General features: G+C 40.5%; 12 protein-coding genes across 14 annotated transcripts in view; 2 read left to right on the forward strand and 10 right to left on the reverse strand.

Annotated features, from left to right (window-relative positions):
- Positions 1–87,556: 87,556 nt before the first annotated feature.
- Positions 87,557–101,971, reverse strand: rragca (Ras-related GTP binding Ca). The gene is made up of 7 exons (XM_034112660.1): positions 101,605–101,971; positions 98,952–99,155; positions 95,993–96,192; positions 92,895–93,009; positions 91,553–91,695; positions 90,816–90,964; positions 87,557–89,357 (listed from the first exon to the last, which is right to left on the reverse strand). The coding sequence occupies exons 1-7, from the start codon at positions 101,785–101,787 to the stop codon at positions 89,203–89,205; spliced, it is 1,149 nt and encodes a 382-aa protein (XP_033968551.1). The 5' UTR covers positions 101,788–101,971; the 3' UTR covers positions 87,557–89,202.
- A 1,103-nt stretch (positions 101,972–103,074) lies between these two features.
- On the forward strand, positions 103,075–105,182 carry LOC117468622 (c-Myc-binding protein-like). The gene is made up of 5 exons (XM_034112859.1): positions 103,075–103,269; positions 103,843–103,915; positions 104,309–104,357; positions 104,528–104,657; positions 104,741–105,182. The coding sequence occupies exons 1-5, from the start codon at positions 103,255–103,257 to the stop codon at positions 104,777–104,779; spliced, it is 306 nt and encodes a 101-aa protein (XP_033968750.1). The 5' UTR covers positions 103,075–103,254; the 3' UTR covers positions 104,780–105,182.
- Positions 105,183–106,089: 907 nt separating this feature from the next.
- cx55.5 (connexin 55.5) lies at positions 106,090–108,124 on the reverse strand. Its single transcript, XM_034112858.1, has 2 exons — positions 108,075–108,124; positions 106,090–107,572 (listed from the first exon to the last, which is right to left on the reverse strand). The coding sequence occupies exon 2, from the start codon at positions 107,551–107,553 to the stop codon at positions 106,090–106,092; it is 1,464 nt and encodes a 487-aa protein (XP_033968749.1). The 5' UTR covers positions 107,554–107,572; positions 108,075–108,124.
- Positions 108,125–110,277: 2,153 nt separating this feature from the next.
- rhbdl2 (rhomboid, veinlet-like 2 (Drosophila)) lies at positions 110,278–117,573 on the reverse strand. The gene is made up of 8 exons (XM_034112714.1): positions 117,194–117,573; positions 115,869–116,114; positions 114,253–114,401; positions 113,104–113,216; positions 112,566–112,666; positions 111,950–112,010; positions 111,797–111,858; positions 110,278–111,461 (listed from the first exon to the last, which is right to left on the reverse strand). The coding sequence occupies exons 2-8, from the start codon at positions 116,097–116,099 to the stop codon at positions 111,282–111,284; spliced, it is 897 nt and encodes a 298-aa protein (XP_033968605.1). The 5' UTR covers positions 116,100–116,114; positions 117,194–117,573; the 3' UTR covers positions 110,278–111,281.
- A 942-nt stretch (positions 117,574–118,515) lies between these two features.
- Positions 118,516–132,606, reverse strand: akirin1 (akirin 1). The gene is made up of 5 exons (XM_034112762.1): positions 132,250–132,606; positions 124,417–124,563; positions 120,574–120,702; positions 119,150–119,221; positions 118,516–119,036 (listed from the first exon to the last, which is right to left on the reverse strand). The coding sequence occupies exons 1-5, from the start codon at positions 132,452–132,454 to the stop codon at positions 119,026–119,028; spliced, it is 564 nt and encodes a 187-aa protein (XP_033968653.1). The 5' UTR covers positions 132,455–132,606; the 3' UTR covers positions 118,516–119,025.
- Positions 132,607–134,680: 2,074 nt separating this feature from the next.
- cnr2 (cannabinoid receptor 2) lies at positions 134,681–139,814 on the reverse strand. Of its 2 annotated transcripts, none has more exons than XM_034153407.1 (4): positions 139,731–139,814; positions 137,849–137,886; positions 137,339–137,395; positions 134,681–137,194 (listed from the first exon to the last, which is right to left on the reverse strand). In XM_034153407.1, the coding sequence occupies exons 3-4, from the start codon at positions 137,367–137,369 to the stop codon at positions 136,086–136,088; spliced, it is 1,140 nt and encodes a 379-aa protein (XP_034009298.1). In that variant the 5' UTR covers positions 137,370–137,395; positions 137,849–137,886; positions 139,731–139,814; the 3' UTR covers positions 134,681–136,085. The 2 variants fall into 2 exon arrangements, with proteins under 2 accessions (XP_034009298.1, XP_034009296.1); XM_034153405.1 differs by having other exon boundaries at positions 134,681–137,197.
- A 4,523-nt stretch (positions 139,815–144,337) lies between these two features.
- On the forward strand, positions 144,338–148,304 carry pnrc2 (proline-rich nuclear receptor coactivator 2). The gene is made up of 3 exons (XM_034153408.1): positions 144,338–144,549; positions 145,033–145,253; positions 145,466–148,304. The coding sequence occupies exon 3, from the start codon at positions 145,486–145,488 to the stop codon at positions 145,954–145,956; it is 471 nt and encodes a 156-aa protein (XP_034009299.1). The 5' UTR covers positions 144,338–144,549; positions 145,033–145,253; positions 145,466–145,485; the 3' UTR covers positions 145,957–148,304.
- A 317-nt stretch (positions 148,305–148,621) lies between these two features.
- srsf10a (serine and arginine rich splicing factor 10a) lies at positions 148,622–153,073 on the reverse strand. Its single transcript, XM_034112768.1, has 6 exons — positions 152,868–153,073; positions 151,220–151,324; positions 150,351–150,454; positions 150,064–150,220; positions 149,588–149,629; positions 148,622–149,500 (listed from the first exon to the last, which is right to left on the reverse strand). Exons 1-6 carry the CDS (start codon positions 152,930–152,932, stop codon positions 149,227–149,229), a joined length of 747 nt encoding a protein of 248 aa, XP_033968659.1. The 5' UTR covers positions 152,933–153,073; the 3' UTR covers positions 148,622–149,226.
- A 747-nt stretch (positions 153,074–153,820) lies between these two features.
- On the reverse strand, positions 153,821–154,890 carry fabp10a (fatty acid binding protein 10a, liver basic). The gene is made up of 4 exons (XM_034112719.1): positions 154,725–154,890; positions 154,327–154,499; positions 154,047–154,136; positions 153,821–153,924 (listed from the first exon to the last, which is right to left on the reverse strand). The coding sequence occupies exons 1-4, from the start codon at positions 154,789–154,791 to the stop codon at positions 153,874–153,876; spliced, it is 381 nt and encodes a 126-aa protein (XP_033968610.1). The 5' UTR covers positions 154,792–154,890; the 3' UTR covers positions 153,821–153,873.
- Positions 154,891–155,436: 546 nt separating this feature from the next.
- On the reverse strand, positions 155,437–210,843 carry myom3 (myomesin 3). The gene is given in 38 exon segments (XM_034112712.1): positions 155,437–156,787; positions 157,192–157,247; positions 157,356–157,378; positions 157,540–157,576; positions 157,658–157,821; positions 159,017–159,122; positions 160,032–160,070; positions 160,298–160,385; positions 160,671–160,781; positions 161,335–161,402; positions 161,937–161,996; positions 162,617–162,761; positions 165,953–166,089; positions 166,325–166,369; positions 166,643–166,749; positions 168,006–168,162; positions 169,504–169,615; positions 170,308–170,489; positions 173,564–173,690; positions 177,387–177,574; positions 178,720–178,841; positions 179,390–179,564; positions 180,465–180,648; positions 183,576–183,703; positions 185,600–185,653; positions 187,392–187,591; positions 188,888–189,029; positions 190,966–191,127; positions 191,208–191,345; positions 192,451–192,453; positions 193,550–193,594; positions 198,539–198,627; positions 199,086–199,178; positions 200,062–200,213; positions 200,880–201,039; positions 205,838–205,942; positions 210,736–210,773; positions 210,775–210,843. Coding segments are annotated over 38 exon segments (4,299 nt in total). The 3' UTR covers positions 155,437–156,499.
- Positions 210,844–221,810: 10,967 nt separating this feature from the next.
- On the reverse strand, positions 221,811–229,772 carry ifnlr1 (interferon lambda receptor 1). The gene is made up of 7 exons (XM_034112744.1): positions 229,435–229,772; positions 228,408–228,534; positions 226,840–227,009; positions 226,556–226,740; positions 225,788–225,926; positions 224,368–224,492; positions 221,811–223,933 (listed from the first exon to the last, which is right to left on the reverse strand). The coding sequence occupies exons 1-7, from the start codon at positions 229,481–229,483 to the stop codon at positions 223,055–223,057; spliced, it is 1,674 nt and encodes a 557-aa protein (XP_033968635.1). The 5' UTR covers positions 229,484–229,772; the 3' UTR covers positions 221,811–223,054.
- A 58,085-nt stretch (positions 229,773–287,857) lies between these two features.
- The window catches only part of LOC117500575 (mannosyl-oligosaccharide 1,2-alpha-mannosidase IA), a 192,694-nt gene continuing 192,193 nt past the window's right edge, over positions 287,858–288,358 (reverse strand). For both annotated transcript variants that reach the window (XM_034153477.1, XM_034153478.1), the window contains exon 12: positions 287,858–288,358. This exon is cut by the window's right edge and continues 949 nt beyond it. The gene's annotated coding sequence lies outside the window, so the exon portion shown is untranslated.

The raw sequence follows: 288,358 nt of genomic DNA on the forward strand, positions 1-288,358 counted from the left end.
TTATATGGGACCCCCCTCTACACTCACACACTCTACCTCCGACTGTCTATGCCTCTCACGCACAGTCAAGCCAGCAAACACAACGTTTTGCATTCCACCGTCTATCCAGCACTTTTCTCTCTCTGTGTGTGTGTGTGTGTGTGTGTGTGTGTGTGTGTGTGTGTGTGTGTGTGTGTGTGTGTGTGTGTGTGTGTGTGTGTGTGTGTGTGTGTGTGTGTGTGTGTGTGTGTGTGTCTTCTTCTTGCCCTTACTTCCCTGCATTTCTGTGTTTCTTTCCATCATTCCTTCTGTATCTATTTTAACTCTCAAGAGGAGTACAAATCCAAACTGGAAGTATTTTTTTTTAAATACATGTTTTTATAGCTTGTCAGATCCCAAGCACTTACTAAATCCTTTTCTTTCTTTCTTTCTTAGTTTCTTGCATGGAGTTGAAATCCAAAGTTATTACCAGGAGGTATTTTTACCTTTTTTATTACCTTACATGAAATCTGCAGTCTAACAAAAACACTATTTTATAGTTGCTACTATAACAACCAGCATCTCCTCTTGGGATTAGTAAAAACGTATATATATAATTAAATAACGATTTGTATTTTTATATTTCTATTTAAAGCACAATCTTATTTCGTTTGGTCATTGCTGGTATAATACTTCACCATTAAGTAGGAACAGGAATTATTTCTGACCTACTTGGCCACATCGTTTTGTGTTTGTCTTTGCTGCCACAAAGTCCATACAGTGTTTGTGTGTGTGTGTGTGTGTGTGTGTGGATGCATTCATGTATATGTGTGTGATGAGCACTTGAATTGGCCTGCAACAAACTACGATGATGGAATCCTTTAAGGCAGAGGAGGAGTACACAGGCCACGGTATGAGAAAGAAAGAGAAACTAACTTCTGTTCGCCTGGGGAGTACTTTGCAGCCCATCTGTTGAAATTGTTCCACATATTGTGACCTAGATAAAGAAAAAAACTTCACTCTCATAGGTAGCGCAGCCTTCCTCTGTGTTTGACACTTGTCTATTCATTTTATTGGTCTAGTTGTCTCAAAATAGAAGACTTTTGCATAATTTTCACCTTTACATATGTATGATTTCAATGAATTGGTATTAGAGGAATGATCTGGTATAAATATACATCAAATGAAATAAAAGTATTTCACTTTCTTATTTCCAAGGAGCTGCTCTTTATGTGCCCAAGCTTACATTTAAACATTGCCCAACAAGGAGATATGAACAGAGTAAAAAATAGTATTAGCTGCACCCAACCAGTCAACCTCTGGCTCACCTAGTTTGCATGGCTGTCTCCCTTTATTCACTCAAAGTGTGTTGCTATTCTTTTTTCTCTTTTCTTCTCTTTCCAAGGACCCCTGTCATATGCAAAAGAAGATGCCCAGGGTTTTTGTAATTGACGGGAGGATGGAGAAGCAGGTGAAAAGGTCAAAAGAGATATCCTTTGCCTGAATAAGGAGGTACAATTGACTGGGAGAGTGTCTTTCAGAAACTCCAGTCTGACCTTGGAGGAGGACCAGGAGGAGGGTCTTACTCTTGTATGGGGCCAAGGATGGTAGGTTAAATGGGGCCGTCATGGCCACACATTTACACACACATACACACTGACCGTATATGCACAAACTTACACAAAAGCACAAGGAAACACTGGTGAGAGTCTCCTATTGTGCACCTCTCTGACAATATTATGTTTGGGCAAGAAGAACATTAATTTGCCTTCTGTGAAGGGAAGTGCACTCCTCAGCCATCTTCAGCCCACTTGAGCTAGAATTAGAGTGGACCCCCCCCCCCCTCCCCCTCAATCTTTCCCGCCACCACCCACCCACTCATTGTCTCTGCTGCCTCCGCAAATGAGGGCCCCCAAGGCCCCGTGCACTCTCACCAGGGGGGGGGGGGCTCCAATGCTGCATGCAAGCTTTAAGGTTGGCTAGTGGGTGTTGGAGTTTTTCAATGATCACCTTTACCATCAGAGGAAATGTTAAATTGTTAAAGGTTTGAATAATGGTGCACAGTGAACTTATTTTCACTTTTGTAGCCCAAAATCACAGATATAGCTTTATAGTTTCTACTGCAACAGTCTTTCTTTAAACCTCTCCAAATCTGGAAAAAAGGGAAGAGACACCTTATTCCCGGAGAGGCAGATCAGGACACAGAAATATGGGAAAGATGGAATTAACCTTCCGGTACACTGCCCTTATGAAGATGTCAGTGTGGTCTATGTAGTCCTTTAAGCTAATTGCAACAATTAGACTACATGACCTGCCCCCGGTTCCCCCCTCCGAATCAGAAAGCACTTCCAGAGGCCATGCAGAGGCGTCACCCTAAAGTAGGAAGTACAGGAGACACGGTCATAATTACAGCGCCCTATGCCGCCTTCTCTTTGTCGGCCGCAGCGTACCAACATTACATTTTAAGTGTGAATGTGATTATCGTGTGGCATTCATTTTTAATGGGCTTTGCCTCTATGTGTTTTAGCATGCGGCAAGGCCCGGCAAACGGCTGACTCAGACCCTTTTCTGCTGATGGCGCATATACTTCGCATATATACATGCACTGCTTATTCCTCCTTCTCGCAGAGCCCTCCTCATCTTCCTCCTCCTCCTGCTCCTTTCCTCCTTTCCTTCATCTCCATCCCTTTAACATTCTGGAGGGTGGAAATGGGCCAAGGGGATAGAGGGCGAGGCAGTGCCCTCAGAGGTCTAACCATCCAATGGGGTTGGCCAAAGGTTTCACTGGTGAGGCGGTTTGTCCCTGTTGTACTGTAAAGATGGACTAGTAAGGATATCAAGTCCAGCATCTGGATTAACTATTAATGACTTTTACCAAATTACACCAAGGTCAGTATTTATAGTGTATCAGGAACCAGGTCATGTCAGTGAAAATATAATTATTTTCAGTTTTACTCTGTTCTATTCAAATGAGTCTTCACAGTATCTAAATCTAAGCACAATACCTGACCCGCTGTACCCTTGATCCAATCTGTCAGAGAAAATAGGAAGGCTCAGGATGTGGAGCCTGTAATGAGTATCCCTCCGTTATATCACAGTGAGACTGTAGAAAACATGTTACCTATACTCCTACAAAGACTTAATAATACCTGCAGGGGGGGGAAAAGGGAAAAAAGAAATAAAGGAAGGGTATATATCACAGAGGGAGCGATAAGGCCTTTAAATTAAAACAGATATATAGCTAGTCCGGTATGGAAATCAATAACATATTATTAACCGAGAGGCCACCCAGAGAGATAGGTGAGGCTTAAATGCATATATATTCATAATAACAATATTGAGATATATTTTTAAATAAAAGGAAAAGGGGAGTAAATACCAAGCTGGCTTTTATTAGCTGCCAGTCTCCCTGCCAATATGTGCCGTGACTCCGCTGTCCAAAACTGTAACTGTCCAACGCCAGATCAAATTAGAGAGACTGACAGGTAATAAGAAATTGGTGAAGTTAAACGTGATTCCCGCAGCCGCGCACCCGAAGCTCTTTGAATATTAGAGCCATGGTGTCACAGAGTAGCAGAGGGGGAAGAGGGGGGGGGGGGGGGGGGAGACAGTGCTAAGGTAACTAGTGATAAAGTTTTATTAAAGCCATGTGCATATTTCGATCCCTTTTTCTCCCCCCCCCCCCCCCCCCCCCTTCCCTTCCTTCCTCCGCTCTTTCTTTGCCCCTAGATTCTGATAAGCCTTGACAATGACTCTGGCATCCCAAGGACATGCAAACAGCTCACTGTCACTCCGGTTCTCTCTTTGTGTGCCGTTGCCACAAAAGAAAAACGCCTAGTTTAACTGCCACGCCAGGGAAATTCTTTGCTTTTTCAAATGAAATCAATGAAATCTAATTATAAAAGTAGTAAACCAATTTAAGAAATATTGCGAGAAATTGTTGTTTAAAGCTTTGCATACAATCAGAGACTCATTTTCTATATAAATCATTGCAGCAGTGGTATGACATCATCTCAGTTCCTTTCCCACCGACTCTGCTCATTTACCTGACTTGTTTCCCATTCCCCCCTCTTCCTTTCCTAGCTCCCAGGCTATACCTCATCTCTGCCTCTCCGGCCTGACTTTTAGCATAAGGCCACACATGGAGCACCGTCTTTTCTTTCGTTTTTTGAGGACTAAGACAAAATCCACTACACACCCAAATGCAGTTTGACCGTGCCTGCCTGTGCCGCACAGTTTGTTTTCAAATGAATAGCTGAGAAAACTCGGTGGCCTTTTGCCCAGCATATATACCATTCTCCCCCTCCTACTGCTACGACTACTATACTTCCCAGCAGGTCCATCATTTCCATTCTGTCTTCCTCTTTCTGTACTTCTGACTAGTTCTTTGAACCAAGCATGGGGCCCGGTGCCATTGTAAGACATGCCTTCTTCCTTCCCAAGTTTTGTCTGCGTGTTCTTTAGCCCCATTGAGGGCTCCCCAGCCTTTTTCCAGTGTGCAGCTCCTTTGTAGCCTCCAGAAAGGCCTTCATCTCGCACTTGTTTTCTTCCAGCCCCCCCCTCTCCTTACCCACCACCCGTTCCTTTTCACGTCTCCTTCCTCGTCCTCCCCCCCCTTCTGAAAAAGACAGGAAGTGAATGCAGATGTCAGACCCACCTGAGCTCATTGCTCATTCTCTCTTTCTCTTTTCTCTCTCCCACGTGTTCTATGCTCACTCTTTTTTCTCCATCCTACAGACCCCCGTGGCTGAAGCAGTTGCTACATCACACACCGAACACATTGACACACTGAACCTCACAGTGGAGGCTGTCCATCACAATAGCAGCATGCTTGTTTGTTGTCTTTCTCTGTTGCCTTGCTGTCTAATCCTGAGCGTGTCTATGATGCTACAGCACGCAGGCAGGTAAACGCTCGTTGTCTGCAGTCTGTGCCTTCAAGTCTTTATAAAGGGGGGAAATATGGATTTGCCTTTGGGGATCAACTAATATTATCTGAACTGTCAGAGGAGATAAGACAATCAGAGACAAAAGAGTACCTGGATCAGTGCCTGTCTACCGAAGGAGAGAGGATTCCCAAAGCAGTTCCTGGAGAGCAGGAAAAAAAGAGAAACAAGCCTTTTTGCCAGGATGATTCCCTGGTGACTTGGCATGCCCTGCAACCACTGGGCCTCCTCAGAGCCCGTCAGAGTGTGTGTACTGCGGGACATTTCCGCTGCCTGGCACCACCCGCAATCCCTGGCATATTCTGGAGAAGTCTATGGGACAGAACCCCCAATGCCCCCAGGGTTTAGGGGCAGGCTGCCTGGTGCAGACACATGACGGGCGTCTGGCTCCTGTCACGGTGCCCACAGCCTGGGCAGGGCACGAGAGGGGGGGGGGGGGGGGCTGGCACAGGGCATCGGCAACTGGTAAAGTTGGCACAGGGGGCACATTGCATTCTTTCACATGCCATTGTGGCATTCAGACAGGGCGATTTTTTTGGCATGAGCCCCTGGTCCTGCTTCTGTTGTCGTTTCAGGCGGTCCCCGGTTCCCCAAACGGCAAATGAGCCTGGAATTTAGGAGGCAGTCTTTCAGCAATGTGTTGCCATGACTTCTAATGGAGGGCAGGACAGAAGGGTCAACAAGACTTTTGTATAACAGAGCTTTAATTGAAGGGCAAAGTCAACAGAATTTCACTGCTAATTGCCTTCTCTGTACTGCTATCCTCCCCCTACTCCCAAAGAAGCTGGCAGTAGATATGAGCCATGTGTTTGCCCCCAGTGAAAAAATAGGATCAATCAATCAACCTGATCTGGTGTGCCCGAATACAAAGACAGACAAGCTGCAAAGCAGCGTGGGAAGTCTCCAAACAAATGTCATGAAGCACTTGTAAACACCAAATAAGCTACATCCAATAGACTTTTAAATGCACTATGCTCTTTCCCTCCTATTAATCATGATACTGAAAACAGGAAAAGTATGTGTTATTGTTAATTTCACTGATCATTTCACTACCCTCTAAATAATTCCATGTTTGTGCCACCTTTCACCACAACATCTGAGCTATCCCATGAGGCATTGCTGCTGCTGCTATAAAAAGGTAAGCATTGTGCTGTCTGGGGTAGGGCTGTGCGATTATGGCAAAAATCATAATCACGATTATTTGGGTCAATAATTGATATCACGATTATTAAATACGATTATTCATTGACTTTGAAAAAATCCATTTAATGAACTTTAAAACAAATAATAATTTGAACAGTATCTTTTTAACTGTTGATTACCCTGAACGTATAATTCAACTGAAAAACCAATACAAAAATAAATGATACATTTAAATAAATAATATCAAAATAATAAATACCAATCAACAAGATCAACAAATATTTTGGAGCGCACTTCCCCAAGCTACTAAACATATATAAATATGATAAATACAAATAAATGAGACCAAAATTAATTAGATCAAATATGTTGCACTGTCACAACCTAGCAAAGCTAAATAATTGTTTTTTTCGATTATGTTGTTTTCGTAATTGTGGCAGGCCAAAATCGTAATTGCGATTAAAATACGATTAATTGCACAGCCCTAGTCTGGGGTGTAAAATAAATAAAAGCAACGGACAGCAAGATGAGGTGGGGTAGCAGAATGCTAAGGATGGGTTTGAGGAGAGGAGGGAGGGTGTTTATGAAAGACAGAGAAAGAAAGATTGTGTATATTTGCATGTGTTTCAGGAAAAAAAAGAGAGTGCAAAAAACAGGGATACATAGAGGGAGTGTGTGCGTGTGTACAGAGATGGATCACCAGCGCTTGTATCTTCTCCGCGGCCATGCCTTGCAGCACGTCAGCGGCAGCCTCCATTTACATTAGGGAGATTTAAGCTGTCTCAGGCAATGGTGACAAGTCAAGGTGTTTCACTTTAATTACACCGGGCAAGGTCACCCCCTCGCTGCCTCACCCTCACACAGGAGGGGAAGGAGGAGGGCGACTACGAAGAGGTGATGGTGGGGGAAGTTGGGTGAGCTCACGCCTGTATTTACATTCTCATTTTTAACCCCCCCCCCTCCACCCTACCTGCCATCCTTTAATACACTGCCACTGTGGACCATATGCACACGGGGAAAAAAAAAAGGTGGCCCTGGATTTAAAGGGAGAACTACTTTGAAGATTATATACATTAAGGTGCACACACACTGTACACAAACATTTATCAACAAATACAAGCACACCACAAATTCCCCGGCAAGCACGTTTGTTCCGAATAATCCCTAGTGACAAAATAAACGCCCCGGTGTATGAGGTTATAGCTTTAATGGCCCATACGCTATTGAGGTGACATAGTGTATTACACACCCTTAATATGACACCTATTGCCTACTGTGCTTCTAGCCAGGTCTCTTTGCCTTTTTTCTCTCTTTACCTCTCCACTCGAGCTTGTCTGTCCCGGGGCCATGGTGTTGTACAGTGGAACTGACAGGTCGGGGGTTCACAGGGAGACTTTGTGGTGGAGTTAACGCTGTCCTGAGAGGCCCGCTATAAGAGAGGAAACAAGGGGAAACACAGTCAGGAAGGGCAGAACATTTGGATGTCAGGTTTTTGTTATTGTCTTTTTCACCTTATATCTGTGCATGTCTTGTTTTTTTAAATGTTTTAATGTATACTTATTCCGCTCCCATTATGTTTTACATGAATGCATACGGTAGAATTTCCTTTATTGTCATTACTTTTTTAAAAAATGTGTTTTCTTCTTAGACAGGAAGTATCAAAGTTTTTTATTCATCTGTACCACTATCAGTATTTGTACTAAAGAGCAGTTGACATGAGTGCCAACGTTACAAAAATCTCTACGCATTTGCGCATGTGCTGTGATAAAATAAAAATAAACGCTTATTTTGATAGATTTGTGCGACTTAATGGACTCGGGTTACAAATTAACAAAAGAACACATTGACATGTTAAGTGGATTTTTAATACAATTTCAACCAAAATCAACTAAATCTCTTTCTAGGAAACCCCCTCTATAAGCCTCTGTCTGTACGTCCATACATGCTCTTAACCCTCTATTCATTTGCGTGTGTTTTTCCACAGAGATTTGATGTCAGGCTGTCGGTTAAAAGCAGCCTTACCTTTCTTATCAGCATCGCAGCTTTACCCGTGAAAACTGCAGTCATTTAAAAAAATAGAAGAGAGGCAGGAGGGTGGGAGTGAATGAGAGAAAGGGGAAGAAAAGGAGAGGGAGAGGAGGGCGAGGGAGAGAAAAAGAAGGAAGTGCCTTCGGGGGAAGTTATTAAAGAAGGTGCAAGCTGGCTGGCTTGGCAGCAGTTCAAAGGGGGAGGATCCCCGTGCCTCCCTGCGCCCAAATGGCAGTTGCTGGCACCACCGCTAAACACACAATGCCTTGTGGCAAAACTGTGTCTTTCATTGACAGATGAGTGGGGCAAGGAAAGGAAGGAGGGAGGAGGGAGGTGCAACACAAAATGCTGCTATTCTGAGGTGGAAAAAAAGACTTAACCTGAAAGAGGTGTTAGCCCCTAACCAGTAGTGAAAGGCAGAGCTGCTCACAAACCCACACATTCGCACAAAAGAAAATGTGGTTGTAGCAATTGGTGTTAGCACAAGAGTGGGAAGTTGTGAAATCATTATGAAAGGGAACAGTCCTTTTTGCCATTTTGTCCTCAGCTGGCTAGGGGTACAAACAAAGACTATATAATGATAGTAAAGGGAGAATGATGCAGCTGAGAGTCTACACAAGTTTTATCTTTACAATGATTTATTTTAGCTTGGTTGTGTTTAGTCCCCCCACCCCACCGCTTCCTCCAAGAGGTTTGACTCCGTACCTCCTGGCAGGCACAAGGTTAACGGATTTTTATTGGATACAGGCCCTTGAGCTTCAGTCAATACTGCTGGTCAATAGTTCTTATTAATAAATGGATTTCAAAGGATATCTTTTATTCACCTGAATGTAACTCGCACAGTTGAAGCGAGCTGCAAAGCCGGGCAACGCTATTAATATATGAACATACTGTACATGACTGACAAGGGGCTCTGGTGAACACTCGCAACTTAAGAGTATAATATCAAATGCAGTAGTGCACGTTTGAAGGATGAGGGGTGATCATCTATATGTGTCAAAATACAGAAGGCCAAAAAGGGACAAGGGATAACTAGCCTTATGTACACATGAGCAAACGTAATTTCACTATCTCATCTGAAGACCTAACAAACATGGATGGAGAAAATTGTGTATGTACAAATGCGCACTCTGTGAGAGCAGCTTATAGTTAGATTTATGCATACATATATAATCAGCAGCCTATGTCGTAGCCCTGACCCTGAACAGCTAGAGCAAGGCCAGAGAGACGCGTCTGAAAAGTCTAAACTCTGAAGGCATTAATAACAACCTGTCCCATCAACCACTGCAGCTCCGGGTAAGAACAAGGGTCGGATGGTTGGATCAAGAGTAAAGCCGGGCAACATATAGATATTACAGTATATCATGAAATAAGACTGTGTATTATCTTAAATGTTGTTGAATTTGAAATATCAAAATTGTGTATTTTCCGAGTTTTAAAGGATGGATTATAGTCAAGCGATGTTATATTTTTAGTTAAGCCACTGTTGTAGCTTTTCTGTTATTGAATTAGACCCCACAAGCCATAATATTCATATTAATGATGACTCTTTATCAAAAATGTTGTAAATGTTTTTGAAATCACCATAGTCAACCCTAAATGTATCATTGCAGTATCATTGTCATGGTATTTGATAGAAAATATAGGAATATTTGATTTTCTTCATATTTCCAATACCTTATTGAGAGATGGATGAATAATGGTGTAGTGCAGGAGTTGTGTAACATGCTAAAAACAGGCAGTGTTACATACATGTTCTGATAGAGATATGACACTGTGTTCGAAAGAAAATATTGTCGCGTCAATGTCGTACATTTTTCTGTTTTTGAGAGCTTTTGTTATCTTGCAAAACAGAATTTGGAAGCATAAACTCAAACGTTCACACTTCCAATGACAAAACGTCCAGCTTCATGATGCATTACCGTTAAATTGTCCGACTGGGAACTCTGAAATGAATACTTCCCAGTACAAATTGAACGCACCATAGGTCATGGCTGTTCCATTAATGGCCACAGAACTATAGTTACAGATATAACAATCTTTAATGTGCATCTTCACACCTCAGTCATCATTACAATACCCCACTCTTCTTTTCCTTTAGTAGTATGTTTCAGTTATGTACGTTGTATGTATGCTTTCATTGTTTACTCCGTTTCAATTTGGATTATATGTCAGGCAAAGGGGGTTTTGTGTCCTAGGTAAGTGAAAAGACAAATATTCCATTGGTGTACGCAATAAAATTGTTTTATAATGCAATACAACGTGACACCACACCATCTGTTGTCCTGCAGGAAATCCTGTTTGTGAGGTTGCACAGTAAACATCATAGATATCATGCGGAAAAACATGCATGACAGCAGCCAACATACGACAGATTCTTCACAATAGAACGCTATTCTATTGCACATGCAACAGCCAGAGTTGAATATATTTTTGATCTATTCTGTTCAATAACTGTGGGCAACATGTTAGTCCTAATTTGGGAAAGTGAACCAGGCCGCACAATGGCACACAGATTCTCCCCTGTGAGGGTTGAGGGTGTCTGCATATTCTCTCCCTGTCTGTGTGAAACAGAGACAGTTGTCAAGCCTTGGCCAACTCAGTCACGCTGCCACTGAGCTCCAAACAATGACCTGAATGTAATGACAGATGACACACAGGGTGTGTGGATGCAGCACAGGGCACAACCCAAACTCCATCTGTTACTCCGCCATATTAGAGGAAGATGGACTCCTTTTTTCCTGGAGAAACACGCCGCACTGTTTCAATCTGCAGGGGCATATTCTGCACATTTTCTTTTAATTAATCACACTCTTTTTTTTAGATGATGGAGATGTTAACGTTTTTGAAGGATTGCATGAACCTATGTGGGTTTAACAAAATATTTACAAACCAATAACTTTAAACACTAAAATCAAAAAAGGTGGTTGAGCAACAGAAGCGTGAATTTACATTCATACATACTGTACAGATGCAACTCTGGCAACAACATGAATTGATGAATTCATTCGGTACCACTTTACAATAAGACTACCCTTATAAAGGGTTTACGAATAGTTTGGAATTTATTTATTAATTAGGTTGAGAACACTTTATAAATCCTTAATAAGCTTTTATAAGACATGAGATAAACAGGGCAACTGTGACCGGTTGCTTGCCAAATAGTGAGCCCACATGTATCTGAACTGCTAAGCCTTATTAGAAATGGTTGTAACTCATTAATACATGGTGATTTGTTTCACACTTTACAATAAGGCTCCCTTTTGGCAGTTATAAATGTTAGTAAGTCATAAATAAATGGTCATAAAGAGATGCCATGAAAAATCAAGATGGAAGGGGGGGAATCAACTCAGTGAACAACAGATACCAAGGATGCTGGCTGATGAAGACGACGAATAGGTAGCCACTATAAGGCTTAGTCATCTTGCCAAATAGTGAGCCTGTGTTGATGTATGAAAACTATGTTAGAACTGGTTTATAAATGGTTCTTAATGATTAATAAAGTGTTTACAACCTAATTAATAACCTAATTATAAACTCTTTATGAATCCTTTATAAGGGTAGTCTTATTGTAAAGTGGTACCATTAATTTAAGCTACTATATTAACTATTAGTTTAATAATCGATAGGTTGATAACAGAAAATCGAGAACTATGTTGAAAATAGTTCAATTGTATGCTACACCTTGTCTTGTTAATACTTATAATATAAAATATAAAAATAACGGGCCTTTGGCTAATAGACTATTAAGAAAATAAACAATGCACCTCCAAAACCGTGGATCTGGGAACCTGAAATGAGCATTTTACACATTTAACTGTCATTTTTTCATTAAAAGATGAAATGTTTAATAAAGATAGTAATCTACAGATGTATCAATGATGAAACTCCTCATCAGTTGCCGCCTTAATATTTCATTTATGTTTTCTTTCGTTATATTCGAAGGGCTTCCTTAAAGAGATCGAGAATAGAAAGAAAAACGTCTGTGCATATTCTTCCATTTGTGTCGATCCGAGCCTAAAAGACTTGAGTGAGGGATTTGACCAAAATTGGCTGAGATGAGAAGCTTTCCACAGCAGCACAGCTGCCGGTGCAGGAGGCTGGGAGGTGGGGGGGCGGGGCGGTTGACAGTGGCAGCTTTAAATGTATTTTCTACAACACTTTCTAAATTAAAGGCCCTTTTTACACATAGCACTGTGCTAATAACATAATAGCGAGTAGAATGTCATTGAGTGGTGTAATGTACCTAAATCTTTCACTAGCATTTTTAATGCTTTCATAATTGGAGCCCACTTTGGAACATAGTGGCACACGGGAGGCAGCGGTGGAAAGGCAAAGAGAAATGATTTGTAAAGATGTCCGCGCTGGAAATAATAACTAGCCTCGGTGCTAATGTAGGGCTCTTTGCAAAAGGGGAGAAAAAAACATGTTGCTAATTGAGTTTGCCTGAAAAAAGACATTTAAAACTCATTATTTCATTTTACAGTCCTTTTTGTGGCACATTGTTTTTAGAAAGGGGAACACTAGCAGAGTTTTACATCCATTTGCAGGTTAATGGTCAAGTTTCAGGCTTTTAAATGTGGTAAAACTACACTGAAAGGATTTACTTTAATTAATTGCAAAGTGTGATTTTTTTCCCAAAATACTCGTGAACTCTTACCATTCAAAACTTACCGACAGACATGTCTCTGCTTATGCAAGATAAATACCAGTTTCACTGTTTTGCTTGCAATCAGAGTAGCATGATGATTTTGCCATAGCATTTACCTGTATTTAAAGTTCTTTTAGATATAATCAGCACATAATTCTCGGCTGAATGAATACCCTCTGTCACTTTTTGCCTTTGCAACAGAAACATCTCACTTTTTATTTCCTTTTCTTCTTTGTTTCCTTGGAGAAAGTAGTGGACTGCCTCCAATTTGTGAGTCCATCCTGAGACTATACATTACCTTCCACCACAATGACCCCTAGCCCTGTCTAAACACAGAGCTTAATGACTCATGGTTGGTGGGCACACTCCCCGGTTAAAGGGCTCCGCAGGCTGAGTCCGGGGCGAGGAGAGGACACTAGGCACTAGGATTGAGTGGAATCCACACAGACATTAGTCCCCTTGCTTCTGGGTTGTATTGCATCAACGTCAATGGGTAAAAACATGTCCTCCATCTTCAAAACCACACCCTGAGGGATGGGAAAAAGCCCCTGCAGTCCCCTTATCTATCAAAAGATAATGGCCTAAGTCAAATCAGTCTTTCTCTGAAAGCACTCAGCTGTTGCGCTACGGCACGATGTGGCAAGTTGTACAAATTAGCCGAGACAGCGTTACCTCGTAGATAAGCTATTGTCCTCAAACAACACTACATCCCTTATAGCATTTTCTGTTTTTTCCACTTAAAAAAAGGGAGGTTTCCTGCAAAAATATCCGCTCTATAAAAGGAAGGAGTAAAAGGGAGCCCGGGGTGAGGGAGCAGGGAAATCATTTACAGTAGCATGATGAAGTGTCCTTTTCTTCTGGCAACAAACAACTTAACAGGTGCCTCAAGAGAAGCAGTTGTCCTATAATCGTAAAAGCTTTTTTGATCATTTAACCCGCACATACAATCAATCAGGCCAAGAAGCAGACAAACAAGCACACATACAGATAAACTACACTGAACAAGAGGAGGTATATTACACAAAAGGTTAATAGCCAAGAGAGAAGCCAGGGGAAGGTTGAAAAATAAGTAGAGAAGATGTATAGAAGGTACGTCGGAAGCATGATTTCATATGTCCAAAGCTCTATATAAAGACATATAACCTTTTCTGTTTTTATTCAGAGTGTTTAACCCTTTAACTGCCAGCGCCACCATTTGGTAGAGCACAATTTGTGTCTTGATATCTTGTTGGAAAAAAAAAAAAAAAAGTGTAACTCCATCTGATTCAGCCAGCTCTACCCTTTGGTTGACATGTTATGCATAAAACAACCTCTAGATGTCACTGTGGTTCAAACAGAAAGCCCTTCAGCGAGCTTCTTCTGAGAAAGTTGGCATGCTAAAAATCACTGCTGAAGAAATCACTCTTTTTGGTCAACTTTTGGAAGGTAACCATATCATTTTTGACATAGTTTAGTGTCAGAGCACTGACTGAACATAATTAGATAACTTGATGCACAAAAAAAGTTTTAACAAGGGTGTAATTATTTTCTTGAAAATATGCTCAACCAACCGGTCGAATTGGCCTTTTATGGTAAACTAGCAATATGACTTTTTCATAGTTTCAGAGATGTTTTCCAATAAAATATGGTAAATAAATGGCTAGATTCATGGTAATATTTCTAAATCTAGTACTGCCTTATGAGTCTCAGAGTGAAAGAGTGATAATAATTTATATAGCACCTTTCATGCATGGCATTCAGCCCAAAGTTGCACACAGATGAGCAAGTTACGCCAACACAGGATATAGACATTTGCTGTTAGGCCAGTGGTTTCCTGTTAGGCCAATTCAGCATATACAGTAAGATGAGCAAGTATTTTTTTTATTATGAAAAACACTTTACATGACTTTTTTCCATTTTTTTTTTTTTTTTACAATTATAATTTATTATCTTTTATGAATATATCTGGTTGTATATATTACTCATTTTCCATAAAAGAAACAAATGTATTTGAGTTTGTGTTTTATTTGAGTTTGATGCGTACAAATACTGTACTGTATATGATGATTGTTGAAAATGCACTTTTACCATAGAAGGCCAGCTCGAACAGTTGGTAGAGGCTCATAAAAACAAAACTGTGTGGTCAGTCAAAAAAATAAAAATTGTTTGTGGTTATTTGTGGCCCATTTGATAAGAAAATGCAAACAAATAATTTTTCCATAGTTTTTTTCTTGGTCTGGCAGTTAAAGGGTTAAGATAAGAAGGAACCTATAATATGCGTGCCACATGCAGCATGAAACGACTGATATACCTTTAAAACTAAAAATGTTACACCGGCATTTTACCTTACTTTGACACACAACTTGCTTCTGTCCACCAGTTGGTTTTACATCAAAGTGTCAATGGTTGATGTTTGCTTACTCAGAGTAGCACCCTGAAAAAAGCTGAAACTTAATGAAATGTATTATGTCAACATATTTCACATAACTGTATTAATGTAATAAGTAAGTTTAAAGGTCACCTATTATGCAAAAAACACTTTTGTATGTCTTTTATACATAAACATGTGTCCCCTCTGTGTAAAGAGATTCTGAAAGTTTCAGGAAGAAAGATTCACTCACTTTTTCTCCTGATCCATTTATATAAAAACCTGTCTGAAAATTAGCTGATCAGATTTTGGCCACTTTATGATGTCATAACGATTTTTTGGCTTGTGTAACCATTAGCCAATGACCAAGCAAGGTAACACCCGCCCACCTTATCACCTGAATCTCCTCCTAGAGCACCATTGTGTTCTTTTTAAACAAATATCTCTCAGAGGGGCGTGGGGAGGGGCTCCTTATTTTCATCTAAAGTAACAGACAGAGAATCAGCACTTTTGAAACAGGGCTGAAACAGAGGGGATTATGGGAAGCTGCAATGCATGATCTGTTTGGTATTTTCGAGTCAAACACTTCAGAGACATGTTTTGTATATATCTGAGACCTATTATACATTGATTAAAAACAGTATAACAGGGGACCTTTAAATACAAAAATATTATGTTTAACTTAATATTATCGCTTTCAATTAACCTAATACAGTTCCGTGAAATTTGTTGGCATAATAGACATAGCTACATTTGAACATTTCAGTTTTGTTCATTGCGGTGACACTTTTAGTAAACACTCATAGGTGGAGGAGGAGTTTTGACAGATGAGCCTGATGGCCCTGAGATGGCACACAGCCTCACCAGCTGGTAGTGGACCGGGCCAACTGCCCATCGAGGCTGGCAGCTTGCTCTAACATGCCAGTGGAGACCTGTGAGGGCTCAGCTCATGACCGGTGTAACGCCAGAGGGCATCAGCTGCCAAACCTTCACAGTCGCCTCTCAGACGGAGCAACTGAGGCGGTAAATCTAATGAGAAAGAACTACAAGTCATTACATAGATATTCTAACAAGAACTGCATTCTAAAAACGGTTACTTAGCTAAAGCTTAAATTAAATTAGGCAACCGATTTCAAGCATTTTGAGTAGTTGGGTTAACTTGGGTGAACATATTTGAGTTGGTTAAACCTACTAATGTTGATTGCCTGAAAGTTGAAAGGAAGTAAAATTAATCAAAAGAGAATTGCCATGTAAAATATTTAAATGCAAATAAATCGGTGAATTTTCTGTAAAGCTTTTCCCTACGACTCTAGTTTGGTTAAATATCACCCATCAACAATGAAAAAATACTTGTGTGACTTTCAGTCTTTTCCCGAAGTGTATTAAAAGTTTTACAGATTATTTCTCTACTCTCATCTCTGCAAAATAAACAATTTTTGCTTAAAATCCCAATTAACAGACTGCCTGTTGCATCACGGTGTGTCAAAAACATTAGTGGGAGTTGAAAGACATGTCATATGATTGCACGTTTTCTAAGTGAGAAATCGATGGAAATGCACTCTTTCTGATGCAGTTTGGTGATAGTAAGTCAGTGAGTGTTGTCAATAAATCAACTGAATTTATGTATTATCTATTAAATGATCATGCATTGCAGATAGTTTTCTCACTAATTACTAAAAACAGCAAATAATTACATTTTAATCTAAGGCCCTTTCCGGATAAATTATTCAAGAAGGTAAAGGAAATTATTTATTAGACAAAAGAGCGCAACATAAATAAAATCCATTACTTTAGAGGGCTACGTTATTTAAAGCCAACATTTGGTCCTTATATAAGTCTTATGGTCTTTAAAAGTAAGCATATACGGAAAGGCATTCAGTTGTAAGTAGATGTGAAGGCCATCAACCATTTAGGCAAAACAAAACATCACATTTTGTTGATGATGAATGAATAAAAGCCAAAGAGATAAAATGTCTAGGTTGAATCAATTCAAAAGTAAGTTATATTTCAAACAATTTAATGACTTTTCATAGTTTTTAAAACTCAGCAGATTGCATTTTTACACGTTTTATGGTAGCCGCAGATATCATGGAAACAGCTTAAGACTCAAGCTGACACACGCTGACAGATTCCCACTGAATTCCAGCTACACATGGAAAAGACAGACAGATCAGGAATATCGAAGGGGAAGAGCAGCGGAGAAAAACTGAGACATGGAAAAAGAGAATGGGAGATCCAGAGACATGTCAGTCATGGCAATGAAATCTGACACGCCAACTCTGTGGATAATGTTTCTGTCACTGAGTGCTCTAATCACAGTGTTCTTAGTCAAAACCAATCCGCTCCTATGTGCACACTTGCAAAGTGCTGGGATGTTTATAGCAAACAGCTGAACGAAAGCGTACAAAGAGAGGGTGTCAAGGCAGGCAGATCCACTCACATCTCTACCATTGTCACCCGCTGAGAGAAGCACACGGAGTATAAACGGCAGGGGAGAGACAGAGAGAAACAGAGAGGAGGTAGACGGTGTGCATCATAGAGGAAGAAAGAAAAGAGAAAAAAGATGGCAGTTTTAAACACACCCGACCAGGTACTGCCTGTCAGAACACATTGCCATCCTCTAATTGGGTCATTTTTGATACCCCGTACAACGCGGTGCCAGCGTATTGATGGGGAGGTGTCAGGGTGCCAAGAGCCTGCGAGGCCTCACTGGCACAGAATCAAAGCAGGCACAAATGCTGCCCGCAGACAATCTGGCAAGCCCGAGCACACACAGGCGCAAGAACATCCAAAAACATGGCCCCACAGCTCCCGCCTGTACCACCGGGGCGTAATTGGTACATGGGCATTCCGGCGCATTTTCAAAGGAGGGAACTTAATCCACATGTGTACTATGAAATTGGCTGTTTTGTACCCAGCCCCCCTGTTTTCCCCTCTTGCTCTGTTTTTCGCCCTCCCCCAGTTTGCAATCCGAACAGCCATTTAGCACTCGGAATACGTCTTGTTTCTCTCACATCCTCTCCGTCAACCATCATCTGCGAGTCTATCTTTCTCCCTGGAAACCGCCCCAGGTTTGACCACGACGTCTCAGGCTGTGAAGGCGGACAAGGATGCCTAATCTTCACTCGGTGCTCAGCTTGACAAGATTTCTCTCGTTTTCAGTTTGTTTGCGCCTGTGCGTGTTTGTATGTTTGTCTGAACTGGTAAGTATGTGGATCTGGAGAGCCTGAAAACAAATTAAATGTGTTCGCCGTGTGCTTGCGCATAAAGCTGGAGTTTGGTTTAAGGGTGTGGGTTGATGCTTACAGTTGGATGTGGGTGAGCTAAAGAGAGCACATCCCACTCCTCTCCTTAGAATCTTCACATCTTAATACTTCCAACCAGTAACATCCTCTCATGTGTCTGTACATTCCTACGTAGAAGAACACTGTCGCATCTCCTCTTCCTTTGTGTGCTGGAGTGTGCCTTCCAGCCAGCCTGGCACTGACTGGCACACGGAGTAAACCGACTCCAGCTGCTTTCTGACCGAGGGGAACTTGTTTAATTAACCACGCTCTGGTTCCAATAAAAGGGTTGCTTTGGCCCCCCCAGCTGTTGACCAGTCTGTGGCACCCCGGGGCCCTGATGGGGACTGGCATATCACCCCTGGTCCGGTCCGATCCATGTTTCCCAGACAAAGATGGACTCTGCCTGTCATGCCAGGATGTATCACGCCTGAGCCCTCCTTCATAAATTAAACATGAGATCTGGAGGAGTTCTTTTAAAAAAGGAAAAAGACCCAGAGGATGTTTCTCTGCTCAGATTCACCCACGCTGCTTTTCTATCCTTTTTTTTTTTTTTTATATGACTCGGACTCACTCAGACATGGAAAAAAAGGAAGAATGGGGAAAAGGTATAAACAGGTGCAGAGGTGAATTAGAAAACAGTGCCCTCAAAGACTTTCTCAAGTGTGTGTTTGCGAGCACTTGTGTGTGGGCAATCCATGGTGGCCTGAAAGAGCACTTCAAAGAGCCTTCTGATGGTTGTCTGGCCGTTGCCATGTGCTTTTGGGGACGCACTCGTATGTACGAAATGAACTCGGCTTTTAAGCATTACTCATCCTGCGTTAAGACTCTGCAGCGTTGGAGCAGGTGGATTAGTAAACAGAAAGTTTCACCTTGAAAATGTGGGATTTTTTTGATCACGTATGGTACAAGAAAAATTGTTTGATATTACGATCAGCACCCACTCGTATCACCATATTTGGAATACAAGTAGAACACTTGAAGTTATTTCCGAAGATCCTACCATATTTTTTTAAACACTGAGTATTGCATGTTTCTGCATACTCAATTTGACCCTAGGGGGTAAATACATGCAGGCGCACGTAAACACCACATCACAACAACATCTTCTCATCATCTTAACCATAGTCTAACCCCCCCACCTTCCAGTCTTACTACAGGCATGAATCACAGGACTGGTTGCAACAGAAGCTACATGTGTTGTGGAAGCAGGGTCTGATTGAATTAAGAAGCAAACATTGACGAAGTGTTTTGGGTCGGCATGAGCGATTTGGTCCAAGAAAATAATAGTTGTAGTCACTAGGATGGAAGAAAAAGAGAGATGACCCGTTCAAACTAGATGGAAATGGTCTCAAACGAAAAGGCTGTGATGTAATCCAGCCAGGCCTTATCAGTGGAATAAAATATGAAATTGCAGATTCTGATCTCATCCTTATTTCCACTTTGTTCTGCTACTCTTAAGTGCGGAAATGAACAGTGCTAATTGTTCTGTCTGTGTGTTTCCACTCTGTTCCCACTCTCATCCTAAATTAATCAGGCGTTGAGAGAAAAGAAAACGCCAAAGTGACATTTTGAGAGGTAACATCATCACCCCGACACTGTGGGAGTCTATAGAAGTCTACAGAAGGCTTAAGTGCCACCGCAAGAGCTTATCTCACCAGCATCTGGATGACAAGTCGTACCATCAACAAGTACAATTGTCACCCTTACAAGTTGTCGGGTGTCCTTGATGCCATGATGATGCACACTGGAGGGGTGAAATGTCATCAACAAATCATGTGTGAACAACAGATAAAGCCTATTAACACCAAGAGCAGATTCAATCAACATCTCTTACTATATTTATTTGGTTTTCCTGACATCAACTCCCACAAGAGCACTGTAATTTCGAAAGATCTTTGAATCAAATCTAGTCTGGATTTGTCTGCTTTGCTCCATCGCCCAACTCCTGCAGCCTCCAACCATCGTCCCCTATCCGGTTCCCCTTGTCATTTTTTTTTTTCACAGCGAGTCCAAGGCAGGGTCCACGGGAGCCCCATTTGCCGTGACATATGGCAAACAAGGCAGGCACTGCGAGCGAGTGGCCCTGTCTGGGGCTGTGACTTAGTATCGTCCCTCAGTGCCTCTGGCAGCACAGGGACAGAGGGATGAAGGGGATGGAGGGAGAGGGAGAGAGGAAGTAGAGAGGCAGAGGTAGGGTGGGAGTTGGGGCAGAGGGAGGGGGGATTCATGCAGGAGTTTTCGCCCTGGAGACACACTGGCAGTCCTAAGATTAGAGGGGTAATCAATCCCAGCGTGGAGCCGGCCAATCCCACCGCCCCACGGCCTGGCCTCCTCAGGTGGGGGGGCAGGGCTGCGGGGAGCAAGGGGGACGGAGAAGAGGGAGAGATGAGGAGAAAGAATATGCTTTATTAAGAGTCATTTGTCCTTTAACAAGCCTTGGTGCCGGACAGGTGATGAAGCATAGCACCACAAACACATATGATTACTGTCATTGTTGTTTACTGGCTTAGCTGCTTCTGTCACCTCACTAGGGAAACCTTGTTTTGGGTGCTCCTAAAAAACACATACACTCACATACACATGCCTGAAGCAGTGCAGCACCACTCATGGTCATTGTTAGGCCACTGTTGATTCAACAGTCAAGATATGTATCAGTCCAAATTTAGCGAAAAACTGTATTGGTCTTCCCAAGTTCAAAATAAGAGACAAACCTTTGTGAAATATCCACTTGAACATCTCCTTAGCTAAATGATGCTATAGGCACACTTAGCGACACATTGGGAAACAATGAGAAGTAGCAACATGTCATGTGTTAGCGACAGTAGCCCGAAGCAGCCGTCATTATGTCAGCAGTGTTATTCTAAAGAAAGGAAGGGGGGCACCACGAGAGTCGAGAGTGCAACATGTGAGTGTTAAAGGTACACAATCAGTGTCGGGTGGCTTTAACACCAAAGACTCGTTAAAACACTTGCAGAAGCATCATGCAAGGGACTATGATCACAACAAAGGGCAAGAGAAAACATTTGCATTTAGTTTGAAGAAGAATTTAAAACTTCTCCCGGAAGGCAAATATTAGGTAGCTCAATGTACATGACGACCAAAAACGTTTTAATGGTTGAACTCACACGTTTACAATACATTGCTAAACTGTACAATGAAAAACACTCAAATGTTGAGTTTTACGGCAAACATTTGGAGCTCAAATTGTTGTTTCTACGAAGTCTGACACCACCGAATGCATTTTCCAACCACTGGTCCAGTTTCCAATAATGAAAGGCTAAAAATACGTACTATGATTATCTTAAAAATAAGATAAAATATGAATAGATGTATATCGAAGCAGTGCCATAATCAAAACATACTTATACTTGATGGGGTATTGGTTTAAAGGTCCCATGTCATGCTTTTCTGGTTATTACCCGCCCCCTTATGAAGGTTTTTATGCATGTAAACGGTCTGCAGAGTCTAACCAAAACCAAAATGGACCAATCCGCGGAGCTCCTCACACACCAGGACCTTTAGCGTAAATGTTCAACTAACAGGGAGTCCCATTGACTTGCATAGAGCTCCCTGGTTGGTAATAGATGAGTTGGGATGGCGGAGAAATGCTCTCCGCAGACCCATTCTCACAGCGTTTATAAACCTTTTTCTTACTCAATATCAAGCCACACTTATTGTTTTTACTTCGGCTGTGAGTGTTTGTGTGTGCTCAGGATGAGTTTCGCTTGTTCTCGCTGTATCGCCGACCCGGAAACCACACCAGTAAGCCAGCTCACTGAGCAGCGAGCCTCGCAACGTCCCGACCAATCAGAGCACACTGGGCTCACAGGGAGGGGGGGGGGGCAGGAGCTCCAACAAGCCGTTTAGGACAGAGAGTGAATACCTGGTGAATACACATACTATACAGAGATGCTGTATGAGAAACCAATGTGAGTTTGGAAAATTGCACAATATAAATCTATTCTAGTAGACCTCAACAATGGAAATATGATCAGTAGAAATGGCCATGACATGGGACCTTTAAGAGAGAGAAACCCAGCATTGAGCGATCTTTTTTAGTTATATCACAAGTTGAGTGGAGCTGTTTGAGAGAAAAAGCCTGCAGTCATGTTGGGCTATGACAGGTAATTTGGTCAGATGAGCTCATTTAAATATCAGCTAATTAATGTCAGGAAATATATTCATTAATGTATTCAAAACAGTACATGTAAGTATTACATGTGTGATCAAGGAGAGGGGAAGTCCCTTATCCTGCAAGAGGTTTTAGCACAGGTCTAAAGAGCACAGCTTCAGATAATGAGTCACAGAGGACTGGTTTGAATTACCTTGACTAATTACCATCAATATCTAATGAATGCACGAACTTCAGTTATTGTCCTCAATATGTACCGCGAAGATGAACTCGAGAAGGAGATGAAATATAATGCAGACAAGGAAGAAGAATGCTAAAGGTGTAAAAAAGAGAAGAGACCTTAAAATAAAGAAAGGAAACATCCCTTAGAGGCCTTTTATAGATAAATGAAATACTTAGACCCAACTCCCAAGTGGCCTATACCATTTTATTTTATTTCTAGGGGAATAATTAGAGGGTTTTTTTTTATTGCAAAGCCACTGTTTTTTTTATCTTTAATCTTTAATCAGGGTGGAACGGCTGCTTTATGTTAGGATGATTATTCTCTGGTAATTCAGTGTTGCTTTGCATCTTGAGGAAGCCATGCATCACCCAGTGTACACGCCTTACCGCTGTAAACCTCTTTATCAAACTAATGCACTTATATAGTATCTGTAACAAAGCAGGTAGTACTGAAGTAGGAGAGCTTGTTTTAATTGGGCCAAGAGGTCTGAACTGAGTCCCATCTGTGCTGTAGTTGGGACTTAATTATAAGCAAACATGGCTACCTATCGATACACCACAAAACCGCAGCAAGAAGGAGGGTTAAGAATAATCTCGGCGCCCCGCGGGGTCATCGCACACTGTAAACAACATGGATTTATCCAAAAACAAGACAGAGAAGAAACAGAACATAACAAGTTGTATCAAATCAATATGAGCCAAAGCAAGAATCAAAGCTGGAATAAGGGAAATCAGGCTAAATTGGACTTTTTGTTGTGCTTGGTCAAATCTTGTGCGGCTAGAGATGAACCTTGGGAGAGAAGGGCAATAACACAGTAATACTTAAGGAGGGATTGTGAGTCCATATCTCGACAAAGTCAATTCAGGTCCTTATGACCCTACGCTGTGGGCGAAGGCAAAGATTTGAGGCGCAATCTCAGGTCCTCTCTTATGAGCCATGTTAAAGTGGAGATGGTCCTGAGTGCTAAGCAAAGGGATTGAGGGAGAAATGTAACGTCTCGGTGTGTTGTTCGCCTCCAGTTGTGGTCCACAGCATCTAAGGCTAGCTGCTTGGCTCATCTGTGATCTGCGCTCCCAGGCACTTGCATTAATTGAGCTTGTAATTGAATAGTTGTCTTCATTAGTTCCAGTCCCCTGCTTGCGAGTCTCGCTTACGGATTATAGGGGAAATGTTAGTGCTAGCATCCTCTTGGAAAGCTTATGGGAGAGCATTCTCCTCCTTCAGCGCTCATTATTGTAGCATTATGTCACTGATGAGAAACAACTGTCACTCATGGCTGACCAGTGACACAATGCATGTTCCCGTAGCAACCAGGGCTTTTGCAAGACACCAAAAGAGAGACTAAACAGCCTCAAGGAAGCGGCCGGTTGAATGGAAACAATCGACTAAAGTCATTAATATTCTTGTGAAGATTCAGGTTGTTACACAAAAGCTCTACCTGCAGGAAGGCTCGTCCAGCAAGAGCTCCTCTGACAATCTTACCATCACATTTTCATTATTAAATAATTCACCAGGTTTAAAATTAATACTTTAGATTTGAATTCAAAAACAACATGCTCATACGGCTTAGCAAGGCATGAACAAATTATCCAAATAACTCCGAGGCACGGGCCAAGTTCTGGCGAAATAAATTCCATCCTGTTTGATTGAGTAGGGGAAAAAAAACAGGTACACAAATAAACAGCCTGCATAGAGACAGGCCCGACATCAGCACCGTGATGTGCTTGGGGTCGTGCAGCATGGTAGAAAAGATAAAGGGAAATTAAAGGAAAGGTCCCTGACCCTCTCCGATAGCTCTAAATGCCTTGCAATTTTCCACAGGAGACGAAAATCCTCCTCCACAAATGAAGGGCTGCGTCTGACCTCTTCCAAGAGCGCAGGAAGTTTAAGAGAGGTTGACAAAAAAAAGAAAGCCTCAAAGAGAGACGAAATGGTAATTTGACTTGCCAACAGACATTTCTAACCCCTTTAAGGTGCATTTTAATAAATCCAGGGCAATTTGCATCTCCTGCGCCCAGCCAATTATTATGGCATGCGTCAGATTGAGGCAACATCTATAGAAAGTCTGACACTGTCAAACAGGAAAACAAAATGAAGCCTAAAAAGGCAGCGTCACAGCAAGCAAGCCAAGCTCTCACGCAAAGACTTAAGGACAGTTGTTCCCCTCATTAGAGCATCATTTGGAAATAATTATGTTTAAGTGCTCTCAAACATCTTGCAGAGGTGAAACAAAGTGTGCAAAGAAAAATGATGATGGGTAACTACAAAAGAGCTACAAAAGTGCTCGTCAGACATGCACTGCATTGACTGTCGGAGCAAATCAAGATTGCTCTGGCGCCGGCACTGAAAGACATATTAAACCCATTTAATCAAATTAAATTTGGTTGCAATTTGGGTAGGAGTGGTGCTGGTGATCAAGCCACACTTGAAACATCTTGCACAGTCTGCCACAGACACCTCACATATGTCTACCTTGCAGCGCAGACACCTTTCTCCTCTCACCAAATCGGATTCAGCCATTTCCTGGTACCTAACAGCTTCACAAATAGGAAGTGACTCCGCCGCCCTGGAACAAACAACGCCCGAAAGCATCAAAAATGGATTTTATATGAATATTCAACAAGGGAGCATAAGAAACCTGGATTCCTAATTTTCACCTTCCTTTCTCTCCACCATTGCAGCTTTTTCTCTAACTGCATAATTAATGTGTGACAGCAACGTGTGAATTTGTTTGTGTAGCAAAATAAAGAATGGTGGGAATTATAAAAAAAAATGTTAAGACAGCTCTATTCCTTTGTACTCCTTAGAAAAACATTAGGGTAATTTAGAAACTGAGGAGGTGTATTTTAAATCCACTGTGACTGGATATATACAATTTATACATTAATTGAATTACCTAATTTATTAATTTGATTAATTGTAGAAGATAAAAAACAACTTGCTTCCTCTCTGAATTGTGGCGCGCTGATGACATTTTTTTTTAAATATAAATAAATAAAACTAGAATTTTGTTCATGCATTTTCACTATTCAGTGTTTTGTAAAAACTAATTTAGACGCATAAAGTATATATTTATATTTACCCATACATGATTTTTACATCTTATATTACTGGGTTAAAAATAAAATGTATTTTTTTTTTGCAAATGCCTAACATAACCTCCATTCCGTTTTGTTAGGCTCAGCACGTATAGTGTGACGTAGGCTCAACACACACACACACACACACACACACACACACACACACACACACACACACACACACACACACACACACACACACACACACACACACACACACACACACACACACACACACACACACACACACACACACACACACACACACACACACACACACACACACACACACACACACACACACACACACACACACACACACACACACACACACACACACACACACACACACACACACACACACACACACACACACACACACACACACTGTGTCCACCCACCGACATTATCTCCTCTGCTTGTTAATGGGGACAGCGCACACAAACGCCCCAGCAGAAGTGAAAAATCTCCAGCCCCTTGCTCAGATTTGTTCCCCTGACATCAACCGTTGATCCTGTAATTTCTCCCACCTTGCGGGGGTTTTGCCCCAGTCGTTGATGTGCTTTTAAAATGTATGTGTGCCATTTGCCTTGGAGTATACAATTGGATATATATACACATAAAACAGAGGGGGAAAACCTGTGGTAGAGAGGGGTTTAGCAAACTAAAGGGATTTTTTTTTCCTAAGGTACACAGATACCCTGAGGAATAGATTTACTGGCCTAGAATCGTCTGTCAAGCTGTGATACATTCAGAAGTTTTGCAGAGATGAATCTAGACAAATTAATGCATTTGTGATTCCTTCCCATATGTGTATGTGTGTGTGTGTGTAAGAGGGGAGGAGGGAACTGGAGTTAGTATGCTGAAGGTAAGTCAGTGGGCCGGCAGGTAACAGAGCGGAGTAATCAGGCTGCCCATAGCCCAGTGGCACAGAAATCACACACACACACACACACACACACACACACACACACACACACACACACACACACACACACACACACACACACACACACACACACACACACACACACACACACACACACACACACACACACACACACACACACACACACACACACACACACACACACACACACACACACACACACACACACACACACACACACACACACACACACACACACACACACACACACACACACACACACACACACACACACACACACACACACACACACACACACACACACACACACACACAGTGCTCCAATCATTCATTTTCCTAATGATCCGCAGAGCAGCAGGAGGCAGGAAGCCATGTTGACTGGGAGACCTCTGCCTTAACCCTCACTCAGAGCAGCAATGCTAATGATACTGTGTCAGTCTTACTCTGTTCAGTGTGTTGCTAACTTCTTTTTTGTTCTGTGAAGCATGAATATTTACTACTACTACTACTGTCAAACAAAGAATATTCACTTCTCTCCTTTTGGCTTTGCTCAAACTCTTGTCATTTGATGATAAAAATTGAACGGGTTAAATGTGCACTAATCTACCATACCACCAATTAACATCTTGTTAACCTCGGCTCAACAGGAGGTCTTAGCATGTGTAATACCGTGTTTACCCTCTGACCCACACCTCAACCTTTTTTCTCCACTAGCATCATTTCTGCTGACCATAAATTCACTGTAAATATTTCTGGAATGGATAAAAAAAAAAAAAAAGGAAAAAAACACTTTCACCCACGCGTTTAGGCAAATATCAGGACGGCCGTGGAGGCGAGGTGGCCCTGGGTGGCCATTAGGATGCAGCGAGCAGCGTTTCCATGCAGACACCATCTCCACATGGAAAGGTCACCTCCCTCCCTTTGCGGGTAAATACGCAGACGTATACAAATGCGGTTGCGTGCTGAAATGGCTCACCTTAAGAAGGCATTAGGCTCTCTTCCACTGAACTTTACATCCCTCTCTTCCATTATCTTAACCAATGGCATTTCAACCTCTTCCAAAGTAGTGCAATGCTCCCAAACTAAGCACAGCCATTAGTCTGCATCTTCAAAAACTGAGAGTGGTTCTCATTCGGTTGAAGTGAAGACAAAAAATAGGAAATAGTTGAACTTGTATATGGTAATATGATTGTATGATTGGCATTGTTGTAGGTTTTCTACAAAAACCGGTCTCTATGTCTTTATTAGGATCCTTGTTGGCAGTAGCATGAGCATTGGCTAATCTTACTGGGTTCCACATATATTAAGACAATATGACCACATAAACTAAACATACATAGACTTTAAAAAACCTAATATAGAATAGATTTAAAAACATCAAATGTATTTTAAAGTGCACCGTGTCTACTCAGCTGTCTTGTTATTATGAAACAGCAGAGCGATCGGGAGTGACGCTGATTGAACAGCAGTTCATCCTGTTGGACTTGAGATGTGACTCAGTGCTGTTCTGCGCTCTCTTCCCCCCGTTGAGTCCTCTGTGCTGTGGGCTCACTATAAGGCCCTCAGCACCCAACCTGCCTACCGGGGCCCGTGAGCCTCGTTGCTGTCAAGTCACATCGAGCCAGCAGACTAACCCACACTGTCAGCGCCCCGCGTCCACTACCAACACACCTGAGCTGGGGCACGCCTCCCACTGCAGCCCCGGGCTCACAGGCCTGGAGTCAGCTGACTGCTGTGTGAAGTGCAGGAGGGTTAGGTCATACTAAGGGAAGCTTTGGTTTAGAAATGATGGGTTTGGCAGAGAGAGTGGAATATATTAGATAAGGGTTTGCTTGTTTTCCCTTATAGAGATATAATGTACATTTGTATTTATAAGTTAAACGTATATTAATAGTAGAGTAATCAGAATGGATTAGAACGTTTAGATCAGATTAGATTCTTCTATATTTCCGTTGCACAAGTACTAAAATGCAGTTTGCATCTAACATATGAACATTTGTATTAAGATATGAATTTGAGTTTAATAATATATGTCTAGAAAAGACTATTATTTTTTCTCAAGGTGTAAAGCTGTTTTAACAGAGTGCTCCCTGGTGCATGTTCTTTTACGCAATGGAAGTGCGGATTCAAGTGGAAGCTTAAAGATGGTACATGGTTTTCTTACTGTGTTCAGTCAGTTTGAAGCTTAATTTAATACTGTAAAGCAATGGATTCACCTGCTTGTGACACGTGGAATAAAGGTTTTTTAGTTTTTTCCTCAACTCTACGATGGAGCTCAAGTGGATTTTGTAAAACGACATCAGATAGACAGCTGTAGGCCATGACAAACAGCTAGCAGCATTTCTGTAGGTACAGGTTTGATTTCAATTCCAATTCGGGTGTACAGTATTTCAGTTTCGCTAGATCCTGACATTAGTTTACTTCTTCGGTTACATTCCCATTTCTTTATATTCTTTATCCTCTCTCCAATGCTTCTGGGTTTTTGTTTTTCACATTTCTAGCATTACTTCTGAGGGATGTTTTACCTTGGGTTCTCACTCCTGTGTGTTTGTCTTCTACTTTCATCCCGTGTCTGTCCCCCTTTTCCCCTTTTGTTGTCTCTATCTCGCCATCTTTTCCAGTCCCAGGGGATAACCATCTTACCACTGGCATCAGATCCCAGTGGACGCACGAAGCCCCGTCAACGCTGTTCAAGCAGCTTTGCAGTTAGCTTTTTCGCGCCGTGCCGAGCCTTGTTCCCGTGGCGCTCTCTCCCAAAGGGAATTCCCACCGAGACAATGGGCAGCTTACCAGGGTAAACAACAGCCTCCTCCATGCCAGCCTGCCACAAAGGCACAGACAGCGAAAGGGGAGGAAGAACTGCAAATATAGTACAATAGTGCACAGTAGCAGAAACACAGAGCCAAGTCAGACTCATCCCTCTATGTGCTTTAGACATTTGGAATCAATGGCAACACAATCACACTCACAATATGTAATTGTGGCTCGAGCTGCCTCTTTGATTTAGTCAAACAATTGGTTTAGTTTGCAGGGGAAATCTATAAGAACTAATTTCCAGTATCACCAATAGGAAGAACAAAAAGTCTCATCAAGAAAATGCAATGAATCATGGCGCAGTTGGAAGCCAAGTGCAGTGAAAAAAAGTAAGCCTCTCTGATGTCACAATTATGTCAAAGCGATTGAGAGAGAGGCTGATATGAAAGGATGGTTTCGTCTTGAAATTCATATCCACTTACTGCCAGAGGAGGCCTGTACCTCTCCAAGTAATGGCTGTTTACAATATAAAAGAAAAGGAAAAATAGCCACTTTTCCCTTCTCAGACATGAAATCCTCTTATGAAATTAGGCTGATAAAAGGCCCTTGTGACGTCGGCCATTTTTCCAACCTTGCCTGTGAGCATTATTAATGGCATCCTTTTGGCATGTCATTTTTCTACATCTCCAACTCGCTCCTAACAACAACTCGCAGTGGCTGCTAGGCCTGCTAGGCGCTTTGTCAGAACAACAGTGGTGTCACCATGCAGCCCTGTCAAGTTCCCCCGAAGCAGGTGCTGCCCGGGAAGAGACACAAAACACACACTTTGCTGTGTGCATATGAGCTAAGGGTTAATTTTTGTTGGTTCCCGGTCGCCTTCAGAGGGGGAAGAGTGGAAAAATGAAGCGGCGTTGAAACAAATAGCAGCGTCGGGAGAGACGTGTGGCCTTCGCTTAAACAGAGCCATAAATCAGCGGACTGACATGGAGGGAGGGAGGGAGAGAGAGAGAAAGAGAGTGCAAAACCAAAAGTGAGACAACAACAGCATAACATTACCAGTGTTTAGCCCGAACAACCTAGAGGATTAACTCTTCCTATGACTGGAATATACTTTATATTTCTACCGTCTTTTTCTTACATGTCTCACTTCATCTTTTCCACTCTTATTAGGTCATATGGTAGTGGAGCCCTTCATTTATGAGGGCAAGGTGACCCCGTACCCTTACCTTTATATATTCAAACATATGCGTCCAGCATTTCTTTAGAGAAGACAAGCCGAACAAAAACTTCTAATGATTGAATGACAGGACACACCTCTTACACATGCTTTTATATTATATTAATAGTTCTCATATCAAAAACTAAGGCCGAACAATGCATGTGGGCTTGAATCAGCCTGCATACAAGAGTGTGTGTGTGCATGTTTCCGTACAGCATGTGTGTGCTCACCTGCCTGTGATTTCAGCATCAACCTCAACACAGGCGAGGATTAACAAGCCTCTTTGGAGTTGCGAAGCGGAAGGGGGTGAAAATGCATGTGGATTACATATAGCGGGCATCATCTAGCGGTGATGCTTTTAATGAAGTCCTGTGTGTTTAAAGCTGCATGTGTGGACAGGCCCACATCGCGTAAGGCTCTCGCTTGCGGGGCCATAAGGCTTGCAAAGTCGCTAATACATTCCGAATCTGTCCGTAAGCCCAGGTAGGGGCAGAATCTCGGAGATATCTTATGCGCGGCCGTGTGTGTTCAAGCTGCGACCCACCCTGTGTCACTCATTTTGTCCTGACTTGTGAGGGATTACCGCAGTGTGGGCTTGTGCTGAGGTGGCAAAATAGAAAAGGGATAAGAAGAGGAGAGGAAGCTATACCAGGCTGATGGTGTCTGTGTTTCACATACAGGCAAGAGTCCCGAGGAAACCTGTTTGATTGGATCCCGCGGAGAGAGACTTTAATGTGTGTCATTTATTGCTATTAAAGTGTATTGAAATAAGTCAATAGAGTGGAATTTATAAGGAAAGATGGAGCACAGGTTTTATAGGAGTAACATAGTGGATGTGGTTTAGGTGAAGCTGGATAAATCAAATAGGATAGTCACAGGTATTCCAACTGCAGGCTTTGAAAGTGAGCCTAATAGTTTCTTTTGCAACAACAGAGTAACAGGGAAAAGGAGATTTGGTACGTTTGTGTGATATAGCGAAGCATGCAATTGCCTCCCGGATTTCCACAGTTTAGGCGCCAAAGTATGTGCAAATGATTTCATTCACCTGACACCAAAGAACAGCGGTCGCCTGGCACTTTCAGAGAAAATTAAATTAAGCGCCCAGAAAATGTTTTAGAAAAAACTTGGAGGATATAGAATGGATTTATGGCTTTAAATCTGATGGAGCTTGATACTAATGCGGTATAAATCCTCGCCTTTCATTATAGTATTATATGAAATGCATTGGAATGGAGCGACGGATCCTATTTGACATTCTGTTAACAGAGCAGTTGTGCACAGCTTCACACTTAAGCCCTTTAAAAGCTAATACATAAATGTAACATTACATATAGCTGCAGCGCTCAACAGCAATTTCTTTCCCTTTCTTCTGACTGAATCAGCAAACATGCGAGATGATTCTCCCAAATGGTTTAATTACTCAAACAGATTGAAGAGCGTAATGATGTTTTGCCTCTCCAATGGCAACAATGCTGCTAATCGGCTCAGCTATTATTCTGACAATGAAAATGAATCATAAGATGCTTGTTCCTTCTTTACAATATGTTAATGTCGCACAGTGTAATCGACTGGGCTCATGGAACCATTTAGAGGCAAGAACTCTGCGGTGAATGTGTTCACTACATTTCCCTGGGACACTTAGACCAAAGACAGGAATCCGCAATTTGTGTTTTTGAATTTTTTTAAAAGGGAGCTAATGTGACGATACTCTTTGTCTTTTTACCAGACATAGACACAAACTTATCAACATAGTTTCAATTATGTACACAAAAAAATTATTCAAATATTGATTATAGGAGAAGAACGTTTTTTTTTTTGCCCATCTTTTAAAAGACAAAAATAAGTCACTTCCAAACACAAAGAGCATTTCCCGAACGTTTTCTTTCTTGTGCGGGTGATCACTAATGCATCCTATTCAGCCCTCACTGGAGCCACTGAAGAAGGACTGGGCCCTTACTGGCCTGCTTGTACTGAAGGTGTTGGGTGCTAGATGGGGTCTATTTCGTCCGGTGTCATTCGGTGTTGGGGGGGGGGGGGGGGGGGGCGTAGATGCATTGTGCCCTTTGGCGTGGCTGTGGCGGCGGCACGTAGGGGCTCCATTGTGCTGCGATTATGTAGGACGAGCACGCCGTTTGCTAATCCGCCTGTGGGAGGGTGCATGCCTGTGAATTATTGCACTTTGGGAGAGAAAAAAGAAGGACGAAGAAAGAGAGAGATGAGAAGCACAGGAAGAAGAAGAAGAAGAAGACGCAGAAGAAGCAGAAGAAGAAGAGGAGGTGGGGCGAGAGACAGAGAGAGAGAAGCCCCCTTGGCTGTGATTATGAAATGGTCTGTCACAGATTAAGGCTACAGGGATGCGGGCAGAGATGAGCCAGAGCCTCCCACAGACACTCTGGCTAGTCAGGCTGCTTCATTGAGCTTACCTGAGGTTATACACGCCTCGCATCCATCCATGGATGTACGGCACACACACACACAAACACAAACACACACACACACACACACACTGTGAGGGAAAAGAGGGAGGAGGGGAAGGCAGGAGAGAATGAGAGGGAGGGAGAGATTGAGAACGAGAGGAGAAAGCGTGAAAACAAACATGCTCCAAATAGGCTCGCAATTGAAAGAGAAGGGAAGAAAGAGGAAGAGAAACTGTGCCCAAGGAGAAACACAAGAAAATAAAAAGGGAAAAGGGAGAGAAGGAGCTTGAAAAGGCTGGCAGCCATAAAAGGCAGTGACTAAAATAAGACCTGTGTGGCTATTGTCTGTTTCCAGGAGGGCTTTGGTGATAAAAAAGCCCACGCTATTTGTCTTTCTCTTACCTTGCCCTCCTCGAGAGCATAGATACCTGGAGATGTTTTTGAAACCCGAGATAGAGGAGAGTGTCAGGAGGGAACTGTGTACACGATGTGTTCACAAAGTGGAGGACTGGGCGTCTTCTGCAGGTTGGTACAATTATAGTGGGAGTCTTTAACCTAAGTATCTATTATTTTCACGCCTGGCAGCTTCAGAGGTGTGCAGCGTTGTGAAAAGGGTAAGAAATACTCAACTCTATGCTGATTGATTGACAACTACAGCCCTGCACTGTTCTGTCCAATCACACGCTCCACTGTCAGGTTGATTCTTCCCCCGGCTTCAAGCGGGAAAGAAAAGCCCCTGCCAGAGTTTGTTACGGCAGAAACACTCACATTTGATTGGCAGGCTGGCCCTCTTTCAGGACAGACAGAGCCAATCAGCTTAATTAGCCCAATGGTATTTCCAGGTTTTGTATCTACAAGGCTGGGATTTGTGAGGAAGGATTTAAGTTTCAGGCTTTTGTTTAAGGATTCACTGGGGCTTGCAAGTCTCCTTCACTGTAAGTCAGACAGGAAGTAGATATGCATCAGACAAGCATAGGTAAGAGTCTCAAACAGGTGTAGACAGGTGGGGTTTTTTTACATCCATGTACGGTGGTAACTTATCTTTGTGTTGGGAAGACAGTCAAAATGGTCATATGTTCCCATCTGCAAGAAAATTAACCTGAGAAGTTGCACTGAATAAATAATGTGTGCAGTGTGATACTTTAGGAGTCTTAGGTTCAAGTACAGAGTTTGTCAGATCATCGAACAGCAACTAAAATCACTTTCCCCTCATCTCACGTGCATTAGAAATGTGGGGATTGCGCCCAAACGTTTTTGGAACATTACAAGAATCCAACAAGCACAACCACTTCACACAGGTCAGGTGTGTCAAGCCAAGAAACTATACCATTTCTTTAACTTCAAACTTTGCTTTTAATTCTCCCACAACTACTTTCATGACCTTTTGTGTGTGCAAGAAAGTGCAACATCTATACCTTCCTATGATAGAATTGACATCCACCTGTTTGTATGCACGCTTTTTAAGTGTGAGTGCCGGAAATTCATTAAAAAGTCCAAATATATCGGAGATAATGTTTTACTCTCGTCGAAGCTAATGTATAAATTAGGGCTGCACGATTTGGGGAAATAATCTAATTGCGATTTTTCTGACAGATATTGCGATTCGATTTGCGATATTTGTTTTTAAGCGACCCAACGGAAGTTTATTGTAAAATGCGGCCATATCTCCGGCTAGGAAGGTCGTATCAACGTGCTCCCGTCTCTAGCGCCCCCGCAGCCCGAGCTACGAGTGAAAGAACTACACTTACATGAAACTTCCGTTGGGTTGCTTTAAAGTCAAGCTTCAGTTTAAGACTCACCCTGTAATAGAAACATGTGATGGAGCATTACTAACCTGACTCAGATGGTTTGCTTCACCAAAACATCTAGGAAAGCTCCATTGGAAGCCATTTGGAAAAGTATTTCAAAAATACTTGGCAGGTGATTGGATCAATCTGTCTATCACCTTCTATCATGGGCCACTTCTGATTGGTTAACAATGACTGGTACATGTGGAGCACAGCACTTCTGATTGGTGTGGATGACTGACACACAAGAAGAACAACAAAAAACAACAACAACAAGAAATCTCAGGCTTTGCGATTTGATAATTGCATCATTTCAAATCGCGATTTCGATTTAAAATCGGTTAATCGTTCAGCCCTAATGCAATTGAAACTTGTTCAGTCAAATCCCACAGCCCCAGGTCATAAGACTTTTGAACTCTAGTGCTCTGAACCCATTCATATGACCACATTTAAGATTATTCTGTCACTTTATACATTACTGTATTACGAACTCTTTACACCTCTGTGCATATATCCACTAAATCCATGTTTACTTTCAGATTATTTATTGGAAATCACTGTGTACCTCAAATATGAATTGATTTATTGTTTATATTTAAACCCTATATTCAAAAATGCCCTTGTATGTGTAAGATTGTCCTTTTGCTCTTACTTCTAGGATGTGTCTTCTCTATATAATAATATACAGTAGGGCTGTGCAATTAATCGTATTTTAATCTCGATTACGATTTTGGCTTGCAACGATTACGAAAGCAACGTAATCGAAATAAAACGATTATTATTTTTATTAAAAAAAAAAAATAATTACATTTTTTTTTTTTTTTTTTTTTTGGTTTTTCAGTTGAATTCTACTTAAAGTTCAGGGTTATCAACTGTTAAAAACATACTGTTCACATTTTTGTTTCAATAAATGGATGTTTTCAAAGTAAATGGATAATCGTTTTTAATAATCGTGATATCAATTATTGACCAAAATAATCGTGATTAGGATTTTTGCCATAATCGCACAGCCCTAATATACAGTATATAAAGATTATCATTATTGTGCATATGATACGCCTAATAAAACTTGAAACTAGTCTCAGGCACAGGCACCTTATACAAACTCAGACAACAGTATCTTCGAGAAGGAAAAGCATCCTTGCAAGCAAAAATGTCTGCGAGCAAGAAACTCAAAGAAACAGGAAACATGTCCGCACTTTAAACAGTGAAGCAACCATGTGACCTTATAGTGGCCAGAGAGCAACAGCTACTCTTTACCCATCAGACCGTATTACAGGAGAGAGGATAACCCTTTGAAGCTGTGAGTTATTTCAACATCTCGGCCTGACGTGGCTGTGACAAGCCCAAGCTGATGCCAGATAATTGCCCTCGTGCTCGCCGCTTAATGAACATAATTACTGCATTCTTCGGTGTTCACCCCGTGATTAATTGTTACAACATTTCTTTGTTGAGTTCCGACAAATTACCCCCTCGTACCACCATTGCCATTTTCACATCAGGCAATCATAAAGTACGCAAGCAGGCACTCATAAAGACAGCCTAGAGCCACTTGAGAGCCATGTTGGGATTATTGAAGGAGGCAGAGGAAGTTAAGGACTCACCAATCAGTCAATTATAATCATTGGGGAAAGGTTTTTGAAGCTGTCATTCCTCTAGGAGAGGAGAAGAGGGGGATCTGATGAGCGCTGTATCCGGCGTGTCAGTTAGCAGTTAGCTGTCGGAAATGCAGTGCCTTTTGCAGATGCACACAAATAATATTAAAGAGAGGGTCTAAATAATTACAAAAGTAATGAAGCGCACACAAAATCACTTTGAGCTCCATGACACCTGTGAACTCAAAAGGAAAAACATGTCCACACAAGTCAAACGGAACAAGTTCTAATCCAATTCTTGGGCCGGTGTTTGGGGGCAATTAGCTTGGGGATATTTCACAGACGACTTAATTGAGAAGCTGTCACCAAGTTAAGCAAGGCTTGTCTTAAGAGCATTTGCTTAATAAGCCATGGCCTAATACAATAAGGTGCCTATTTCCAATCAGCCATGACAAAGTCTAATTTATGCCAGGCCAAATGAGCATGAGGAGAGGGAGCCTGGGGCCGGGGGGGGTAATGATCGTGACTGTTGGAAAGTGTGATTCAAATAAAAGAGTTTGGAGAGATGAGACCCTCCCCACCCAAAACACAGTCCCAGTGTGAGGAAGATGAAGTGTGTGTTCAGCGCGGCCTCCTGTTGGGAGGAACGTGCTTCTTTTCGCGACTTCTGTGCACTTATATTCATGTATGTACACACACACAAACACAGCTTCACGTTCAGACGCTCACAGACACATGTATACAGTACACACAACCCACAGCGCTTCTGCGTGATTGATTCAGCCAAGCATCAGATCGCTCACTGTGACAAATAGCTGGCTGACAGCCCAACACAAAAAAAGCCCACACCCTAACACCTAACCTGTGAGGGGGACCCTGGCAGGGGGGGCTGACCTAGCAGCAGGCCTGCACAGCTGTCTCCATCATACCTGCTTTTCCTTTCCCACTCTGGCTCTGATTCACCTTTCCTACCCTCCATGTCTCCCTTTCAGTTTGCCTTTCTTACTTTTTACCTTTTTACGTCCCTTACTACTTCTGTATCCTCATCAGTATCTCTGTAAGGTCTCCTGTCCCTCCCTCTACCTCTCTCTCCCTCTCCTTCTCGGGGAGTGATAGATTCCCCCTCAGTTCATTTATCCTGGAAGCGGAGGAGACGGCGGTGTGATGTGATCCATCTCGCCGGCGATGGAGGGAGCGGGCGTCCCTGATCACAGGCCCTATCAATCTCACTCATAGGGGCCGGATCAGCGCTGCTGTCAGACAGAGACACACATGGCCTGTTCGCCTGCCGAGGACTTCCTACTGTACCTAGCGCACTAGCACTCACTGGGGATGTGACTGGAGCTGAGACAGGGAGACCCTCAGAGGGGATGTTGCTGTGTCTGAACAGAGAGGGAGATACTTTAGTCCTGCTCACACACTGCTGGCAGCTGCTCTGACAGGGGGAATGAGTCAAAGCCAAAAACCTATTTACTGTACTTGCAAAATGTTTGGGAAGTTTACAAAAAATTCAAATCTGTGTTTTTGCCAGTCAACATAGTCTTTGGTTTCAGTTATTCAGTCCTGGAATAATTAGTCAATTTGTCAACAGAAAGAAAATTCAACAAGATGTAATGTATTAATCCTTTGTATTAATCATAGTGAAAATACCAAATGTTTGTCTGTTTCAGCTACTCAAATAAATTCCATATTTTCCATTTTATAGATGAAATATTCAGGAATGTTGGAATTCCTGCACACTGTCAGCATTTTTCATTTAAAATGAAATATTTTGGTTTCAGACCTTCATCAGGAATTTAACTCAAGAAACAACAACATCTTCGAGCCACTGGCTACATCAGCCAATTAGATGAAATGAGTCAAGTCACAAACATCTGAGACATGTACAACATCAATAATTGATTTGAAAACACATTAAATGTGTCTAATAAGGCATTGTAAGATCTAAAGTACTATTGAGAAATGGAAATGCAAATGAATCGACGGGTAATGCAACATAAGGGATGTCTCTTAAGTTCAAATCCAGTTCATCTGGGGAGGAGGGGAACAACCAGTCCAAAATAAAAAAACAAGAATGGAATAAAATATAAGCATTTAGTAATAGAAAAAAATCTGTTAATCTACAAATGGAAATAATCACCTTTATAGAATAAGGAGTGAACCATCAACTCATCATACAAGTCATATCGAGAGATCTGCACATTTGTAATCAGTTTACAACAATAAAACTAATATAAGGTACTTTTTTAAGACACATTTCTGAGTTTTGTGAAATATTGGAAATATTTGGGTTCCTATTTGAGTGGCAGCCTTTCACTCCATGTCTGACCATATTTCCCGACACACTTGCCATATGCTGTATCAAAACACATCAAACTCTCCTTGACACTCAAGTACACAAAATCACCCTCGCCCGTGACATAAACCACCCTTTACACACACTCCCCTTTACACACTCTGACACCCCTCAAAAAACACTTCCCTGCTGACGTGTAACACTCTCATGCACTCATCCACAGACACTTCATAACCTGACATGCATCACCCTGACACGCACACACATGCACACATCCACACACATCAAAAGCAGTGGGCTGTAAAGCGCTGTCCCTATCCACCCCAGACTGCGTCGACCAATCAAATTAGGCCTGATCAAAACATGCCATTCAAAGCCAGGGTTGGGGTTGGGGGGGGTGCGTTCAGGGGAGCGCAGCCGACGCTCTGACCTTGGGAGCAATTAGCATGACCAGAGAGGGAGAGAGACAGAGACGGAGAGAGAGAGAGAGAGTGGCGAGGGGGGGGGGCCTGAGCAGAATAAAGAAGGAGGTAATGCAAAAAACACCCCCACCTCACTGGATCTGCAAATAGGAGATGGAGCCCTCTGAGGGCCCACTCAGCACAAGGCCCTGGTCTTACCAACCTCCTCCTCCCTCCCTCCCTCCTTCCCTCCGCAGCCTCTCCACCCGAGCTCCTCTAACTCCCCCGCCGCCCCCCCCGAGCTCCCCAGTGCACGGCCTGGGCCCGGGTCTCCCCCTGAGGAAGCCTAGGCCTCAGCGCTGTGTCTTCTTCACACTTCAACTCATTAGATCCAGCGTGTCATATTTGATTTTGTAGGTCATTAGGTATCATAAGGTGGCTTTGTGTTTGAGGTAAAACCTGGTGGATTCCTCCATAACACAGAGTTCTTTCACTCATTTCAAACAGAAGATGAATCAAACAGATAAGATCAATACTGTCATTGAACTCCCTCGACATATAAAAGGTTATATAAACATATGTTCATTAATTATCAATGAATTTATGAAAACATCTTGCACTTCATCTCGCTTCAATTGCAATATCTTCTATCTTTGATTTTTTAACTGTCTGGCAGTGTCGTCAAAAGTTCAACACCTCTGTTTCTTTTTAAAAGGCTGCCGCATTTGTAAATGTTGGTAACATTCTTTGGCTGTGTTTACACAAGCATGTATTCCTCCAGTATACAAACAGCGCTCTTGACAGTTCACCCCAATCCCTCAACCCCCCCCCAGCATCTACCTGGGAATCTAATTTCAATTGACTGCCAGACAGTGGAGGTTTGAGGTTAGACCCGTACAGTAGAAAAGCTGGGCTGGGCCGCCTAACTGAGAGGTGCGCAGGTTCAAATTGTTTTCTATAAGTCACCTCTACGGGGGATTTGTGTTTATCCCGCGCCATTGATTTGTTGCTGGGGTTCATTGGGTAAGAGGGAGAGCAGGGGAGAGATGGGAGACCAAAGAGGGGAAGCCAAGAGAGACCGAGGGAGGGACGACCGTCCTTCTGTTAGACCTCCAGAGAGGGGAAGGGAGGGAGGGAGAGGAGGAGACTGGGTCTGAGATCTTGTTCTTTTATGTTGTTTTGATGGTATTATGGGATTATTGGTGGTAGTTTTTTTATTAAATTGGGATGAGCTACAAAAATGTAAGGAATTCTGTCTTATACCATTGAGAATGAAACACATTTTGGACTCTTAGTCGAACAAAATTAGCAAAAATTAAAACGTTTATTTCAGTTATTTGGTATCTTGTGAACAAAACTATGAATCTATGAACCTAACATAACAATCAATAATGAAAATAAGCATGAATTGAAGCCCTACTTGGGTCTCCAGTATACGTTTTGTGCGTTTATGATTAAAAAAAATGGAATACTGTATTAACAAGCTATATGTGTGATCAATAAAGACACTGAGTTAAGACTTTCAAGTATCAAGTCATAGTCAGTCACTCTCAGTCACTTATTCTCTACCTGACCTGTCTTTCTTGTGCAAACCTTCCACACAGATTCTAACCTATCCATATGAATAATACTCAAACAATACACATACAGTATGCACCAACATGCTTTCATGCTAAACACTTTGGCATCCATCCAACATTGTGGTATCATTTTCTCCCTGTGTTTTTGTCTTTCTGTTACAATAGGATATTCCTAATGTGGGGGGGGATTTCCATTCCCCTGCATTGTTCCACCAAGCTCTTGTCATTCTGCGTCTGTTGTTCTCGTCTCATAATGCTGCTGTGGCACTCGCCCCATGACTCGCCTGTTTCAGATTCACTTAGTGGCTTAATTACGGCTGAGCGTCTTCAATCCTAACGATAGACAAATGGAAAGCAAATACAATCAACACACTGTCTTATTAACCAGGTTGTCTGATCCTCCCCAATAACTCTCCTGCTAGACAATCCCTCGTCTCCGTGTGTGTTCTGTACTCTACAATGTGCTGATGTGGAGAATGTGAAGTGAATGCAAATACAGGTTTGCATATGCACACAACACAACATTGGTTTGTAATTATGAAAAGGTGAGGGGACTAAGGCGCAAAGCATTATTAGGTCAATCACTTAGTTTAAAACAAAGTAAACAGAAGAGAAGAAAGATGCAAATTGAAGGGGCTTCCGTCTAAAGGCCCTGACACACCAAACTGACGCCAAAGAACACGTCCCGACGGACCCCATTGTTGTGTCGCCTCACGTCTCCTGCGTCTTGACCAAAAAGTCGCACTGGAACACACCGCAAAGACGTCAGCCGACGGCCAAGTAGCACGTACGCACTGCGCATGCGTGAGTGGCAATAACTCTCCTTACCAGCAGGCGGCGGTAGTGTGTATTCGTCCTTCAAAAGAGGCAACTGGAAGACAGACTGCGTGATATATATAATACAAACAACAAATAGCGTGCGTTCCATTTTCACTCTCGTCCATCACAGAATGTTTCACAGAATGTTTCACATAACGACTTATAATCGGAAACATGTTTAGTGCGGTACTGGAAAATGAAAAATAATAGCCGTCTGTGTGTGCCTTATTCACTTCCGTTTCGCTTCTCATGCACTGATTCGCTAAGCTGAACAGCCAATCGGAGTGATTTCTTTTGCCGACAGCCTCCTAGATCGGGAGCGGAAGGTGTCGGCACGGCCGAAAAGACACGACGGTGCGGGACACACCAATCTGAGTAGGGCGACAGGACGCTCATCGACGGCCAGACATCTATCGACGGCCGAAATCGGCTCAGTGTGTCAGGGCCTTAACACTAACGCTGTATGTAGTGTAGTGTTAAAAGAAAAAGACAAATAATAAAGAAAAAATAAATACATTGAAAGTTAAAAAATAGATTAAAAGTGATAATCATATCAAAGATAACATTGCTACTTATTTTGATAAAGTAAGAATTTATGTACCAGTTATTTTCTGCATTAGTCTAATATTTAATTGGTCTTTAAAATGTCAAAAATATTAAAAAAAGAAAATGCACAATTGCTTGTTTTGACTAGCCAACTGTCCAACAATTAGTTTACTGTCACAGACATCTACAAAATAAATAAGTAAATATTCACATTTGAGACGTGAGTTTATGTGTTGCTTGGAACTTGAGCTAAACCATTAACTGACTATCAAAATATTTGAAGATTTTCTGTTGACCGACTAATTGATTGAACGACTGATTGCTATGGCTTTAACCTCAGTTATATAGCATTTCATAAATTGCATTAAATTCATTTCCGTTAGTTTATAACACATTTAGGATTAAAAAAAGTAATTCCTAAATGTAATTAACTGTAGCGTATTCACAGATTATTTATATAGAAGCATTTCTTCTTCAAACCCCAACTGTGGAGAAGTTCCAGTAGTGAAGCATCTATGGATGTGTTTTGGTGTATGCTTGATCACTCATGCATGCTGTGGATTTCATCAAGGAGTGTGTATTCATTTGTGTTTGTTTAGTTTGGGGAGCGAGCCTCAGCTTGACAGTCATCTTGAGGGGCCTGCTTGCTTTACCCATAAACAAGACGGGTCCAAATTAGCCGCTCAGAAAGCCTGTGGCCTTGAGTGGTGCTGTCCTACCCCCCAGCTACATTATTGAGCAATGCTAATGATGCAGACTCTACTCATTTACTCCCTCTTCAACACCATTTCGCCGACTCTCGTATCAAATTTAGCCCGGCTGACTTTGCAGCAAGCTTTATCATTTTAGATTTCAACCCTTCCCTCCCAGGAAAAAAAAAAATACATATACCCAGTGGGAGCGGGACTCTTCACTCTGACTCTTGCTGACTGACTCTCTCTCTCAAGGTTTTGGTAAGCACTGCTGCTCCTCCAGGTTTTAATAAGCAGAGGGTGTGTGTGTGTGTGTGTGTGTGTGTGTGTGTGTGTGTGTGTGTGTGTGTGTGTGTGTGTGTGTGTGTGTGAGATTTGTGTACATGCATGGCTGTTTGTATGTGTGCCAGTTTGAACGGTGAGCCGGTAACGAGACATACGCCCCCTCTACCACCAGCACCACCACCACAACCGGCGCCGCACCACTGTTTACTCTAGCAAATCCTGAACGAGGCCGCGGTGCTCCGAAGAGAGCTTTGCTCCTGTTAATTGGTCATTAAAAGTAGTGGTTTGTGGGCCTCACTAAATCTTTAAACAGGCCATGAAATAATAAAAGGGGAGGTTTGTCACCGCTGTTAGCTCCCCAGAGCAGGCAGAGAGGAAAGAGAAAAGAAGCGCAGGACTCGGCTTTTGATCATTATCCGCAGAATTAACATGACTGATAATAATTGCTCTGTTCATTTCGGGCCTTGTAAATACAACGTGGATGTGGGGCTGCACGCTGGCAGATGAAAGGAGGTTGTCATTGATGTGTGAGGGGGTAGAAAGAGGTGGGCTGGAGGGGAAGATTGTGGCAGTAATCATGATTAGTGAGAAAAATACAAAGTCTTGTTAGACACAGGTTGAGGCAGCGGTAGTTGTTCCTCGCGCTGAACCTACAGCAGTGCACATGTTCGCCGCTCGCTGCTTAGATGTGAGCTGTTGCATTGTTATTTCAGCTCCATGCAAGATGCTACAGAACCAGCGATGAATATGCACACTGACAGTCATCTCCTCTTAAGACTAATGGTATCAAAGATCTTCATCTTCTAAGATGAATCCAGCAGGATGGAGACAACAGGTGTCAGAGCACACACACTTTCTCAAACACACACACACAAACCATATTGTGCATTGTACCCTCGTAAGCCCTGTGAGAGTAATGATTCTGTTATACTTGCATGGCTTCTCATATATTGATTTGGACCAGGAGGAGGCCCCTCCCGCAGGGGCCCCATTCCTCGGCTCCCCACCCGGCTCCTATTGTGCCTGCGTGTGCATGTGTGCAAAATACCAGCAGTTGGTGTGTCAACAGAGGCTGCGTGTGTGTGTGTGTGTGTGTGTGTGTGTGTGTGTGTGTGTGTGTGTGTGTGTGTGTGTGTGAGAAAGAACAAAATAAAGAGACGAGCCTGGACTCTGGATCTCCCTGACATCTTTAAGAGTACCGACCAATCCCCTCTCACCTTCACACACATACAAAAAGCATGAGCGCACACATACACGAACACAGGCACACACAACACATGACCGTGCACACCCTCATTGTTGGGGTATCAGTTCAAGCCGTCAATAATGGTGCAGTGGACTGTGAAGGGGCAGGCATGACCCAGACTGCCCATGGTGTGGAGTTCGTGTGTGTGTGTGTGTGTATGCATGTAAAGATCCATACGATGCTGCGAGCTCACACCAAAAACACACACACACAGATATAGAGAGGCTGATCACTGACCTATATGACCTTTCCCTCCTCACCAGCCTCCTGTCTGTGAGTTGGCCTGTGTGTGTATGTGTGTGTGTGTGTGTGTGTGTGTGTGTGTGTGTGTGTGTGTGTGTGCGCTATACAGACCCTTTTCCTCCCCTAACCCCCCCCCCCCCTCCGTCCCTCCCCTCTCCTCACTCGTCGACCCAAACCTCCCATTGTTTCCTCTCCTCCCCTCCATTGTCTCAGCTGAGAATGGAGGGATGAGCAGCCGGTGAAAGGAGGATGCTGATGCAGAGAACTGTCTGCTAGAGGGTGCTTCATACAGACCAAGGAAACATTTTTAAAAAATGGTTTGCTGGTGTGTTCTTTACCAACACGCAACTTACAAAAAAAAGTAAAACTGCAACACTGGAAGAAATCCATTTGGAAGCGAATTGCCTGCATCATTACCATTCACGTTTTATTTTTAATTGAAAACACTCTATTTAACTGAAAATTTGCATGTATCTTTTGCCTTTTTATTTAATGGACAAAGACCTTGAGTTCTCATGTTTTACGTCATTCCTCTCTTACGTGTTTTGATATGTTCAGTTCCAAAAGTGTTGTTGAAACAGTAGACACCCTCAATTTATTTTCTGCACAATCATACCATTTTGTTCTCCTCCTGTTTTCAGTGTAGCAACTACTATACTGTGTTTTCTGAATGTCATCCATCATGCTTAACCTTCCTTTTATTGCAGAACATCGAAAATGTATCTCACTTAAAAGGTAACAAAGCTTAAATTTGTCTTATTGCTACTTTGACTGCTGTATTTCAAGTGAAATGAACCCATGCCGGTAAAAAAATGATTTTACACAGAAGATACATTTGACCTATGAAGTAATATTAGGAATAAGGGCCTGTAAATTCACATGGCAGCTAACTGGGTTTTGGCTGCCATCTTCAGGCTGTTGTGAGTATTACCCTCCCGACACTGATAGGGTTTACAAGCCCTGGAGCTAAACATGGTGATTGTTCCTTCATGAAAATTAGACATCCCCACCTCTAATCTCTTCTAATTTCATTCAAGGATTTGTAGAAGCCATAACCCTAAGACTTACATTACACATAATCATTAACTGTGGCAAATGTTTACATAAATTCACATCATCAGCTGGAATTCGGAGAGATTTCCACACATCTTAATTATTCTCCACAAAAGCGTGAATTGTTAATGTGTGGGAAATTAACAGAAGGTGAGTCTAAATATAAATAAGTGGTATGTGAAGGCAGAATAATCACACTGCTTTGAACCACCGTAAAGATAATCACAGGAATAATGTCTCAATTCCCAGGTACCTTTAAAACCCATTCAGACAAGTTTACTTTGGGAATCTGGACATATTTTTGTTATGTACAAATCTATGTGGAGCGTTAGGTACAGTGCAGAGATGTGTGCTTCAAATCATGCTCTGCACCCTCGGGGAGTTGTGGTATTAAATAAGACCTACCTTTGGAGCATTAGTGGAATTCAATATGTGCAATGTAATTATTCTGCTCAATAAGCCACTGGAGGAGGATATTCCATTTACTACACGCTCTAAAGCAGGTGGATTCAGATGCTGTTTTATGTTCACACAATATGAGCAAACATGCTACTGGTTAAAGCGGGAAATCACATGTGCATTTTTTAATCGGTTTGCTGCCAGCTCACAATTAAAGATGAGGTTCCGTTTATGCATTTTAGAGCTGTTAGCGAAGAGGAAGGAGAAGATAAGTTGGATCTTTTCCAGTTATAGAATTGTATTTGTTATATTGGGCGACAAAGCCCATACCGGTGACATGATTATTCAATCAGTTAAATGACTGAACATTTACAGACACCAGTTTTAAAATTCAATGTCGTTATGGAGTTTATCGAGCTTAACGAAAAATCATATGCTGGTACTTTTTTTAATTTTACGATTTGGTGCTTTCGTAGTAGATTAGTCAGTTACCCTAACCCTTGAATATTGTTGAGTTATGACTGTTGGTAGGAAAAAAACAAGCAAACTGAAGTCTTCGAGTTTGGCTCCAGACAATTGTAATTGAGATATTAACATCATTTTCTGCCATTAATTAATCTTAACAATTAATTGTGAAATAATAATGCAAAAAGTTAGAGCTATGAGGCTATACCATTAGTTTACGCATCGTAGTTGTATCCCAAAAGCAATATGTGCAGAATCAGCATCTCAAAAACACAGAGAACAGATGTCAGAAAGAATTTAAGGAATATCTAAGTCATTTCCATGCAACATAAGAGAAAGCTCTAACAGGGAATGACAATGCATACAAGCACTTCAGAGCTGCAGCTGTCTGCACTATCACCAAATCAAAACATAAAGAGCGCAAGTTTGAAAAAAGAAGGGCGGGGGGGTTATGCGTTTCATGCTGTCCCAGTTGCCTAAAGTGATTCTCTCAATAATGTATTAGAGCACTTGTTTATTATTTACTGTTTACACAGCTCAACTCATGCTGCTTTTGTGGAGTGACATCCTCACCCGCGCCGTCTGCGCAGAGCAGGCGGAACAAGACGCAGACAGACGGGCGGCTGAAGCAGACAGACGGGCGGCTGAAGCAGGCAGCTCCACGCCACGCTCAGTTGATGCAAAGGCACTGGACTGAGAAATAAAAGACATCTCGCTTCATAGGAGCCGTTGTACATGCATCCTGAGGTTGTCAAAGAAACACACACATGCACAGAGGGGGTTGGAAAAGGGTGGGAAAAGGTGGGGCACTGAGGGGGTACTGATATTAATATTTATGCAGAGACATAACTGGCCAACACCCCACTTATGTGTTTCTTCATTTTCCTTTCCTTTCTTTAAAGAGGTCTGTGTGAATTAAAGAAAGGGTGCAATATAACAGGTGCACAATGTGTGAGAACTGTTGTTCTGTTTGTCATGGGACATAACAGTGTTTTCTAAGTTACTAAAGTAAGAGTTAAAAAAACTGCTTCTTTTTTTATTAAGGTAATGCTATGGTAATAAAAAACAAAGAAAAATCCCCACTTCTACTAAATGATTGAGAATTATTTAAATTCTTCCTCACGCAGGATGGGTTTATAGCTGAGAGCAAGATGATTTGAAAGCCTAATCCGAAAGCCAGAGTTAACAAAATGTTCACTACAATTCAAAACACAGGATTGAAAACTGCTAAGTAAAAGTTATTCATGTTTTATATCCTTTAATGGTCTGTTTATATAATTAATGCGTGTAAATCCTGCATGGCAACATGTTCTATTGTGATCTGTCAAAATACACACAAATGATCATAATTATCTATAACTCAAAATCTGTGTGTTGATCGGATCCTAAAATAAGCCATGAGGTTTTTTTAAAGCATACTACCCACACTGTTAAAGCTAATGTTCTAATGATTACCTGCCTCTTGGATTAAATAAGTAAACTGATGTTACATATAAAATAGAAATGATCCTCTAATTATCCTCTCATACTTGAGAAGCAGAGTTTTCATCTCCTTACGGCACATGTGAAGTGTTTACTGGGGGAGGAAGCCCAACGATACGAGTCTGGTAATTACAAATAAAAAAAGTCTATCTGGTCATAGCAGGCGATAATTACATCCTCTTGAGCAGGCATTAAAGTAAATCAGTTCCCAGGCCAATTTCTTAGGGAAGAAAAGATGTAGAGGTAGACACTTGTGCACACACCCGCGCAACACACACACTTACTGTACCCCAAAAACAAAAACAACCACACACACACATGCAGCATTTTCAAAGTCATAAAACGAGGGGACTTCAAATGCAGCTATTTGTTTGGGGCCTGTTGTCGTGGGAATAGGCAGAGCGACTGTGCTGGTTCATTAGAATTCCTTTCAAGTTGTGGAGTGCGGCCTCCCTATGTTCCTCTCCCCATATTCCCTGACCCCGACGCATCTCCATGGGGCTGAGGTAGGGCGGGGCACTGGGAAGGGGGGGGGGGGGGAGGTACTGTTTGGAAGTACATTACACTGCAAACACACTTTGAGATGCACATGAGTGTGACACGACACTGCAAACATACTCTCTCATAAACACACACCGGAAAGAGCACTTGAACTGGATGTGAAGTCACCAGAACAAAAAAAGGAAGAGGGGGGAAAACACACACTTGCTGCAACAGACACACACATTATTTTTAATGCGGATAAACAAACACACAGGCGTACCCAGAGCTCTCCTCCCTAACGGTGTCACCTCGCTGCATCACCCTCTCAGGGATGCAGGGGGGAGGTTCGCCTCAGCAGGCACAGCTCAACGCTCGGTCACAGGAGAGACGGCGATGTTGTGTTTTTGCCACCAGAGATGATGGCAGAGAAATTGTTTGTGTAACGCACCTGGATCTTTTCTGGCACACTAATAATTACTCCGCTCATCTGCTGCAAGAGCAGCTAAATGTTGCCTGGAAAGTCCTCAAAATGAAGATGAGATTAGAAGTGTCTCCATTAAATCATGATTGAAAATGAGTGAGTGGCATTCGTGACGAGATTACCAGCGTGTGTACTTAGATTACTAAACTTCCTGACATCCAAGAATGATGGTACTGATGGATCAAAACATTTGATTTGGTAAATGCAGCTGACAACATTTCATTTGCTTCCAATAAAAAATAGAAACTCAAATTAAACTTCTTAAGACATGAATGGTTGTTTCCTGAACAAACAAGTGAAAAGCATCCGAACACATCACCAGAACCATTGACATTAGGAAAGTATATCATTTTTAAGGCCCCATAATACACTTAAAGTAATAGTAATAGTACAATGTCCTTACAAAATACAGAATATACGACCCTTTATGAGAATGAAGAACTTTAGTTTGCTGTTTAATTGGATAGAACAAATGTTATGTACTTAAACTTTTATGTAATGGAAAAAGATTTTCAAAATGTATTTGTTGTGCTCTCTTTGAACCCAGAACATTACTGGACCATTTTTGGGATAAACTATGATAATTGTCAAAAAGCTAAAAACCTGTTTGTGAAAGCTTTAACACAGACATGATTATTCTGGCCTAAAACACACATTTGTGATGGCCTATCAGTGAAGACTGAATGAGCAGCAATATATGTAAAAAAACTGGTTAAATTATCCAACAGCATGAGTCAGCATTTTTGTTGCAATATTAAAAAGAAGCACTTATTATTATGAGTATAAATTATGAATTGTAACTGCAGAGTAGCCTGTGTTGGTTCATTTGTTTGCACCACTTTGGGGAGTGTGGAGAGTGGAATTGGTGTGAACCGCGGACCGTATGAGGGTTGTTTTTTTTTCCTCCTCTCAGTTGGAGTGAGGTCACTTTGGCAGGCTGGGCTCCCGGACGAGACCCCAGCGGGCGCCAGACTGCAGGGAGAGGGACGCGGAGCTGCTGCCCGTCACAGCCCACTGGTCACCTGACGGGCCCCAAGGCCTGCCAGACTGACACCCCCCCCGGCCGGGCAGGAGGCAGAGAGGGGGCAGGGGAGGGGGCCAGGGGAGGGGTGTATGGAGGTGGAGGTTGGCATAGGGGACAATCAGTATCCAATGCATTTATCTATCTCATATAGCAGGGGAGAGGTGGAGAGGACACTGAGAGGAGTCATGGCCACTTTGCACCGAGGTTGTTTGAGGTGGCACAGATGGTGAAAGTCAGCCATTACTCAGCACATAACAGATAGATAGCAATACATGCTAGCTACAATAGCAATGTAGTATCAGGCGGATAAAAAGAAAAAAGGGCATGTATTATCTGCAAGAGAAAATAAAGAATGAGATGGGAGAGAAAAAAGGATAAGGGAGAGTGAAAAAGTAGTTGTGTGTCCCAGCATGTGTCTGAGGCTGGCGTGGAAGAGAGGGGGGGGGGGCAACACTCACAGAGTCTCTCAGGCGTGGCCAGAGCATGAGCCTGGTACCTTCGCTACATTCAAGCAAACACACACTAACACACACTCCCCTATACATGCACACCTGTCTTCTCACACACCCATGCACACAGACACACACACTGTACATGCTTGCAGTTCATCACACCACACACACAAACTTTTACCCTGCAATTATAAAGTTCATGCAAAGTCAAACTGGACATGTGCTTTTTTTCCCTTTTAGGAACATCCCTCTAAATAGTTTTCTCCTACTCCTTTTGACTTCTTCCAACATGTTCCCCTTCCCTCTGTAATAAGATGTCTGCTTTCACTGAGGTAGGAAAACACAAAGACAGCTCTATTGTCTGTGTGTCTGTGTGATATTCTCACTGTCCTGTGCTTATGTAATCATGACAGTTTTTGCATTCAGAGGAGCGCTTATCCTTCGACACAGAGCCAAGTTTGCAGCGCTCACTGCTTAGCTTTAGTAACAGTCAAATAGGATATCACACACAGCGAAGCGCAACATATATACAGTAAATGTAATGTGTAAATGCAGCCTAACACTTACCTTCAAGATATTCAAATTAAAACACACATTTCATGTACACTCTTACCGGTACATATTGTAAACACACTGAAAGCCAGCAGACATCCTCGCGCATGGAATAGCAAGCAACTGATGAGAGGAGCAAATTGAATCTTGTCAAAGAGAGGGGTTCGTGTTCTACGGCGTACGGTACACTGTAACTTTGCAATTAAATAGTAAATGGATCAATGTTTGTATATGTTTGTGTGTGCATGTGTGTGTTTGGGGGGCCTCGGGGGCCCTTCCTAATGAGCTATCTGTGTGCATTTCTAACAAGAGCTCGGTGCAGCGCCCACGGCACTGTCATCCTGGGCCGCAGCTGACCTTGCTCGGCTGCTAGGCTGTGTCGTTTGCTATATTTATGGCAACACCACCATCTTGCCTGTGTGCGCGTGCGCGTGCGTGTGCGCGTGCGTGTATGTGTGCGTGTGTGTGTGCGTGTGTGTGTGTGTATTCACCAGTATGTGCATTCCAGGAGGGCGGGAGTGCAGGGGGGCTCACTCAGGAAGCAAATACTGTGTATATCAGCATAATGAATCAAGTGAGAGTGTGAGAGAGAGAGAGGGAGAGAGAGAGAGAGGGTGGAAGGGATGGAGAAAGCCATTTTCCCTCTGCTGTTTTCTCCCCTCTCTGCAACCAACCCCTGTGGTGTCTATTCCCTCTACTCTGCATTTGCCTTTTCCCTCCTTGTATTTCTTTGCTGTGCCAGATTAGAAAGCTGCTCCTTCCTCCAGCACAACATCCATTGCAAGTTGGACCGGGCACAACACTCACGGATGCCTTCTACATGTTCCAGTGCAACATACAGTAATAACCCTCCCAATGAGAATGGGAGCTTTGAGCGTTTACACAATACAGCTAAATGTGAGCTGGTGGCATGCATCACTTCATGTTTAGTCACTGTGCATGCATGCCAGTTTGGCCCCAACCAAGCCAGCTGAATCGCCAACGGAATATAACAATGAATAACAATGCATGTGCATGGAATGAACTGGACCCCCTGTTAGTGTCTGTGCAGGGGAGACAGGCTGCTGCACACACACACTCACACACACACACACACACAGTCAGAAACATACACGGCCTCAATATGCAAAGCTCCCCTGTGCTGGGTTAAGGGATAGGGGCGTGCTGCTGTGAATACTCATCTGAGCCTGGCAGAGGGAGCTGTGTGTATCCCCCCATAACCTCGGGGCGAGGGGCGAGGGGCAGGGGAGGGCGCTCCATTTGCGTGGGACACACATACACAAGTGGAAACACACACATCTTTGCACAAACAGAAAAGTCAGACACATACATGCTCATACGCCAACACACACACACACACACACAATATAACTGGAACGTACACACATCCGCACATGCAGGCGATAAGCGAAGGAGCACTATGGGGAGGGGGCGCCGTGACCAAAAGTAAAGTTTTAATTCGGTCCTCGGGGACACTGCTTACTCATCCAACTCCCCCAAGGACCGACTTCCTCTGAAATCTATTCAAATCACATCTCTCCTCCGCCTTTTATTGCATTTCTCATATCCCCCCATCACAAAGTGACAAATCACCACACACTTCACAGAGCCAACATCACTTTCTCTGCATTTTGGGGGACAGATAGATTTGGGGGGTTTTTTACTTTTAAAGTGATTAGAGAAACTCACTTCGTACCCGTTTTTCCATTTTTTTCCGTGAGCTTTACTGTACATGAATTCTCAGGAGTCCAGAGATACCTTTACCTGACAAAAACAAGCAGCTGAAATACCTGGAATGGTTTTTCAGAGGAAGGATTATTTATCCGACAAATTGTAACTGAACCTCCCGCACTACTATAAACACACACAGACAAACACTGTATTCAGTATTTTCAAATCACACCTCCTTCTCAAATACACATGAAGCACTAGTTACACACACTCCATCGCAAACACAAGTGTAGAAACACACTCGACTACTCGAGTCTCACACTTCCTGCCAGTGTTCTCCCCTCCATTCTCAATAAAGCAGGTGATGAGAGCGTCGAGGTCTAATTAGTTTATGCAGACGTATGAAGCTGGTGGGACAGGCAGCATTGTTATTATTTCTCTCCCAGCCCACAGCACACACACACACACACACACACACACACACACACACACACACCACAACAGTGACACTTACAACGTCGCCTGCCGCATCCCCAACCAGGCTCATCGAGGATGGTTGGGGGGGGGGGGGCTGGATGAGAAAGGGGGTGTCAGAATGAAGAGAGCCGGTGAGGGAGAGAAGCGCCACTTGATATATTCGTAATGTTCCTTAATATTTTCATTTTGATGTAATTTGTGGCCCCGGTTTTTTAAATATCCGCTCTGTAATAATGTTTAATTTCAAGGGTCAGTCTGCCAAGGAGTATATTAAAGCTGATAAAACTCATTTTCCACAGGCCCAATATCGCGCCCAGATCAGGTTAGGAGGCCAGCCTCCCTGAATATTTCATCTTTTATCATGCCGATAATGGGAAGATGACAGAGGCGCATTATTACAATGAGAGAATTGCTCATTTTCCTGACGGAGGGGGGGGGGGGGGGGGGGGGGGGGGGGGGGGGGGGGGGGGATGCCTGGCTGTGTGGCTGCCTGCTTCCCTGACTGCCTGCATCAATGACTGGCTGGGGCTGCCGAAAGCCGAGGGCTCCGCAGAGTGTTTGTCGCAATAAAAGAAATTCTTCCCTGGGAGAGGTGAGGTGACGAGTGGAGAAGAGGAGAGGAGGCGCAGGGGTGGGGGGGGGGGTGATGGGGGGGTGAAGGTAGAGAGAATGAGAGGGAGGTGAGAAAGAAAGTGAGAGAGAGAAAAGCAACTTTCTTCAACCACCTCACTTATTTGATTGCGATGAATAATAAATGTGTGGGTTTGCAGTGGGGAGGGGGCAATGGAGAAATAGTAGTGTGTGTGTGTGTGCGTGCGTGCGTGCGTGTACTTCTGGTGATGGTGATGTGGCAGTGTAGGGGGCTAGGTGATAATCACAGATTTGAAGAGGGTCCCTATTCCGAATTAACCCATTTAATTGAGCCATTAGGAAAGAACAAAGCTGGGGCTATGAGGCGAGACAGGGGGGGGGGCAGAGTGTGGGGGGGGGGGGGGGGGGGGGGGGGGGGGGGGGGGTGGCAGCCCATCAGCAGCATTGGGAATGAAACCTGCCTCTGCACGCAAATGAATAACTGGACCGTCTCTGGCGCCGCAGCCGCTTAATAAATGGACCCAATCAAGACTGTTCTGGGGACCACCTGTGTCCCGTACAGGTCAGAACCATTAGACCCACATTAGAGGGCCGTGATAGACGCAGGCGCCACTCCAGCCACCCCAATAATGAGGATAATAAGAGTACCATAATGGCATATTTATAGCCTGGCTTGGGAAAGAAGAGACTGGCTGCAGTGTTTTGAGTCAGTCAGAATTGCAGGAAAGAAACAAGAAGAATTTCTGATTCAGAGACAGGTGTGACTGTATGGCTTTAAGCAATGTACAATATCACAGCCGGCTATTTCAATTACCAACATGATTACAGGACTTAATCCTCCATGTATAAAGCCTGTAATAAAGGAAGCCCGCAAACGAGTAAACCAGAAGTGATCAGAATAAAATGACTCACAAGAGACCTAGTTATGATACATTTCCATTTCCAGTGGTTGCGCTGTATAAAAGATCTGTCACACACCAGGTGGGCCTATCTTGGCATTTAATATGTTAATCGGTAATCTTCCTCTTCATTCAACTATTCTACTAGAGGCTCCGCATTGAAGGAATTTTTCTCCTTTTCTCTCCAGTACTCAAATCTTGACACTTCTCGCTGCGCCACAGGCACTGGTTGCAAGAATGAATGCTGGGAACTGAAGATGGGAATATTTTTTTACCAATTAGTCATTCAAACATCCTGCTCAACCTCAAAAAACACTAGTACACTAAGTAAACTTTGTGTAGTCTTTGCTTTGAAAAGAGCTTTGTTTCCAAATAAGCAAAGATGTGTGTGTGTGTGTGTGTGGGTTGGAGGGAGCACACGAGTACCTGAAGCTATCGCAGATGGGCTAGCATCTTCTGTGCAACAAGCGTGTTCCCCATCTGTTTGGAAACGGCAAGGAAATAAAGTCAAAATCAAAGATAAGCGTCTACTCTCGTTGTCTGTCTGCCTCTCATTCGTATAATCCTATTTCTGTCTTCATTAATATGCACGAATGGGACTTTTCAAGTGGTCTCCCAGTTCATGTTTACTGCTCCAAAGAGTCCAATGCTTTGGGACAGGTGTGTCTACCTTAGCATTGAGAGAAGGGGCTGTCCTGTACCTCTGTTTGTCCTGGCAAGTAGATCCTGTCACCATCGCTTGCATATCATCCTCCTGCAGCATGTACACCACTGCATTATTTGTGTCTTTCCACTGACTTTTTATGCATTTGTCAAATTCAAAACACCTTAGTCGTGGTGTGTTCAGATGATCAGATTGTATGCTGATCTGAGAGAAAGGAGATTTAACTTTGTCTTGCCTTTCTTTCCCACAATGTTCCAGGCTCCTGGTGATGAAAGCGCACTGGCAGGTGTGGGAAAAGTAATATGCACTTCAGAGTAATGAATTATGTATTACGTTCTGAAGTTAGCGGAGTCATCCAGATGATGATGTCCTGGCAAGTGAATGGTTACTGGTTGCTATAGAGCACCGTGTTCAAAGAGGGTACAAAGTGGGGGCTCTAAAGATTTGGCAACAACAGTTTGGACAAAATAACATCTTTACAAGTTGAACAGCTTGGCAGCGATGGCACACCAGTGTGTTAGCTCCTTCAAAGAAAGAAACAACATCTCAACCCACCCATCCTTAGCCACCCTCCAAAGAGGTGCCAGACACTTTGGGGTTCACCCCCGTGAAGAGGAAGAGGAAGTGATGAGTTCCCCAAAGGGCAACGGAGGTCACTGCTGACCAGCGTGACTGCCAATGACCCCAGGGAACGGTGGGATGGAGTCAATGTGTCTGGACCCCCACCCCAATCATAAAGAAATAAATAATCAAATCTGTCACTGCGTAGGGAGGGGTAAGTGGGAGGTGGCAGGTTGGGCCTGAGCTGGGGCTGGGGGTGATGGTGGGTACCAGACTGGGGCACCTCGGGGGACTTTTGGGGAGGAAGAGCCATGCACCATGTCTCCTGCTACCAACCGTAGTTCCCTCATTTGATTGTGAAGCCATGAATAATGCATGGAGGATGGGACTGAAGGAGGGGGGGGAAGGATGGAGGGATGTTGGTGGGAGGAGGGGGGGGGGGGGGGGCCTGAACCTTAAAGGGGCCCTGCCACAGTGGGAGTCATTACCGATGAACAACGACACTGATGAGCCACGGAAAGAGAGAGAGATGTGGAACGAGGGGAGGAGAAAAACAAACCAGATGTAAAAAAAGAAAGAAGGATGCCCATGAAACCAGGCTTCGTAAACATTTCAAGCACGCCGCTTATTGAGTGTTTTTCCCTTCTCTGTTTTCATCACTCTGTAGATGTTTTGTTGTTGTTTTCATCTGTTCATTCATCTATTCATAATTCAAATTGGGAAAGTACTCGACATCCTTTTCCCGTTTGTTTGTATTTGTTGCCGAGCTTCTTTGTAATAAGTTTCATCTGTACATAGGCCAGTGGTGCAGTGAAGGAATACATGTACAGTGATTAATCAAAATACGGTGGAGCAAAGCACCCACTAGTTAAAGAACTATGGATGTAAATGACATATCAATTATCGCTTAAAAGTATTTAAGAATGGGATTGATTATTTGATAAAGAACACATCTCACATTGTTTTCATCTGCAAGACATCAACTCCAACTCTGTAGGAGTTCAAAATGGCTGCACTGACACCCAATTCTCCCACAGATGGAACAACTGTTCTATGTGTGGCATGAACATCTGGTATCAGTGTGGCTTTCAGTAAGACAGCAACTGCCAGGTAAAAGTTTAATACCTTCATGACATGTTGGAGCTTTGAGGTTCACTCAAACTGCAGCGAGCGCCTGTCGCCTGCAGCTCAGAACCAGCCAGTTCACTGCGCTGCTTCTTTTACTGTTACTGCCATGCAAACCTGATCTGCCAGATTTTTTTCAACATGGATTTACATTGTCCTAACAGTGTAACTGACTATCTTCTGTGTGTGCAATTCTCCAGTGAAGATACAGGCAGTGCAGTCAGGTAATGAAAGTTGACACCCATGTAATGCTTGGCTTATACAGAGATATCATGACAAGAAGAAGTGCCTAGGCTTAATAAAGCCAATAACAATTAATACTATTATATCTTGACTGACCCGGATCATTATTTGTTGACAATATGGCCCTTGATGTTAACATTGAGAAATTATTTTTTATATTTTAATACATTAAAACAGGCATAGTTACTGAGGGATGAAAAGATGTAGACAATGTTTTATGGCTGAATCAATTTGTACATGAATTAGTCAATCGACAGAAAAGTAATGAGGAACACTTCAAAATATGTTAAGCATGTCTGGATCCAGCTTCGTCTATGTCTGGTTAGTTCCTCTCCATTTAATATGATTTTTTTTTTTTTTTTTAAACGCTTGGATTACAATAACTTTAATAAATATTTATTTATCATAATTAATAACTTGAACTAAATACATTGAACACACCACACCAACAGTCTACAGTGCTCACACTTGGACGAGGACAAAAACGAAAAAACAGACTCATACTTGCAAATCCATAGAAACGCAATTTGTTTTCGCATATGCAAGTGCAGGCGGTGGGTGGGAGAGGGAAATGAGCAGAGCCATCCAGCACTATTGCTGCTGCTAGCAATGTGTGCATGTGTGTGTGTGTGTGTGTGTCTGTGCAGGTGTGTATGTTATCTTGGGTGTGTGTGAATGTGTGCTGGAGAGCCATTCCTGCGGCGGCAGCTAAGGCGCTGTAGCAGGACTAGGTGTTATCACTCATTCTGATTCCGTATTACAGCATGACGGATGGGCCCCCGCGGGCCGGTGAGCGTCGCCGCGCGCTTATTACCGCAGCTCTTAAGTGGGAGTTGATTTAGCTTAAATAGGTTGTTTCATAAGGAGAAGACACCAGCGCTGTCACCACTGCTCTGCTCCTCGCTACAGCAAACTGCCACTCTAATTGAATAATGCCTCCTCTACATACCTATTAGGGTGCTTAGGTACATAGTGTGCCCCAATAATTGCTTATACAACCTGGCTAATTTGGCCTTCACCCCCTGCACACATGCACACTTACACACACTACCCTCCTCCCAGTTTGTGATATTCATGTTGCTAATATAATCCACAATGTGTGAGAGCTCTATGTTGGCGAGTATTTTGAATGTTAAAAGATCGGCACTATTTCTCTGGTGTATTAGCAAAAACAAAACAAATTTGAGTCATAAATTCCGGATTTGAAACTCCATATCTAATTCGATGTTCCTTTAACATGAATCCAATGGAATCAGTGGATTTTGAACGCTATAAAAGTGCAAATAGACCTCCACTATAAAGGATTAGTGTGTCATTACCATATCACAGGGAGATATTTGAGCATGCATGTTCCAATAATACATTCCATGGTGTTTTAGCGTGGAGGTGGTTACGATGGGAGGAGGTTCGGATAAATGCATTTCGATTAACGAAACGTTGATCCGTTTCCCTGTCTCTGTTGGCTTTAAAAGATTATTGCTGATGCAACAGTGCGGTGGCATGTGAATTGTGTGCCGCTGTGGAGTGGAACCTGTGCCAACTCTCTGTAAGTGAACAAGGCGCCGTGGATTCCTGCCAGCAACAACATACTCTCGGGGAAGTCGAAGTTGGCCGTCAATCATGAGCCCTCGAATGGAAACGCACCAATTTCTTACGATCAACAGACAGACGCAGCACGCAGATATTCACACAGATGATAACACAGACACAAAGAGCCACTACAATTAAAAATATTAGGAAAAGGGTAAGTTCTTTCAGGGGGAAGTTTGATCAGCTCCCTGAATGTCTTGATTAATCCTCCTCAGCAGCTGCACTACATCTTAGCTGTGATTTCAACACCATGACCAGCATGGAAACGTCCCTAGCTCACTTGCCTTGGGTCAGAAATGATCAGGTTAGAATATCATTTCACTAACTGGACAGAATTTAAAGTACAAGGAGTTGATGTCTGCTAGACATGCTGTGCAAGCATTTGAAACCATATTTTGTAAGTCCCAGTGACTCTTTTATTAGCATTAGTCATGTGTTCACCCAAAAATCTTTATTCTCAAGTGTCCTTTCCGGCAGAGCGCTTTTATTCTGATGTATCATTCCCACTGCAGAGGGACTAACTACTGTGCAAGTAAAAGCAAATCCTAGAATATAAAAGTATGAAAAATATATTCTTTATTTTTATTTCAAGAAATATTTCTATAATTGGTCTAACATACGGTTTGTATGTACAAAATGTCATCATTTTCAGCAGAAGCAAATGTTTCATTGGCCTAATATTGCAATAATTAGACCGATTCAGATGCAATGATGCCTGAATGTATTTATATGACTATACAATACCTTGAGGGCTGGGCATTAGTTACTCTCTGTGTGACTTAATAACTACAGAAACATGAGCAAACCTAGGCCAGACCAGCTGAACCACTGATTTAAATAAGAGACACATTGACGGACCATCAGCTGTCATTAAAGAAGGGGACGTTAACCAAAACTGCATTGCAATAATTCACCTATGAATGTTACCTATATTTACAATTAAATTACTAGATATGAATATACTCACACAAACAAACAACCATGTGCACGTGAACACACATAATGCACTGCCTATGAAAATGTAACCAAACTGTGCACACAGTCACACACACTCAAACAGTTACAGAGTTAACACTGGTACAAAGTATGTGCTCCCGTGCCCACACATAGCGCTGTGGGTGCTACGCTGTGCCACCCCGCTCTCTTTACCATGCGTGCTCGCTGTGCCCTCTGGTTGGCGGTGATTGATGACGGCCATGGCGAGGCAGATCATTTGGGTGGCCCCGTCTACACGGGACGTAAATCAAATCAGCTGCGCTAATGATTCTCAGACGCTCATCTGGCAGCCGTGGCCAGAACGCTATCGGGTGTTGCACAGAGGGACAAAAGAAACATCAATAAGTCCTAGAATGATTTTATTGGACCATCCGTTCCAGGGATTGATATACATTTCCTTAAAGATTTCTAGGTGAAAGAGAGGCACCTCTTCTGGGAAAAATCAAGATCTCATTTTCTGTGCTGCATCACAAGTGTGAAATTGATGCATGTGTGGTGTGTGAAGCTCTCTGGATATGCATCTATTTATGTGATGCAAGGTGATGTAATATAGCTGAATAGAGAAAAAAGATTGCTTCATAGGAATATCTGACATCACCTCTGCCAGGTAGAAAATCTCACAAATGACAAAACAATCAAACAGGTAGTGGTGGTGATGAAGAAACTCCAGAATAGAATCCATCCTCACTGCTGGATCAGTCTGTGGATCTAACCCTGTTGCTAGCGGTGATGTGATGGATAACCATGGCAGGTGAGATGACCTCAGCCCTCGGGCCTCCAGGGGTGAACCATTACAACTTTTCATTAAAACGTCTGTCTGATTCACCGTCTTGATTTGGCCATAATTTATGAAGCCATTACGAGCTAATTAGTGCCAGGATCCCTCTGCCCTGCTCGGCATGCCAGGCTCTTGGCAGGTAGGAGGGGGCACACACTGCTGGCTTCAGCTGCACCGGGACCAGCAGAGGCTACTTTCACCACACTGCGCTTATTCTCACTTTAAACTGTTGTTGTAACGGTCGGAAACAGCATACTGATACATCAGAAATATACACAATCAGAATCAGAATCAGAAACAGATATATTACTGGTTTTTAATTTATATGTCTTTTAAAAATTGACCTAGAGTCTCTTCAATAAAGCTGATGATGATGATGATGATATTACCAGGTAGGCTGAGTACGAGGAATTTGACTTGGTGTCGTGGTGCAAACATAAAAGTCAAACTAACATTTAAAAACACAGATAGCGAACTATTTTAAGAACACTATAATAACATTAAAAAAAATAAGAAGAAATATAGTCAAATTAAAAATTAAAGTGGACCTATCATGCTATATTTGAATAATATAGTGTAGGACCATACCTATATAAGGAATATTTATACTTTTTTTTTTTCAAAATACCAAACAGATCATGCATTTTAGCCATGCCTCATTTTGCTCAATTTGACATTTTTTAGCTCTGTTTTTGCAAGGGCTGATTCAGTGAGAACAGCACCACCTACTGGCCTGGCATATGTACTACAGCGTCTCCAGCGCTTTCGAACGGCAATGGCCGTGGCTGTCTCCTCCTGATTGGTGGAGTTGGCCCAATAGCCGTAGCGCCACCGTCCTGACGTCAGGACAGTGTTCAAATCTGGATCAGTTTTTATCAGATCCGTTGCAGCCCCTTTTTTAGAGATTTGGGTATGGAGGAAAATAGAGAGGGTTGTGTTTTCTGACACTTGGTGAGTTCCCTGGAACACCGGGGACACATATTCATGTATAAAAGACGTACCAAAGTGCATTTTGCATGATAGGTCCCCTTTAAATAAAGCAGTATTTACATTGAAATAGAATGGAATAAAATGTATAATATGTGCAGTAAAAAAAAACAGATACCCAAGTAGATCTCACTGTCGGTGCCATTTAAAATGTTGTCTTTTATAAAATGTGTGCACATGAATGTTCTGAACGTTTTTTTTCAATATAGATCTCAACTAACGTCATGTTAACAGAGTGGTATTTACAAGATGATTTCAGTTTTGCTTTAATAGCAATCTGTTTTGAATTTTTTTTGTGATCTCCTCATAAGCAAACTGTGGTTTCAGGACGATATGTACTGTAAAGGTTATACAGGAATGCAGAAGCTGTGTTAGCTTGTTACTGGTTAGCTTGTTACTGGTTGAATCGTTGTTAATCACTACAGAGCAACATCTTTGTTTAGATGTGTTATAGAAGTCTGATTCATGGTTTTCCATTACATCACTGAATTTTAAATCTGGTCTCCTTTGTCATTACAGTTATTTGACCCCAGCAGAGGCTGTGTGAAATGCAAAATGTGCATCATCTGCATACAGAACAAATGTTTAACAGTAGCCTAGCAGAGCAGAGCAGAGAGCGACTGTCCTCAGCAGCTTGTCTATAAGATTGGAGGGGAGGGGGGGGTCTCATCAAAGCCAGTGCACCCATGCATGAAAGTCAATCCACTGCCTGTGTGTGTTTTATTTATTCATTAGTGACACGCGGCTTGAAAAGGAAGAAGAAGAAGAAAAAAAGACAAGAAAGTTCCATTCAAATAGGCATGGCATCCCTGGAGCGGCATTCTAAGAGAGAGAGAAACAAAGGGGGGGGGGGGGGGATAAAGTGTGTGTGTGTGCGTGTGTGTGTGAGAAACAGGGTGCTAGAGGAAAAAGAGATGAGGGAAGAGTGGGATGACTTCTTTTAATTTGGGGAACCCCTCGGGGGAAATCGAGCCCGTGAACACACAATTACGACAGTCATCAGTGAAGCGCGCACGTGAGGAAGAGGGGTGTCGAGCGTAAAAAGAAAATATCAGGATGGAGAAGGAGGAAATGATATGAAGTATTATTACCTAAAGTCCCCTCCCCCACTGATAATCACTCTCATCCACATGCAAAGTGGACACACACACACACACATCTCAATGTGCTTCATTTCTGAAATGATAGATGTAACTAATACAGATAATCTATTACAACTAACAGTTTTAGGGGCGGAGGGAGGGGCAAGACCATCATCATTGGCCAATTATCATCTTATTATGGGTGTTAAGTGGCCTCATATTAGGGTCAGCGCCCCTCATTTCAAGGGAAAAATAATTGTTAACCTCTGTAATAGCAATACATAGAAACTATTTAACACACCCCCAGGGGGATCTCTCACAGCGTACGCACAGACTGTGTCAGCGCACTGGCCAGAAGTTCAAATGATTTTCTATAAAAACATTGCATTTACACTCTGTTGCAGTTAAATGTATCAAACAGATCAGATGCATACATGAGAGACACATACTGTATCTTATGACATAATAAGTATATAGTATCCTACATCTAGTGTCATGCTATTGTTTGTAAAAAAGAAAATGAATATACAATTATTAAAATTAGCTTTTGGCCTAATGTTATACTTCTGGTACTAACATCTACATGAAACTGCACTTGTCTTACCACCTGCTCGATCCACTTCATGTTTGACTGTTTTTGTACTTCGAGTCGTAAATCACAATAAAACCTCTTCATGTTTCAAAGTTGATTTTTAGTTTTTACTTTTATAAAATGTTGTAAAATTGTATAAATTATCTAATTAGTTGATACTTTAATTGACACAAAGCCACTAAGGAGAAAAGTACCTTCATCCCCCTTAACAACAAAGTTCAGCCTTGAAACTGACAGGATCTAGAGAGACATATTGTCGATAACAGAGGGACATCAAATTATCTTTTTGGGTTGAAAATTCAATATTGCAAAACACATGACTAAGCCAACATTCTTATTAGACTGAATCAGGATGTTTTTAAAACAATCACATCTTTAACTTGTGGCAATAAACTTGTAGCAAGTCTGTGGTTTGGCAGCATCTGTAAAAGTTGATTCCCTTTCAAAAGAGTGCGCTGAAAACAGAAGACCCTCTGAGGATATATCCAGCGCTGCACATCCCCTCCACAGCCCACAGGAAGAGACACGAGACTCGGTTAAGTGTGTTTTCCAATAACTTTTTCTTTTGAGTCAGGTAAAACCAAATCCATTTAGTTTGTAGATAACCGTCAATCTCATATGAATGACTCTCCTAAGTAAACCTGGGGTATATGATTTTAGGATATCACTTTTTGCAAATAACTTTCAATTTCTTTCCGGCCTCAATCAAGTTTTTCAGGAAATTCTCTTTGCGGTATATTGCATCTGGCTGAGTGGCCTTTATTGTGCTGGCTCTCAGGTGGGCTGTTATATGGAAGGCCGGACCCTGGGGTCCTGTGTCGCCTCTGGCTTATATTGAGACAGACACCGAAGTGACGGTCTCCCCCAATAGCCTGACTCCCTCACTCAGCGAATCCTCTAAGTGAGTTACCTGTCTGGGAGGGTGGCTTAGATACAATGAAACACTCACTTGTCACTTTTATTAACCCTCTTATACCCCCTTTTTCCCTCCAAGACTTCCCCCCACCCCCCCTACCAAACCCCACAACCTCCTGCTATCGCTCTAACCCTCTCTTCCCACCCAACAAAATCCCATCTTTCTTTTCTTTTCTCCCCTACATTAACCCGCAATTCTCCCCATCACACCCCCTGAAGCCAAAATCATCTCCGTTTTGCATAATGCTCCATTTAAACTGATAGTGGTGACACGGGCGGCAGGGCAGTCGGAGTGAGATGGAGAGAATGGGGAAGTGATGAAGCTTTGTCCTCTTTCTAACTCACTCTCTGCCGCTCTCCCTTTGCGGCTGGCTGTGACCCCTGGTGGCAGTTATTATCCACAAGGTCACCGCCGGTCCCTTGTCCCATGAGCTGGACACAACCCCGTCTTAATGTAGTCCCCCACTAGGCCTGCTCCTGTGAAGCCATACACTCACTGCAACACACACACACACACACACACACACACACACACACACACACGCACGGCAACACACACACACACACACACACACACACACACACACACACACACACACACACACACACACACACACACACACACACACACACACACACACACACACACACACACACACACACACACACACACACACACACACACACACACACACACACACACACACACACACACACACACACACACACACACACACACACACACACACACACACACACACACACACACACACACACACACACACACACACACACACACACACACACACACCACACACACACACACACACACACACACACACACACACACACACACACACACACACACACACACACACACACACACACACACACACACACACACACACACACACACACACACACACACACACACACACACCTTGTGCTCGTGGAGTATGGTTCCTGAGGCAGGAGGAGACGTGATGTGAGGCAGGAAGGAGGTCTATTATGTCGTCAACGTGATACTGATTCATGACATGAGACATTATGCATGTGTCACAAGGTAGTGTTTCATTTTTATTGAACACTTAGGGGTTATTTCAACATGGAATAGACATCCATAAAGCTAAAGTGTTGAGGAAAATAGATCTGTTTGGTGCTGAAATGGTTATACGATTAAATAATCATTCAACAGAAAAGGTATCTACTTTAACTATTTAAAGCTTTCATATGTTTTATATCAGAGTAAATGGAAAATGGTTGGATTTTGGATTGTTGCCTCAATAAAACAAGCAATATGAAGATTTAAACTCTGGATATTATGATGGTTAATATGTGCTATGTCTAGAATAACATTATAATCAGTTAATCAAAATTATTAATTACAGGTTAATTTATTGTGAAAATAATCATTAGCTTGAGCCCTTAAGCTATGCTAAAAGACCATGACCCTTTGACATTCAATTAGATATAATTACAGAAATGAATTACACAGCGCCTAAGAATGTGCTGTTTAAAATCCCTTAAAGACAACAATTTAATGTCATTTTCACTAGAAATAAAAGCTTCTGCAGCACAGCTTTTTATAACATATGTTGGTTTTTTCCTGTGAAATACAGGATGTTGTCTTTTCAAGCATATTTCTTTATAAAAGATTTGGAAAAATCCCTCTTTGGCAAAACTGCTGATAACATGAACTACAACCTGAGATAAGCGGTCATGTGTTACAAACGCTTTGTTTTTCAGGGATTAAAAGCCATTACGTTTGAGAACCACTGTGTAGTAATTATAGATCAGACAAGCTCCCATTTACTTTTTGAATAGAACTGTTTTTAGCTGAATACAGTTAAAAAGTCTAAAAAGAAATCCAGCTATGATTAAATATTTTATATTGTGCAAGTTTTTCTGTATGAGATTGTTTGCCAGATGTCAAATGTAAATATAAAGAAATATAAATATTGGCATGCTTGTGGATGTACAAGTGTTTAACCAGGCTGCTTCATGCTGCTTCCACACATGTTTGTTTTTTGGATGTGTAAACTGTCTAATTGTGAAATAGTAGAATAAATCATTTAAAAAATATATATTGTAAGTCTGCAAAAATGTTGTACGTCTGCAAAATGTACCGTAGATATGAAATGAACACATTCTAGCTGTCAACATTCACTCATTGATTTATTAATCAGAACTGTAGAAAACCCCCAAAAGCTTTCACACAGAAAACAATGACAGAACCAAGCGCTGTGGACATCTCTATCCATCTTTTCTCGTGTGACACATTTTTAAATATTCCAATCGAGAAGTGGGCAGAGACGAAACACAACCTCATGAATTCAAATGGGCGATGCCCGGAATGCCAATGGTTTCAGTCTTTCCTGCTGCTACCAATTTATATTTTCCATATGGGTCCTTAACCGGCAAATGGAAGTCAGTCTGTGCCCTTCCATCCCTCCTTGCCTCCCCCCTGGGGACAAAGGCGGTCAAAAGTCAAGGAAATTCTGATTCCTCAGCACAGCACACCAAGGGCACCTAAACACAAACCAAACAGCTCCCACAATGCTTCACTGTTGGCAAACTTGGGTTCCCTCCCTCAGAGATCTGCTAGTATTCTAAATGGTAATTATCACACACACACTTGCAGGCGTGCATACAGTACACACTACCTGGACTGTACAGATGAAATGCAAAAGACAACGAGGAGAGAGTGAGAGAAAATGAGGTGCAATAAGGGAACAGAAAATGGAGGAAGTGTAGCAGAAAATAGAGAGAATGTAGGGAGAAAAAGTGGTGGGTATGTAAATGTGGAGTCAGAGAGTTCAGGAGGAGAGAGGAGGTATAATGTGCTGAGCTGACCTGGGGGCCGCGGGGCTGAGTGTCCAGGGGCCAGTTGGGGGACCGTGGCCAGATCTCAGTGGTTATCATTATGTTGAGGGGGATGTGTTCCCCCGTCCTTCTCTCAATCCCTCCCCCCTTCTGTCTCAAACTCCATTTCTCTCCCAGGGCAAAGGTGAGGCGGCCTGGGGACCGAGGAAGGTGAAGGGTAACTCGGGGCGACCGTCGTTAGCGGTGCAGCTTGACCTGCTCACCTATAACTTAAAGTTGAACTCCCAAAGTTTTTTTTCCCGTGTCTTTTTTTTGTCACTCATTGTCTCTCGTTCTGCTGCCAGACCAAGCTGGGATAGATGAAAAGTCCCGTCCTGAATCTTAATAGGTCAAATGTTTAATTGAGGGAACTTTTATAGTAAAGTTCACCAAAAGAACCGTCAGATAATATCAATAACGTAGAAATGTCCTTTTCTATGAAAAACTTCTCTTAGAACGTATTCCTTCATTTGACTTACATTACTATCTAACTTTCACCATGTATTGAATTCTTCTTCATGTGTCTTGAGCATATTAAGGTTGCATTGTTAGCAAAGCCTGGGACTTGAAATGTCCATTGCCAACAACGGCAACGTATAGTAGATGCATATGACAATAAAGCCTTTATATCTCTTTACATGTGTGCAATAAAGAGAATATCCAAATGCACTTCAGCTTTGTCTACGCCCAGCATATATGCTGTAGAGATTCTATAACGTTTAAAGAAAATGAAAGGAGGGGCAGAAATGAGAGAAAGGAGTTCAAGTGGGAGATGAGAAGCTAGAAGGACCCTTAGATCTGGGAGATCACAGAGACACACACATGCCTGTCTAAAACACATGGCACTTTCCACAGATTAGAAATCATCTCAGTTTACAAAAGCCTCGCTGCACAAAAGGTGTTCTTTTGACGAAGACAAGGCGGCCGTCGGCAGAGAAGAGCCCCCCGGCCCTTTCATTGTCAAGCTCTCTCGTTTCTTTTCTTCGCCGCCAACAACATTGGCCTCTTTATCAGTGCAATTACAGCACAAACAGACTCATCATTGGCCCAACTGTCCTCTGCTATCGCCTCCATTTCAACGAGCAACCTAATTAGTCCTAAAGAGAGAAGAGCCGATGAGCGGAGGAGTGGAGAGAGGCAGAGAGAGAGAAAAGACCAGCTATCATGTCCATTTGTGTGGGTTTGGTACAGTGATTGTATGTGTTTGTGTGTGTTTGTGTAAGGGTGTATTTGACGCCCTTTCTGTTTTTTTTCCTTTCTTGTTGTTGTTGTTGTCCTCACTCTTTCTATCTCCTTTTTTTTCCACAGAAAGAAAGCCTTCAAAGGAGCGATTGTGCAGAGCGGCTGAAGTGGTCTGTTGGTAAGCGGACAGCGGAGCAACACAACAAACATGGCTGGCACTAATCAGGGCCCCGGCTAATGTAAACAATGTCATTTTTTGCCCTTAATGAGCCAATTTCCCGCAGATACGAGAGGGCTAACAATTGGGGCAGCTCCTTTGATGTGATTCATCTGAAGGTTTGTTTGTGATCGCTTGGCACTTTTTGTTGGAAGCCCTGCGCCCAGCTGCTTTCATCTACCCCTGAAAAGGGAGAGCCACGGCTCACTTGGGTACAGAGGGAGGGGGGAATAAAAATAATAATTTTCTTTTCTTTCCTTTTTTTTTTTTTTTAAAGACAACCACCCTCCCCCTTTTATTATAAATGAATCCTAATCAGCTGACCAGCCCCCTCCTTCTTGTCTCCCTCCCCTTTAGCCCTTAACACACACACACACACACACTTCTGTGAACATGCACATACACAAAAGCGAAGGAGCATCTTCCATGAGGGATAAAAAAAAAACGAGCAACGTGCGTGCCGGGTGTCTATAGCGATCAAATAGCGCACTCATTAAAAGGCGCCCCGGTGTGCGAGCGGTGAACACTGACAGGGCCTTCATTAACATGGTGCTGACAAAAGGTGAGGCAGACCAAAGAGGCAGCCGGCGGGCCAGGTGTGTGTGCCGCGGCACCTTTCAAGATGGCAACATAGCCAGAGGCAGGCGAACAAACTCCATCAAATGGCATCCTGACCACGAACAAGCTGGTTCTGGTGAGAGAGAGAGAAATAAAGAGAGGCAAAGGCAGAGATAAATAGTTTTCAGTGTTCACTAAATTCTCCAAACTTCCCATCTGCAGTTTGTTTAAGGGAAACTAATCCGCCATGTTGCTTACAAGTGGAGATCATTTTAATAAAACAGATCAGAAAGTGTTTCTAGGAAGTTCCTGGACCAGGAATGCAGGTTTTTTGCTGATATCATAATAAAGTGAACTCTTCAAAGTTCAGTGCAAGGCCACACGAACACACAAATAACAAAAACAAACAGGGAAGCACAAAGAGAGTGATATTGATGTAATGAAGGTAGTCAAAGGTATAGTGACCAAAGGCAATACATCGCCCCGTGTCCAGGCCCATTCCAATCAATCACCGGAGCTGAAGTGAAGTCAACTCCAGGCTAGCCAGTCAGCCAGGCCCCCCGTTACATCCACACATATATACACAGACACACACACAAAATCATGGACACACACACACCTCTGCCTGCCTCTCTGGCCATGAGTCAGGGGCCCTCTGGGGCCAAGCACACACACACACACACACACACACACACACACACACACACACACACACACACACACACACACACACACACACACACACACACACACACACACACACACACTGCACCTGCTGGGCCCTGCAGTTACCAGCTGTCAACTCCACGTGTTCTGTGCCGTCTGGTGTGTGTGTGTGTGTGTGTGTGTGTGTGTGCGTGCGTGTGTCCTGCTCAGCACGCCTCAGCTGGACAGAGAGGAAGAAAGTGATGAGGGACCTTCAAGGACATTTGTTTGTATTCAACAAATGTTTAACAGCTTCTTTTTTTTACTGACAGTTTCTGACACTGTCTTAGATAAAGGAGAGTTCCCAATGATCGGGGCATTTGCATTGAAATACTAATAAATCAATTAGATGCCTATTTAATAAGTCAACCAAATCAAAACTGTCAAAAATAATAATAATTGATTGATTAAGTAATCTACAAAACATATATCAACCAATCATGCATGTGACTTTCTGGATCTCACTTCTCAACTGCTGGGATTCACTAATGTCCCCCTTCTTAAAAACATTGTTCTTTGACTGTTTTGAGACAGAATACATTATTTATGAAATATATATTTTGTTAGTAGCAGCAGCCCTACGTCTTTGTAAGAAGAATCACCGCAGCAGTCACTACATGATATACAACAAAAAGTGCAAACTAGCGAGTGATGCACCCAGAGACAGCGACAGTATAACAAACTATTACCCAGTAGAATGGATAGTTTTGGTGGAAAAATACAAGACGCATTACAGTGTTTACCTCGAGGGCATGACCTTAATCCTGAGCTCCTTCCCCACCTCTGTAAGGGACACAGAGATAGGAAACCAAGCTCAGGCAACAATGAATAACATGTCTGTTTTGGCGGGGGGAAAATCAATAATGTGTTGTGATGTGAAACTGATTCCCCACTGGATTTCGCTGTGCTCTGTGCAAGCCTATTCTCTGTGTGGCCCTGAGGTAAATAGTGTACTTTGTTACAGTGTGTAGCAGTAAGCCTTGGAGACCTGTGCAGCGATTAAGCCGTACTGGAGCACATTAGCCCGGGCCATGTCACGGCGGGCTGAAACAGGCCTGGCATGGAAGGGAAAAGGATGAAGAGAGCGGCTACACCAGAGGGGAGGAAGAGGAAAATATGGCATCAGAAGATGTGAGTAGAAAGAGACAGCGATAACATAAAGTAAAAATATGGCAGAAAGAAAAAAGTGTGACATAGGCATAACATTTGTGAGGTTGCATCGTCATACAAGGCTTTACACATTTTTAAGAGGAAGACAAGGTGTGTTGCGAACCCGAGACACTTCATGGTGTCACCGCTGACAGTAAAGAGAAAGACAGCGGGGATAGGAAGGCGGAGCTAGGATGAAGAGAGGAAAACAGAGACAGGACAGGGGTGGAGAGAGTGACAAATTCCCCGCTGATGGCTATTTACAGGCTATTTTCCCCCATCGCAGAAACCCGAGGCCTCAACCCTCCATCTCGTCTTCTCCTCTTTATGTATCCCTCTGCTTCCCTCTGTGCTAAATGTGTCCCTTTTGCATAATGGTGCTATGGTGCGGAGCTGCGATGGAGAAAGTAGGGAAGGTAATGGAGGTGAGGACGGAGAGGAGTTGATGGCAGCAATTCCTTCCTCAATCTCTTAGGGGGGCAAAAAAAAAAATCTCTGACCATCTTCCTAAACCCCCAACCCCCCCTCTCTTGTTCGGCCCCCCCTTTTGCCCCCCCGTCACCTCTCCCCACCATCCCTGCTTCTTGTACACCGCCCCTCCTCTCTTTCACTCAATCCTTTCTCCTCCCCTCTGCCCACCCACCCCCCCCCCCCCCCCCTTGTCTCTCCAGGAGGCAGTTGTCAATCAAGTGCGTCTCCCACAATCCCTCTGGAGCTCATTGTGCCCGCGGTCGCTGGCGGAGGCAGGCGTTGTGAGGCGGCAGTGAGCCGCAGATGGAGGGAGCGCTGTCAATCATTGTCACTAATTATTAATTTCTGTCACTCAGGGCCCCGTGGCAGCCACGTAGCGGGGGCCTCTCGGTCTCTCCTTCTCCATCCTCTCCACTCATTCAGGGAGACGGTCTCTGTCCCTCCCATGTTCCGTCCCTCTCTCCCTCCCTTGTCCCTCGTTAAAGTCTCTGCCTCTCGTTCGCCTTTGCCTCTGTCGTTCGGGTCGCCTGTTGTTTCCATTTCTCCTTTCTCCCTCTCTCACCCTGCCTTCCCCTCTCCCTTCCCCGCTCTCTCTCTCTCTCTCTCTCTCTCTCTCTTAACACTCCCAGGATGAGTTGATTTGGTATGCCACCCCGGCCACAAAAAGTTCAACCTTTCATTATGTGGTGCACGTGCACTAAGAACTGCCCCCCTCTCCCCTCCTCTCCCCTCCTCTCCCCTCCTCTCCCCTCTCATCACCAGGTCAGTCCCCTTGACTCTCTGCTCCTTTTTTTAAATTGTATTCTGCCCTCCACCCCTCTCAGCCTCTCATTTTCCCCCATCTGACCCTCCTCTCCCCCCCACCCCCAATACACCACGTCCAACACCTCCTCTAATTCCACAAAATCCTCAAAAAGCATAAAAAAAAGACCTTCTTGTCTTTCTTTTTTTGTGACACTCAGCCTCGCCGGGTCTTTTGTCGAGGTTCTGATTTGATTCGGTGAACTTGATGTTTTCAATTTGCACACCGGCTCGTTGGCCTGTGATGTCACTGTGATGGCGGCTAATGAGGGAGGCCTGACCCGCGTGTATCTGCGAGTGAGAACGGGGCCGGTCCACTCTGCTAAGGGTTCTGATCCGATCACCTCATTACCAAAGGTGGTGGGCTGGGAGGCAAAGAAGAAGAGAGGGGAAAGGAAAGAGAGAGAGCCAGAGTGAGGGAGTTGGTGATTAGGAGTTAGGGCGTGCACACACACACACACACACACAGTCATCCACATATATTCATGAAAACACACTGCATTCACACAGGCCCCCCCCATCTAAATATTCCCATGTCATCGTCTCACACACAAATGCATGCACTGATCATTATACTACGCACACACACACACTCAGGTGCATTCTAGTAAAAGCACACACACACACACACACACGTCACCATACTGTATATTTACACATTCATCTTATAATATGCCCACACCAGCATTTTTGTCACACACATGCATACGTAAACACACACATACGCACACACATGCAATAGGTCACTTGCATTATATAACAAATGCACACATGTTTTAGCTGAATTCTTTGGCACCATGTTTCTAAATATCTAACTGCAATCATTTGTTACTGATTGCATGATTAGCAACGTTAAAGGGAATTATCATTTTTATGTAGTTTTTGTCATTTTCAATAAAAATCTAAATGTTTATTTAGCCTATTGATGTCTGGTATGGGAATTATGCAAAGACCTGTTCGGTACCTAACAACTATGTTTCCAGTAGAATACAATGTGTTGGCCAGGTCTTCAATATATATATATATTTTTAATTAACAAATATTGTGCCTCCTGCGATTTGCAGAATGCCATATCACGATTTCTTTCAAATGCCAATGAATTGTTCAGCTCATTGCAGTCCACGTTACACTCACTCACATAACCACACACACAAATGAATGCATCCATCCTCACAACCATCTCAAAATGTACACAAACACACACATGCATGCTAGTCACGTGTACCCACTTTTACACAAATACTAACTGTGTACATGGTCTCCTGCAGGATTACTATTCCTGACAGACCTTTGCTGGTATAATGAGGGGCCGAGGAGGAGGCCAGCTGGACACCACTGATCCTTCACCTCCCTCCTCGCTCCATCACTCCATCTACACCTCTGTTTCTCCCTCCGTCCGTCCACCCACACGCATCCAATCTCTCTTCCCCCACAACCCCCTGCATGCCCCCCAGTCCTGCTCTGCATACAGCCATTAGCACCCCTCTACCCCTAACCTTCTGTCTCCCTGCACCCACCCTGTCTGCCTTCTTTCCTCCGTCTCCTCTATTTCCTGTCGCTCTCTTTTCCTCGGCAGCTGTCACTTTTCCTTTCACTTTTCCCAGTCTTCCCATCTCTGTTGTTTTTTTTCTCCCTTTCTCTTTCTGCATCTCCTCTTTCTCATCTCCTCTTACCTGTCACTGTCTTTCTCATCCAATCTGATTGTCTCTTTACTACCTTCATCTATCCATCCCTCTCTCCCTCTCTCTGTCACCAACCTGCTTTCTCTCCCTTCCTCAGTGTGTGTGTGTGTGTGTGTGTGTGTGTTTGCGTGTGTGTGTGTGTCAGCATTCAGCACCTCAGTGGAGACAGGGTTTATTGGGGTAATGCATTTATCACTGCTGCAAGCCAGGGCCTCACCTCTTTCTTTGAGCCAGTGAGTAATGAAAATGGGATCAGTTCTGACAACACTCTGCGACACACACACAGACTCACACAAATGCACTCTTGCACACGCACAAAAAACACCAACAACAAAAAAACGCATATTCGTGCTTGTTGCAACAAAATGCTCAGATATAAACACACATGCTGATAAACAACAACACCAATGAAACCCAAAGCCTAAAATAAGCCGCATCTCTTTCACGTGACTTGGCCATTTCTAATGAGATGGCCTGTTGTTGTATCTGTTGCATAATATAACTGATTCTTTGTCTTTGATAAATTATAGTGAGAGCAGTTGCTTTGTAGTTAATGATTACTTTGAGCAGCTAATTAACAGTGTTGCTTTAATTACACGGAGATGAGAGGCACAGGAGCTGGAGACTATCCATGTTAAACTGTGAGGAAGAGAAACTGTAATAATAAAACCTAAATCTCAATAAATGGGAATATTTAAATATGAGCTAAAGGGTACAGCTGAGTTACATTATATTTGCATTTACTAGGAAGTGTTTAATATTGTTTATTTTACTATGTCTTTGGAGGGGAAGGGGGGGAAAAAAGTATAATATTGGAGCTGAAAATGGACAATTTTAATCGGGGTGGATATATGCTTAACAATTCCACATAAATAGAATAATCATCATTAAGTTTGGACTAATGAAGGAGAGCTGTGAAACAACGTAAGAAAACCACTTGCTCCGACTATAAAAAACAAGGACATTGATATTGAGAAGTCACTTCCACTTTCGTAAACGAGGCTTGTAATTTGAATATATTCCAAATACATCTTTGGCTTCTTGTAATTTTCTTAACCGACACATACATTAATACCAATATATGATGAGCAAACAGCTAACTCTACTCGAGTACATCACTTTAGTACCATCAGCACTTAGCTATGTCTCAAATGAACAATTGTTGCAACAGAAATCACTTCTAAGAATATATTACTTCTGCATATTGTTCCTATAATATGTTCAAGTTGAGATAAAATGATTCTCTCTTGTTGGACTGCTTGTACTACAAAATGAAGCTTAAATGATGATCTAAATGCTTTTGAGCAACAATAGGAATGACCTTTTCTTTTGTCCATGAATTACAGTTGACTACATTTGAAACTGTTAAATTCAAGCAGGATTGAAAGGCAACATGTCCAACTACTTCAGCCATGGTTTTCCAGGGAGAAAGCAGGTAAGGATCAAGTGTTAATGGCCAGGGGTGCCTGTCTAATCCCATTTGGTCTGGCAATGTCGGGAAGGTGGGGGAGGTCTTCGCCAGTTTAAAACGATACCATCACCACAGGTATTCCAGCCAGGCTCTGATTGGCCTTGACAGAACAAAACATCGCCGCAGCAAACGACTCAAGCACCTCCCACTCCATCAAGCTCAAGAGGACAAGGTCAGATCAGCAGCGACATAAAGTTGAATCCTAGAAAACAAACTTCTCTTCAAAATGCACTCTTAAACTCAGTGTATCGAGGCTGAGGAGAGCGTTGCTAATACACCAAGCGGTGCGTGGAGAGCCCAAGTCAAAGGACTGCTGACTAATGTGCCGAAATACTCTGTGGTATTGCAGATGGCAGAGGTATTTGTTATTCATATGGCCCTCAAGGTGCATCCACAAGGCTTGCGTGAAAGTGTGTGTCCGCACGTGCATGTGTGGATGTCTATGTGCGTATGATTTTGTGTGTGCAGGTGTGTGCGTCTTGTGCTTCATCCACAGTGCTGAGGATGCCATTAATGCTTGCTGCTGATCGCCCTCCCACATTTAAATAACAATAGTGCAGTCAGAGAAAGCATCGGTGTGAATCCAACCCGCAAAACACCCAGGAGCTGCAGGCCCCGCTGTGTGTGTGTGTGTGTGTGTGTGTGTGTGTGTGTGTGTGTGTGTGTGTGTGTGTGTGTGTGTGTGTGTATATGCAAGTTACGTGCACTTGTGCCCAAACATCCACATACAGTACATGTGAGTCTGAGAAAAGATAGTAAGAGAGACAGGAGAGGGAGAGAGGGAGGTAGGCTGCAGCTGAGTCTAAAATACACATAGTTACTGTGTTGTGCAGGTATGCTGCCACATTAGCATGCACAGGTGGCCCGGATCCCTCAGGATGAGCTACCTGTCTTTAAAAGTGAATATAGCGCTGGACCAGAGGTGGACAGAGGACTGTAGGATTATTTTTGGTTTAGAAAAGTGACATTTCAAACTTTCCTTTCCTTAAAGAGGCTTCATTAAAGACATTGGAACTACACCGGGCACAGCATTACTAGTTTCTCACCAGAATTATTATATCTATGCATGGTTTTTTTTAAACACAGGAAACCCTGCTAAATATAGGTAAAATACTAGTTTCTTAAAGCTCCAAAGCAGGATTATATAGATCAGATAAATAGCAACTCAATGTAGCTGGAGTAACTTATTTGTTATTAAAATATATAGTAGTCTCTCTTTTGCACTTGCAAAACAGAGCTGGAGTTTATTGAAACAGTAGAAAGATTAACAAAAAGCCTTTAATGAGTTTTTTGTTTCTGTCCAATTTATTCATTATGTATTCACTTTAAACACATTACAGCATCATGAAATAAAAAAGGGGAGTGTTGTTAAAGATCAAACCCAGATGTTACAGGGTAAACATTGTGTTTTTGTTCAGTGGTAAAGGGCTAAAGTGAAGCAGAAATCGCTCAGCAATTCTGTCATTACAAAGTCATTTGGACGGCACATTGTGAGCATCACCAGGCAGGCACACAAACATTCTTGCAGAGAGCTCACACAAATGAGACAGAGACAAGAAACAGAAATATCCCCTTTACTTAACTGGCCCCAAGGTCTCAACTCAAACACCTCAAATAAGCAGCATAAGAGCCAGAATCTATACAGCCATGTTATAAACTCACTCAAGCTGTGCAGAGCAGCATGGGTTGATCACTTGTCAAGCTCACAGTCAAAACAAATAAGGTCAATATACACTAAAAACACACCTGATCAGAGCTGCCACATAAAATAACCTACCTGTCTTTAAACTGTGAAGCAAAAACCTCACATTCAAACACAGAAAAGCCTTCATACAGGAAGACCTAAGCAATGCCCAAGCAAACTGGTGAAACTAACATCCAATAACATAACAAAGACAGCCCAATGATTTTAAGGGCTATGTGAACGTTCATTAGCACCAAGTTAGCATTTACAAAATCCCTTTTTCCCAGCAGACAGTCAGACTTGTCAGATAACCACAGGTGTTATACTAATGACATAAATGGCATCATTGTATTCAGGTGTGGCCTAGCAGTAAGCCATGACAGTGAGCCAGTACGCACAGAACTATGACATATAAACTAAACACATCAAATTGTACTGACATGTCAAAACAATAGGGGACGTCAGAGAGCTCTCAGTGCATGGCAGTAAGCAGAATGCTTCGTGATTTGCATTGGAACTGACTGATATAACCCATTAACAAAAAGGACATAGGCCTTCAATAAACAAGTGTAAAGCCAGTTAAGGATACTTACTAAAGCTGCATCATGTCGCCTCTTAAAAGATGAATTCGGCCCTTCTCTTCTCTTGTCTTCTTCAAGTCACAGTGGTGTTGTGCACCTGGCTCATGGAAAATAAGGAAATTAGTAAACCACTGATGTAACTTTGTGTTCTTGTATAAGCTAGCTCAGGTTCTGCACTGTGGTCTCTGTTAGCTAACTGTCAAAAACAAACGTTAAATATAGTTGCAAAGTTCAAACTCACTCGTTGGTAAGCAAAGGTTTTAACGTCAATTTCCGCCGTGAGTAAAAGTAGAAACTTCTGTGGCGTGCAGGTGACGTCCGGTAAAGAAAGTGAAGGTGACAGCAGCCTGTGTCCAAGATGGCGCAGATGTGGTGTCTTTGCTTGTGCTGAAGTTGGACTTTTTCATATTCCTTCCTCTGCTCTTCTGAAACGGTTTTACACTATTCTTCAGGTGATTCCTTGACCATATTCCAAGCAAAATAGGTATCATAGGTAGGTAGCCTACCACTGTGGCCTACATGTTAGAACAAAGTAAACACAATGAATAATAACATTAATGCCTACATAAACACTTTTAATATGTTTTAAAAACAATGTATCTAAGTCACCTCATATATTCAACTAGGCAACAAAACCTGGCACTAATGAATACAACTGCATTCTTACCTGTCTTGCCATTGAAGATAAGTTTTAACCATTAAATAATTTTTTCTTGTAAGCAGAACTATTTAAGAAAGTAAAAATATAACCTTTTTTATTTGAGATACTGTTTCGGTCTCTGTTAGAAAAGCCATTATTTTAGAAAACAAGAAGAGTATGTTTTTTTTAAACTGCAGTGTATAATGTGATTTATTTTTCCAGGATGTATCCAGCAGCACCTATGAAAAACTGCACACCACTGTCCTTTTTTTTGCTAAATGTGTGTGACCAATGACATACAAAATACCTTACCATGACATTAACATAACATCTAAATGATGAACCTTGTTCTTTCTGACCTTTAGATTAGATGAACAGCAACTGTACCTCATTCATCATCCTTTTATAGCTGTGTTTGTAATTTGTCTGTGCATAGGGAGGAATATGCATCTGATACAATGGGTAGATGCTATAGATACTTATTTGCTTCAAATGCCTGTCTATAATGTGCCAGTGCATCCTGTATTTAATGCAAAGCATATCCTAAAATATAAAATGCTCTGGCAGTCATCAGCCTTACATTCTACTTCTCTCTTAAAATCAATTAAACTATTTTGCATCCACTTGTCATCTTCTTCCTTCCATTTTACACACTTGTAGAAGGAAGCACACATCCCCCCAGACACACACACTTATTCAGATATACAGCTATAGGATATAGTGAATTCTTACGCTTTCAGAAATTGTAGCTGTCACAGGACACCTATTCACTGGCATTACACACACAAAAGTACACATGCTACCGTATAATATTGTGCATTTATAAGAATCCGCACACTGATCCCATTTAGATTTTTTCAAAAGTCAGTGTGAAATAAAAGATACTAGATAAAGGACTACCAATTCTCACATGTCTCTTTGAAGGCTGTCAGTAAATAAATGAAGAATACCTCAAAACTTTTTCTCCACATCTTTTATTCCCCTTGTGTTGTGCCACAAATTGATGCCTAACAGTCACAAGAGCACAGCACACAAGACAAGTAGAGTCGAGAAGTAAAGAGCGGAGGGAGGCAATGTATAAGTGGGATGCCGCGAGTGTAGGGAGTTGTGAGAGACTTTTGGGGGAAATAAGACAGAGACAAAAAGAGTGAGAGGCTGAGTCTAATAAGAACCAAGAGACGGCGTGCTGGAGTCTTGTGGAGCCATTTGAATACAGGGCAGCTGCAGCTGTGTCGAACAGCTCTGCACTTCACACAGCATCACCATCAGGAGAGCGCAGTGTTGGTAGTACTCTGCTGGAGACTTACGCTGCTTCACACACTCCCACAGACCGGCCTGTGTGCGAGCATGTGTGTGTGGGAATGACTTGGAGCTCCATGGTTCTCATTACTCAGCCAATGAAATGTGCTCGCCTTTTTCTAGCTTACCGTATAGGGGCTGGTGTTCCCACTGTTGGCTTACAGAAAAGGAGAGGACTAGCCTCACCTGTGTTCTGAATGCATTAGCACACATCACATTTTCAATCTGGACCTCAGCACAGGTTCCCAGCAAGTCTACTGAATAGTAACAGAGTGTATGCAAGTGTGTGTGTGTGTGTGTGTGTGTGTGTGTGTGTGTGTGTGTGTGTGTGTGTGTGTGTGTGTGTGTGTGTGTGTGTGTGTGTGTGTGTGTGTGTGTGTGTGTGTGTGTGTGTGTGTGTGTGTGTGTGTGTGTGTGTGTGTGTGTGTGTGTGTGTGTGTGTGTGTGTGTGCAAGAGAGAGAGTTTAAAAAATGCCCATACTCCTGTTCGGTGCTGATAAGTTTTGTTATGAGAAACTGCCGGGTCAGACAGTAGGGTCATTAGCATGGCTGCCAGATTGAGAGGCAAAGAGGGAGGAAGGAGGGAAGGATGGAAAGAAGGAAGGAGTAAGAGAATGAAATCACACCCAATTTTCCAAAAGTTTTTTAAGGAACAAGTTAGCATCCAGGCTTGAGGGTGCACATAATTATCATCCAATGACAATCATGATCCCCGACCTTTCCCTTCCTTGCTCAGCCACTTCCACACTTGATGATTGCCCCCCTTAAAATCTGAATATGAAAAAAAGAATAAATAGCACACAGCTGTAGCTCCAATGTTCGTGCACCTATGTGACATTTTGAGCACAACTGCTCTTCCTCAGACTTACCCTTGAGACCAAAACATCTCCCTACCTTCATCATCAGACACCACTGATTCCCTAATTTGTATAAATGTAAAATGTTCACTTTAATGTACTTTTCTGTCCAGGAGTGGCTGAAAGATGAAACTTGAATCTGGTACTTTACTTATACCCATATTCAACATTAACCTATTTGTGTAGTAATGTAACTACGGCCCATTACTTTAGAGAAAGAGACAGAAAGATACCAAACATGTGGTAAAATGACCCAATAATGTTCTTAATAATAACTTTAACTAATAATAATAATTTCCCAGATCAATTAAAAAAAGATTACATTTTTTAATTGATTCACTTTTGTGTTGCAGAACTTTCTTCTTCTTTTCTACCACATTAATCATCTTGAAGACCCCTCAGGTATGTCTTGTGACCCTTTATCGAGACCCGACCCCTTGTTTGGAAACCACTTGACCCAATTACCATTAAACATTACCAAAATAAAACAATCAAATTCAACATGTTTATTAATACATCTCAAATATATTACATATCAGTCACAGATAGGGCATTTTTCAGAATAATTAATACTTTTTTGACACTTGTAATATAGCTTAAATGACCTGCCACAGTGTATCAGTTTTATAGTGCGAAGTGCTTTTAAAACACAAACCTTTATTTTTATGTGCAAGGGACCTGGGGATTGTATATGACCTGAGGATCATTGTCTCTAATGTTCTGTAGCATTACAACCCCCCTCAGTCTGTATGCACAAGTCCACTCCATCATCTTTACTGTAAGTCCACTTGTGCTAAAAAATTCTCAGAGGCCTTTTTGACAGCTATTACAACACAATCCTACTGCCTGGCGCCGTTCAACACCAAGGAGCCTGTTTATTGTTTTAATGGCAGCTACTTCAGTATTCTTTGTGCTCTTTATGCTCCCTTTAGGAATAATAAATCAAGGAAAATAAAACTCAGATGGCTAAAGGACATGACTGGACTGTAAAGAGAAGAAATAAAAAAGCCAAACATTAATGGAAAGGCTAATAACGGCTGTTTATCCGACAGTGTGTTGAAAAACGTATTGCTGAAATATCATGAACTGGTTAAGAAAGGGTTTTTTTCTGTCTCCTTTTCAGTCTTGTTGACTACTCATGGAATACAAATATTTATCATTTTATTTGAATAAAATTGTACAACTAAAGATTTCAGTCTGACAGGGACATACAGTTCACGTATGAGAAACTAAAAGAGAAACAACACATGCAAATACAAATTTCACACAGGAAATATCTTTCAGAAAAAGTGTGGGCTATTCTCCATTAGAGTTTCAGAGACTTTACCAATCAATGACATCTGTTTTGGCAGACCTTTATTTTGAACTCGCCTAGTCCTCTCTGTATCCTTGTATCCAATGCAAAGTTTGTGTAGTTTACTTGTTAAGATTCGTGAAATGGTCACTGGCGAATGTCAGATATGTATGCGATCATGTGACCTGTTCAAAAGGTGTGTTGTTGTATTGTTGAAAGATGCCCCATCATTCTTTCTTAAATTCAGTTTCTTGTTCCCTTGAAGCTCAGTCGGTGCAATATTTTAGGTCGCGTTGACAGTAAACTAAAGGCCTTCATCTAAACTTGATTAGAGTTGGTTTTAGGTCATTGGCTGCTTTAATTCTCCTACTTTTTTTGTCAATCTTTGAAATCCATATTGAAGCTTCTAAAAGCAAGCTAAGTTATGTGTGTGTCTTAATTTAGCTCATTAGTTTCGATCTAGGAAAGCAAACAGAATGTAGTAAACCACTACTAAGAAAAAAGTTACAATACGTTAATGTGGGGAGCCATCAGAAGTAGGACATTGACCTGTTTCGAGCACCATAAAAACTAGGCATTAACACTCCAATCTCTCCCACCGAACACGGGTACAACAGCAAGACACAACGTCACAATGACATCGCAACTGTCTGGTTTATTCTCTAACACTAATGAGCAAGTGAGAGAGAGAGAACCCTGATTAGTCTGGCAGCATCAGTGTCAGACACTCAGCAGGGCGTCCACAGCTCGGTGTGTGTGTCTGTGTGTGTGTTATATGTATACTCAAGCATTTGTATGTCTGCCAGTATTTGCTCTCGCCTTTTTTTCCCCTCTTGCCATTCCTCTCTTTCTCACTTTCTTCATCTATTCTCTCTCGTTCTCTAAGCTCCAAAAACTCTGATCCCTGCATTCGCTCAGTCTGGCAAATGACTGCAGGGGCTGACAATCCACTGTCAGCATGCGCCGCCACAGTCAATAACACTGTCCCATGTCACCGCACTACACTGGCTAAAGCTCACATTTCTTATCCCTCCAAAAAACTGCTGCTTAACAGCCCTTCTCCGCTTTTGCCAATCCTGCTAAGCGCATCGCCACATTCCCCTTATTCCCCCCCTCTGAAACCCCACCCTGACACGTTTTTTGGTTCTCCAAATGACCAGAACATCCTTTGGGGGAAAGTGAACGCTGCTGCATATTTTAAGGTCAAGAGTAGCACCCAGAGAAATTTGGGACCAAATGTGATGTGTGTTTCACGACGCCCCTGAATTTTAAGCAAGTGACGGGTGACTGATCTGGCTGTCTCTCTGTAACAAGACAGGGTCATGTAGGCTGTACTCAACACACACTCCAATTGCATATACACACTTGCATGCATGCATGGGGTGCAGAAAAGCTCAGACAAGTGTTACCAAAAAATGTGAATCTCCACTATAATCCACTTCTCCTCTATCGTGTTCCATTAACCTCACAGTGTACACACTTGTTCCCTCTCTTAGGCCCTCCACACAACACACACACACACACACACACACACACACACACACACACACACACACACACACACACACACACACACACACACACACACACACACACACACACACACACACACACACACACACACACACACACACACACACACACACACTCCTGCACGTCTGTCAGTGTCAGGCCCTGTGTCGTCCAGCTCCATTGTATCTGCATGAGGCTGAGATAATGGCATCTGTCGCTGCTCCTTTTGTCAGCCATGTCCCCGGCCCCTGCTCACTGCTGGTCCCCATTAGCTGGCTGCTGGCCCGCTGGCCTCTCCGCTCCACGCTCTGCTGCCTGAGCGAGAAAATACAGGAGACGCCTGTCCCTTCCTCTAACTCCCACTTTCGTTATCCTTTCCCGTCTCCTGTCGATATCCAGCTCCTCCCTCTGATGCGGATTTAGGGTAGGAGAGGAGTTTGGTAGAGCTCGGAAGGTGTAAGAATATTTAAAGGCAGGTGTGTTTTGGTTGCAGCTCAATTACAACAGTCTCACTCTAGGGTTTCCGTGAGGGTAAAGGCTAAATAGGAACATTTAAAAAGGCTATTTGAGAAATTGGGTGTTGCAGGCTCAATATATTATTTGTGATACCTCAATATGCCTTAAACTACTTTTAATCTATGATGTTTTCTGAGGTATTCAAATGCTTTTCATAAATGAATCAACCACATAGACTTCATAGTTGCAACTCATAGTCATTTTCATTATCGATTATTCTGAAAAGGAATTTCCCAATTAATCATTTGGCCTGAACAAGGGAAAGATTGGTATTTATACTTAATGGATTATTGATAGTTGATACTTACTCTTCTGTAACTCAACATATCCCATCAGCCCTTACAGATTTCAATTAATCTAAAATAAATCAAATCAAATCAAATCAGGTTTTATTTATATAGCACATTTAAAAGCGATTTTTGGTCGAGCCAAAGTGCTGTACATGTAATAAAAACACATTACTACAATCACAATAATCGACAATAAATTACAACAGATATATCTTAAAAACAAAATAGAAACCTATTTAAAAAAAACAACATTAACCGAAGAAGTGTAGTGAAAGAAATATGTCAGAGAAATTCCTCTTCTACAGATGGAAGTAGAAGAACATCAAAATGACACAAGTAGGTTTGGCCCACAGTATCTCATTATGTGTGTTTCTGCTTTCAAGAATATCCACATTCAGCAGCTGAATCTGAATCTCTGGCTGCCACTGTAACGTTTACTAATATGTAAGTGGAACAACTCATATCTTTACCCATGGGCATATTACTGGGTGGTTTGGGACACAAAAATCACAAGTTACATTGAAAATATCACAGAAACAGATTTTAAATCAAAGTATGTCATCACTGCACTATGTCCCTTTCATTTAAACTAGACACTGTATAATCTTTCCCTTTTTCCAGCAGTAAAGAATGAAAGCGATGACATTAACTTGTCAGAAAACTGCTGTTGAGAGCTCTCTAAACTGTCCATCTCAGCACCACCTCTCCCTGTCCCTGCTGCATAATTACACTCTGAGGCTGCATTGCCTTACAGTATAACAATTGAAGCCTGTATTACATCCGTCACCTATCTTAGACGTCTCACTTACTCTCATCATTTTTCCCTCGTCTCTCATAAGCATGCCTAATAAAATGTAAAGATGGGAGATAATGCACCGAGTTTTATTAAGAACGTAATGGCAATATCATTGTTGTAATTATACTAAGACATCTAAGATGAAGGGTGGACCGGCGTGCGGAAGTGAGCGTCACATCACTGGCAAAAGTAGGTTATGCTGGATTTATTTCATTATTGGTTAAGCTTCCTTAGTAGGGGACAGGGGGTGAAGCAGCGTTGCCTTTGATAAAGCAAGGCAATTTCACCAGCTGCTACGCTGCCAAATTACAGTTGTACATCATGCAGCTCTCTCTCTACTGCTTCCTCAACTTCTCCTCAGTCTTCCTCTAGCCCTATATCTGTGTGTGATGTTGATCTTCATTTTGCCTGCACTGTGGAGCAGAAACCCTGCCAGAGGAGTGAGGGGCAAACGCTGAAACCGCAGACAACAGCCCCATCTAGAGATTGCAAGAAGTCACTGAGTAGTTAATAAATGATGCAGGTGCTCCTAAAGTCCATATACATGTTGAGTTATGTTTTTTTTTGTAACAATTTCTTGATTAGAAACTGGACTTACGTGTGTTGGACATTCTGTCTCATTGTCTGAAGAGTTGGTTTTATAAATCTCTTTAAATTCAGCCATGCCTGCCGGTGTTATTGTATTAAAGCCATTAAATAAACGCTTAGATTATGAATGAACAGGGGACAATGCTAGAAGATGTTCAAGATAATGTTGAAATTGTATATTTAAACTAGCATTGGATTACATATTGCCATCTGTATTATCTTTAGCAACCATTTTGCCTTATAAACTCAAACTTTGAAGATGTTTTTGTATGCAATAACAGTTTTTTAAGCTGGTTGCACTTATATCTAAAGACTCTTAAACACTAAATGTCATTGCGTCAAGTGTTATATTTGATATTTTTTTGCAAATTTAGAGTTTTTCTCTGTCTTAAGACAGTATTATATTTTATACCTCTTTGTATCCCTTCACTTGTATGTTGTAGATGTATTTATATGTAAAAAATATACTAATTTATGCATCTGTTCTTTTACTTCTGCTGTTGTAACATTTGAATTCCTTTATTTTTTCATTTAACATTTTTAGACTGTAAGTGTCGACATTGAATTTTATCTCGTTGCACTGTCATCACTACTACTGCTTTTACCACTCTTATTTATTCATGTCTATTTTTTACTGCAGTAAGAGTTGCCAAAGAAATGTCGTACTTTGGATGATGACAATACAGATATATTCTATTCTATTAAGTGGAAACAAAAACATACATTTTATACCATCATTAAAAGGATAATAAAGATACAAGTTGAATAGTTTTGGAGGAAGTTCCTCAAAAGCCCAGTGCACTGATCCTAAATGACCTTCAACACATCGCAAACATGACCTCTCCCAACAGGAAGTGACTGGCAGATCAACAAAGCATCAGTCTGACAGGTCTAACCTATCTGCCATTAGGCCGTCGAGATATCACACTTTGCTTTAATTCACCATCTTTCAGAGTGTCACACTTTATATTCCTTGGCATGGGTAGTCTACATGCGGATGCATAATTTATCTCAAATTAGCGCCTATTTGAGTAAGCATCAAAGCAAGGCGGCTAAGGTTGGAGGAGAGCTTAAGGAACCGCAGGGAAACCATGGCCAGGATTAATGCGGGAGATTTTTATAAGAAATTACTGGCTTAATGAAGTGGATAAAAAAGCTGTCAGTGTTTTATTGCATCTAAATTGTGTGGAAGTGGTGTTTAGCTGTCTCGCCTACTCCCAACATAATGGGTCGTGACAGTAGCTTTGAGGCTTATTTAACTTAACTGGTGAATAACTTGCATGGCGAAGCTATTCAGAATTGTTTTTATAAACCAGTGAGGGGGTTTCTTTTCTCCCTTCCTCTTCTCACTCATAATGCCATAAAGACAACAGCAAACACAACAAAACTGACTATAAACATTGCACTTCACATCAGAGAAGCACTGACAAATACCATTTGGAGCATTTATGCAAAGGTTAAAAGGCACATTTTGACTGTTAACATAATGATATCCAGGAAATATAAACTTCACTTCGTTACTAATCCTATGCCAGCCAAAGTTTATGTTACATCAATACTGAATAATCCAATTTGCTCCATTGTTATGGTCATACTGCGGGGCCAATAAATGAAATGGGGTCTCTCTCCCGCTCACTGTGGTTATAGAAGCTGCTGACGTTTATAGTCATACTTTAACAGGCTGTAAAATTCAGAATACAGGTTTAAAAACGGCTAACTGTCAATTTAACAAGTATGAGAACAGTTATTGTACTTGGTGAATGGGGAAAGATGAATAATGACTCACCGTGGGAACACTGGAATAGTCCTACAGCGCCATCTTGTGTTTGCTTGTAGATTATATGTTAGGGGGACAATCCAGGGGAATAGGGTAAAATATTTTAACCTACAGATTTAACCATTCACCTTTCACAGTTGAGTATTTACAAGATACATGTTTTATATGAATTACAAGTTGTCTCAGACTGTTGAACTATGCAACTGAGGCCAACTTGGAGAATTTATGAGAAATGTAAAGAGTAGTATTTTGGATTATTTTGTACACCGTCTGAAATAAGATATGTTTAGAAAGCAAAAAACAGCCCAAATTCTCAATATTGACCAGTGAATAAAAAAGCAACGTTGTGCCTGTAGTGTGAGCTTATCTCCTGTAAGTTATCTCCTTGCAACGAATCCTAATATCCCACTTTGTCAGATAGTGGTCAGATCATTTGTTTTTGTATACACTACTGGGAGCAATTATAACACAGACAATAACTTAAAATTAAAATGTTCATTTATTTCACATAGTATAGCATCATCACAATACATGAAATCAATCATCCATCACAGTTCTGATGTGCAAGTGTTTATTTCAGTTGACTAATAATGACTAGGTTAAGAGGGTCTCAGGGTCTGTTTCAAGAAGCAGTTTCACAGAGTTACCGGAATAATGTCTGCCGAGTTAAATCTGCAACATGAACATGTTTCACTGGGCAAATATATCAAGATAACATGACAGTCAGGTCTTTATATGCAGCCAGGGTTTCCATATATCAGTCCTGATATAAACAAACGGGTATCTAAATGTTGTGGCAATAGTAATGACATGTGGTCTTTTTCTTGTTTATCCGTTTACTCGTCTTGGTTAGTTGCAGTTTCTCACATGGTTTTCTGTGACGGTTGAGAACAAGCTGACACCGATGTATGCATGCTTGGAATGGGTACATTTTGTTTTTGTGAATCCTGCTGAACAGAGCCAAACTAAATACAAAACAGAATTAATAATTTTGGGCAGGACTGAAACTGTAGGTGGAAAAACATGCAAGTTTCAACCAGTTCATATTATCCTCCGACAATGTCTTACCGTATTTATAACAAATAATTTTTTCTAAATAAATGGCAACAAGGTTATAACCGAGTCATTTCAATATTTTGGCAGTGCTTTTTCAGAATATTTTCAAATTTCCAACCAAAATATTTTCTACAATCTATCATAAAGTCAATCGATTTTTCAGAGGAGCGCACACAGAAAAGTTACTTTCACGGATCAAGAGAGTTTAATATGCTAAGCAGCTGTTATGAGAAGGTCATAAACTCTTTCTGTAAAAAGGTCCCAATCAAAACCTTTCATTGACACCCGCACACACACACACACACACTTACTTCCATATGTACCTGCATACACACACATACACACACGAGACCCAGTTAAATGGACAACGCAATCCCTTTTCAGTCTGCTCAAAAAACCTTGTTTTCCCTTCACAATTGAAACCAAAAAGCGAGTTTCGGGCAGCATTCAGGTAGGGTGAGGTGAGTGGTGGTGAGAGAAAGCTTGCACTGCAGACAAGCTTCATCTCCATAAGGCCATCTCTGAACATGTACGAGTGTTAGGACCAGCAATTCACATCCACCATCTTTTTTTTCTATCAGCACAGAAGTGGCCGGGGTGGGTTCATCGCCACACAGATTCCTGCAAACTGACATCAAAGTTTTGTCCATGAGCAAGAGGTCACAACAAGGGTTTTGTTTTCCCTCCTCACATTGTCCGTGGAGAGGGACAAGCAGCTAATTATCACAGCCTTTGACCGTGAAATCCAAAGAAAGATCCTGGACTTTTTTTCCCTGTCCAGGTGCAGTTTTTCTCTCTTTCACTTCCTCTAATTCCCCAGAAACGAGTGCTTGTATTTCCCTTCCAGCTTGAGAGGTCGTTGTGCTGTCTCACACACACACTCTTGGCTGGAGCTGTCTCACACACACTCTTGGCTGTCTCACAGTACGTTGGGTGCTGGGAGGAGCAAGGGGTTGTGGTTGGTGGCCTGTGAGCCCCAGTTCAGTAGTCTCTCCTCTACAGGCTCTCTGCTTGTTTCCTTTCCTGTCCTCTCTTTTTGCATCTTTTTGTTTTTTATTGGAGATCAGTGTCTAGACAGTGTTGCGCGGCGTCCCGTTCAGAGCGACAGCCTTGCTGCAGGGCGAGCCCACCGCCTGGGCGCCTGTCGCACGCTGCGTGGTCACCCCCACCTCAAACACTTCATGGATGGCCTTCCGGAAACAGTGGAAGTTGTAGTCTATTAATCCTAAAAAGGGGCGAGAAAAAAATATTGTAAGTAAACACATGATGAGATTTTGACAAATAAGGTCTAAAAGTTCTTGTGTTTCAAAAACATGGGATAGACAAGACCACCAAACAGGCTGTGGTGGGGGACATTTTGTGTTTTTTTGCTTTCTTTTATGCGTCTGAATTACAGGAACATTAGGTCCTGAATATCAAAGAAAACATAATATTTGGTAAAAACTAAAAGGAGCCCTTATTAAATATATTTGCTGTGTTCATAGCGTCATGTGCTTTGTCATGTTAGGCTCGTATATGTCATTTGCGATGCATTGCAATACCAACACTAGTGTGAGGAAAGGTAGTATAGTAAAGGAAACGTTTTGTAATGATTTCCATACCTCCAACATCCCCATATTTAAGTTTTCTTCCACCTAAACAAGTTATTTTGTTACATCAAAAAATAAACAATTAAAGAGAGCAACGTCCACGTGAAATAGAAGAAAGAAACATAAAATAGAGATCCGACTGGTCCCTTTTGAGAAGTTGGGCTGAATTTTGTGGACTGGTCTTGTATTGCATTGTAACGCCTTATAATATAGTCACTTAAAGGTGGGGTAGGTCATTTTGGAGAAACCAGCTCGAGTGCGCTAGAATTTGAAAATACACAGCCGGAAAAACAAATCTGCCACTTCCTTACAGAGCCCCTCCTCCAACACACACGAACGCGCACATGACCAATGAGGGCACGAGATAAGTTTGTGCACAGATGGAAGGCTGACAGGCAGGTAGGCCATCCAGTTATTTTAGCCGGGCCGGCTAAAATGATTGGTCGTGCTTTTTACAGTACTACGGCTTCCACAGATGACATTTTTTTATGGATTTTTTGTCAAAGCACTTAAGATATTCATTGCTATCGGGATGTTAAGAGCATTCCATGGAATATAACAAAAAGTGTATCTCGAGCCGGTTTCTCAAACTTACCTACCCCACCTTTAAATTTATGCAAACTATGTTATAATGTAATTTTTAGGAACCCACCAAACTAAAAATGGCATCTCCCACGCACAGTCAGACACAAACTAGTTATAGAGGCACCGATACACAGTTGACTCATCACCAGGAATACTAGTAACAATAACAAAATAACCATTAAATTGAAGGTTATGTTAGCCTTGCATCAAACAAAATATGTGGCGTTTACTATTAATTGTAATATATGTATTTATTGTATAATTAATATGAATTCGTCCCGATACCCATAAGCGCAATACGACATTTCTACATTTTCTCCTTTCATGTACTTAATTACACATTTTGTATATCTTTCCTCTGACTTCATACACTAAATGTAAATAAACACTTGCTGTAATGCTAGAATAATCCAGAGGGAAGTATAAAAACACTTGTCTCCGAGCCACATCACTATCAGCCTAATGAAGTCCACCTCGCTCCAGGACCCCGGGTCTCTCGGACAGTTTACCTTTGCGCTCGAAGCTCTCCTCCCGCAGGATGCACACCAGGGCCAGGAACTTGGTGACCTCCTTCAGGTAGAGCACCGTGGTGTTGTTCAGCTTGATGATGGCCATGGACTCTTTGTCGTAGGCGCTGCCGCTGCCGTCCTCCCTCAGACTGTCGAGATGAAACACAATAACACCATGATGGTCAGGGGAAATGTGGATTTAATTACAGCTCGTGCATGTGGATGAATGAAGACAAGCGATGCATGAATTCGGTTTTGCTTCGATTAAAGCTTCTTAAGACAACACGGGAGCATATTTGATACCTTAAAAATCATTAAAAATGTAAGTTCTTTATTCTTTTTATCTACTTTAGAGAAACTCTTCCGTAGGTCGTTAATCATTTCAATCAATTTAATTTTTATAACACTTTGCATACATAAAAATGTTTCCCAAACAAAAATAAAAACAAAATACCTCATGGTCAAAGACAGAGCAACACATCATTCTGTGATTAAAAAAAACCCCAACACCTCCAAATCTCAATAAACACAGGACAGAAAAACAAGAATATGTACAATTGTATTTAAAACCAAATTTAAAAAAATGTACTGTAAGTCTTGAGTCGGCTCTTAAAAGTATGAAAACTTTAATAAACATATTAAGCCTGTAAAAAAAAAAAGCAAGCTGCATCTGAACGACAGGAAGACCTGTTAACAACTCTGACCTCCATTACTAATGATGAACTGATCACACTCACCCGTAGATGCAGGAGACGTCGATGACCACGTCGATCATGTCGCAGCACAGCTCGTAGGACTGCATGTCCACCGGAGAGCTGTCTGTGGCGATGTAGATCTTACTGACCACATCGAACAGGAAGGCCTTCTCTATCCCTGAGTTCTGTCAGGGACACACAAGGAGGACAGAGAGGAGGAGGAAGAGAGGAGGGACATAAATACATGTTTTATATGGTAGAGACATTGATATTAAGACAATAGGGTTGGGCGATGTGAAGACAAATGCTGCTAGATAATACTAATTTGGCAACAGTGAGAGTGGGGCAATAACTAATGTGTTTTCTTTAATAACCATTCCATCAATGAAGTGACTATGGTCAAATCTATTTTCCAATTTTATGAATGAATCAACCATTAAATATCAAAATGTTTACAACTTGTATGTGGTAAGTTTTTTTGTTTCTAGAAAACCACTTTTTCAAAAACATTTTAGCTTATGAATATTCTGAAAATGCCAAATTGATTATTTTTACAGCCCTATATGTAGTGATGCTGCTAAACTGTGGTAGTCAATCCTGTTATGTTAAAGGTGGGGTAGGTAAGAATGGAGAAACCAGCTCGAGTGCGCTAGAACTTGAAAGTACGCAGCCGGAAGAAAATCTGCCTCTTCCTTCAGACTTCCTTACAGAGCCCCTCCTCCAACACACACGAACGCACACATGACCAATGAGGGCACGAGATAAGTTTGTGCACAGATGGAAGGCTGACAGGCAGGATTAGATTTGTATCTAATTGTGCATCAATGTGATAAAGCACCTTCATTGGGCTAACTTTTAATTTGCTCGATTAGATAAAAACAGACGTGTCTGCATATTTGATCCACTAACAAAATGTCTCAAACGATTTTCTTTTTTTTAACTATAAATACAAATATTGAAATGTTAATATAGGCTAGAGGATTCTCTCCTTATTCCCCACTTCTTTAGGATAAGTAGTTACCCTGGGCTTCACTTTGGTGTAGTTCACTCCACACAGCTTCAAAATAAAGTGTTCACTTCATATTTAAACGCCTCTTTAATCATCCAGTTAAGGAAATGGGCCAACAGAGAACAATATACATAGCCATGAATCCGAATCTTTCAAGTCATGTTAAAGGCAGAGACACTGAGTTTAATGAAATCCTCTTTGAAGTATTTTCAGTGCTTAATCATGACATAAGAGGTCTCAAAAGAGAGCTGGACGTTTGGACTCTTTACCTTTTCTAAAGGCTTTTTGCCTGACGAATATATACTTTTCTTAAACAAGATAAGCTGTTTAAATACCATTGTCCATATCACAAAGAGTTGTCTGTTCTCTACTTACAGAAATGAAGATGTTGAGCAGGTTCTCCAGAGTGGGGAGCTGAGGGATGAGCTTCTGCACCACTTTGCTGAAGGCCTCAAAGATGGAGTGGTCGTAAATACTCGTCAAGTAAAAGCTGAATGAGAAAAAAACACAAAAAAGGAAGTGAATTAGCAGATACTAGGATAGGAAACACTTCTTACTTCCTCAAAACACACATGAAAGCAAGTCAAAGTACAGATAGTCACGAGATCACATGACATGGAAGAAAAGAGCTGTTAACTGCAGTATTTAAGTCTGATTCACAGGAATACAAATACAATGTTGGCAGGAAACTTCATATGATGAAACTGGACACATGTTTAAGACTTTACACCGACATGTGCAAATAGAAAAGATCACGAGGAAGCCAATAAAATGTTCTGTGATAGCTCAACCTTTCAATGCATGACAGTGAAGGAAGTGCAGGAAACCACGGTGCAGAAAAAGCTCTGCAATATATCTGGGAGTGCTCCTGCTGTCTAACCGGAATAAACTACAATCTGACCCGACATAAAACACAGAGCAGTGTGTGCCAACAAACATCCAGAGAAGCTGCTGCAGAGTGAGTGAGTGAGTGTGTGAGTGTGTGTGTGTGTGTGTGTGTCATACACAACAAGCTCCTACAGCGTGTCAGGGCAAAGGCTGCAAATATTGATTTGTTTATTTTTGATTAGGGCTCTAACAAACAATTTGTTGCGTTACAAAGTAAACAGTTGATTTAGTTTCTATAAAATATCCTAAAAACTATTATTATCCAAAGCCCAGAATGACATCCCATTGGTGTCTTGTTGGTTTTGTCTCTGTAACAATTCAAAAGCACAGAATATTTTATTTACAATAAGGACAGAAAATAAAGTCATTCTTATATTTGACAGGCTGGAACCTGAGTGGATTTCTGCCATTTTAACTCAAAAGAAAGCCCCGATTGCATCAATTATCAAAATTGTAACCAACACATTATCTTTCCATCAACCAATCGCTTATTCTCCCTTATAGCTGTTAATCTAGAATAATGTAATGATGACATGAATAGTCATGCATAACCACGGTCATCAGAAGTCTAATTTGGATTGAACAGTAATCCAAAACATGTCAGAGGTATTTCATTTACAGACCAAAATGGCAAAAAGCAAAACTTCACATCTAACACGAAAATAATACAAAAAATAGTGATTTATTAGAACAAATGTCACCGTGTCTTGCATCAATTGACAATACTTTCATGAATTACATTTTGTTCCTAAACCATTAATCATTTTGAGCTCTACTCAGGGCTGTTTCTTCAAGTTACAAAACGTTTTGCTAAGACAGAAATTCGATCAATTTCAAAATACCAAACGCTAGATGTGAACTTTAGTCTTCTTTCTAAACATGTCAGACCTTGGTTGAATAATAACTTCTCTGGTATCTGAAGCACGGGTCAATGTTTCTTCATTAGGAGCACAAAGAGGAATCTCACAGTAACACAGCGAGAATGCAGGACACCAACATGGCTGACATCACAGAACCAAGCAACCATTAAGCTCCTACTCTGAACTACTGGGTTTACCATAGAACCATCTCTAGGACTACATTTCATTAAGTCAAACGCCTGGGGTGATAATGATGTTGTACGACATGTGCAGAGAAAGTTGGGACACCTTAAACTGTTTGTGAATGCAGCCTTATTTACTAAATTAACACATATGTGATGCAGTGAGGGTGTGACTGGCTGAATATTAGCACCTACATGTGTTAGGTTGTTTTAACACCGATGTCTTTAGAGAAATACTGAATTAATATGTTTTACTTAGCAACTACAGTTACAACTCACCAAACACCATGAGACATCACAAGATGGGCTACATTAGAGGACTAACTTGTCTTTTATTAGGAACATGCAAGAAACAAGATTATGAATTACTGTTTAACATGCAGATAAGAAAGCAGACAAAACATGTCACACATGTCTTAAGAAATCTGTAAGAATGAAGATCCCTTTAACCAATGTTTCAGATGAGCCGACTTTAGGCCAGCATCAGTGTGAAGTTATGTAAAGGTGTTTCTCTAAAGGGAATTGTTTTCAGATTAGTTCCTGTACCAAACTATGAAGAGTTATTTTCAATGCTACAACAATGTGTTTTATCGAATTTGGGTAAATCTGCCCTGCTGACCCACAGTCTTACTGTAAGCATTTTGTGGGCTGCTGTGGTTAAACAAATATGTACATAAGTGTGATTGAGTAGCACTTGAAATGTTTTGGCTCTATGAAACCTGATGAACTTATATGATTCTGTTTTCTTCAAGTTTGTATCTTCTTGGTCGAATGCACTTATTGTAAGTCGCTTTGGATAAAAGCGTCAGCTAAATGCAATGTAATGATTAAGCATCAGGTTGGTAAGGTAGGCCGTTGCTTTAACAGTGACCGTTAGTCGTTGCAGCCCAAACTAACCATGCCACTTCAATTGTTCATATTGTAAGATGAACTGAAGGATTAAGGTTTCTTTATACATTTGAAAAAGTGTCCATTTTTTAAAACCAGACTTAATTATCGGGAAAATATACTATAACAAAAGTCGCAAACGTGCTCATGGAAATGTTTTATCGTATAGTAACCCTTTAAGTCTGACCTAGTGTCTTTAAAAGATCTAACACCATTGTGCATTCTTGTGTTTTTTTTAAAAAGGCACTTTTTTTTTAAATGAGTATAAACATGCAGGCAGCACACCCTGATGTAAAAACAATACCAATATGCTATGGTGTTATTTCAAATCGGAATAATACTCCATTTAATATAGGTGTTCTAAAATGATATCTTAGTTTTATATTTATGGAGTCTGGTGTTAGTAGGCAAAGTAGAAGAGCCTATTTGCAAGCCCTTACATTGATGGAGGAGTGATAGTGAAACTGACGCAATATGTGCAGATAACAGGTCTGTGTATACATCAGTGTGTGTGTGTGTGTGTGTGTGTGTGTGTGTGTGTGTGTGTGTGTGCAACTCTTAATCAGCAATACTTTCTATACCAACATGTGACTGTGTGGAAAGCCAGGATATAATATTTCTTCTTAAATGATAAGACATGTTAGATGAAGGTTACCTGAGATGCAGCTTCTCTAAACTAGCGTCGGCCAGGTCGTCGTTAGCTCTCTGATGGATGTCTCTCTGCGTCTCGATCTTGTGATCGTCTGAGAGGCCGTCCACTTTATGGATAAAGACCTCGAAGTTTATCTCTGGATTGACTCTGTAGGCGCGGGACACTGTGAGGTGGAGCCTGCTCAGGGCCTCCACGTAGTCGTCCTAAGAGGAGGAAAAGGTCATATCTTAAAACACCGATTTAATGGAGTGCCACAGTGACGTGTCCTAAAACCCGGAAGTAAGTTAGCATTTTTACCACTTCCGGTTCCTTCGACAAAAAGCAATGCAATTTCTCCATAGGATTTTGGAAAATAGCTGGAAATAAGGTCTGTGGTTGACACAAATTGAAGAGACAGATCACGTTTTGTTCTACGACATTAAATACATCAGCAGTGACCCCACTGGGGATTTTTGACAAGTTTACGTGTCTGAAAAACGATGGTTGTTAACAAGTGGCTGAATAGGACTACAGAAGTTGTCGAGGCCGTCATTACACCGAACACGTAAACACTCCCGCTAAGTTTGTTTGCCCCTGTTCTGCTTGAAAGCAAGTACCTGCCTCCTGCAAACTGTTCAAACAAACGCTTCAACTTGTACACTTTTGAATCTGGATCTTAAGTTGGCGTGACGTTGAAGCAGCGACCCTGCTGTAGCTCGTTTATAGCATAACGTTAGCATTTAGCTTCTGGTGACTAGATTTATGATTCGAAAATTATAAAAGTAGGGTAGACATGTGGATATTATCCGGCTGAACAAAACGTGATCCGTCTCTTAAATGTGTGTCAACCACAGACCTTATTTCGAGCTATTTTCCAAAATCCTATGGAGAAATTGCATTGGTTTTTGTCGAAGGAACCGGAAGGAGTTTACTTCCGGGTTTTAGGACGCGTCACTGTGGCACTCTATATGCACATATAATCAGGAAGTGAATCATAAAACGACCGAAAATGCATTACGAAAAACAAATCTACAAGTACCTTAGAATTCATTTTAGATCACAATAATCTTCTTCTTAAATTGAATCAATCTCCATATCATGAATAGGGATGGGTACCGAGCCCCGGTATTAAACAGGCCCCGGGGCTGAATTATTAAAGACCGTGGTACCGTTAAGCTCCGACGTTATCGGTCTTTTTATCGGTACTGGAGACATGTAAAAAATATGTCATATGTATTATTGCTACACAAACATTATATTGCCGTTTTAGTGTCGCCAACTCCGTTTCTAATACGCAAGAAGACTGCAAAATGCGTCATTTTTTGTATTTTCGATCTCTCTCCCCCGCCTGCTTGCGAGGGAGCGGGGCAGTTTACACACACGCTCTGCTACATGCAGCAGCACACACACACGGAGGAGATGGCGGAGAGAACGCGCTCCGAGGTGTGGTTAAACTTTACCCGTCTCGATCTGGACAAAGCTCGTTGCCAAAAGTGCAATAAGAGTTTAGCATGTAAGGGCGGTAACACGAGCAATTTGTCTAAACCTTTAGCAAAAGTGCACCACATTCAGACGGAGAAATGCACCGGGTTCGACTGTCTTTCTAGTGGCTCTGTAGCCCCATCCACGAGTAACGTGTTATGTATGCTAGCAGCAACACACGGAGCTAACTCAATGATACAAACATGGGCTAATGATTAGAGGTAACTGAGTTATTTATTTTGTTAAAGTTTCAGCTATTCTGTTCACAGTTCTGTCATCAGATTATTTAATACGATTTGTTAAAACGTTGTTTCTTTTGATGTGAAATATTATGTATTTCATTTAAATAAAAAGCAATGTTAGTTTTGTTCACAATTTGTTTATTTTCATTTTTCATTTAATCGTTTATTTGAATAGGGACAATGCACATTAATGAACACTTTAGACAAATAATGCTTCAAGTATAAATATGCCGGATTTTAGCTTGGAGCTCATTTCCATTCGTAGTCCCTGACATACAACATATAGTTAGTTTACCTCTCTCCAAAAGAACCGATAAAAGTACCGGACCGATAAGCGCTATCGATAAAAGTAGTAGTACCGTTAAAACCTTAACGATACCCATCCCTAAATCATGAATCACCTTTATTTCTGCTATACCGTCAGCAGTAAAGACAAAAATAATTAGGATTTTGTATACATTTGAATGCCTCAAAATGAAATCTCCCTCTTCTAATCCATCTTCTGCTTTGATTAACATTATAAGCAGCCCTTTTGAGTATTTTAGTTAACCAAAAGATTATAATTTAGAGGTAAACTGGGATTTGAACCATGTCACAACCATAGACAATAAGGTCACAGTGAATTCCTGACAGTAGAAATCAACACACCCATCTTTTGAAAATGTTAGAGTGACAACATGTTTTTATAAGCTAAAAATCATCTGTTGCTTGCGGACATAATGTTCTTTAAACCAGGAATGAGGAAATGTAATGCTACATTGTCTAGCGAAACAGCAACACCAGCACACGTCTCCTCAGATATCAGCGTGTGACAGAGTGCTGAAACTAATCGAATCTGATGCACCTTGTTGTGTACAAATAAACCCTGCAATCACATCTGCTGTTTCTAATGTCATCGCTGAGATTACTTCTTGAAAGCACTTTGAGCACTGACATAAAAGCCAGGGCATGTAATTGTTTTTACCATGGCTACTCTGGCTGTCCATCACTTATTATCAAGTATCAAGGGCTTTTCAAGGGCCTTACATGAACAGTGTGAACTCAAAATACAAGTTTGTTCCCTTTATGTGTGCACTTTCACCTCGACGAAAAGGAAATATGGGTTCAAGCAGGTCAGAGTCATTTATAAGAGTATTTAAAAACATGAAACTGGTTTTTTTCATATCTAAAACCAGTATAAACCCCCCAAAAGTGTTGCTGTGAAACCACTTTTCCCTTCCTCGGTTTATGACCATTAATGTTTTGTTTCTGTTTTTCACCTGAGCATCGATGACGAATATCAAAGCCCCCGTTCCTCTGAAGATCATCTCGTAGTCGAAGGTAGGGTCGAGGAAGTCCACCTGACCCGGGAAGTCCCAAATCTGGAAGTTGACGAAGGAGCTGCTGGAGATGTCGTCTTTGTAGATCTTGTTGGTGCTCTCCAGGAACAAGGTCTCATTGGGAGACATTTTGTGGAACACCACCTGAAATCCAAAAAGTGCTTGAGTAAAAGAAATGCTATGATGCACAAAAGTACCCATATAAGTCCCAGACAGAGCGATGGCCAAGTTGACATGCCAAAAGCGGACGAGCAGGTTATGAGAAAACAACCGAGCTACTTTCAGACAAAGAAATATAGTTCCCGTATACAGCTTGTGACAGTGGAATCTCATCAGAATTCAACAACACTTGGCTTAACGATTACAGTACTTCACAATAATATTAGAGCCAAAAACCAATCTCTGGTGTTCAAGTTAATAAGTTGAGTTATTTGAATAGAGAAATCCCCCTCGTACTTTTTGTATTGAAAAGTGGATGCCTGTATTGGTTTTGATGATAGAAAATATTGAAATTAGATCCAGTTCCCTAAAAAGAATATTTGTTTGTGTAATTTTCAGACATATCGGGTGTACAGCCCCATGTCAGCTTTTGTCTTTTGCTTAGTTTTATTGTCTGTGAGGATATAGTAATCATTTGTTTCACATTCTTCCATCTCATTTATTATAAAATTATGATGTATGTTGGCATACAGTATATAGATTCACCGTCATACAGCATATGTATGATTGGCTTCTAATATTGCAGTGGTTATGTCTTCTTAATGCGACCATGTTGTATGTTGCAAAATTGCCTGTATAGAAATAATGTTTTTTTCTCACGGGAGAGGTTACTCCAGAATTATTTGTTATCCTATCTCAAAAGCATCATTAGGACGTCACACGCTGAGAGAGAACTATTGCAGACTCATTTTAATGCCACAAATCCCTCAGCTTGTTTCAGCGGTATGCTCAAACAGCAGAGAGTAAGACTGCAGCTTTATGAAGTGAAGTGTGGTTAAAGGTTGAACTGAATACAGTTACAGGTAGAAACCCAGCTGCTGTGGCTGATGGTGAAAGACATTTGGAGTCAGTGTGTGGGCCACTGAGGTCACAGGCCAATGAACCAGCAAAAAGCCAAATCACATGTTTTTCAGCCGGTACCGGGGGCTTACAGGGGAACATTAATCTGAGACCTGACGGGTGTGGATTATAGCAAAAACAGTACAAGTGTGCGCTTCAGTACAGAAAACTTCTCTGCTCTTGTTTCTTCAGGCAGTGTTAGGAGGTTTGGCTCCTGGCGAGTCACGCTACATGCAGTCTGTTTCTACTTCCCTCTTGATTTTGAACATAAATAATAAAATATCAAAGACGGCACCACTGCTACTCATCTATTATTCAACCTCAGGGCCCGTCAGAAAGAGGTAGACTTGACGAATTTAAGTGAAACAGCTAACCTTGCAGTCGGGAGTTAGATGGATCATGAAAAATAAAAGGCAGTACCAAAGGGCCAACAGGGGAAGTAGGGGCCCCAAAAGCCCCAGGAACATTGCATGTCAATTGGTTTAATTATGCCCAAATCTGTCTGAATTGATATCACTAATGTATGATGTTTACAAGGCTTATCTTGTGCGCATGTCTTGAAGAGGGAACCTGTGTCAAAATCTTATTTTAAAAGTGTTATTATTATTATACTTGATATTGTGCTCAAATGGTTCAATTTTAAAATGAGGTTGAACTGCCACACATGAAAACACATTGATTATTATTCCATTATAGAAGTTTGGTTTTCCTGCATTTCTTTTGTATCAAAGGTGGACCATTGCAACTTGCAAAAGCATTATTAAACCTTTAAGAAACACCCAATACAAGCTGAAGGGGACAAAATAGAGGTTGTATTCCCTACAGCGTAAGCTATATAAGTATCAACTGTGACTATTGTTTGCTAAAAGTCTTCATCTATCAAGTAAATTGATCACAAGACAAACTGCTTCAGGATCTGCTGTTGTAGCACATCTATAACATATTCTAGGGGAAACCCTGTGAGGGGTGGTGCTCTGGACTTGAAAGGGATCATGCTACACATGAGATGGTAGGAGGAGGGTCAGTCGAGGGCCCCTAACTCCTTTATCCAGCCATGTTTTAGAGAGCATGTCGGCCACACTGCAGGTGCACTGATTTAAAGCAAAGTGTTATGACTTGCAGAAAGGAAGGTGTGGTCGGGTCATGTGAGAGCTACACATCAGACCTGCCTCACAGCTGCGAGGGTGGGACTAAGATATATTTGGCATGTTGGATAAGTTGTTAACCAAACAGTCACATGCTTTTATGTCCATGTATCAGTAAGGATGCACCCAGCGAGCTCCTGTCCACCTGGTTAATAATTCACCACTACAGCTGCACAAATGTTAGCTAACACTGAAGGCTAGCTAGGCATTAGCTGCAGGAGGGGGTTTAATTGCAGTTATTCCTCTCATGTGGCTAGCTATCTGCAGGTTCATAGCTATCATCACCTACGACATGCTAAACTAGCTATCCTGGCTAACGTCCCATTTACTTGTGTAAGGCTGAAGGGAAGCTCGCCTCAAAAGGCTACTAGTTTAACATCTCTGTTTACCTTCTGTATGGATGATTTTCCACTTCTTCTTAGACCCATGAGCAGGATCCTCGGCTTGCTGTCGGACGGCGACGGGCTGTCCTCGATGTCGGCCTCCTCTTCACCATAACCGAAATCTTTGGGGAACGAGTCCGCAACCCCGTAGCTGTCAGCCAGCTGTTCCACCTCGTACTGAATCGACATTGTGACCTATCGCTTCCCCTCTTCCCCCCCTCTTACTTGTCGGTCACTACACCCGTTATTGTGTCGGAGGAACGGTGCGCACCACAAGCTACCGTTACACAATGAAAACAGTTTGTCAATAACGCTCAGGCTACTTGGAAACACCGAGCGTGATCCCACACATTTCCTTAGGATTTCCTCTCGCCCTTTGTTCCCACCCCTTGGGTCTGATTGGCTGACTGAATTCAAAGACGAGCTGTGATTGGTTTAAGCAACCTGTCACTCTACTGAGGTTTTTCGCTGTCACCTGACTAGTACTCAGACCTGTTTTGTGACCTATCACCCGAATAAGAAGCAGATACACACTTTTGACACAATCGTTTAAATCTGTTTGAGTTCGTAGCAAAAACTCATAATTGCTGCATCATATTTGCTGTAAAATAAGTGAACATTTGATTAAGGTTGTTAAAAACATACTAAATAGAAAGTGGGTTGTGCTAGTGTTCTGCAATATCACCAGCAGATGCCGGTGTTGTGTCAAATTATTCACCCCCTTCTTGAAATGCACCCCGTGTCACGGGAACGCGCATTTCTAAATGAAACGTTTAGACCTTAAAACGATACTTAAAACGAAAAGTATACATCCAGGGTTTTTTTAATGGTAATTTTCAGACTGTCGAATCCTGGATTTTGCATTCATTCGTCACTTATTTTTCAGTTATTATTTTTTTCAGATTATTATATGACAAATATGTAAAATTAAACAATACATTTTAAAGCACGTGTATACAGACAGGACGTCACAATTTAAAAAAAAAACATATTAAGTAAAAAAATAACTGAAAAAGAAGTGACGAATGAATGCAAAAGTGGCAGTCACCACTTCAGTGAGGTAGCGACTTTCAAGGTCTCTGTAAAATGTCGGAATTAAGTGACTCCCTCGTGTGTGCTTTTTATGCAGGTAGATTTGCACAGTGGTGGAAAAAGTATTAGGATGCTTTACTTGAGTAAAAGTACCAATACATTATTGTCAAAATACTTAATTACAAGTAAAAGTCCTGCATTCAAAATATTACCAGCCAAACGTATTTAAGGTATACAAAGTAAAAGTAATGGCCTTTATGTGTGAGTATAATTATATTTATATATGTGACATGTATATATAATATTGTTGAATCAAGTAGCATTTTACTGTTGGAGGCAAACAAAGTTTCCCTTTTAAATGTAGTAGCATAACATGGAAATACTCAAATAAAGTGATGAATGTAGCTCTACTTACGTGCGATACATTTTATTGTTTTTCCGAGGAACACCCGAAGGCATCACCCTCCCCACCAGGCCCGTTGCTCCTTGAAAGAAGGCGATAAACGAAACTGAACTTTTCCGGAGCTTTACCTGCCGCCGAACGTTTTGTTTGGCCCTATCGAGCGTGATACAAAAAACATAACATTTATAAGAAGAGAGTCAACTTTATAGCCCTTGATCACCATGGCACATTATAGAGTAAGTGTGTTTGCTGTCGCGTTTTATTAATTATTTATTTGAAGAAACTCGTCTACTAAAGTTTAATGCAAGCTATCTGAGCTAACATTAGCTACCTGGGCAGTTAAATGGTGTCAATCAGTGACATCAGCCTGAACACCTGTGACAGCTCATTATGTGGTTTGTAAATGTTTGTCGATAAACGTATGAAAGATAATGTCAATACACCAAATACTGTTATGTGTTGTTAGTTAAATCTTATGTAATATTAAGCAGGACATTCATGTAAATTACCACTGTGGAGTGTTTTAGTCATTTAGATAGAGTATACGTTTTTATCTCAAGTTGGGAAATTGTTTTGTCGCAGCAGCATTTTAACAGTCAATATACAATAGTTACAAAATGTCTTAGAAATAAAATAAAAGTTAAATACAAACATTTCAAATTAAAATATATATATATTTATCTTGTATTTCTTATTGTTGTTTTTTTGTTAAAACATTATCCATGCTTTTTGGCACCTATTTCTATGGGGGATTTTAGTTAACTGTACCTGACTGTTATGTTAGTAATAAAATGATGTTTCTCCTACAGGCTCCTGACTCCAAAAGGGAACAGTTCCGGAGATACTTGGAGAAAACTGGTGTTGTTGACAGTCTTACCAGTGGTATGCCACCTTTTTTCTACCTTTGGACTTGGGTAATATGTACAACTTTCAATACAAACATTTCATCATCTAATGGCAGACCTTTTATAGTAAGGTTGATTGCTAATGTTATTTACTAAGTCATTATGCCTTGGTGTTAGGTGACTACAACAAACATATAAAGAGGAAATACAAATACAAGCAAAGTAATGCAAATGTCGAGAACATAAATATAGTATAGAAAAAGTATAAATTGTTATTTATTTAGGAAATATCTAGGCAAAGAAACCAAGTAAGAAAGACCAAGTATTCAACTTATCTCATTTTTCTTTATTAGATTTGGTCAACAGGCAATTATATTAAGCCCATATCAGCATTGTTCATAATTCCTGTATGCATCTTTTTTTTCTCCAGTTTTAGTGGCTTTGTATGAACAACCTGACAAGCCCAACAATGCCCTGGAGTATCCTTCTATTGATTGTTTGCAGAAATGGTCTCTTTGTTAAGTTAGTTCTGACTGAAGTTCAAGTCCACCAACAACACTCCATCAACAACAATGGTAAAGAGTAATGTGCAGATGTTATTAATGGAGGCCATTGCTCGCTTTAGAGCCCTTAACCAACTCCTTCTCAGATTTGTGAAGCAGCATCTCAATTCTGCGGGTCAGTCGTCAGCCGACTCTGAGGCTCTGCAGCAGGAAGTGATTGACTTAAGGCAGAGGAACGCTTGTCTGGTAGAGGAAAACAAAGAGCTTAAATCAAGGGTAAGCTTCTGCTGGTTGCTATGGTACTTATGTGCGTGTCAACATCATGTATTGTAACAAAGATTCCCTTTCTCCTCCTGCAGCTCAATGAACCTGAAGATGGAGCCTCAACTGAAAACTGACGCCGAGATTACAGCAGCGTTTTGGCCTAAATAATGTGGTATTTGTTTATTTTGTTTACTTGAACGTAAGGGCCAAGAATTTGTAAGTACCTGGTTCTGTAAATCTTATTTTCTAATATGTTTATTAGAATTTAACTTATTCTGTACATGTATGTATATAAGTTTGTTACTTGTTTGTTACGTCTTTATCTTAACTAAGAAAACTCACTTCTATATGACTGAATAAGTCAGTTATTAAGACATAGGACATCTAGTTATTTTGGAGTGTCTGTAAAAGAAAATAACAGATATGCTGTTAATTTTATTTTCTTTCATAGTTATAAACACACATGCTGTCATGGCGATATGTGACAAAGACACACTTGTAACTAAACAATTGTTAAATAAAGCACATTCTTCCAAACATTGTCGTATCACTGATTGAACTCGATTCCAAAGAGCGATGTACCAGTCAGGACTTTTATTTGAAAAGCAGAGGATCTCATGCTGTTGTCAGATACAGCTGTATGTCAATATTGTATAACAGTCATTCCTTTTACATTTTATACCAATGCAAATGAAGAAAAGATCTTCTCATGAACCTTAATAAATATATTAATAACATGAAGACTTTGTTTACCAGAAAAAAGGTCATGTTTTTACGAGGTTTAATATAAATACATTTATGAGTCAAAACTATCAAGCCAGAGAGTAATCCAACAGTTTTGATATGCTCAGCAAACTGATGAATGTTTACTCAATCCCCCCCCCGACTAATGCCCTAACAACCCAGAAATAAAGTTTCTACAAATGTACACATTTGCGCCATAAGTCTACCATACCATGCTACTGTACATTTTAAAAAGTGACTTGTCAAAGTGCTACTATTTTCAGAAATAAAAATGAAATGAGAAAATAGTTCCCAGCCCAAATGGAAAGTTCTGTTGCCAGATATAGTGGCATTTCTCTTCAATGATGTGATTGACAGCTATTTGTGTCCAATCGCAGGCCTTTCTATTCTTGTTAAACCAATAAGATGTATGCTTGTACCAGCAGTTTGTCACAATAGAAAATAGTTTATTCCAAAACAGTTGAAAAAGTACATAAAACATACTTTACAGAGTCCTCTATTGTAATATGTCAACAAAAGCCAGTTTACATGTCATTTCCATTAGCTAAATCACAGTGGGGTTTAAAGCATGCCACAATATTATACTTAATGTTAAGAACAAAAACAAAATATGAGCAAACGCTCACCAGTTATGAGGCAGCTTAGAGTGCTGTTAATGTAGATATGACGGTGGCATCTATACACCTGTAACATTTGGAGTTTAGATCTGCAGATCTGCCCGTCTGCTGCTTGCATTGCTTGCCACGGATGTTTTGCAGTTGGAGGAGGGGGGTCTGGGGTTGTGCCTGGACCCTGAGCTGGAGTCATACAGAGAGTCGGGGCTGGAGGGCCGGCTCTGATGTTTGCCGTCTGATTTCTGAGTGGAGGGAGGTCCTTTGCTGGCTCTTTCCCCCCCATATGAATCAGAGTCAGAGCTTCTACCCTCCAACACTGTGGAGCATTTCAAGGACCCTTGACCCCTCCACGGCCTCCTCGCTGCACTCACTGGCAGCGTGGGGAAGGAGGAAGGGTCTGCTGCCCTCTTGGGGCTCTTTGGAGAGTCCGGGCTGCCTCTTTCACTGCCCCCATCCTCTTTACTCTGAAGATGCAACAAGTCCTCAGCCTCCTGCTTTGGATTAATGAGGGGGTCACAGCACAGAGAGCAAGGGTCGTTAGTGCCGTTACTATGTGGGATGCTATGAGCTAAACATCTGGACACATCCAAATCCTTCTGCTCACCCTGAGGAGACAGAAAAGTCGAAGGTTTGATAAGGTTTGGGTACATAGTAGTGCCCTGCATCCTCTCCATCAGGAGGTTGTAGTCACAGGGTGCAGAGGCAATGGTTGCTCTCCGTGGAGCACTGCTGCACATCTGCACAACAGATTCTTTTTTACACCTGTTGGCGTAGAAGTCATCAAGTTCAAACTTCTCGTCTCTAAAGTGAGGGTAGAAGTCCAAGATGCCCTTTTTTAACTTCTTGTAACCCAGATGCGTGATCTCCAGGATGTTAAGGAAGAGGGAGATGGCAGCGATGCACTGCATGAACACCATGAAGACACTCTTCTCTGTGGGTCTGGAAACATAGCAGTCCACAGCGTTGGGACACGGATCCCGCTCACACTTGAAGAGCGGGTAGAGGTGGAAGCCATAAAGGAGGTACTGTCCGGTCATGAAGGCCACCTCGACCACAGAGCGGGTGACAACGTGAGCCACGTAGGTGCGCAGCAGAGAGCCTCTTAGTGGAGCTTTGTTCAGCTTCCCCTGATCAAGCTGCTTCATTTCCCGCTCAATCCTCTTCCTGGCTTCTGGCAACTCCACATCCACCCACTCCAGCTCCTTCCTCAGCAGAGCCTTCTTCTTCTGCCGGGCCTTCTCCAGCGCCCGCAGCCTGTAGAGAGCGTGGCCCATGTAAACCAGCGAGGGAGAAGACACAAAAATGACCTGCAGCACCCAGTAGCGGATGAGGGATATTGGGAAAGCGTGGTCGTAGCACACGTTCCTGCACCCCGGCTGCTCAGTGTTGCATATGAAGTCTGCCTGCTCGTCGTTCCACACGTCCTCAGCTGCCACGCCGAGGACCAGCATGCGGAAGATGAACAGGATGGTGAGCCAGATCTTGCCCACCATAGTGGAATGGATATGCACCTCCTCCAAAATCCCCCCGAGGAAGTTCCAGTCCCCCATCTTCACTCTGCCATTTTGACTGGTTGAAAGTGACAGAGAGGGATGACACCATTAGAAAAACAGTTTAAAGTGTGTATATAAAAAGGTGAGCATACAGTAAAAAGAAGTACAGTGCAACTTTGAGGAAATAAGTTGCAATTTTAAGACAGACAGCAAATGCATTTTGACAATCCAAGCAGCCTTTTTAGATTAGAATGTTTTTTGATGAATCACCAAAAAACTGAAGCAATTGTAAAAATAGTCCTTTAGATTTTGCAGAAACAATGGAGTTATCAATAAAGTACAATACCTCTCAATTTGAAAAATGAAACATTAAATTGTAAAAAAACATTAAAAAAAAAAAGCGTTAATGCTACATATTTGCAAAAAAAGATAGAGTAGAAAGAGAAAGCTGGTACATCCAGTGATATGTCCCCTCGGCTGGTCAGCTTCCCAGTTTTGTCATGATAAAACGATTCCCCTCAGCAGTGTCATTATATAACCCAACGGCAAACATCTGATCATTTGGTGTCCCAATTTACCTTGCAGCGGCGTGGACAGACTGCCGGTGGTGACTTAAATCTCCTCGGGTCATACAGCACGGTCACCAAAAAGTTTTTTTAAATCGTTAGCACCCTCCAAATGAGTCCCTTCATAGCCTAAACCTCGATGACCCGCTTCTGCCTCTGTGTTGCCAGAAACAAAGTGGGAGCAACCGAGTTGTTGAGGGAAGGCTGCCAACATCATTCTGACACGAGCTGATCAATACACACAGCTTCACTGAGGCATTTAGATGGCCTCACAGTGATGGGGCTGGTAGCATTTGTAACAGAGATGTTGACCTCACTTTTTTTTATTAGACTTTCTTTTTGCAAACAGAAACAGTGCATGCCGTAATTAGCAGAAATGATACCTCACTACACATACGTTTTAAGGCTCATTTGGGTGTGTACAGCAGGTGTGGGGGAAATACCAAGACTATGTTCCAGACTCAGTGTATTTGCTTCATACATAGAAACAAAGAGAAAACAGTAGTCCATGTTGTTCTCTCGGGGCTCGCACGATCAATAGTGTTCTTCTGTAGCAAAGTCATCAATGGGTCATCGAGTCCCTTCTGCTCCTATCTGGGTGTAATTAAGTTCTCATGCACTTTACACATTATTTTATCCCATTTATAAGAAATCTATCCGATGGATTAGTGTGCTTGCCAACCGCTGGATGGCTTTTTCACTCAGCGTCCAAGTCTAAATACCTTTAAATGCCCCTGTGTGATGAACATGCTTGTTAACACAAACTATTAATAAAAAGTGGGAGGATCTGGGTTAATTTGTCTTAACAAGATTCAACCCACCAGCTCAGCTGTGATGTTTTTTCTAATTTGATGCTGAACTTGGATTGATTCCACCAGTCTCATACCGACACATTAGGGGTGCAGAGGGTCACTCTGGGGTAACATATTGGGAAAATCCCAGTGTTATTTCCCCTCTTTTCAATCAGAAAAATCAATTTTAGCCTCTACATTATCCCCGGGACATTCCCTGGCTTACTGGTGAAAAACACAGTTCATTGATTCAAAATTTAAAAAGTTTATTTGACAAAATGTATACATGTTTTATCTACAATATATCACAGAATATAAATTAAACAGTATAGGTAAATATGCCTACTATTTCAGGTGGTTATAAAGCATTTTGGATCTTTAGCTTGTTACTTCACTCAGATGTTTGACCTTCACTGTGCAGAATGTACAGATGTTACGTTTTATACAAACATTTACCACAATATTAAGGTTAGTGAAGTGTTCTGTGTAGACTTAATCCTCTAGTACACTTCCACTTTTAATTTACTTATTAGACATCTCAAATCCAACATCTGAGACATATGTTTGATGTAAGAAGGGAGATTCTATATCATCTGTCTTTGTTGACCAAATGAACGGAGCCTGACCTCAGCCTCAGCCAATCAGAGGTGGGGTAGGGCCGGACATGACTTTGCCATCCTAGGAAATAAATAATTCCCTTCCGCAGGCATTCATGGTGAGAGATATCCTGTATAGCCGTGAGGCAGTTGGCAGTATTTTCTATAAATAACTTCAGTTCTGACTTTCCCAATGGCACACATCCAGCATTTAAGGTCTAAAAGAAATACCATGTTACAGGGTAATAAATTAGATTTAAACCTTACCTTTTATGAAGAGCAAGATGTCTGTTGAGGCTACTGTGTCTGCTGTCGATGGGCATAATCAGACCAAATTATGAAACCTACAGCATTGTACTTTAAAGCAAGAATATCATGAGTTATTATGAAAGGACATACAGTATGTTCATTACACAATGAACACTAGCAAAATATTTAAAATAAGATTGAAAAGCTGAAAAACTGCACATTGCAAGGTTTTAGCAGTGCTGTGACAACAGAGCGTTGTTTGCTGGACAACATACCATTTCACAGTGGTTCAGGGTCTAGGCAAACATGCTCATGGTAATTGAGTATTGATATGTAAGTTGTATTGATGTGCTATGTTTGGAAACTATAGAACTTTCCACATACTGTAAAAGCAGATGCTGCTATATGGGTTGAATCTGATATATAAACAATCAAACAAACCACTGTACATGCAATGTGTTATCTGCTAAAAAATGAATCTGAGGACTATACAAAAGGTGTTTACTGTTAAATCTGTAACTATTTATCAGATAAGATCATGACTCTCATAGGTTCGGATGCAATTTGACAAAACAATCCTTGAAAAAAACATCACTTTATTCAAAACGCATTAAACACTTAGCTCTTGAAATGGAGTAGGAGGTTTTGGTTAGTTCTTTGGTCATAGATTACCTTTGAATTTAGATAAATTAAGTACATTTACCAGACATAAACCACTAATAGTATTAAGATGGTGTTTCCAAAAACTGCATATGTTTAAAGCCACATTTTTGTCTTTCCAAGGTAAAAAAAGAAAGAAAATTGACAGAGAAGGATAAGACTGGTAAATCATGTTTAAACACTCAACATGTAATCAGCCGTGTCCTGTCAACAGGAAGTGCCTGAAACAATAGCAGGGCATTAAGCCATGATGGTAAACCTGCTCTATTGCTTTTAGAAGGAAGGAGCCGTCACGCTGTGTTTTCGGAAATGCATCATTTTGAGACTTCTTTGTAAACTCTTTGTTCTAGTTAAGACAAAGAGTTAGACTCACACATCAAAGCCTTCATCACATTCAATGTTAAATGTGATGGAGGATTTCAGCAGGTTTAAGGCACATTGGATGACAACTAAAAGTCTATATGAGTCCCTGATCATTCATCAGAATGTGATCAAAAGGTAGCATAACATTAAGAGTTTAAACAGTAGTAGTACAGGAAGAATTACATTTTATAGGACCAGTGTGTTCAATAATTCCCTGATTAGAAATTACAAAGAGATGTAAAAACGATCATTCATAATAATACCAAAATATTAAAAGGGTAAACATATTTAATTCAGTTTTAAATTACTCACTTTATAAAAGGCACGTTTTGCCCATCAGTCTAAAATGTAAAAGCTGCAATGCTACTGATAAACAGCAGGAGGCCTCATTCCCCTTCAACAGGAGGAAGACATCTGATTTAAACAACAACAAATACCCTCTGCACTACATTTACTAATTCCCTGAAAAGCTACTTTTTCTCTGAAAACATTAGTTCATCAGATTCCTGCAGATAGTGGTCATTTTAAAAGAAAAATATTGGTGGGTTCTTTTTTTTGTCCTATGGTGCTGGGCTCAGGAAAATATTAAAAAGCACAGCAAAGACCGCAAAGATGACATAACCCAGTATACACAGCCAGAAGCGAGGGTCTTTGAGGAGCTTCTTGTTGTAAGCACTGAAGAAGACGTAGCCGATGGTCATCCCGGCTGCAATTCCTCCAAAATGAGCCACAAAGGACACCTGGGCGGAGAGAGGGTAAGAGTCAGTTAACCTGTAGGCCTAATTACAGGAGGATTTCAGCAGGTCCGAACTCACGGACCCAAAAACCTGCAGGACCAGTTTAATAAGTCTGTGGCCTTTTACAGGTATTCATCTGGAAGAATAATCAAGTCCCAGCAAGAGCTACTGATACTGCCTGTAGCCACAAGCAAATCAAACCCATCATCAGACACCGTCAGCTTGGGGGAGGTTAGCGGGATCAACTGGGTTTCTCTTGAGGCTATTGTGTGCAAGAGTTTAGGAAGGGTTTAGTTTCTGCTGATAGCCTCTACTGTACAGAGGAAGGAACATCTTACATTCAAACCATCCTCGTGGGCGACGAATCTTCTGTAGAAGGCAAATCCAAAATCTGTTCCAACTGGGGAAAAATAAAGTATAAATGTTATTTTGAAGTGTGATTGCAGCAGGTATAAAATGAATAAAAAATTGTTTAAAATACATGGACGTACCAAATATCACAATGGCCAGGATTCGAAATATTCCAAGGAGAGGAATCATCTCTCGGAAATTCTGGGAAATTAAATCAAATGATCAGTCACCATACTTATATATATTTTATCTTACAAAATGCATCGAATTAATATTATCTTGGAAACAAAGTGAAGGAATCACAAAGACAGAAATGCAAAAGTAATTTCAGAACAATATGCTTCAAAACAAAAATATGAAGGTATTGGATGTGTGCTCAGTACTTTGGACACACACAAATGATCCCTTAAAAGACGTTCAGAGACCATCAATATGACATTTACTTTAAACATTTGAGCGAGCAGGTAGTGTACACACATGTTGTTATCTGCTATATTTTGACCATTTATTAGACCACTACAGGAAACGTGTTGTTAAAAGTAAATGTGATGTAAATTCATTGGAGAAAATCAAAAGTGTTGTCCTCTCGTTGTAAACGTTAGGTATAACATATACATTTAAAACATCAAATACTCTCTAATTTTTTTTACATACTATCTCAAACATTGAGCAGTGGAAAAACTAAGTGTGGAAGGTCTCTTCTCACAACAGCAAAGTAAACACTTCATACCAACTTTGAGCTTTATGTAAACTCACCACCACTGCGTTCATAAAGTACCCTCCTATCAGAGCGTAGACGCCCCCAGAAGCTCCCACCAGAGCGCTGTGAGGATCAAAGATGGAGCTGGCCAAAGAGCCTGAGGGGAAACAGAGAAAGGGATCAGTTTTCAAAATCTGTGGCATTTCTGACGGCCGGGACTTGATCCAACTCCAACAGGAAAAAACAACTTCAAGATGGCGTTTGATCTCTGGGTGCGACGGTGCGTTCACAGACCTTGATCAAGTCGCGTGAAATCAAGCACAGATTCAAGGCTCATTTATTGGCAGTCTACAAAACAGGGTTGAACAACGTAATGTAGTGGTAGCTTAGTCCTTTATGCAACACACGAAAAACATGTCCAATCTAAACAGAACTAAAACAGTAGTCCATTTTTTGGATATGCAACAGGAGGAATGTGAACAAACAAAACAATGGTGATTTCTCTGGGCAGATAATATGGATGTAAACACAGTCCTAAGCGGCTTGTGTAACGATAAAGAGTTAGTCTAACGGGGCCAAAGAGGTGACACTCACCTGCTAAGACTCCCGCCATGTAAACCATCCCCACTTCAAACCCTTTGTGCACCAGCTCCAGCGGGATGCCCAGCAGCAGCTGCATCACCAGGTTCCCCACGATGTGCTCCACCCTAAAGGCAGAGGTGGACAATAAGCAACATATACTTCCCCAGATGAAATGTCAGGGGGAAAGACAGTATATTATAAACATACACAGCCCTGCAGTACAGACTAGGTGTTGGTGGTTATTTTTAAAACAATGTAGGGGTATTAAAAGAAAAGTCCGGTGCCTTCCAATATGAAGAACACTACCTTGTCTTTGGCACTTAGCCCAAAGCTTATTCTTCCAATTGAAGATTTTTTTAAACTGGTCAGAAATGTATAATAGTATTATTAAAAAAACAGCTCAGTGATTTGTGTGAAACAGCTGCACTTTAGGTTTATACAAATGTAAATAAAACAGAAGTAAAGAGTGCTTTTGTCCGACTACATTAGGTGCACTAGTGAGTATTTGTTAGCAGGATGTTGTATGTGGGGTTGACTCAACATAAGTTACAGAGCCTGAGTTCATTTAAATAAAGGAACATTTGGAAAAAAGAGCAAAGAGGAATAACATACTTCTGGCTACATGGTCTTTTCACTGGATTTGTTGGGAAACACATAGAATTTGTTATCCTTTAAGCAAATATCCTGCAGGGTGTCTATCAGTCAAAGTTTGCGTGTGAATGTTCCTCTTTCTATGTGCTTCTGTGTAGTCATGGTTTCTTGTTCCCCTTTGGCTTATATACACTCATGATTTTTAGACTGTTTGCTCGCCACATCCAATTACTTAACCATGTGTTGACAGATGTCTGACCATGTACCCACCTATACAAAGCTAATAACAACATGCTGAAGCAACGCAGCAATAAGGGGGAAGTGTCCAAATCATGACGACATATACCAAACTTAGGAACACTGTAAAAAGCAGAGTTGCAGTGGTTACAAACTGCAGTCTCAAAAATGACAGAAGAGCTGAATCATAACCTCTGATTGACTAAAATAAACCCCACAAAGATTATGGACTATACGGCAAGACACTGTACTGTAAAGAGTGTGTGGGTATGTTTCCACTCCCCACAGTGACTCGTGTAATTAGGGTTTCTAAAAAGGACTGCCCATGCTTACCCAGCGTGGACAAACATGTAGGAGATAAAGCGCCATGCTTCCTGCCTGAGCTCAGGCTTGTATGTTAGGGGGCTATTCCAGATGCCTTCATCCAGGGTCACCCACTGCTTCTGGGGCTTCCACACAGCGTAGTAGATAAACACTGCCAGCTGATGAAGAACAGAAAATATACACAAGTCAGTCTTCAGAGAATACAAACTGTTTGGAGCAGCAAGTGTGGGGGTAGAAGCTAAACAGCTGAGAAAATAAAGATGGGAATGATGAATCAGAATTAGCAGGCATTAAGACGTATGAGCTGCAATGAAAATCCCCCAGAGGGGTTTCCATTGCAGCTCATACGTCTTAATGCCTGCTAATTCTGTGGGAATATACAGCGACGGCATGCTGAGAGACAACACTGCAGCTCAGTCGATCTTGTCTGGATAAATAAAGTGCATCCTCTCCCAAATAAATGAGTATTCACAGACATTCAAATGCAGTGACAGTGGACATCTGTGAGCGACAACGTGTGAGCTGTTCATCCCAAGTATGAGCAGGTGTGTGCAAAACACTCAGTGATAAGAAAGAGAGTTTGGTGTCAGCTCTTACCATTTATAAACCTTTATTTACTGGTTTATATCACAGTATAATGTAGAAACAATGACCGTTGTAGGTGTATATTAATGTGTTTTATGTGTCAACAATATGTTATATCATTACAATTGTGTTTTACTATGTCATTCAATATCTTAAGTGACTTAAGTTGTTCATTGCCATATCTACACTGTAGCTACTGTACACATGACAATAAAGCCTTGAATCTTGAATCTTCTGTTTACAATGTATTGTATAGCAGACCAGCCATTTCAGACACAAATAAGTCAAATTATGTAAAGAATTACATTTTTTAAATCCAACAGAAAGTTAAGTAAACATCTCCTGCTACTCACAAGTCTTACATTTTTTGGACTCTGGAAAAACGTCCTTCTAAGTAATTCTCCTTCACATTAATACAATCTTACTTTAAAAGCATTCGTAGTGGCTTTACCTACGTTGTAATGAAAACAGTATACCTTGCTTTAAATCCATCGTTTTGGGAGGCTACAGCATCCTTCCTCAACCACTGATCCTCCACATTCCACTATTTATTAACCTGAATCCAAAAGTCAGTGTTTTTTTTAACACTTTCAGGAAAAAAGAAAGATTTCAGAATCCCACCGAACCTAAGCTGAAGATACAAATACGGAAAAATACTGTTTTCATTGACACCATGCCTACTGCCCGCTGGTGAGGACTGCACTTTATGAATCAGGATATTCAGAGGTGGGGATGGCGATGCCAAAATAGACAGGAAGAAAGAAATGAACTCATTGCTGTACAAAAGCCTCTTAGTTTAGAGCACTTAGTCAGAGTAAAATCCACAATTTTCCATTTAAAAAAAATAAAACAGTTTCCATAAGTGTCAGGACTTAAAAAATATCCCTTGTATAACCTCACCTCTAACTGGTCTACTAAACACCATCACAGTAAATCTATAGAGTAATTAAAACCCAGACAGCATATGTAGGCGGCATGTATAATTAGATAACAGAATCCATACTGATGGTCCTAGCACTCAAACACAGGACATGAGCTACCTCTGCAATACTGATGAGGATGATGAAGATGGGGGGAGGGCAGCAGTTGGCTCGTTCCAGGTATTTGCTGCGGGAGTCTTCTGGAAGCATCCATTTGGAGACAAACAGATGGAACTTCTCATAACATCCGATCTTTCTTTTGCCGTCGGGCTGGTCCTCTGTGAACTGGAGCCGCCGCCCATCTCGGTCCACGGGGAACGGCTCCTGCTGCTCGATGTCGTTGTCCTCCATCACTGTCCTCCAAACCTGCAGCACAGCATGGTTAACACTCTGAGTCAGGGATGGGCCACTAAGTAAACCATACAGTTGAATTATCACCTCTCTGAAACAGCTTTAAGAAAAACTCAGTTCATTTCAAAGCCTTCTGAGTTACACTGCATTAGTTTCAGTAAGGGGCACCTAATAAAATGGCACATATTGAGACAGAAATGTACTTATACTGTGGCAGGACTTGTCTTACAAATAGACAGAACTGATGACTTCCAATTACTATTATTTCCAGTATGGATTAATAGATGTCCATAAAATATTTGTACATATTGTGGAAATGCCGATTTTAACTTCAGATGTCCTATTTCATCCAAACCCCTAAGATATTCAGTTTACTATTATACGAGAAAATAAAAAACATCACTTTCTCACACTTTGAGGTGCTGGAAAATCTGACATCTTACCAGTTTTATTTTATAATGATAATAGTATCTGACACATTTTAACACCTGTATCTGTATTCAAAGTGTGCATGATTGTATACAATTGTCAAACCCCAGAGTCCTGTACTACAATGCTGTGTTTAAGTGGAAAGGGTGTGATCTAGCGAGGTGATAAAGTCAGATATATTATGTACACAGGTTTGTATGATTACTCTGACTGAAGGCTCGCCTGAAATTACACTTCGATATCCAGAATGACATAGTGAGATAGATATATTTAATGGTGTTTCAATATGTATTTAGGTGTAATTAAATACATACTTATAAAAGGTATTGGTGACGTAGGCGACATCAGACAGTTAATAACATGTGAAAAAGCAGAAGTTTTACACAAAACAACACTGAACATGAAACAGTATATTTTCCCCTTTTATGAATTAAACTGAGATTCGACTATATATTTTCCTGACTGAAAAGAAGCTGATAGAGAACACAGTTACAGTAAGTAACCACAGCATGTTAATGAGCATTTCCTGTATACTGGGCGTTTCTGAGAATTGCTGAGTAAACCAATACTGACAACGTTAAAAACATAGTGAAGGCTCCTCGCCATTAGGACATTTTCCAACGTTTTTTTTGAATGACTTCGACATGACTGTGGTCTTTACTCACCTAAACTGCTACCAACAGGAACACTGCAGGGCTCCAGGCGGTCCCAAACGCATAAATATTGATCCAGCTAAACTAATTTAAACAGCTCAATAGGTGAGACTAAGAGTGCATGAGTTCATATACTCTACCAGAATTCGAAATAGTTACGTTTTCAACAACAGTCCACCATGTTTTCAGTAAAACATGCGGAATCCCTTCCCAAAACCGACCGTCAATGTAGGTTCAGAGGAACAAAAAAAGAAGGGAAGAGCCCTCGGAGTTAATTATAGGTCCTTTATTTGCTTTTTCCTGCAAGAAGCTTCCTTCCTCAAACTAAACAACCCACCTCTTCCACTCCTCTACTGGACAGTTGTATAGAAGCACAGCAAATAATGATGCGCGCCACAACAACAGCCTACCTGTTTCCTCGTGCCACACCTGGGATTAGTGACGTCACCGACCCATTATCCAGATTATCCCTCCCTCTTCTCCCTCACACAGCCCGGGAAAAATGGCACCATAAGCGTCCATTTTTTTATCCACGGTGCTGTGTGGTACAGTAGACTGGAAAGCGTGTACTTTAGTAAAGTGTATTGAAGGTTAAAGTCCAATTTTAATATGAATGTCGCATTACTTCCAAGAAACCACAAGGTGGAAGTAGAGTCCACGATTAGGAACAAAGGAATGGCCCTACATTTTACATCGGAGGTACTCATAACAAAATGTTCTTCGGAGATTGTTATACATCACTGATGTCATGAGCAGGTGGAGTAACAGCAACATAAACACCTACGACTGTTAGTGCAACATGTGAGTATATCTAAGATCCACACCTATAGCAAATGTTATCAAAAATGTATTATACATTAGCAAATATACAAATGGAACCATGGCCAGAATCCCTTTAATAAAAAAACATTTTGTCTTGAGAATACCCTCTACAACCATTATTGTAAATGAATAATTGTGTGTATAAATTCATGTCAGAAATGTGTTAAGAGGCAAAATGTAGTCATCCAAACCCAAATTGAATTCACAAAATGTTCAACAGTAAAAAAGAGAAACAAGGTTTGTCATTTCGGCTTATAAAATGTCCGTAAAAATGTATAGATCATCAAAATCTCTTTTGTCACCTGCTACAGTTTTAGGCGAGACCATCCTGATTGAGTTCAACTTTTTGGCCATCAGAGAAGTCTCTTGCTCGGGGAGAAATGGACATTTTAATTTCTACAGTTCAGTTTGGCAAACTTCTGATTAGGATGTGTAATGTATTCAACAGCTTGTCAGCTACCCATGTTACTTGAAACACATACTTGCTTTTAGAAAACATCGCAGACAACAGATTTTAATCACAGAACTTTTATTTTTTTCAAAAGGGAGAAAAATCCACATTCTCAGGTGAAGAGTTGTTGTGAGGAGGGAGGTAGGGGGGGGTTGGAGAAAAGGGGGACAATGTGATAAGCAGGAGCCATTAAATACAGCTGCTGGAGGTTATACAGAATGATCAATAAGCTTTTTTCTACAGCACCGGCAAGAGATTTGACACAGATCTGCTTTAGTCAGGATTTCCGGAAAGAGTATATGAACAAGAAAAAAGGTTAAAAAAAGAGGGTGGGCTTCATACATAGTTTCTCTTTCAGATTATTTTAACTTTTGGCCAGCAGCAATAGTTTTGAAGAAGAAATCGTCAACATTTGGATAAAAAAAAAAAAGAGGATAAACCATGGCACCCTAACAGTTTGAGAGGGAGGAGGGGGCGGTGTTTAGGTAATTAAAATGAAAATCAAGTTGAACGGGGGCAGTAGAAGAGCAGCCATCTTGTGACAGGAAGCTGGGATCTCATCATGGTGAATTCAGGAGACATCTGAAACACATAAAATGGATTGTAGTCAGACCCGATAAAGATTATAATCGTTTTACTCTCAACAAGAAATGTATACTTTAAGGGAGAAGGAAAGAGATGTTTAAGATACTCACAACTAGCAGTCCGGGCTCCGTATCTTCGCATGATCTGGTCTTGTGTGAATTTCACAAAAGATTCATATTGTTCTGAAAAGAGAAGAAGATAAAGGTGAGGGTTTGTGCTGTAGATTCAAAGTTTGCCCTCAAGTATTTTTTTGAATATCTTCTGCTACACTGTATCACCACTAACAGGAAATTGCCAAATCTCTTCTTTGTTTGCTTTTGATGTGGGTAATAGCAAAACTGTGCATCACATCAAACATCTGGTAAGGCTTCTGAGTCTCAGCTTTTTAAACGTCTGTTCAGTCTCCTCTTGTTTGCAAAGATCCTATTCTGCATTTATATGAATACAGCCAAACTCACAATATAGTCATTTCTATTCAACAAAGTTTTCCGATACACTCTGGTGGCTATCATTAGCAGCTAATATGAAATCTCCGTTATTGACATAAAAATGGAATGATGGATTATCAGTAATCATTTCAAAGTGACACAGACACATTGGATTAACCTTCAGCAGCGTTTTTATCGTTTTAATGCCATTGAACACGACTTTTGATCAGAATAACAGCTAAGGTGAGACGATCTCCCGTGAATGCTCCGTAAAGCTACGTGTTGTGATGTCTGTGTTTGCTTCCCCTGTCGCGAGTTCTGATCGCTCAGTGATGATACTAATACCTATAGAATCTCGGGAATCTCAGCTTTATTCTGATATCTTGTATGTGCAGTTACGATAACTAATAAGGGTATTTTTACCTTGAGTTCTGTGCTAAATGCGTTAGCATTTTTTCGCTCAGGGCTCATTTAGACGCTTCTTGTGAGACTTGTGTTTTGTTTCGGTAAAAATGGTTTGTATTGTCAGTTAGCTGAGTTTCTTCCCGTTAATCTGGTATGACACATTAATAGGTTTTTAAATATTAAGAAGCCCTGAGACTGGGGGTGTTTCTCAATGTCGAGTACGCTTGCTTGATAGCACATGTCTTCCGAGTCACTTGCTTCAGAAGCGAGGCAAGAATACATCCTGGCATTCGGAAAACAAAGAGTGGAACAGGCGAGCAAGTGTGCAGGTGTGCGTCATACGAGAGGCCCCGCCTTACATTTTCTGCCACCGATTTGGGGAAATTGGTCCATGTGCAAAGCATTGTGGGGATTTTAAGACCACGGAGTCTACACATGTGCAGCCGTCGCAGGTTAGCTTTGGCTGCTAAACAAAAGCCTAGACTTTATTGCCTCTTATTTACTGCCAAGGCATCCTAAATAAACAGTTTGATGGAACCATTGATGCCAGCACTGCAGACGTTATCAGTTATATGAAAATATACTCATACGGGAAGGATGTTTCTCATAACACAATGACACTCAGTGTAAGTTACTGGGGTAACAAATAATTGTGTTATAGTTCGGCTAGTTTTTTTTCCTATAAGATAAATGTTCATTACCTGCGAGTTTTGTGTTAAGGATCTGTTCGTACTCCTCCCGGATCTTCTCCTCGTGGTCTTTAAGCAGCCTCTCACACAGGTAGCTCACCTGCTTCAGCGTAAACGAGGGCTGGTCCTTCCTTGAGGCACCTGAGAAACACAGAATCAGATCGGTTAAGAAAAGGCTGAATCACTCACATCTCCGGCGCGGCAATAAGTCACAGAGACAGAAATGTCCTCTCTCCAGAAATAGGTGCTCGGCCAGCTGCAAATTTAGAGCTTCGCTTTCAGTCATCCTTCACCTCTGCCAGTCGACAGGGTCATGCAGCACTAATGTGGGCCCTTTCTCTCCCCAAAGTCTCTGTCACAGTGCAACTGGAGCCAGCTTTAGCTAGGTGATCCTTTACCCAGTGGTCTTTGAGGTCTGCTGAGAGCCCTTTTAGACTTAACTGTTTGTAAATCAAAGATGAGGATGGCCGAGCAAGGATGAAGGTTTAATGGTCGTCTCAGAGACTGAAAGAGGCCGGGTTAGTAACAGTGCAGTCAGTGTGATCTATGAGACCGTTCTGCAGAGCGGGGGGGAAGAACACAAGAGCCCAAAGCCCTGAGGCTGGGATTACATCTTGCAACACAAACTGCCAAAGTGTGCTAAAGGCATAAATCTGCACCACTGCTGCTGCAGCACAAATGTGTTTTCAGAGGAGTAAAAGGAAAAATCGATATAAATGTGAAGGATCCAATATGTTGCTTTTTTCTTTATGACGGGCACATGTCAACTAAGGATGAGCTTAAACAAACAGTTGATCTGTAACAGTAAACACAAATGTCAGGAGACAGTGTAGCTATTTATGTATTGACTGATGCATGTTTTTGGTAAATAAATGGATTGTAAAAAAAAGTGATGCCTACAGGAACTGCCATTTTGAAAAAAAAATCTGTTTCAACCACCAATCATTTAATTAAAAATAACTTTTTCTAGGTTCAATCTTTGTTAAGTGAGTTTTATCCCGATGACATCTGGGTTTTTTAACAGGTTTGCAAGAAAAATGTTGCATCTCTTTATTTTGCTCTTCAAATAACATAATATTAAAGTTATTCAATCACTTTTTAAACTTTCCATCATTTTAATTTGTTATCCTTTTAGATATGATAAAGCATGAAAGTAGTATTCATTTCAACAGGATATGAACAAACTCAGATGAGTGAGATATCCCCATTCCTGGAGTGGGTTGGATTTAGCACAAACAACTAGGGCTGCTCGATTATGGCAAAAATCATAATCTCGATTATTTGGGTGAATAATTGATATCACGATTATTAAAAACGATTATCCATTTACTTTGAAAACATCCATTTATTGAAAAAAAAAAAAAAATTGTAACAGTATGTTTTTAACAGTTGATTACCCTGAACTTTAAAGGTGGGGTAGGTAAGTTTGAGAAACCGGCTCGAGATACACTTTTTGTTATATTCCATGGAATGCTCTTAACATCCCGATAGCAATGAATATCTTAAGTGCTTTGACCAAAAATCCATAAAAAAAATGTAATCTGTGGAAGCCGTAGTACTGTAAAAAGCACGACCAATCATTTTAGCCGGCCCGGCTAAAATAACTGGATGGCCTACCTGCCTGTCAGCCTTCCATCTGTGCACAAGCTTATCTCGTGCCCTCATTGGTCATGTGCGCGTTCGTGTGTGTTGGAGGAGGGGCTTTGTAAGGAAGTGGCAGATTTTTTCCGGCTGTGTATTTTCAAATTTTAGCGCACTCGAGTTGGTTTCTCCAAAATTACCTACCCCACCTTTAAGTATAATTCAACTGGAAAAAAAAATAGAAAAAAAAAATAACGTTTTATTTAGATTATGTTGTTTTCATAGTCGTTGCAAGCCAAAATCGTAATTGCGAATAAAATACGATTAATTGAGCAGCCCTACAAACAACTATAAATCTTTCACAAACTCACATCTGAAATCACAATCCCTCTGCCCTTGTGCTTGTATTGATGAGCAGCAGTAGCCTGCCTCTTGAGATTTTAGTTGTTCATGCAGGTCCAGCCAAGGATCTTTTGGCAGGCCTTGCAGAATGAATGACCTCATCATTTGCAACTGTTACAAAGATTAGGCTCATAAAGGTTGTTTTTCTGTCTTTTTTTTTTTGGATGGTGTTGTCTGAGTTGGCTGATACTTCTTGCTAACCAGAACAAAAAAAAGCAAACATGTTATTTAAATCACCCGAGTGGCAAAAAGTTCTTACTTGCATAAGAACAATATCCCTCCACATCTCTCAAAAAACCTGAACTGGTCTACACATCTACTAAAATGTTAAGGCCCAGACACACCAGGCCGATATCGGCCGTCTTCGGTTGTCTGGTGACAAAGCGTGCCCTGTCGCCCAAAGTCAATTTGGTGTGTCCCGAACCCTCGGCCGTGACACGCCTTATTTGGCCTTTCACGGTCGACATGTCGGACACAAGCTATCGGGCCAAGAAACCACTCTGATCAGCTGTTCAGCTAGCAAATGAGAAGCGAAACGGAAGTGAGAGAAGTAAACAAACGATTTAAAAAGGCACAGGACAGCAGCTAAACCCCAGCAGGTGATACTTAAAAGACATCAAACATAGCCCTTAAATGTCCTCTCTTACTTCCCACACATAGCAGGGACATCTCTGATATCGGCGGGAGCGTCCCCGGCTGTCCTCTGCTGAGAGCTCCGTGATTTGTTTGGTCAAGTCCGGTTTTTCATCTCATCGGTTTATTTGTCAGTATAAAGTTGCAGGATTAGTCTCAAGTACCTCAACATTGTCCTTAAGTACAGTGTCTAAATGAGATACTGTCTACTGCTGTTCATTTACCTATTGTGAGTCGCCTCGGATAAAAGCATCACATGGAAATGTAAATTTAGCAAGAAGTGGCCATTATTACATTACTACATTGCTGACTCAATAAACTACACACCCGCCAGAACACTGCGATCATCAGATGCAGGTCTATTAACTGTGATTTTATAGTATGTCTGCACTTTATGTGCTCATTTCATCATTCATGTATTTTTATATTCTAAAACATGTTTTCGATGGACGAGAGTGAAAATGGAACGCACACGCTATTTGTTGTTTGTTTATATCAGTCTGTTCTTCTTCTCTGTCTTCCGGTTGTTGCCTATTTTGAATGACGAATACACACTACCGCCGCCTGCTGGTAAGGAGAGTTATTGCCACTCACGCATGCGCAGTTCGTACGTGCTCGGCTGAAGTCTTTGTGGTGTGTTCCAGTGCGACACATGGCCAAGACGCAGGAGAACTCGCCGATGCAACAGTCGATGTCGGCGAGTTCTCTGGTGACTGCCTGGTGTGTCAGGGCCTTTAGGCACTCTGTAGCAAAAGAGAGGAGTTTCTATAATTGGACCATGATAAATAAACAGCCGCTCTGATAGAACGCACACATTTAGAAAAACAACAAATGCGCTATGCGCCCTTGAAACACTTTCTTATTATTTATTTTGTAATATTTTCAAGACATTCTTTTTAATTTTACAGCTTGATGAAACCTTTTTGTTTGACATCAGCCATGATAGATAATATGGCCATCTGAGTGTGTGTGCTACTGTTTGTGGTTTGTTTTTAACTGTGTAATACAGTTCATTATTCAAAATGTTAGAGTGCCTTATTTTTATACTGAAACTTGCACTACTGTTCAAAAATAAATAACAACAAACCTGGAATTATGCATCTGGGACTTTTTTGTGTGATTTTTCTTGTTGTACCGAACCCGTACCGAACCGCGACCCCCAAACCGAAGTACGTACCGAACCGTGAATTCTGTGAACCGTTACACCCCTAGTGTCGGGCCAACAGTAAACGGTCCTACCTGGTGGGGAGCTGGGAGCGTTGAGGGAGGAGCTGGGGCTGGAGGCATCAGTGGAGCTGCAGGCCTCCGTCTGGTTGAAGGCCCCTTCCAGCTGCCGCCGCCTCTGGATCCGGCTGTACTCGTGACGGAGGTTCTGGAAGATCTGCTCTGTAGCGGGCAAAGAAAAACAAGGACACAAACGGTTTAAACTAGGACAGAGGACAGCCAAACAATTGGGGTGGCACACATGAATCAACCCTGTGGCAGTAATGCAGTGCTCCCAATGGCTGCCAAGGCAAACGCAGTCACAACTTTCTTAAATTAGCTGCTTCGATTTAATTGAATGTCCCTTGAAAAAAACTCTTAAAAAGGGTTGGTTTCTTTATATGTATGAGTGTGCTTGTGAGTTAAAAGTACAAAAAACAGCACCAACAGTATTTATTATAGTTAAAAATGATTACAAAAGATCCCAGTTGTGGGTTATCCGTTGATGTTTTTATTTAGGAGTTACTTTTATCAAGTTAAACTGCTGCTAACATCTCTTGTCTCATATAGCATTATACTTGCATGCCAACTAGTATAAATATGTTCTTATTCCTTTAAGTGTCCTTTTAACTAATCAACACTAGTTCAATCTTTGTTGTAATCATTAGTTTAGTCTTTAATGTGTTGCATTTAAATACTACGCCTACCACATTCATAAAATGTTGAATGTATTGCAACATTAATAAGGACTATTGGGGGAAGGCTTAATAAATCACGGTTCTCTTAAGATGAACTACAGCTCTGCTCAAAGTCTGTACAATTGCTAACGTAACATGGGTTCCAAACAACAGGAAGTAGAGACAGACTGACATTGATGACATACCTACTTCACTACAGCTGTGGCAAACACAGACACAAAAAAAACAGAGCTGACTAAAAGACACACCACCTGATCCTGTGACTATCACTTTCACTTCTCTTCCAAAACTGTTTCATGTTGTTGGCAGCATGTTAAGCTACAGCGGGTGAGAAAGACTTACGTTAGGCTGCGACATAAATCACTGTTTTTACTAGGCTGTAATAAAGTAAAAGCCTTGCATTCTTCTGAGGCCCGCTTTAGTGGTTAAATAGATGCTTGAGGTTTGGGTGGATACAAAATAAACGGATTTGTGTGGAAAGATCTGTGGGTTACAAGACTGCAATGCAGACTATGGTAAATAGGATATTACTTGCCTCCCTACACGCCTAACAGGATTACCAGCGCTTCATGCCTAACTGAAAGGTGTTAGGTTCAGCTATGAAGGCCAACTGAATAGGTGCAGCCCTGAAAAAGCATGCAAGATCATGTGATAATATAGACCAATTCCCTTTATCCTGTAAATAAAGTACTTAAGAAGTTCATTTGCCATTATATGTAGGGAGTACAGAAAAGTCAAATAACATAATCAGGGTTCTTACACCTTTTCCAAAGTCAAATTCAAGCACTTTTCAAGCATTTTCAAGGTGCATTTTCAAGCTTTTCAAGCATCTTACAGCTGTTGTAAATTACATATTTATATACACATACTTATACTCAAATGATTATTTCCCTACCTCACATTAAATCAGATGTTCTTTATGCTATAAATAACCAAATGTGTGTTTCATAATAGCATTCTACATGAGGATGAAAAATTAAAAATGTTAGAAAAGAAAACTAAGTTTAATATTTCAAAATGAGTGACCCATCTGTACGTAGACTGGGCATCCCATATAACCTGGCTGAGCCAATATAAACCAATCAGCCAAATAACTTTTCAATATATTATTGATTACTATTTTTGAGGTACTTTTAGGTTGGCAGTAAACACAAGTCAGAGGTAAATGGTGTACTTTGACTCCACTACATGTATTTTAATACCTTTAGTTACTTTACAGATGTGGATGAATGATGTGAATACCCAATACCTAATATATATATATCATTCCAATAACTTGTATATAGACTCGTACTGCACTATTCCACATCATAACTTTATTTCATTTTTATAACTACTATTATTTTTGTATTGCTCATGCTCTTATTGTTATTATGTTATTATGTTGCATTGTTGGAGAAGCCTGTGACATAAGATTTTCAACTGCATAATTACTCTGTAGCTATGTCAGATTGACAATAAAGAACCTTGAACCTTGAACCTTGAAATATAATCAAGTGTTAAATCAGACTTTAGTTCCACCTGGAGTAAATTCACAAGCTACCCTGCAGTATACAAAGTCATTCAAACTAGCTGCACCTTTACCAGCTTTGATAACACTTTCATGATCAATCATTATAAAACATATCATATACAATTATTAGGGATGCTCCGATCGCCAATTTTGGAGCCGATCGCCGGAATCAGTATCGGCCGATACCGATATCGCTCTCTTTTTCTCTCTCTCTCTCCTGACAGCCCGTCAGTATCTCCTGCAGCTCACTGATCCAGTAATGAGCGACCCGACAGTGAAGAATAAATATATGTATAACTAGTTTAGCTTGTTCCAGAGGTAGATAAAATAGCTAAGTGTGTTAGGTCTAACTCTTAATGTGTGTTCTGCTCCGCTCACCGGTCCGTCACACCGGGTGGAGCTGCAGGATTTCTGCTTCACACACACGTTGCATACCGCTATTTTATTGTCATTTTCGGACACTTAAAATACTGCCAGACTAGTGAAGCCATTTTGGCGAGCTTGTTTTGCCACGCACAGAGAAAAGTGTCATGTATTTTACATGCAACGATAGCCTAATCTAAAATGCTCTACTACGGCGTACCTTTCGTGTGGTGTGTGACTCGTCAGCGCAGACTCTCGCATCGTTATTGTTGCACACTTTGCAGGAGGCTACTCTTGGGCTTCGCTTGACCCTGGTCTTAGCCATGGCTTGTATTTGTCTTCTGCTAGCCAACGCTCGTTGAAACGGCAACCTCCTGGCATACTGTCATCTATCACTCTCATCAGAATGCCCAGGTCACACACGTAACAAAAACACTTGCCGGTCACGCGCATTGCGCGGGAAGGTCGGAGCGGAGCTGTTTTATGTAAAAGCGAAGCAATTAAGCATGCTCAGACTTCTTTATTTTCTTTTAATCTAAAAAGCGAAGTAAAGCATTTACAATTTCAAGCACTTTATCCCAAATTCAAGCACCATTCCCAAAATGTAAGCACTTTTCAAACCTTGAAAACACCTCGTACAATTTCAAGCATTTTCAAGGATTTCCAGCACCCGTACGCACCCTGCATAATGCTTTTCTATATCCTTTCTGAAACTTCAATTAACATATTTTTGGTAGAATGTTGTGATTAAGGGACGTAGTTAAGGATGGTGTTCTTTCCTCTGCCTGCATTGTCTGGGTGTTGCTGTCGTAATGATTTAATATAAGCAAGCTGTAAATAGGGACAGAAACTTGGAAATGGCACCTAAGACCAAATGTAAAAGCACAAATGAATGAGTCTGTGGGCAGTGAAAGAGGCCCTCTGAAAGGTGTGTTGCTACTTGCTACCATCACATGTTTTAATTGAAAACCTGCCATGTTGACTGTGATAAAACTCAAATCTAAAGTTCACTTCTAATGTACTGCTGGTGCTTCAAAGAAAGCTCCAACATCCAAGATGTGTGGCTGTCATTCAGTTTACATTATGTTAATGTGCCAACATTAAGCATGTATAGTTGGCATGTCAATGTGGTTATTTCTTGCATTACAAAACATGTAAGGTAAATGCAATTAGTCATTTAGATTTATACAAAATACAAAACAGGTATAGAGTGGACGTTTAGAATATTAAAATAAATAAGTAATCCTGTTTAAGTCCTTTATTGTCTCAAATATGGATCTCTAAGAATGATGCTTATGCTGCAGCTGCTGTGACAGCTTCAACATGGGTCACAGCCAGCACACACAGATCTAATAAGGTTAAAGTTCAAAAAAGAAAAACACCACGGCCTCAAATAGAGCTGATAACCAAATGTAGAGGAGGAACTTTATCTTATTGGGTTTATACAGTGGGGAAGTCTTCATACGTGTTGTGCCTCTATCTGGGGAACCATGCCTCATTTATCTTGGGTGGGGAGAGGGTTGGAAGCCATGTTGCTGCTTCAGGCTGCTCATCAGTTAGCTTGTTTGGATGGTGAAGAGAGCAGGATCTTTTCTACAGGGCCAGTTTAAGAAAGCCATGTTATGTGGCCGTGCACTTTTGAACTGCTGCCTTCGCAGAGATGCAGCCACCCCCCACTCCCGGTATGTGGCCTCTGAAACCTTCCATTAACAATACAGGACCCTAATCTGACAGGCTGTTTGTTTAGCTACCACGGGGCTTTTCAGTGGTAATAAAGCCATGTCACTGCAGGGAGAACAACATTATTCCCAACACACAAAGGAGCTGTAACAAGAACTGAAACAATAAGAAGATTGACAGGAAACTGAACAATTTCAAATAAATACATTTACATCATTTTTTTAGTATTAATACAGCAAATTGCCATTATTCTTTATCTTTGGGTTATTGAATGCAACCATGGCAAAGCAACCAATGCAATACAAGACTCTCAGGAAAATTGTGTTTCTGACTATATACAGACTGAACAATGAATTGAAAAGTAACCAACAGAAACAAATGTTGACGCTGTAGCTGCATCTATTGATACTTTAATAACAATGTATTCTACAAATGATTGTATTGAATTGAGTACCTGGCTAATACAATAAATGTATTTTTCATCCCAAAATACTATAGTTCTTTAGGTTGTCAGTTTCCCCAAATGGATTATGCCCAATGACACAGATTTGGAATACTAAGGGACATTTTGTACGTGCACACAACACGGGCAGTTTGTCTTGTTTATTTTTGGCAGGGTTGCACATCTGTTTAACTCCGCTTACCAATGCCCTGTGGGAAACCCCATGTTTAAACAAGGACCGTATGGGTAGCGGGAGATAAATAAAACCCAAACTAAATTTGGTTCTATACTTCCGTATAATTTTCTCATGTTGTATTTATTTGTATGGAACTACAGACAAGGGCTACTCTACGTCAACAATGAGGGATTAACCTGTGCAGGACATGAATGGTTCTACTTAGATATCACTACTCCTGGCTACATCTGACTGACAAGTGAAACCCTTTCCTGCTGCATGTCACTTCCAGCTATGCCAACTACCAGTAGCTCAACTGTGGGCGTCGCTTGGCAACAATGACCCCTGCCACAACCAGGCAAAGCAATCAATCACAGAGACTTCCGGGAGCCAGGCGAACACAGTGGAGAAAGCCTCGGCTAAAAGGCTTAGGCTCAGTCCAAACAGTGAATACGACAGAAGATCGGCCAGATAGAATGGACATAGCGGTGGGAGAGAGAAAACAAAGCTGACTCATTTCATTTCACCCTCCACTGCTAAAGAATTGGGGGGGAGGTGGGTTTCGAATAACTGCCAGGAAGTAACTTGATGTATTATGGGTCAGTTGAAGTTGCCCTTCTGCTGGGAAGAATTGAAGAGTGACCCGGTTTCCAAAGAGTATAAGTGGGAAATGACGCTAACAAAAGACTATCAAAATGTTTAGGTTGAGTACAGGATACATGACCAGTCTTGCAGGTTGAAGGTTTCAAGATGGAACTGTGACCTACACGTTTATTTCTAGTCAACCAGTCCAGATTTTTAGATAACATCCTTTCCCATAAACACACCAGCCCCATCTGTCATCTGGGGGGAATTTCACCAAAGCACAAGCCCAGACTAGCAACACAAGAAGGAGGCAGTAGAGAATGTAGTGAATGATCCTATCTACATTATGAAATAATTACCTGAAGATACTTTGGCAGTCAGATCCCCGTCTTACCTGCACACACACAGCATTTCTCACCACAGGCAAACCTGACTAGCCGGAAAGCACGTGAGGGTATAGACGGGTGGGAGGGATGACAGCTGACCTTTCGCTAAATACAAAACTGCTTTCAGTTGGCAAACCACAGCAGTAAGGCAGGCTGGTGGCACCAGTCCCATGAGGGGCCTCTTTCTGGGTGAAGGTGAGTATGATACTTGGTATCTGGACCTCACGTCTGCAGCAGAAAAATCTACATTACTTTAGCCTTGCAGCTGATGTGCCGTTTTCAGTTAGGCAGACAAACTCTGAAATAAACTCCCAAAGGCTTGTTGGATTCTAAAAGTTCAGGCCAAATTGGCAACGACAGAACAGACGACCTGGAAAATAATGATTCATTTGATACTAATAAACATGGCTCCACTATGAATACTACTCTGTAAGGGAACCACAAATAACAGGGGTATGACAAATGTGTCTTCACAATCATGCATCTGCCTTCTCAGAAAAGAAACATCTCTCAAATGATCAATATAAATATTTTTCCACCCAGTATGAGAATCACACATGTCACCAGAGGCTAAAATAAATGAATTTCACAGGAAGCCAGCTGTGACATTATCTCCATCAACACCTACATCTGTGCATGTGTTAATGCTCTCAGCAAACCTTCCCTGGCTTTTTTTTATGAGCGATGTGTGCAACGATTTCGAGGGTCATCCTGCAATGATGTGCACCATGAAGCACATTTGTTCTTATGGTGCAAAAACAGTAACAAACACCATGATTTGGTCAACGTCTTGATAAATGACGCAGCAGGCACACAACTGGGGCAGTGAAGTCTCACGTTAATGTACTGTTTTAATCATCTTTTTTTTCACAGTCGTGTTTCAGGTAACGTGTTATTCACCTCTGTAGGTGAATTGCACATATAGAATGGAAACCTATGTCTTTGTCTGTGTTTTGGGAATTTTTAATCAATTGAAGCATATAATGACAATCTAAGAGTTAACAGCATGAATTAGCAAACCGTCTCCATCTTGTCCTTTCCCATTTAACAGCAGTGAAGTGATCAAATACAATCAAGGACATCCAGCAATTGTCTATGAAAAAAATTAAATGAGGATAAGGATTGGGCCTCACTGCTATCAAACTGCCCGATGTGAGTGACTGGCACATTCAATAAGCCTCCCTGGATCGCAGTAGACACATCTCGTAATTAAGTTGTGTGCCCCACACCCGTCCAACGCTCACAGCAGAGCTTTTCAAGGCAAAAGGGAGAGTAGACGACAGACATAAAGGAAATGAACAATGCCTTCCAGGCCTGGTTCTGGTGCATAATGGAAACCCCCACTTCAATGTAAGACAATTGTGACACTAAAGCTAAGAAACATTACCCAGGCAGCTTCTAATTAGCAGCCTGCCATGATGTGCCTGCTGCTGTGATGCCATTTGTCTTCTCAGGAGAGCCGGCAGACTAGATTCTCACCCATGTGCTAAGTACAAGCATGATCTTTTGTTTAAAGCCCACCAGTTTTCAAATAATTGTATAATTGAATACGGTAATAGCCACAATAGAACATACAATAGATGCATATTGTACAGAGAGCTGAAAATGGCTTTTATTTTGCTGTATCATATTTCCCATATGCTAGAAATAGTATTTGATTTAGCTATGCAGAGAACTTAGAAGCTAATAGGTTAATGGGCTACTCAATATTAGCGTATGTAAGCTAATTCAGTTAACTATGCAACAATATAATCAGATGAAGAGATGCCCGCGAAATGATATAGAGCTGACTCTACGTTTGTACATCCAGTGATTTATTATGATTTGTAAAATGATCTGTGTCGGTAACTTAGCGACGATGTTCCCCTTCCTGGCGTTAGCTTTAGCTAAGCTAACCTTTTAGCCTCCAACCCCCATTCTGATTCTCTCAACTAGCTAGCTATCCATTCCACTCCACCCAAACCCCCTCCCCCATGACACCCACCCTGAAAAGCAGGAAAAACGTCAAATCTGGTTTAATTGTTTACCTGGAGTGAGCCTGTGTTCGCCTCCCATGGTCGGAGGAGACATCGAATGCGATGGGCTGTCGACTGGGGGACGGAGGTTGCATCTTTGCGGGGACGGAGTGCCAGCAGTCCCCGGTAGTGGATTGCACCTTCTCCGCTTGGGAGACTGGGGACTGAGGAGGGCCTCAAACTCCATCGACCTCTTTAACGTTGCTCCACAAGCCATGTTTGCTAAAGTAAACTGGAAATATAAGCTGGAGAAAAACGACCCGCAAAAACTGGGGTTTAACGGTCGTTGTTAGTACGTTAAACGTTGCTCGGATTTCTCGAGCCTTTCTTCCTCTCCACAACAACGGATTTTCTTCTCTGAGAAGAAATAAGCCAACTGCCGACCCTGCCTGCTGAAATTTTAAAACGTCACAATGGCAGACCGTACCATTGGTGGAAAGAAGGGGGTTCTTAAGTATTTACACATTATTATATTGAATATTTCACTGGTTTAAATTGTAGTTTGTATTCAAACGTACGTCTTAACGCTGTATATAATACAATATTGAAATTAACTGTGATTATGTTTTCATTATTTTCCTTGTTTATGTTACGATCTCTGACGCCCAACCCTTGTGTTGTTGTTAATTGCTTTCCGTTGAACTCAAACTGAAGGTTCACGAGACGTCTGGCGGTGGCGGTCAGGTAAATCAGGTAGATTTCAAATGAACTCCAAAGTAATGTTAATCTCCTTCAACTGAAAGCAGATTTTATTTATTTATTTTATTTGCCGTCTATCAACAACTACCAGACTTTCATTTTGTATCCATGCAAATTTAAAACAACGATTTTTCATTAAAGGGTGCAGTTACCAACCTATTGCAAATTATCATTACACCTGGGTAAAACAGTGTCCATTCTCTTCGGTTCGAAACATAATCTCAGCAAATCCGACGACTTCTCAGTTGCAGTGGGTGACATTATTGTCACAAGTAAGAAGGAAATTAAATACCTAGGATCTATTCTTGAGGCAAACCTCTCCTGTGACAAAATGGCATCCAATGTAATAAAAAAAGTCAATCAAAGAACTAGATTCCTATACCGGATCTCCTCTCTGGTAAACAAAAACACCCTGAAAACTCTGGCAGGAGCACTCATTCAAGGGGTACTATGACTATGCTTGCACGTCATGGTACCATAGCACCTCCAAGGCGCTAAAAATAAAACTTCAAACATCGCAAAAATAAACTGGTCAGACTACTGCTTGACCTTTCATCTAGAACCCACCTCACCTCTGCCCACTTTGACAACCTAGGATGGCTTAGAGTAGACGACAGAGTACAGCTACTTGCAATGGGCCTGGTCTACAAGATCCACTACACCTCTATGGTACCCATGTACATGTCAAAATTCTTCCCAAAGGTCAAGGAATACCATGATCATAACACCAGAGGGAGCTCCACAAATCATGTAAAACCCAGATTTGGCACAAAAAAGGGGGAATACACGTTTCGCAATTATGCCACATCAAGGTGGAACGCTCTTCCCACAACTGTAAAGGAAAGTAAAACTATACTTACCTTCAAAACCTCTCTTAAAGAGCACCTTCGGGGGAGAGCATTGCAAAACTGGCCCCGGTAATGGTACAAATCTCAACCTGTCGTACAATTGACAGCTTCCCCCCCCCATCTATGTATATACTCGCATTTTAGACTCTGTTACTAACTGTATATCTGTAGACTTGGTATGTCTTAAATGTCCGGTTAGGATGTATTAGAACGAAATCTAAAATGAAAATTGTAGATAAGCCATCTGTATGTAAAAAACCACCTGTATGTAAATTGTAAATAAGCCATCTGTATGTCAAATATGTCTTATATGTCTTAAATGATATGATGAATTGGAAATGGGGGACCCTGATGTAAACAAGACGAAAGTCTTTCTCTGGTCTGCATCCCCTTAACAATTATATGTTTTGAGCTGTACTGTACTGTACCCAATATACAAGCTGTTAATAAACTTTTCAATCAATCAATCAATCAATTGCCTATTTTGGAGCCTGTAGTTTGATCCACTGTAAACATTCAGAGTCGTTCATATAAATGGGATTATACAAAAAATACAAATGACACAGTATAACAGTTAATCACACCCCTCTAAAACTGTTTTAACAAAAATCTCAACATTATTACTTTTTTTTAAAGTAATGTAATGCACTGTTCTATTAAATCCAATAATACACGTTTTTGTATTACAAGACCTTATTCAGTATGTATAAAAACAAGCTGCATTTTATGTCTTTCCACTACAAAGTTCTGTATTTATACTATTTTCTAGCGATTCACTTACAAACCCTTGAAAACACAAGACTGCTGACTCTCTGGCACTCGACAAAGGTTAAAGATGAAGGATGAGTAAGATTTAATTATGAAGTTTGCTTAACAGAAAAAAACAGTACAAAGTAAAGAGTCAAAAAAAGGTAAGTCCTCTTTAATTATTTGATATGGTGGTTGAAATGTGTTCTGTGTAGTATGTGCACCTGTGAGTTTGAGTGTACTCTATGTTAAATATGTGCTTTCCTGCAGCTGCCAGTTGTCACTACTGCAAAGAGTGTTCTAGTGTCTGTGCTCGTTCCCTTCGTGGCATGTGCTCCATTTACCTCGACACACTGCTTGGATTCATGTGGTGAACATTGTGGGAGACCCTCCTATGCAAGGGGCTTTTGTGGAGTCGTGGCATTCATGTGCAGATGGGACAGGCAACCCACAGGGTCCTCTGTCCGTGCAGGCCCAGGGACAAATACTCAAACATAGACAAGCAAACACTGTTAGCCTTGGCTGTCATTTTTACAGTTAAATACCAAAAAACGGCCATAAATATACCACAAAACATATTTACAGCGAGTGACTGTAATATGCATAGCACTATGGGTACAGTGCAGACGTTATATGTCATATTATCTAACTTGTAGGTAAGATAACACAGAAATATAATAAAATGTCTAACAAGAGTGTACAACAAATTGGGCTTGATGGATATGGCCAAATTCTTCTATCACAATATAGGTTATTTCTCCATATATAATGATGTAGCATGTTTTCTGGTAATACAAAAAAAGGTCTATCTGAAAAGACCACATGGTAACGCCTACATTTATATAATTCGATGTGAATAAAATAATTGATAAATGTACAGTACAGAGGATATTCTCTTTTTAAGAATTTGAAAAATATATATATTATCTACATTTTCATATCGTTTTGACCCTTTAAATATCATCATATCGCCCAGGCGTACAATGAATCCACTTTTCTACCATGTGGTGCATACACAAGTTAAGTCAGCGCTTCAGTTCACAGCACACAGTGGAAAAGGTTAAAGGTGAGATGGCTACATGATATCATCACAATCCTAAACCCTTTGTCCTTCCTGAAACAATGCCTAGAGGTGAATGGCTTTTTTCCCATTGGAATCGGTTTCTAGTTCGTTGTTCTAACAATATTTTAAAATCAACATCTTCATCTTTTATTTAAATGTAAGTAATGTGTAATGGTTACAAAAATATTTTCCGAGGTCATGGTTTCTCCATACAACTGTCTTGTCATTGAATATAACTGCAAATTAAACACAATAATTGTCATGTTTCCCATTTTATACTCTTTGAATCTGATACTGTGGATCGGCTGTTTTAAATACTGATTTTTGTTCAAAAGGCTTTACAACAATAGTCTTGGTAAAAAAAATGTGCCAGCACTAATAAGTGATAGGAGTAAATCCTGCTCATATCTATAGAATATTTTAATCTTACGTACAGTAAAATGTTCTGTAATGTCTGTTAGAAATACCGTAGCTCGCTTCAAAAAAGCAAATTACTCCTTAATTTGAACTGATTTTCTGATATTGTCCTGCTGTTTGTTCACCATTTCTGATACTGAGTGAAGTTGCATTGTTCCGTTTGCGGGTATCTCATGCTTGGTGATGGCAGTACAGCTGATTTCTTCTGTGACATGTATTCCTTGGGGTAAATCCTGTGTAGTCTTTTTACACCTCCCAATCACACACAGCCTTTGTAGCAACTGCAGCAGAGCAACTCTCAGCTCTCTACAACGCAGTGCATACAGCAATGGGTTGACTGCGGAGTTGACCAGGCAGAGGGTGCTGCAAAAGGCGAAGGCCCTCTGTTGGGTGTGGGTCAGAATCACAGAGACATCAGCCAACATGAAGGAGAGTGCAGGAAGCCAGCAGCCCACTAATATGAGCAGGATCAGGCCAAAGGTACGAGCTAGCCTGATATCCATCCTCATGCGGGCGTGGCCTGTCCCTGCTGCTCCCTGGAGGCTGGTCATGGAGGACTCATGGCGGTGGGCCTTCCACAGGATCAGAGCATATGCACACAAAATCAGGGTCAGAAGCACCAGTGTAAAGCTGGTCCAGCAGGCCAGGTAGCCGTGGTTGATGTATGGAAACAGGCTCGAGCAGGGTGGAGTAAGCCCTGTGGGACACCTCCAGCCCATCAGAGGCAGGAAGGAGATGAAGATGGTGGTGCTCCACAGGATCAGCAGACAGATCAAGGCTCTCCGGCGGGTCAGCAGCACCTTATAGCTGGAGGCCTGTTGGATGCAGAGGTATCGGTCCAGAGCGGTCAGCAGTAAACTCCCCACTGAGCTGGTGAAGGCCATGGTGACACCACCTAACTTGAAGAGATAGGCGGTGGGGCCGTCACTGTGCCTAAACAGGTGAAAATCCAGGAAGCTGGTGGTAAAGAAGCAGCTGGCGAAGACATCAGCCAAAGCAATGCTGGCAATGAACAGATATGTGGGTCGCCGCCGCAGGGTGGCAGTGGCAGCGATCACTCCCAGCACTAGAGCATTTTCCAGCAGCGTGAAAGGACCGGCCAGAAAACAGATGGAGCTGATGGCTGTCTTCTCAGCCTGCATGAGGACCATGTAGCACTCCAGATTCTCACAGGACCTGTTGGCTGCTAGGAAAACATAGATACACACTTTTAACTAAATGTTCTATTATAAATGTACCTTCATGTATTACATTTGCTGAAAACCCACATTGTATTGAACCATTTCAGATTCTAAAGAAAGGAAATGTGTTTATTGAAGCTACATACCTGTTGGTGATGTGGGAACTGCCCTCTCCATTTCAACTGTTACTGTACAGGCCAGCGCTATAGATTGAAAAAAGTGTTATTTAAAATAAAAACTTTACAAATAAAGAAAACACCTGAAGCAGAAGAACAGCAAAACAGTAATTGACAGAATTTATCAAAAAAAACTGTTTGATTTTACAATGTCTTACAGTACATACAGAAAAATAATTGAAAAGTAAAAATATTAACTGTGATTTCACTTTTCCAGTATTATCTTAACTTTTCAGCACCTGTTTGTGCGTGGTGATGTTTCTAAAAACAAACGATGATGTGCAATTAAGAAGGATATACAAATAAAACACGTTTTTCATTATAAAACCTACGTTTAAAGAAAACGAACAACAAAAGGCCATCAATTAACTAAAATAAAAGAAGTAAATGCATAAGACATAACAGCCACAATAATACACTGAAATATGTAATATCCTGATTTTAACCACATGTTTATAACATCATTATCTTATAACAAACCTTGTTATTCACATCAGGGGAATGAGACAGGCCACTTCCTGTGGAGAAACAGATAAGTAGGAAATGTGATGCCTTTTGCTCTTTGTCAATATTGAACTTAGTACTTAAAGGTAACATTAACATTTGTGAGTCAAGACAGAAAGTCATTAAGAGTTCAGGGCAAACAGATTAGGATCATTACAGTATCTGACGGTACAGATATTTAAGAGATAGTCACAAGGAGCCAGTGTATAAAGCAAGCCATTAAACACTTCTTACTTAGCAACAATGACTTAATGTTGTTGCCCACTGCTCTTAGTACTAGACTCCTGGTACTAGGATGGGTTAAATGCAGAGGCAAAATGTCACTGTGTGTGCTGTGTGCTCTGCATGTGTGACCATTAAAGAGGGGTTTCATCCCTCCGATTCTATCTATATTAACAATTCAGGAAAAGATGAATCGCCTTAATATATGGAAACATCTAATACATCCGGTGTGATCATTGTGTGGTATGATCGTATCACTTTTAGCTGCACATAAACCAGCAGCTGCAGATTTAGCTGTAATAAAACATCTAAAAAATGCTAGGTGCTTTTTATTTAAACAGACATTTCTCATGTACTGTATGTTGAAGCATTTAGGGTGATAGCCTGCAACTCGTATCTCTGTCTTATTACTAAACTTTGCATTATTAGTGTCTGCTAGACATCTTCTGTCATTTTAGTTATTTGTTTAATGAACTGAGCTTGTTCAGAGACTATAAATGTCATTAGTATTTCAACAATCACTGTAACTCAGTTATATTCAGGTATCAGCATGTTCTTGGCCTATTAACACATTTGACAGGATGAAGACTGCCCCCTTTTGGAAATAAAGGGGATTTTATTGTAACTAAGCAGTAAATCGTTGGGTGAAGGTCACCACAGATGAACAATTTCCTGTAGTGCATCACCTGTATGCAATCAATAGATTAAATGAAGTGTGGGAAGCTGATGTGAGTGGATTAGATTAAAGTAAATAATGCTGAGATAAACAGAGGGGCCACCTGTAATTACTTGCATAGAGTGCCTTAAACAGAGTATATTTTTTGACCTAAACATGTAAAATAAATGTACATCACTCTCTTCTTGAAGAAAAAGCTATTAATCATTAAGTAAATAACATAAAAAGAAGCATTTAAATGTCTCAAGAACAGAAGGAGGCTAACAGGATGCAGTATAAGTATAACACTGACTAAAGGAAACCACTTTCCAACAATCAGGTCACTTTATTACCTTTAATCTATTTTCCATTATTTGTCATCAGATATATGTCATTGCCTTATGAAAGAATAGGACATATATATAAGCAGAAGTGGTGTAACAAAATTACTTTTCACAAAGGCCATATTGACTTGAGGCACAATATTTCACCATTCAACTGTGGGCCATGTGCAAGCACTTGTGGATATTACACCACCTCGGGCTCTTTTCTCCCTTGAGGTGACAGAGTTTGTGTGTTTTGAGTCTCTAACTCGTATAAAAATGAATAACTCTACAAGAAAGCAGCAGCAGTGCATATACAGGAAACTAAAGGTATATAAAAAACATCCATGTTAGTCACTACTGAAATATGATTTGTGCAATAACCCCTTCAGTCACTGTTTCACCAGCCACATTGTTTCAAAATATCACAAGCCCTTCTAGCACGAGTAGAACAAGTTAGAAATGATTACTTGAAATAGTAGTGGCAGCAGAAAATAAGTCAAAAGTAGCACATGTACTGCAGAAACACACATATTATGTATAAGGCCGTAAGTAAATAAAAAAATTAATGATTTCACAGAGATATGGTCACAACGCCAGGGTAAATACAACATCATTACACACTTAACCCGCAATAAAGTTAATTTTAAGAGTTTACCTTCAGCTTTCTCTTGTGTTTAAGGTGTATGTTTTCTCCTCCTAGCAGCAGAAGAACCACAACATCACCCCACAGACATGCAGACCTGACTGCAGCTAAGTGCATGAATGAGGGGGATGTGATGACATGAGAGCGAGAGGGAGGGAGGGAAAGAGAGAGACTCACAGAGAGAGAAACTGATGGCGAAAGACGAAAGAGCCCAAATTATGAATTAGATGTTTAGCTGGAGTCTGTGATGAAACTGATAACATAGTAATACAGTCTTATTTTCACATGTTTGATTAAATGTAATAAAGGTGAAAGGGACACGGAGAACATTGATTCAGTAATATGGTACAACTGCAGTGATCACACACTTCTTTAGCGACGTCTTTCTTGCAGAAAGGGTCAGGATTGACTCTGGGGAGGAAAGCACTTTAGCATGTGTGAAAAACATGTCCAGAAAAAATTGAGAAAAACAACAAACACTTTATTCATGAAAAAATGAATACAGTGACCTTTAAAACATATTGCTTGTCTTTGAATCCATTCCTATGTCTTAATAACACAACGAATATTCCCTGATTCAAGATTATTGAGGCAAACGCTATTCAAATTGGTAGAGAATGAACTTGATTTGACATGTTTTCAAAATGACCATAAATGGCATCTTGCCATTTAATCATTCCTATTAAGCAGCACCAGTTTTCCTTTCCACCTATTTTGCTAATGACTTTCCATTCATCTTCATCTGACAGACAGTATCTACGATCACACATGCACACACTCTCTTTCATCATGGTTTATGCTATTTTTAACATAATGCTTGAAGGATTACAAGAATACTTGAATTGCTTGCCTTCTGCGTGTATAAAGCATTGGCAAAAGGATAAAAAATAGATTTTATTATGGTTGCTTATAGTTTAGAGATTATAAATGTGTGCATTAGAACAGATTATATAATTTGAGTGCATCGGCTGTTTAATTATTGTTAACAGCTAATCCACAGTAAGTACTGAGGTGTGCAAACCAGCCTTCATTGGAAATCTACAAGGTTTTAGATGTTTTCTTTTATATTGACTAATACCTGAATCCACAGTTAGTGTGAGGTGCAGTACTGCTTGTGATACTACAGGGGGCGATGCTAAGCAATCATCACAGTGGACATAATGAGTGACGCAGTTTGGTTTATGTGACGTCCCTCTGGTGAAAATAGGAATATTAGTAGTTCAATAACAATTTAATCAGATCAGAAAGTCACACACCTGAGGCGTTATTAAATTAATTAAACCTGTTTTCCCTTATTAAAGTATGTTAAATTAGGCAGAAACTGGGACTATAATAAATGACAAGATAAGAAAATAGGTCAGAAAGATATGTTTCGTGTTATCATTTAAGATATTATTCAAGCACGTAATGATGGTCTTGTTATAAGACACAGTGGCATCTGGTTCATGGTGTCCTCTCCTCCTGTGACCTGAAACATCCAGCAGAGCACGAACACAGGAAATGTGATTAGGAACAGAAAGCAGAGCTACAATAAGATTGCGTCACTGCGTGCCCTGGTGCAGCATAGGATCACAGGACAAAATAAAAACCTTGAAATGTTCAATTATCTGTTGGATAACATCAGGCTTTTACAAAATCCCTTTTTTCCCCTTAACACAAACATCAAGGCTCGGTTTTTGCTGTTTCAGATTGATTCCGGTTAAATCCATTAATCACATTTCCTCTCTTCTCATTTCCAGATTGCCAGACCTTCAGACAGTTGCAGATTAATGATGTGAAAAACACAAGAACAAATGTACAAATCAAACAGAAATCTAATTACTTCACTTTCAATTATGAAATAATGCATAATTGTTTGATTTAGTTTGGAAATTGAACAATGCATTTGGAAAATGTTTACATTTGGAAATTAAAAAGGGGTTGAAAACTGTAACCTATCAAACAAAAAATGTAAGTATCAAACAGAACACTTCAGAAAGTTAACATTTACCATATAACAATTAAAGGTAACTGCTTTCACAAAGCAAGAGTATGTCGTTAGATATATTACAATTTGAAATAACAACCTCAAGATTATAACTGTAGAATAACTCAAAATCCCAGACAAAATACAAACAGCTTGACCTCAGTGTCCTCGGTTGTATCTATGGCCCACTGTCGTCCAAAGATGAACAACAAACAGCTGAGTTCTTCTTGCCCTGCAGGGCAGGAAGTGTATTGGTGGTTTGAACATTTCCGTACAGTATGGGAGTTTTGTTTTAAAGACATTTCAGATTTAAAGACATGTGAAGACCAGACATTTGAGCACTTGAGTGAACATACAACTAAAGTTTGATTCTCCACTGTCCTGCTTGAAATAAAGTATTAGGGACACATTTGAACAACGCAATAATAACTTGTGTGATTGTTTTTTTTTTTTTTTAGCTGAATTATATTTCCTTTTTCAGCAGCTATTGTTTCATAGGTGTAGGGAATAAGGTACCAGCTCTGGGTCTGAATTTATGGGGTTAATCTGACATGTTTTTTCTTGTTTCTAAGTTGTTAAAGACAGGGATGTGTGTCTTTAACTAGACTGTAGTCAGTTGTTCAGTTATGGGTGTGTACATTCCAGGTAACTCATACTTCTTTTTGTATGTCACTGTGCCTCTGATGGGAAACAGAAAATACATAAATAAACTTGTCAAGAAAAAAGAAACAACGTTTTGGATTGGTTTGCCAGTTTTGGATTGGTTTGCCAGTCTTACAGAAGATCTCTGATATGTGCCAACTTTGGCTGATGTGGTGTGAAACAGTTTCTACTCTGTTATCACCCACTTCACTTTGTGTGGGTGTGTTTCACAACGCATGTCAGACTATTCACATGAAACCATTTACACATTCACTGCTGTTATTGTCTACAGTATATGCTGTGTGGAAAGAAATGGCACTGTAAACACAACTGTTATTTTCAATATATGTTTTATTCCACGTGGCAGAATGTACATTTTCTATGGCTGTCCTTTGTACATATTTTGTTTAAGCCCTTTTGTCAAAAAAGAAAAGGGCCTTTGCAACCAGTCAAATATGGAGACATGTCCCCCTCCTAGTGTCTGTTCTGTATTACCTACAGAAGCCTTTTGACCTGGTACCCATACATAGCTGACTCTTGACGCGAACATCCCCCTTTCAAAGGTTGCTGTGCTTTGGGGAGTGTCCTTCCATGGCCTGCAGCTGTGAGAACTGCTTGCTGACGCTGAATGTGTTGCACAACTCTTATGACGTTTTAAACAAGGTACAAGGACCATGGACTTATAAACGGGTCAATCTTTCACGACCGTTGTTTTTTTTAATTATCTAGACTTTGACCTGCAGACTACCATTAAACCAACTTTACGGGCATAGCACCAATGTCCCCGGACTGTATGTTTCAAAAGGCAAGATTGTGTACAAGAACACAATAACATTTCAATATGTATGGCAAACAAAGTAACTATAGTCGCTTTATAAAGAGGCCCAATTCAAAGCTTTACAATGATTTGAGAACAGATAATGCTCAAATTGATTGTGACTTAAAATGTACTGTGGGGTAAACAGGCCTTGTGTGTATGCCCTGCTCTAAGTTTCTGATCTTTTTCTATAGTAACCCCCACACACATTTGCTCTCCAGGATACTGGAGTCTATTGTAAAACCTTTTGAGGTGTTGTGGCTCTCAGGGTTGATTCAAGAAAACATCAAGGGGAGGAATGTTCCCACCTAATAACCCCGAATGACTTGCCCACATGTTGCCACAGATTTATGACGCTATGAAGTTTATTTGATACTATTGGTTTATGGTAATATTTAAACACTAGATTGGGCTTTTGTATCCAAGCTCACACTTGGTTAAAGCACAAATGGCAATGACATCATAGCCTACTGTAGCCAGTATCTATTGTCACAAAAAATTGCGTTTAACACCAAGAAATTAACATGGGTAGGAATCTAAAATAATGTAACAACTCTTCTCATAGTTGGAACATTGAAAGGAGGGCTAAATGAATTGTTTTAATATGGTGTACTGTAGCCTATGGGGTTTTTTGTTTATAGGAAGAGGGCAGAGACATGGGGGATGGGCAGCTCTCACAGTCAATGGTTGATGTGTATCATTACAGCCTGTTGCAGCTGTTTCTAAAGCAGCACAACAAGTTTAACCAACGCTAGCGGAAACGGTGGAACAATAAATCCGTTTTACTGTAACAGATATGTAAATTAGCCTACGCTACTTCATAAAATGTAAACCTTGGAGGTTGTTTACCTTCTTATTTCAACGAAAGCTCGACAAAACACAAGACTGAACTACAGAAAATCACTTCATATGATGTTGTATGAGAGCCTATAGACATTTCCTATTTATGATTGCGTAAAAGCGGAACTGTTTTGGTGTTTTCAGGCAGTTGTTCTCTATTATTTTCTCACTTCTCTCGCAGGAAATACCCGAGCTCCAACAAAGGAAAGGAGAGGACGGTCACCGATTGACGTCACCGGTCTGGCAACAGGCGTGAATGCGTCTCGTTGTCTCTTCTGTGATTGGTCGTTCGGTTGGAACTCGACGTGTGATTGGTCAGATATCGGTTGAGAACGAGCTACATATATCTGCTGAAGATTCCATTTTGTTGCAATTCAGACGGAGTCGGGAGAGAAGAGGTGACCTACAGCCACTTTGAACACCACCTAAGTTTCGAGGGAGACGGGATTTGTAGGAAACATAGCTTGCTGTGCTTCTTACACATAGTCTGTCGAGGGGTTTCTAAAGGCTGGTCGCACATTTTCTCGGACGAAGGGCTTCTTTACCACCAAAGCCTGAGGAAGTCGGTAAGAGAAGCTGTTTTTGTGCCTCGTCGCCATATTGAGCTCACAGTTTCTTTGTTTTGATTTGGTGCCAAAGCTGTGTGACAGATACTGGAATTACGTTATTAACTTAACCCATGTTACTACTACTACATTTGATTTACTTTAATCGAGATATTTGAAAACAAAACATATTTTTTTACTCGGAAAATCTCCGACACAAAGACTGCTGGCAGGACAAAGCGTCCCCAGGCTAGAGGCACACAAACAAACGTGTCGCAGTTTGCATATCTAACGGTTTGTTGTGATACTTGGGACCGTTTTAGAATATTTTATAATGACAATGTTTCTAAAGAAACGTTAGGTAACCTGTTTTGTTGTTAATTGTCTTTTGCAGTGCTTGATTTAATGACGCACTCTTAAAATGCACGTCTTCTCATTTTCAAAACAATTACATGAGCAAAACACAAAGTGTATTTAGCATCTAACTGACATTTTCTCCTAAAGGTTACGGCTTCTTGGAGAAACATTGTGTGCCGAGGGGAATTGATGTTCAGCTCGGTTCGACAGGAAAACAACGCTCATTGGCACATGAAAACTTCAGACCTTGCTGGACACAGACGTACAGCGAGAAGTAGACAGAGACCTACTTCGAGGACCTGGGGCCCGGTTGGAGGTGAACGGTTGAAGAGAGAGCTTTGCTTCACCAACTTTCTGACAACAAAGAGGTGAGCTGGGGTTGTTTTGATCTGGGCTGTGGGGGAGGGGCGACGCCGAACAGGCTGTCTAGTGTTACTGCACGTACTGTCTGTGCTTGTTTTCATTGAGATGTGCTGTGGGTGGGTGGATTAGACTATTTTGCATTAAATGAATATAATAGTTAGTGCAACCCATTCCCAAGTTGCCAGTGATGTCAACTAATAATATTTTCTTATCATAGGTGACACGTAGTGCAGCAATATGGGAGGCGGAGAGAGATACAACATTCCAGTTTCCCACCCCGAGCGCGCTCTGCCCAAGAAGAACCATCAACTTGGCCGGGCTAAGCAGAGAAGCCGTGACCAGAGCGGAGCAGCAGCATCTGCCGGAGGGGCAGGGGGTCTTCACCATCATGGCCACCGCCGGAGTGACAAAGGCTTAGCCTACCACAGGTCTCCAGAGGCGCGGCAGGCCGCGTCCGCCGAGAAGAACACTTCTGTTCGCTTTGCCGCCAACTATGATCAGAACTGGGAGGGTGCAGTGTCTCACCTCAACACGCTCCTGGCCACACAGGGAAGTCCAAGCTACGCTGGGCCTAAGTTCAGCGAGCCACCCCTGCCCAGTGTATTGCCCAAACCCCCCAGCCACTGGGTGTCCTTCCCAATGGGATCCTGTGACAACAGGGAGATGATGGCCTTCCAGCTCAAAAGTCTCCTCAAGGTGCAGGCCTGAGGAGGGGTGCCCAGACTCGATTGAAAAGCCAATATATGAACTGGGACTCTTTTGAGGGCTCCCACCCACCAGGAACACCTCAGTGCTGTAATACTTTTAGCTGTTTTTAGATTGACACCAGTGTTAGATTGCATTTGCAGTAATGTTTACTGTGAATCTTTTTTCCACACATAAATTTTAAAACTAATATTTCCAGATATTGCAGCCTTGGAGCCTTGCTGGTCGGTAATGCCTTTAGTGGAGTCAGTTTCTGTGACTAATGACGAACTGGATATCCCTTATTTCTGTTTTGTTTTGTTCTTTTTAATGTTGGCTATCAAGCAGATTCAGTGTGTTTCCCCTTCTAAACAAGTGTTATATCGGCCAGGTAAATTCCCATCACTTTTACGGTCCATTTCTGTGGACAGACATGCTTTTTCATTTACAAAGTTTTTTGATCAGCCTTTAGGGGTCCTGTCTTAAGCTTCCGGTGCTAAAGCAAACTCACATTTGTAGCATTTCTTGATTAGGGTCCACCTTCTTTTCTTTAATGTATCGCAATCCTTGTTTGGGATGGAAAAGGCACTTGACTGCAATTCTGCAGGGAAAAAAGCTATCTTACTGGAGGTAATGCACTGTCTAGAACAGGTCAAAGGTATAACCTCAAACTGAAAGATAAGAGACCATGGCACACAGGCCTTGGACTATCGGCTCCTGTACCTTTTTTATTGCGCTGTGCGCACATGCACTACAGGAGCTGATTTTGTCTAAGGCCAGAACACTCTATCATAGCATTATTTTGTACAAGTCCTTTATTGTTGTGGTTGGAAGATGTATGAAGAACTGTGTGTAACCAAAGCAATGTTTTCGCTGTATTTTTTTTCCCTCCCCTTTTTGGGGGACATCCTCCTGACATGTGGTCGGCATTGTTGCCATTGCCACTTTAACCTTTCAAGCCCGAGTGGTGAATGGGTAAGACTCCCTGTGGTCACTTCTACTGTTAATCTGTTCCAATCATTCGTGTGGTTGCTCCTCAGTCTCTGCCTTTTCAGGACAGTGCTGCGGCTCCAACATGCGGAAGAGGGCCAGGCTTAGTTGTGGGACTGTTGAGTTTCACTTTCTCAAGTCATGTGAAATGGTCCTGTTGGCTGCATGCATTAGAAAGCAAGCTGAGGCAGAACTGAGGAAGGTTTCTGAAGTGAAGTGGCTGCAGGGACTCTCTGTGAGGCAGGAGGCTGGTGCTTATGTTTATAAAATAGGTCTCAGTGGATGACAGTCCATTATCAACAGCCACTCTGCCTCTTGCCTCTGCGTCTTGTTTACCCTCTTGCACTGCAATCAGACTAGTTTTTAATAAGTTACAGACAAAGATGCTATTGAAAAGATGGAGGCGTAATTGACTATCTCCCGATGGATTCTCTATTTTTGTGATTCAACCCTCAATGAGGCTCTCTTTGCTTTCCCCTTGCAGAATTGGAGCTGTTTATGGCCAGTCTAAAGAAAACAAAACAAAGTATGAGAGCTTGTTAATGTGTTTTAAGAGCCATGTAAATAATGATATGTAAAAAGTACTTGTAGCATATGTACATTTGCAGGCCAAATTTGAGGCCTGTTTGACAAAAAGTATTTTTAGTAATAACACTGAATGTATAAGACATGCTAAGGACGTGTCTTGACTTCAATGTCTTGACTTCAATACTGAAGAATATTTTTGTTAAAAAAACTGCATATAGCATTTCTCAGTACCCCTGCACTGTTATCTTTCCAGAGATCTTGCACATGTTTTTTATTGTTTTGTATTAAACAGTGTAGGGTGAACTATGCTTTGTGCAAAAAGTAAAACTGCAAAATGTAAATTTGATCCTAGAGGAGACTTGCCTGTGTATGAACTCGAGTTCTGAATGTGCTTACAATATGTAAGCGTGATGCTTTTAATCTTGAGTTGACCTGTTTGTGCCTAAGTTGAAATCCATGCTGAAACTGAATACTTGCATTAGGTGGCATTGCCACACGATGACCAAAATGTTTTCACCTGAACCATCTTCAGTTCTCCGCTGCTCTTCCGCCAGCTGACAACTGAACCTGGCCCCATAATGTTTAAGTTGTACTTATATTGGTTGTTCATGTAAATGTTTAATTTCTTGCCCTGATTGAGTTGTGCATGGCAGTCTCCTCATTCTAAATTTGAAAATATTGAATTGGCTGTTAATTTGTCCCCCTTTGAAATGTCACTGAATATGGAAAAGAAAAATGCCCCGTTTTAAAATTGGTATGAATTGGTGTTTGAAAAAAGCAACGAATGCACTCTGTGAATTGAAAACAAATTTTACAAAAAAAAGAAGAAATAAATCCCTTTCCCTTCCCCCCTACCTCTGTGTTTGAATATTTTCTTTGGAGTGAACACTTGTGTCTAGGGTGTGTTGTACAATAGACCTTTGCTCAAGGAACCCTCTTTACTTTAAATCGGGGGTGTCCAAACTTTTATCACCGAGGGCTGGGCTAGAGGTATATACTTATTTACTGACATGAAAACTGTTTACATTTAAGAAGCCATATTTCATTATACTTTTTTAATCTGCTGAGGGCCGATTCAAAATGGCCGACGGGCCGCATTTGCCCCCCGGGCCGTAGTTTGGACACCCCTGCTTTAAATTCAAAAGAGTTCCTTAAAAAAAAACATAACAAAGATTCTTCATTGACATTGTTTATTGACAAATTATACCAAGTAAACCTAGGATAGCCGTATAAGGAACACTTGAAAAATTCAACTGACGGTACATCTCGTTCAAACCAAGTTCTAGGTAATAGCATAAGGTAGCATCCATTGCAACACTCATTACAGCTACTACAGTATACAGCTTTCCTGCTGTATAATAGCGGGAACAACATATTTGGTAAAATACTGGTAAGCTGGGTCTGAAGTTGTATCTTTATTTATTCTAACACGCCACATGGAGACAGGCATATTAACACATGTATGAACATAAACATTGGGTAACCCAAAGTACAAAAATATTATTGGCAACGCCAAACTGTAACATCTTTATTAACCTATAGCATCCCACATTACAAGTAAAAAAAAAAAAAAAAAACCTGCTGGGGTTTCCATGAAATGATTTAAAAACAAAAAGCTTTTCACTAAAAAAATATCTCAAACTCCTCATACTCTGCGTCCCACCTTTGGCAGCAGACCGAAATGTGATGAAACAAAAACAAACGGACACTCTCGTTATCATAGCAGAACAGAACGTCCTCGGACACAGATGATCAGGGCTCTGGGGGGATAGACAGTCAGTGACCTCCAGACTTGCGTCCGGCCCAGGATCTGGAGCGAGAGCGGGAGCGGGACACGGAGCGAGAGAGGGAGCGGGATGGAGAGCGGCCCACAGGCTGTTTGTGGGAGCTGGAGGTGGGGTGGAAGTCCTCCGCTGGGCTGTGGGACCTCGACTGGCTCTTCTTACCTTTGGCCATAGGTCTGGGGGGGGGAGGGGAGCGGGACGCAGAGTGGCTGCGTGGGCCTGCTTCATGGTGTGTCCGGTGGTGCTCACGAGGGGGACCTCTGTGCCTAGTGGGATTAACAGTACATTTGAATAATAACAAAGGTGCAGGGCAAATTCGTACATTTTTAACAGACTGAAAGATGATAAATTACCTGTCATTTTCACGGCTTCTGCTCCGTCTGTAGGAACGAGATCTAAAGAGATAAAAAAATTGATTAAATGGGTCCTTGTAATATACATAGCAATATACCAGTTTATACCATCTCCAGGGGCTAATTAATGTCCAGTCATGTTTTAATATTCAATTTATGTTAGTTAGTTAGTGTGTTGGGGAGTAAAGAAAAATATCAAACCAGAGACTAAGCTTAGCTTTTTTAAATGTTCAGATCTTTCTTTTATTTGATGCTCGATGCTACATATAAATTAGTTTGTCCTTTAAGTATTGTGGTCTGATACCCGGCCCTAATTACTAAACACATTGTAGGACAGAGTTGACTCTTACATTTGGATGGATCAAGGGTTGACTAAATGATAAAACTAAACAACTGAAATCACAAACATTCAACTATGTTTTACCTTTTTAGTTAAGTGATTAAGTTACTTCAATAAAGCAAAGTTGCCAACTCACTCTCTCGGGCTCTCAGACCTCCGAGGTCTGCGCTCATGTGAGGGGCTCCGGGACCTGCGCCGCTCATTGCTGCGGCTCCGGGACCGCCTGCGACGTCTGTCTCGATCATCGTCGCTACGAGGGGAATGGTCTTCCTTGGTCTTCATCTGGTTAGGGGCTGGATGAAAAGATGTGCACCAGAACATTAGGTGATTATAAACCAGACATTTTCCAAACAATGCTAACAAAATAGGTCATCACAAAAGCTTAATGTATGCTGCTTAGATATGAATGCACATTGGTCGTACTCTTTCTGTCCCCCTGGGCGAACTGGATCTCGATCTGACGCCCACAAACCCATTTATGGTCCAGGTTGTGAAGAGCGTCCTCTGCATCCCGGACATCTTCAAATGTAGCTGTATTGTTAAGGGCTTTTATTTTGAAATGTGGAGAGTTGGGACAGAGAAGGCTGCACACATGCACAACAATTTACAATAAGGGCTGTAACACAGTTTATTTACATCAGTGCAGTGCAAAATCAGTTCATGAGAAACATGTCTTCAGTGTGCATATAAACAACATAAAACTCAATCAATTTGTGATCTCAAATTGTGAAGACAAGACAAATATTGATGATCAGATTCGGTAGGATACAAAAACTTTGGCTTGTTACCTTTTAACCTGCTTGACCTTTGACCTTCAGCTTGATCTTTATTTTCTTGGCAGAAGAACTTGAGGTTTCCTGCTTGTCTTTGCCCAATAAACACTTTTCTTTTCCTCGCTTTGGAAGACAAATGGAAGCCTGGGTGCTCTCTTTTCTCCTCTTTGTCTTCATGCTTTTGCTCTCTTTATTTTCCCAATTCCACTATTGCTTGTCGCCTGGGTGTCTTTGGCTTGAATCTACGCTAAAACCGCCTTTCAACTTTCTTTGGTGCGGGATCTCCAGAACTGTATCTTTATCATTCTAAGGCAACAACAGAAGAAATATTGGTTAGCAATTAGATTAAATCTGAATGCAACAATGATTAGAAACAGGTAAAAATCACATAAAAAAAATAACACAGTCAGGTCAGGTGTCCTTGAACCAACTGTAACCCTAAAAGTCAGATATTATATTTGACAACCCTTCTGTTAGAAAAGCACAATTTCCTGTTAAAATGAAAAGAATAAAGGATATTGAATGTAAGCAAATCCTCTTCCCCGGCGTGTATAGAAGTCAAGTGGAATGTAGACATCTACAATAGGCCCATAACGACCAAACTCACGTCGTATATCCTCTGGCCTAAGAAGGGTCATGAAATAAGCACATTTATTCTGCTGGCTGTCATATGAATTCAGCTGGAGAGCAGCGTGTACGGTAAACACAAGAGCTGGTGCCAGCAGAGCATATGACAAAACCTATTTGCAGACATATCAAATCACCCTCCCACTCAGAAGGAGGTTCCATTGTTTAAATTGTGTAATAACCAAGCTGGCCAAATTCACAAATCCATAGCGGCCTTAAAAGCTAGAAAATAGCACAAATTATTTATTAAAAGAGGGGGCAAAGTCACAGGGGTTAGAAAATGACCATTGCTTAAAACTAGCTGACGAATGAATAAGTCAAACTGACAAAGATAGATAAAAAGTAAATCATTAGTACATTTTTCATGCAAAAACATGCTTTTTTCAGCCACTCAAACATGACAATTTCTACTTTAATAAAAAAACATATAAAATGTCTTTGCAATGACCAAACGAGTCATTTAAACATTTCTTGACATTTTACAGACCGAAAGATTAGTCCATCATGACAAAAACAATAGGCAGACACATTTATAATTACAAATAACATTTGTTTAAGCCCTACACCACTTAAAGGTGGGGTAGGTAAGTTTGAGAAACCGGCTCGAGATACAGTTTTTGTTATATTCCATGGAATGCTCTTAACATGCCGATAGCAATGAATATCTTAAGTGCTTTGACAAAAAATCCATAAAAAGAATTCATCTGTGGAAGCCGTAGTACTGTAAAAAGCACGACCAATCATTTTAGCCGGCCCGGCTAAAATAACTGGATGGCTTGCCTGCCTGTCAGCCTTCCATCTGTGCACAAACTTATCTCGTGCCCTCATTGGTCATGTGCGCGTTCGTGTGTGTTGGAGGAGAGGCTCTGTAAGGAAGTGGCAGATTTTTTCCGGCTGTGTATTTTCAAATTCGAGCGCACTCGAGCTGGTTTCTCCAAAATTACCTACCCCACCTTTAATCCAGACACTGTCACAATTATACACAACATTATAAGTGTGACAAAGAAACAAACAACAAAGGCATTATGTAGTATAATTACCCCTTCTCTTTGTTACATATTCCACATTTAAAATGCTCAGTAACCTAAGATGGACATGTTATTGGTCTCTGTCTCAGGTCTATTTTCTGCTGCTGCTCTCCCTGCTGACAGCACTGGGGGCGTACATTTGAAAAGAGGTTAAAGCTGGTGGGTGAAATAAAAATAGACCCGCTGTTGAACACACGTCACGGGCTTCACAGCACAGACACGGTGTGTAGTCACGCTACATTATTAATGCATGTCCATAGTATAAATAGCTAGGCCTACGTGCTTCTTAGGGGGAGTGCCATTTACGTCACTTGCAACAACACAGTCTTTCATATTAGCATGTGTTAGCAAAACCCAGGAAAAACACCTTTTTTGTCCATTACTGATTTGCGACCCCCCCCCCCCCCTTCCCTAACGTCAGATAGCCATTTTTGGTCATGTTTCCACACTAACCAGCATTACGTTAGCTGGTCCATGCGTGCATACCGTAGGCTGAAAAAATAACAACATACCTGGAGTCATCGGCGATGTTTCTGACGAAGAGAGAAGTGTTAGGCGGTCTCAGGTACCTCGCCATGTTTGTAAAGGTCCGTTGCTTTAATTTGGCAGCCGGGAATTAGTTTACTACAGCTTTTTATTCACAAATCCGTATGCTTTACTGCAGGCTACACTAACTACGTGGTCAAAGCGTTCCCTTCGTACTGCGCATGCGTAAAGCCACGAAGGCACATGCGCACCAAACACACCCACATCCAGGATGTTGAGGTGGAAAAAAGTACTCATATCAAGTACTGTAAACGTAGAAATACCTGAGTGTAGGAATACTCTGTTACGGGTAAAAGTCCTGCAATCAAAGTAAAAGTAGAAGAAGTTTTGGCATCAAAATATACTATAAGTACAAAAAAAAGTACTCATTATGCAAATAGTACCTGTGTTTAAGAATACTGTATTGCTTGTAAAAGTCATGCTATCAACATTTTGCTTGAATAAAAAAGAAAAGCATTGGTATCAAAATCTCCTCAAAGTACAGAATCTAAAAGTAGGCTACTAATTATGTAGAGTGGCTCATTCCAGAATAATATATATCATGTGATTTGATTATAATTATTGATGCATTCAAGTTTTATCAAAGTTGGTAAACGTGGAGCATGTTTTAATAACTTTGTATACTGCAGTGTAGCTATAGTGAATATTACTCCAGGTGTAACCAAAGCCTTATTTAAGTGTTGATTATATTTCACATCATTCATCCAAATCTGCAAAGTAACTAAAGGTATTTAATAAATGTAGTGGAGTAACATTACACGATTAACCTCTGAATTGCAGTGGAGAAAAAAGTAGCAAAAAAAATGCCCAAGTAAAGTACAATTACCTCAAAATCTACTTAGTAACTTTACAACACTGAATGTTGGGATAAGCCTTTTCAAAGAGAGACATTTTCTCAAACAAGACGATGCAAACCACAATTATTAAGCAACAATTTTATTTAAATAGACATGTGTTTCTTCACTGCAAGGTTTACATCTTTTTGCTCTTCCTGATGAGAGTTGTTGAGCCCATGGTCAGAGTCTGAAATTGGATAAGGGAGAATTAACATATTTAGTTAGAGGCTAAGAGATTCATTACATTATTGAAGCTTATGATATTTAAGGTGAAGCAGAAAAAGGTGAGTTCTGGTAATATAGGCATACCTCAATCAACTCTCCTCCTTGGAGCTCAGAGATGTGCAAGGACTTGCCCATGTTGCAGACCATTTTGCTTCCTTCAATCTTGACAGTGCACTGTGGGTCACAGGAGGAGACAATACATATCACAAACCTCCCCAAAGAATACACTTGTATACTTACTCACAGCACACTTTAAGATAAATATACACTGATATTTCTGCTGTAAACACAAATACGCTGTCCCAAATTAGAAATCATATACATAAGGACCTTAGAAATGAAAAAGAAAACAAGAACTACAAACCTTGAGCTTCCTGCCGTCCATGGTGTTGATATCAGCCTCCTTGCCGATGGTAAAGGAGTTGGTCACAGACTTCCCAGGGGTCTTGGAGGTGACAACAAAGTCATTACCAGTTTGTTTGATCTCAGTGACTGGCTTGATGTCCTTGGCCATCTTGATAACATCTTCTGAGAGATCTGGAAAGCAAAGCAAAATATGCGTTTTGTTAAATCCTACACAACCTAAAATGAAGAACTGATGAGTCTTTGGAATCAGAATCAGAATGTGTGTTCTGTGTGGTTCAATTAAGCATGTGAAAGTTGTAACAGCATTTAAATAGGCACTCTGTCTCGTTTACCCCTTATAAATATGTTTTTATACTTTATAAGCAAACAACCCTTCTTGATTTTTTATTTTCTCACCCAAGGCCCTGAGGAAGGCCTCGTAGTTCTCCTGGGCGTACACCTGCCATGTTCCATTGAAGTCCATGATTTCTAGTAGATCCTACTGGGCTGGAGGCTGAGACAACTTTGTGAATCTTAACACAATGTGGAGGATGTGACTGGAGTCATCCACCTTCTTATACAGAAAGCTCTGCCCTGTCTAATGAGTAACAAACTCCTCTGTAGTAATCACTGCTGTTTGAACAACCTGGAGTTCACTTACTCCTGTGTGGACCAAACTCAGCTTTTACCAAAGATATAGTTAGATGGTCAGTTTTGTCACGTGTGTTAAAAAGCTTCCTTTATAAGAAATATGCACAGTTTTGTCTTATTACATGAATTCATGTAAAGTTCCCAAAGAATGGATTTTGAAGATGTTAGCATGTGGTGTTAACATTTGAAAAAATATGAATTTAATACACTAAATGAACTTGTATGCGACCTGTCCTCAGAGTGTCGTTGAACCCTAACATGAGTCTACCTGACTGAGCCCCAGTATGAGGGTTAATGACACTACGGACTGTTTGCTTTTAAAGTACAAGAAATAATCTCTGCTTGCAAAATCATACACACAGAAAGCGGCACTCTACATTTTCTTCATCATAAATTGGACTAAACGTTTACTTTAAGAATAGAAGGACCAAATATAATATATGTAAGTGTTTATAAAAAATACTACACAGGCAAAAGTCACTTGAATAAGCTTTATTCACAACACACACAAACAAATCACGCATACGATTCACCAAAAGCTTGATTAGCTTCAGAGAGTTGCAGTTTTCATTTTGACATGTGCTTAGGAAGCAAGAACATTTCCAATACTGGTGAATTATAAAATGTACTGTACTAGGAGCACAGGTATATTTAAGTCAAAGTCTGCAAACTGGCTCTCTGACAGCAGTTATAAAGCAATATATAGGGGTTGCTAATTAACAAATTAACTAATGTTAGCTGACATCCTAACATTAGTTACTACTGTATGAGCATACCAGAACAAGTGAGTCTGTAGCAGGATATCCTCGGAGTGTATCGAAATAATTAATTGTGCATTTTACTGAGTATGAATTCAGCTTTTCAGTTGTTAAAGGTACATAGTGCATTTTCTTTTTACAAAAGTTGCACAGAGTTACTTTAAAATAGAAACAATCTGTATATCCAACACCCATGACTTCAACTAAATGAGTTTGACTAACAGAATTTTACAATATTCATCACAAAGTATATATTTTTATGGCATACAGTGTCTCCAGTTTAAATAATACAAAGAAAGTGTCATCTTTATGTTACCAGGATCCTATGTTCTTGATTTGAATAAACATTGTTAGGCATTTTTTTAGGTCTGTCAGTGCAGTTCAAATTGCAAAAGCAAAAAGGGGAAAGATGTATCAAATGCAGCTGGATGGTGAAAATCTGCCACTGCAGAGATATCAATGTCTAAAGTCAAGGCAACACACACATAAGGTTTTAAGGATTATAACATTGGTAGGCTTCATGCTGAAGGTGATTGATTTCCCCCCATTGGCCAAGTGAAGCTTACATTGAACATTTGCCAGGGAAAAAAGCACTGCTACGAACATAAAACTCTATTGGAGTATTTGGAGTTCGAAGACTAGGAGATTTTTTCAAAACCACAACAAAGTTCCTTAATGCTCAATAAAGTTTCCAACACAAAAAACAATCATCATTCCATGTCATAATATCTATCCATCCACCTTTATATCTGTTCGCACTGTGCAAATCTCAAACTAAATCCCTCACTTCCTTTTGCGTTCAAAACCCATCTCCACAGCGTGATCTGGAGGCTTCTCCCCATGCTTGTAAATGCTCACAGTAACATCAACCGTTTCAGAGCCAAAGTTGTTGCGCACAAAGATGCTGTATTTCCCAGAATCTGCCATGGTGACGTTGTGGATGGTGATGGTGCTGCACTTGGGCTCCTTTGTGATGGTGAACTGGGCCTGGTCCACAATCTCCTTGTCGTTACGAAGCCAGATGATCCCTGGGTCCGGACAACCGTCGATGAAGCACGTGAGACACAAAGTCTGAAGATAGGACAAGGAGCAGTCAAAGAAATTCAACTGTAACCATGAACTCTTCATACAATAGGGCTACAATAATATCACAACAAATAATTGTGTATGTATGTGTTTCTAACTATCTAATATCAAAGTCAAAGTCAACTTTATTGTCAATGTTTCAGTTTGTGTGAACAGACAGAGATATCGAAATACAGTTTCCCACAATCCTGAATACAAAAACAAATATATATAGAAATATGTATACAAATATGTATGTACCTATATATACACAATCAACATTTATACATATGCACACATTAAGACAAGCACAACAATCAATATAATAACAGTCACTTCAATATCTTTGAGAAATGTACATTAGTGCAAGACTGTCCATAGCAGCGTAAAAAGTAAAAAGTGTATCTTACCTTGCCCTCCATGATGGCCACCACATCAGGGAGACCCTTTGTCACTTTGGCCCGATCTGAAACCAAACAAACAACAATAACTCCCCGCTGTTATCCACTGTACAGTCTTTTCACCTTTATTGTGGAAAAATGATCTCAGCGTTAACACATAACCTGGGACTCACTTTTCTCAGCCACGGCCGCTTGCCTGAAGGATGAAAACAAGGAGACAGATCAATACGACAAGTGCGGGGAAATAACAGTCTGTGCTGAGATTTTTTCAGTGTTTCCAACTAATAGTGTGTTACCTCTCACTGCTCTCTGTTAGTGTCACAGCAAACCATGCTAGATGCCAACTACTGCACTTACTTCAACCTCTGGTGCTCCAGCAAGGCATCAGCAAACACTGTTGGAATAAATAATAATCAACATCTTCTCTGAAATCTTCTCCATATCTGTGCTTTTAGATCCTTCACACTCCACCCACTTTGTCCAGATAGGTCAAGATATCGTTTGTGTGTCTCTTTGCCGTCAAACATCTCCAACGTGTATTTCCCTTTATCATTCTCTGTCGGGTTACAGATTTCAATCCAGACTTCCTGCACGCTGCTGCCAGGCTTTGTCCTGGCATCCTGGTCAATCCTCTTCTCTCTACATGGAGGAAAGCAAATACATGTTTTGTTATCAACGTACTCCTTCTCTTTATCCGGTGACATGAATTATTTCATAGTTTAGTAAGAGTAGAGTAAACGGATGCAGCTGCATAAACTCAGAAAGAATATGAATTTAAATTGAACATTTAGATGTAGGGACATGGATTCATTGCAAACTCATTTTATGAAGGACAAAGAAAATGTGTCATGCATCATAATAGGCAGATTTTCTTCAATTGTTTCACTCTTTGCACATCTTGAAATCTGCCAGCAGGTGGTGGTATAAGCCTGGCAAAAGAAACACAGTAGCTTCTTCGAATAATTGCAATACTACTGATGTGATCTTTCTCTGTGATGAAATGTTTGTCATAGCAGCTAATACACACTTTTATGTTCCTAAAGATCAGTCCAGTTGAACAGCTTAATCTCTTTCTCTGTAATAAATATCTCATCCAGTTTTATCCAAAATTAAGTCTGATATTTTGGATAAAAAAACGTAAAATGTACTGTCAGTTTTAACCACTATGTTTGGCTGCCAGAGTGATGCACTGTGTTTTTGATTATAACAGATAGGTAGGATGAAGCAGGTGTTTAAATGTCCAGATGAGCCTCAAGCTGCCACATAACAACATTTGCAGGCAGACATAATGATCCACTTGTTATTCACAGATTATTTTGTAGATCCTGAACTTTTAAAGCTGTCAGCAGTTGAACTTTGATAAGGATTTTAGAGGCTGAACTTCAGTAAAGGTGCTCCAGACGTTGCCATCATGAAGAGAAATGTCAGGGTACATTTATATACCTCTATTTGGTATTTGAGTGTGTGTATGTGCGGCAGTCAAGCCGGTGTGTGTGGATCTGATCTGAAACTGTGTTTGTGTTGTTGGCACACACGCAAGTTAGGCATAGAGCGCCTCAATATTGTGTGCATTTCCTGTCTTTAGGGTTAGAGCATTGCAATTCTGTGCCTTCCAGTAAACAATGTGCCTACACTGCATGATACTAAAGCAAAAATAAGCTTTTTTTCCATTTGATTCCCTGTGCAGGTGCTGGTGTTCCTGCACATAACGATTCTCAACATTGCTATTCCGGTCCGACTTAAAGTTTGTCAGAATTTAGTTTGGAAACGTCCTCCTTGGTGGCATATGCACATGGGGTGTCAGGTCAGAGAGGTGCTCTGCATGTGGACTCACTTGAGGTGCCAGCTGGTCTTCATGTAGCTTATATAGTATTTGAGTGAGCAGTAGAGCTTGAAACCTAAAGCAGTGCTCTGAATCTTCAGAGGGCTGGCAGACAATGCTGCAGAGACGGAGAGACAAGGCAGAGTTACTTTGCATACATTTCAGTTTCCTAGGGTAATTTAAAGAAATATGTCACCCAACAATTACCATTTGCATATCAAGTCATATTTTTACTACTTCCCAAACAGACATTTTTGCTTTCTATTTAAAACATTATCATGGACTAGTAACACACCTGCGCAAGCATGAGACTATTAAAGGTAGGGTAGGTAAGAATGGAGAAACCAGCTCGAGTGCGCTAGAATTTGAAAGTACGCAGCCGAAAAAAATCTGCCCCTTCCTTCAGACTTCCTTACAGAGCCACTCCTCCAACACACACGAACGCACACATGACCAATGAGGGCACGAGATAAGTTTGTGCACAGATGGAAGGCTGACAGGCAGGTAGGCCATCCAGTTATTTTGGCCGGGCCGGCTCAGATGATTGGTCGTGCTTTTTACAGCGCCACGGCTTCCACAGATGACATATTTGTATATATTTATTGTCAAAGCATTTAATGTATTCATTGCTATCGGGATGTTAAGAGCATTCCATGGAATATAACAAAAAGTGTTTCTGAAGTGAATTACCTACCCTACCTTTAAGCAAGTGTTTCAGAAAGCAACATTTTCTTAAATATTGAAAAAAGCAGTGAGCAACAACTGGATGACTTGGATGCAAGCGAGCAAAATACAAATAAAAACGTTTTCTTCAATCATTCAAGGTTATACGGCTGATTTATTGATAAAGACATTTCTTTATTTATTTTTAAGTCATTAATATTCAGGAACAGCACAAACACACCACAGGTAATTAACGTGGCTTTCTGTCGTATTATCCCCATGCCAACACAGAACACCTGCTGTAAAAACAACAAGTCTCCGGCACATTTCACAAAGGTATGGCTTCCACCTGGGAATAACTCACCGCACTGTTTGCTCAGCTGCTGGAGAAGCTTGTCATACTCTGTAAATAAAAATACCAATTAAGCGGTTGAACTGTGTTTTATATTGCTTTTGGAAGTCAATAAATACAAAATGTGAGATTAGAGGTAGGTAGCTGAATACTAAGGACACATAATGAGGTAAAAGAGGGACTTTAATCGCCTCACTTTCATAATGAATGGACCGTTTGTGCCAATTTGTGCCACACAGGAATAAATTCTATTTTCTGGGGACAAGGTCACGTCTCACCGTCATCCAGTAACTCTAAGGTGCTGACATCCTCTCCTCTCCCATCTGTCACCACCGCTCTGTAGGAACATGCCTCTTTCTTTGTAACCTGAGGAATGACCAAGCATTGTTTTAAAATTAAACATATTCATAGCTTCTCAAATGAAATATTGATACCTCTGGAGAAAACCCAATACTTAAATTAATCTTTTATTCAACCGAATACACACTAAATAATAGAGAATAAGACAAAGATGTGTAAACATCAACGGTGTGTTTATCTTATTTCTCTCACTGCACCAGCTACAAATTATTAATGTTGACTCACATTTCCCTGAGCTCTAAACTTCCTACATCTTTCCGTCTGACAACAAAGCAGAATCATTTTAGGTACCTGTGGGATGGTGAGAGTGCTGACTCCTGATGACTGGTCGTACACGACTTGCGTCACCGCCACGCCTTCTTTAAACCACTTCACTGACGTGTCCTTGTGTGTATTGGTCACCTGTGTATGGAGGGAAAAAACATACCTGAATTAAAAATGATCTTAAACGGATTGTAATGTACGTATAAAATCTACATTATGAATGCAAACCAGTGTTATAATAGTTACTGTTATTACTGGTTTAACATATATTGTGTAACAGAATTTAAAAGGAAAGGTTTAATATTTGGGAAATGTGCTTATTTGCTTTTCTGTGCAAAAGCTTGATGAAAAGACACCACTCGTTATTCTGACCATGCAATATGTAGCTTGAATCCACAAGCCATTAGCCTAGTTTAGCATAACGACTGGAACCAGGGGGGAACTGCTAGCCTCGCTCTGATCAAAGGTAATAAAACCTGCTGGTCTAAAGTCCACTAGTTAATATGTTATATCTTGTTTGTTTACTGGTGCAGAAACAACTTCATGAAGTCCCTGAACTATTCATTTATGTATTATTACAAGTAGAACATTAACTTGCCTCTGAATGATGTATCAACTGTTCCAGGCTCTTAATATGATGGTAGGTTAGTTTGCATATGAAAATTAGCACATTTATTCTTGAAAAAAGTACCTTGCACTTTATAACCAGTTCACAATCCTCATTTACCCTCCACGACAAGTCTTCCTCGAAATACGGTCCTTGGGAATACAGAAGACATGATCAACCATCTAGAAACAGTGGCCGACAGACCATAATTTATTCAGAGCAACCGATGAATCACACTTGCATCATAATACATCAATTATGGCTGTGTGGTACACAAGAGTACTGACAGGGAGAAGCTGCCTGCAATAAGAGAGGGACAATTTATATTAACATGAAATAAAAAAACATGTCCCTCTATAAAATATGTTTTGCATCATGTTAGTGTGCAGGTGAGAGACAAACTGTCTTTTATGTGGACTTTGAATATTTGACATGGTGTGAGACGGAGTGTTTGCACAAGCGGGCACTGGGACATTGGCCTATATACACAAAAGAGTGGTAAATCTCTCCTTATCACATCACAGAGCTCAGGTCATGAAAACACAGAGTTCAGTGGCACAGAAAGCGTCCTGTCTTTCTATATGCAACAGATGTCTCTTTATATTTTAGATCAAAAAGCTATTGCAACTAGTAGAGGTGATTCTATTTATCACACAGTGCGTTACTGAAGTTTGGAGGGTTCTTACCAGACTTTCTCTTATGGTCACGCCGGTTTTTCTGAACCAGGGCCAGCGTCTCACGAAACTCTGACAGAGACACAAACAATATCAGACAGCATTACAAACAAGTAGATTCACACAGTTCATATGGGGAGAACCAATGATAACCTGTTGCTCCAAAAAGGCTCTTATTTCCAAAATAACCTCAACATATATTACTGAATCCATTCAAATTCATATTATCTTAGCTTTTTGTGTATTTGGTCTCTATTTTGGCAAATTGATTGCACTAAAAAAAAAGTGAGGGGAAGCAGAGTCTGTATCCATAACTTTAGAAAAGTGAACATTTATTATCCAGTGGATTATTTACATTATATTATCATATGTGTATCATTAACATGAAATCAATATATTTATTTTCTAAACATCAAGGCTATCGTCAAAATCATGAGTTACTCACCATTGTGTTACTTTGTTTAGTGACTGATGGTGATTTAACAGACATTTATTTAAATGAAACTCTTCCAGAGGATTGCTTTCAGGAAGTAAGGATAAGATTTCATCACTGTGTCAGTCTTTATTGAGCTAATGTGACGTCTCATGTACATTGATTCCTGTTCTGTTCTATTGTTCCTCTACATTTGTGCTTGTCTCTCAGTCTGGTATTAAACAAAAACCAATATGACGCTTATTGGCACCGGACTCACTTTCATCCACAAAGACCAAAGTGAACTGGTTCTTGGCGCGGCCGTCCTTCAGCTGCGCCGTGTACGAGCCCTCGTCCTCCGCAGAGAGCTGGTCGAACAGAACCTCCACCAGACCGCTGGCCCTGTCGAAGGTGATCTTACGGTGCTGCGGAAGAGAGAAGAAGTTCACAGAGTAGATCAAATATTAAAGGTCCCCTATTTTACTGTTTTTCATCAATATATTATAGGTGTCAGATATATACAAAACATGTCTCTGAAGTGTTTGGCTCCAAACACCAAACAGATCATTGCAGCATCCCATAATCCCCTCTGTTTCAGCCCTGTTTCAAAAGTGCTGATTCTCTGTCTGTTACTTTAGATGAAAATAAGGAGCCACTCCCCACGCCCCTCTGAGAGATATTTAGTTAAAAAGAACACAAAGGTGCTCTAGGAGGAGATTCAGGTGATAAGATGGGGGGGATACCTTGGTTGGTGATTGGCTAATGGTTACACAAGCCCAAAAAATCGTTATGACATCATAAAGTGGACACAATCTGATCAGCTCATTTTCAGACAGGTTTTTATATAAATGGATCAGGACAAAAAGAGAGAGAATCTTTCTTCCTGAAAGTTTAAGAATCTCTTTACACAGAGGGGACACATGTTGATGTAGAAGACACATGAAGAAGAGGGGACACATCTTTATGGCGTGTGGCGCAGTGGATAGAGCCTTGGTATGGGGATCAGATGGTCACAGGTTCAAACCCCACTGCAGTCAGCATGTCTTTCTATCCCTGGGCAAGACACTTCACCCCAAATTGCTCCTGTCGGGATTGCCCACAGTATTGAGTATGTAAGTCGCTTTGGATAAAAGCGTCTAACAAGTAACATGTAATGCATAAAAGACATGAAAAAGTGTTTTTTGCACAATAGGTGACCTTTAACATTCCTAACACACACAGACACACAAACAAACAGGAAGCAGCTTTTAAGCATATTTGTATGACTTTTATATTCATCAAGAGAAGTGCGTGTCCTGAATGTTGATAAGCCTCGGATGTGATTTGTGATGTACGGCAAGCTGAGGGCCCTAATCAGCTAAATGGCTTTTTGAATTTGCAAACCTCAGCTGTGCTCATTTAGAAATAACACGTAATCAGTACTGTTCAGATGGAGCTCTGATATTGAGAAATAATGGAATAAATAAAAATGGAAGCCTCTGGATATAAAACAGTCGCACAAACAAACACGAGCAAACACAGACACAGACACACACGCACGCACACACACACACGTTTCTGACAGAGTTGTGGCTCCACTGTAAATATACTGTGTTGTGTTTGCTCTCCTCTCTGTGGACACACCAGCGCACGGTTCAATAACCTTGAAAGCATTGCAGATTCTTTTTTACTTTGTGTCATAACGCATGCAAATGCTGGAGAGGTCTGTTCACATCACTTTATGTTCCTTGATGATTATATTGTTTTATTTTCAGTCATCTCGGTTTAGATCGCCCTTTAAATTGGCAAGTGAAATCACTGTGGCGCTATTTTCCATATCCGCCCTTGCTGTAGCACTCCATTAATTTTGTCATGGGTTAGAGTGTTTGTGAAAATAGCTTTTTGTTTTGGTTGCAAATAGCTAAGGCTTTTATGAAGATGTTTATGAAAGCAAATGCATTTAGAGGTCATTGTTGAAATATGTGAAACACATATTAGTGCAAGTATACAAACAGATCGACTTGAAAAAGAAGCAAAAGAAATACAATAAAAGAGTTTGTGTTTTATCAATATGTCTTAATACATTTCACAAATCATTCCTTATTACTTTACATTACATTGCATTTAGCTGACGCTTTTATCCAACGCGACTTACAATAAGTGCATTCGAGCAAACTAGAAGAAAACAGAATCATATAAGTACATCAGGTTTCATAAAGCCAAAACATTTCAAGTGCTACTCAACTAGCTTTAGATAAGCCAGTCCTTTATTAGTATATAAGTGCTTTGTTAGTAATTGTATCGCTCGAAGTGGAGTCGAAAGAGATGAGTTTTCAGTCTGCGCCGGAAGATGTGTAAGCTTTCTGCTATTCTGATTTCAATGGGGAGCTCATTCCACCATTTTGGAGCCAGGATAGCAAACCGACGTGTATTGCTTATATTTCTACAGTTGCTACAGTGATAGAGAATCAATATAATATAATATTAGATAATGGAATACAGTTCACTACCGAAATAAGAAAGCTGTCCAAAATGCCTTTACATTCCACCTTTACATTTTGGGCATCTAACCAAAACGGACACTTTTACCAGATGTTGCTCCTTTCCACATTAAGCTCAGTTGCTCCTCAAGTCTCACAGACTTTGTTTATTAGCTCAGTCTCCAGACCTTTGTGCTGCCGTGCACACCTGCTCTTCATCCTCGTTGGCAGCCTCTATTTGCTGCCTTCCTGGAAGTTTATCACAACACTAATTGCTGTTTTTGATTCATAGTGACTTGTCATAATTGCAGCTGCATGCAGGTGCACACTAATTTAATGTATCCTGGTAAAGTTGCAGAACATCTGTGATTTAAATGCTTTCAACACTAAATAGACAGACTTTAGAGCTGCACATTAAATAGCTGACTGGATATTTAATTACATATTTAAACCTTCAAAAAGGGAAGGTTTTGAACAGATTTCCAGACTGAATTTCATTTTATTACGGTGGAGGAAGCACTGAGATTCAAATAGCTGTCATTTATAAAAAGTAGTTTAGTCTAAAAGATCACAACAAAAGAAACTTGAGGGGTTGTAAGATGCTTAATCATTAAGTAAAAAGGAAAAAATGAGTTATGTGACACAAAATATATCTCTGTGTTTATTTTTTTGGGGATATCTTTGTTTTTGGGCCTGAAAGATTTATGTTAATACAACCATCTGAGAAGATTACCAGAAAATGTCAAGTTTGAGGCTAACAACTCACAGTCATGGGAAATGTAAGAACCAGTGTTTAACGCCACGTAACTCTCTTTAACCTAACTTAAGTATCTCGCAAACTTTAACCCTTTTGCAGTGGTGACATGATTTGCATAAGTTATGGTTTAGCGAGGCAGGATGGGCCTCACATACATCTTGTACAATCATTTTAAATATCAATCATATCTTGATCCAAAAAACTACTGGTAAAGGATTCTGCCATTTTCTCATTGAAGTAAAGAAACACTAGAATATAAGCATAACTGTGTCTTTATCCCAAAATACTTTAAAGTACGATTTGTTTTAAAGAACTGTGGATATCAACTCTCAATCCTGACGAGGTTAGATTCATGCTCCTACTTCCAGTATTGCAGGAACACCAACACAGCGTTTCCTACCGGAGAGCTGCTGATTTCTTTGTCGTTGAAGATGAGACGCAGCTCAGCTTCATCACTCAGGCTCTCAGTCTGAAGCCAGAGACGAACTTCACCTTTCTCAGAAACCTCCACCTGCCAGCCCGACTTCAGATCTATCACTGTCAACAAACACAAAACATCACAGGACGTGCTCTAGCTTTGTATGTACACCATGTGTTCGAATTAGCTCTATTTACATGTCAACCTTTACCAAATTCTGAACATTTATCAAGTTTAATGAAGAAAATGACTCTGATAGCAGCTTAAGATCTACCTTTAAAATTAAATATATGTATTTTACACATCAGCAGATCATCATTCTCTGTGAAACAGTGCAATGTCTTTGGTACGTACGTGGATTTCTGACTTGCCAGCTGAGTTCTTTGAGTCTCTCAAGGTCTGCAGAGAATAAAACAGCAGCTGAAGGTTAATTAAATGTTGACAGGAGCTGAACGTTGATTGAGATCGCTACGCTTTGTTAAACCAGTGACCTTGTTGAAGTGGCTGTGAGAGGCATAATTATTTGCTTGAGGGAAAAACTTGATAACCCTTAAAATTAAAAAGTCCAATGCTCTTCATGCTGCCACAACTGATGCTGAACTGTTATTGTCAATGTGCCTGAGGAAAAGTTGAGAATTAGACGGTTTAACCTTCTACTCTCCCATAGTTTACCTTCAGCCGTGAAGTCGTAGCTGGCCGACAGGTCTGGGTTGTCGCTGGTCTCCACGGTGTAGAGACCCAGATCCTCCTCAGAGGGGTCTGAGAAGGTGAGGACAGACCTGAGGGACACATTGAAGAACAGACTCAGGGGTCTATGGAGGAGCTTGGGATTCTTGTGTATGTGTTAGTCCTCAGCACCATGTGATTTAGGTGCTGGTATGTGATAACAGCTGTCTTTCTGTCCCAATAGAGTTATCCTTATGTCTTTCATTCAGCTAAAATGTTGAGGTATTGTTTAACAAGAAGTCAATAAGCAAGACAGTAGGCAGGCGTGCTTCCCTAAAACTAAGAAATGGGAAACTTAAAGGGGACCTATCATGCAAAATGCACTTTTGTACGTCTTTTATACATGAATATGTGTCCCCGGTGTTCCAGGGAACTCACCAAGTGTCAGAAAACACAACCCTCTCTATTTTCCTCCATACCCAAATCTCTAAAAAAGGGGCTGCAACGGATCTGATAAAAACTGATCCAGATTTGAACACTGTGCTGACGTCAGGACGGTGGCACTACGGCTATTGTACCAACTCCACCAATCAGGAGGAGACAGCCACGGCCATTGCCGTTCGAAAGCGCTGGAGACGCTGTAGTACATATGCCAGGCCTGTAAGTGGCGCTGTTCTCACTGAATCTGCCCTTGCAAATCCAGAGCTAAAAAAGTGCAAATTGAGCGAAATGAGGCATGGCTAAAATGCATGATCTGTTTGGTATTTTGAAGAAAAAAAAAGTATAAATATGCCTTATATAGGTATGGTCCTACACTATATTATTCAAATATAGCATGATAGGTCCACTTTAAAAGAGACAGGCCTTTAGTTGGGGTCACACAGTTTAAAAAAAGTGCTTTACAGAGCAAATTCAATTGATCTGGTCCATTTTGAATCTAAAAACCTAAGGTGTGGACCGTTTTCAGACTAGAGTCGCACATTTGATGACTTTGGACAAATATGACTTTATTGCAACTTCACTTGGACTTTAACACCAAAGACTTGAAAACGACAGACACATTTTAGGTGTTGTTTTAGGACTCTTTACTCAATGTTTAGGACTTGTGACTTTTTAGTCTTGTCTTGGGACTTGATGCAAAGACTTGAGACATACTGTACTTCTGACATGCAAAACATTATCCCAACTCTGTTTACAAATATCTACAAAATCCGAAAAAGTTAAGGCATTAAAAGTTGCAGGGTAAAAATCCTTTCTGACAACTTGAATGAGCTCTTCTAAACATCTTTTATTGTTCTTGCCTACTGCCAAAGATGTTTTGGATTGAAACAAGCAAAGACGTACAGTCCATGCTGCACGTGTGCCTTACCCGCTCTTTGTGTTTTCTGCCTGAGCACTTTGGGCATCGATGGGCTCGGTGTAGTTTTTGTTCCACAGAAACTTGCTCTCCTCGTCCGTCCCCTCAGCCTCGTAGCCCAGAAATATGAAACCATCGTCGTCCACTCCAATCTCGATGTTTTTTGCACCTAAAGGATGAAAGAGTGGGTGAATATGGCTGCATTGTGAACAAAATCAGATTCATATTTTGAATATATTTTTGATAAAAAGATTCCAATGGTTGCATTTTGTTTAAAATGATCTATTATGTAAATGTCTCTTTGCTACAGCTCCTCTGGTTAAAACCAATTGTCTCAATGTTCGGATGGACATACGAAGTTTATAGTTTGACATTTTGGGAAACTTGCTTCCATGCAAAGAGTTACGTGATTAGATTCAAATCACTCTACGTTTGTCCGATACAAACATATAATATTATATTTATATTGTCATATAAACAGTGGCGTTTTTATATGTACAAAAGTGGTGGGGCACGAACAACTTAGATGTGTATATATAAGCTTCAAGGTCACAATATCAATCGATCCAGCAGAGCAATAGCCTATAGGCAAAACACGTAGAAAAAAACTTCAAAGCTGAAGTAGATGGTCAACTTCATTCATTTTCTTTCCGTTTTACTGATTTTAATCGCTATACGCTGCTCTCTCTCGTCTCCTCTTCACAAACAACTACTATTTTCAATCAGCTCTCTGAATTATGAGATGACGTTTGATAGGTATGTCAGCACAGTGCCCCTATGGTGATTATTTTTTTGCCGCACACATTGAATAGAAAAATACTCTGAGCATGCGCAGTGTAGTTTTTACAGTACAGGTTCACTTTGACAGTGAGAGAGAGGGGCTAGATCGGGGCTTGACCCACGTCGCTCAAAACGGCTCAACATGCACACTGTAGACACTAATTAGAAGAACACAGACTAAAACAGCAATGTACAGATGAATCAGATGATTAAACATGATCTTAAAATATATTTTAAGATGTATTTTCTTTGCATTTATTTGCATTTTTTAAAAATTATTATTTTAATGACTTTCTGCTGACACTAGGGGCTGTGCCCCACCTGCCCCTAATGACCAGTCGCCACTGCATATAAAGCTGGAGCCAGAAGTCTTTGGACAGATTCCCTTTGTTTCCAGTCTTTATGCTAAGCTAAGCTAACTGTCTCATCATCCAGTTTCATATTCAACAGACAGACATGAGAATGATTATCTCTCTTCCCACTATACCCTCTGCTAGAAGGCTAATATGAGGTAACCTAACCCTTTAAAGGCACTTATCAATATGTGTATATTGAGGATACTAGAGGTCCCTTAAAGCTTGTCGTAATAAATAACTTCTCCACAGACTGGAGAGTGGCTGCTTTTCCTATTATCATATCCAAGGTCCAGAGCCTCCAACACGCCTGGCAGGGGGATTTTTTTTCAAATATATATTATAATATTAGTTTTTCTGGAGGCATGACGGCTGACCTGTGGTGTGAGCTGTGACGGGCTCGGTGGGCAGGGAGGCGGGACCGACTCCAGCCTGATTGACAGCCACCACACGGAGACGGTAGGTGTGACCCTCCTGAAGACCTGAGACCTGGACGTCATGAGAAACACATCAAATATTTACACACTATTGTCATAAAGTATCTTGGCTATTTCAGCATTTGGACCCACAAATACAGAAGGGAATGAAATACTGGAGCAGGCTGGATTTTAGAGTCATAACAATAATACAATTGCTCATACAATTATTAAATACACTTAGATCAGAGTTAGATCGAATGAGGGCTGTCACAATATCAGATTAACAATACAACCTTTTTATGTCAGAAAAAAACACAACAATATTATTACGATTCCTCAATAAATTAATTGTAATGCTATCAGTCAAAATCATCTTTAACTTTGTGTAATGGATTATACAAATGTTTGTGTGAGTTGTTAAGGAAGGAGACAACAGTGAGAAACAGAGATGATTCAAGAGAGGCTGAATTATTTTCATGAAATTATCCTATGTGTATTTATATAACATAAAATCAATATTTCATTTATACATTACAGTTACCGTCAATAGAGGAATATCTTTACATTCCTGGATCAGATAATAGACACATCCTGATTTAAAAAGTTGTTATCTTGACATAAAGCTTGTAAAAACTATTTGTACAGCTTCACCTGAGGAAGTTCTTACTTGTGTTGGTAGTGGTCTATATTCTTGTAAAATACATTTAATTGGAAGAAAACAGCAGTGTGGGCTAAATCCCTCTTCCCTCTAGCTTCACTCACCTTGTAATGTGTGTCAGTGATCGGCTTTTCGTTCAGAGTAGTCCAGTTGTCTGATTGGTCGCCCTCGCTGATTTCCAGGAAGTATCCAGTGACGGGACTCTGACCTTGGTACAGCGGGGCGGCCCACAGGAGCACCAGAGAGCCGGCACTCACCTCCCTGACCTCCGCGTCATAGGGGCAACCTGGACAAGGAGCAGGAGCGGAAATAATCCACAGCAAAAACCCTCGAAAAACACCTCAGCTCAGGCTACCAGAGAAGACTTCATAGTTTTCGTCGTTTGTTTTATACCACTGTGTTTTCCCTTTCAATAACTCTGAAAAATAAGTACAAATTGTACTCACACTCTACCCCATTGCATTTCAATTGAACTTCAAAACATTGCAACTACTTTGCACACTTGCATATTGTAAAGTATCCTTAAAGGGGCCATATTATGCTTTCTGGGGGTTTCCCTTTCCTATATGTTTTTGTACATTTAATGGTCTGCTAAGGCTAAAATCCCTGTCTTCTGTCGAGAGGGTGTTTCTCTCCCACACACTCCTCCCGTCTGAAACGCCTCCATTGCACTCCTTTATTTACTCCCGTTACATAGTGACATCACTATATAACACTCGCACTTCTATTGGCTAGTGCTCCAACCCATTAAAGCACATTTTGAACATTAAAGCATGTAAACAGTAGAGGCACATAATACAAATATGAAACCTGAACATTTGCATAAAAGGGCCCCTTTAAATCTTATTAGTAGTAGGTTGGTCTATTATGGCGAATTCTATATTTTATTTTGGGTATTCTAAAGACCGTCTATAGATTTATATTTCTACTGTGGATGTATATATTTACTGTTTATTTTTTAACTCATGCAATGCATAGTTAAACTGCTGCAGTTTAAACAAAATTATTTTACCAATTTCAGATCGCTAAAGTACATCAAATGTTATCTAACCTTACTGTATCTAATCTGATTTAGTCTAAACTAATATAATATGAAATAATCAATAAAATATAGTCATAAGTGTAACAGGGTCATGGATTTTTGCAGGAGATCCTAAAGTGCAGAGTGTGTCAGCTATAACACAATAGTATATTCCCTGAGTGACCATATCAGAAACTAACTGAACACTTCTTCTTGGGAAGTTGTAACAAAACAAATCAGAACTAATAGTAAAGTCCAAACGAGTACAGTCACATTTCTTAATCTACCCCCACAGACTCCCTGCCGGCACTTGGTAGTTAATTTCCTTAATGATTTTTGGTCACTTTTAAATTATTAATGGCACAGAGGAAAGCCCATTTGGAGAGATTAACGAGCTGCGCTTTAAAAGTGGCATGTATGAGAGAGCCTCCATTTTCTATATTAATATCACAAGAGGCTGATAGGAGCGAGGCCGGAACCTGAAACACCACACACTGCAGGTGAGTCTGTGAGTGTGTGTGCGTGTGTGTGTATGTGTGTGTGTGTGTGTGTGTGTGTGTGTGTGTGTGTGTGTGTGTGTGTGTGTGTGTGTGTGTGTGTGTGTGTGTGTGTGTGTGTGTGTGTGTGTGTGTGTGTGTGTGTGTGTGTGTGTAATATACAGAATGTGTGTTAATAATAATGCAATGTAATTTCCAATGGGGAAGGAAAACGTATTGTTACAGGTTTATTTTGTAAACTATCTACACATTGTTTTCTGTCTGTTAGTCAAAATAATGAGGGGTTGTTAAAAATGTGACTTTTTCCATTCACGTCTTCTTCGGTTTTTAACCAACTTTTCTCCTTTATAGATTTTTTTGCTCTATGAGATTCTTAGGGAATGAATACCTGAAAACGCACCTCAACTCTCCAGTTTTTAAAATACTTCTTCAGATACCTTGAAATACCTTCTTCATGTGATCTCTATCTTAATATAGAGGTAATATTCTCCTATAAAGAGACTTAAACAGAACATTTATCAATGAAAAGGCAGTAAAGACAGGTTGTAAAGATGCAAATAAAACATTATATATCATTTTTATCAAGAAAACTCAACATGATTAAACGTTGTTTTATAGCATTAACAATACAACACAGGATTTACACATTTCTATTTCATATTTTAACATTAATATGGAAAACTCAACATCTAATTTCACCCCAACTAACTAAAGGTTAAATCATTAATTTACTGCTCATGTTTGTTTTTGTTCGCCACCTCTCAGAGCATCAGATAGTGGGATCAGGGTCTTGCCCAAGACCCTGGCTCTTCAGCAGCACAGGCAGAACACCAGCAGTCAAAGCAATATTAAAGGACAAAACATACTCAACAAATAATGAATTCCAGTACCTACCTCAAACTCACTTTAGCTTCTGTTTCAGCTACTGATTGCACTTGAATGCTGACCTCTGTCTCCATTTTGCACTTGAATGGCATAATATGCAAATGGCCTGTTTTTATCTGTTATGTTATGAGTTGACCGTATGCACTTTTAAGGGTGTGATTTTAAATAAAAAATAACAGTTAGTGAGTGTTAATGGCTCGTCCAGTTGATGGATCGTCTTGCCTCACTTTCCAAGCTGAAGTCAATAAACCTTTAGTTTGTGAACTCACAGCCTTTTGAAAAATCTGCAGGTCAGCATGGTAATGGAAAACTCTTAAATACCCAATGCTCTGAATTAATCAGTTATCTGGAAACTATTGATTTCTAAAGTTAAAGTCCCCCTTACTCAGAATACCTTATGGTTGCTTCACTTGGGTGTTTGACCTTCACTCTGCAGACAGACATATGTTTTTATAACTATTTACTTAAAGGAGGAACGTTTCTCTGAGCTAAGACTTTTGTTTAAAACAAGCATTAACAAGCACATGGAAGCATATCTTGGTCAAATATGCACCCAGCACGAGAGGGAAGTGGAAAACTAAAACCTTCCAATGCACCTGCGCTGAGAATGGATTTGTCAGTGAAGCAGGAGTTCTCTTGTGTGCAGTAATTCAACTTGTAAAATTTAAAATATTTGCTTTCTCAAAAACCCTAGATTTATTTAAATGGGGTATAAGGGGTCCATATATGTCCATTTATATATTCTGGAACTATAATGCTATTTTGTTTAAAAACTCATTTCATAATATTACAATACGAATTATTATTCATAGCAGAGTATGTGTTTTAAAACTTTAAAATGTTGTTTACTTTATTCGTACTCTGCTGCCCTACAATGCAGATCATAGATATCTATTCAGTCATTTCACATGTTCTACTTATTGTATGAACTAACATAAAGTGACATTTTCTCCTCACCTGGCTCTGGCATGGTCCACTTCTCACAGAGGAAAGCTTCGCTGCTCTCAGACGGCTTCCCCACGCCGGCCATGTTGGCAGCAAACACACGGAACTGGTAGAAGTCTCCACTCGTCAGGTTACAAACCTGAGAATATAAGTCAGGCATGATTCACTCTGGGGAAATGTGGGTAGTGATCAGACAAACCTAAATGTGCTACATCTCACATGTAACTTAAGCCAAAGTCTTTAGTTTCATTTCTATTTACAATGAAGTAGGCAGATTTAAAAACAATGATCACGAAAAAAATGTGAAATCTCAATTTTCCATTCAATGATTTGACCAAACCCTGATATTCTTATAATCATTTTTATGTTTTTCAAGATTGTTTAGTTAAAGGTCCCATGTCATGGCCATTTCTACTGATCATAATTCCATTGTTGAGGTCTACTAAAATAGATTTATATTGTGCAATTTTCCAAACTCACATTGGTTTCTCATACAGCATCTCTGTATAGTATGTGTATTCACTCTCTGTCCTAAACGGCTTGTTGGAGCTCCTGCCCCCCCCTCCCTATGAGCCCAGTGGCCGTCTGTGAGACAGCGAGACACAGCGAAACCCAGCCCGAACACACACACACACCCGCAGCCTGGCTGGGAATTTGTGTGTGTGCTCACACACAGACTCACAGCCTCGCCGCGTCCCGCCGTCTCAGGGAGGAGAAATGGCAGAGCTGCAGCTGAGAAAGGATTGAGTGTGTGTGTGTGAGGAAGTCCGTGGATTGGTCAATTTGGACCAATCCACAGACTTAACTTAACGGCTCCGCGGACGTAACGTAACGGCTCCACGGATTGGTCCATTTGGGTATGGGCACGTCACTGTACCCAGGAAGAAAAAGAGAAATCTCCAACGAGGCGTTCTGGGGCAGCATAGACAGGTATTTTCTGTGTTAGAGTTTTACTCGCTACAGGATGTACTTTGAGGGTTTGTGACTTTGCAGACCGTTTACATGCATAAAAAGCTACATAACAACAAGGGGACGGGTAATAACCGGAAAAGCATGACATGGGACCTTTAAAATCCTGGGGTAAACAGTATGTCTGGGTGGTTTGTCTAATTTTTCTTTATTATTATATACTACATGTATTATAAGTGATTTCTAATTGTTCTTATTGACAGTAAACATCTCACTTTTTTTATAGCATTGTTCAAAAAGGTATATGCAGCATAAAAACTCATTCCTACGCATAAAACAAAAATAATGCATTCTGGCATTGTGGATGTTTTGAGGAAAACAGAGCTCAGTTAGCACTTTGTAAAAGTGAAAAAAGTTCCCTGTTTGTACAATAACACCTCTCCATACTGAAGCAGGCATTTAACAAGGTATTAGCTCTGCTGCTGCCACAGCATTTTTTGTTGAGCCCCAGAGACACTTTGGCTTGGGAAGAGAAGGGATTCAGCCGTATTGATCTGTCCATCGATCTTCCTATTCACAGCCACTTAGACTTTAAGGCCCTTATCGCCTCGGTGAACAGTTGTGAACCTGTGCTGCTGCAGGCTCTCTCCCCGCCACTAATTGACTCAACCAGAGGGAGCTTATTTCACTGTTATAGCAGACGCTATCTAAAACACAATTTCCCCCCACCCTTCATTATCTATAGATCTTCCCCTAGCCACATTTAGATAGAACGACAACCATCTTATCTGATCAATTTACAGTAAGTCCTGCAAGACAAATGCAAAGGTTGTCTGCCAAAATAAATAGGGAAGTACCGTCGTCCTCCACTAGATGGCGAACAGGCTGCATTTGATTAATGTGCAACATATTAATGTGCAACATATTTTTTGTCTTGCAGTGGGAACTTGGGTTTCATGTTTTCATAAAGTTACATGAGCGGGCATGACATGAAATCATGACCTGACTGACATTATGACAAACTCAATCACATTAAAGCATTACTGGTAGCATTTGTATTCAACTTTGGCAGTGATGGAAAGTAACTAACATTTACACTACTACTGCACAATTTCAAAAATATCTTTTAGAGGAAAATATGGTAATTTCTACTTTAATCTGAGAGCTTTAGTTAACAGTTACATTGGAGGTCAGGATTTAACATTCAAACGTGTGAAGCTTATAAAATAAACAGTTGTCCGCAACATTTTTGGATTGTTGGGCCTTTTTCATGTTTAATCCGTCTATGTGGTTACCAGTTACATTAAACCTCTAAATGTATTAAGAAGTTTGATGCATTAACAATATAAAAACATGATGTATTTTATTATATCAGTCAATTGGACCTTTGATAATACTTTTAGGGGGCCTTCACTTGTAAATAGGTATTTAAAGGGTTGTTTTGGTGCTTTTGCATTATTGATATCAGTGTATAGTGTATTTGTTGGTGGTGTTGTTGTAGGGAACCAGTATCATAGACATCCGTACAGATACATTTGTGAAAGCTTTCATGACAAAATGAACATTTTCTGCACAACTCCAACCTGGAGAAACATCAATAATATTAAATACTTATCAAATGTTAAATCCAGGAGGTGAGCACCCTAATTTAAAAGGCACAAAACAGCTAATGTGAGAGGTGTAGAATGCTCTTTGAGGATTTGAAGTTGTTGAAATGATTAATTTTCCCCAAAAGGGGGGGCTACAAGTTCCCATCAGAGGTTTCCTTCTGGGAGAAGAAGGGTCTCCGATCCTCAAGTCTCTGAACTTCACATTGTGTATGACAGTCATTTTATTTCTAATTGGCTTTGTCTTTGTTTGTCCCCAGGATCTAAAAAAAACCAACCACTCACATGTAACACATTTGCACAATGTCTAATTACAGAGCACCTGTAATCTCCTGGAGACAGGTTCAAGATTTTACTTTCCTCCAGGTCTCCATGGACACTGCCTGTTGCCTAGTGACACAGCCAATGTGGATGAGGTAGCCAATTGTTCCATTGTTTTCAGGCCACTTCCAAATGCAGAGGTAACTTATAGTAGCGTGATTATATTAAAACGTTTAAGCCCTTTTTGGCAGCAGGCTGAGGAGTGAATTCTCTTTGTTGTGCTTACAAAGGGATTTCTAATGATTATTTTTCTTATAAAAAAAGTTGATTATAATAATTAGTTTTCATACATGTTTGTGCATTGTGTTGGGCTGAAGATGTTTCACAGGAAAACGTAATTCCTTTTGCAGTGGTGTAAAGTTATAACTACATTAAATACTGTACTTTTGTGCGATTATGATCTACTTGTACTTTATTTAGGTGTTTCAGTTGTATGTAACAATATGAACTCCACTTTATTTGATGATTTGAGTTATGAGTAACTTTACATAGTCATATTGTTAATTACTTACACATTATTTATGATATTGTACTGTTGTAAATTGAGCTACAAAGCAATCAAAACACTAATGCTGCCATCATCTGTGAAATGATAGATTATAGTACAATATTGCAATAGGCCTATTATCTATTATCCTGAATGTTGATAGTCTGCATAATAAGTCATTTTACTTTTGGTTGTATACTTATCATTTGATTGCAATACTTAAACACTCTTATTTGAGTATCCTTTTGAATGTGGGACCTTGTAACAGAGTTGTTATACTCGTTTTTGAGTAAATGATCTGAATACTTATTCCCAACCTGTTTGTGTTGCTAAAAGGAAAAGTGACATTAGGGTTCATCCTCTGGGCACCATGCATTTCTGTAAAATAAATGATAGAAATCCACCTCACAGTTTTTGAGATATTCCCCTCTGAACCAAAGTGGTGGAGTGGCATGACATGCTACTAGTATCACACTACACCGTAATTGTACCCTTCTGGAGCATTTCCGACCTTAAACTGCCTCTTTTTGGCCGGCTTCACGTTGACTTCTCTCCACGTTTTCCCGCCCTTCTCCCTCTGATCCAGGTAGTATTCGAGCACAGGGTCTCCCCCGTGACGCGCAGGGGCCCTCCATCCCAACACCATCTCTGACCCGGTGCACAGCAGCAGGGCGATGGCAGAGGGAGCGGAGGGAACCGCTGCAGTAAGCAGAAACAAAACAGAACAACAAAAAAAGAAATGATAGGTGATGGAAGAGAAAACCTCAGGCGGCAGTTTTCTTGCTAAATAGACTGAAAAATTCCAATAACTCCCTGGCCGAGTAGAGTTGCAAAATGATAACTCTAGGCCCATATTGAGCCTTCCCCGAATGAGAATGAAAGAAATATTAAACTCATTCTACTTGATGAAATATGAATGCCTCACAAAGAGTTGTGCTGCAGCCATTTATCCTCAGGTAATGGCTGAGTGGCAGAGGAGATGTGAGAGTATTCTGAGTAGTGAGTGAAATGAGTCATCATTACAGAGCTTTACTGCGGGCTGCAGAGAGAACATTATCTGAGACTTAACCACAGGAAGTGAGAGGGGTCAGAATCTCTTCGTCAGGTCCACAAAGCTAAAATATGAAACCACCACAATAAAAGAAGTTCATACAGCCTACAGTCATCTGGTGAAGGCCACATAACAAAACATATGAAGACTGACACGTGAAAGAGCAACATTTCAAGAATGTAGCAGTGGCACAACAAAGCTGCTCATGCCCACACACACATTTATATTCTATTTGACCTGAAAAGCTGCAAACATGTCGAGGGTAAAAGGTGAAAGTATTTTATAAAGCTTACACGCTTTCAAACTTCAGAGAATACATTCTCAGAAAAGGCTCCTGAAAAGCTATGAAAGAAAACTACACTAAATATGCCTGTTTAGAAAATGCTTGAGAATGCACTTGCTCAAGACAAAAAGACATACAATTTAGATGTTGGCCAAGGCCTTCGATGCAAAAAAGTAAAATTATTTGACCTCACAAGTCAAGAAAATATGTGCTTTTGGCTTAAATCTAACCTACAATGCACAGTTGAGTCGTCTCTTTTATAAAGTTGAATAAAACATGTTTCTATTTGTATTATTTTCCCAATGGCGTTGAGTATTTTTGAGAGTAAAATAATAATAAATAAAATATGCTTTATTCAGAATCAGAATACCTGTGGGACTAATCAAGGTATTCTTATTTAAAACCTTCAAGAAAGAGCATTGATTCATAGATTCAACACTGACATATTTCACGTTAATGTGACTTTTAAAACTCTTGAGGAAATACATTTGGCGTTTAAGGTTCACTTACATATGGCGGCTTTGACGAGGATGGGGGGGGACTCGTCTGAGTAGCTGCTGTTTCCCGCCCGGCTCACAGACTTCACCCTGAACACATATTCCTGTCGGTTCTTGAGGCCGTGGACTGTAAATCTGAGGGGATGAAGTTCAGGCAGAGTAAACATGCGTCACATCCTTCCACCACTTATAGTAATAATACTTAAGCTTTATTCGTATAGCCATTTTCATACACAGTGTGCAGCTCTAAGTGCTTTCACAATATGGCACACAAAACAAGAAAACATGACCTCATTACAGTTAAAAGCTTCAAACCTGATTTGCACACATGCAGCAAATGTTCTTGATTAAACATAAGGTTTGAAGAAATACAAGGAGGTAAAGTAGGCAAGAGAAATAATAAAAAATAAATAGAATAATAGTCCACAAGGTCATCGATAACCCACTCATTAAAAAGTGTCACAAGACACAAATAATAAATCAATAAAATATTAAGAACTTTAAAACAATACAAATATATATTAAAGGGGGATGTCGCTAATTAAAAGCTAATCTAAAAAGATATGTTTTCAGCTGTCGTTACAACATACTTAATGTTATAACCTTGCTGGATGTTCCTGTGGACAATCAGAAATATTACAACCACACTTTCTGAAACAATGTTTTACATATGTGCCCGTTACCTGTTTTTGGTCACAGGCTTGTTGTTGACAGTCTTCCAGTCCTGTTTGCCTCTCTCGCTGCAGTACAGGTAGTAACCCAGAACGTCGCCTTTCTCTTCGGGCTCCTTCCACTGCAGCAGCACCGAGGTGTCCGTGTCTCTGACGGCCATCACAGAGTGAGGAGCAGCCGGCACCGCTGAGCGGGTCAGAGGAAAAGGCATCGGGTAAAATGTAGTTACACTCTCAAAGATTTCGCTTTCAGTGTCTTTTTTTTCTCAAAATCTTTTCATTTGTTTTTTTGCAGACATGGCACTTTCAGCACATTAAACAAAGTACAGAACACTTTGTCTGTCCTTTCATTGTCTTTGACCAACAACCATTGTGTTTCCTCATTTGGCGATAGATAGTGACTTAACAAATACTGATTTATAAGCAAATCCTCAGAAATTATTACTTTAAATCATCAAAATAATATTTTTATTAAAAGACCTTATTCAATCAACTCAAGTTGTACACATTAACCTAAACTAAACTGCATTACTAATTAAATTGATGTTAAAAAATGTATGATCTAATCTAATGTATAATAATGTTAAGCAGATGTTCAGAGAATACCTCTGCATGTGTAATTCAGTAACATACCAGTTTAAATATTTTTGCATTAGTAAACTACTAAACTTTAAGTACAATAACTTTTCCCATGCTCAATTGAGTGACAAGCTCCAAAACTCGCCATAGTCCCCTCCCTGTATCTACACTTATCACTATTATATTTCATTCCTAATGAATAACTGCAAAGGTTGCACCGAACACAACCAGACAAATTATCTGACAGGAAGTAAACCAATCTCAAAAAGCCCAGGGTGAACACAAGCTGTCATGATCATCTATTTGTGCACCACTACAGTAAGATAAGATAAGATGAGTTAAGACTTTATTTATCCCGAAGGAAATTGTTGAGCCAGAGTTACAAAAATACAATAAACACAGCAGCATAATAATAAAACTAACAGTGCAGTAAATGCAGTCGAGTACTCCTACAAGATGCCATCGACCTCTACAAGCGGCAGAGTTAAAGCACGAGCACATTTCTCACCTTCTTGTTTTCCCAAGGAGACGGGTGCGCTGGGCTCCGAGGGGTCGCTGACACCGTGCCTGTTGATGGAGCGCACTCTGAAGAGGTACTGCTGACCCTGGATCAGGTCGAGCACGGGGAACCGCGGAGAGTTGACTTCCATCTCCAGACTGGCCATCTCCCAGCTGCTCTTCCCTGCCAGGGACTGATCCAAGTCCAACATGAAAAACAACAAAACCCCACAAGATTCAAAAGCACTATCTACATATATCTCAAGGACATTCTCATTATTCAGGCTCCTTTTAAATAGGCTGGAGGATTGTACCTGCCAAGACTGCCAAATACTCTTTAAAAGTCCCATAATTCATTCTGATTTTGTACGATTACACTTTGTCCTCTTTAGTCGACTGCAGATTGTATAGTTTTGGAGCAGGCCACTTAACAAGCAGAGAAGGGAAAAGAAGAATAAAGGTTGGTAGGTATAGGACATTCTTTTTCCAGGGAGGAATATGAATACATTTCCAGATTCAGGAGGCAAAAACATATGAAAATGTATAGCTATAAGATATAGCGAAAAAGACAGATGGACCTTAAAGGTGGGGTAGGTAATTCACTTCAGAAACACTTCTTGTTATATTCCATGGAATGCTCTTAACATCCCGATAGCAATGAATATATTAAATGCTTTGACAATAAATACATAACAAAATGTCATCTGTGGAAGCCGTGGCGCTGTAAAAAGCACGACCAATCATCTGAGCCGGCTAAAATAACTGGATGGCCTACCTGCCTGTCAGCCTTCCATCTGTGCACAAACTTATCTCGTGCCCTCATTGGTCATGTGCACATTCGTGTGTGTTGGAGGAGGGGCTCTATAAGGAAGTCTGAAGGAAGGGGCAGATTTATTTCGGCTGTGTACTTTCAAATTCTAGCGCACTCGAGCTGGTTTCTCCATTCTTACCTACCCTACCTTTAATACATTTTTATCTATAGTTCGCTTTTCAAGGTATAGGGGAAGATGTATGAAACAATTAATTGAAAAATCATAGAAAACCACAACCGTAAAAGGAAAAACACATGGCTAATTAAAATGTATTCTTATGATTACTATATTATTCATTACTAAAATAAACTGATATTTTCTTCATCTTTGTAAATTAATCCTTTTTGATAATGATGCTATATATGGTGCTAACTTTCTGTATTTCATAATCTGCGTTTACATTTCTTCTCCACTGAGTTATTAACTTCTCCAACGCCCTGTTTGAGAAGGCAAACCCAACAAATGAAAGCGTACGTTGAAGAAATCACTGACTATAAAGTGCTTGCGAAAGGGCGAAAGGGATATTTGAATGTTCCCTTCATTATATAGGCGGAAGTGAAGCAGCAGACTTCAGTAATTTCAGATGCCTTTGACAGATTTGACAGTTTTATTACCCTACTTATAAAAATCCAATAAAAATATATTTCCTGTGGCAGTTTTCTGATTATTGGAGCTGGAAGCGGTTGGGTGTCTGGGTTGATATTGGAGAGCCGAAAGCCTTATTGTTGTAAAAAAAAGGAGGAAACGGTCAGACACTTTGATATATTGGAAGTAAAAACGAAATTGAAGTTGAGTTTTCTTTTATAGACATTGCTTTTAATGCATTATTGAAACACTTAAAACTAAAATAGTCTTTTTACTTTATATTTAAACTAAACCAGACAATTACGCCTTATATTCGGTTAGTATATCAGCAGTTAGAAAGTAAAAACTCTTCAAGACAAGACATCCCAAACCTCGAGGTAAGAGCAACATCAAGGTCTGCTCACTTTTAATGAGTCCACAAATTCCCACTTAAAAGGACATCACATTGGTTGAAGTGTGTGTGTGCGTGTGTGTGTGTGTGTGTGTGTGTGTGTGTGTGTGTGTGTGTGTGTGTGTGTGTGTGTGTGTGTGTGTGTGTGTGTGTGTGTGTGTGTGTGTGTGTGTGTGTGTGTGTGTGTGTGTGTGTGTGCGTGTGCGAGTCCTCCTCCTGCCTCTTTAATTAGTGCTGTGGTCAGGAGCCTGCTGTTAATTTGGCTCTGGCTCCAGCACCGGACTGCCCAAACCCAGCGAGCGACGAGAGGAACTGATGATGCAAGAAACTGGATCCTTGTGTTCAGCGGGTGTGTAGGTATTACTAATTACAATGGTGGTTAGTGTTTGAATACATTTATTCTTGTACAAGTGTTTCCGTGTGTAAGAGAGAGCATGTCTGTGTCTGATTGCTTTAGCTTAGTGAATACTTATTTGTAGATGTGTGTGTGTGTGCGGTGTGTGTTTTCTGGATTTCTATACTAATGAAAAAGCTCCACAGTGAGGTCATTTTCCTCCTCATTGCTTCTTTAAGGGGCAGCTGGGTTGTCTTTTCCTTTCATCCAGCATATTTGGAGTAACATTAGCATTCATTTTAAGATGGCCTCTGGCAAACTGACACCACAGTAAACAGGTAAAAACCAAAAAGCAACCTCTTTTGCACGAAAAACATCACATCGCTTTTTTTGTATGAAAATATCAATGACACCGGCTTAAAGAAAAAACACATTTCCCTCTTTCAAGGCAGCCATTGGTCTCAGTGGATTTAAATATGGAATAAGGATGAACATGGAGGGACCTAAAACATGCCTGGGATAACCAAGCATTTATTTTTTAGCAGTAACTGTTATAAAACTGTCTTTGAACGTTTTTCAATCATTCATCTAATATGATTTCCTACAACCTGAATAATGCATTACTTTGCCTTTGAGTTTTATTTGAAGAACTTTTCAGGCTTTTTTAGACCTGAAGAGGAAGTGAAGGAGCTTTTGTGATCTATCAACACTTCATATCATTGATTTCCATCATCCCTTTCCCCCCAATATTGCATCACTTCAATGACTGAGGAAAAAACGTCAAAAGAACTATTGCTGCACAAGTTGGCAAAGAGAAACGTCATGGAGTTCTGCAAGAAAGCACAAGGATCTGAGGTGTGTGTGTGTGTGTGTGTGTGTGTGTGTGTGTGTGTGTGTGTGTGTGTCTGTGCGTGTGTGTGTGTGTGTGTGTGTGTGTGTGTGTGTGCGTGCGTGTGCGTGTGCGTGTGTGTGTGTGTGCGTGTGTGTGTAAAGACTGACCCGCTCCACGTAGAAGGTGAGAGGTTCCCTGCCTCTGGGTTCAGGTTCGCTCCAGCTCAGCACCACGTAGGTGTCGCTCACCTCGCAGGCGTGGACGTTTGTTGGAGGGAACGGAGCTTTGACCTCACCTGCAGAGCAAAGAGAGGAGGAGGAGGAGGAAGAGGAGTATGAGGAGGAAGAGGAGGAGGAGGAGGAGGAGGAAAAAAGTTATAACAAGCTCAGTGAGAACGTCCAAAAAGTGCTTTGCATGAGGAAATATAATGCTTTGTCTGATGGATTTGAGTCAGCCACACAATGAGAGAGATTTACCTTGCTGCCCACAATTTCACCTCCATCCCTTATACACAAGTATAATGGATAACATGGATAGAAAAGTCTTGAGTCAGCACACTTTTAATGTCTCTCCAAGTGACTCAAGGACAATGGAAGTGTTCAGATTTGGCTAAAAGTGTTCCAACTGTGTCTGTCTCTCTGTGAGTCTAGTCTCTTTGTTAGTTTCCCCTGAAGAGCTGCAGAGTGGATCAGAGAGAAAATGAGAGATGCTGATCTGGTATACGCTGTGTGTGTGTGTGTGTGTGTGTGTGTGTGTGTGTGTGTGTGTGTGTGTGTGTGTGTGTGTGTGTGTGTGTGTGTGTGTGTGTGTGTGTGTTCAATGGAGTAGCTTTGCATCAGGCCGTTGAAATGAAACCGTGACTATGAAGTTAATGTGCTGAAGTTTCATCTTAAGGGGAGGGCAGTTGTTTACATTTACACTGTTTTTATTTTAATACAGAAGGACGATGATCATAAACATGCAGCTACAGAAACCAAACCCAGAAAAGATTTAGGGTCAAAGAGAGGAAATTGTTTATGATCTTTTTCTTCTCAAATCAAAGTTTAAAGTTGGCACTGTAACCTCATAATTGTTTAAAGTGGACCTATCATGCTATATTTGAAACATATATTGTAGGGCCATACCTATATAAAACATGTCTGTGAAGTTTTTTTTTCAAAATACCAAACAGATCATGCATTTTAGCCATGCCTCATTTCGCTCTATTTGCTCTTTTCCAGCCCTCTTTTTGCAATGGCTGATTCTGCTCTTGTGGCGGACTACAGCGCCACTTACAGGCCTGGCATATGTACTACAGCGTCTCCAGCGCTTTCGAGCGGTCTCTCATTCCCCTGATAGGTGGAGAGTTGCCCATATAGGCGGAGCACCCCTTTTCTGACGTCAGAAAAATTCAAATAATAATCAGCTCCGTTGCAGCCCTGTTTTTAGAGATTTGGGTATGGAGGAAAAGAGAGAGGGTTGTGTTTTCTGACACTTGGTGAGTTCACCGGGGACACATATTCATGTATAAAAGACGTACAAAAGTGCATTTTGCATGATAGGTCCCCTTTAATTTTAAATACGATGTGATTGAATACAGAACCAAAGTAATGAAACAATTGTTATTTTAGTTTCAGACATGCTGTGAATGTAAATATCTTTGGGATTCTTTATTTGTATACTGCAAAGGTAACCTAATCAAAAAAGGGATATATTAGTAATATAAGTGGATGTGAAGTTATGTGTATCGCAATAACCATCGAAGTTTGATGGACAAATACCACAAGTTTGATAGAATGCAACCTAATGCACACACGCTGTATTTACAGTAGAAGTGAATTTGTGACATTTATTTTCTGTCAGTCTGTTCAAACACATCTCCCTCCTCCTCTCCCTTTATCTCTGTCTGTGAGTTACACTGCCAAGGTTACCAGTCCTCTTCACAGCCTTCGCACCACCTTGAGCCATTGTGTGCATTCACAGAACACAACCAAGAACTGATCATGCTCTTCTGTATATGGAAGAAATGCTCAACCAAACAGTTATTATAGTCTGTTGTTAATGATATCATATAAAATGCATTAAGTCACGAACAAGAGGCAGCTTTCAGGCGTGGAGGCCAAAGATGCTGTTTAGAATAAAGCGTGATCAAAGGGGGCATCTTTTTATGACACAATTATACACGGTGAAATCAAATAAATGCCTTTCTCACCTTCCAGTTCATCTTTTGTAACGGTGATCGTCCTCCCTCTGTCCACTTTGACCACTGAGAAATGGAGGGTGGCAGAAAGAGGGAATAAAGATGGTCATATCAGGGTAATGAAATTATATGAGAGCCCATGATAACACTATTAGTGGTAATGTTAGAGGAGCAGCCATTGGTACGAGAGATGAAGAGAGACACACAAAGAGGAGAGAGAGAGCGACATGGAAGGATGGAGAGCGGCTGGAGGCAAGTCAACCTTCTGCCTGTCCTTCATCGCGCTTAATGATCCGCAGCATCTGACCAGAGCACATCTGTGCACATCTGTACACACACACACACACACACACACACACACACACACACACACACACACACACACACACACACACACACACACACACACACACACACACACACACACACACACACACACACACACACACACACACACACACACACACACCACACACACACACACACACACACACACACACACACACACACACACACACACACACACACACACACACACACACACACACACACACACACACACACACACACACACACACACACACACACACACACACACACACACACACACACACACACACAGCCCTTCGTTACACCCCCTTTGATCATTCTCATCCCCTGACTTTATAAAGTATTTAAAACCTAAATACCTTGAAAGTAATCTTTTAAAAAAACAAAATATCCCACTCCAGGACGCAGTTAAGAATCAATTGCTGCAGGAACCTTCAGGCTTTATGAAAGGAGACCCACATCTACACACATCTGTTTTTCTCTGGTAGTGCCGATAGCTCTGCAGGTGTAACCACTGCAACAGAGGCAGATGAGGTGAACTAACAGCAGGGATGAGTCACTCACACATCCCTGATGCTCTTTGTAGTGGCAGATGCAGCGGGGTGACATATTAGAAACCTTGAATAAATGAGTGGGGGGAAAATAATGAATGTGCATGCTTCAATACAGGTCACCAGGGGTCATTGGATAGTTTGACGAGATGAAAGAGATGTGAATGGTGTGCTTTGACCTTCACGGTCACCAGATCTCGACCCAATTAATGTACGATGTTTAGAACGGAAAAACATTTGAGAGCGTTTGTCAAGGACCACCTTACATGTGATTCAGTTCAGAAAACATGAAGTCATGTGGACTGACAGGTAACTCATTGATTGGAGAGTTTTGGAGATTGTTATTCTGCATCATCAGCGCTTCATGGACCCATGTGTAGAATCAAATTGTGGGGATGAACAGCAGGCCACGCTGCACTTTTACTGCACCACATGTTCATTAATCTTCTCAGATGTGCCACGAATAAATTATTGAGTATGAGCATTAATAAAATAGACTGCCACTGTACCTTGCATGTGAATATGAACAGGTAGAAAGGAGGCAAAAAAAAGAGGTGCCTTTTAATGTAACGTTACAGTTGGGATATTTCCTGTTTATTTCACTCACTTTTTCCTTGTGACTTTTAAAGTACACAGTGTAGGTCACAGGATAAGCACGCCTCTGTTTTTAATAGCTTTTCTGATTGAAAAGCGTACGTGGCTACTAGATGCTGTTGAATACATTTGTGGAGATTTCCTGATCAGCATATTGACTTAAGAGTGGTTCAGTTTTTAAATGGATGCTCAAATCCCTTATTTAGAATCACAAACTCCTGTGGTTGGTGTGTTCAACTTCTACAAATGAAGCTGTGTTTTTCACTGCTTGGTTTTTCGAGAGCTGTGATGTCTTGTTTTAGATGTCAATTTGTCCGTCAGTGTGTTACCTGTGGTCCTGGTGTGTTGCAGCGGGTCTGCAGTGAGGACGGGCTCGGTGGCCTTGGAGGGGCGTCCTGCTCCAGCCTGGTTCACAGCACGAACTCTGAACTGGTACAGAGTTCCCTCCTTTAGCCCGGACACAGGGTAGTAGCACATTTTCTGAATATTTACATTGCAGTGCACCCACTCCCCTTCCCCGACAACACATCTGAAAGACGTAAGGGAGAGGAAAAGATAGTAAGAAAGACATTTGAGTGAGAGCTAAACAAATAACAAAATGTATGAACAACTTTGGGTGCAGTCTGAAAGGTGTAACATTATAAAAAACAATTATGAAGACAATTATGTTTTGCAACAACAACAACGTATCTGAGTCAGAACCTTCTCACTTAGACCCTGTGACCAAAGAACATCACTTGAAAAATAATGGTCCTCAAAGCAAAATAAAAATGGTTTAAAAAGTAAAATAAGGGCTCAGATACAGAGCCAACGACAAACTGTGGCCACTTGCAATAAACAAAGACTGAAAATAGTGCCGTTTTCTAACCATAGGGTGGTTGCTAGGGAACTGGGAGGTATCTTACATTTTCCTCGGCTCAACCAAAAACCAAAAATTACCATTACCATTCAAGAATTGTATTTTGTATACTGAAAAAGTGCCCAACCACAAAACACAAAAATATGAGTTAAATTGAAAAGAAACGTGAAAATGCACACAGTAAATCACTTTTGTTTCTCTTCATCAACAAACCAACACACTCAAAGACACACACTTACACACACATCAGTACAGGTGTGAACAGGACTATCCTGATTGATTGGTGTTGGTGATAAGTGCAGCATCTGTTCTCCTGCAGGAGTCTTTGACTCTGCTGTTGACATAGTGTCGAAGGCAGATAATTACTGTGTACACCATCCATCTCATGTGAACTCTGCCAAAGAAATACAAACCGGCCTCCACTTCCGCCATCTTCATCTGCCCCTCTCTAATTTCCTTACCGGCAGCACGCAAAGCAGAGATAGTGTTACTGTAAGTCGAATTGTTGACTTGCAATACAGGAAATGGCTGATTCAATCTAAAATAAGACTTTCTTAATGGAGAAAAAATCAATGTGTGTTCAATCCAAAAGATGGGAATGGAAAATCAAATCCACCATCTAAATAAATCGAATAGAGACTAATACCTCAATCCAATTTTCCACCTGTGTTGTCTTGTGTAAGCATAGTAAATATCTTTGCGTTTAAACTTAACATGAGTTGCTAATGATGATTATTATATTTTTAACTCTCCTTTTTTTCAATTTCTCTGCTGATCCAAACCCTTGTCATTCTCCAGATGTTACAGAAGCTGTAAGTGGTTCAGATTTAAAGTCAGTATTCACCCTTGGAGATCACAAAAGGTGAATAACATACGTCATTTGGTAACTTCACAACTCGCTCGATAATCAGATTGAAGTCCTAAAAACGTTCCCAGAAAAATTGACAGATTCCAGTCCATCCTCACCTCTCCACATAGTAACCCTCCACAGGTGAGGCTCCGTCAGCACTGGGGGGCTGCCAGGTCAGGAAGACGTAGTCCTTGTTGACATCAGACACCTGGACGGCCAGAGGAGAGGCGGGGCCTCCCAGCACCGCCGCTGATGCATCTGCACGAGGAGGACAGACGGTAAGAGGAGAAAAACTGAGGAAGAGACTGTAGATATATTGCGGAAAGAAGATGAATATGAGTCCAAGGGGACAAAGAGAAAAGTTTGGCAAAGAGTAATGAGAATCTTAAAAGGGAAAATGGAAGCAGAAGACAGCAGATGATGAGAGGAAAATGTCATTTTAGAAATATTTATATATAAGGTATTCTAGCTCATGGATTCCATACATTATTTGAGAAGTGATGGCTAAGGCTGTAGGATGTATATTAACATACGTTACTCAATATATTCTAGGAAATCACAACCAGTGGATGTGAAGAGACGGAGAGAAGGCAGAAAAATAAATGAGGATATTCTGCTAAGCGGATTGAAGAATCCTGTCCTTGAGGCTGCAAATAGATGTTTTTTTAACAAAAGACTCAAGACAATATCAAGCACATCTATTTTTTGTTTTAAATTTGCATTGCCCTCCTTTCCTCTTTATCTCTCATTTGTTGTTTCTCTCCTGCACTGCCATTTTTGTAATGCAAATATGACAGATGAATGAAGGAGAAAACCCACAAGCAGGAGAGATTGCTGATTCCCTAATTAGTAACCCTAGTTCTGATAAAAGAACCCTCCTCCCTAAGAGAGGGATAGACCATTTGAAAGCAGCTTTGGAGGAATATTCACCTTGCATTAAAGTGTTTGCATACATCTGTATGTTTGGACGAGAATATGTTAATAATTGATGTATGGGTACTGAGTTCAACAAGTTCATGAATAATGCAGTGCACATTATACTCTGACTGCGGCGGTTAAGGTGCAATACATACAAGAGTAAGCACTGGAATTATATTGAAAGATGCCAAGCCGCCTTGCAGAGCTGCCCAGACACATTTCAAATGTTTGATGAGTCAAGTGGGGGTTGTTTGCATGCGGGAAACAATGTTGGAGAGAAAATAGCAGTCTGTGAAGAATATATAGTTTCATTGAACAAAGTTAACAAGCCCTTTTCAGAGGAACAGCTTGATTGATGGAGCAATTTCCCCCCTATGAACATTTTCTGACAGGAAATGAAAGTAGCACCAATTTCTGTTTAGTACAAATGGTGTTTTGAGTTAGTTTCAGTCAAAACACAATTTATCCAGCTTGGGACAACAAATGATGACTCCATCCTACTAAAACACAGTTATTTTTGTACGCAAGGGTCTGGAGGTCACTCAAAAGCTTCTGTCAGCTTTTTCCGAATGAGACCATTTGAAAAGCAGCTTTGCAGGCTGTTTAGAAACACCATTTAGTGTTTGAATGGTTTCTGATGTAATCTGGTGTGACAGCGATTTACAAGCCTGCCCAGAGCAAATATATATAAAAAACATCTTAAAAGGAGTTGTTTAACTTTTTGGGCTGTCTGTGATGACAAGACAACTTAACCCAATGTGTGTGTTTTACACTTTGTTTTCAGCATATATTTCGAAATCAACAATCAACAACATGTCAGATATAACATTGTTTATCATAACGCTATTAAATTACCTTTAAAAATGCTGGGAGACATACACAGTTTACAGAGGGCTATCTTTTTCCCATTGTTTCCAGTCTTGGTGCAAAGCTACGTGAAAGTATTGAGAGTATTGGTCTTCTTATTCAACTCTTTTCCAGAAAGAGGATAAGCATATTTCCCTAAATGTTGAACAAATGTTCTTTAATGTTGACCGAACCAGTTCTACTTTGACTTACTAGCCTTCTCTACGACTTTTAGCCATGTTACAGTTTTCATGATAGCTGGAAAAAGCTATTCAGAGATATTTTTATTTTATTTTACGGGGTTCAAGATTGCGCCTTTACTGTCACGATGCTTACCCCTTTATTGTCAAACACAGTAACTTGACACCAAAGCTACATTATTATTAAAGGACCAAAGAAAAAGCAGTTACTATATAAAGCTGGTCCTCACCTTCGATATAGACGAAAGCACTGTGTTCCTGGATTTCATCACAGGTCCTCAGCTGGATGGTGTAAACACCTTCAAGTTCCTTGTGTGCAGCCTTAAAAGTGATGGAGGCGTTGTCATCAGCTGTTTTAATGTCTACAGTGTTCGACGGATGCAGCTGTATGCCTAAGAAATGACAAACAATGAACTGAAAACCTTAAGCATGCATTTATATAGTCCAACATCTGGTTCATCTGTATACTCACCATCTCTAAACCATGTGACATCCTGCAGGGAGGGCAGCAGAGCCGAGGTGAAGGTGCATTGCAGCGTGAAGCTCTCACCCTCTCTCACCCATGTTGGGGGGAAGGTGCTGCCAAACTGGGCTGCATTCTCATATTTCACTATTATATAGGGGTGGAAGAGAGGTGAAAAGCTGTAAAACTGGCAGACAAATCAGTCAGATAGAAGAAGAGAAAAAATGAGGGCTATGAAAGAAAAATGATAAGGAGAGAAGCACTTTTCATCATTATACACACACTCGCTTTCCTCACTGGTGCTTGGCAGAGATAAATATTGATATCGAAAAGTGTGCCCACTCCAGATAGAGCCTTATTGCAGCAAAAAAACACATATATTCCACACAGTAATCATTTTGTGTTGATGCACAGACTTCCTTAGGGCCACTACAAAGGAAAGAAAATTGACGGATAAAGAGTGGAGGAGTCAGGAAGCAGAGGATGTGCAGCAGGTAAGTGGCAGGCAGGAAGATGTATGCTGATTCCTGAAGATAAGAAATGAGAGCTCATTCCATCATCTCCAAAGCTCTGTCAAAAAAGCTGATGTCTATGTCGTATACCAGTTTATGCAGTTTTTCCGTAACTCTGCAAGTTCCACGTTCCTACTTTTATCTCACTATAGGGGCATTGAGAGAAACTGGACAAAGAGACCATCTGATGCTGACTTGCACAGCCATACAAGTCAAAGACCCACAGCTTTATTTAAGTGCAAAGAAACCAAGGACAGCCAGGCATCCATCCCCTGGAAGAAGACAGCAGAAAGAGAAGCTGAGACTTTTTTTCTGAAAGAGAACAATTCCTGACAAGTTATTCCTTCAGCTGCCATTCTCCTATCACTTGTCAAAGCACAGAAGCAATACAATCTGGAAGTGAGAGAAAGGTGTGCCATGAGGTCTTGTTTCATTGTCAGGGAAACATCTGAGAGACTGTGACAGGTTTCTTATAATGATCTTGTTCTGCTTAGAAGGCTATCACAGGGATGTGCGTAGCTTCATCAAAAAGGCGCTGCTTGCATCTTTGTTTCCCATCATTCAAACCTTCCTTCAGCACAATGGTGATAATGATAAATTCACCACAGTGGCGCTTTTGTTTATTGAGTGATTGATGTAGGAAAATATGATCTGCTCCATATGAGATAATCAAGTATCAGTTACATAAAAATAGCAGAATGCAATCTTTCAGCACATTCACACAGCAAGGAGGCCATTACATGCTGATTAAGCTTCAACAGTGATTGCCACTTCATTCTTGGGCGTGGAGAATGTATTTCAATCAATTGCACTCCTGTACATTTGACTTCATCTTCACAAGAACTCTATTAGCAATATAGGAACATCCCTGGATAAGGAATAATGATCTTTAAATGCATTTATCCTGGTAAGATATACTTTACTTTGGCAGTTTTATCACTTCTTTGAATAATTTAAAAGTGAAATGGACTATATGTTGTGTTAAGTTTGGTAGAGATTTTCTACACATTTTTGCACTATATTTTTTACAACTTCTATCAATCGTTTTATTATGGTAAGTAGATATGGTAATTCGGGTTGAAGGAAATTATTGTAATCACTGTGAAAAGAAGAATTACGTAGTTAAAGACACCATGGTCACCAATTAAATGCCCTTGACTTCCTCCCTAAGAGATTTCACAAAATATAATCATGCTTTTCTACTTTTTCATCTGATAGAAAACAGTCATAACTCACATTAACACAAGAGGTCCTTTATAGGAAGAGAGTTTATTTAAGCTTGTGAACAAGTGACCAATGCTTTTGTTTTTCTGGTAATAAACTCTCTATTTTAGGCCGAATAACAGTATGAGCAGTCAGGAGCAGCTAGCCTGATCCGAGCATATGTGGCTGAAAATGTTATGATCCCCACACATGGTGGAGACTAATCTAGGCCGAATATAAGATGCTCCACAGCTTGGAGCAAAACATAATAAATCCCCTGCTGTCCCTGACATGAAATATACATGACTGTCATTTGTGTTCAATTGGAAGCAACTTTTTCTGCAACTATACTTTCTTGCATTAGCATACACACCACCCACATCAAAACAAAAACTCCCACAACAAACAAACAAACACAGTCAACTCGCTGCTCCCTTTCAAAGCATCCATATCTTTCTTTATGAGGTGCAGCACGGACAGCAGAGCAGAGTGTCTTGTCACAGTCTTCAAAGCTCACCCAGCACCCTCCCACCCACCCACCCACCCATCCTCGTTTCTTGTGGAGGGAACAACTTCAAAGGGTGGCAGAGAAAATGAAAGGGGACACTTTTCATTAGGCCCTGGCTTGAAACTTACCGGGGGTCTTGGAACTCTCTGAACCAGCCACTGCTCCTTGATATGCTGAATCGCAGGTCGGCAGAGCGGCAGAGCAGGACGGGTTGGAGAAAGGCAGCCAGGGTCAGAGATTGTGACAGAAACAGAGACGTTGTAAAGTGAAAGAGAGAGACACAGCATGACAAATCTAACCTGGCAATGGCACATTCATGCAAGTCACATCGAATATTCCCTTTAACCTATTTTTAACAACCTGAAGTAAGAAAGTGAAATATAGATGACAAGGAGAAGATATGAAGTGCATCATTAAAGCTTTCACAATCTAATTGATCTACAACATTAGGGAACTTCACATTCATTATTGTGTATATTTCCCAACTCTAATGATGTACATGTTTTCCTATACAGTATGTCACCACTACACCCACTGTCCTCATTATAATTCATAATGCAAGAGTTGTGCAATGATATCTGTTTTTCTCATCATTATGGTCTGGTGTTGATTTTCATCCAAATATGAAATGCATATAGAAAAACAAGAGTAATGAGGATGGGTTAAAAGTGAAAATAGTATTCGAATGAAAAGTTATTCCCTTTGGGCTCCCCCCCAAAAAAGAAAAAGAAAATCTGACTTGAGCAATGACAAGATTTAATGTATTAGGAGGCTGGAGATATGGATATGTGGTTAAAATGTGGCCCTGGCGGTGTCAGCACCCCGAGGGCATAAATGAAATGAATGTCTGCACCCTTGCAAAATAAAGTTAAAAAATTGAAATGCTAATATTATAGCCTGACAAATGTTGGTTTTCCAAGGCTGAAACAATATAATAATGCAATTTGAAATATTAAAAATCTAATAACAAAATATCAGTAGTTAAACCAATAGCATCAAACATTCCTGATAATAACCTTTGATTATGAGGTTAGAGAGATGTTGCCAAGCTGTGTAATGAGCAGTAGGCTATATTGTACAATATAAAAATAAACTTGTCAGTTTCTTGTTATATATCGACCGAATATATACTTACAATATTAATATATTTTTCCAATTGATCTGATGGGCTTTATAATGAGGCCTTGGCATGCAGTCAATGCCTCAGGAGCTGCAGTTGTTGAAGGCTAATAAAATAACACCATTTTATGTTTGCACAAATCACAATGAAGAGACGCGCCCATAGAACATCATTTGTAAACTGTTTAGCTGAGGAGGAGAAAGAGACAGATTCTGACACATCTCCTTTCATTATCACTTATTATAGGCAGTAGAATTAAATATAAGGCATCTGGTGTGTGAAGTAACGCATAGCATCACATACAAATGCTATTGTATCTTGGAAATGAAACCTTGTGTCTCAATGAGATTTTAAACCTGTATAAATAAAGGCTAAATAAAAAAAAAAAAAATTGTCATCACCATCTGACTCACATAAAGCTTTTATTGTTATCCATAATATAAAAATCAAGCAGGTATTTCATACAAATACTTTGGTGTAACGATAGACCATCTGCTATCTTGAAAAGACCATATTCAATATGTCTGCAGAAGGAAAACCTTAACATTCCTTTCTTGTATTATAGTACTACATGGCAAGTGTTTTTCCACCACAAATGAAAATATGCTCACAGATTGAGACCACAACCAAGTCCTTAACATTGAATGAGAATTGTTACCATCAAATCAGAGAAACAGGGCTCAACGAAGTTTAGACTAAAGCATTAAAATCAATAATGGAGGTTAATTTCAGATCAGTTGTAGACTTGTAGGCTTATATTAAGGGGTCTTTGACATTGTCTCATGATGATTGTAATCCTATGTTACTCTCCTCATGTAATGTTTGTAGGATTCTCCTTATTTTTGTCTTATTTTGTTTTTTTCCCTCACTTGTTCTAGTATCATTTAGCCTCATAGCCATGGATGTATAAGCTCATAGCCCATTCAAAACATTAAGATCGTCCGCCATCTTTAAAAACGGAAGGTTGCGTTTAGTTGCCTAGCAACAGCTTAACCACCTGCCAAACTAGGGGGCGTGGCTTCGGATCACAAGTGTGATGCTAAGGCTAGTTTACTAAGCGGCTAATTAAAACATGTTAGCTAGCTAAATAACTTCCAAAATCTGATTTTGTTAACCAATATAGCTGCATTTTTTTCTCGAAGGTCAAAGTCTACACTTACAGAAGTTGACGCAAATATGGGAACATTCAGGCCCAAGTGGAGTGCTAATTAATGGAATCAGTGGACATGCTGCCCAAAGAAGCTAACGCATCTGCGGCTACTGAAGTTGATGTCGGACAGGTGCTGCTACCTTTCCATAGCCCCCCCCAGACTGCACCATGGATATGTTATACTTACAGCATCCATCGGATTGTTTATTCAGAACTTTTAAGCCCTCACTTGAAGTAATGGACAATGTCTGGATGGAATAAAAGCCACTTTCAAGACACATTCTGCATTTGTTTCTGCAGTTTTGATACAACATCCAGGAGCGTCAGAAACAGCTGATGGCCTGTGAGAGACCTTACCTGCAAGATCAGAAAACTCCTGACATCCTGAGAGGCTTCAACTCCAACACTGGCTGACTTCAACTAATGGTGAGTGAGCTGTTTTCATTTATTTGTTCAAACTGGCATTGGTTGTGTGTAACATCGCGCAGAGTAAACTGAATCCCTCTGATTTCAGATTTCCGTCAGCATGTTATCCTCAGTGGTGTTGCATTTTGGACGACAGTGAGCAGCTCCACTGTGAGAGGACGTGTGTTTTGCTCTCTGATCTATTTTGCTGCTGGGCTGTGTTCCGTCATTTGGTTTGTGGCTTGGTGAGAGCTCTTGATCTTCTTGCTGTTTGGTTATTCCTTCATGTTCAACAGCCTCTAAGCTTTTCTGTAAACCTTGTTGACCTGCTTTTATCCTGTCACTGTTTGTTTAAATCATATGTAATGCAATGATAAGGTTGTGTAACACATTTAGTTTGACATTAAGTAAAGTGACATCAACTATAACATGTTTGAGATATGTTTGGTTTGATATTTGTGGATAGGATACTATTATTTATAGATCTATACTTCCATGCAAGTTGCACTATTGTTATTCAGGTTATTTTGTTCTTAAACAATGACCATTATTTATTTATAGAATAAGACTGATAGTCAGCCCATAAATTACATATCATTCTACAGTTAAATCCTTAGAGTTGTTTTTTTAATCCAGATTTTTCCATCAACATTTTATCTGATTAGGTACCATACTATTGACAATTTAATAAATAGGAAAACAATATTGTAAATGCAACATAATATAATAATTTTGTATTATTCATTATGTATAAAAAGTAAAGCTTGTTGTCTGTGTTATGCATGATTGTTTATCATGCCTATACAACAAAGACATTATTGGGCTGCTTATCATTTTATTTATCTTTGTTAAAGTTACTTATACTGACTAGTGCATGCTTTTCAGGCAATGGTGTGTGTGTGTGCACCAAGTATTGAAAACCTGCATTGTGTAAATCCTGCTGTATTAATTCCCTTGGGACTGGTTATACAGCCAATAGGTGCTTTCACACCGGAGTACTTTTCCCAGGAATAGTTCCGATAGCTCCTGGGATTTTGCGTTCACACCAAAAAGATCTGGAACTAGAACTTTTTTTTGCAAACCTTTTCACCCCTTTTTAGTCCCTGCTAGAGAGCAGGGACTTTCCTGGGAGAAAAAGGTTCCTATTCCTGATTGGCTGGGCGAATTGCAAACCACACCCCGTAAAACTCTGAAAAGTTTTTGTGAACCCGCCATTTTATTTGCTCGCATTAGCATTATTAGCATTAGCCCAGCGCACCAACGGAGAGAGACTAACTTATGGCAACTCGCACATGCGCAATGCGGATCGGGCAGTGACAGCGGCCTGCCAGTAAACCCAAAGCAGAAGAAGAAGAAGTGACGTCAGCGGCTCCCTCAGGGACTTATTCCGGTGTGAACGCGATTTACTAGATAGTTCCAGGAAATAAAAGTTCCGGGGGAAAGTTCTGGGAACTATTCCTGGGAAAAGTAGGTGTGAAAGCGCCTTTTGATTTTTAAGCTTCTCTGATGATTTATTCAACTGATATCCCCTCTAATGGCGCGTTTCCACTACAGCCCGCAGCCCGGTTTAAGAGGGCTGTGACGTCAGCGGCCCGTCTTTGGTTGCGTTTCCACTTGGCCTAGTACCGGCCGGCGGGTCCTAATTCACAGTTTTTCTGGCCTCATAAAATCGCGGGGCCAGGGCCAGAGGCAACGAGGCTGAGTCGGGCTGAGTATGCTAAACTAGAGAGAGCGTCGCTGGCAAGGGGGCAACAACTACAACAAGATGGACATATTTGACCGTGATTTAATTGTAATACACGTTTCAAAATGATGCCGAAGTAACAACATACTGATACCGGTTAGTAAAAACCATGAATTAATGCTTTGTCAAGTCTGCAGACAGACGGCAGGGGAAAAACCTTTTAAAATGCTTGTTTTCTAAATGGAGATTGGCTAAGCTAACGCAGTATATGCCCCGACCGTCCACACTCACAACAACGGCCTATACAGACATAAATAAAGCAGCGACTGTATTCACCATGACACAGGCAGTCTGTGGTTTGTACTTGTTTAACTGTTGTCTAGTTTCTGAACATATATGAGGAGCTGTGAGCTCTGAGTGCTAACAGCTAACGGCTGTGTTGTTTTTCTGGGGTCCTCTGAAGATCACGTCACGGCTCCGCCTACACTGCGTTACTATAGATACTGCCCCAGTTCCTAAACTGTAATGGAAATGCGCCATAAAGTGAGCCAGTCCTAACGAGGCCCAGCCATACCGAGCGGGGCCGAGCGAGGCCGTGTAGTGGAAACGCGACATAAGTGTCTCAGTGACCCATAACCATTGTATAGCCTGTCTGGATAACTCTTGTGTTTCACTAATTGAATTGTATCCCTATCTTTGTACCAGCCAAAAGGGTTTTCCAGCAGGGTGGAGCTGATACGAAATCTGAAACTACTCACAGTTCACAACAAGTGTTCCAAATGTCATCGCTTCCCCCAGGGGACTCTTGGCCACCACTTTATACTTTCCAGCATCATCAGGAGAGCACCTAAGGATTTAGACATTTATGTAACAGCAAACACTGCAATAAAAGTGTATCTGCAGTGTTACAAATCTGTGCTTGTATTGCACTTGTGGCATACTTAACTCTGTTGTGATGGCGGTTAAATGAATCCCGCAAAGACAACATAAAGAAAAAAGGATGCAGTGCCTTACGACCAGACCACACACTAATTGACTCTTCATTCTTTGAAATCAGGGTTATGGAGCAGACTTACACCAGCATTCAATTCTCAGGTTGACAGCCAAGTTTTATCTCATAACACCACCATTTCCTAATCTTACCCATACGTTTCTTGAATTATTAATTTAATCTTAAATTAATTATTTGGAGAGGTCACGCAAGCCACACATGCCTCGTCTTACTCACCCATGCTTCATACTCATTCTACAGCTTTCTGCACAGACATTTTCATCCTTAATTAGCGATTTGAGGCAGTGACCTACCTTCTGATCTCCAGTGAGTTTACACCAAATTTTTGCTGAAGACTGTAGTTCCATGGTTGGTCAGACATCCTCAGTGGCCAACCATCCTTAAACCTGAGGTAGGAAGTTAGAAATAGCTAAGAGAGTGTATTATTTTTGAATATCAAAGGAGTAGTTAATAATGGGCTTTGTTAATATAGTTTCTGATCTTACCAAATGATTAGTTATGGACATCTTTCACTAATCAAATGTGAGTTTGCTGAGTCTATTCTGTCTTGTGCGTGGCAGCCTTTTGCAGCTCATTGGGCTTGATAGGTCCCATATGGGATGGTTAAGCCCACAAGCTTCAGGTTATCTACATCTCAGCTTAGATTCATGAATACTTGGCACGCTCAGTCTATTCATCAACTAGTCTCACAGCAGCTTGAGTATCAAGGTTGACAGTTTGGCTCGTTGCCTGAATTAACACAGGTGATTTCATATTAATGCAGAGGGCGATATTCAGGGTTCAGAATTGTAGTGTCATGACTTTGAATTATGCAAGCAACTCATAGACTTTGAGTTTGACACTTTATATTGATAACTTGCAGGTGTTTAACCTAAGCTTTTCCATCAATAGTCAAAAACCCAAATATATTACATTTGCAATGATATCAAGCAACACCAAATGGTTACAATGAAGAAGTGAGGAATTACTGGTTATCTACTGAATTAGTTGTACATTTTTTAGTTGATTTACTGATCTAATACAGAGTTAAAGTAAGAAGTCCTATACATTTTTTATAGTTGTTCCCTGAAAGCTATTACTTTCGGCCATGTCACTTTTTCTGCTCTAACCGTATCTAACCAAGCGTGAAACTAAATTATACTGACTCCAGTTCGCATTACGACCCGAGCAGTAGCCTTTAATATAAACTGCTGGAAAAGGAAATCCCCATAGGCCAATAGAGGCCAACATAATATAGTCCAGTACAGCAGCAGAGACAAAAGTTCTCACCAGGTGACCTTTGGGGGCGGGCAGCCCTGGACGATACAGGACAGGGTGACGGTCATGCCCTCCCACACAGTGTGGGCCCTCAGGGGGACCGCAAAGTCTGGGGCCCTCTGACTCAGACGCTCCAGGTACCTCAAGTGGGCCTTGTTTTGTGCCTGGAGCCCAGATAGACACAAATAAATAGAAGATTTTGCATATGAGTGAAACATAATGTGCTGCTACTCTAAAGTAAACTTTATTTTCCAAAGCCAGCATTCAAATGCCTAGCAACGTATTAAAATGGACTGAGAAAAACACTAACACAAAAAGTAACTTTTTGCATAATGTGAAGCTGGAGAAAAAAGAACTCGTAAACAAGAAGTGAAAATTGCATATATTTATCAACCGACCACTAAACAAATATTATATTGTTTATCTGTGATACATCAAAGTTGAATAAACTAGGTCACTACTAGATTTAACCACTCACCACTCTGTAACCTGTCTTAAAGAAATGGAGACTGTTTGTATGTTCATAGGCAAAGTCTAAATACATATTCCTCTTTAGTAATAGGAAATGAAACCTGAACCATGTTCATTTAAGCGTATTCTTCCTCATTCGTTTACAACACATTTTAGATCACGTGTGACAAATCAGACTCAAGAATCAGACTGAGCCAATGTTAATAAACTCAGCTAATACTCTTCTCCACTGCAGTGAAACCAAACAATGCTTATTAATTGAGCAGGTTTAATAACACGATGAATAGGTAATATTGTGTTGACAAAGCTAAGTACAAAGCAGTCCTTGTTACAGGTTATTCCTGAGACCAACACTCGACTTTTACCTGCTTGCGAAGTGCCATGGTGTCAACGCGTTTGCGTAACACTCGCTGGTTCCTGATCACATCCAGCTCCACCTTCTCAGCCTCGTTCCCAAACATGGTCCACTTATCTCTCCGATACCCCTTATTAGCAGCCAGAGTTTCCTTCAGGATTTCCCTGGTGGAACACGGCACAATATATATTCAGGAGTATTTATTTTCTGTTTAATGCAAGCAGAACTCAGATTGTTCCAGACTTGATGCTAATACAACACAATTCAAACTACAAATTCAGTTTGGTGGACATTTTTATTTTCAGGTGCACGACATGTTACACTAAATCTTGAGGTGAAGTAATTGGCTTCAGTTAAAAATAAGGCTGTCCAAATAATTCACACCTCCATTAGACGAGGTGACAAGAGTGGAGACAGCAATTCAGACAAATTATTGAACAAGGTTTAAAAGAACCTAGATCGACCTCTGAGAAAAACAAACCAGCAATTTAACATTGATTTATTTTGTCATGGAAACCTTTTCTCCCCGTCTCAGTCCATTTGCAGACAAATGCTAGTTTTATGATACTTGGCAGTCTGTATTAGAAGGCTCAGTGATGAGGAGAGGGGTTGTTTGCTGCTCCATTTAAGCCTACGTGTCATTTCATATGAGCACCATCCTCACACACGTCTCAAAGTTGGAAAGTTAGAGTGGAATATGAAGCCCTGCTGCCACTGCTGATTCACATCACTGTGAAGAGGCGTGTGGCTGGTACTCTAAAAGTGATGTGTGCCTCTCCAGGATTCCCTCAGGTGTGGACAGTTAACATTTCTGCTGTGTCGCCACATGTGTCACATCCTTGACATTCTCTTTCATCAAGTTGGTGACATGATGATAGTCTATTCACGCAGTAGAAACTATGGTAGTCATCCTTTGCATTGATAGCAAGGTGGCATATTAAGTAGGGCATTTGTCATAACTCTGGACTGTGGTTCAAGGCGTGATTTTGATTTACGTCTTAGTTATATTGGGATTGTTAGGCTACACAGCTCTACTGCTGTTGAAGCTGTGCTCTGAGCTGAATGAGAAGGCTGTCAAACAAAAGCAGAAGGCCCTCTGGTAGTCTTTAATATATACACATGTCTGTAGCTGTGAATATATATCCATATGTATATGGCATCGCACATTCTCTGGTGTACACGCAACAGTTTATCCACATGCATGATGTGTATACGCTTTCCAACACACAATAATGAATTTGGTCTGCCTTTTTTAAATGCAGCATTTTAATACTCCTTGCTCTCTCTTTGCCTGAGGGGTGCGTATCCCAAAGCATCTTTTGGTTGACATTCCCCAGGGCTTAATTATTTGAACATGTACTTCACACACACATTGCCACAACAAACAGAGAGAGAATCTTAAATATTCACACACTCTGAGCTTCGAGGGCCACTAGAGCATGAATGGCCCTACAAATGCTTGCAGTAATTCAACGGTGCACAAAGGGCATGAATAAATATGCAAATTAATATGTGCATGCATGCTTAGATGCATATGCAGACAAGTGCTAGCCCACACACTCTCATACTCTCGGGGGCTCAGAAACATGATTTTGACTTTTTCTGCCACGGGCTCATTTAGTAAAGTGTGTGCCTGTCAGTATTTTTAATCTCTGTGAGCTCAGAGATTTTAAGCCTTGGGGGAATGAACTGCTGGAACACATCAAGTCAGTGGGTATGAGAGGGTTTAATTATTGCTCCAAATGGAAATTTTAATATTGCGTATTGGTGCGAACAACAGCAAAAAATCTCCTGCCAAGACAAAATAGGCACGCATGAGTCAGCTGCTTAATTTACATGTTACCCCCTTACCTCAAGGAGATGATGGAAGAGAAACCATTATGTGAGTCGTATAGTAATGTGTGATTGGAGCCCCACTTCCTAACACAGAAAGATCTAGCGCATTCATTTCCACACAAATCAAAACAAATGTCCTGCTCCACCATCTTCCAACACTCAGGCCTTTCCAGCGTGCCAATCCACGAGAGCTTCTTCCTTCCGTCTTTCCGCTCTTATCCTGGGAGGAGTCAATCATGTCGAGCATTACTACATCTCCAGCCTCCGGTCTAAAATATCCATCCACACAATGTTTGTCTCCGAGTGGGATAAGATTTGTGAAGAATAGATGGAGAAATTGCACTTCAGAGGTAATCGTCCTTGCTATAGTTAAAGAGGTAGATGGTGGACAAATCTGAAGGTGACACAAGTGGAATGATGAGATGGAGGGTTGTGGTGTTGGCATGGAAGATGGCACCTAATAAGATGCAGAATTGGCAAGTCCACTTCGCCACAGCTGAGGCTCATCACTGTCAGATGTGTTTTTGTCTTTCAAGAGGATTGCTCCCTCAATAACTTCCTGACTTCTCCCTCCTTGGCAACTTCTTCTCCTTTAATACATTGTGACCTCTGTCTGGCCCTCTATTTACTCTTGCCAGCCAAAGCATCATTTTAAGGCTTAAAGGAAAAATATATCTATTTTTTTTTAGCGTAGATGACACAGTCTACATCAGAGATGTCAAATCTCTTTTGAGAGTTTAATCTATTTCCGAACGGATTAGAGAACGGGAAAGAGGCGACCATTAAGCCCCTAAATGTCAAGGTGCTGCTGAGTCCCAACACGGATAGACTACGTGACCCAGACAGGACAAGGTGCTCCTAGAAAAAGGATTTTGGTAAATCAAATCGTGTCACAGGAGGCACAAATCCCCTCATTTCCTGTTCTCAGTGACCTAAACCTCACTTTTCTGGGACTTATTTTTAGATATATGAAATCCCCCCCCATGACAACTGAGCGGTAATCCTGTCCTCACAACATGATCATAAGAAACCCTAAAAAATTAAAGATGGCTAATACGAGTTGTCAACTAAATCCTCTCAGAATCTGGTTCACTAATAAGTTAAAGACTTTCTGTAGTTGGCAGCAAATGAAGTCCAGCTACGAGCCACATGCAGATTGGGTTGGTTCATTTTTCAGCTGATACCTCTGTGGGTAAAAACATCTGATTTATATTTCCAATGTTATACTATTTATTATTATTTTGAGAGTTCAATCGAGTTGACTGTTTTAGCAATTTAATCCTGGGGCTGCATCTTACATATATGTCATTAGTGAACTACTTTCTTGATACATTTTTTATACAATTGGTCTGTTTAATGTAAAAAAAAAGGAAAACTACAGTCAATAATGTCTTCAAACCTTTTCATTCTGTGGCCAACACAAAAAAAACCAAATATATTCTATTTGTTCATGCATAATAATCTTTTATCTAATCGGATGTGTGGCTCTTTCCATTAAAGAAAATACAAAAGCTCCTTCAGTAGGACTCAATAGTTATGGCGTATTGGCTTCAAGACACCCGTGAGACAGCGAATGATAGGAGACGTCCCCAGCTGGCCTTTCACAGGCGGGGATGAGTGAAGAAATGCTTCTGATTTCAACTGTTTATCAAGACTCTCTGAAGGCAAAGGAACGCATGTGCTGTCAATGGCTTGCAGGGCAAAGCACCAGTGAAATCTGACCCACTCCACTTTCTCAAGTAAAGTGGAGAGAGAGGATGTGGTGTTGACTACTGATGGAGAGGCAGAATTATATTACACATCATCCGGGAAGGAAGTCCTCTTGAGAAAAGTGGAGCCATGCTTAAAGTCCTTTATGTTCAGCATAACAAAATGAGACTCATCCGCAGTTGTCTCCCATTGTGCGCCCACAACAGATTACAAACTAAAATGAGGAATAAAAATAATGTGCCCAGAATGAGAGACGCAGATGGTGGCCATTAGATGTAGCTGCAACTTACAATTATTATTTACTTTCAATCAATCTGCAGCTGCCGTAATTTGCCTCATGCATTGATTTGGCTATTAGACGTTTAAAAAAAAAGCATCCCAGTCGTATTTATTAAGTACTAAACTATTACTTTTGTTAAAGATGGCTGATACTGTGAGACAAAATATACATAAAATATGTTGGTCTGTCCCTTTAACCTGTTAAGCCCTGAGCCTGTTTTTCAGGTCTCAGGCTCGAAAATGACATTCCCAGAACAAATGACCATATCTTCCCTTCTAAAAGGGTTAAATGAATAATCTTTTTTCTCAAAGTAATGATAAACCTGTGAGTTGGATGTAGAAAAGTCAGAATCAATATCGATGTTTTTTATTTTAAAGAAAATTCAGATTTTACATAGTAAAAAACTGTAAATTATAGTGTCCGTCCAACAATTATTTTTTACTTATAGTGAAAACTACCCTTTGATGATGGGTTAGTAGACTAAAAGCTTTAGGAATCCAAAGTACAACGTATAATAAGTACCCTGTATCAAGATTGATGCAAAACAAGTGACATTTGACCTTTTTAGAGAGATTTAGCAAAAAGAAACCACTTCTGGGGTCATTTGGGTGGATTTTCCATATCTCTGGCTTCCCTTGCTCGATTTTGATGGTTGACACCTCTTTCTGACCGTTAGAGCCAATATAATCGAAGGGGGAGTCCCCCACACACACACGTTGTGAAGAGAAAAGGTGGGGGCTTCGCGCATGTAATTTAGCATCAGAGTGAACCTATCTCTAGCTTTGACATCTGGAAACGGAAAAGCAGTTTTAATGCTTATGGATTATCAGAAATCATTTCAAAGGGACACAGACACATTAGATTAACTACTCATGGTGTATAAGGCCAAGTTGTATTGCAACATTTTTAAGATGAATGCAACACTGAGATACTCAAGAGACTCATGGCTGATTATTTCACCCATGAACAATTTCTTAATTGATTTTCCAGAATATCTATTCCATCAAACTCTATATTAATATTGTGATGTATGTAATTACATTCACCACAGTAGAGGCTTTGCTCCATATCATCAGAGCAAGTCTTAAACGAGGAAAAACATGAGCCAATATATTCTGCTGGATCATATTTCTCACCATGTCCTATGGCGGGGGAGGTTGTCCATGTCCAGGAGCTCCTTGACGGACATCAGGTCAGCGGGGATGATGGGATAGAAATCAGAGTAAGAGGCGTCCTCATCACTGTTATGAAAATAAAACAAAGCCGGATTCAACATCTTGCATATCATCAAATTACACAGGTGAAAGATTAAAAAATTGATATTCTCCCTTGTCATCCTTCACAGTTATTGTTTCTGCTGAGTGTTCACATTAGCATGCCTATTCATTTTGTCTTGGTTTATTATCCAATCTCAAATTCATCATCAGCCTGTTATCCTCCTCTGCCACTAGAAAGCAGCAGCGATTCTCCTATTCTCAGTGTGAGCAGCAGAGGTGGCTGTACATCACACAGAGCTCCGGTTAATGTAGGCAAACATTATATACACAAGCTATCATTTATTCAAGCACTCCAGGGATTCAGTTTAAAATGAGCAACTGCTATCTTATCTCCAGACTGAAAAACAGCTTTAATGGATATTGTGTATCCTCTCTTCTTGTTTTGAAGTACTAGCAAGGTAAACATTGACAGACCAAAATCAAACAGAACAACGTAAACTGCAAAGAAGTGAGAATCCATAAAAGACAGACCCCACTTTAAAGTGCGATGTCAATATTGTTTGTCGCCCTTGTGTCAATCTTCGCGGCTCAGGGGAAAGCCAGCCAGCGTGGTTCATGGTGAGGCGTAGCAGATTTGTTACTGCTCAGTATAAACAACGTTTTCTCAAACATTACAACAGAATTTACAGATTCAGATGTGAATGTATTGTAATTTCAACCATCTTTTCTCGACACAGATAAGATTTAAGAAGACATCAGTTACAATGGCAGTGCGGGCTACAGTTTTAGTGTCAAACGTCTGCTGATCATAACTCTCCGTGTTGTCTTTTCAGATTGTTTTCCATCAGGAATGCATGGTGCAATGTTTTTAACACTCTTACATGTTTGTATTTACCCAAGCAAAGCAGCAGATAAAATACTGCAGGGTAGTGGTGACCTGTATTCTCTCAAGTGCAATAAATGTTTGGACCATCATCAGCTGCTTCTCCTCTGTCAGTGTTCCCCTTTTACTCTCTGGTATACAAACACACATGCTATTGTCTACAGAGAGCTTATATAATCAGGGGGAACAGGGCCTGCTGATGTGCCCACGCAGATAAATGATGATGACAATGTGCTGTTTATGAGCCAAAGGGGTTTTGGACGTGACCCAGTAGGTCGTTCATGGTACGATGGCAATTTTAATTAGTGCGGCATTATAGCATGCAATGTTCAGTTTTAATCCACAATGTGTCCGTGTCAACTGGTGGTAGAGCTGGGTGTGTTCCAGTTGATGCACTTAGACATGATGAACCAGACATAGAGCCGTCACTGGACACATGCAGGAGAGTGATTCTAAATCAAAAGCACTGACAGCTGCTGTCTCTTTCTTTACAACGTCTAAATTAGTCTCTTCATCATAGTCGTGCAGACAATCACATAATATGCACACACTCTACCGTAGGCACACTTGCGTGACCCCACACTGCAGCATGAGCTCTCAATTTAAAGCGCCAACAATCAGTCTGAGCTGACTTCATCTATGTGCAGGAGAGGGGCAATTGTTGTTGGCGACAAGGTCACTTGAGGCCATGAAAGGCATTTTTGTAACAAGAGAGGCATTCACTTCTGCTCTGCCTTAATCCTCGAATGACGGTTGCTCTTTTAAAGATTAATTACACGGTGAGAGGATATGTTAACTTGCTAACTAGCATGCTATGGCCTCACGTTGAAGCAAAGTACATGTACAGTTAAAAGTAAGTTTCAAAGACTATGTGCCAGAACTGTATATTTACCCAGGTGTGTACACAACCCCCAACCACCGTTGCTGCCAGCCTCTAGCCTCAGGCATTACTTTCAACAAGCCATCCTGCAAATGGCAATGCAAATTTAAATGACTTCTCGTTTTATTTTGTTTGTAAGCTAGGGATATTTCCCCATTTCACGCTATGCAGAGGACAACTTCTGCTTTTTCCTTCTTATTTTTCCCTTTTTTTAAATGCAGGTTCCCTTTAATGTTATTGAGTGGCTCTTGGCGTTGAATAATAAACAACAGAGCCTACAGCTGGGCAGCGTCGTACAAGTACAGCCCACAGACACACACACACACACTGGGACACAAACACAAATGGCATGCTTTTAAACAGGAACATACACACATGAACAGTGATACTGCTGCTGTGAGAAGGACAGTGGAAGTTGTGCTTTTATGTGCTATAAACAACAGGCTTCCTCAATATATTAACTTGGTATTACTAGAAAGAAAAGAAGAGGAAAACATCTGAGAGGAACTGGATACTCTGCCCTTGTTGTTGTATACATGCACAGCTTCTGCTAATAACAGTCCTTTACGGATTGTACAAAGAACAAACTCCTGGCAAAACTGTTTTTCTTGATAAACAACAGGATTCTTTTCTTCTGTCGATAAATGTGTCCGTCCCCAAATGTTACCCTCCTGATGATGGATGTTCTGAGTATACATTGAATCCCTTCTTTTCGCTTTCTCTCGAAGCTAAAACTAAGTCTGATGGGGAATTATTGCCTATTCTCCTCATCCCTAATGAGAGAAATTGGTCTAATACCCTTTGTTCTCCAGTAAAGACGGCAGATCCGCAGGTTAGCCAAATATAATAACTCACTGCAGCAGGGGGCCCTTTGAAAATATATTTGACTTGAGACTCTTAGGGCAGGAGGGCAGGTCCAGAAGTGATTCATATTAGATTAAGTTGGAATCATCCTGGAGCACCGATGGGCCTGCTGTGAGAGGTTTTATTTTAATGGTCTTTTCATGTCTTCTTCCACAGTGCAAGCTAACAAGGTGTACTATATGTGAGTTAGTGTATGCTGAGGTAAAAAGGGACACAGATATTGTCATTGTATAATTGAATTGGCTGTGGTATTGCTTAAAATACACAACTAATCCCAAGGTTCATTTAGTATCTGTCCTGGAGCTTTCAATAATACCACATAATCCTCATAAGCAGACCAATTGTCATAGAAATGAGAATTTCCAATTTTTTTGAGCACCTTAACGTCTAGTCTAGTCTCTATCTCACCTCTCCACCCTGCCCCCACTGGAACGGGACTTTAACACCCCCCCCCCACACACACACAGACACAAACAAATCCAGCACCAGTCACTTTTACACTGCTATGGACATTTCTGCACTAGGTACATCACAGTTTTTTTGTAATTATTGAGTGTTCTTGTATTTTAATGTGTTATTTTATACCTCAGGACTGTGGGAAACAGTATTTCGATCTTTCTGTGTGTACAAACATATTTTGAGATTGACAATACAGTTGACTTTGACCTTGACTTTGACTAGTCTGCAGTTGTTTCAAATTAAAGGGGAAAGTTTTGTCAACTGCTCTTTCGAAGGTCAGGAAGTCACTTTGATCCTCACATCTCGGAAGTCCCTCCAGGACAAAGGCAGTTCATTTATTACTCTGACATTAAATGTGAGCTGCTGCCTGTTTTGTTTTATTATTCTGCCACCTCATTGTTTTATTGTGTTTCCAAAATGTTTGCATTATTGCAGTTCAACTCGCTGCTGTTCATATTTGTCTCTCAACTCACGGGTTGACTGGAATGACTCCAATGTGTAACTTGAGCTGATATCCATGTTACAATAACACCACTATAAACAAAGTCACTGAACTGCAACTGCAACTGTACGAAAAGTTGTTTATTTGAGTGGCCTGCTCCACGCTATAGTAGTATGTGTATCTTCACTCCTAAAACATGCAGAAAAGTTGTAGACTGTAATACCAGATTAACCTTTGCAGAGAGACACATAACTTTAAAGAAATATCAATAAACATTAGAAGTGTTTGCTCAAGGCAGTCAATCAGGAAGTGTCCATTTCTCCCCAACCAGAGACAGACTGTGTTTATGTCTGTGAATGCTGTTTATGGGAATGTGTTGTGCTAACAGCTAGCGCCAGTGGCCCACAGGGTATACTTGAGTGGATGCAATGTCTCATTGGGCTCAGAATAACCAGCCTGCCATATGTTCCTCTTTAATAAATAGCCTGCTTTGTTCAACCTTCAACAAAACAAAAGAAAACTTAGCTGTGATCTATCAGGAACAACCTTGAGCAACATACCACAAATAAAATGTACTTACTTTATAATTTATAAAAGTATTAGGAATTCTTAGGGAAGAAACCTAAATCGTGGAGTTATTTTTCTGATACATGTTCTTAGCTATTTCTGAAATGTACGTTCATTTGCAAATAATGTCTTTCTCAACATGTCAATGAATCCATTAATCCTACATCACAGTGGTTTTTCACATCAATACATCTGCCTAGAAGGGGAGATTTCTTTACTTGATTCCAAAATTAATCTGCTTTTTTCAATGAATTGTAGAGCGATAAGTGCGATTTTACACGATATGCGTGAAGTGATTTCTCCTAACTTTGTCCTCATTTCAAGAAACTCATTTCTAAAATATTCCTGAACGGAGGATGCTGCACTAGAATGTTTTGTTTTAATTACATCAGAGTTAAGGGCTAAATATGAGTCATGATAAACATTATGTTTTTCATTGTTGTAACGTTACAGGTGAAACTCCACAAGCCCATACCAACATCTCACCGTGACATCTCCAAGTCATTGACCAATCACAACAGAACCAGCTAGCTAAATCAGAGCAGACTGGGCTCTGGTTTCAGACGGAGGGTGAACAAATAAAGACCTTTTGGAACATTAAAACATGTAAAGATATCACAGTAGAGAGACAAAATACATATAAGAGTATTTTGGTTGTATCACTTCAGTAAATCATTTGAAAACCTCTGCCACTACTGAAGTCATGACAGGCATGTTTGTACCTGGAGGTGAAGGTCTTCTTCTGGATCTGGGAGGACAGTTTGCATGCTCTGAGACATCTTGGACGACTGCTCCTCCCGCTCACGCTGCATCACCGTCCTGGTTTCCATAGTAACCCCCCAAATGGCACCTGTGGAGGTAAGGGAGGCTAGGAGTGAGGATGCAGAGGTGTGTGTGGGAGGACATTAACCACCTCAAGCTAAATGAATGTTCACTTTAAACTGTAGACACTGCAGCCTTGGCTAGAGACATACATATTGTGATTTGTATTCAAATGACATTATAGGTATGTTTTTCTAGTACATTTACAGTATGTGATAGAGTAAAGAGTATTCACGTTGTGGTGGTGCAGGATTGTGAATAGGTCTCCAGCTTCATCCATTAGAAATTATAATTAAACCCAAGGGTTGTGAAAAACTGCCATTTATCAAGCCAATATTTTGGCCTTATCAAAAGGTGGCAGTCTTATGATTTCTTGAAGTTCCTGGGGAATAGCAAACCAACGACATAGCAGGGTGTTGCTCATGACATAATGTTTCTGAATCAATATGTGCTGCAATTACAACCTGCATCAAAAGAATCATTCATCAAACGTCAACACCCTCCTGACTTTCATTTGGAGCATCAAACACACCCACCATAAGTGTGTTTCGATTTCAAATGTCTTTAATTCACTTTGGAGAGGGACATTATCTGAAATTCAATACTCAGAGGCAGCCTTTAGATATGCAGCTATTGTTGAAAACACTGAACTTTGGAAATAACAAGGGCAGCAACCTATAGTTATTTTCATTATTGATTTTCTTCTGCAGATTATTGCCTAGATTTATTTGTTTATTTATGTTTTGGCCGATAAAATGTCAGAAACTAATGGAAAATGTAGTCCAATCTTTCTGCACAAGCCTTGTTTTTGTCTTTCAAGGCTTGTGCATTACAAGAGACTGTAGAAAATAGCAAACAATTTAAGTCTTTTGAAATTCAATGATTTATCATCTCAACTTTAAAAACAACACATCTTTTTATATGGTTTATTGTAAACATAGAAGTTTAATGACCAGAAGGTTTTTGTTTTCAAAAACCAAAAAATCCTGTAAACGTTTTGAAACGAGTAGAGTATGGTTTGTGGAATAAAAGTCGCGTTTTATTCCCACGTTACATGAATCAAACCTTTGCGGGCTGCTGAGCCACTAATAATTCATCAGCTGAGGTCCGCCATGCGGCTGCCCTCTCACTGCCCGTCATTAATCACACGGCGGCTCTGGGGAAGTGAGCGCAGAACGCCCAACAAACAGAATCAGGTCGCTGCTGAATGATAGCTTCATTCACCCACTCCCACTAGCACCTGTGTTATTGCTATAAACAAGCATAATGTGCTATTTCTTCTCATTTCCCTCAATTACTTCTCTAAAAAAACAGAAGCGAGCTAGCTCACAGGCTAAAAGGCTAATGTGCCAGCTGATTCCCATGTTGCTTATTCTTGTGGTTCACTGTAGTGCAAGGAGAGATGTTTGTTTGAACACTTTTAATGGAAGGTCGACCTCTGGCACATTAAAATTGATCAGTCTCCATGTGTAGGCCTGGATCTCTGGCCCCCGGAGGGAGCAAAAGCAAAGTGCTCTTTTCCACACATGGTGCAGCTTTCAGTCTCTGGAGGGAATTGAGTTTCCAGGTCTCTGATAATAATATAAAAAACTGTATCAACAGAGGGGGAAAATGATTTACTATTATACACTCTGAAGAGGAAGGCGCCGTGTGAACATGATGGGAGCTTTATATGCCACCCCTAGAGAGTAATTAAAAGCTACATCCACTACGGCCATCAAAAGACGAGGCCATTAAGAAGAGCAGGTAGAAACAATCAAACATTCAGAAGAAACTACCAGAAATAAAATGCCTTCTGACAATACAAAGAAAGGGGAATAATTAACTGCATGATGCAGATGGAGGCACAGTGATGCATTATCCTCACATTTAACGTTGTGGTTTTATATTTTATAGCGCATTACTTTAATGTGTCAGAACAGAAGTCTGTCTGAACATATGAAAGGCAGAAACATCTGAGTGCCATTTGTGCTAGATCTAGATGAAGGCTGAGAAAAGGAAATCCCACTCACGCTTTCTTTAAAGAAACAGGTGAAGTCCTCTGGGTGCAAATCTGTAGGACGGATATATCCCACTTCCTTTTCTGTCTGCCTGTCTGTCTCTCTCCTTGAAGATCCTCTTCAGTCGTGCCGTCTCACCTCTCAGGATGTACTGTCTGTCTACCTCACTCTCTCCTGTCTCTATGCCTCTCCCGATGAAGCGGCGAGGGTGACCCTGAACACAAAGTGTCCTTCAGTGCCAAGAATGCCGACAACACAAAGCTCTCTCATTCTTAAATTGGTAAATATAGACCAATGACACCCCCCAACCCCCCAACCCCCCTCCCCCCCCTGCACACATGACTTTACAACACAGTCAATCCTAACAAAACCACCACAGGCACATAAACACAGATCATTAGCGTCCCCCAGATCGATTTGCAGACGGCTCCGAGGACAAGCGGTTTGGAGATGACACCACAGCTCCCTTTACAATAAGAGAGGCTGGAAAGAATGACCTGAATAGCTGGAAGATACAGCTGGAACAGCCTCAGGAGAACAACTGGTGGAGGAACTACGAATGTCTGCTCAATAAATGTCACTTAAAGAAATATATATATTTATCTCGTCTCTGGCAGCACTATCCCACCTGGGTACAAAGAATACGAAATGAAAGGCTCGGAAATGTCAAGCAGGTGGAGAGAGGAGAGAGAGGGCTGTGGAGAGAGAGGGAGAAGGAAAGAGAGAAATGGAAACATAGAAGAAGGAACAAGATGTTGGCTTCATGCGCCACCGAGCAACTTAAATGAACTGCATCCTGCCTCGAACACTGTATCCAGCTATCTATAAATCCTTATATAATAATATACAACAATCTACTTCTATGCCTTTATCTCCACTGCTCTATCACTTATCATTTCTTTCCTGTATCGCTCAAATCTGTCTGCCATTTTCTTTGGCATACACATATTTTAGATGTTACTTCTTATTCTTTTCAACTTCATTTATGGGAAGATTCTCTGGTCTTCTGGTCCAGAATAAAATATGTCAATAATTGTTGCATGGATTGGCATGCGATTGTGTCGATTTTGAGACTAAAACCTTGCTTTGGTTATCCTCAGTCTTTTCAATTCATACCATCAATGGGTTAAAATTGGATTTGTCACTTTCTAACCAAACTGACATTTCCATCCGCCCTAGCTGTCTACTTAGCGTGTATTGCTGAGCAACAAATGCAGGCAGGATAATATAAAAGGCTATATTTACACAGCATATTGTGTACTGTGCAGCTTAATTACAGTGCCTGGGCTGAAGGTGTTTCTCGGTGCACCGTTGAGGGTTGTTTTCTTAGTTGTTGTTGTTCTTGATTTGACTTGAACTTTAACTTGCACTATTGCCCCCCTTTCTTTTTGTATTCTCTTCTTTCTTGCATCTCCTTTTACTGTGATCTTTGAACAGTTCCTGGAACTTGTCCACTGATCTGTCTCTTTAAACAGCACACTCTGAGTTTGCTAGAACTGAAGTTGAAGATATCCGCAGTGCTTCTAGAAAGTTTTCTTTAACTTGCTCTGCAAACAAAACTTTGTGGAGTTATTATAAACACCTGTTTTGTTCTGGCTGTATGATGTATAACGCTTTTTTCTATCTTATTCTTATACAATACTAATACTTTGAAGGAAGCCCACACAATTATAATGTTGTCATGGTTGTATGGGTTTGTTTGTATATGTGTGACTGAGGGGGGCTTCACATAGCATTGTATGGAGGGATGGGAGAGTTATTTTTAAGCTTTTAGAAGCTACACCTGCCTCTGAAACATCAGTACACAATACAAGCTACGGCTGCCAGGCCTTCTCTTCTCTTCATACATCGCCAGTGACTGTCAGACTAAGAATAACAACAGGGACAAAACAGCTGAGGGCGACCCTTTTATTAGTTGCTTATCCTTTATAAGGCTCCTCGGCTTCCAGGCCCATCAGGAACATCTCATGTCAGTGTTGTCTTCTGTTTCTGTGTTAAGTGGAGACGCCGCTGTGTTTTATTAAAGCTCTGAGACGATGGAACATTTTAACACTTTCACTGAGAAGTCTCTGAAGTACTGCCATGCCTATAAAAACTCAACCAGTGCAAATGGGCCGGATTTATTTAAACCACTTAAGCAAATTATTTTAGTTGCACTTTCCCAGAGCACCTACAGTAAAGCACAAAATCCTTAATTAAATGTATGTACCAGGTGAAACATGTATGGCAAGCCAACAAGGAATATTTGCAGCACACACAAAGACTAAACATGTTTTTATTAATCTTTAATGCTTATTCACAATTTATGCTCCGTGCTTTGAGTTGCATAAATTATAAATAAAAGCATAGAGTCAGAGGGAATGTGTGGCAAACATGTATTCCCTGTTGGATGTTCTTGCATTTGATCTGCAGCTCACAGATGCCAGTGATATCTTATCCTTAATGTATGGGTCGCTGTGGAGAGAACACACTGTCTTATGCTGGTTGTATTTGATGCCTTGTTCACGTCACTTTAAAGGAAACTACAAAAAGGAAGTGGAGGATGGTGGAAAAGCTCTAAGGGATTGACATAAAGCTTGTTGGAGAGCCCACATCTCAAATATTTTATTTATGGATTTTAAAAACCAACCACAAAAGGGCTGCAAAGCAACTTTGTATGGAGCTGATTGTATTACTCGTAATGTAATTTAGATTTGTATTCCCTTCAACTGCTGACATCTATTAGTATAATGCAGTCTTTGCTGGGAAATGTGTCTATTTACAAAAAGTTGTAGTATAAAGTCTGAACTCTCATAGCAAAGACAATCCCTAGAAGGAAGGCTAGTGTACATTTTTTCTCTCTCAGTTTGCCGCTCATGTTTACAGTAAATATGGCATGAGATGAGCCAAAGGCCAGGGTATGAAGGGATGTTCTTTGTTCGTTTTGATAATCATTTGTGTAATATTATACATTTTCTTAATACATTTCGATTTGTTGTACCTTTTTAGGAACCTACTGTAGTACATGTCTTATATTTTCCCGACATGTTGCATTCTTTATGTGCGTAATAAATGTTTGACTTCCTATATAATATCGGCAAGCTGAGACTGGACTCAGTGTTCAGTGTACAGCCATCTGTCAGTTTCAAGACAGAAGCGATCATTGTTCCACTGGGGATTGTCTCATTGGAAACTAAATATTACGAAGCTTTCATCTCATCTTCTCACCTACCAGTTATTTGGCCCAGAATAGACCTTAATGGACACCAGAGTCTCCTGGATGATCCATCATTTCCTGGACAGCCTTGACAGCTGTTTTCGTACCTTTTTTTCTAATCAAAGACCCATTAAGAGCTCATTAGAATGCAAGAGGGGAGAGGGAGGCGGAGACGTGATTGCATCCAATTACATGCAGACTTCAATTCATCAATTTCAATGGGGATGGAAGGAAGAGGGCTGCTGGGTTTGATTCAATCATGCCACGTCAATGGGGAAAGGTACAATAAAGTTTTTCTGTAGGATGCTCCTAAACTTTGCAATACCTGTCATCAGACGTCAAAGAGCCAAGTTGTCTGCAGTATCACTTCAATGGTATGACAAACAGATAAATCACGCTAAATTAAGCTCTTAATAGACCTTGGTATGATTCCCCCTCTGAACAGTTGCCCACATCTCATATTTGTTTTCAAATAGGTATGGCTGTCTCCACCAGTTGTAGACGCAGTTGACCAATCCTATTTTAGTTGGTGACATTATTTTTATTCTGCCTTTTTTGTAAATTGTAAAAGCCTTTGAAGCAACATTATGAGTCAGCTATTATTAACTCGACTTGACTGGCAAACATCCATGAATCAAAGATATACTCAGTTGTTCAAACTGTGTCACTCCACCTACAGGTCTTTTACATTTGCTTCTCATTACATTGCATTACATTACATTACATTACATGTTACTTGTTAGACGCTGATCCCAACACCAACGCACTAGTCCACTGCGCCACACGCCTCAATTTCTCGTTTGCAATCTTGTTGCCCACACTATGGCCATGAAAAACGTTGTTATTGAATTGTAGTTTTGCTAATAATAATGGGAAAGTTAGCTCAATTTAAATGATAATATTCAATATTTCCAAGCATTTGAACTGTCCAAATAGAAACCTTAATAGCTTTGCTGCAATGTTCATTGTAGTCCTCCTCAGAATGACCCTGAATATGAGCATTACAAATTGGAGGTTAATTTGGTTTTGCAGCAGTCAATGTCAGATGTTTTTGGTTCTGGCCCTGGCTATGGAATTAGTATTGAGAAAGAAGGACAAATATACCAAATGGTGTATAAAAAAAATTCTGAAGTGCAGGTAAAACATTTTAGTGCATTGTTTTTCAAACGTTACATCCACCAGTGCATTTAGACAGAAAAAAGTGTTTCAAGACCTTGCTACACCTACGCTTGCTAGTGGCATTGCCTAATATTCTTGCAAACCCCTCTTCTGTGGAATTGTAGAAACAGATTGTCAATTATCTTATGGGAAAATGGGCAAAGGTCTTAGAGAACCTCATGGTGCATTATCAGACTTTGAGATCAGAGTACAGATTCATTAGCAGCGAGGCATGCAGACATTTCAATGAACCCAGTTAACTCTATGCACCTTATCAGAAAAGATAAATGTAGAAAAAGATGGCTAATACCAAGATAGGGTGAAAACTGAAGTGTTGGATGATAGCTTTAAGACAAAGATACCCGAACTTATCCTTGGGAAGTTCTCACAGCATCTTCGAACATGTTCTAAAGGGGTATAATTACTTTATAGAAGGTTTTTCTTTGCTCTATCTTTCCATACTGAAACTGCCATAAACGTAGATAGTGAATGTAATAAATTAGGCAATCATAACCGCATGTAGCCTTCTGAAGGACATGGTGCATATTAAGTTTCAAGGACACATTATTACAGTGTTTTATTCTGAGGAAAGAAATAACCAAAGTGCGTATAAGTCTATTTGGACCCTTTCAACTTTTAAACCCATGTGCACTGAGTACTAGAAATTACTTAAGTGGCCATCATTATTTAAATTGATCCAGGGATGGCGCACACAATCTCATCTGTGTTCGATATAGCATTTGGTGTGTCCAACCTATTCTCATTTAAAGTTTGATCATGCCTGTGGACTTGAGTTTGCCCTGCAATCTCTTTTTCAATCTTCTAGGGACTTGGAGAGTTGAAAGAGGAGATGGACAGCCTTCTGGCAGAGAGACAGAAAATAACCTGTCAAAGCTGCAAGCCGAGTAAAGACTGTCTCTTAAAACACATGTCAAATGAATAGAAGAGCAAGATGGGAAAATAAAGGAAAGAGCACGATGAAAAGTTGGACAACATGCCCTGTGCCATGTCTTTCACAGACACACCAGAGACCGTAAATCCACCACGCAAACACACATTTTCCTCGCAGTGTTGTCAGAATGATTGGCCAAGAGTCAGAATCCTTTATATCCTGTTTAGTTCTCTTGGAGGTAGTTGTCCCACATTTTCCATGACTGGATCAAACCCACTTTCTTTGTCTATCTTACTCCCACTCACAATAGCCATTTCACACACTCATCACTGTGTTTCTTGCTTTGAACTTTGCTGGTGCGTTGCCAGTTCCAGCTCTCTGCTTATGTTAAATCGCCCTTTACGATGCCTTTTTTTTTCCTCTACTCCTCTATCAGTGCTCTCACTACAAGCAAAGTGCACCCTCATCTCAAGGGCAGCATAGCTGAGTTGATCTCAAATACAGAACAGAAGCATTGTGTTCATTGACATGCTTGTGCTTTTGAGAGGGTCTTCGGGCTATGAAATAAAATGTGCAGCTAACTGGTTTATGTGTTTTTCTGTTTGGGGAAAACAAAATAGGAAAAGAGATGGCAGCCCCAAACTTCATCCACTTCTACTATAGCCAATTTAGCACAACCTATTTGCTGTGTCGCTGGGCCGGTAGAAGATAAGGAACTAAAGGTGGCTGTCTACTTCGTCTTTGACCAGGCAGCCGACTATGTGGACTAGAATTATAATTAGTTTTTATCCATAACCTATGAAGGTTAAATCATCAGACAATAAAACTTCTTTGCATTCATGCAGTGTAGGTTTTGTGCACCCGTGTTATGCATGTGCAATGGCTATTGATTCAAGTCATTTCTACAGTACGAGGCAGCCTGCTATAAATCTAAGCTTTTGACATCTCCATAATGTAAGGTTTCTTATTCATACTGTTTCTCAGGTGTATTGATTCAATTTTGCCATCATTTCACATAGTGTTTGTGTGTTAGTATTTATCAAAGTGTATGTGTAGTCAGTCAGTGTAGTTTGTTGTTATGATGTATGGATCTGTTGTTTTTGCCACATTCAATTAGATTTGTGACTGATGCACCTGAGTTTTGGTCTAGTTTCCCATCGAAAACATTCAATATAAAAAAACTAAATGTCTGGGTAAGTTTCGACCCTGAGTCCATAAGTATTTGTCTGCCAATACCAAATCCAACCCTTGGGATGGTCACAGGACAACTGTAATAAACAATATGAAAAATACGATGATTGTGAGACCTTTTATTAATGGTGAGAAAATAATATTTGCTTATAAATATTCCTTGTTGGATATTGTGTGTGTAGCTTCCAGTCTATTTGGGTTAGGTCCCCTAGATCAGGGTTACTCAAACGTTTTTATTAAAGGTCCACTTGTGAACTTTATACAATGTCACTGGTCCGGATCAATGCCAGTAAAGTCACCCCCCCCCCCCCGGAGCGGAGAAACGAAACTGAAATTAAGGCCTAGGCTCCACGGGAACGAAAACGGGTTGAATCCGCATATTTCTCTTGCGTATAGCCCTTTAAGCTCGACGACGCCGTAACGGAACGGTAGAAACGGACCCTGCAAACGACAACGGGTCCAAAGGTGGATAGATCTGGGAACGGAGCACTCTGGGGGGTCCAACGGGGCCGTGTGGTAGCCTATACGGTCATCCGTTTCTGATAATGACGACGCAATAGCCCCGCCTCTCCCCACCTCTCCCCGCCTCTCCCCACCTCTGCTGCTCACCCCCGCAAAAGTACACTGCACACTGAATTCAGATTATTTATCTTTATCTCGATATGGACATAAACGCGAGTGAAGTCTAATCTGACAGGACGGAGACACGCAGCTCCTCCCGCTGCATCACAGCGGGAGGAAAACACACACTTCAAGTCGGATCATCACCCTTAGCTATTTTAATTACCTCTCAAACTACCTAAACTAGTTATAAATATGTTTATTTTTACTGTCGGGTTTACTTACTGGATCAGCTGCTGCATGAGGAAGCATGAAGATTTAAACTTTAAGACACGTTGACCGGCGAAAAACTCTGCGCGGTTCCCTCGGCCCCCACCGCGGAGAATAAACAGAAGTGCAGCCATGACAACCATTCTTCTTCGCTGCTTTTGTGGAGGAAGTTGCTGCTTTTGTGGAGGAAGTTACAGCGCCACGTACAGGCTCGGCATATGTACTGCAGCTTTTCCAGCGGTTGGATCTAAACGGAGCTGTCTCGTGTAGCTTGACACAATCCGGTGTATATTGCGCGTGGGCGGAAGCTTTTTGGCGTTTGCGTTTGCGTTACTCCTATGCGTTTTGCCGTATGCGTTCCCGTGGAGCCGGGGCCTAAGAAGCAGTTTCTTACGGCGCGCTATGCATGGGGCCCCCTTGAGGGGGTTTCCCGACATGTCGTTGCAGTAAATTAAAGGGTGTTTCATGTTGTCGTTGCTGTGGACCTTCTTAATCTACCTTCTTTGGGGGCCCCCTTCTGGTCCAAGCACTTGCCTGCCTTGCCTGTCGGCAAACGGCGCCCCTTTATACACTCACACATTCAATACATACATACAGTATGGTGGCTTGAACTAGTGGGAGAAATGGCACTGTTTGTCTGTAGCCAATGCCTTGAACCTCGGCAAAAAAGGCATTAGAAGCATTAGAAAGTCAAGGTAAACTTGCGGTTAACTTGCGGTCTGCAATGAGTGTCACGCTCGCGCACACAAGTAAATATATATGCATGTTAATTCTCACTACGCGTCAGACACAAGACGCGTGTACATAATGATGTACATTAATTTATCAGAATCAGAATTCTTTTTTTTTTTTTTTTTTTATAATTTTTTTTTTTATATAATGGGACACAGGGTTCGGTCCGGATTGATTTGCAGTTCGGTCCGGATCTGGACCTTGGTCCGGAGTTTGAGAAGCCCTGCCCTAGATACTTCAAAATGAGACATTTCTGTTACTTCTTCCCTGTTACCCGTGTGTCCGTTAGAGTATCAGTTACATAACCAGGCACACAATGGGTATTTAACAGATATCCACCTGAGGCTAATGTTAACCCTTGGAAAATGTCCAATGGATGCAGATAGATGCATCTTTCCCTTTCAGAGTTGGACAGTTAAATGGGAGGATCACTTCCTCTTCTCGTTTCTTCTGAAGAAAAATGACTAAATCCCTATCCAGGTTACAAAAGCTGCTCTGTATTTTGGTTTATTTCAAACCTTATAAGATCATTTTTTGTTCCAATGATTTTAATGTCCTTTCTTAACCAATAATCCAGGTATAACGTTCTCCAGATAAACCACCTGGTTAAACTCAGTTTGCTGTTAAATGACTGTCTACTACTGTATATGGGTGCATTGTGGCTTATGGTTCATTTCATCATATTTGTGCAGTGTATACAAGCAGGCACATATAGAAATAAAAAGGATGAAGAAACTTTCCTTTCTTCCTTGATTTTAAAACACATACTATGTCAGACAGTGTTAAGATGAAATGATCACGCAATCCACCCCCCGAGTTATTTATTGTTTGAGACAGTGAATATGTCCCAAGGATCTTTGAACTTTTTAAGGACAGCACTTTTGTATTTGAGATGATTTTTCTGGCATACTTAACTCACTTACCTGTAAACCAAGGGACACAAGTTAGTGACTCAGGATGGTAAATGTCAACATGTGAATAAAAAGTTCTCCAATATTTATTTTTCAGAATTTCCATAATATCATTTAAACTTTCCAACACACAAATACAGTATAAAGCAAAGTTGTAACTTACTTGCATTCATTCATGTGACTCACATTGTACTTTTTAACACACCTTACGTTATTACTTTACAGCTGGGTATAAAAGATTGTGCTCAGGCTGTTATCAGCGTGGCTCAGGTTGCACCATGACCCCACCTTCTAATGTATTTTTACACGCTGAATTTTCTTTCGATGAAAGGACAGCAAACAATGGGGAGAACAAAATGAGGTCGTGAACGTTGTGAGTTAGAAAAATCGGGAATATCCCTTTTTTTTTTATGTAGGGATGAAACACTGATAATACTGACATATGTTAGTGTTGTAAAAATAAGAAAACAGTCATTTCTAGTAGAAATTCAGTCATTAAGTCTAATTTTACATGGCGCAAAAGTTGACAATACCTTATGCTTTTTTCGGCCACAAAGCAATCAGGTTTGTGGCCATAGCAAATCTTTAAGGTTGACTGTCCACATTGTAATTTAAAAGTGGCCAGATTGGGTTTGTGTATTTTAGACTTTGGTCAATGTTGCACTAATGTGTCACCATAGTGATGGCACACAAATGCACACGCTGACTGTGTCATTGCAGCTGTTATAAAAACCATACACTTAAAACCTGATTGAAGGTCCGAGTTGAATTCTATGAAGGTAATTTAAACAGCTTTTCATACCACTTACCATACAAATATGACAGGTGTAATCATGTGTTTTTCTTTCATTATGCAAACAAAACAGAATGAAGCTGTCTTTACACAACTTTGGAATAGAATACAAATGTAAATGTTAATGTGAAACATACTCATATAAACTGAAATTCTGTTAAAAAGTGGTTTTGAATTTTACAAAGTAAACTTTACAATGTATATACAATCATGTCTTCCAATGTAAACAATTCATATAGTCTGTCTTTTTACAATTGTGAAAAAATAAATAAAACCAAATTCACAGCAAAACATAATATATTACTTTTATGATATGAAATGTACTTTATTAAAAGGTGTAGATGTTGTTGTTGAATGTGGCTTAGTTTGGGCTAATTGTGGACTTTGTTTAAGGAGAGTTTAACCATCTGTCTATCCGTCATTAGCCACACAGCAGACATCGTTCAGTTCTCTATTGTCTCTTGTGCTCACATAAACAAAGCAGGTTTTAGGCCTTAAAGACTAAAACAAGGAGGTTATTCCTGAACTTGTACGCCCCAACCTCCCAGAAGAATTTGCCTGGATACCTCCTCTTCTCCCATATCTTCCTCCTCCTTTTTGAGACCCGTCCTGGTCCAAGGATAGTTAGTCTTTCTGTATTCACAACTGTCTTTTGATGCATTTCCAAGAGGGATCGCAGGCATCCAGCTTTCTTTGTAACCTGTTTCAAACATGGTATCTTTAGATGTGTTCTGACATCCCTGTGGGAAATAAGAAGCAACTGGTTGAGAGGGGGAGAAGTGAGTGTTGCAGTAGGGCTGGGTTGGGGTGTGTACACTGCCATCATCAAACCCTGAGTCCGACCACTTTGAGCTGTCAAAGCTCTGCAATCTGTCCAATGATGGCTGCCCCGTCTTGGAGTCTATGAGGTCAGATAAAAGAGGTTTTCTCTCAGAGTTAAGAGGTGATACAATGTCATCTGTGCCGCTCTGTAACTGAAACATGAGTGAAGGCAACACAAGTTGTCCATTTGTGTCCCGCTCTGTTTGCAACAGCAGGGGTCTGGCTGGATTGTTACTGGGTTCTCTTTTGTCGTTAGCCTGCTGAAAGTCTTCATTCTGGGTAGCAGGGACATGGACAGCTACTGCACCGTAGCTCTCTGACGATTGGCCGCCGGTGTTCTCGTGTTTTGAGGTCACACTGTCTGCACTTGTCTCCACAGAAGAGCAATCGCTGTCTTGCCAGGGGACGTCCTGGGGGGAATAACCTCCAGGCCCAACTACAGGCCTATTTGTCTCCACTCTAACTGTTGAGTAAACTGTTCGTTCACTTTGAACGTAGATCTCCGGTTTGGAAATAACGATATTCCTATCTGGAGACGACAGAACTCTTTGTGGGGAGCTGAAGGTGGATACCTGTTTTTTAAGAAAATACAGAGAGACCAATTCAGTTCAAAGGGTTCTGGATTTTTGTTGCTAAATAAACCTATTTCCATTTGATTCGAATGTACTGATACAGAAAAGATACATTTTCATATGAATGAAAACATTTACCATTATTGGTAAAAAAAGAAAACCAAATGAAATTCTTAAAACAAATAAATGCCTTTATCTCCAGACAACACTTTATCCAACACTGAAAGCCCCATGAGTCATTGAAAACACAATTTAACATGGCTAAAACAACATCCGCAGATATTCAATGTCTTTAATTACTTTCTCTTTGCTGTGTCACACACGAACCTTGAACACGTGTACAGTAATCAAAGTGCCAGAGGGCTTCATTTCCCAGTAAGGCAACATTTCCTTGTTGGCACTTCAAAGAAAACATTAGGAAATAAACATCTTACCAATAGCTTGCTCTTTTCCTTTCCAGCCTTCACGTAGTTGCACATATACACAACTGACACTATGATTATGGTCGTCAGTAGAGCAGCACTCACAAGAAGCCATGGCAAAAGCATCAGAGGATCATCTGAGGAAGAAGAGAGTTGCTTTAAAGCCAGTCCAGGAAATCACACACGTAAAATTTGAACCCTCAAGCGACAAGTTCAAAAGTTTTCCATTGCGACACACAAGCTTAGGCACGTTATCGGGGAGTAGCACTGTAGCATGCCTGTGTGACATAGGACTGTTGATTAACCATTATATATATATATATATATATATATATATATATATATATATATATATATATGAACTTCTCAGAAGTACTTATGTTGGTGAACAGGATCTTATCCAAACAGAAATCTTCACAGCAACATATAGAAGTGGAAATCCCCGCAGCACCTGTGTAATATATATGTATAATCTTGCCTGAAGCTGTCAACATTTGTTATTGTCAGTTTTACCAGTAGAATAATAAACAATAACGCAAACTAAGGTCAGGAAAATGAGTGTAATCGAATCTAATGTAATCTTATCAGTATCAAATTCAATCAAATAAAGCACACTTAAAAACGGTTTTTGGTCGAGCCAAAGTGCTGTACATGTAATAAAAGCACACTACAATAACATAAGAAAAACAAAATAGAAAAGACAAGAATATACAACAGAAATATAAAGACAAAACACAGAGAAATGTCAGGTGTCATGCTCGGCTCTGACTAGAAGGCCAGAGAGAAGAAGTGTGTCTTCAGTGAAGATTTAAAAATAGTATGACAGCAGCACAGGGAGCGGTCACCACCCAAAAACCACCAAAAGTGTCTGCCTGTTTTTAACAATTAAATGTGCCTATTTGACCATGTTCAGGAAGGCTTGGTGAATAAAGCAGGGACTGGTTTATAAAATGAGAATGGTTTATAACAACCTGTCTTGATACAATCCTAAACACTTGTTTCTGAGTGGCTATAATCACTTGAGGAGAAGAGCACAGAGTACTTCAAGTCAAACATAGAAAATGCAACATTTTCAACTATCACTCAAACATTTTCTGCTGTGGAGAGTTTTCTCCACAGCAACTGCTCCTTGATAGTTTCCCAGGAAAATGTTCACTGTTATACTGCTGCTTTTTTAAAACTATGATAGCATTTAATCTGCATCAGTCAGGTTTTCAGAAAGGTAAATACAGTTATTAATTTAAACAAATTGGATTAGAAACTGGCAGTTGTTTTTCAATGTATACAAAAAGAGCATTTAGTGGATACAATGAAACATATGCAGCAGCAAACAAATCATCCGCATGAAGTTATATTAATATTGTTATCAGTATACTTTGTACTTCTCGCAAGAGTGTGTAAAAGGAATACAAGTTAGATTCATCTTCCTCACCTGGCAGTTTGACACAGAACGTAGCATTTTCACTCTTCAACCGTCCCTCAGTGGACGGCGTGTAGAACACGTTGCCGCAGTACTCTGTTTGGTTGTTCTTCAAGTTGATCACAAACCGGCCAGTTGTGGTGACATTAACCTGGTGACACAAGGACATACAGATGTTAATGTAACTGTAACAAGAAGAACAAACTACTTTAAGCTAGGTACGTTGAATACAGCTTCGTGCCATCAGAGCTATTTGCAGAGGAGCGCAGTGACCGTGTCTAAATATCTTGGGCAGAGTGCGCGCAGTTATGCATGTAGACGGGCGGTATGCGATCCAATCGATTCATACGGGCAGAATGAAATGATAGGAGGGGTTTACTCGTGGCCTGCGACAGCCACAGATAAGGGATTTGATTTATTGATTGTTGTTGCGATGTAAACATTTTAACACATATAACATAAATGCTTCTAAAAATGAATTGCGTACCAAAGCTTTAAAACAACAGGTAAACCTTGGGGATGGATAAAAGAAAGTCATTCTACATCACAGCTTGAAGACCAAATACTTTAAATTAACTTACTGTAAGTCTATAGATGATTAGGTTTGTCTAATGCAAAAATCATTAATTGGTATGTTTGTCAATTTATGTTACATAGCATTTCTACTAATATGTAGCATACAATCGGCATTCCTGTAATTATATTATATGTGATGGCTTGTATGATTATATGATGGCTGAAGGAATTTCTGAACAGTTTATTTTATAAATGGAGACCTACCCGTGCAGCCCACTTTGGCTTGATGATGTTTAAGGTATAACGGATTTGAACTTCTTCAGGTCCTTTTTTGCTTTTGATGATTATGTCCTCGACTGACTCTCCATTTGGCCCCAAGGGCAGGGTGACGTTAACGTGCAAGGATGACACGGTTGTGTGTTTAAACAAGATTGGTGGACCAAAGATAGCTGTGGAGGCAAAGAAAGATAAATACATTTATGTTGCAGTAGAATACATCTGGCTTTGACAAAAGCAAGAAATGCATGATCAAGCGTGGAGATTCTTACTTTGTGCTATCGGTTTAAACTTATGGCTGCCTCGTAAGCTACCATTGGAGAACACCTGAGCCCGGTATTGAACGTCATAAACTGATGGGGTCTCCGCCGTCAGGTCACAGAACAGATCAGTAATGTTCTGACACTCCTTTTTTATCTGGAATTGCTGATAGTCTGTATCACTGTAAAATAAGTGGAGTAAAATATGGTTAAAAACTGAATGAGCAGGGCAGTGTAACACTTTAGTTTAACTGGTATCAAATCGAGAAAAAATAACTTAAATGTGCTGTGTGTAATTTAATCAACCATATGATTGTGTAACACACGTAAAAAAAGCACAGCATTGTTTAGCAACCAGGAAATGATATTGAGTGAGCAGCATTTTCCTATGCAGCTGGGTTGATGCTTAAAGTCCAGCTAAAACATTCCGTGACCGTGGAAGGGACAAAAGAAAATAATACGATAGGTGTGGTGTTTGACATTTTTCTGGGAGACTGCGTCATGTGTAATTACATGCAATCACACTCGCAGTTGTAGAAGCTGAGTCTAATAAGGAAAGAAAGACACCAGGGTGTCCGCGGGGTCTTAAAAAGTATTAAAAGTTCATAAATCAATTTAGCGAAAATTAAGGCTATTAAAAAGTATTAAACTGCATTTTCTAAGGTATTACATTTTGTAGCTTGTTTTCAATAAGTATATAAATTGTCCAAAGAGGTTGTATTCTACAGTCTGCCTGAATGTATTCATTGCGTAGGTGTGTAGTGTGATTCTGTGTAGTTTATTTATGGCATCCCGTTGGATTTGACGTCATCTGAACAGGACATCGCACGCTCACTGCTTGATAGCGCGCGAAGGCCCGTCTATGCCGGTTGTTTTAACATCGTTATGGGGAAATGCAAGTTTGCGTCCAAATGGTTGGAAGATCAGGAGGAAGGACAATCAATACTGAATATAATAAATGTGAGGTAAAGTGTGTCGCCAATGTAACCGGTTAAAACTCAAAGTGGCGATGAGGTCTTAAAATGTATGGAAAGGGTCTTAAAAAAGGTCTTGAAAGGTATTACATTTGGCTTCAGGATTCCTGCATATACCCTGGACACATATTGCTGCTCTTTACCATTACGTCTAATCTATTGCTACTGAAGTTAAAACCTAGCAGCATAGTGCGCTTCAGTTTTTCAGCAACACATTCATTAAGCCAATACACCATTTCTAGAAGAGATAGAGTGTTACAATTCTGCAAAAGAAAGCAAAAGAAAAATCACCTTTTTACTTGATTTTACATGGATACCATTCCTAGATTTAAAATTGTTCAATTCCCATGGAAAGACCAGAACCAACAATGACTTGTCCCATGGTCACATGTGTATATATATAACGTCAAATGAAGTGAGCACCATTGTCTACAACATGCTCATTTGACAGTGCCTTGACATTGCCACTATAACTAAGGGCTAACAGAGTGTTTACCCTGCAAACACAGTTTCCTGCCCTCCACTCTTTATTGATCTCTTCACGGAGTCACATGGAGGGCAATGGAAGTATAGGAGTACAATCTCATCCTTCATCCCAGGTCTTACTTGCAGTACTGGACGCTATAGAGGGCCTTTTCCCCGGGGAAGGCAGGCTCCACAGGATCCCAGTGCAGTATGTTGTAAAAGTTCTTGGAGACAAAATACACTCTTCCATCGCAAGTTAAAAGAGAAGCTGTTGGAAAAAGATTTTGCAAATGAGAAAAGTATTTTATGTCGGATGTTGATTCCAAGCTTGTTCTCATTAAGTCTGGTTTCAATTAAAAACATATTCATAATTTTTATAATTAAAAATCCTGACGGTTTTTCTTTTAATATATTGTGTTGTACATTTTTTATATTTTGCATTGTGTTGACTTTGTGCTAAGTGAGTACGGACACTATTCAGTAATAAGCTATAGAGAACCTTTTACACTCGCATTACACTTCTCTTTTATCTAGGTTGCAGCTCAAATGTTCCCAGCACATACAGTTACAAAAAAAAAAAACAGCATCCTCAGCCATTGCTGTTTCCCAATATCTGAGGTTCTTTGTTTGGACCTTTTAGAGTAAAGCGATACAGCACACATACACTAGAAATATCCGGGACCACAGGGAGATTATGAAAGATGGAGTTTGTTTCTGCTTGTGGCTGAAACTGAAAAACGCTCTGTTATTTGATACTCTTTCGTGTTGCCATACACAGGAAAGGGATGCAGGAAACAGCCTGTATTTTAAAGCTTGAGTTACAAGAACCACATTGTCATGATGAAAAGTCATGTACAAGGCGCGCGTGATTTACTAAACCAGGGCTTGTTACATCTTAATGTTATAGCCCATGTAGTTTATTATAAGAGAGACAAGTTGAGAATGACATACAGAGGAGTCAATTTAAAATTTGCATTTTTATAAGCTTCAAAATGACATTGTCAATATTAGACTAGACTGCTTCTAAAATGAAATAGCATTTACATTGATCACTATCATTTATAAGCGTTATTGTATTGTTGGTATTATTATTTTTCCTAGAAGAACTACTTTGTAATGTTAATTTGCTCAATCAAAACATACATTTGTATGAGCTCCATGTACTCACCATAGCAGAACAGAAGCAGGATGATGACATTCAGAGACCACATCTTCATTTGGTTTCTGGGCCACGGGAAAAAAACAAACAAAGTCCTACTCTGAAACTCCCGCCGCTAAATTGTGAGTTCTTAGCAAAAGTGACATAAATTCCACACGACAAAAAAAGAGACTAAATCCAAAATAAAACTCTCCAAAATCCCCTCAAAACAAAACCAGAGTGGCTGTCAGAAGGGCTGTAGAATCTTAAAGCTGTGAAGGAGTTGACTTTGTTTATCTGACCTCCGCCTCACAACCATCTTTGATACTCTCTGGGAAAGGAGTGGCTTTGCTCAGGTGTGCGCTGCAGGTGTACTTTGGAATATGTTATCGCTTTGTTCCGGTTTTTCTGCTTACTTTATGTTCCGCCTACTTTTATTCTCTCTCCATACTTCCCTTTTTCTTCCCTCCTCCTTGAGTTTCTCTCTCTCTCTCTCTCTCTCTCTCTCTCTCTCTCTCTCTCGTCTTTCAGGTTATTCGTGGTGTCAAGAGATTACAGGAAATGACTCTCAACTGCAAAATAAAGAAAGTGAAAGAACATGCTTATACACACATTGGGGGCTAACGCGTGTATATATGGTTAAAAAACCATTGTGTACATAAATCATAAACAACCTGATATCGGCTCATGTTATCACACCGTTTTAGTGAGTAGCAAACTAACATCTAAAATAATAAATGCATGAATAGGCCATTAAATTATGTTCTATTATGAGAGTAATCATTAAAAACGCACTGGGGGAGACATGCTTTGTTTTGCCCTGATGTGAACCTCATATGCAGACTTAATTTCAGTTTTTTCAGTTATTATTAATTGGCTTTTGTACACACAAACAAACAGAAGGCCTGATGGTTATCAGTTGCGGTGTCATACAGGGGGTTTTTCTCAATGTCGAGGAAGGCTGCTCCAGAGCCACTATTTCAAGCATACTACGTCATCGAGTGCCGCCGAAGGACTGTTCCAATGTCCAGCATACTTAGAATTCTACCGAGGCCGGCGTACTTCGTAGTGAGACATTTCGAGGCTGCACATGTGTAGACTCCACGGTCTTAAAATCCCCACAATGCTTTGCGCATGGACCAATTTCCAAATCTTTGGCGTAAATCGCGCTCCATTTAAGGCGGGGCCTCGCATATGACGCACACCTGCACACCTGTTGGCCTGTTCCACAATTCTTTGTTTTCCGAGGCTAGGAAGGATTCTTGCCTCGCCTCTGAAGCAAGTGACTCATAAGACATGTGCTACCAAGCAAGCGTCCTCGACATTGAGAAACACCCAGAGTTTGGTGAAAGCTAGAAGCTGGTATTCTTCCATTTCTTTTTTACTAGCACAACCTTGTTTTTGTGTTTTGTTGGAGTTAACGATAATCTCATTTCAGTTAGAATCATAAAATAAAGTATAGCTTGCAGGTGCATGCTTGTCTGCTGTACTGTAGTAACAGTTAGAATAATGATTGAGGTGGATTTGTTGGTGTCTTTCCAATTTTAAATCTGAGAGGAAAGCATTACATACTATTTTCCATATTCAGAATCAGGAGATTTACTAGTTTTAAACTCATCGCTTTATGTAGAAACAAATGTGCAATGTTCCACTGGAGCATAAGTGAAACACAGCTCTAGAATAAGAAGTTCATATTTGACTGTAAAGCTGATTGTACTGTACTTTTGATACCTAATATTATCATCGAAGCAGAAAGAAGCCAACAGATTTCAAGTAACAAAAACACAACATAATTGTTTGTACAACCACAACATTGCTAAGAATACACACTAAGAATAGGAGACAGAGCAGTATTGGTTATACAGGTTTGAGGCAAACAGGTGGAGTTTCCAAGGTGACAATGAACACATTTTTCCGGTGTATCTATTGAGTCACGTGACTTCATTGGACGCCTAAAGAATGACTTACTGATGATTCTCATGTAAGACATTTTGTCCCGGCCTAGAAAGAATTTGAGCAATGATGACTGTTTTATTTAATTTTCTAAATACAGTAGCATACACCCAGAGCTGTTGCACTGTACACCTATTGTGCAAAGTTGTTTGCAGAGTCATGTTGAAAGACTTCACAGCTGTAAGAAAAATGCATTGTTTCAATATGAACTCAGTTTGACGTTTGCATTGATGTCTTGATAAGGTGACTCATGAAATAAACTCTTCGTAATGACGGGGAATCTATTATACTTGGCCAGTCACAAAACACATTTATAAAACAACAATCTATTTTAAAGATCGTTGCACGTTATATATTGTTGGTTACTGGAATGCATGTACCATAGCATGAAGATGTCAACTTAATGATTTAAGCATACAAGGTATTTTTGATGCAACTAGTTTCACTTCTACTGTACACACACACACACACACACACACGCACACACACGCACACACACACACACACGCACACACGCACACACGCACACACACACACACACACACACACACACACACACACACACACACACACACACACACACACACACACACACACACACACCGTAAAGTGAATTAGACCTACCAGCTCACTTATTGCACACTGTTTTGGAGTTTGAAGTAAATCCCTCAAATGTTAATGACTACATTTAATGTTCAATTGGTTTAGCCCAGAACTCTGTGACTCTCCCTTGAGTAAATGAAATAATGCTATTAAAATATTCTGTGCCTCTATAGCCTTTAAGTCATAAGGCTTCAAAATCTTATTTTCACCGACAATAACCTGTCTGGTGACTTTTCACCTGTCCCATTTGTTTTGTTTGAGAAACCTGCCGCCCAATTGTGCAACGTTTATTCAGAAAATGGTATCTGCATTACAGTTGCCTTGGATTTTTATTAAAAAAAAGGCGGTGTGAGATAAGATAGGAAAATTATGACTTGATTGGGATTATCCCCACAGGCTTGTTTCGCAAAGATTTCTCAGTTTGACTTCTCAGTTTGACAGTTCAACCAAAGTGTTTTTACCGTCTTGCACAAGCGTAAATGTGGATGAAGTTCTGGTTAAATATGTCTCACGAAGGCAGTCTGTTCTCAAATTGCCTCTGCAATAATAACATGTAAAGCACTGATTGATTTGTTCCACCAAAGCAAAGACACTAATCTCATTTAAATCCTTATTGATCTCTGTCTTTCCCTAATATTGCATGCACTGATCCTTGTGTACACAATCTGTCTATCTCTGTTTTAAGTGGGTCATGGTCAGCGACACCTTATCATAAGAAACAACATCCTGTCAGTGATTTGCTCTGAAGGTTGATTTTAATTAGAATGTTGTTTGACTACACAAGTATGTAAACAGCGACATTAAAATATGCCACCTGGCTGAAAAATAATAAAGACCTTGCCTCACCACATGTTGAACTGTTTTTGACATGGGATGTTGAGTATGCGTGTATGCTTGGTCTTCAAATGGCTAAACTTGTGAGAAGAAAATGGATACTTTAATATTCTGCTTTATGATTTTCTTTAACTAGCCAATGATTGTGTGTTTTCTGAATTTCACACATTTGTTGAGGAATAAGACACAGTAGTTGATTTCAAATTCATGAATATCCAGATAGGCATTCATTGAGTAATTATTACTGTAAGTATGACTCCCTCTAAAGGCAGTCTTGATTATTAAAATGGCACCAACCCAAAACCTGCCAAACCAGCACATGAAACCCAAACAAGTTAACTTGGGTTGCAAGCAAAAACACACAGAAATGTATTTAATCTCTGCTTTGCTGCACCGTTTGATACTATCTCCAGTATGGCACCTTGTTTCTACACTGAATTTTATTGTTAGAGATCCTTTATTTTCTCTTTGTCACCAAATGAGCTCCTGCTGGTGACATCCCTGAGAGGAGGAAAGGCTTTGATGTGGTTGGACAGAACCTGAGGAGATGTGATGGGTACTTCTGTGGGCTCTTGCACTTCAAGAACATCATCAATGAATCATCCTTTCCGCTGTCGCAGCAAATCAGATGTATCTTGCATCTCTCACCTCGCCAGCCTGTTCGAGTCACAAAGACTGAGAGATACCTTTGATCTCATTCAGTAAACACGGGTTCCACTGGGCAGCGTCAGCTCTCAGGTTGAGGAGAAACCAGAACTCATATCTGAAATCTGGTGCAGCAGAAACATTTGCAAAGTCAATCTTTCCCATTTTTGCGATTCCTGTTGGGTTTTTTACAACTCATCATGTATATCACCCTATTGTTCTGTACTCACAAGTACAGAACCCCAAAAAACCCACATTTGTATCAAGAGGAAAAGGATCAAATTAAAATCTGACAGTTAAGGCTTTAAGGAGAACACCAAATATCTTGATACCTCTGATCAAATACCATTATATATGAATAATTCACTGTATTGTGTGGTTGACTATTGGCACTTTTCCAACATGATTACACAAAACAATATTTGATCAAAAATCATTAATAATGAGGATATAATGCTGAGTTGGTTATAGAAAATGGTATGCATAGCTATCCAGTTAGAAAACAATTACATATCTTTTGCATAATGCAGTCCTTAAAACCAGGAAAAGACACTTCTTTAATACAATATCCAAAATGTAAGATGATATCTTGTCTCTTGCTACAATATTGATATAATGTCAGTATACTGTCCAGCCGTTGATCGCAGAAAAATCCTTTGCATCCTTTGTCAATCAGTGTCAAAGGGCTTTGAGTACAGACATGCAGGTTACATTGCAGCAGAGTCCAATTTAGTTTGAGTTTGAATCTGGGACTTGCTCTTCACACTGATTGGTTGGAGGGTAGGATGGTAATCACAAAAGCCGCGTTCACACCGCAGTACTTTTCCCACTTTAGTTCCGATATAGTTCCGAAATGTCGCGTTCACACCAAAAAGACCCGGAACTAAAATTAGTTAATCAGAACCTTTTTTACCCCCTTTCCCGTCCCTGCTAGAGAGCAGGGACTTTCGTGGGAGAAAAAGGTTCCTATGTCTGATTGGCTGGGCGGAATGGAAACCACACCCCGTAAAACTCCCAAAAAGTTTTGTGAGGCCGCCATTTTATTATCCTAGCATTAGCATTATTAGCATTAGCATTAGCCCAGCGCACAAACGCAGAGAGACTAACTTATGGCAACACAAAAGAAAACATGGGAGCGGTGGAGTGATGAGGAGGTGTCGGCGTTCTGGCGATTTACTCGGAAGGCTTCAGTAGAAGCTGCTGGGACTCCCAGCAGCTTCTACTGAAGCCAGTCCCCAACTCCGGGGACTTCCGGCCGGGGACTTCGGGTGGCAGTATACGCCGTGAAGTTGTTTGCGGCCTGCCAGTAAACCCAAAGCAGAAGAAGAAGAAGTGACGTCAGCGGCTTCATTTGCCTAATCCTTCCCCAGGAACTTATTCCGGGGATCTGTACTTAGTTCATGAGAACTAAAGAGTTCTCATGAACTAAGTACAGATCGTGTTCTCACCGGAATAAGTTCCTGGGGAAGGATTAGGCAAATGTTCTGATGAACCTTTGTGGGAAAAGTACTGCGGTGTGAATGCGCCTAAAGCCTCTCCATCCTGACACGAGTCCTGTCTACCCCTGCTACCTCCTCCACTAACAACCATCACTCTCCGTCAACTATCCCTCAAGTCAATAGATATAATGTTCATGAAATCCTGACAGATGAGTCTTCGTTATAGCAACAAAGAAACGGTGTGTTTCACGCAGTGATTAAAGAAAGATATCACCGAGCGGCTGATGGGTCACAAACAGACATGTAGATAACAAACAGACGAGCTGCTTAGTTTATAGACAGGCAGAATGAGAACAAGATACAAATATGGTTCTAAAGATAAATGCTGAAAACACACCTGCTGCCCTACACAGACAAGTAAACAGATCACTTCAATAAAGACAAGAGAGGATTTAAATCAAGGTGAATTCCTGACAACATAGATATTGATATGCTATTAATAAAAGCGCAGCATAACAGAACCATTACCTGTAACACAAATCTAATAAAATGCATTATTATTGCTTTTGCATATGTCCATTTTAATACATACAACGTCTTCAGCATTCATGGATCATTTGAGACATTTCAGGTGAAATCTAAACAATTCAATGAACCGTAACAGAGAGGGGAGGTGCTATTTATAATGAGGCAAGAAGGTTTGTATCCGAACAAGTATAGGGCAAAACATGTGGTTATTCTAAACAACGCACTCACTAATGACAACATAATGGTGTTGTGAGATATGCCCTTTTCATTCATTAATGAAGAATGATTTAAAAAAAAATGTGAAACTCATCTACAATCTGTCTGGAGGCTAAAACCTTGGTCTGATCAGTAATGTGATTTGTGTATAGGTGCGTTCACACCGGAGTACTTTGGTGTACTTTTCCCACAATAGTTCATCAGAACTACGATATATTTGCGTTCACACCAAAAAGCCCCAGGAACTAAAGTAGCTCAAATGAGTTCGTCCGACCCGTTTTTCAGTCCCTGCTACAGAGCAGGGTCTGTTGTGGGAGAAAGTAGTTCGTACGTCTGATTGGCTGTGCGGAATGCAAACCACGCCCGTTTGACTCTGATTTTTTTTTTGGAAGCGGCCATTGTATTTGCTCGTTTACCCGAAGAGATTACTTTTGTGAAAGCAGTTATTATAGCAACACTAAATAAATCATCGGAGCGGTGGAATTGATGAGGATGTCTCGGCGCTTCTGGTGATTTACTCGGAGGACGCGAAGGGCGGCATTCAGAAGCTTCTACTGCATGCAGTTTCAGTGGATCAGCAAAGTTAGCAGACCTGGCAAAGTCATGTCGTGACGACTACGAAGGTAAAATAAAATACATGCACTGCACTGTTTTAATCTGCACAATACTGGTCTTAGATGTACTTTTATTTGCTCAGTAGATCGAGCTAGCCATGCTAGAACTTGCTAACGTTAGGTCCAAGCTGGCTAACAACATCTAGCTAGCTAGCTATTCTCAGCCGTGCCCGCTATGAACACGTTTTGACTTGTGAATAAGTGTGCAATGTTCTGTAATTTGCTTCACTAACTCATGGCACTAATCGTGTGTTTCAGGCGAGGTTTTTCTCTCAGGATTAGAAACTAGTTTTCCCCTCCGGGATAAAACGATAATATAACGTTAGCAATTAGCATGCTAGCTGGACATAATGCTACCTCTGTGGCTAATGCATAGAGGTAAACAATAGATTGTAGTTGCTATAATTTCAAGTAATTTGCAACATTCATTCTACATGTTAATGGTAAAAGCTTAAACAGTTGATTACCTGCATGCCACAAAGACTGATGTTCTAATATTTTTGCACATTGAAGTAGAAATGTAATTGAAATTCTATTTACTGCCTAAACATTGTTCCTTGTCATAGTATTATCCTAAATAGTTTGACCTTGTTTCCTCAGAAGGCTTCTCAGACTACATGGAGGATCCCTCAGAGAAACACAGTTTCCACGTTCAGTTCCCCCCCGCTGAGAGTAGGCAGCTCCACACCCTGTGCCCGGTCAGCGGACACCATCAGGACTACCATCCTGACCGCTGCTGCCATACTGCAGCAAACAGGAGGGAACGGAGGTGAAAACACACTTTATACATTTAGATATGTGGAGCACAAAGAAAAGCATTGCTAAAAAACATTTAGCAGCTAAACTGTGGATAACAAGTAAACCACATTGGTTTGTTATTTAATATTCAAAAGCTTTTTGAATCATTACATGTCACTTGTTAGACGCTTTTATCCAAAGCTTACATACTCAATACTGTGGGCAATCCCCACAGGAGCACTTTGGGGTGAAGTGTCTCAGGGACACAACGACATGCTGACTGCAGTGGGGTTTGAACCTGTGCTCCCCTGATCCGAACACCAATGCACTTATCCACTGCGCCACACGCCTCCCTATCATGTCCTGAGAGCCCTCCATCCCCCAATTGCTAGTGCCTTCACCATTTAAAATGTTAATAGTCAAATCAAAGGTGTTGTCTCGTTGTTGCGATTAAACTGATCTTGTATCTTGCATATTTCACCTTAGGAAAGTGGGCACGCGATGACAGCTTCCTTGACACCATCATGGCGATGGACCGCCGTGCCATGGTCAGCAAGGAGAATGAGGACCTGCGTGCCAAGGAGATGCACGACGAACGGCTGCTGCATTCACACAAGGCCCAGGAATCGAGGTGGAGCAACAAAATACCTTTCAGGCTGGGCTTCTGGCAGTGCTAAGAGAGCTGATTAAATCCAACAGGCCTTCAATACAAAAATTAAGAAAAACTTGTCGTTGATAAACTGTACAATGACTTGTTGGGAGGCGTGTGGTGCAGTGGTCTGGTGCGTTGGTGTTCGGATCAGGGGAGCACAGGTTCAAACCCCACTGCAGTCAGGATGTCGTTGTGTCCCTGGGCAAGACACTTCACCCCAAATTGCCTACACCTGGGACAGTTAATTTTGTATTATTGTGATTATATATATATGCCACTGTTATTAATACTGACACCTAATTTTGCACTAAGGTGTGTCTGCTGCTGAGCCTACCTATTATTATTATTATTATTATATATATATATATATATATATATATTGCCACTGTTATTATATTGTTTTGATACTACTGACACTTATTGATCTGCTTCTGATAAATAAAAGAGAACCTACATGCACGGCACTAGCATCATGACTGTCTTTGTTTAAACCAGCAGCAGTGCCGCGGTACACAGACTAACCTGTGTGTGTGTGTGTGTAACGTAGTTCTTCAGATGTGTATGCTTAACATGTATGTATTTATCACAGTAAAGATGGTGTACAAAAGCTTTTTAAAGAGCTTTCAACCTCATCCCATTGTCTTTAACACACATTTAACATAATATACTCATATTAATATCCAAATATACAGTATGAGTACTGTTTTGATACTGACATTTCATCTTTGCACTAAGATGTGTCTGCACTATGTAATTGTGTCTGTTGACTGTGGTAAATAAAAGAGAAAACCAAATGCACTGTACAAAAGATCAGCTTTATTGTCAATTTACAATTTCCATGCTGTTCAGATGCCTCAAGGGCTGTGCGCGTGTCTTGCCCCATGGCGATTTGTTTAGGTTGCGTCTCCCCAATGGTTGCTTCCAGGCGAATACAGAGGAGTGGAAAAGATCCACTTTGATCCACTGCACATTGGTGTACACCAGGCCGAGGTTCTATTGTTCACCCAGAGAGAGCGTGGGACACGACGCGTTCCGTAGTATTCGCATATCTGGAATACATACAAAGACACAAATTAGCCCTACATAACTCCATAAATCCTACATTAGATAGTATTAATGTGATTTAATGAACGTACCATTGCTGTTCTTTGGGCGTGATAACGGTCATCATCCTCAGCTATCGAAACATGTCCATAGCGTGTGCTTTTCGTGGTCCAATCCTTTTGTTAAGGCTTCTTAACCGCCTTCGCCTCCGACTCAGCATTTCTATTGCATTTGAATGGTCAATCTGTATTTTTATTTGTGGCTGAGTTATTGGCTTAAATAACTCAGTTACGAAGCTGTATAACACGAGCACCAAAATGTCAACTCCATACCGTGTCTGAGGTCGGAAGGTAAACAGAAGCATAGAGCGGAAGCGGAAGCTTTTCTTCTTCTTCTCTCGGTTTTTTGGCGAATTGCAACTTTAAGGTGCATACCGCCACCTACTGTACTCGCAGTGAAGTTGTTTGCGGCCTGCCACTAAACCCAAAGCAGAAGAAGAATAAGTGACGTCAGCGGCTCATTTGCCTAATCCACCCCCAGGAACTCATTTTGGTGTGAACGCGATCTGCTTTAGTTCGTCAGAACTAAAAGAACTCTCATGAACTAAAGTTCTCATGAACTACTGTGGGAAAAGTACTTGGTGTGAACGCGCCTATAGTCTGATTGGCTGGGCGGAATGCAAACCACACCCCGTAAAACTCCCAAAAAGTTTTGTGAGGCCGCCATTTTATTATCATTGCATTAGCATTATTAGCATTAGCATTAGCCCAGCGCACAAACGCAGAGAGACTAACTTATGGCAACACAAAAGAAAACATGGGAGCGGTGGAGTGATGAGGAGGTGTCGGCGTTCTGGCGATTGACTCGGAAGGCTTCAGTAGAAGCTGCTGGGAGTCCCAGCAGCTTCTACTGAAGCCAGTCCCCAACTCCGGGGACTTCCAGCCGGGGACTTCGGGTGGCAGTATACGCCGTGAAGTTGTTTGCGGCCTGCCAGTAAACCCAAAGCAGAAGAAGAAGAAGTGACGTCAGCGGCTTCATTTGCCTAATCCTTCCCCAGGAACTTATTCCGGGGATCTGTACTTAGTTCATGAGAACTAAAGAGTTCTCATGAACTAAGTACAGATCGTGTTCTCACCGGAATAAGTTCCTGGGGAAGGATTAGGCAAATGTTCTGATGAACCTTTGTGGGAAAAGTACTGCGGTGTGAATGCGCCTAAAGCCTCTCCATCCTGACACGAGTCCTGTCTACCCCTGCTACCTCCTCCACTAACAACCATCACTCTCCGTCAACTATCCCTCAAGTCAATAGATATAATGTTCATGAAATCCTGACAGATGAGTCTTCGTTATAGCAACAAAGAAACGGTGTGTTTCACGCAGTGATTAAAGAAAGATATCACCGAGCGGCTGATGGGTCACAAACAGACATGTAGACAACAAACAGACGAGCTGCTTAGTTTATAGACAGGCAGAATGAGAACAAGATACAAATATGGTTCTAAAGATAAATGCTGAAAACACACTTGCTGCCCTACACAGACAAGTAAACGGATCACTTCAATAAAGACAAGAGAGGATTTAAATCAAGGTGAATTCCTGACAACATAGATATTGATATGCTATTAATAAAAGCGCAGCATAACAGAACCATTACCTGTAACACAAATCTAATAAAATGCATTATTATTGCTTTTGCATATGTCCATTTTAATACATACAACGTCTTCAGCATTCATGGATCATTTGAAACATTTCAGGTGAAATCTAAACAATTCAATGAACCGTAACAGAGAGGGGAGGTGCTATTTATAATGAGGCAAGAAGGTTTGTATCCGAACAAGTATAGGGCAAAACATGTGGTTATTCTAAACAACGCACTCACTAATGACAACATAATGGTGTTGTGAGATATGCCCTTTTCATTCATTAATGAAGAATGATTTTAAAAAAAATGTGAAACTCATCTACAATCTGTCTGGAGGCTAAAACCTTGGTCTGATCAGTAATGTGATTTATGTTGTGCATGCCTGGCCTTATGCCATGGCATTATCCAAACCCATCAATTAGCACCAGATCATTATAAGTTTAGCTGGGGGTGGAGGTGTTTGTGAGGACAGCGAGTCAGAAGGGGAAACTGACGGATTGAACAGCAATAACACTCGGATGAGGAGGGAATGCAATGATGAAAGTGAAAGGTCATACGACTCCAACATGGGACTGTTGATGTGTTGCTGAGTTTTTCGTATAAATTATTCCTTCTGTTGAATAATGCAACCGCACATCCTCACACACCTGATCACCGTAACCTGTAGTGAGACTTTTCCACACTGGCTCTGTAATTAAAGATTAGGAAATAACTAAAAAAAACATTGAACATTCATAATTGCTGATGGAAGTCAAGCCAAGTTTATATATATACCTAAACCTTTGGCTCCAAACCATTTTGGCTTGTGTCCACTTAAAACCAAGAAAAGTCTGCTGTGACCTCATCACCAGTTGTAGACCAGCATATCTACAAGTTGGGAGCAGTCCACAAAATATATATGTTTATTTTCTTGAATGATCAATCTAACATGGAAGGAGGCTCTATACATCCTTCGATTTTGAGAAGATGTTTACATTTGTTTTGCCCCTGTTCTTCTTTGTAAAGCGACCTTGGGTCTCATGAAAGGCGCTATATAAATCCACGCTATTATTATTATTATTATTATTATGTTTGGATGGGCCATTCTCTAGCTTCTTACCTGATATGCCCATATCACAAGAAAAAAGGCCAAACATTTGATGAATGCCTAAGTGTTTCAATTTGTTTTGGATAGCAGAAATATCCTTTTGCGGCTCCACTGTCCCGTTTGTCTTCTGGAGACCACTCAGGTTTAACTGCGATCTACGGATTGAGAACAAAATAACTAAATCCACTCCCAGATGAGACATAGATCTTATCACGTTAGTAAGGAGGAAATAACTAATTCATGCAACAGCATTGGTACATCAGTGTTTATCAGTCACTGCAAAATGTTGTTAAACTGGTCTCAAGGAGGTAGCGATGAGTTCAGAGCATAGACAAGTGTTGTGTTACTATGTGCTGCCAAAAAACAATGACTTGACGAGACCCTGACTTGCTGTGCTTGGCCTGCCAAAATAGCTCAATATTTTGTTGTAACAAAATGACAAAGATGAAAGGAGCAGCTCACAGGAAGTGAAGGAGCACTCTGCCCAGTGGCGAAGAACTGGGCCTCTTGAGGATCCATTAATACCTCCTGTCCATTCAAGAACAAGACAGCTTTATTGCATCAGTTCTGAGTTCTCAGAGGACTTGCTCAAGTCCTGTGTTTGATTTCTTGCCAGTGCAACAATCTTGTCATCTTCCATCATCAAAGGTGAAGAATAGGCCCGTTTGTTATATTGAAGACTTTAATTCAAATGGCAAAGCAAGCCAGAAAGAGTAATCAAAAGGCAGGTTGATGGTTATATAAACAAACCAAATTAAAGCTGCAACACTAAGGCAACAGCTGTTCGTTACCCTCTTTAACAGGTGACTACAAGCAGGAGAAACTCACCAGTGGCAGCTGGTGGATAGGAGAGGAATAGCAGGTCTGAAGCAACTTGAGGATAACTGTTAGTAACACAAACTACACACTAGGAATTGTATAAGAAACAATACTGGCCAAGTGGGGGTGGTCCTCTCTCTACAGTAACCGTCTTGTGAATTATTGAAAATATATTTGGAATATATAGATCTTAGCCGGGGATCATGGGGACCCTTTACCCTAGATAACGCTACACTTTCAAAAACAAATCTAACTTGAAATCAGAGATCTAGTAACCAGATGGCAGCTAAATAAAGGAACTAACATTATTGGATTGAGGTATCTGTTAGTTTCATTTTGATGCCTTCAAGCATTATTCAGTAAAAGAGACTATTGGGTGGTCAATATAATGTTATCATGTGTTTAAAAGTCATCTTTACACAGAGTAGCTGTCTGAGTATCAGTCTTTTCAACTTTGACACACTACAGAAGGCCCTGTAGTTGAAATGTGTGCTTACATGGTGGTAGTTTAAATGACTAATTTCAATGAATGTATTCTTTAAAATCAGTCAAGGAGAATTGTGACAGTTGCTAAATTGTTATTGTGGTGAAACTTTTCTCGAATAATACTTCTCACTGGCTTAATAGATTCCAATATTAGTCTTTGCGTGTGTCTTGTCAACTTGAAGTTATGTTTATGGCACTATTTCCAATTAAAATGAGACCAACACTTGTTTACTCATTGTTAAATTGCTCTGGATCAGTTGAATATAAACAAAGATGTATGTGTCCGTGCTAGAGCCAACTTTTAATCAGTTAAAGCCCCAAATAAATCATTGATTTTTCAGGCAGCCAGTGTCCAATGAACTTAGCTGTGGGGTTTGTTAAATGCCAACTGTGTAATTTGTAACTCAACAATAGTGAGTGATGTGGATGTGCAGCAGCCAGCCACCTTGGAGAGCTCTGGATGATACAGGCTAGTGACAGAGTTTACCGCAGGCCTCATGCGTCATCCTGTGGTTGACATCCACTATCCATCATTCTTCCCAGAGAAGCAGACATATTGGACGTTTCATCCGTGGACAGAAGACAGAATACTTCTCAACAGAATAATGCTTAAATGAATGGAAGTCCCCTCTGGCCATCTGTAAGGATCCACAAATCAAAACATTTGACAATTTAAAGGAACAAATCCGCTTCTAGCTTGTAGCCTGTGTAATGTTTTACTGATCTACGCCTCACCTTGGGAATCGAATTATAAAGGTGTCATAAATGTGCCCTCCAAAAGGGATGAGGTGTCCTTCAAAACACAAGTCCATTTGTCCGCATTATTGCACTTTCAGAGAGGACTTCGTGATTCACACTGTCAGCTTTTTCTCTTTCTCAAGAGTCAATGTTTTCTGTTGTTATATTGCTGGATATTTATCTGCAGTATCCAGTGACCTATTCCAAATCAAATATGGCAAATCTATAAATTATTCTGAACAAACCCTGGGAAATATTACAAAATATGCAAAACAAATTGACTGTTGTGCTTTATATAATAAAATAATCGTTTTCCCTCCTTACTGTTCAACTTGTAGAGTCAATTGTGTTTCCACAAAATACTATTTGCCATTACAATCATACAGTGTAGGGATTAGTATACTGTATCGCGCATTTGTCTCATAACTCAAGCAATAGCAGACTGTGAAAAGCTTTAAATGGTTGCAGTCTCGTTTTTTCAAATAAAAAAATTGCTTCATACTCCCACACACTTTTCTTTTTTTGTTTGATCAGACATTGACCTTCATTTCAGATCAGCTAAAATGCCAGTTATATTTTTCATTTCAGATCATTGAACTAAAAGCTCGAGAGAATAGTCTAGCACTCAGCATTAAGAGTATGATTCTAAGTCTGAGGGATAATTGTGCCCTCTTTTCCGTTTATTGAATCAAGAATTTATTTCGAATGGAAAAAACCCAACATTCTTACCCCTTGCTAAAAGCTTAGTTTACCATTGTGACAACTGAATCTGTACAAGGTTAAGACACGCTAAGCAAACATTCCTACAGTTACAGGAAACCATCAACATTATCTGTGCTCAAAACGTTGCCATCTCATTGCAGATCAGTGTGAATAACAGCATGACGTGACATGCCTATGTAAACAATATTTTAGTCTGGCTGCATCAGTCAATCTAACATTTTTTACGATCTTCAATTTTTAAATGGGGAAGAAGTGAATTCAATGGGAAGTTACTCGCATGCAATGAATTGACTGTTACAGTGCCTTCCTTTTTATATTCTCCATCTCCAAGCTAGGTTTACCACTGTGACCGAAACAAATGGTACGACACTAAGGTTGAGTTGTACTACAAAGTCCTTTTTTCCACAACGTCAGCTTTATGATTGTGGGTAGTTTGTTAGAGTCTACCAAACAACTTCTCCCAGGTTTTCACAGACTGTGGTTTGCCCCCCCCCCCCCCCCCCCCTCCCCTCCCCCCAACAACAGCCCTGTGAGTCCTCATTTAAACTTTTTGTTGTTTCAAAGAAAGCTTCCATGTCCTTATTTGCAGAGCATCCTATCCTCAATTAAACTACACTCACTAAGCCGTTCAGCACCAGGATTATTCTGCATGGAAGTGACATTTTGTGTGTGGCTATACTCCCGTGGGTTTCGCTCACATTTAGAAAGCTGCTTACCCATTCTGACAGCATGGCAGACTTTAAGCCACAGCACATAACGCCACCCTTCAAAATCAGTCAACGCTGAAATGAAATGAAAAGAAAAATACATAGTAGAACAAAAGGTTCCGATTGGCTAGGGAGAGAAGATGGTTAAATTAAAGTGTTTCTTTCTGAACCAGTGACATTGGCCTCTTGTTTAAATTGGAATTAAGAGAGAGACACTGAGATGCACATAGGGTCAGACAGGCAGTTCGGTTACTGTTAGTGTTAATACAGCTATGCAAATATGAATGTTTGCACATAGCAACGATCTTGCTAAAACAAGTGTGCTTCATGAGTAAATGGCACCAGTGTTATCAGAAATATAGCTCAGTGTGTTATAATGGGGATAAACTAAAGCAAATTAATGGAAATAAGCAATGGTGAATCTGTAATAGTGGTAAAGAAATAATTAATACAAGTGAAAATGTGCTTATTAAGCTATGCTTTTTGTTATCTGGCTTGTTTGAGATCCCTGGCTGATTCTGAATTAATGCTGTTTCTTTATATATGATTCAAAGCCTTACAGTATTTGATCAGTACAACCATGGGAGTTATGACAAGTTGTCACGAAAATATTCATAAATTCTACAAATTATATTAAAAAAATGAAATTATTTATTTACTGTAAATCTGTGGATTGTCATTGGTTCAGCAGAAAAAAACAATGTTGGACTGTACATTTTATTTTATCATCTAGAAAACACTTTAGGCCTTCTAATACCTCAGTTGAATTCAGAATACTGTTCTGTCACACACACACACACACACACACACACACACACACACACACACACACACACACACACACACACACACACACACACACACACACTCGCACTCACAGGTTTTCCTCTGTATGCACCCATGGCTATTCGCCTCCCCCTCCCCCCTCTCACCCCTATACTCTGTTTTGCCCTAGAAAGATTTGATTCATTCACGTGTGAGAAGAGAGACTCCGAGCACACATTAGCAGAGGAGTCACCAGGAGTTCACTTTGAAGAGAAGAAAGACACATATCCATGACCTCCAGCAGCGATCTGTGGGAGGCAAACCTGTAAAGGGTGTCCTTGGGTTTTATTTTCAGATCCAGAAATCTGAGAAATGTTCATAGTAAATGATCTGTTTCCTGAAGAAATATAAAAACTCAACATAGAATTTTAGAATTGCCCTTCAATGCAAGTAACTCAAGTATCTAACATTAAATTCTGACCTTTTTTGTGAAAAAAATGTGCTCCGTGGAGAAGAAAATGGTAAAAGCCTACTTAAATAAATCAAGAGAAGGCAGGACAAATTATCCTGCAACAAGTTATAGAAAGGTATAATCTGCAGGTAAGCGCTCTCCTGAGTGCTACACATTTTAATTCCCCCTCATTCATTAATCTAGGATAATCAAGCTCTTATCACTCTCATAGAGGAAACTAGTAGCAGGCAGGATGGTTGTAAACATTTAATCAGTTTCTTTCTCGTTTGACGCCAACTCAACATTTTGAGGCCACAGAGATGCTTAATTTTTCTTACATAAATAAATGTCTTAATTATGAAGGTTTGATGTTTCCATTGAGGGTCTCATTAATTAGGAATTAGTTCATTTAGAGCTTGTGATATCAGATATGATGCTCAGCGAAAATGCAAGCAGACAGACAGAAAGGAGAATGCTAGGAATTTTTGTTGCATGTCAAACCCCAACGCCCATCGTCAGTCTAATAAAGGCAAAAAGACTTCAAAATATAAACAAGCTTTGAAGGCTTAGACCGACAGATAAAGGTAATGAAAGAGGCAGACTGACATACTTTACCCATCCAGAGCCACTGGGTAAGATAAAGGATGTTATTTTTGCGGTTCATCACACATTTTAGTATTTGCAAATCGAAATAAGTCTCACTTTCTAATGAGCACCGAAAGATAATTCTTAATTAGCTAATTAATGTAAGAGAGTGAGAGATTGAGAGAAATAAATGAGACTCACAGATTTACAGTATCTGTCTCCATTTCCCCCACATTTCTGATTAGAAGACTCTAAATAAGACGCTATTTCATTAACCTTCTGGAAACGGTGAAGGACAGAGCTTTTCAGGCTGATTATTGGCTTTTAAAAGTATGTTTATTTTGTAGTTCCTTTTTACTGCCAAGGTTTCGGATAATTGAATTTATCATACATCAATATTTTGATCTATTATTTGAATATTCATGTCTTGCTTTCCTGGGTGACCTCGGCATTACATGTGTGTTCAAAGTGTTGTTGCTCTGAAAGTGTAAAGCCCCTTTCTGATTTTGAACATACAGTACGATAAGTCACTCGGTAGGTGTTTCTGCTAAATGCTAAACATTTCTATGTAAATTTGGACTTCATCTTCCACCAGGGCTCAAAGTCAATACCAAATATGAAATGCCTTACTCAAGGTTATCTGCCACTCTTCACACAGCCTTCAAACCCCTTTTCTGTTGCTAAATATCCTTCTAGCCTCAGAAGTTGGCAGGAATGTCTCTTCCCATTTCTGAATGTCAAAGACACGTCACTGTAATCTTTGTCACTTCTCCTGTTTAAAAGCAGAACTCACTCTGCAAAGCAATCACATATGCGTTACAGGGAGAGGGTGCCATTATTTGAGGGTTTTGAAGATGGAAAATAACGTATTGACTGTCACAGACATTTATCTTTAGATTCATTCTCAAACACTTAATATAAATGTTTTTAGAAAACTTTTGTCAGAAGCAAAACATGCAGTGCATCAAGAATTAAACACATTTTGTATCTCATTGTCCTCATGTGATTCACCAAATTGGGGGGCAAACAGGTTCTGATGGTTTTACAATGACGTTTAACCTTCTTCTCATGCATTAAGTGTGAAAAGGCACTGCACAGTCGCTTCAGCACTCAAACAGTGAAAATAGAAAATCAGATGTTAATGGACATTTTCACCCAGTACTCGTAAAATATGCATTTTGGTTTGAATGTGCTAATTTAGAAGGCTACGTCTGACAAATAGCTTCATCGAAATATGCAACATCAAAAATATTCCAAGGGGATTTTTGTGATCTCTGTCAGTGTTATCCGCAGCTGTTTTGTAAGACAAACAATTACAACTGGCATTTCAGTGTGAGCTGACTGAATGAGGGCTGCCATCTGAAGTCATGTGAGGGTCTGTATCCAAACTCAGCCAGATACAGCTTTCTCTCCTCATGCGACCCAGAAATACTCTACGGCCCTGTGACAAATGCGTCTACTTCAGCAACCAAAATATTCCCCAAATACTTAGAAAGGGTGGAAACAGGTTGTCAGGACAGAACTTGTTTTATTATTATTATTATTATTTAATGGTTGAGAATACACAGAGCTATGATTCCTCTGGAGCTCCGTCTCTTCTCCCTGGTACGAAGGCGAAAACTCAGATAAGATGTGACAGGCTGATAGCTGCTCGCTGCGGCTGCTTTAGAGAGCAAAGACAGGCTCTGTTTGTCTGATGAGAAATGCTCTGGAGGAAGACAGAGAGAGAGAGAGAGACAGAGAGACAGAGAGAGAGAGAGACAGAACGAGAGAGAGAGAGAGAGAGAGAGAGACAGAAAGAGAGAGAGACAGAACGAGAGAGATCGAAGGGCGGTACAAAATGAAAATGAAAGTGTTGGACTGTCTGGTGTGACCTTTTGCAAATAGATTTTTGTAAACTCGCTTGTTTTTTTCTTCCGGAGAAATGAAGGGTAATGACCGTGGCCTTCTGATAACAATGTTATTTTTAATTTGTGGAGATGGATCTTGCTCCTATGCGCACATAAATACTCGCTGAAACACATGCACACCCACAAACTCTAACAATATATGTCCTGGCTGCGGCCCAATTTTCAAAGGAAAGGTCAGCGCTGACAATGATTTGAAATGCTCTTAGCAATCTGTTGGCCATGAAAAAGAAAGAAAACGACATTTGCCGGAAATGAAGGCAACAAAAGGGAGCAAGATAGAGATTTAAGCAACAAGTTGGGGCCTAAATTGATAAAGCGAGAGCCAAAATCTTTACTCCTTCAGTATTGTATCAGTAAGTGTATACATGCTTTGCTACTTGTGTCAGTCATACTCTCATCTTCTTTCATCCTGGGAGGGAGACTGTGAAAAAGACCGAAAAAGTGGCAGTGAAATAGAGATTTTAGCATCGAGCCGACACGAGACAGACAGCTGTTGGCTAAAAGCAGCACTGAGGGCATATTGGGATGCAAATAGATTTGACACTACACTGGAGACGGCTGCCAATCCATCCGTCACGTCCGCCAGCCTCCATCTTCGTGCCAAACTATCCATAATTACCACTTTGTGCATCAACAGGAGCTTCTTTGAATTAGTCCATTAGGCTCGACAGCATTGATGGCAGAAGGAACCATCGGGTGTTAACTTGTCAAAGGAGACTTTTTGTCAGGCGGTATTACAGAGCCGTCATTCTGTAATACTGAAGTAATTCATTCATAGCCGTGAAAATCAAAGTTTTTTTATTCATATGACTAGATTTCTGTTAACATTTTTTCATTTAATCGTTTATTTGACGAGGGACAGTATAATGCTTTAAAAAACGTGAACATGCCGGATTTGAGCTTTGAGCTAGTTTCCATCCGTAGTCCCTCACATACAACATTTAAGAACATGACATTTATATACATATACAGAACTTGTAATTTTTCCATATTGTCCAATTAACTGAACGTTTATTTTTTATTTTGGCGGAACAAGCCTCTTTTAAAGCCAACTTTTGTAACACTTACTACACTTCATTGGTCACTTTGAGTATCAGTCAAAGCAGCTTTCTAGCAAAATGCCAAACACTCTGAGGCAAAAACGTGAATTCATAGCTACTTAGTTATCTGTGTGTTGTGCTCTACTGGATACGATGTACCTTAGTATCACTCATTCATGGTCACACAATCTATAAACAAATATTTTTGATTAAAACGGCATGAATGTCTTTGAGCATGCCGGATCACACCCTAGTCAAATCATACGTACATGGATACGTTCTGCTTTTTCACAGAGTCACCAAACAGTCAACAGATTCATGTTTCAATTCTCAGTGATGGTTCAGACTGTGTAAATATATTATGTTCAAAGTGAGCCTTATGTTGGTAACAGCAGTGGAGAAAACCAGACAAGGTCAGTTTAGTATCTGTTGTCGAGCTTTCCCTCATTTCAGATGACTATCAGCTGATGGAGTCGTCAAATAAATGTAACCTTTTAATGACTTTTATTAATGTTCCCTTTTTAAGATGAGGAAAATATGAAGATCATTTTAACTTGATCTTGAAAAATACAGACATCTAAACATTTAAAATGTCATGATGACTGTACAAATTATTGTCAAAGATCATGTGAAGTGATTGAAAGCTCCAATACAAAGTTGCTGAGCCTCAACAAGAACCCTTACTAAATCGAGTTGCAGACAGTTGAATTCTATATACATTGATTGACATGTTTAGACCATGAGGCTGAGTCAATGTCATGTTCAAACTGCTGGCTGTGTCTTTCATGCGACTCTCTCTGTATGACAGCGATATCAAAAGCATTGAAAGATTCAGATCCCCTGCTGTTAGATATCTGAGAGGCAGTGACACGGTCAAATGTGTCATTTGTTTTATTTTTCGGATACATAATACACCAAATCATCAGATCATATAACTTGAGGAAAATGCAAAAGACATTATCGTCTCGGATTGTGATGTAAGCTTGTTCCTCTCAGGGTCTTTGTGCGTGGAGCTGGGAGGGAGATGATTGAGCTCCTTCTGCTTCATCAGTAGCTTGTACTCTGACTTTTTCTTCACATTCTCCAGTTTTGCCTAACGTATTATCATAGTCAGGGTGAATCATTCTTGTAAGGGGCTTTTTGGCGTGTGTCCTAGTTAGCATTTGCTTTGCTGACACCTGCTGGTGCATCCATAACAAAAGCAATTAGATGCACGGTCCTCCAAGGAAACTCTGGCACTCTCTCATCCCCAATCAAATACATTTGCTGTGAACCCGCTCCATCTCTTTGCTCCTCTCCCGCAGTTTCAGAACGTAACTTCCCGCTGACAGATGCCCCTATGCTCTGCTGCCTTTTGTTGTTATCCGATTAGCTGAAGCGAGAAACCAACCAGGATTCATTTCACTGCTGTCTCTCCTAATTTCATTCCGGGCTGTTTCCCAAACAATGCCCAGAATCTTAAGCTTCTCCTCTCATGAGTCTCATGAGCACAAGGAACAATACCTGTACCTTCAATGTATGCTCTGTGTCGGATATGCAGCTACTGTCTGTGCATTTACATTTAACTTCATCATAGCAGTGCTGCACAGTGAAAGGAAATGTTGACTTGGATAAAGTCTGACATAAACTTCGAAGAACAGCTAAGGGACACAGACAGTAGTCAGGATTTTATCAGTTTTTTTACACTATGCGTCCTCTTGAATACCAAGAAATTAATTGTTTTTTCCCACATTCTTCAACTGCAGACGAGTTGTCCAGATGGCTGTGTGTTTATTGAATTGAAGAAATGTGTTTCTTTAGTATCAGGTCATAATGTTTATACCAGCCACTTGTTGCTAAAGTCCAGTTATGCTAGTCCCTACTGTGAATGATTGTATATGTGATTTCTAATATTTAAATAAGTGGACATCTCAGACAGTGCTGATAATCTCCCGCTAAAAAGAAATGCCTCCCTTAAAGAGTTAAGCCAGTGTGACTGCTTTAAATAAAAACTGTCAAGATCTGAAACTTCTGTGAAACTCCATCAACTGAATATAAACTTTCTGAATCAAATTGATAAGAGCAGTGAGCCCCGACAGAGCAATAAATACAGCTTTTTTATTTGCATAATTGGCCTAGAAAACACTTCTAACAATCCCCGCTGGCTGGAGTTGTAAAACTAAGTCACAAGGCTTTTGAAGAATCTTTTTTGATCTCTAATAATTTGGCTAAATGGGAGCAGCCATGTTGACTGAGTGGTATGTCTAACACTGAGCCCGGGACTATGAGGCTTTGAGAGAGAACTCTGAATTACTGCTGATAAAGATCTCTGGATTAAACCATGTTAGTTTGAGTGTTTGTGTCAGCCTTTGTTTAATCCTAATGTAGTCTTTCTCAGTCACCTTCGGTGGAATTTACGCACAATCGTATGAAATAAAAACACAGTGGGACTTGAAAGGAAGAAGTAAACCATCATCAAGCAAACAGCAGCCCGCCTTGAATTTCACGTTGATTCGTCAGTGGGATTTAAATGAGCGGAGGCACACGTCGAGTGGGCTTGATGACTCAATCAGTGCAAGTTAATTACAGTCTCAGCTGGAAGAGGCACAGACAGAGAAGATCACCTCTGTGCAGATTGCGTGGCACAGTTTTAGGGTCTCCTGAAGGGCACATTATGTGAGCTGAGAAAGATGAGGCGAACAAGTCTGGCAGTGATGGGGTGGTAAAAAAAAAGCAGCAGGCACAAACAAAACACCTCATTAGCTATTTCCAACTGCGGGGCATAACTGCCAAAGTCTCACAAAGCGAAAAACCAAATCAAAGGCATATAAAATAGAGACATCAATAAGCAAGCCCTCTGTGTGACCAATGAGGAAGTAATTAAATTATGTTGACAATGTCTGCATGGTCAAAGACACGACTCAGACGCCTTCCAAAGTCACTTTTATCTGTGTGGTGTCAGTAAAGAGAAAGCCTGGAGAAAATGACTAATTAGTTCCTGTTTGGCTGTGCTATTGTTTTGCACATTCACAAAAAGGTCTTTGATTATTTACTGCATACGTGTGCTCAGTTTCTCCATGGCTCAAAGAAGCAGAACGCTTCTCATGAGAACAAATACAAAAAACAATACAAAGAGCGAGTTGCATCAACCGTATATAAATAGTGTCTGAATGCTTAAAAGATAGGTGCCTTATAGTGTCCTCTTAGATATGGACACTTAGAGGAATTAACAGCAAGTTAAGATGAGGGTTTTCTGTATTGGCTCTCCTCTTCTTTACAAGAGTGTGTTGTGTTCCTCCTTTCCCTTTCCACTGAGTCCTGTAATTATGTTTTGGATGGACTCGGTCATTAAAATGAGTTGATAAAACCAATGTTGGATCAAATGTGCAGCAGATGGTCTATAATTTGATTAAAAGCATGTCAAAGCTCCCCTCTGTTTAACATTGGATAGGGGATTTAGTTCCTTTGTATTGGCACCAACATTTTCTTGTTTTTATTAAATGTTATCAGCATTGTACCCGTGAGGAGAAAAGATGTTTATCGCCTGAAAATATGTTGCACACTCCACATGAGCTCAGTCATTTCAGTTCACCAATCGCAATAATAATGCAATATCAAAGTTATACTTGCATCATTTTATTCTGATTATTAACTCTCCTGAGCCACTTCACCCGGATGCCCAGATGCTGAAAGGATGTGTAATTAAATAATACAAAAATATCTCCAAGTGAATAATAATATAACAATAAAACATCAGACATTTCCTGCTTTGACAATCAACCTATCTTGTTGCCAAAGAGATCGAAACATTTGTAAAAACATATTTTGGAATTTCATAAGAACCATACAAAATAACAGAAGACATCCCCTTTTAATGTATTTTTTTAATACTAAATAAATACCAGTTGAAATCCTTTTCGGTTCTCCAAGCCTTAAGAACATCACAAGAGGGCTTTGACAGAGTCCCTCTCAGGCCTTTTGGGAGAGCTCCGTCTCTTTTAAGTCCTCCATCACAGGGAGGATTTCACCACCATCAGTGCACAGATGGGGCCGCTGCTATGTGAAGACGACACCACTCAAAGCAGGGCACAACATGAGCTACACACAGTATTGATCTTTTTGTGGAGCTGTAGACTGCCTCCACAATGCCCCCCCCCCCCCCCCCCCCCCCACCTGCCTCAACGCCTGCATGGAGTCTTTGTGGAAATCAAACTTTAGAGAAAAACAAACTTCCACGTCATTACTGAGAGTCTGGAAGTAGACGCCTGAGATGTGTTAGGGGTTAATGAAAAGTGGAACAGTGTGGCTTGCTAATTGCAGATGTTTAACTAAGATAATGCAACGCTGCTAAGCTCCTCAGTCATGTTGGAGCGCTCTCTGTAGCATTGGACTTCATCCTCAATTTTGAAGCAATTATGGTTCTAACTATCAGATTGATGATGTACAGATACATGGAGAGAATGCAGAGTGTGTATATTGCTGTGTAGGTTTGACTGTGAGTGTAATGCTTCAGTAGTATTCACCTCATGCAGGGCTTCTCTATGTGTTAGAAAAATATCACTCGTCACCGGCTTGAGCTTCAATATCAGGATACATGTATTTATTATCCTTGCAAGAATGGAAGTAGTCATCACATACAGAGCATATGGGACAACTATAGGTGCCAGAACAGTGTCCTTCACATGCTTATATACAAGAGAGGGTTTACACAGTCACAAGGTGGAGGAATACCGGTTCAAAGCAGTATACAATGTTTAGTTTAGATTAGCTAAGAGCCACGTCAGAAATGATCATGCTTGTCATATGTCTATCTCCATAGAGGCTGAATCATCATGTTAATCACATAGCTATCATATGCCTAAAACAGTGTGTCCTGATGCTCTTCTAGGTAATCATACATCCTGTCACGTACACAGCTACGTAGGGCCTTTGTTATAATGTGCTACTCTGATATTGGAAGAGCACATTCAGTATTTTCCCAACACTATACATCTCGCTGTATGGGACACGTTCCTCTGCTCCCTTGGAGTTGGACTAACCAGGAGGACTGGGTGCGAGCTCTGCGATTGGTTGGCATCAACAAGGACGTTCTGGGCTCATTAAATCCCCAGATGGCGAGGGCACGGGGGCAGCAGAGTGAATAGTATTATTACCCAGCAGGGTGAACCATGGACCAAATGGTGTCCTGATATGGCTCAGGACCACCAAACTACGGCGCACCACTTCTAGCTGTGAGCTCATCTGCTAAATGGTTTATCTCCCTAGATAAGCCTTTTTACTGCGAGAGGAGAGAAAAATAAACTTCAGCCTTGAAGTCTAGAGTATGCAATGTGTTCATTTTCACAAACTGGACTAAGTTTTCTTTTTTTTCTCTACACAGTGAACCAAGCGCGCTTGGTGGCGGGAACAGGCGTGCAGATTGTAAGCACTTAATGCAAATGAAATCACAAGTAGAACTCCACTGCTGTTATATTGGCTGCAGTACTACTAACATACACTTGACACATTTGTAACACTAGTACATCTTCAGCAGTTAAGGTGGATTCATATTGCATTCGGGTGTTATGGCGTAGCTTTAGAGCCTACATGTGACACTTCAGAAATGTAACAACACGTTGGGGTACAGCAGCTATGGATTGTGTTTTCTCCTTTATGTTTCAGATGCAGGTTTAGATAGTTTTGAGTGAAGACAACATAAAGGAAGTAGAAAATAGTCGTCTGGTAATCTTTTCCTTCCCCTTGTCTTTTAAAGCTTTCTCCATTGCAAACATTATACTTGCTTCTATTGCCGCTCTATCCCAGTGAATGAAAGGATGTAAACACAACCATTGGAGCGCAGTCGTATGTTATTCGGTTTCTACCAGGCTAATGGTGCTAGCTGCTAGCTAGCTCGCTGTTTTTCCCACATGCCCCACCCCGGAACCTGCGGTCTTCAGACTCTGGCCCCCCGCACCAACCTGTGAACCTTCGGGGACAGAGCCTTCAGTGTGGCAGCCCCCGCTCTCTGGAACACTCTCCCTGCGGAGATCCACAACATCCCCACGCTTGACGCCTTCATAAGGGCCCTCAAGTCCCATCTGTCTGCCAAGGACTTTGGCCCCAAATCTATTTGTTGTTTTGTCTGTCTAACTGTTCGTCTGACTGCCTTTTTTGTTTTTGTTATGTTTGTTATGTTTGTTTATACTCCTGTTCTGCCTTGTAAAGCGACCTTGGGTCTCATGAAAGGCGCTATAAAAATCTAAGTTATTATTATTATTCTTATTATTCTTATTCAGTATAGAGACTTGCAAAGTAAAAGTTACTAGGATGTAACAACAGTTTTGAAAAGAACTTGCGTACCCGCCGTTGATCTGTACCAGGAAGTAGATAAAAGGATGTTGATACAGCTAATTTAGGAAATATTTGTGTGGAGCTTGTGGCCAAAATGTTTATCTAGGCTTGAGGTGGTGCCTTATACCTACAGTATATCCAACTATAAATCAGAAATCTACAGCTGAGGCATATGTGTGGACTGCTGATGAAACGCAACTGAAGAGGCGTGTGGCGCAGTGAGTTAGTGGGTTGAGCGTTGGTGATCGGATCAGGGGATCACAGGTTCTAACCCCACTGCAGTCAGCATGTCGTTGTGTCCCTGGGCAAGACACTTCACCCTAAATTGCTCCTGTGGGGATTGTCCACAGTATTGAGTGTGTAAGTCGCTTTGGATAAAAGCGTCTAACAAGTAACATGTACTGTACTGTAATGTAATGTAATGTACTGTAATGTAATGTAATGAAGAATTAAATTAAAAATATATATAGAAAAGCCCTAAATAATGGATGTAAAATAATACATCTCGGCTAATCAGGAGATCAAGTTGTTTAAGTGAAATGAATGACATTTCAATTACCTTAACAAAAGATGAGAAGCCTTTCTAGTAGATGAGAAGGATTATCTTTTAATTCAGTGAAATATCTTTACAAATAATTCATAACTACATACATAAGATGTTGTAAGCTGGCCTTTGAAGGTCTAATTTAAGCACTTCAGGCAGTTCAACAAGTGCAACATCAGCACATGCAACTGCTGGTGTCCTTGATTAATTAAGCAATACATCATTCTTTTAAATTTGGCTCAGCACTACAAGCCTAGCCTCAGCCCTAATCATAAATCTAAGTTCAACCATATATCCAAGTCTTTTCTTCAAAGTGAGAGCCCGTCATATTCTCCTCATATGTCCCACAGATGTCCTAACCTTAATAGTGTTAATTTGAAAACTGTCATTACAGAAATAGAAGAGGAACACACACACACACACACACACACACACACACACACACACACACACACACACACACACACACACACACACACACACACACACACACACACACACACACACACACACACACACACACACACACACACACACACACACACACACACACACACACACACACACACACACACACACACACACGCATGATTTGATTTGTGTAAACAGTGTGAGAGAATTCGCCAACAGATGTAGCGACTGCTTAAAAAGGGAGAGCTGTTCCAACACTGCAGATGGCGTTGGCAGGACAAAGTATCATCCAGAAACCCTGCTGCTTCCCACAGGCTCATCACCTCCCACTTAACAGCACACTCACATGGAACACATAATGGAGTTGTACTCGATCAATAGAGCATCGGCTATGAACGGGACAATGTTTTGTCAAATCACTTTTATTTGATTCTTGTCTCCATTGTACACAGAGCATAGCACATGGAAGTTATACAAGATTATAACACGGCTTGGTTGAATACTCGATTCTGATTGGTCAGTTTGGAAATTCAGGAGTCTGTTCTTTCTTGATAGCAGTCTGTCACTAAGGACGCTCTGAACTAGGGATGATGTGCAGTAATATCAACCCGCAGAAAGAAGTCAGGTCTCTTTGACCTCACCTGTTGCAAAAAAAAACGGAATATCTTTCCATCTGATACTCTAGTCTAATACATCATTGCAGCTGAACTGCCCCCAGTTAAAAAGAACAAAAGAGAACAAAAACAAGTTAAATAGTGCAGACAAAAGGAAAAAGGTTCAAAGACAAACAGAGCTAGACGACAGAGAAATCAGCAAACGTACACAGAGAGGAAGTAAACGCTAATGGGAACACCATATGGGCTCTTGCAGCGTTTAAAGACTGGTTAATGGAAAACAAATGTATACAGCCTTGAACAGTGACTATGAAGAAAACCTTCATCAGTGCTGCCATCATTTAAATTACGTTGCAGGATTGGACTATTTTGTCTTAGCAGAGTCAATTCAATCATTTTCAAATCGATACAATTATTTTCATATCAATATTGTGAGTCAACTTGTTGGTTTATAGCTGTGTAATAAGCAGGGAAATGTCAAGCGATCCGATCATTAATGGGAAAAGAACCCTGAAAAGGAAATAATAATTTAACTTTGACTTTGAGCAAAGTCTCATTGGCAAGGTCCTGTTTATAAAGTGTATCCAGCTCATCAATGCTCCAAGTTAGAGCCCTTTTATAGGTTGTAAAGGTTAGTCTGAAAAGCAGAATGTACTTTGGGTTCAGGAAGCACTAATAAAGCAGTGAGAAAAAAGCTTGGCTTCCTTATTATCTGCGGCAAGCAGACAGCTGGGGGAAACGGAGAGGTTTTCTGAGTAATAGGATGAATAATGGAGCCGTGGGCCCTGCCTCTGTGATTACTTTATATTTGTCAGGTGTTAGATGTGTCAGTGCGTCCATTTTTTTGCATCTCTCTATATCACCATTTCACGCGGTTGCTATAGCTGTTTTTTTAACTGACTTTGATACCCAGAGGAAATGTGTTTCCTCCAGACAAATCTAATAAATCACATGCAATTCAGCGATTTCTCCTTTGTGTATTACTAAAGTTGTTATCGCTCTGCCACTTGGGCATTGGGCAACTATCCCTGTGAACATGCATTAGAGCTCATGGCCTCTAGGGGGCGCACATACTCACTGCTACTTCATTCACAACGAAGCCTGATATTTAAATATATGTCCTGCTTATCAAATATAACAAAAAAAAATGAAATATTACTGTATAAATGCACAAAATAAGTTGAATGTGCTTTTAATTGACGCGGTGAATGTTACCTTTGGTTTGTAAGTGAATTTGCTTTAAAAGAACTGTTTTAATTGGTGAAGTTTAACCATAATTTGCCTATAATCTCAAACTCTTAACTTTAATTGAATCATAAAGTCGACGCAATAAGATGTGGTTGCAAAAGATCTTGAAAGCATGTTTATTTAATTATAAAATGCGTGTCATTTCTTTTCAGTTCATTATTATTGTTAAATCAATTTAATATTTGTTGGCAACTGTGAGATAATGAACAGCTTCTGATATAAGGTGGTATAAGGTTTTCATAATTCATGCATGAAAGGGTTAACCTAGCATAATTATTATGAACCATTTTTAAACTCTGACGATCCTTCCAATCTTATAATGGTTGTATGTGTCCTCCCACACTTTTACTATTTAAAAACTTTGGGATCTTACTGTGTTGAGAAACATGAGAATATTGAATGCTTTCACTGTGATTACAAACTATTGGGTAAACACAATTATTGAAGGCAGGAGGCAAAGTGTTCCCAATTATATTTTTTGGATTAGAAAAGCATGCAGCACTTTAATCAGCGTATGAACATATGAGGCGCTGTATACGAACACCTATAAATAGCATGTATCCATTAGTCAATAAATTATTCATATGTTTAAGCATGCTCCAAATATCTATTGCATATTATTTATAGATACCTTTATTACAGCTGCAACGCATTACTTCAGGTTCACTGGGACCACATTCCAATCATAAACCAATTGCTGCTGCATCTTCGTTTCATTTACAATTAAGATTCATTCATTTTACATGAGTAATCCTATAGTAACACATATCAGTTGAGTACTGATCTGAATTGTAAATTATGGAAATAGTCTGGCTTTTTGGGGGGGTCTTTTCCCCCTTTATTACAGAGTTTTGCCTTTTATTTAGCCTGTAACCAAAAGTTCATTTGTTCCTCATATTTGATTAAAGTGTTGTTGGAAACTCTTAGATTATGAAAAACTGAGTGTTGTTTAAGTGTTGCTCAATGTTGTGCCACTAATCAAATGTTGTTTGAACATCAGATACAGTAAGGACTGCATGTTAGATGTGTCTTATTAGAAAAATAGTACAATTATTTACCCGGATAAAGGGGTAGTTTTCCCAGCTTCCGAACATTGTAGCTGTGTGTGAAAAAACTTTAACCCTACTCCTTTTGCCATTTTATTACATTTATTAAAGGTCCCATGTCATTCTTTTACTGGTTATTACCCGTCCCCTTGTGTGTTATGTAGCTTTTTCTGCATGTAAACGGTCTGCAGAGTCACAAACCCTCAAAGTACACCCTGTAGCGAGTAAAACTCTAACACAGAAAAGACCTGTCTATACTGCCCCAGAACGCCTCGTTGTAGATTTCTCTTTCACCATTGTTTACTTCTTGGGCATAGTGACGTATTTCGGGTATAGTGACGTAACATAACGGCTCCGCAGATTGGTCCAAATTGACCAATCCGCGGAGCCGTTACGTTACGTCCGCGGAGCCGTTATGTTTGGACCAATCCGCGGACTTCCTCACACACACACCCTCGGCGGGACGTTGCGAGGCTCGCTGCTGCGAGGAGCGGGACACTGTGAGCTGGCTCACTGGTGTGGGGTTGGCGAGACAGCGAGACACCGCGGAACCCAGCCTGGGCACACACACAAACTCCCAGCCAGGCTGCGGGTGTGTGCGTGTGCCCAGGCTGACGGCCACTGGGCTCACAGGCAGGGGGTGGGGGGGGGCAGGAGCTCCAACAAGCTGTTTAGGACAGAGAGTGAATACACATACTATACAGAGATGCTGTATGAGAAACCAATGTGAGTTTGGAAAATTGCACAATATACATTTATTTTAGTAGACCTCAACAATGGAATTATGATCAGTAGAAATGGCCATGACATGGGACCTTTAAATTAAAGGCAAACTGCAAATGAGCCTATGTTTAAAAAGTAACCTTCACACCAAAATAACTTGTTCTCATGCTGAAACTATCTCGGCATTTTACAGGATCCTCATCGACACAGGTGGAGTCAGCACCGTTCTGCTCTGCCTATTCCTCCTCACTTCCTATTCCTATTACAGTTTAGTTATTTTGAGAAAAGACTACTGTACCTTTGCAGAACTTTGTATTGTTTCATGCTGTTACTCTTTTTTTCTCTGTGTATAACGATACAAGTTTGAAGTTTTGACTGGCAACAGAATGGTCCTCGCCTGATGTTAAACATGCTTTTGCTTCAGAATTTGCATTGATTGGTTTATACAGTGGGAGGTATTGAAAGATAAATTGAAAGTGGTTTTAACTCCGGTGATGATTAAATTAGTTCAGTTCAACTTAGTGTCCTTGATTAGCTCAATAGGTGGCCATGTCTGTTTTCTTTTGTTTGTTTGTGCCTTTGCTCGAATGCAAATTTGTTTTTTTGTATTTGTTATTTACTGATCTCCCTGACACCCAATTAGTAATCAGCACGCAATTACAAACTACTTCAATGCAGAAAAGGTGCATGCATACTGATACTGGGATCAACTCGATCCAGGTGGAAAAGAAAGTGGGTTTTTTTCATCTTCCTGAGAGGCTTCAGATGATCCGTTTTGGCCAACAGAGACCAGCGGTGGTGTTGAGATTGTATGGAGACAGTGAGCGGCCTTTGAATCTGCAGATGATGGGGAAACAGGCCAGTGAGCTTTCAGAGGTGAAAAAAAAGGTGTTTGCGCAGGATCTATTGTGTGTGTGTGTGTGTGTGTGTGTGTGTGTGTGTGTGTGTGTGTGTGTGTGTGTGTGTGTGTGTGTGTGTGTGGTGTGTGTGTGTGTGTGTGTGTGTGTGTGTGTGTGTGTGTGTGTGTGTGTGTGTGTGTGTGTGTGTGTGTGTGTGTGTGGTGTGTGTGTGTGTGTGTGTGTGTGTGTGTGTGTGTGTGTGTGTGTGTGTGTGGTGTGTGTGTGTGTGTGTGTGTGTGTGTGTGTGTGTGTGTGTGTGTGTGTGTGTGTGTGTGTGTGTGTGTGTGACCTTTAAGGGAAAGGACACCATTCGTGTGAAAGGAGTAAACGACGTCTTATCCTCTGAAACTCGTGAATAATTAACTCTCCCCTGACAAGTGCATTGAACATGAGCTGCACACATGGACAAGTTATTGATGTTAAATATTCATTAGCACGGAGGAATAAATTAAGTAAGAGCATTTACTTAAGTTATGCAGTTTTAGAGATACTTTTAGTATTTTATTGCTTGTTTTTACTTCTACACCACAACAATTAAGATACTGAAATCTACCCCACCTTTACCATCTGAACATTTAATGTACCACTAAATGCATAAACGATAATAATGTTCATTCAAACCTTTATTTTAACCACTAAATGATCCTTCATTTGCTAAACAAATCGTAAGAGGACACTTGCGTACGGAGGTGAAGGGGCTTTAGATCATCTTCTTGATTTCTCCCTGAGTAGTTTGGTGCACAAACCAAAAAGCTTTTTCCATTTGAGAATAAACCTGCAGACTTGAGACGTACAGTAGGACGTTTAGTGGAGGGAATTTGGGATGGTCCTGTGGTTCAGTCCAGCACAGATATTATAAAACATTGTGGATTTCCAGGAAAGGATTTATGGAGAAAGAGAAAGGTGTTCATCAAGTTACTTTGCCTTTAAGAATCAATCGCCTCGAGTGAACTCATGAGTGTAACAAGGATGAATCTCAGGGCAGAATGATCAATTCATATTGAAATGAACTGCACATTATTCTGAAATACATCATTGTGCATAATATCATTTTTTTTGTACCTTTGGTCATTTTAATGGGGATACTTAAAGTGGACCTATTATGCTATATTGGACAAATATATTGTAGGGCCATACCTATACAAAATATGTCGGTGAAGTTTTTTGCTTAACCTGTTAAGCCCGAGAGACCCCGGTACCGGGGCACTGCCGCAACATCTTGCAGGAAACAGTGTCTGAGGGCATGTTCATTTAATAAACTATGAATGTTTTATATCCATGTAACGGGAAGAAACTCATCTAACTGATCTTTTTTATTTAAAAAAAAAAATAAAACCCACAATGCTAACACTGAGTCTCTGAATTAGCAACGAGCGAAGAATGCTAACACCTTACTGCACCGAAAATCACTCACAAAACCTTATTATTTATCTCTTCTCTACATCCATGACATCGTTTCAGTCCCAATACATGGCCCACCAGCTCTAAAAGATGAGCTATACGGCGGCCAATATTATAAATGTTTTTGTATAAATAGATATCTTATTATGCTATTTTCTCCTTTTAAATTAATTATTTATAGAAATGAAAATGTAATAGAAATTAATTATACACAAACTATGATAAATGCTTTTACACTTAAAAAATGACAATTGTATCATTGCAGTAAACTGTAGATTTACAGTATAGTGCAGGGGTGTCAAATGTGGTATAGTGCATCTCGCTCTCATAATATCTTGATATTAATTCAAACATATTACTCGCCCTGCTTGTGTCCACAATCTCCTCCCCGCTCCTCCAAGCTGCATTAAGAGAAGAGAAATTAATTTAATCTTGGAAGACCTCAATCGATTTCCAGGTCACACTAGACCGGAGGTTGTGGGAGATATGAAATAAAAAAAATTAATGAACATATGATGTGGACGGTTGAAAGTCGTTCTGGGAAAATGGTTAATCACTAACTCAAGGTAACGCAGACGGAGAGAAAATGAGTTCACCAAGAAAGTAAATTGAACCACTTCATTATGAAATAACTCCTAGAAGCTTGAATATCCATGTTGATCTTGCTTTGCAGTTTTTTTCATTTTATGCCTTATGGGTTTGTGCTTATTAGCGAGAATGCAAGAAGTCTGTAAGACACGATGCTGCGGGGTGCTGCTGAAACAATTGGTCATTAATCATTCATTGTTGAAGTCATTCATCTGAAACAAATTGAAACATTCTTTAGTTTAAAGGTCCCCTATGATACTGTTTTTCATCAATATATTATAGGTCTCAGATATATACAAAACATGTCTCTGAAGTGTTTGGCTCCAAACACCAAACAGATCATTGCAGCATCCCATAATCCCCTCTGTTTCAGCCCTGTTTCCAAAGTGCTGATTCTCTGTCTGTTACTTTAGATGAAAATAAGGAGCCCCTCCCCATGCCCCTCTGAGAGAGATTTGGTTAAAAGAACACAATGGTGCTCTAGGAGGAGATTCAGGTGATAAGGTGGGGGGGGGGTTACCTTGGTTGCTGATTGGCTAATGGTTACACAAGCCAAAAAATCGTTATGACATCACAAAGTGGCCAAAATCTGATCAGCTCATTTTCAGACAGGTTTTTATATAAATGGATCAGGACAAAAAGAGAGCGAATCTTTCTTCCTGAGACTTTCAGAATCTCTTTAAACACATGTTTATGTAGAAAAGACATGAACAAGTGGATTTTGCATAATAGGTGACCTTTAAGCTTCATTTTCTGCTTTTCTCTGTTTTGTATAAAATAAAATAAAATAAATTAAACAGCCTATAATGTTACAGTATGGACACTTTAGACAATTCTTACCTTTTGATGGACTAAATTATATACATTATTGTAAAAGTATGTCCTTATCTACTGCATAGCTCATAAGGTTATAACTGACTGATCTGATACACACACACACACACACACACACACACACACACACACACACACACACACACACACACACACACACACAGTACAACACAATATAACTAATTTATTGAAAAATTGAAGAAATACCTGAGATCAGCTCTAAAAAATATGATTCGTTTTTTATTAGGACTTGATACTCATGTCAGGACATTACTCAGAGACTCCGCCACTCAATCAATCATTTTATATTTGCCTCTTAATTGGAAGAAATGCTGTTTTTAATCCGACAAGCTGTTTTCTGTTGAGTTGTCACTGCTGACTGTGTACGCTGTAAATGCTGAATGACAGTGCAACTACCTGCTGATGTCGGCTGTTTAATGGAAGCTGGCAGCTCATCTGCTGCTTCCCAATCACTCGCCACTCAAGAGCAGCTTCTGCCCGGCTTTCATAAGACCAGAAGAAACAGCAGCAGTCAAGTTGGAGCGATTAGCAAAGACAGATGAGTGGACTTTGTCAAAAGTGATCCAGTATAGAAATGCTCTCTTGTTTATTGGAATTGATGTTGCGGTGACAAAGTTACAAATGCTGTCTGACTTTAAGGTAGTGAACATCTATCATGCAGTGTTCACCAAAGATAGTGTATCAAAGCCTAAAAATAGCTTTTAAAAAACAGTAACTTAGCAGCAATGTATTTGCTTTCATCTTTATTAAAGTTTGATGATCGTGAGAAATGGGGTTAAGCACACATCAGAACTAAAACTATATGCAAGTATGTACTATTCTATTCTATTCTATTATGTTCTGTTCTATTATGTTCCGTTCTATTCTGTTCTATTATGTTCTGTTCTATTATGTTCTATTCTATTCTATTATGTTCTATTCTATTCTATTATGTTCTATTCTATTCTATTATATTCTATTATGTTCTATTCTATTCTATTATGTTCTATTCTATTCTATTATGTTCTATTCTATTCTATTCTGTTCTGTTCTGTTCTATTATATTCTATTATGTTCTATTCTATTATGTTCTGTTCTATTCTATTCTATTATGTTCTATTATGTTCTGTTCTATTCTGTTCTATTCTGTTCTATTATGTTATGTTCTATTCTGTTCTATTCTGTTCTATTATGTTCTATTCTATTCTGTTCTATTCTGTTCTATTATGTTCTATTCTATTCTATTATGTTCTATTCTGTTCTATTATGTTCTATTCTATTCTATTATGTTCTATTCTATTCTGTTCTATTATGCTCTATTCTATTCTATTATGTTCTATTGTATTCTATTATGTTCTATTCTGTTCTATTATGTTCTATTCTGTTCTATTCTATTATGTTATGTTCTATTCTATTATGTTCTATTCTATTCTATTATGTTCTATTTTATTATGTTCTGTTCTATTCTATTATGTTCTATTCTATTCTATTCTATTATGTTCTATTTTATTATGTTCTGTTCTATTCTATTATGTTCTATTCTATTCTATTATGTTCTATTCTATTCTATTATGTTCTATTTTATTATGTTCTGTTCTATTCTTTTATTTTTCTATTATATTATGTTCTATTCTATTATTTTCTATTATTTTATTAAATGTTCTGTTCTGTTCAATTATTTTATTTTCTGGTCGATTCAATTTGTTTATTCTGTTCTTTTGCTTTCTCTTCTATTCTTTTTTGTTCAGTTCTATTATATTCTAATCTTTTCTATTCTGTTTTGTACTATTCTGATCTATTATATATTAGGTTAAATAAAATATATTCTGTTATAATCTGCTCTGTTCTATTCTTTTTCTATTATATTCTGTTCTGTTCTGTACTGTAATGTTCTGTTTTGTTCTGTTCTGTTCTATTCTATTCTGTTCTCTTGTATTCTCTACAGTGTGCTCACACTGCATATCACTTTACAACAACAGCAGCAGCAGCAGCCTGAGCTGTACCTCCATGTTCTTATCAGGTGTCTTAAAGCTGCGAGGCTGTTCCCACGAAGCAGACATTAATCTGCAGAGCATCGTCTCCGGCAGGAATTAGCTCACCGTCTGTTATGACAGTTTACGTTGATAATCACACGAACTGACTTGCTGCCTAATGCAAATGACAATACGGACATTCTTCTGTCACTCCTGTCACTCAAAGAAGTTGTTTGTTGCTTTATTTACGAGAGTTTGACCTCTGTATTAGTCTGTGAGCACTTGCCATAAACAGTCAGTGTGCACAGACGTCAGCTGTAGTGTAGCTGTTAACATACTGTACTGTACATTGACTGTGGTAAATATGGGTGCTGAATTTGCTTTCGAAGAATTCTAAATCACCCAGGAACTCTAAAAGATTATCTTTTATCCCTCTAGTCTCTCATACAAAGCATGCAACTCTAGTTAAAGCATTTTTTACTATAGAGGATGCACCTTTACCACACTTGTAAATGTGGTTTTAACCTTTGCCCCTTTTGTTTGTTTGTTGTTTGTTTGTTCACCATGTAAAGCGGCCTTGGGTCCCTTGAAAGGCGCTATACAAATGTCATCTATTATAATTATTATTATTATTATTAACCTTTGGGTTGCAGTGTGCATTTCTTTCTTTATTTTTCTGTCTTTCTTTTCATTTGCAATTTGCGTTGAACAACAGATTTAAATCTTGAATATTTTTATTTAAAAAATAATCCTAATTTAGCAAGTACTATAGAAATAAATCAAACCTATGTCAAATGACTTAACAATAAACAAATGCATGGGACATAAATTGGTCAAATATTTGATTGACATACATTTGATCTGAAACTATTTTGATAATTGTTTAATCTTTTAGATATTATTTCAAAACAACATGCTAAATATTTGCATGTTCCATTTTCTCTCGCAGCCCTAAAAACAACAACAACAACATAAACAACAACAACCAACCAACAAACAATATGAAATAATCAACCAACAACAAACAGCAACTTGCTAAAATAATATACTTTTTAGAAAAATATCTACATTTAAACCATGGAGTCACCAGTATTACTCTTGACACATTTCTGTGATCAGTTTTGGAAGGAATTCTCATAAGATCTGATGGGCCAGTTAAAAGTTGGCTATGTTCTTCAGGCATAGGGGACTAATGGATGATATATAGGCTGTGACAAAGGAAAGGAAAATAGGAGAGCTGAGAAGGAGAAAATTAATGATTGTATGAAAGGAAAGTCTCAGTCTACCTGCAGTAGGCACAAACATTTTCAAACGACACCATTAGTGGTCATTTCATCATTATAAAGATTGAAACATTGTGCCTTGGTGTGAAGGTAAACACGCTTGAGATGATTACAGTGGAGTGTAGTCTCAATCCTTCATTCCTGATCCCTTTTTCATCTGAAGCTAGGTCTCTATCATTATTGAGTGGTGTTCCTCTCACTCTTTCTTCTGAGCAAGTTCTCTCGCACGCCAACAATCTCCACAGTATCAGAGGTGATTGATGATGTGTCGAGGTTAAAACTGCCATCAATCTGCAACAGCCGAGAAGAAAACACTATCAAGGCAAACATTAACTTTCAACTCCACTGCCCAATCATATATGTTGTCTTCAGGTGGACCAAACTGCCACACTCTTCCTCCACATGTTCAGACGGGACTCTGACTATAATCATAAGTCTGAATCTCATTTGTGTTTCAATCACACACTTTTTGTTCATGAATATTTTAGATGACACTGATTGGCTTGTGATAAATAGCAGAGGTGTTAAGCTTCACACAGTGTGATGAGTGAGAGTAGTGCGGTATAAATGGAAATCAAAAGGAATTGCTATTTGTACAGTAATATTTCTGCTGGTCGCCAGATCAAAGTCAAAGTCAACTTTATTGTCAATTTCAAAATATGTTTGGACACACAGAAAGATCGAAATACTGTTTCCCACAGTCCTGAGAAAACACATTAAAATGCAAGAACACTCAATAATTTACAAAAACCCCCACAAAATAACCGTTTACTTCAAGTAAGCAGGATATATATAAAAAGATGATGTACATAGATCATTGTGGAGAAGAAAATATGATGACATATTAGGATAAAAAAACATATTTGAAGTGGGTAATTGTTTTTAAATTACTTTTGCCAGTGACATTATTTTCTTTACAATAGATGTAATACTGTGTGTTTGTGAGAGTGTGTGTGCACTTCTGAGAGTCGATTTCCAGTGGGTCATGGAATGAGAAAAAGTCAAGGAAAGCATTAAACATCCATAATGCCTGGAGCATATTGCACGACGCCTTGGTGCTAGCTGTTCAAACAAAAACCTGATTATTCTTGAGGGTTGCGCCTCGTAAAGGTTGAGAACCTCTGACCTGCAGTGTTAGCTGGATATTTTTACACTGTTCTGATAAAAACAGTGAATGCTTTTCCATCCATCTGTTTTAATGCAAATTCAAAATCTGTGCCAAAAAACATTAAGTGGAATCGTTAGAAATCATAAATATTTTTAACATCTTTTTGCTTGATGGAGATCAGAAAAACCTCCTTTTTTAACCAATCATAATTATGTGTAAATAACCCAAACTCAAATATGTATATATTCCTTCAAATTATTAACATTACCTTGTTGTGATTTCTCGTTTAAACAGTTACTTATATAATTAAGCAATTGCTCACGACAGGCCGTGGTATATGGTCATTATATCACAGTTAAGGGGCGTGGTTCGGCCCTACGTGAAGCGGAGGGTCGACAACCCCCTTAGCTGTGATATAATGACCATATATCACGGCCTGAAGTGAGCTATTGCTTTTATAAAACGGTCAGCATGTCGTTGTGTCCCTGGGCAAGACACTTCACCCCATATTGCTCCTGTGGGGATTGTCCACAGTAGGCAGCCTGAATGTATGTAAGTTGCTTTGGATAAAAGCGTCTAACAAATGACATGTAATGTAATGTAATGTAACATAGTGCAAGGTGGTTGCTATGCAACAACACTAACAGCTAGCGAACATATTAGACAGAGAGCGTTGATCGATTATTTGGCTATTTATTTACATTCATTTGTATGTTGCCGTTTATTGTGCACCCAATGAAAAACTGTCCACTGAGTAGAATGGCTTACGTGGTTACTTTGAGGTTGTACTAGGGTGTTGCTTGGCGTGGCGAGAATATTGCTCCACTTTCTCCGGTCCCCGAGATTCGGCTTCCAGTAGCTCTGGAGAGAGCTTTCGCACCTGTGGCCACTAACGGTCATCTTTTCTCTGCTTTGTTTCAAGACCCGCATCAGAAAGCTTTTGAATGGTGATACTTTTCCAGTTGGTCTACCTGCTCTTCACGTAGCTCTGCATGTCGTCGTTTAGGTGCTTTTTTTTCTGGAGATAGGCACTGCTCAATCCACTCCTCCAGTAAGGCCACCCCGGAGGTCGAAGTTAACCTTAAATGTTTCCATCTTAAGCTTTGTTAGTTAGTTAGTTTCGTAACGGACGTAATGTAACAGTTGTAACGGTTGTAGCTTTTCTCAGACGCGGAGGGATACATGACTTGTGAAAAGTAACTACAATTCTACCCGTGATATACGCTCATTATATCACGGCTAAGAACCAATCAGATTGCTTGATTTGACTTGTCCGTTTTATAATGTTATTTATTATCGTATTATCTTCGTGTGAATCTGTACCGTCCTGTTTTTCACTCTCATTCTACTGCAGCTTAAAACTCCTGCATTTCCACACAGGGATAAATAAAGGTCCATCTTATATCAGTAACAAGTGGTTAATGAGAAATTAGCTTATTGCAAAATTCAGCATTTACAATGAGAATGTATAATGATTGGTTTTAGGAGAAGCCCTACTGATGATGCCATGTTTTCTTCTTTAAAAACACTAGTAAGTAAGTAATTCAACTGAAGTTCAATCAGGAGAGACACGTTTTGTGATGAAACAATATATATTTATTGCCAGGAATACACGGATGAATTAAATGGTGTTTGGCGGTTAGACCCCCTTGTGTGGGAGTATCACTCGGGAGGGGGAAAACCGAGCCGATAAAACCCCCCCTGGGTCTAGACACTGGTGGTGGTGGAGCATGAAGGGATAATGGAGGTCTGAAGAGGAGTGGTTTAAGCTTGACCCTGGATTTGGAAGAAAGGAAGGTGGAAGGGGTGGAGGAGGAGGAGGGCTGCGTTGATTCACCTGAAATGACAACTGTGAGGAAGGGGAGAGAGCAGATTTAAAGGTTTAGCAAAGCGCTATGATAGGCTTGTGGGAATAGAGCGAAGTGATAGGTTTAGCTGGGGAGTGACGCCCCCGATCACTGATTGAGAGGAGAGAGAGTAGTAAGATGGGAATATGTGAATGAATGAGTACAGATTGTCTTCCTGGTTGAACTTGCGCTAAGCTTCATTTAAATGACTTCTGCAGGTGGTAAAGGCATGCATGACATCTCCCCACTATCTCTGACACGCGTAGTTAGGACTCCTTAAGATGCCTGTGAAGTCAACCATGCCTAAAAGGTACTTGCTTTGTAACTGACTACTCAGTCGCTCATACCTATTACCGGCCCAGGAGACACTTTGGTAGTTAAATTGCTAAATGCTTATCATCAGGGAACTGTATTAGCATTTGATTTGTTTATCAAGATATAATTAAGTGTCTCTTGGCCCGAGGAAGCATCTCATCAAAAGTGAAAACCCCATGTCTTGCATCTAAAGCTCTATTAGTCAGCTCACAGCTTCTTGTCCTGAGACCCCAATAGCTACAAAATGTGCATATTGTACTTTAATGTGCATGGTTTGTTACACAACCTAAACAATTGTACAGTACAAGAGAGTACAAGAGAGTGTAAGATATAAAGCCATAGAAGCTTTGTTAAAATAGTGAACATATAACCAATATTTACTGTAATAAGGCTGATGGTAAAGAGTCAACCTCTCGCTGATATCCTATCTATTAATATAAAGGAACTTGCAAACCTCTGTCACTTTCGTGCGAGTTTATCTTTTTAATTTGGATGCAGTCATTATTAGTTCTACTTAATTTGAGGGCAACGTCAAGGACCATTGTAAATAGCGCAGTGAATTTCAATGTAATCAGAGTTTAAATGTAATCACCGTTCTTAATTATGTTTCGAAGAACACTTAACTTCTTTCTAAATGTTTTTTTCTTGAAGAAGTTCAAATAGGCCCTTATCTCAACGTGGACATGTGCTGAAGTGTTTTTGCAATATTGAGAACAGCCATTTGTGGTTACAATAACACTTAATCAAAAACTCTATGGAGATTAGAGACACGACGGGTACTGAAGCAGAAAACAGGGGGGACATTAGGGTCAGCAGTCAGATGGAGCATATCATTGTTAAATTGACTCTGCTAAATACCGTCTTTCAGGCTATCCAGATCCTAGAAACAATATTGTTGGAACCTCAGAGGTGACCAAGGTGGAGACTGTACTGTAGATCACAGTGTTCAGCTTTTCGGCCTATAGGGCTTGGTCTGTTTAATCTATGATGTTACTTAACCAGGCTAGTTTTGCTCGAACAGGTCAGGGAAGAGTTATAGACCCGGCAACATTTTATCAACACACAAAGTTAGCTGGCTGAAGATATAATTGAGAACATGTTTTAAACATACAGAGAACTTCAATCACATCTTGTGAGGAGATGAACAGAGCCAAGTTGTCACTGCGCTGCATCCTGACTCTGATAATAACCTGCATACAGGTCCCTGTCAGCCGATATTAGTCATTTTAACACTAGTAGACACTTTGTTATAAGACTAGTAAAGAAAGTCAAAATGGAGGTATAGGTTACTTCATCCATCCTGTTAAATCCATTAAAGAAAGCAGAATCTTTGAACAGATCTATTTTTTTTTGGACCTGATCCAAGTCCAATCTGATAATTATATGTACTCAATTGTTTGTTAAATGTGTGTCTGACACATAGAAATAACAGATGTAGCCTGCAGAATGAACATATCATAGTGACAGCTGTCATAAGTGTTTGTCAATTTGACTGGTGAAAGCAGTTATCACCAGCTCACTTGAGAGGCTGCTTCCTGAATGTATGATGGCTTGTTTGAAGAGTCTGCAGCCGTTCTAGCTGCAGTGTGAGGCGGTACTTCAACAAATTGGATAGTTGATATCAGCTTGTTAATATTTCTAATATCTCCATTTAACAAATTGGATTCTTGCTATCGGCATGCAAATATCTAAATGTAACAGTATATCATGTAATGTTTGTCAATTGCATTAATCCCAAGAGCTGAGGCTGATTCTGTCGCTGGATTTGTGACAAAACATCCAGTAGTTAATGAGACATTTTACTCAAACCACGAAGGTGAACCAATGCAGGCACTAGAGTGAAAGTCAACTGGACCCGAACATCATTATGGTACATCTTCTGGAAACTGAATGTTTCCAGTCCATGGAAAACTGAAATGCATTTCAATCCATTCAGAATATATTGAGATATTTTGCCAGCTAAAGTAAAACTTTGTACCTGATAGCCCTGTAAGAAAAGTAAGGAGATCACTAAATAAGCCCACTTCCTCCTCTTAGGACCATGATTAATTTGACTAACTTCAATCGCAATTTATCAAAAAGTAATAAGATATTTCAGTTGAACCCAAGTGAGGTACCAGCAGGCCAACGTAGCCTCCCTAAAGCGCTGAGAACGTGTCTATAAAACCTTGATGTTTTATATAAGACTGAGCAGAAGGGAATATTTTACCTGCTGAAATGATAGGTGTGTTATGAGCTGCACTTCATTTGCTTTGTGGCAGAGCGTTGCAATACAAGCTCATAAGTGATTACTCAAAGTCAAAGCATGATTACTCCTGTGTGACGGATGGGAGCTCAGTAATAAAAAGGAGCTATTATTTATGGAGATGACTTCATGGGCAATTAGCAAGATGCGAGTGTGGGGCAAAAGTCGTCAAAATAATTTTATTTTCTGATTTGGAGCAAACAATAATGTGTTTGCCTCTCTCCTAAAAAGACGTGAAGTTGGAGTGTCATGGCAGGCTCTCTGCAGACCACAAAGATAATTATGTTTTGGTCCTCTTTATTACTTTGTACTTCCAAATCATACTGAAAAGCTTGGTAGATGTTATGACCATCTGCAGATACATTTCTCAACAACCAGGACTGGAGTATTAATCTAGTACTTTACAGCTTATCAACATAACATGACATGACAATCCCTATTGAAATGTAAATATTTCATAGATAAGTAATGAAAAACACAATGACTCATATCTGCTGACTGCACTCAGATGGCATATTTAAATCCAACATGAAGCCACTGTTCCTGTAATAGATTCAAGACACTGGCGCAGAAGTGATATTGAGCAAACAGCAGGACTTCAGTATCTGCACAATAATGTAATGGGCCATCACAAGTCACTGAGGCATTTTTACAGCAGTATGGATCCTCCATTTCATTACTAAATGTAATTTAGTCTGAGTGGACACAGATGGACATGGTCATTAATGTAATAAAGTCAGGGAAGAGTTATACTGTACACCCAGCAACATTTTATCAACACACAAAGCCAGCTGGCAGGAGATATCATTGAGAACATGTTTTAAACATACAGAGAACTTCAATCACATCTTGTGTGGAGACGAACAGAGCCAAGTTGTCACTCCGCTGCAGCCTGACTCTGATAATAACCATCTGCCTTGTAGAAGAGTTTGGCTAAGATGGGATTCCTCTTCAGTCTTTCTATGAATGTATGCATACCAAGCTATTTTACATTCAAACTCTGCTGAAAGTCTTTTGAATATCAGAAACTCGCCCCTTGTAGTCTCTAGTTTCCTCAGCAGCTTTGGTCATCTTGAATTTAGTCAATTATAACGGATTCAATTGGTGACCAGTTTTAATGGCAAAAAATCAGCTTGAACTACAACTAACAGTTACTTTCATTGTTTAATTTAGTCTATGAAATGTAAAAATAAATAGTGAAATAAATATTTTGATATCTAACAATATCTATTATTGTCCCATCAACAGTCAAACATCCAGTGATATTTAATTTAGAACAAATATAAAGCAGAGAAAAGCCAGCAAGCCTCATATCTGAAAAACTGTAACCAGAGGTTGTCTAGTAGTAGGAAGTTCCAGAGTTATATTCTGCCACTAGATTAAATGATTTTGAGTCATCCTAAAAGTGAGTAAACCCACGCTCAACACCAAGAGTATAAGTGGCTCTCCTATTGACCTAGTGTCCTCCACTGGTCACCATCTGCAGGGTCGGCTGCAGCCATGTGCATCCAGAGGTCGGCCGTAACCATTTCAGATTCATTGAAAAGAATCAGACCACAGCTGTGGTTTCAGATCTGAAGTAGCATAAACTCCCTTTACACTCCGGCTGTTATGATAACGATCAAGTGATTATGCCAACATTAAAAACCTATAATGCTGTTTGGTGGGTGCACAAGATAACTTCATTATGTTGCTGTTTTTCGCGGTGCTGATGGTCCCTCTGACAATCCTTAGCCCCTCATCTCAGAGTGTGAAATGGAAGCTCTCTGCAGTAATTCACTAGCTCTAATTAATACAGTCCATGATAATCAATGGCAAAATCCAAGTTGAATGTATGCTCCACTGCTAATATATATAATCTCTCTCCAATCATAATGAGCTGGAGAGTAAAGAAGAAATGATTACAAGATAAATAACTGTTATATAATACAGCTTTGTTAGCCGTACTGCACATTGTATTAAATAGGACTAAAATAATAGGTCAAGAAAACCGGAAATATATCTTAAACTACTTTGAGAATTAAGTCAAAAACAAATGTTGGAAGCATTGCAGCCTCTCTTATATTTACTATTCAACCCTGTTTATGTTGAAAGTCCATTCTGTTTTGCTTAATTCTTGCATTTTATACAGTATACTTTGGATTTGAACCCTATTTGCAGTTTATTGTTATTTTCATCGTAGACTTTTGTTTGCACACTTCTCATTTGGTATTCCAACTGATGCACAGTCCCTTTATGATAAACAAAGTCGTATTGGATCTTATCGTAAATGTCAATATCTGCTCCCTTTTCTTGTATTAAAGTGGACCTATCATGCTATATTTGAATAATATAGTGTAGGACCATACCTATATAAGGCATATTTATACTTTTTTTTTTTCAAAATACCAAACAGATCATGCATTTTAGCCATGCCTCATTTTTGCTCAATTTGACCATTTCTAGCTCTGGGCAGATTATGTGAGAACAGCACCACCTACAGGCCTGGCATATGTACTACAGCGTCTCCAGCGCTTTCGAACGGCAATGGCCGTGGCTGTCTCCTCCTGATTGGTGGAGTTGGCCCAATAGCCGTAGCGCCACTGTCCTGACGTCAGGACAGTGTTCAAATCTGGATCAGTTTTTATCAGATCCGTTGCAGCCCCTTTTTTAGAGATTTGGGTATGGAGGAAAATAGAGAGGGTTGTGTTTTCTGACACTTGGTGAGTTCCCTGGAACACCGGGGACACATATTCATGTATAAAAGACGTACAAAAGTGCATTTTGCATGATAGGTCCCCTTTAAACTATTGTTGATAACATAGGGTTATGGCCTTTTGGTAACTGTGATTGGCATCCTTATGTGATTTACATATTTAAAAAAATGTATTAATCCGAAAAATGATGTGCAGTTATATCAATAATGAATATCATAGTAATTCGGAGCCCTTCTACTACATTAAAAGCTATATTTTTCTATAAAATCTGACCTGAGACCAACACACAGTATCACTGCTGCTGGTATTGTAGTATTGTACATTTAAAGCTATGATGCTGTTCATACTAGCTATCTCTGACTCTTCAGTTGTTTTGTTTCCGGAGAGCAGCTCATTGCCCACGACAAACATACAAATATAGCTCTTGTCATATCTGTTCATGGCTTTACAAATAAGAAATACGCCTAATTAGCGATGTCTCGGATGTTCTTATTTTTTACGTAGCGAGGGACAACAGAAAGAGAAAGTCCTTGGCGACATGATTCATGGTAATGTTTTTCTTTCATCATACTGCCACAGCAGCGAGGAAGTGCAGACAGCTTGGAGGCTCTGAGTGTGTTGGCGTGATGCCTGAGTCCCGCAGTGGGCAGACCCAGTGTGGTCCTGGCACTGCCAAGCAGGCCTCACCCCCCCTGGAGGAATGTTGGCCCCCTTTAGTGTTAGAGGAATCACGCTACTCACAAAATGAGTCTTTAAAAGCCACATTTATGAACCACCGTTGGGGATGCAGCTGTTTCACGGTCCAATTGTTGAGACCTGTTATTTTGAGCAGCTTTGTGAAGTCTTGACTGTTAAGAAACACAGTAAACATGAGAAAAACATATTTAAATGAAGGCTTATATCATGGAGTATATGGGATCACTTAGATAAGATAGAGAAAAGCTAGTTTAGCTCCCACTCCTGAATTTGTCACCTGCGATGTCGGAGGGAAAGTCCAGTTAATGGAGCAGAAATGATGGAATAATTTTGTTTTCACTTTCGATTGTTCAATGTCTGATTTATTTCCTGAATGGACTCGTTAGAGGTTAAATTGTGGAGTTTTGTGTCTCTGCTGCACTCTCTACATAGCACTTAGTAGCCTTGTTTACACAGGAAAGATGTAATTACTTTGATTTGTATGTATACAATATGACTTAATCCCAGAAAAACACTCAATTCAGTTCATTTGCATTCTGACAAACTCATAGGTGGGGTATGTAATTTATTTCAGAAACACTTTTTGTTATATTCCATGGAATGCTCTTAACATCCCGATAGCAATGAATATATTAAATGCTTTGACAATAAATACATAAACAAAATTCATCTGTGGAAGCCGTGGCGCTGTAAAAAGCACGACCAATCATCTGAGCCGGCCCGGCTAAAATAACTGGATGGCCTACCTGCCTGTCAGCCTTCCATCTCGTGCACTAACTTATCTCGTGCCCTCATTGGTCATGTGCGCGTCCGTGTGTGTTGGAGGAGGGGCTCTGTAAGGAAGTCTGAAGGAAGGGGCAGATTTTTTCCGGTTGTGTACTTTCAAATTCTAGCGCACTCGAGCTGGTTTCTCCATTCTTACCTACCCTACCTTTAACTTTACTAAAGTTACAAAATGAGAACAGCTGAAAACTTTTGCCAGCACTATCAACTAAGCAGCTGCAATCAAAATCAAAATCCACTATACACAGCTTTTGATTGAAGATAGCATCACATTCTGAGGATCTCAATCTCTTGGGAATCAAATCACACATAATTGGGATGCAGTCAAAAACATAAATGCAGGTTTTCTGAACAACAGATTGGACTTGCTTCAAAAACACAAAAGCTAAACAAAGAGCCTCAGCCTTCAGAACTTGGTGATTCAAACAAAAACAACAATGGCTGCACACCTGTGCTGCCGTGCAAAACCCATTTCTCCCATATGTGCTAAAACGAATAATAGTTGTTATTGAACTCTACCAGCACAAAGCCCACTTAAAAACCTCAAATTAACACTTCTATTATAGAAGTGTTTTGAACCTGTTGTTTACGAAAATGGCGAAATATTTATTTAACAGCACAATACTTTACCCAAAATTAGGGTTATAAAATTAGGGTTGGGCAATATGACCAAAATCTTCTTTAACGATATACATCATTTCATTTAACAATAACGATATATAGTATACTCCAGTGTGAACATAATACTCGACAAATGATATGTATTTTCCTCCTATATTATATTATTATTATATGTTTCCACTTTCCAAGTTAATTTATGGAGATGTATTTGTCAAGCTATACACTGACTATATTATCATGCATGCACATAAAGATAGAGAAAATTGGAGTTAGTATCTACTTATCTGATCAATTTACATGCCGTAATTATGTATCGCAATATTTTGTCATGAATAATATATGATGTGATTCCATTGAAAGACTTTGCTGCCATGTGTCAAGTCCTGGCAATTCAGATGTTTGTACATTTCTCATACAGTAAGCCCACATAGGGACAGTGTTTGTTTATGAGTGGATGACTTCAATGTCTCCTTTAGGGGTACATTTACATAAATTCACCCTCCGTCATATCAAACCGAGCGGATAGTTTTGGTTTTTATTGTCCGAGGTTTTGAGAGTTTGGCTGCTGAGGCTCTTCGCTGTCACCACAGTACAATTGAGAATAATGCCTTTTCATTCATGGGGCTCAAAGGATCAACAAATGAAATTGAAAAAGCCAACTGTGCCTTTGTGCCGGTACAATGTGCCATTCCAGAAAAACTGTCCTCAGAATGATCTACTAACCTCTCCGTGAGTAACACCATTTTTAACCATGACTGCAATGAAAACAGATATGAGTAAATTGGTCAACCCCACAATAAACTGAACTTAATAAAGTATCTCGGTGAAAAGATGAATTATGTTACCTACTGTACAATAACAGTCGAGTTCCTAACGAATGCAGGCATCTTCAAAGCTGTAAATCTCTGTAGGGAGCAGTAAGTGTTGTCACAGGCGCCAGGCCGTGTTGACGAATGAATATTTATGACAGTGGGAACCGTAACGATTAGCATTAGCTTTCATCAGGATTCTGGGTTAAACTACTCCACTCATGAGGCTCCTCAATGCCTTTGAACATTAAAACACTTAATTGAAAAGAAGGATGGGCCACTATAGAACAATCGCAGAGAAGAGACGGCAAAATCTGCATGGGGGCTTTAAATAGAGCCATGTATCACTCAGAATCTAAGTGTTGTAAATACTAATGCCATAGTCTTATTATAGTTATTTTAATTCCAGTAATACCAATAAAAAAAAGAATAGACAGTCTTTAAAGTACTAACCCTCTTCAATTACAGTCCATGTGTGCTATAAATCATCAATGTTCCGCTTGGAAAGTTAAAATGAATGATTTTATTTAACTTTTTGGGTCCATACTCACAGGAAGATATGACAAATGTATTCAAAAAAGTTAAAACTCTACCTTTAGAGAGAGACAATTAAATACCAAACATTTTCGAAAATGTTAATCATTGTATGTCCAATAACTTTCTGACGCGATCTTACCACCATCCACTACTTGTGTGAACATTTTGTGAATAGCACAGTTCATCTACAGCTGGTGTAAAACTATGGTGAAATGTCTCAAGGTGTAAAATTATAAGATCGATTGCCACCAAATTTGGTACAGATATTCATGGTTACCAAAGGATGAATCCTTGGTGATACTCTAGCACTATCCAGTGGCGTAACAAGGTTGTGATTGGCCCCGGTGCAAATATTTCTTTTGGGCCCCCCCCCCCCATCGCCCCAAACATAAGCGCATGCTGATGCGCTCACACACACACGGACATACACAACCACTCAGAAGCGCCACATGTATAGGCTATCAACAACAGCCTGCCCTGGCCTCAGACCACCACAGCCTGACAACGGCACAGCGAACTAAGAAGAGGATTAAACCTGTTTCCTTGATGTTTGTCTCTGGGGAATGGGCCGGTAGGCCTACATAGACCGGTTGCTATAATATAGCTTTTGATCTTGGCGTCGGGGGTCTCAATAGCGCCATAGAGTCCCCTATCGGTTGGGGCCCTTGGGGGAACTGTTGGACCACCGCCGGGCACAGCCAAATCCAGCCTCTCCTCCTAGCTGGCTGGAGAAGAAGGTTGCACAGCCACGGGCACGGATACAGCTTCACTTGTGGAGCTAGATGGCAATGATGGTGGTGAGCTACCGTTAGCCTCCGGCTCCGGCTGCCGCTGCACGTCAACATTGCTAACGTTAGTGCTCGATTTCGAGGACGATGTATGACAAAAAAAACGGTCTAATTTTGTCAGTTTAGCTGTTACATCTCCTTGTTCTCTCTTGTCCTTGCTCTTTTGAGTGCCGCTCTTCTGCTTTGGTTTGCTGTACATTATAAATGCAAGCTATTAGATTTTTTATAATGCTGCCGAACTTGCTGCTGCTAGCTACAGTACAGTGCAGGTTGATTAAACGGTTCTCTCGTCACGCAAGGTATCACATGACATGAAAGGGAGCAAGGTCATTGGACAGACAAATTACAAATTAATTTAGGTTGCTTGGTTACTTTGAAGACTGCGTGAACCGGTCAATGCCATTGGGGCCCCAAAAAAGAAATATTAAAAAAAAATATTAAAAAAAATATATATAAATACCAGCTAAACCAATGGCATCACATTCCCATCAGCCTCATCTTCTCTGTGTTTAATGCTAATAAGCTAAAGTTAGCATGCTGACACACTCAACTAAGATGTGAACATGGTGTCAGCTGATCATCGGCATGTTAATATTGTCGTTATCACAAACTAACGTGTTGATGTTAGCATATAGCGCACCACAAGTATAGCCTCAAAGATTACTGCTACTGTTTTCACTCAATTACTATAAAAAGTCTTAATACGGTGCCAGCATCTCTTTTATTCTTTTTTGTTGAAGTCTCCACTGTGACCTTCAAGCAAATAGCCTCAAGCATGTAGCTACCAAATACAACAAACCCACATTATTATGTTTTCATGGATACGTGCACGCTGTCTACCTGTCGACTCTCAGCCCTCCTACTTCTGACCCCCGAGCTGCCGGAGTTATTTTTAGAAATATTAGCAGCTGATTATGCAGTTGTGTCTCCTTCTGGGCGCTAACAAGGTGTTGGGCAGCAGATGAGGCCCGCCTGGCGGACCTTCAAGAGTTGGCAGTGCAGAGGAGCATGGGATACACACACACACACACACACACACACACACACACACACACACACACACACACACACACACACGCACACACGCACACACGCACACACGCACGCACGCGTTCAGTGCTCATTTTGTTAAAAGTATTTAGAGAAACACACACTACACAAACTCATATTCTTGACACATCATTTTTTCATTCATTGGTGAGCATTACATTTCCTACATTTTAAGAGCCATCCCCTGATCTAGACTATATCATCATACTTTGATTTACAAATGATAGGCTTTTAGCATTACTATTAGTCATCTAATTATAATTTATAATTTAATGTTAATATTAAATGACCAAATGGCTAATCTTTTTCCTAAATCAGAATCGACTCAATGATCGCATTAAATAATCATGAAGTTGGATAATGGCAGGGGACAAAGCAGCATGAATTTCCTTTAATCAGCTATCGTTGTGCCAATCAATGTTATTAAACACTGCTTTCCCAAACAATGTGTCAGTAATAGAGCAGAGTATTACATGTACTGTAATTGACTTTCCAGCGATAACGTTTCTGAAGTCAAAACTGACTGAAAGTATGCCGTGCTGAATACAGCATCTCTCCTCTTACAGATGCATCATCTGTGCTGCTTTTCAGGGTTTACCCCCCAAAACAGTTTGTCTGCATCTAAGAGAGCTATTTTAGTTTGTTCAAAGCAACCCTCCGGCTGTAGTTTCCCAGAAAACATAAAAAATGGATTTCATGAATGAGTCCCAGCTAAATGAAAAGAAATCCATTTTCAGTTCGTTGTGCAGAACACATTCTTTCACATCTCTGTGTCCTTTGCCTGCTGTAGTGAGGGAGTTCAGTGTGAAGCTGCTGCTGAGGGCTCAAGGAGGAACTCAACATGACGGGGTGGGAAACTGTCCCGCATTGAACACCTTTTATCTTTCCTCACGCATCATTTTACAGTTTAGGTGTCGATATAACGTTTTGACAGAATTCCTATCGTCTTTTCACTCAGTTTAAAGGTCCCATGTCATGGCCATTTCTACTGATCATATTTCCATTGTTGAGGTCTACTAGAATAGATTTAAATTGTGCAATTTTCCAAAATCACATTGGTTTCTCATATAGCATCTCTGTATAGTATGTGTATTCACCAGGTATTCACTCTCTGTCCTAAACGGCTTGTTGGAGCTCCTGCCCCCCCCCCCCCCCTCCCTGTGAGCCCAGTGTGCTCTGATTGGTCGGGACATTGCGAGGCCTGTTGCTGCTCGCCGCTGCTGCGAGGAGCGGACAGGTTTCCGGGTCGGCGATACAGCGAGAACAAGCGAAACTCATCCTGAGCACACACAAACACTCACAGCCGAAGTAAAAACAATAAGTGTGGCTTGATATTGAGTAAGAAAAAGGTTTATAACGCTGTGAGAATGGGTCTGTGGAGAGCATTCCTCCGCCATCCCAACACGTCTATTACCAGCGTTCAGGGAGCTCTATGCAAGTCAATGGGGACTCCTTGCTAGTTAGCCAAGGGATCCTGGTGTGTGCGGTGCTCCCCGGATTGGTCCATTTGGGCCAATCCGGTCATTTGTTGTTGATTTGGGTGTTCACACGTCACAGAACCCAGGAAGCAAACAATGGAAAAAGAGAAATCTACAACGAGGCGTTCTGGGGCAGCAGAGACAGGTCTTTCCTGTGTTAGAGTTTTACTCGCTACAGGGTGTACTTTGAGGGTTTGTGACTCTGCAGACCGTTTACATGCAGAAAAAGCTACATAACACACAAGGGGACGGGTAATAACCGGAAAAGCATGACATGGGACCTTTAAATGGCCTTTTATGCCTTGTCTGTGTTTCTGTTGACTCCTGAAAGATCATGGAAGATGTGAAATAAGTTATTATCATGGTGGTTTATTGTGTCATCTTGTGTAAGGGCTAAGTGTAACTTATTTAATAGGTAGTCAATCCACACCAATTATCAAAGATACTGATAATCGTATAATCACTCACCAAATACTAGATAGACTACATTAAAGTACATAGAATGAAATAATGACCTGCAATTCTTTAAATTGTGCCAACACGCACATTTTAAGACAAAACATCTTATACGTTTTTACATTTTAATCTAAGGATTTCTGCATTTACCCTCTAGCATTAGAAGTATTGTCAGATATAGTCAGTTTTCCGAGCCAGTTTTTAGTAACTTCCTGAAGTTACAGGCAGTTGCCTGACCAAGAAACACTACTAGAAACACAACATGAGATCAAGCACTTAAACCAACAAGATAAACATTATAATAAGGTAACTTTAGAGCTTCTGGAGGGCCACATTTAGTTGATTTGGGCAGAGCCAGATAGCTGTTTTCCCCTGTGTCCTTATTGTGGAGGAAACTTCTGTGTAGTAATGCATGGAGTCACCGACTCAGGAAGGAGACACGGTGAGAGTTGGAGCTTTGATGTCAAACACTGATGGGTTTATTCAGAGTATTCGGCCGGAGGATTCACATCACAAGTCAAAGAGTCAGAGGTTCTGACCACACGGTAGAGTTGCCACGTCAATTCTGAAGAACCTCTCTCTATGCTAGACCTTTTAACAGGTTCACAGAGAGAAATCAACATCTCTGAAGGAGTAGACTAAACACTGAATCACCTGCGTCCGACGCTCATGGCCTCAAGGATTTCACATCCTAGAGCCCACGAACACCGATAAAGAAGTGCCTCAGTGTTCCCACAACAATTACCCTGCGTGCCAGTCAAGTTGACCGGTCTCACACTGGTGACAACAACACATATGGCACCAAGGCCTTTCCTTAAAGGAGATAACACATGTCAGAGTAAAAGGTTAGATATCTAGAAGAATTATTCCTTAACACTTATGACAATCTAAACTGTCTGCTGGTGGTAGTTTAATACAGTATTTACCTCTTTGGTAAATCAGTCTTCAAATCTAATTAGCGTGATTCCTAAAAGTTCCAACTCAAGCTTTAGTAACTATTTATAGTTGCATAAGTAAGGAACAAATCTCAATGCCTTCCTGGTAAAACTGACCATTAACACTGCATTTTTGTATATGAGATATTTGATTAAACTCAGGTAATTCACCATCTGTTAAGCAGAGCAACATCATTCCATATTGTCTTCATTTCCTTCCATTTTACCAGCAACACTGAGACAATGTTCAACAAACCATGAAATTGTGCTGACAAGACCCGAGAGGGTGGAAAAGAACAAGGGGGAACAGGAATGTAAATGTAAGTCTTAATTTGTAGGGCCTTTTTCCAATAAATGAGACGTTCAGTACCTGACATTATAACACAATGACTGCAGGCATGAGATGTCAAACTCTCTGAACTATTTCTTATAGTTACTTACCATCTTGAATATCTTCCTTGTCAGATAATGTCACACCAGGTGGATTATCGGGGTTGTTTTTGTTTTAAGAACTGTGTGAGATGACATTGCTGTCCCAGAATACATCTGAGGGATTTTGAAGCAAACTGTTTGATTTCCTCCAAAGGTGGCAGGAGGTGGGTTTAGGATGAGGATGAGGAGACTTTAGCTGTCACTTTATTGTTTTTGTCACAGGGGAAGACAAAGAAAAGCTGGCTTGTATCTTTATACTCTGCTATTTGTGCTCTGCTACTTTCCTTTCATAATGTCAGATAGGTAAAATATATCTTCTTCTTATTGTGGTCGTTTTTGTTGTAATTCTTTTTCTTCTTCTCCTTCTCCTCCAAAAGGAAAGTTATCTCCTGTGTTTGCCCGAGCGCACAGTAACATGTTGAGTCTTTGGTCCCTTTGAATTAATGTAACAATGCAAATAAATTGAATTGGTGTAACAGTTGAAGTTTATACTGTAAGTTAAAATATAAGCATTAAAAGTTGCTGGGGGTTTATGTGTCCGTTGAATGATGTGTTAGTTGATGTGTTTGCACTTAGGTCTCATATTTGAGAAGAAAAGCATCTGAAAAGTAAACAGTAAAACTCAGGGTTCTTACGGTCATTGAAAACCTGGAAAAGTCATGGAAATTCAAAATGCTAATTCCAGGCCCTGGAAAAGTTATGGAAAACAATATTTTTCCCAAAGTTTGGGAAAAGTCATGGAAATGTAACTAAAGTTGCATCAAATATAATTTATATTTTATCTAATCGCCGAAATAGTAATACTATAATGATAATAAATACTGTATCGTATAGTAATGAAACGTAAAATGGCATTTAACTGTCGAGGTATTTTGCTAGTGAGAGATTTTAGTAGAAGCCTACTATTTTATTTGTTTTAGATAGGCACAACATGTTTCATATGCAGACCATATTTTCCTGTTCCATGTTCAAATAAACCATTTTCAGTGGTACCGCTGAGAAAGAGTAATTTTTTTGGTCATGGAAAATTAGGTAAAGGTCATGGAGAAGTCATGGAAAAGTCATTGAAAATCATTGGTGAAAAAGTGTATGAACCCTGAAAACTAAAGGCACTGGAAATGTCTACATTCAGAGGAAACTCTGAGAGTAGTTGAACTGTAATTTGGATGAGAAAGATAGTAAACTACTGTATTGGTTAAAGAGTTCTCGATAAATTCAGTGGGGATACACATTGATGTGGAAGTGGCAGCAATAGTTGACATTTAAAAAAAGGGATGGTTTGTATGTTTTGAAGTTTGAGGAACTTATCCACAGTCAGTGTATAACATTTAGTAGATGGAGTTCGGTGCACCCCACTTTGGAGAAACAATGGAGTTGGAAGCATAGTAATGTAGTGCTGTGGATGAAGCAGCAACACGTATTTTAGCCTCCTAACAGAAAGGCCAACCTCAATAAAATGTATATCAGTTCAGCTGTAAACTATGTTTATAATAATTTCACCACTTAACCTTGCTGTGAGATTTTGAAGCCGCTCTCTATGCTCTTGACAAAGCAACCAGACTCCATTCAAATTGTAATTATCAATTTACACCGCTGCCTCAATCAGTTAGCTTGTTTATGTCCATTATTACATGTTGTTAGTGTCAGAAATAGTTTATTAAGTCATTTCAGTTTAATTTGTATACAGTACCTCTATTGTCAGCAAAAGCAGCGTATAATTAATGCAAGTGTTAGTACCATTCTCAGTGTGCTATGTAATTGCTCCCAACAGAAGTGTAAAGTGAGGATGGAATACATTAGGTGCATTGTACGATAAAATCCCACAAGCTGCGTTGCTGTTTATTTTAGCTGGATTGAAAACAATATACAAATTGTTGGGAAAATACTGAATGTACTCTTCCAATATCAGAGTAGCACATGATAACAAAGGCCCTACGTAGCTGTGTACAGTACGTAACAGGATGTATGATTACCTAGAAGAGCGTCAGGACTGTTTTAGGCATATGATAGCTATGTGATTAACATGATGATTCAGCCTCTATGGAGATAGACATATGACTGTCATGTTTATTGCTTACCCTGGCTTTAGCTAATCTGAACTAAGGCCAGAATACTGCTTTGAACCGGTATTATGAATGTATATATAACCATGTCAAGGACACTGTTCAGGAACTAGTTGTCCCACGCAGCTCTGTGTGTGATGACTACTTCCATTCTTGCAAGGATAATAAATACATGTATCCTGATATTGAAGACCAAGCCGGTGACGAGGGATATCTTTCTAACACAAATGTTCTGAAAAGAAGAACTATTTAAACAGGATCTCCATGTCATACTGCTCTTCCCTGTGAAGCTGCTGCCCCGGTCGGAGGACGACTGCAGCGGAGAGATAGTGACGGTTTCGCCACACATCAGCGAAAGGTCTTGCAAAGTCAGACCAAAGCCTGTCACGATGTTTCTGCCGCCCTGCTTGGCTTGTCTGGGACTGAGAGCGGCAAAAGAAACCGCGAGGGGAGCGGATTATGTGAAGTGTTTGTCCTTCACTCTCCCTCTCAGGTGCTTTCAAGAGGACAGTGATCCTACAGCATGTAGGTCTTCAGACGAGCTCATGTGTTGTGCCCTCTACTCATGCCCTTCCTCTCATTGTAACACCGGAGGATAGTCGGCACATTAGTGCTGCAGGCCTCAGCTGGAAAAACATTTAGTATTTAAACTTACACACGTTTGCAATGGTCCTTTGTTAAGGGTGAAGGTAAGATTAATGTGACTAGATCCATGACATTTAAGTACCATTTTTTAAAATTACTATTAAATGTCAATCCTGTCAATAATGCGTGCTTATTCTATTGAAAGCAAATGAAAAATCACTTCAAGCTATCGCACCAAAATGAGGGATTCAGATGACAGGTATTTGAATCATTTGGGGGCAAAGGTATTACATCTTGCTTTGTTGGCCTGACACCTGGAGAGAGGTGCTGCAATGGCTGAAGCCCATTAGTCATTTCCACAACCTTCAGACGTCCCCCTTCAATTAAATCTGTAATGATCTTCCTGGAAGCAAATACTGAAACAAACGTAAGCAGCAAATGATTTCCTTTCTGTTAGTCACTGCAGAATGTTTCCTTGAAAGATACTCTATAAAAAAATCAAATAGAAAGAAGGACTTGTTTCTTTTTAAGGAGGACGTCTCATTCTTATTTTCAGGTTCATATTTGTATTCTGTGCTGTTCAAAAAGGTCTTTATTTTTCTCATACTGCCTGTGCTGCAGCACCTCTTTTCACCCTCTGTCTGAAACCAGAGCTCAGTCGGCTCTGATTGGTTAGCTGGCCGGCTCTGTTGTGATTGGTTGGAAATGTCCCGCCTATCATGGATAATATGATGAAGCGTAAGAAACTCCCTCTGGTGTGAACTTTAAGATGTTAGCCTTTGCAGACCATTTACATGCAGCTATATAACACACTGTAGGAAAGGTAAACTCCCAAAAAGCACAATAGGGCCCCTTTAAACTTTGTATATGAATAATTAATTAAGGCTAATTGAAAAAAAACACACAACAAACAGTGATTGTTTTAAAAGGTCTTTTTATCAGTATTTGAAAATATTCAACAATGAAAGTTAAATCAAACAGTAAGAATAAGTAATAACAATAATTAATATCAGCAATAACTAGACTTAAAGTAAGTTTCCTTTTTTTTTTTACTGAAACACCTGAGGGAAGCAAATCAAAAGAGAACCCAGAAAAATAACCACTGAAGTTAAGAGAAACAAACAAAAAACCACATAATGAAATCAAGAAAAGCTCATACTGGGGTCACTCACTTCATCTGTATGTACAGCACATTCGCTCCACACTGTGGGGGGGGGGGCAGCAGTGATGAAAGAACAGTGATGGAAACCAGCTGTATGGATTCACATGTAAAGGCAGGGTGAAGCAGAACAAACAGAAACAGGAAAACCCATTTGGATCCGGACAGGGAAAGTGTTTTTCTTCCATGATTTTGTGTATTACAGCTACAGAACTGACAGTACTCCATTTGTTACTTTGCTTTGAAAGGCTGAGAG

This window comes from Trematomus bernacchii, unplaced genomic scaffold (assembly GCF_902827165.1).
Source record: "Trematomus bernacchii unplaced genomic scaffold, fTreBer1.1, whole genome shotgun sequence".
Classification (NCBI taxonomy): Eukaryota; Metazoa; Chordata; class Actinopteri; order Perciformes; family Nototheniidae; genus Trematomus; species Trematomus bernacchii.

Bases quoted from the DNA above. Each gene is read 5' to 3' on its own strand.
- rragca (XM_034112660.1), bottom strand. From the start codon at position 101,787: ATGTCGATTCAGTACGAGGTGGAACAGCTGGCTGACAGCTACGGGGTT. The intron at 91,696-92,894 runs GTAAGTAGAGAA...TGTCCCTGACAG, and splicing joins TGCTCAACATCTTCATTTCT to AACTCAGGGATAGAGAAGGC. The intron at 89,358-90,815 runs GTAAACTGTCCG...GCCCCTTTTTAG, and splicing joins GGAGAGCTTCGAGCGCAAAG to GATTAATAGACTACAACTTC.
- LOC117468622 (XM_034112859.1), top strand. The intron at 103,916-104,308 runs GTATGCCACCTT...TTTTTTCTCCAG, and splicing joins TGTTGACAGTCTTACCAGTG to TTTTAGTGGCTTTGTATGAA. The intron at 104,358-104,527 runs GTATCCTTCTAT...ACTCCTTCTCAG, and splicing joins AAGCCCAACAATGCCCTGGA to ATTTGTGAAGCAGCATCTCA.
- cx55.5 (XM_034112858.1), bottom strand. From the start codon at position 107,553: ATGGGGGACTGGAACTTCCTCGGGGGGATTTTGGAGGAGGTGCATATC.
- rhbdl2 (XM_034112714.1), bottom strand. From the start codon at position 116,099: ATGGAGGACAACGACATCGAGCAGCAGGAGCCGTTCCCCGTGGACCGA. The intron at 113,217-114,252 runs GTAAGCATGGGC...CTCTGCCTTTAG, and splicing joins TACATGTTTGTCCACGCTGG to GGTGGAGCACATCGTGGGGA. The intron at 112,667-113,103 runs GTGAGTGTCACC...GTTTCCCCTCAG, and splicing joins CATGGCGGGAGTCTTAGCAG to GCTCTTTGGCCAGCTCCATC.
- akirin1 (XM_034112762.1), bottom strand. From the start codon at position 132,454: ATGGCTTGTGGAGCAACGTTAAAGAGGTCGATGGAGTTTGAGGCCCTC. The intron at 124,564-132,249 runs GTAAACAATTAA...TGCCCGCTACAG, and splicing joins CGAACACAGGCTCACTCCAG to AGCAGATCTTCCAGAACCTC. The intron at 119,222-120,573 runs GTAATGAACATT...TTCTCTTTTCAG, and splicing joins CCTTAACACAAAACTCGCAG to AACAATATGAATCTTTTGTG.
- cnr2 (XM_034153405.1), bottom strand. From the start codon at position 137,369: ATGGAGAGGGCAGTTCCCACATCACCAACAG. The intron at 137,198-137,338 runs GTATGTAGCTTC...ATGTTTTCCTAG, and splicing joins AGTTCCCACATCACCAACAG to CAGCCAACAGGTCCTGTGAG.
- pnrc2 (XM_034153408.1), top strand. From the start codon at position 145,486: ATGGGAGGCGGAGAGAGATACAACATTCCAGTTTCCCACCCCGAGCGC.
- srsf10a (XM_034112768.1), bottom strand. From the start codon at position 152,932: ATGGCGAGGTACCTGAGACCGCCTAACACTTCTCTCTTCGTCAGAAAC. The intron at 150,221-150,350 runs GTACGACCAATG...CTTTTCATCCAG, and splicing joins CGCCCAGGGGGACAGAAAGA to CCCCTAACCAGATGAAGACC. The intron at 149,630-150,063 runs GTGAGTTGGCAA...TTATCTCTTTAG, and splicing joins AGGTCTGAGAGCCCGAGAGA to ATCTCGTTCCTACAGACGGA.
- fabp10a (XM_034112719.1), bottom strand. From the start codon at position 154,791: ATGGACTTCAATGGAACATGGCAGGTGTACGCCCAGGAGAACTACGAG. The intron at 154,500-154,724 runs GTGAGAAAATAA...TTTGCTTTCCAG, and splicing joins GGCCTTCCTCAGGGCCTTGG to ATCTCTCAGAAGATGTTATC. The intron at 154,137-154,326 runs GTTTGTAGTTCT...TGTGACCCACAG, and splicing joins TGGACGGCAGGAAGCTCAAG to TGCACTGTCAAGATTGAAGG.
- ifnlr1 (XM_034112744.1), bottom strand. From the start codon at position 229,483: ATGAAGATGTGGTCTCTGAATGTCATCATCCTGCTTCTGTTCTGCTAT. The intron at 224,493-225,787 runs GTGAGGAAGATG...CTTCTTCCTCAG, and splicing joins GTTCTGTGTCAAACTGCCAG to ATGATCCTCTGATGCTTTTG. The intron at 223,934-224,367 runs GTAAGATGTTTA...CTTAAAAAACAG, and splicing joins AGGAAAAGAGCAAGCTATTG to GTATCCACCTTCAGCTCCCC.